This window comes from Podarcis vaucheri, assembly GCF_965113315.1.
Source record: "Podarcis vaucheri genome assembly, chromosome: 10".
NCBI lineage: Eukaryota > Metazoa > Chordata > Lepidosauria > Squamata > Lacertidae > Podarcis > Podarcis vaucheri.
Window position 1 is genome coordinate 65,490,631 of NC_138748.1, and position 212,178 is coordinate 65,702,808.

The 212,178-nt window shown below is 44.7% G+C and overlaps 2 protein-coding genes and 2 long non-coding RNA genes across 13 annotated transcripts in view; 2 read left to right on the top strand and 2 right to left on the bottom strand.

Moving 5' to 3' along the window:
• The window catches only part of GATA3 (GATA binding protein 3), a 75,964-nt gene extending 54,726 nt beyond the window's left edge, over positions 1–21,238 (bottom strand). For 2 of the 9 annotated variants that reach the window (XM_082239136.1, XM_082239130.1), the window contains exons 1-2: positions 2,457–3,261; positions 1,526–2,216 (exon numbers count right to left, since the gene is read on the bottom strand). In XM_082239136.1, coding sequence (XP_082095262.1) covers positions 1,526–1,766 — 241 coding nt within the window. In that variant the 5' untranslated portion in view covers positions 1,767–2,216; positions 2,457–3,261. Of the gene's footprint in view, positions 1–1,525; positions 2,217–2,456; positions 3,267–18,322; positions 18,344–18,421; positions 18,442–21,070 lie in introns of those variants that run through there. The other 7 variants (XM_082239131.1, XM_082239133.1, XM_082239132.1 and 4 more) reach the window with 7 other exon arrangements.
• A 52,179-nt stretch (positions 21,239–73,417) lies between these two features.
• Positions 73,418–76,286, top strand: LOC309541499. Its single transcript, XR_014223756.1, has 2 exons — positions 73,418–75,902; positions 76,074–76,286. It is a non-coding gene; the product is annotated as an uncharacterized lncRNA (long non-coding RNA).
• A 1,435-nt stretch (positions 76,287–77,721) lies between these two features.
• Positions 77,722–210,476, bottom strand: TAF3 (TATA-box binding protein associated factor 3). Of its 2 annotated transcripts, none has more exons than XM_082238801.1 (7): positions 210,145–210,476; positions 202,280–202,522; positions 116,789–118,587; positions 109,853–109,935; positions 86,325–86,580; positions 80,400–80,506; positions 77,722–78,423 (listed from the first exon to the last, which is right to left on the bottom strand). In XM_082238801.1, exons 1-7 carry the CDS (start codon positions 210,308–210,310, stop codon positions 78,309–78,311), a joined length of 2,769 nt encoding a protein of 922 aa, XP_082094927.1. In that variant the 5' UTR covers positions 210,311–210,476; the 3' UTR covers positions 77,722–78,308. The 2 variants fall into 2 exon arrangements, with proteins under 2 accessions (XP_082094927.1, XP_082094926.1); XM_082238800.1 differs by having other exon boundaries at positions 109,853–109,938.
• Positions 188,539–201,601, top strand: LOC309541494. The gene is made up of 3 exons (XR_014223751.1): positions 188,539–188,921; positions 192,278–192,448; positions 201,268–201,601. It is a non-coding gene; the product is annotated as an uncharacterized lncRNA (long non-coding RNA).
• Positions 210,477–212,178: the final 1,702 nt, after the last annotated feature.

The window sequence follows — 212,178 nt, forward strand, 5'->3', positions numbered from 1 at the left end:
CCCCTTCTCTCTCTTTCCCAAGTGCTTTCATAATCACTGTCAAAAGGAGCCTGTTGTCTTTTGCAGCGGCATCATTACAACTAATATTAAAAACTAGAAATGACAGTCAAGGGATAATTTAAAAAACACGCGCGGGGCTTTCAAAGTGAGCAGGGGGGCGGCTGAGTGGGGGAGCCGTGTGGGTTCCTAACTAGCCACAAATTCTGTTAAGGACAAACTTCTGAAACTATCTGCATGCGGTCTTAAGTCCTCAGTGAGGTCGGCTTCAGCTCACTTTACGTCCGAGTAAACGTAGTTGATGGGCTGTTTGTTTGTTTGTTTGTTTGTTTACACTGAAGCCCGTCTGCTCCGGATCGTGGTTCCGGATGTAATAATGAAGGCGAGGGATTAAAATAGCGGCAGGATCTAAAAGCTAGCCAAATATTTTCAAAGAGCAAAGATCTGCACCCAGCCACCCACCCAGCCACCTCCCAGCAGAAGGGACACGTTTACTCGGAAACAAGTGTGCAGTGGATTTACTCTTAGGTAAAAGAGCAGGGGACTGGCGCCTCTTAAAAGCGTGGAAATCCTGCGGAAATCCATTAGGATTTCAAAGTGCTTCAGTGTGTGACTACTAGATAGACCCTGCTTTTTGCCCAAATGGGCCCCATCCACCACCCAGTTCCCAAGCTGCTTTTAACCCACAAACGTTACAACCTGTCCCTAGGCCAACATTTACTCGCAAGTAAGCCTCGCGCTCAGTTTCGTGGGCCTCAGTCCCCGCCGCCCAAGCAAGCATCGGCATTCAGCCTGACGCTGCAAAGCGAGCCATGTCTACTCGGAAGGAAGCGCCGCTGAGTTTTAGTGGGGCTTGCTCCCAGGTTAGTGGTGGCTGCAACCGGGTTGCAGTTCAGATCGGATTTGCGTGTGCAAGCCGGTTCCTCGGAGGCCATTGGGACGTTTCTCCCTCAAATAATGGGGATTCGGCACATCTTAGGACACGTTTACACGGGAGGAAGGAAGGAAATCCCAAGGGAAGCTGGCGCGACCGCAGCCTGTAACCCAGTGCGCGCGTATTGGGGAAGAAAATCCCGTTGAACCAAAAAAAAAGGGGGGGAGAGTTTTACTTCCCGAGTAATATTTTTAAAAGCATTCTACAGGATCGGGGCAGCAAGGAGCACTTTCCACGCGGTGAGCGTGGCTTGTTTGTAAAGAGGCCCAGAGCTCATCCTCTTCCACCAGGACAAAGCCGAGCCTGAGCGAGAGACACAGACCTGGTATTTCCCAGAAACGATCCTCTCTCTTGTCAGTTGCTAATGGCTTTGGGGCTTGCATTAAATCAGCAGTTTAGAAGACCAAGCATGCAGAAAGAGCAGAGAGAGAGAGCGCGCCTGCTTTCTCTGTCTAGTTTCCGGGGCTCATTGCTGGCTGTCAAAATGTAGCAGTTGTTGGAGGGAAAGGCAGAGAGAGAGAAAGCAAGCGAGCGAGAGGAGGGGAGAACGGGTGGGTCGCCCTCCCCGGGATCTGCTAGGATCCTGGCACTCACCGTGATGGGCCGGGGGGTAGCGCTGCACCGTCGCCCGAACCGAGTTGCTGTAATACGGAGAGACGTGGTTGCCTTGCCCGTCGATGTTAAAGAGTACATCCACTTCCTCCGCCAGAGGATACTGCGTGGGATCCATGTAGGAATGGCCCAGTCCGGGGTGGTGGGAGTCCGGGTGCTGCCCGTTGAGTACGGCCGGGTGGTGGTGGCTTACCCACCGGGGCTGATCCGTGCTTACTTCCATCCTGTTCTCACGATCAGTGGCGGCTAGGTTTGAGTTGGTCGGTTGCAACGAAGGTTTTTTTCTGGCCTCTCTCTCTCTTCTCTTCCCCTCTCTCTCTCTCACACACACACCAGTGCAAAAAAATAAAAATCTTTTTTCTTTTAATGGAGCGGGGGGGGGGGAGAGACAACGAGCTGGGGAAACCACTTTTTACAAATGCCAACACCTGGATTAATTAAACACACACACCAAAAAAAGTTCGTCAAAGTGAGTCGCCCGAAGGACTGGAGAGAGGGAGAGATTTGGAGAGTGTCTAGGTGCAGGGAAAAGGTGTTGCTTAAATAACCATCTCCCCCAAAATGGGTGGGGGTGGCTGGAGAAAGAGGGGGGCCGGGAGAGCCTGCAAAGCAACGAGAGGCAAGAGGAGTTTTCCTTTTCTCGGAGAGAGCTTGCCTGCCTTGGGTCGATCACCTGTAATGGAAGGGGGGGGGAGAGACAAAAGGAGAGAGAGAAAGAGAGAAAGGAGGGGAGGGGAGAGAGAAAAAGTTTGGTTTAAAAAACTTTTAAAACACTGGATTATTTTTTTCATTTACACGCACAGAAAATGCGCCCCCCTCCCCAAGCGCCAAAGAGATCTCTGCAAAAGTCCACCTCCTGTGCCTCTCTTATCTCCCCCCCCCCCGCCTTTTCAAACAAGTCTTCGCGACTCACCTATCCGTCCAGCGAAGGCACCATCTCGCTTCTTTCTCTTTCGATCTCCGCAGCCTCGCGGGGAAATTGGCCGCAGGGATCCCTGAGCGCTCAGCCTGCGCTGCCGCGCTGTCCTACCCTCCGCCTCTCTCTCAGGTTTAAAAAGAAAGAAGGAAATACACCGATTCCCGCAAAGTCTCCTGTTTGGCCAATTTCACCTGCAGAAGCGGCGGTGAGAAGTTCGCTTTTGTTTTATTCTTGTATTGATTTTCTGGTTTGTTGAAGAGATTACTTTCCCCCTCTTCTCGCCTTCCTTTCCCCCTCTTTTTTTTTTAGGTTGTTTTGGAGTGCGTTGGTCGGTGGGGGCTGCTTTTTGCGGCGGGGAGCATCTCTCCTCCTCTTCCTCCTCCTCCCCCCTTTCAAAAACCAGCAAGCGTTGCCCCCCCCCAAAAAAGAAAAAAACTTGGCGGACGTTTTAAAATGCTATTTCTAAGAGCATGCTGAAGAAACGAGAAAGGGAGGAGAAACTACGGGGTGCGAGGAGCCCGAAAAGGAAGGAAGGAAGGAAGACAAGAAAGGAAGAAAAAATGAATACAGAAGCACCCTCGGAAAAGTTGTGCGAAAAAGCCAGGGAAAACTTGATCGGCTCAAATCGTCCTCCTCATTTCACTCCACCTCTCGCCTGCCTGCCCTCCCCCCTTCCTTCCTTCCTTCCCTCTCTCTCTTTTGCTTTTCTTTTTTCTTTTTTTCTTTTTAAAGAGAAGGCATTATTTCTGAAAGAACCAGGATGGCGCCAGCCGGCTCAGTATCCACAGACAGCTGCGGCGAGACAGAACTTAAGGAGGTTCCAGTGTCATCAGCAGGGAGGGGGTGGAGTCTGTCCCTGAACGAGGAGGGACAGGGGGACGGGCAGGGAGGGGGGAAAGGAAGAAAGCGAACTAGGGCTGATCCCTTCCCCTCCTCTTCCTCCTCCCCCCCAAAAAGAAAACACACCTCCCCTCCACCCACGCGTACCGGAGCCGGAAAGAAATAAACTCATTTTGAGAGCGAGGGAGAAAGACTTAACCATCTCAAGTTTGAGTTCCTATAAGTTGATGATTTGGGGGGTGGGGGGGAGGAATCAGCCCTCTATTATTATTAATGATTTTTATTTTATTGGATCATCCTTTCAGAGGAAGGACTGGGCACCATATAATGTAAGGACACTGAACTGGGTAGCTGTTTATATTGGGATACGAGTTAGCCTCTATTTCTGAGCAGATGAAAGTGAGTGAAAACGGGCGAATTTAGTACTTCGTGGGCTGTTCAGACGCAAAACAAAGCGGGTGCGTGTGAGAGTTGATCAGCTCAAGCCAGCCCTGGTGTGCTTTGGCAAACGGAGAGGGGTAATATTTAAAAGAATGGCGAGTTCGACTTTAGCAAGTAAGGAGTACACGTGTTTTTTTTCCCGTTCGCGGTCTGCCGAGAATGAAACGGCAAGGGGCGAGCCTCTTTCAGGAGCACAGAACTGAGGAAATATCAATGTAATCCCCGAAGGGAGCTGAGTTTAGGGTTCTTGCTTGCAGGTGAAAGGAAGCCACTGGGAGAAAGTCTGAAAGTGGGGGAGTTAGGAGTGGATTTGACTTGTGGACTTCAGTTCTCAAAGCCATTAACTGCCCCATAATAATCCGGCATCGGTCCGAAGAGGCGAAGGCTGAGCCGTAGGAGAGGCTTCGGCCCCTGAGCTCCTCCTCGGGCCACTTGGCTTGCGAAAATGAAAGGGGCTGGAGGAGAAAGGAAGGGGTACTCTCAGAGCCAATCAGGAAGCAGCAAGAGCCGTCTGCTGGCCAAAGCCGTCAGCGATTGGCTGCTCGCCTGGCGTTCGAACTTTTAACTACTCTCTCAACGTTCTCTCCATTGAGCCATTGCATCCCCTAGTGGTTCATTCAAACTCAAGAACCCGGAGGAGCTATTTTCGCCCTGAGCATTTATTTTGAAGGGTGGTGGTGGGGTTTTTGTTCTCTGTGAAAGCGCAACAAGTTGCATCGTCTTCCTTTCCGCTGCTCCCCCACCCCGGCTCCACCCGTCTTCTCTTGTCGCCCTTTCTCCCACTCGCGCATACCTTGCAATACAATAAATTGGGTTGAATTGGGGGAAGTCAAACTGTTGCTGGGAAGAATTAAACAAGTGTTTAAAATATGCGCAAGGGACCCGAGTATTGGCTTTGTTCCTGAAATGCTAATAGTTGCATTTTTAAATATATATATAGAGAGAGAGCTCTGTTAATTGTGGTCATTGTCCCTGTACTGGACGTTGTTTTTAATGTAAAAAAATATGTGTGTGTAGATAAGATACAGAGAGAGAGAGAGAGAGAGATCTCCTAATGCTGTACTGCTATCCCTTCGCAGGATCCACTACCCAGTTAAGCGAAAGCATTTGGTTTCACGAGTGTTAATGTAGGCCGAGAGTAAGCGTGCTTACTCACAGAGGGAAGCCCCACTTGAACTTAATGTGTTATGCTTGTGCGTAAATGCGCAGAGAATGGTAGCCTCCACGCCGTTGGAAGTCTATGGAAGTTCCACCAAAGTTATCACTACATCAGTTTTAAGTTAAGTGTGCGAGGAGATGGTCCTAATGTTTCAGCTTAATTGGTTTGTGGATCGGGTTCAAGGATTTATTTTCCCCTTTTTTTTCTTTTTGCCTTCACTGACAGATTTGCATCTCCAGTCTGTTTTGATGATCAGAGATGTCTAGGAGTTGCTTGGGGCGTAATTTAACACTTTCCTAACAAAAAAAAAAGGGGGGGAATCCCTTCTTTGAGCGCAGCTACCAGTAATCCTCAGGCGCCGACAGGGCAGACCCAAATCTTCCCGACGCTCAGTCACTGACTCCGGATTGAGGCTACGATCCTATGCACCCTTGATAGCAGCGAGTCCCCTTGAATACAGTGGGGCTTACTTCGGAGTAAGAATCGCAATGGGTGGCATTCAACTAACTTTTACTCAGAGCCGACCCGTTTGAGATTAATGGACCGAATTTAGGCGTGTTGATTAATTTCAATGGATCTACTCAGAGTAAAGCTTAGAAGAATTTTCCCCCATGGTTTGTAGATCGCAGCCCGGAAACGTACAAATAATGCCCACTTTAAAATATAATTTTAAAAAACTTTAGAGCAAGCAGGAATCTGCGATTAGTGTCATTAAACATGTTTGCCGCCTGCCTAAAGACGACTTGAATTGTTGTTGTTGTTTACCCATTCCGAAAGTAAGGGCCCAATTCTATATGTGTGTCTCCTTTGCTAACTCTTTGTGGCAGTTAAAAGAGCCTTAACATTTTTGCCTCATTCACAGTTGCGAGATTCCTGCATGAATCGGAACTGCACTGTAGGGAAAAAATCTGTCCAGACCATTTCATGTGAATCTCTAACTATAACTGACGCAGAAAGGTTGGCGGATGGGGTTATTTTTTTTCTGGAGGAAGGGAGACACCTTTCCTTCAAAAAAATAATAGTTTTGACCCAGTGCTCTCCCGCGATTTAGGCTGCGATTCTAACCTCTGGGGAGTAAATTCAGTTGAATTCAATAGGACATATCTGCGTAGACATGGTTAGGATTGCGTTTTTATTATTTTTTTTTAAAAGAGGAGTAATGAGAAAAAGAAAGAGTAAAAAGTCCCTAGCTGCAGGCGCAGAGGAATCTTGTCCCAACTAAATGTTTAAATGAAAAGTATATAAAGTTGATTAATCGAAGGGCTTGCTTTCCTGTTTTTTGTTCATCCCCACGTGGTATTTGGAGGGGCGCACGAAGTGATCTTTCAACGCACACTCTCTTGGGACACTTAAAATATTAATTGTAATCGTTTTTAAAAAGGTAAGAAGATTAAAAATGTTCAGCTTTGGTCACTTTTAAAAGTATTCCAGGCAAAAGGTAAATGGCTCCTCCCCGTGTCCTTATTCAGAAGGCTAGGTTTTGTATTAGATAAAGCAGGTAAATAATAGTTTTGTTTGAAGAAGGTCCCAAGCTCTGCATAATATCAGCTTCTGGGGAGGGGAGGGCTTTTTTGGGGTGCTATTATTCGCCGCCTTCTACCTCCCAAATAAGATTTAGGATGCCTGGGACCAAGGCCGCGTACTCAGCATCATTTAAAGCATATGTCTTCCCTCCAAGAATCCTGGAAACTCTAGTTTGCTAAGGGTGCTGTGGATTATAGCTCTGTGAGAGGGCAAACTACAGTTCCCCTGGGGTTCCTGGGGGGGGGGAGATTATGTGTTTTAAATGCATAGTGCAAGATTGTTTTGAGGATCAGAGGCGGCGCATTCTGCGCGCGCTGCAGAAAAGGAGTAGCAGGAAAAAGCAATGAACTAACAGCCCTGTTAGGTGGGACATCATCAACATCATCATCATCATCATTATCATTATCATTATTATTATTGCTACTCTTCCCCTCGGCCCTCTATCCGGAAGGGAAGTAGCTCTTCAGTGGGTGTGTAGATTCGAACCCAGAACCTCTTAGCCACCGCAGCAACGGAGGAAACCTGGAGCGACCGTGCCTGCTGCTGTAAAGGTGGGGGGTTTATTGCGAGCAGATCTCTCCTCTTCTCCCTCCCCTCTTGGTAACTGGATTGACCGGTTGTAATTGGGAGGCTGCTCTGCCGAAGGCCCCTTTCCTGGGCCAGCCTGGCCGACGCCACTGAGGGCTGACGTCACGGCCATTGTGCCCATCCGGGAGGGGCCAAAGGAGCGTGACCGGGGTGGGGAGGGCGGAAATAGAAGGAGCCATTCAATGCAGTCCCGCTATGGTTCCCAGCACTCGATACACGTGTAAGAGGGATTCCTCGTACAGACGTTACACTACCCTCGCCACACCGGGTCAGAATGCTGTTTGGATCATCCTGGATCCTACAAGGGCATGGGCGTGGGAAGAAGTCCTTCAAATGATGCAATTAGAAAGAAAAGTGGGTAGGTGGGAGAGTAGCTGAGGTCCGCCTGGAAATCCTTAAACCCCCCCCCCCCCAGTGTTTGTGTGTTTACACACACAGAAGGCCCACTGAGTTCAAGCGAGGGGGTTCAGGAATCCAATTATGCTTCCGCGGTGTAAGGGGTGCCATGCGGAATGGTGACAGTCTGGGCAGCCAGGGTGGTGCAATGATTAGGGTGCTGGACTAGGACCCGGGAGGCCTGGGTTCAAATCCCCCACTCGGCCACGAAGATCCCTGGGTGGCCTTGGACCAGTCGCTCACTCTCCGCCTAACCTTACCCCACAGTGTTGATGGGGGGATAACAGCGGGGGGAAGTATCTGCGCCACCTGGAGCTCCTTGGAGAAACAGGGGGATACAAATGAAATAAATAAATAAGGCACTCTGCACGTGCTCAGAAGGGGACCACTGGGAGACCCAAGAGAATGGAAGGGAAGTTGGCAAGACCATCGTATTCATTTCCGACCTCTAAAAGCGGTAGCCCTGCACGACATCAGTCATATATACATTTATTTGATGTTTATTTTGGCGCCCAGGCGCAAGGGCATCGAAGGGATGCAGATTGAGGAGATACTCTTTGCGTAGAAGTAAATCCCGTTGAGTTCAGTACGGTTTACTACTGAGTAAGGCAGTGCGCTGCAGAAAGTGTGGCTTATTTTCCTCCAGGTTGCTAAAGGTAGGAGCAGAATAGATCTGTTGACCAGGCAAACCGAATGCGTTTCCCAGGCTATTAACATAATTGCATTTATTCTATCTGGCTTGAGTCGGGCGGACGTCCATGGGACTCCTCTAGAGTAAGACGGTTTGAAAATCCCCGCGCGCTGCAGATGAGAGAGAGAGACTCTAAATTCAGTAAGACTGACTCCCAGGCGAACCTTTCTAGGTATATACAGCGAAGAGAAGGCCAAATTAACGCGAAGTGGCGCCCCAAATTTCCCCACATAAATGTTATTCAGGGGAAACTTCTCAACATGTATAAACTAGATTCAATCCGACCAAGTTTCTGACTTAGTCTACTACGGAATAAGCGCACATGGAGGTTTAGTTTTGTTTGGGAATCCTATCCCGCTTTCCTAAGAGCGGAGAAGACGCAGTCGCGCGCTCTTCTCCAATTGCGAGCAAAAAAAATCGGTTTGTAGAAAGACATCTGCATTTTTACTCAGGAGTAAGTCCCACCGAGATCGGTGGGAGTGGGGTTTTCTGTCAAAGGAGCGCGTGTAGAACTGCCGCCTCCGAGTGATTATTCATCACTCACAGACGCACCTTTTTCCATTAGAGAAAGGCGAAGCTTGCCAAATCTTCCGGAGTTCCGAGGGGAATTCCCTTTTTCTCGAGGGGCATTTTTCCTGCACAGAGACTCACCCGTAACTTCTCCAAAACCTCTCCCCTGCCCGTCCCTACACAGACGGAGTTAGGTAGCCTGAGCCACCGAAATTGCACCAGTAGATTTAAAAAGCAAACGCGACGATCTCAGTCTCCTCTCGGCTTTCGGGGAGATTCCCTTGCCCGTGGGATGCACTTCGAAGTGTCTAATGTGTCTAGGAGTGTCTAATGAGTTGGGATTTAGTTTAGCTGTCGTCGTCCCCCCGCCAAGAAAGGCTACACATCTGGATACACGCCTTGCGGAGTGGCGTGGGAGCCTGTCCTATCCAACTCAATGGGACTTACTTGCGAGCAAACGCGCAAAGAAAGATGGGAAGGGATGGGGCCCATAGGAGCCAACTCCTATGGGTCGTGGGGGCTTCGGCCCCCACAATAAAATATTTGAGAGGACCGCCCTCCCACCAAGTTGATCGGCATTGCCATTCAAATGGTGCGTGTGCGTTGTGTCATGTGATCGGTTGTGCGGGGCAGGGCTTACCTGGGCCCCCGCAATATTTTATTCAAGTTGGGATCTCTGATGGGCCCCCCAAGATCGGCTTAAAGCAGATCCGGAGTGGTCCATCCTGGGCACTTTCACTAAATTCGAATTCTAAACGGCGCGCTCTGGAGCGAATTAATCTCCCACTCTCCTTCCCTTTGCGTCGCCAGCCAAAGCTGTTCCTATATCCTTCATTAACATTTGGCTACGGGCCCTCTCTCTCTGCGCTCTACTCCTCTTTTTTTTCCCCCGAAGCAGCCCCCTCGCCTTGGCTTTCCCCCGCGTTCTCAGCTGAAAAAAAATGGACCAAGCGCGGGCCGGGATCTCAGGCACACGCCCCTCACCTTCAAATCGAATTAAACGCCCCTCTTCCCCCATCCCCATCCCCGTCTCCTCCTCCTCGTCTCCCCCTCTCCTTCTCCAAACTGGTTGCTTTGCTAATTGCTCCCAACAATGAGCTCCTATTAGGGCAAAACTGTCAATTAAAGCCCCTGCTGGCGGAGCAGGGAGGAGAAGCGAGAGGCCGAATTTCCAGCTGGCAGAGAAGAAGAAGCCGGGGGAAGCCAGGCGAAGCTGAGCCCGAAGGGAAAGCGAGGATAAATGGGGCACTGTTTGTGAAAAAGGATCGCGCACGCTCTCCCGGCTTCTCTCGGGCTACAGACGCACTAAACACTTAAAGCACATGGCTTCCCCCCCATCCAAAGAATCCATCCTGGGAACTGTAGTTTGTTCAGGGTGCTGGGAATTGTAGTTCCGTGGTGGGTGAACTACGGTTCCCAGGGTTCTTTGGGTGGGGAATGCTGTAAGCGTGTGGTGCATGTTCACCTACTGGCTCTCAGATGGAGAGTCCTGTTCATTCCGAAGCGAAGCGCAATTCTGCTCAGTGGAGCGGGCAGTGCGGTGTAGTGGTTGGAGGAGGCGAGCAGAGTTGATATTCGCCCTAGGCTCTGCGGTAAACTGGGCCAGTCGCTCTTCTGCCTCATAAGGTTGTTGTGAAGATAAAGTGGGCTTTGGCTGGTAGCTTCTGACATCTCTTTTGCTTCCATAACCCACCCACCTTAAGCCCTCATTCTCATTTCTTCGGAGTAATGACCACGGTCAGAGTTTAGGAATGGAGGGGGCCATTCGAACGTGAACAAATAAATTAAAAACATTTTAGCACACACCCTTAATTCCGCGGGAAGAGTTTGTTTTGGCTTGAAATATTCCGTGTCAAGTAGGTAGATACCCACCAGATAATGCCAAGGTAGGTTCATCAAAACAAATTCTGGAGGTGCGATCTTATTACTTGGAAGCAAGCTTAATTTAACTCAATGGGACTTTCTTCTGAGTAGAGATGCGTAGGATCGCTCCCTAAACCTCTAATCCTAAGAACTTTCTCCTGAACCAAATTAAACTCACTTCCCAGAAAGCACATCTGCTTCGGAGACTGCAAACAAATTTTAGTGCAACAAAATCAGGCGAACGGAAGTGCCTGTTTATTTGCGCATAGTCTGATCCTGAAGAAAACAGTTTCTGGAAGCATTGAGTTCAATGCAGTTTGATTCTAATTTCAAACACAAGCAACCATCCGGGTCGTTGCAGCAAAACGAGGTCCACAAGCCACAGTACCGTTCGTTTACCAGACATCTGACCTCCACTGAACTCTCCTGCTCCGTCCTGCGCGGATCAGGTCCTAAAGTTCTCTCACGCCAAAGCTTTCAAACCGAAAAGATCCGCACTGGAGACCATAAGGAGAGTCGGTTTTCCCAGCCAATAACTACACAGATGACCACAACATGACACAGAGATACTGCTCCCTGTTCCCTACCAACAAACACACACACACACACACACACACACACACAGGGGAACCTATTTCGCTCGATAGTCCTGAGATCTTTTCCCTAAAATCTTTATTTTAAAAAACCTACACAAAAATCAAACAAAATCGATGAACATTTCTAGCTGAACAGCTGCATCAACTTTTTGAGATTGCAAAACGACCAGTTCTTGCTATAACCGAAGGCCTCTTTTGAAAAATGGAAAAAAGACCCTTATTTCACTATACCTGGGCATTTTAAAGATACTGTTTAGCAACATGAAAGGCCTTCTCCTACTTGGTTCTACGTGGGTGGTAGTTACGCGCTTGTTACTTTAAAAAATAAATATAATTATTTCCGTCTTGCTCTGCGTAGTACGTTTCTGCAGTTTTCAACAATTAAAATTTATGGGAGTTTTGTCACGAAAACTTCGGTAAAGATGTGCAGTATTTTATTTTTTAAGACTCTCGGTGCAGCAACTGCAGGAGCCGGGTGTGTGATGCTGATTCATTCAGATAAATAGGTTGTACACGGACTTCAGTGGGAGGAGGGTATTCCAGGTCTGAGGGAGGGGGGGTGGTTTACACATTCCAGTCTGAGTGTACTCCGAATTACTTGATCCAGAATCAATACTACTGCAGGGGTGGCTAATTTAATGCTGGTCAGTTAGCCTGGGACATTTTCTTAACTCTCTTATACATTTCACCACCATGCCAAAAGACATAGGATCGTAAGAGTCGGAAGGGACCCAAGGGTCATCTAGTCCAACCCGCTGCAATACAGGAATTTAAGGAAAGTCGGCGTTTCTGCCCCTTCCCTTTCATACACAGATCCAGTGTCTTCATCACTAGTGATGCATCAGTAGGGAACCAGCAGTTATTCCTTATTCACTAATCCGGGATAAAACAATGTGCCAGGACCTCAGACAATCTCTAAGGGGTGTGTGTGATTTATTCGTGAATTAAATGGATGGGGGTGATCTATCCTTATACCAGCCAGTGTGAGTAGCGCTGCAATCCTATCCCACTTACCAGGGACGGGTGAGCCCCCCTGATTCCAATGAGCTTGACTTCTGATTAGCTAAGAAGATGGCTCAGCAAGAAAGCGAGCGGCGCGCACTGCGATCCTATCCGCGCCTCCTCGCAAATAAAGTCCCAACAGGCTCAATGGGACTTGCTCCCGAGTTAAGTGTGTATAGGACTGTAGCACTGAGCATGTATCTGAAGAAGTGTGCATGCACACGAAAGCTCATACCAACAACTGACTTAGTTGGTCTCTAAGGTGCTACTGGAAGGAATTTTATTGTATTTTGTTTTTTATTTTGTTTTGTTTCGACTACGGCAGATCAACACGGCTACCTACCTGTAACTAGCACTGAGCACGTTAAAGAAGAAACATGCACACACACACACCCGAAGAAGGGCCGGATCTAGTGTAATCAGGTAGCTAACAAAATAATGTGGTTCTGTTTATCACGAGCCAAGGTAGACCAGTAAAGCATCTATTCTGACAGACAGCAGCTTTCAAAAGGGAGGGGGTGTTATATTCCAGTCGCCTCCCTGGCCCTTGGGATCCTGTAGGTGGAGAGGGCGGGGATTGAACCTGCATTCTTCTGCATGCCCAGCACGTGTCCTTCATTCAAGCATGGGCAGGTATAGGCAAAGGGGTCCCAAAGAACTCGGGGCTAGCTGACAGAGAGCAAAACCGCCTGGCCTCTCCGAGTTCCTCTGTGACCTTCTAGATTACTGGCACCTGGTCTGAATTTCCCTGTCTCCTTGCTGGGGGAGAAAGGAGGGGGGCTCGGAGAGCACACATACACACATGCAACACACACACACACACACTTCATCCCGTCGCCGAACTGCTTTTAGCCCGCATACAATTGACTGGAATAGGATTATGTTACGTTTACTGGGCTGGGATTTGACAGGGAAAGCAGCGCAGCGCAGGTAAAGCTGTGTAAACAGCCCCGAGCGAGGCATCGGAGGGTTATGGAAGGGACACGGCCCAGGGCTGAGATCTGAAGGCTTCTCTTCTCCCAGCCCCCAGCCCCCCACCCCATCGCAAAGCAACTCGGGTTCCCCGGGAGTGGGAGGATTCGGGGACAACTTTTGTTGCGCGTGGGGGTCGGGAGAATAGGGCGCGTCGCTTCTTCCTTGCCAAAAGCGGCTGGACGGCGCACGCTTCCCTGGCGAAGACAGACGTGAGACACAACAATCTCTGCAAAAGGAACCCAAACAGGCGAGCCCTGAATCCCTGTCGGGGGGGGGGGGGCGGGTGACAAAAGGGAGCGGTTGTTCAGCGCCCGAAACGTCGATCAAAACCAAACACCCGAAAGGGGAAGAGGAGGGGTCTCCTTTCCGCGAACCCTGGTGAGCTCTGCAAGCCTGGACCGAGGGCTTCGGCTCAGCCGCGCGATCCTAACGCAGGAGTCACACCAAGCGAGCCTGACAGTGCCTGCCTAACGCAAAAGAAGCAAGTCCTATTGAATTCAATGGGGAGGGGAGGCTACTCTCAGGTAAGCTTGGCTGGGATTGCTGCCTGCCTGTCTGCCTGCCCTGTGGAGGCGCTGACACCCCTAGACCAGCCCTGCTCGGTGGTGGCGGCGATCAAGGAAACAGCAGCTTTGCAAAGTTTCAAAAGAGCATCAGTGGATCTCAGGGATGGCAAAGGAGAGCGGTTCGAGCACGTGCTACGGCGCTTCCACTGAACTCAACGGGACTTTGCAGATGCTTAATTCAGGCTGCAAGGCTGCTCTCCCCCCCCCCCCCTGTCTGAGCGCGGAGAGAGGATAACCCCTTCATCGCTTTCAACTTGGCTTGCCCTTCGTTCTCATTGGTTTTCTGGCGCTTTTTCCTATAACGTTTTCCCTCTTTCTTTCTTTCTTTCTTTCTTTCTTTCTTTCTTTCTTTCTTTCTTTCTTTCTTTCTTCATCGATTCTCCATTCTCTGCCAACTGTGGAAGCCTGGAAAGCACCAAGCCTGACGGGTCAAAAACTGGAAATTCGTGCGTATTGCAGGGAGAAAAAGAGGAAATAACGCCTCAGCAACCGATAGTGTCGATTCGGATGATCTTTCTCCACGGCCACCGACGTGGTGGCCAGCTTCCCTCTGAAGATCCCGAGAGATCGGGAGAGACGTGGGGGAGGCGGGGTCCGGGTAGACCCTCTTTCAGACCTCTAGAAATCTGACTTCTAGAATAAAATTTGGGGAGAGGCCCATTTGAGAAGGGGGGCAGATGGTTGGTGAGTAGGAAGGTGGCCTAAAGGAAAATATATACATTCTCTCTTCTCTTCTCTTCTCTTCTCTTCTCTTCTCTTCTCTTCTCTTCTCTTCTCTTCTCTTCTCTTCTCTTCTCTTCTCTTCTCTTTCCTACCCACCATCCCCCCCAAAAAAAATCATTTTCTGAACTTAAAAGATCCTCTGCCTTCAGGACAGTTTAAAAAGTAAGCAAAAGTGAGATACGGGAGAATCAAACCGGCTACACCAGTCCAGGAAGCGACCCTTCCCCCTTCTACATTCCCAAGAGAGGGAAAGAAGACGGTGCGGAAATAGGGGGAGTCGAAAAGTAAGAAACAACCTCGTCGCAAGCCACGCTTAGGGGTTTTTGTTTTTTTAAAAAGGGTTTTTAATTTTCTAGAATTTGCACGGGGATCTCCCTTCGGCCCCGCGCATCCCCGCGCAAACTGCAAGGCTGCCTAGGATCCAGTCAGTTTGAGCTTTGGATCTAGTTAAGTTTCACTTTCTCCGATGGGAGCCAGGAAGATCCCACAAGATTTCCTGGTGGATGGAGTGTGCGCGGCGTCGAGGGTGGAGGGTTTAAGCGAGCGACAACCATCACCACATCAACTCGCCCCTTTCCTTTCCCTTCCCCACCCCCTGCAAACACGCAGACCAGCTTGCAAGTCAACAGATACACACTTCGGGCACCTTGTTGCCCTCCCTCCATAAGAGCCCCTTCCCAAAAGAACAAATACCCCTGCGCGCTTGCTTGATTGCTTGTTTGTTTGTGTCCACACGGTGGTGTGCACGCGCACTTGAACAAACCGCGCGTAGAGAGGAGGTGGTGAAATCTCTCTCACACACACCGACACATAGTGCTTCTCTCGCGCGCGCTCCCCCCACTTAGCAGTAGGTGTTTAAAAAGAAATTCGCCAGAAAGGCTCTCTCTATTGAAACCTACAATCCTGGGCCCGTTCGCTCAAGCTTCTGAGCAGACATGTCTAAGAATCCGGAGATGTCTTCAGAAACGTGCCGTTCTGGGAAATATAACCGGCGCAAGATAAAGATCTTGTCTTTCCCCGCGTCGATTTTAAGGCAATAGATCTCTCAACCTTTACTCTCCTCAAGACCCCCGAATTCTTTTTTTATTCTGACGCCTTTCCTTCAGACCTGCTCTGCGCGAGTGTGGGATGGGGAGTCGTGTCCGCGGGCTCGCTGCCACGTGTGAATCCGGAGCACTTGTATTTCTGGTTGTTATGAGCTTGAAAGGAGCTAAGAGGAATGCATTGGGGGGGGGAATACACGGTGGCTGCTTGAATGCAAGGTTTGAGTACCTCTAAGAGCAGCCCTTTGACCCTGCTTGGGAACCCAACCCTGAAATTGATTTGTTTATGAATGCGTCGGCTCTTAGATAACAATGCTCTTAGAATGGTGTCAATCAAAATGATACCTTTTAATAATTCCCCCATCCCCCACACACACCTAGACATTCTCTGGCCTCTAGAATAGTACATGAAGGGCCTGTGGTTTCTAAGAAGTTTCTGTAACTGAACAAAGAAATTAATCTTGGCTTAATCTTTTAGGCACCTTTCCAGGCCTAAGAGTTTTTTGGGGGGAAGGGGGGACCAAGCCCTCAAAGTTTTTTGTTGATGTTTCTCTGCTGTTCAGACCTGTCGTGTCAAAAACAGAGGAGAGGTGGGGGTTGATGGTGGTGCAGGGTAAATAAGAACCCATGAACCTTGTGTGGAGTGAACACATGGTCTTCCCAGGCCTTCCTTCCTACATCAGGAAGGAATTCCTGATTTCTGAATCGGCCTCTTCTCTAGAAATGGATGTGGAAGAAAGCCTGAGCTCTCTCCAATATGAGATACAAGGTTCTTGGTTTCAGCTGAAGCTCCAGGCCTTCTTGAGAAGTTAGTCTTATACCTGGTCTCCATGTTAGCCAGCTGAAATAAATTTATTCTAAATATCTGGTAGGTGTGCTTGTTTAAGCTATTTAGATAGAGGCAGACAGGCAGGCAGGCAGGCAGACAGATAGATGAGAAAGAGAGAAGATAGACAGACTGAGCCAATAAATCCTAGATTCTAATGAATCTCCCAGGTAATAAACAAACCTATAAACCAAGTCAGTCTTCACTTTTATCCTCAGTGTGGGCAGGATAGCACCAGCCCACCTAGAGGATTGTTGTGCAGATTGTTCTGGGGATGTAGCTCAGAGTTGCAGAACCTTTGGCCTTCCAGATGTTTGTTGGACCACAACTACCATCATCCCTGACCATCGCTCCATGCTAACTGGGCCTGGTTAGGAACGTTCCAACAACACCTGCAGGGCCAGAGGTTGCTCATTCCTTATGTAGATGAACACTTTGAATACTAAAGCACTATATGCATGCTAAATGCAATTCGGAAATATCTCGGTGTGTCTACATACGCACATAGAGGGGTGTAGGTGTCTGTACACGCAGCCATTTAAAACTCTAAATGAAGCCTCTTGGTTGGGTTCATTAGCCTGGAACAAACCTTTGTCAGTAGTATACCTACAACTAACAAAGCATTTAAAAACAAAACAAAACGTGATTTCATAGACTTGCCAAAACAGCCCAGTTTGTACTGAACCTGATTGTTATCGACTAATCCCGAATTGCGGGCTGCTCTGTAATTTAAAGAATGATTCATTGGAAACCTTAAGGAATTTCGCATCTATAGGATGATGGTCCACTGTACAGTTTGGAAAGGTCTCTGCTTTACTCTGGGTCTCCCTCTCTGGCTATTTTTTCATTCGGGGGCTTCCTTAGAAAACTGAACAGAGCGATGAGAGGAGGAGCAAAGGAAAGACCTTCCCTCTTGCATGGGGTGGGGTGGGGGGCGTGATGGGTACCGCCGTGATCACTGTCCTGGAATAGCCCCCTTGTTTGAAGTCAGCCGTAGTCAGCCACGGCACTGCGCCACTGCAAATTCACGCGCGCGCACATACACACACATTTTTTCCTGGCATCTGAAGCCAATTTTTTTTTTGGGGGGGGCTGCTCACTTCTACCGCCATCAATTCTAGAAGCAAAAGGGAGCTGATCATTCGGATTGCTATTTGGATCAACGGCTTTGGAAAGCCGTCGTGAAAAGGAAAGAAAAACCAGACGGTGGCGGCTTTCCTTCAAGAACGAAAAATTGGCCCAGTGACCCAGGACGGTTGGGGGGGGGGGAGTAGATTGGCGGCCACAATCATCTTTGCATTGAAATCTCTGTGCGCCGGATCCACAGCCTCTCTAGGGTAATGTCAGGCAACGCTGCTGCTCCAGAACCCGTTGGATAACATATTCCAGCGGTTGGACTAGAAGCCCCATTGAGCGCTCGCTCCTGTTTAACTGGGTCGTGAAGTGTGGCGGAACGGTTAGCACGCGGGGTCACAGACACATCTTTTTCTCGAAAGTGCGTGCCTAAGCAAGGTGTGCTTTCGCACACTCACCGGGTCACGGAAGTCTTGGAGAAATCCCGGAGAAAGTGACACGCGCGCGGGCGATGGAGACGCGCCGCTTCTCGCTGCCCAGAGGAGAAACTGACTCGATTCAAAGCGACATCGACGAATATAGCAAGGAGACACCCGCACACAACCCAGCGAAGACGGCTAATTTGGAAACATAGAGTAATACGCACTTCATAGAACCTCGAGAGCTTAAATCTCTGTGACCCCCCCCCGCGCACACACACACAAACACACACACACAGCTGGCAGGAACCTCTACATCCCCCACAACACAATGAAGTGCATCGCAACGAAGAAACGCACGACCCTCCGGGAAATCGTTCCCCTTCATTTCTGTGGGGTTTGCGCAGGAAGACATAACCGCCAGATTCTGCCCCAAAGCAATATAGATCGACGCGCGCCCATAAGCGAAGCAAATGCCCAGATGGAAGCTCATTGTGTATTAAGCCAAAAGGCACACACACCCCAAAAAAGAGGGGGAAAAGCAAAAATATGTGATCTGGATGCCTGGAAAGCGGATCCATGCCCAGAGAACAAGCTACAGAGATGGGGGACTTCTGCAGCTACCTGAAACCGTCTCCTCTTTCTCTGGAACTGTCGCCGTACGCCGGTGAATTCCGATCTAGCGACCGCAAAAGTCCACAAATGCATCATAAGCGCACCTACCTGGAAGGCCGGTTGCTGAAGTCAGCTTAGTTCCAAGGAAAGTATCAGAATACTTATGGCTCCCTCCCCCTCTCCCCTCCCCGCTCTGCCTTTTGCGTGGGAGGAAATTCCGTTGATTATTATTTTTTTAAAATTGACTTCCTTCGAAGTCAGCAACACTCACGATCCGGGTCAATCCGAAAACTCTCGAGGGTCAAGAGACTCGTGAGTACTAGGCTGAACAAACACGCGTGTCAAGGACGCGCCGAAGTGGGGTTCACTTCTTTCTTAGCAGAAAAATAAAAAAGGCTAAGTGTTTCAGAAAGGAGAGAGGGCAGGACAGAGCTAGGAGAAACTGTTCCATTCACACAGAGATCTAAGGAAGCCTGTGAACCAAGGGGAGGAACTGCAGCAACGGGAGTCCCTTGTTCCAGATTAGTCTCGTGGATTTCCACAGCGAAACCAACGAGAAGGATTCGAATTAAAAACAATATATATAGAAAGGGCCGCTCCGGTTCTGTCTCGCACGCGCACACCTACCGCTTTGCAAAGGGAGCTCTTTAGCAAATGCGTTGCACGCAGGACCCGGCAAAGATTTCGCCATCACGAGCATCTCCTCTCTCTCTCTCCCACCCACCAGTCCCATTTTCAAACAGCGATCTGTCAGTTGCGGGTGTGAGAATGCGCAGGAATACGCTTGCCGCTTGCTTACGATAAAAAGTCTTCCCCACGCGCGTTTTTACGCCAACAAAATGCAGGCTTCTTTGTTTATCCTTTCTCGCGAAGGGAACAAAACACACACACAAAGATTCTCCAAAGATCCGAGCTCTGTTCAAAATGAATTTCGTAAAATTCCGCAAGCCCCACACTCCCGCCGCCCCAGCTCGGATCTGTCGTATCCAGACAAGACTCCTCTCTGCAAATCCGGCTTGACACATTTCAGGGGTCCTTTCCAGATTTCCCTTTCAGGTCGACGAATTGAATTGCGGTTATCATTACGCCCCAGGTGGCTGGGTCTCGTGTCCCTCGCTCCGTCCCTCCTTTCTTAACGCAACACTGCCCTTAATACCTCGCGCAACAGAATCCAGAGGCTAAAACGGCTCCGGAGAAAAGGGTGCCTTTGATACTGGCAGCGCCTGCCAAGGGGCGATTGTTTCTGGATCCACACGGCACTTAAGCAAAGGAGGACGCGCCTTTTGAAAGCGGCTGGGACTAAGAGTTTCTTTCTCCGGCGTAATTTCTTGGTGGATCCGTTCCCCTCGCTCGCTTCCATGTTTCTATTCCTACGCATATTTATATCCCCGAGCTAGCATTTTAATACAGTTGCCGTGCTTAATTTCTCCGATCCCATTAGAAAAACAAAAACAACCAATTGCATATTTACTACTGGAAGAAGGTGCAGTCGGAATTGTTGATACATGCAGGTGTGTTCAGTATCCTGAGAGTGCCCGCCTGATTGTTTTAGGAAGGAGAACTAGTGATGCCAAATTACTGAATAACCAAAGCGAAGGAAGCTGAATCGGAGCGAGCCCGCAGACGTTATTTGCAGGGCACGGCAGGTATAAATTGTGGAAGGGATAGCAAGGGGGCTTGCAGATTTTACAGCGGATTAAAGGGAGATGGAAAGTAACTGGCGGGACTGCAAAGATGGAGGCAGACAAAGGCGGACCTTGAAAGTGAAATTGACAAGAGACAGGGAGCATTTTCCCCCGATGGTCTAGGCTAGACTCCAATGGAATCTCTTAAGCATCTCTATGGAATCTCTATATGTATCTTCACGGATACATATAGATTAGAAGGGCGATGCTTTATCTCGATGTTCCAAGCCTAATGAGAAGACATAGGCTAGAGAAGGTATTATGGGCGTTAAATAAGCGTATATCCTTATTTGATTGAATTAACGTATCGGTGTTTTTAAATTGCTCGCCGCTTCCTAAGGCCCAAGGGAGGGTAGCAGCAAACTCGCACCAATTAAATAAACACTATTTTTTTTAAAAAAATAAATAATTTAAAAGAAATCCCCGGCATCCATTTGATTTTATTTCGATGCAAGGACGAAATTATCCCCTTGGGCTGCGCGATGGATGTCACGCAAGATTATGCATCCCAGTTATCGCGCCTGCCTTTGCAGATACCTGCCGGCCATCATTTCACCCCCAAGGAAATGTGGGGTTCCTGAGCGTTCCGCAGGCTTTCTACGAAACGCGGGCCCGTCTCCCGTTGGCATTCTCTCTCTCTTAGAACCAGGGTCGATTTCAGATATTTTGCGTGGACTTGCTCCCCCCAGCACCCTCCCTGCTCCACCAGGACCAGCACCACCCTAGTCCGGAGGCTTAGCCACAAGCCGAGTCGGGGCTGTCGAGAAACCTGCAAGAGGTCATCTGATCTCACAGGGGGAAAGTCCGGTTCACCCACCTTCCCAAGTCCCCTTCCAAGGTCACCGAAGAGGAAAGGAGGGATGGGGAGAGAGAGGATGTTGGAGGGGTGGAAATATATCATCCAAGTGCCTCCTGAGAAACACTATTTACGGATCGTTCCGTTCCGTGCAGGCTTGTGAAGGAGATTCTCGACGGGGTCCCCCGCCTTGACCCACGTGGAAAACCAGAGACCGCGCAAAGAGGAGAAGCCGAGGGGGAGCTGAGGAACGGCTCTCTCTTTTTTTGCACTGACCTGGGAACGAGCGCCGAGAGCGATTTATCTTCTCTCGATCAGCTGGAGAGGTGCGCTCAGGAAAAGCAGCCGAGTCCACCCGCGGTTCTTGCCGGTGCCGCCGTCGGGGCCGCGCGCATCGCCGAAGCTGCTGCCAAGCCGAGATCGAGGGATCTGGGTGATCCGCATCCTCCAAGCGCCCAGCCCAAATCTCTCTGACCTCTCTGCTCCTCCTCCCTCCCTCCTCCCTCCTCCTCCTCTTCCTCACCACCGTGCGAGAGAGAGAGAGAGAGAGAGCGGAGCGCTTCCGGGTTGGAAAGAGGGCAGAGAAAGAGTGAAAGAGATGCAGGAGGGGAGGGGAGGGAGAAAAAGAGGACGGGCGGGTCTTTACGCAGCCACCCCGCGAATCGCAGGTGGGGTTTGGGGTGGGAAGAGGGGGAGGGGAGGGGAGGAGGCTTCTTCGGGAATCGAGTGGAGCTGCATGTGATGTCATGGAATCAAGCCGGCCCGGGCCCGCCTGCCGCTGTCGCCTGAAGGATTGACAAAGACAGGCAGGAGTAGCCAAGAAAGCTCGCGGGGGCTTTGGGGAATAACAAATAAAAGAGCCAGGAGCAGGGGGAAGCGTGCGGTCCGTCACAGGGGCTTGGCGTCGGAAGCTTTTGTCATTGACCAAAGTCGACCTGGATCTAAGGCGCACCGTGCGCTTTCTGGAGGGAGAGAGAGAGGGTCCTCGCCACCATGCGCGCATTTAGGGAGCAGAGAGCTGACACGGAAACATCCACCCGGAGACACCCCCGCAGCTTTAAAAGCACAGTTCCCTCACCCAAAGGATACTGGGAACTGTAGTTCAGCGCCTAGCAAAGCTCCAGTTCCCAGCACCCTGGAGGCAACTCCCCCTGCTCGCAAGATTCTCAGGGCGGAGGGATATGCTGGGTGGGCGCATGAAATCACTCTGCGCGCGCGATTGTTTGTTTGTTTTATGACGTCTCTTGCTTTCTTCCCACCCAAATTAACACCCAGATGCGGGGGGTTGCGGGGTGGGGGAGGGGGAGAGAAGGAGAGAGGCAAGCAAGGACCCCTCTCCTCCAGCGCGCGCGCGCCCCCGCGCCTGAATCCAGACATAACAGCGAAGGGGAATGAGACAAAACACGCTCACGTCCACCAATCGCGCGCTGGAGAAGCTGGACTGAAATCGATTAGACTTAGCGTGGGGTGGGGTGGGACCCTTGTGACACATTCCCTTGTGAGCAAATGTCATTGTTCCGCTTCATCACCCACCCGTACGCGCATTAAGGTGTTTCAGGATTGGGACCAGTTTGGCTTAAGTGGATTGTGGATCGAGGGCCTGGAAGGGAACAGCAGCACCCCTCGGGGAGACTGATGGGAGAGAACCCCCCCCCCTCTGTCTTTTACACACACACACACACACACACACACACAAACACTGTCTTATCTCTAACTTAGCTTTAGCCTCTTACCTTCTTAATGCCTCCGGAGGCGGCGACGGGGAATCCCTGGCCGCAATTTGGGGTATTTTTCGACAGCAGCAGCCCCTAAACCCACGTCAAGTCCTTCGCCATTGTCCGAGGCCAAACTATACACTCAGAACAGCAACAACCACAACAATTCTCCCTCTAGCTCCTCTAGCAGGGCCACATTTAACCCCTGCTCCACCGACAGAGATGTCCTGATTCCGTTGTTAGGACCTTGCCAAACTCCCGTTTCCCTCCCTCCCTCCTCCTCGCCGGTCGTTTGAAAAGACGGTGAGCATTAAAAAAAAAATTTAAAAGAGCCTTGGGTTCCCCTATTATTTTTACCTTGTCGGATCTATAAATTACACAGGCAACACAGAGACATATACAAACCGCTATAGCTATTTAAATCTAATAGAATAGGAGGAGGGAGAAGGACTCGTCTTTCTCAGTCCCTGAAACCTTTCGGTGGCTCCAAACGTGTCCTTTCAACACAATGTTAAATGCATTTACTTGTAAGTAAGAATCAGGTAGCTTCACTTTTTCGCTAGAAACGACATGTTAGGAAAAGACAAGCTTTATTTCCCCGAAAGCTGAGGCTGTTAATATCTTTGAAGATTTTCCAAGTTTCTATCTATCTATCTATCTATCTATCTATCTAATTATATAGGTAAGATACCTAGTGTATGTACGCGCGTGCACACACACGCGCGCGCGCACACGCACATATAATCTGCACAAAAGATATAATGATGCGCGAGACATGCGCTCTCTCGCACAGAGAGATCAATTTCTCTTCCACCATCTGTTCCATGGATTCCTTTGAATCAAGGCGGGCATGGAAGCGGGCAACAGAACGCCCGGTCAACTCCCTTCATTTCCACCTGGTTTAAGGGCTGGAAGTTCTTTCTGCGCCTATGTTTTCCTGCCTCACAAAAGAACAGGGGGTGGGGTGGAGATTGTCCATGACCATCGCCGATGAGAGAAAGAAGAACAAAAGATTTGGAGTGGGAAGTGCGGCTGCTGAGATGCGCGTAGGTGCCCTGAATTCGCACGCGCGCGGGGAAAAGATCCACTTTTCCTTTGCCACGTGCGTGTAACGCGTGGACACTGTAGGTATGCCGCCTTCCTTCTTTGCTCCCCGCTCAGCTTTCTTTCTTTCTTTCTTTCTTTCTTTCTTTCTTTCTTTCTTTCTTTCTCTCTCTCTCTCTCTCTCTCTCTCTCTCTCTCTCACACACACACACACAAACAGGAGCACCGATCAATCATCTCCTTTCATTTGCGCAATCCTGCCCAAATCTCCGCAGATGTAAAGATACACACACACACACACACACACACACACGTATGGAAAAGACCCACATAATAAATCCAGAGCATCGACCGCCCACCCTACAAGTCAAATGATAACGATTTCCAATCGGCATGAGTTTGATTTTCCAACTGTATTCAGATTTGCTTGAGTTTACACCAGAAAACGGCGGTCGGGTTTAGGGAAGACTCACAAACCACAAGGCCGTGAGAGCCAGAGGTTGAAATTGACTAAGCAAAAGAGGCAGCCAGGCTTATTTGTTTTTGATTGTTTTCTGGGGAAGGTAAACTCGTTCTTCGCAAATGGCTTTGTCCTGGCCAATAGAATCAGTACTCAGTTTAATATTGTTTATTTCCCATCTTGGGCTATGGATTATATTTAGCATCAGTGCAAGCTGGCAATGCTAGTCGGATGCAAATTGAATCCTTTTTTGCTTATAGGCTTAATTTAACAAGGCTGAAGCATTATTATTATTATTATTATTATTATTATTATTATTATTATTATTATTATTATTATTTTAATGGGTTTGAATACCGCCCTATATTTCGCCCTAACGGAAGAGGTAGGGTTTCTCTGCAGGGTTGAAAGAGCTTTTATTCTCTGCTTCCCTCACAGACCTCCGCTGAAATCTTAAATCAGGGGGTGTAAAATGAGCACATTTATACCTAGCAAATATCTTCTCCCCGCGCCGTCCCCTCTTCCCCGCCCCCCTTCTTTTCTGTTGACGTGGGGAGTTTCCTATCTGCACTTCTTAAGTGACTCTCCCTTTCTAAGGTGAAAGGTAACGCGATCTGACGTCCACGTCTATCTTTAGCAAACAAATTCAATTAAGGTAATAAATTAAAGATCGTTTTGGGGGGGCGGGAGGGAAGGCGGCGGCGGCGGCGGCCTGAGCGTGTCTGCCTGGAACAAACAAAAAAAATGCCACTCACGGATCACCATAAACTTAAAAAATAATAATAGTGCCAATATCAGAAACAAATCAGTGGCTCGCTGTTGGGTAAAGCAGAGGGGGTGGTCTTGAAACTGAATGAAATTGGAAATGTAAGCACAAAAGGCAGATTTGCAGGGAAAGAAGGGAAGAGAATTTGGGGGAATGGGAGGGCGCCAGAGAAATTGGGGGGGCATAAACACAGAGAACCTGAGACTGGGTTAGCACAGTGCCATGAAGAAAATGGCGGGGGGTGGCGGCTGGAGAATGAAATTAATGGTATATATGGGAAATAGATAAGCAAGGAAGAAAGGAGGAAAGCGATCGGTTGATGTCTTGGGTGATAAGGCGAAAGTCTCCCTCCGTCCCTCCCCAGTGGCGCTGTCTAGTATCTATCTCGGCAAACCCACCCGCTCTGGAAACTGACACGCGTAATTTCGCTCATTGTGACATCCTCGAGTACTTCCCCAGTCTGGGAAAGGGCTTGGGGAGAGACACACATTCGGCTGATGGTGTCTCCATCTATCCATCCCCCGTCCTTCCCACCCACCCAAAAATAAATGGGGGTTCTTCCTCAGCCTCCGAACCGAGCCCACCAAGCTCGGCTTCTCCCTTAGTACTAGCAGAAAGCAGCCACGTGGCTTTCCTTCTCCGTTCACACACACAGAAAGAGAGCCCTCCGAAAGCTTTGGCAGGCGATTCAAAGGTTACTGACGCGGCTTGAGACGAAAGAGGACCAATTTAAGTCCCTCTCGCCAGTTAGTTAGATGGATGGCTGGAGCGTAGATGTTTGATTGTGGTAGACCATTGGCTTAGAAATCATAGAATAGGATTCGTGTTTTTTGAGGGTGAGGGTGACCTCTTTTTCACAGCAACGCACACGTGTGTATGTGCGGGGCGCGCGAGAGAGAGCGCGAGTGGGATTCCTGCGTAAAAGCCATGATCCTGGCGCCACCGTTAGAGCACCGAGACTGGGACTTTGTGTGAGGCCCTGCATGTTTACTCGGCGGTAAGTCCCACCGAGTTCAGTACCACGGGCTCCTCAGAAAGTGTGCAGGCATGGGAGGGCGAGAGCCTTAGGCCTGGATTGGAGAGACTCTGGGAAATCCGTGTAACTCTCACGTGTAGCATGTTCATGGGAAGGGGATTAGGGGCCTGATCCCCAGCGTATTGCTTAAAGGTAGGCCTACACACACACACACACACACAGGCCCGCCACTGAGTTTTTCACCGCATCCCCGGTTGTTCCAGAACCAGGTATCCTTCTCTCCACTCGCTTCGTGAAATGTGGTCGTGTGCATTCGCCTTCTCGCCACCCAATAACCTCAGTCACCATCGCCTGAACTAGGTCGTCTTCCTTTCCTACGTTGCCGGACCACCCCTTATGGCAATCGTTCCATAAGAGTTTTCAGGGGTCCCTTCACTTTGTAAAAGGGCCGCCGCCAACTGAGTGCAACGTTTTCTCCCAAACCGGCGCACGCACGTGTTATGCTCAAGTACAAACCGAGATGAAATCCTATCGCTAATGTTCTCTCCCTGCTTATTTAACGCCATAGTTGGTGTGATGGCTTTGAGCCATGCTAAAGATCCGGAGCAGCGTAACCACAGTCCACACACACATACACATACACATACACACACACACACACACACACACACACACACACACACACACACTGCTATCACAAGCACTGTGATGGAAGGGGAACGAGGACCAGTTCTCGGTTCCATTGGAACTGAATTACTCCCATTCATTTCAACGGGACTCTACCCCACTGGATCGCAGGCTCTTAATTGTTTTAAATTCTGCCACGATCCGTCCCCCCTTATCACTATTCTCCCGCTACCTCTCTTCCCACCATCGATTCGCTGCTTTTATGTCTGTGCCTTTAGAAATGATTTCCTTTAGACCTAGAATTAAAACATGTCTGCTATTGGAGAAATGGGGGATTTTAAAAAATATATATAAATGTGTGTGCTTGTGTGTTTAAATCAATGCCTTTGGAATAAATGAAGGTAGCTATAGATTTCCTACAAACAGAAAGGCACACTTGAAAATCCCCACTCTTGAAAAAAATATACGTCTCGTGTTATTTAAAATTTCGGTTCCCAATACACGTGTAAGTAAGTGCACGTTTGTATCGAGGGAGGGTGGCGATTAAGTGGGTGGGAGCGGTGGTGTTAATTAAATCTTACTGTTGGGCTCAAGTAACGTCGAAGTGATTTTTCATTCTGAGCCTGCCATCTTTTCGCCTGCGTGTCTGTGTGTGTGTGAGAGAGAGAGAGCGTGCGCGCGTGTGCGGGCGCGTGTGTTTTATGACGTTTCCTTGCCTCTGACTTTATTTTAAAATATTAGGCGAGGTGAAGAATTATAAATGATTTCGTCCTTATCTTTGCCGCTCACATATCCAGGATCAGAGGAGCTGATTAAGAAAGGAGTCAGAGGCAACGCTGGATTCATAATGATTCAGAATAATGAATTCTTATCTCTGGTTTCCAGATTATCAACCTTTCAGCTTCCAATGTTTTGTTACTTGGGATAATTTATTGCATCTAATACATCACAATGGATCTGATGGCAGAAAGCGATGGGGAACGTTGTGAAAAAGAAGGAGCCCTCTTTCTCTCTCCCCCCCAACCCCCCCACTCTCCCCCCTTTTTTGAGGACAGCAAAAACTGCTTCCTTTAAAAAAAAAGAAGCAAATTTTAATTGGGGAAAATATAAAATAGATCTGATATACCCCAAACCGAGATGTTCACTGCTTCTTTAATTAATGTGTCAATTTCAGCACGAAATTAGCAAAATCGACTCGCTTATGTTCTCAGAACGGAGAAGGGTTTAAATTTTTCATTATTTACTTTACGGAAGGGGGGTTCGAAGGGGCGCGCGCACACACACACATATCACAAAGCCAAGTTAAGATAAGATGAAATTTGCATCTGTTTAAAAAAATAAAAATAAATGTATAGGGGTTTTTTGCCCTCCTTTGACTAGTCCCTCACAAATACACACCTCCCGCGCACATATATGAAGCAAAAAAAATCGATTGGCTATATATATATAAATATATAATATATATATATATATATATATATATATATATATATATATATATATATATATGAAAGCACAGAGCCAAGCCGAGATAAGGTGGAATTTGCATCTTTTTTATATAAAAAAATGTGATTGTCTATATACTTTTCCTTTCCTTATTCAACCCCTCCCGCCCTCATATATCCCCCTCCCCAAACACAAGTACACGTGTAGAAAACCAACAAGGGGAAAAATCGATTCGCCATTTGGACGACCGATTTCATTGTTGTTTATAAATCAGGACCCATGCCCTCCCCTCTTCTTTCTCTCTCTCTCTCTCCCCCCCCCCCCAAATTCGTTGAAGCAAATCTTTTGGCTGCTTTGTATGCAAATGAACGCGGAGACGTGTTTGTTTCTCGTTTGCCAAGACTTAAAGAGGTATTCCCCTGAAATTATATGCGTGCAAATCGGAAAAGTAGGGTGGGATGGGGAGAGCGTTGGAATCTGCTGACAGTTAGCGACACGTTCAGAGGATCTCCAGCTCACCCCCCAAAAATGGAAAAGCCGCTTTGGTGAAGCCGGATCCTACCCCTCTTTAATCAGGAATAAGTCCCGAGGAAGCTTACTCCCTAGCAGGCGTGTTTAGCTAAGGGCTGCAGTTCCACTTGCTGGAGACCTCATTGGTTTCAATGAGACCTACTCCCGAGGAGGGATCGAGGCCAAACATCTCTGAAAAGGAACCACCAATCGGCGGAACCTTTATTTTCCTAACACCCACCCGCGATCGCGACGTCCCTATCTTTAGCCCACCTCCGATAAGCTAATGCCTTATTTACTTCCTCTGTGCCGTTGGTTAACCGTGCAGCAGGAATTCCCTTTTTTAAAAAAGCATCTTTGTCGTTTGCAATTCGGTGGCGGGGAGTGGGCGAGGGGAAATTTCCCGGCTCGGTTCCAAAATTGGTGGGTAGGGGTTGTTTCCCCCCCCCCCTTTCTCTTTTTTGGAAGGGAGGGGCGGCGGGCTCGTTGCCCTTTCCGATTCCCCCTCCTGAGTTGCCCTTGACGCCTCCGGATCAAGGCTGGTTCTAAATTGGCCGGGGCGCATTTGAAACGCGCCCAAGCTCATGTCAGCCTCGCAAGAGGTGCCTCGGCGGGGCCCTGTGTGTTTTGCTTCCCCCGTCTCGGCAGAGGAAAGGTGTCAGGCTCCCTAACGCGCGGCGTCCCTTTGCCAGCTCCCTTCTAAAAAGCATCCAATCGGATTCATTATGGGCTTGATTGCCGGAGGCTTCCCAGCGCTCTCTTCAACCCACGCGCGCCTTGTCTCTCCAAGCAGGCGCGCGTGCGAGCATCAAAGAAAGAAAGAAAAAGAGAGAGCTTCCTCGAAGGATGAGGGGTCTGGCTGGGGGGAGACACACAGGCAAGGAGGATAATAATCTCACGCTCCTTTTTCAAAGCGGAAGATTGAGCTGATCCTCTCTTCCCCCACCCACGAGGGATCTAGGTGATCGTTTCTGTTTGTTTGCTTCCTTGTTTTGTTGTTGTTTAGTCGTTTAGTCGTGTCCGACTCTTTGTGACCCCCTGGACCAGAGCACGCCAGGCACTCCTGTCTTCCACTGCCTCCCGCAGTTTGGTCAAACTCATGCTGTTAGCTTCGAGAACCCTCTCCAACTATCTCGTCCTCTGTCGTCCCCTTCTCCATGTGCCCTCCATCTTTCCCAACATCAGGGTCTTTTCCAGGGAGTCTTCTCTTATGAGGTGGCCAAAGTATTGGAGTCTCAACTTCGGTATCCGTCCTTCCAGTGAGCACTCAGGGCTGATTTCCTTCAGAATGGAGAGGTTTGATCTTCTTGCAGTCCATGGGACTCTCAAGAGTCTCCTCCAGCACCACAATTCAAAAGCATCAATTCTTTGGTGATCCGCGGAGTTCAGTGGAAGCTGTTCCCAAGTAAGTGAGCGAGGAGTGTCCCTGAAGGTTTTCTAGGAAGTATGTTCTGTGACATTCCTCCCCAAGGAATTTCAAGTCAAAACCATGGATTCAAGCTAAGGTATCTTAGATTTTACTTAGGAGCATATGCATAGATTGTGTTACCCTAAACGGCCTCGGTCCAGTATACCTGAAGGAGCATCTCCACCTCCATCGTTCTACCCGGACACTGAGGTCCAGCGCCGAGAGCCTTCTGGCGGTTCCCTCACTGCGAGAAGCCAAGTTACAGGGAACCAGGCAGAGGGCCTTCTTGGTAGTGGCGCCCTCCCTGTGGAACGCCCTCCCACCAGATGTCAAAGAGAACAACAACTACCAGATTTTTAGAAGACATCTGAAGGCAGCCCTGTTTAGGGAAGCTTTTAATGTTTGATGCATTATTGTATTTTAATGTTTTGTTGGAAGCCGCCCAGAGTGGCTGGGGAAACCCAGCCAGATGGGCAGAGTATAAATAATAAATTATTATTACCTCCACACACACACACACAATCCCAAGGGAAGCCATTACAGTATTTGCAAAAGTATTTCAAGTACTGACACATGTGTTCAGAATATTGGCCTCATCCACAACCTAGTGAATTCTGAATGGACTTGAAATCATGTGGACTAGCACCCTGCTTCAAACTATTAGGCAGTAAATCCAATTGATTTCCGTGGAATTCATTACCAAGTAAATGTGCTTCTGGTCAGGGCCTAGGGCAGCTTAAATCCAGGCACCCTAGTGTCATTGATCACATTTGGTTTATCTCTCTATTGGCTTAACCTCTCCCACTGAAATCAGCAGAGCTTAACATTGACTGCAAGCCTTGGGACATTCTCACCCAGCAAAGCTAAGCCAACATGCATAGGATTGTGGTGTCTGACTGTTCTTCTTTGGCGATCACTCTTAGCCGAGTAAGACTGTCTTCCATAAACACGGTTTTAACAATGAGTCCGTAAGTGACTGTGGAGGCCAATTCTGGACCCACACGTCCTGACTGTATGATGCCCTTATATCCATACCTTGCGTGTATGTGTATGTAGGGAAGTATACATCTGTGTGTGACTTCTCTGGATCAAGCCAAAGTCCATGAGATCAACAGCACTCTCCACATTCACATTTCCTAGCAATTAGAATTTTTTTATGTTTTTATATGTGTTGGAAGCCTTCCAGAGTGACTGGGGCAACCCAGAAAGATGGGCAGAGTATAAATAATAAAACTAATTATTGTTAAAGGTATGTTCCCTCTGGTCCCAGAGATAACCTATAGCTATCATGACTGGTATTGGTAGTCTCTTCCCCCCCTGACTCTGTAGATCCCCCTTTTAAAGTCATCCATAATGGTGACCCTCATCACATCTTGGAGCAGGGAGTTCCATAGTTTAACTTCACGCTATGTGAAGCTATTACCATACTTCCTCCTGTCTGCCCTGAGCCTTCTAACCATCCAGCTTCATTGGGAGAAGCCAGGTTCCTTTCTCTTCACTATATATAATTTTATAAAAGCTGTGCTGTCTCCTAAAGGGAAAGGGACCCCTGACCATTAGGTCTAGTCGTGGCCGACTCTGGGGTTGCGGCGCTCATCTCGCTTTATTGGCCGAGGGAGCCAGCATACAGCTTCTGGGTCGTGTGGCCAGCATGACTAAGCCGCTTCTGGCGAACCAGAGCAGCGCACGGAAACGTCGTTTACCTTCCCTCTGGAGTGGTACCTATTTGTCTACTTGCACTTTGACGTGCTTTCAAACTGCTAGGTTGGCAGGAGCAGGAGCCGAGCAACGGGAGCTCACCCCGTCGCGGGGATTCGAACCACCGACCTTCTGATGATTGGCAAGCCCTAGGTTCTGCGGTTTAACCCACAGCGCCACCCGCATCCCTTGTGCCGTCTCCTACCTCTAAACAAACAAGAACCAGAATAGTCTGCAGCATTTCCTTACTACATTCCCTTAACATGCCGGCTATTTGTTTCTGCCCCCTTTCCAGTTCCATACAGTGGTACCTCAGGTTAAGTACTTAATTCGTTCTGGAGGTCCGTACTTAACCTGAAACTGTTCTTAACCTGAAGCACCACTTTAGCTAATGGGGCCTCCTGCTGCTGCCGTGCCGCCGGAGCACGATTTCTGTTCTCATCCTGAAGCAAAGTTCTTAACCTGAAGCACTATTTCTGGGTTAGCGGAGTCTGTAACCTGAAGCTTATGTAACCTCAAGCGTATGTAACCTGAGGTACCACTGTACTGTGTTCCCATGTGGTGTGTTAGCAGAGCCCTATAACTGGATCAGATTATAGGCCCACCAACTCCGGCATCTTGGTCTCACTGTGGCCAGCCAGAGGGCAATGGGAAGCTCAGAAGTGGCACCTGAGTGCAACAGCAATCTCTCTCCACTAGTATTTCCCAGCAGCTGACATTCAGAGGCCTAATGCTTCTGTGACAGAGAAGGTGGGACACAGCCACAGGCTTGTCACCACTGACAGCCTTGCCACAGAATTGTAGAGTTGGAAGGGACCCTCTGCAACAAAGGAATATGCAGCTGCCCCATTGTGAGGATCGAACTCGCAACCTTGCCATTATCAGCCCCATGCTCTAACCCAGGGGTCAGCAAACATTTTCAGCAGGGGGCCGGTCCACTGTCCCTCAGACCTTGTGGGGGGGACGGACTATATTTTGGAGAGAAAAAGAACAAATCCCTATGCCCCACAAATAACCCAGAGATGCACTTGAAATAAAAGCACAAATTCTAATCATGTAAAAACACCAGGCAGGTCCCACAAATAAGCCAGAAATGCATTTTAAATAAAATGGCACATTCTACTCATGTAAAAACATGCTGATTCCCGGACCGTTCGCAGGCCGGATTTAGAAGGTGATGGGGCCGGATCCAGCCCCTGGGCCTTAGTTTGCCTACCTATGCTCTAACCAACTGAGCTGTGCAGGCTGGCATGGCCTCCATGAATTTGCCTACAGTGGTACCTCGGTTACGTACTTAATTCGTTCTGGAGGTCCGTTCTTAACCTGAAACTGTTCTTAACCTGAAGCACCACTTTAGCTAATGGGGCCTCCTGCTGCTGCCGCGCCGTTGTCACGCAATTTCTATTCTTATCCTGAAGCAAAGTTCTTAACCCAAGGTACTATTTCTGGGTTAGCGGAGTCTGTAACCTGAAGCGTATGTAACCTGAAGCGTATGTAACCCGAGGTACCACTGTACTTGTCTTTTAAAGACATCCTTAGCTGGTGGTCCTCATTACCTCTTCTGGGAGCAAATCCCCTTCGTTTAACTAGGGGATGCTCTAGTATCAGAGAGAGAAAACAACAACTGATCTCTATCCACTTTCTCCCACTCAGGAGTGCAGCGTGCACGGCCATGGCACCGAAATTTGTAGGTGCCCAGCCCCTTTGTGGGGAATTTTGTGGGTGCTCAGGCGCCCAGAACCCCAGGGCTTTGGCAACTATGCTCCCACTCATGCCTAATTGTTTGCACCTCGACCACGTCTTCCCCTAAATCTCCCCTGTTCCAGATCCTTTACGGTTTTGGTTGCCCTTTGCATCGACTATTTAATGACTGAGCCATGCACAGTACTGCAAATACGGATGGGTATGGCATTCTCAAGATACCTGTGCGCATTGCATCCTCTGCGATACATACCAGGTGCAATATAACTAGATGGAATTTAGATAATCTTTAATCAAAGCCCATAAAGGCAATATCCCCCCACCGTGACTCGCAGAGGACCTATCCTCCTGGACGTTTTCCCGCGCTTGGATGCATGTTTCATTTTCTCGCATTATCTCCGCTCTTAAACTCGCCTCCTCGGTTGCGCTGCCAAGCGCCATTTGCATAATATTTGCAGTTGTAATTAGCTGATGAGCATCTCCCGGTCTTTCTCCCCTCCCCTCCTCTCCCTCTTCCCCCCGCCCTTTGTTTTGCCTGCAGTTTGGGTCTTCAGAGGCTGGCAAGTCTTTTTTCCCCTCTCTCTTCCAATATTATGACTGTCCCCGATAGGATATTGAATATCTCACATCTGCCGTTCATTAAAAAAAAGGAAAGAAAGAAAACACCACCACCCTCTTACCAGAAAATTTCAAAAAGGGAGGGGGGAAGGAGAGCGTGAATAGAAGAGTCCTTCCGCACAAACAAAATGGGAGGAAGACGTTGGGAGAGACCCAACACTGGACACACTCAGAATGGGCCCATTGAAATCAATGGGCAATTTAACACTCTGAGCATGGCTAAGGTTGATCGTCACCCGCTATCAGGCGCCATCCGATCAGTGAACGAGAAAAATAAAACCCCACTATGTCGGCAAGTTTCCTTTGATGTGCATCCGCAGAGCTGTGAAGTTTTGTCTTAGTGGGACATTTCCAGGTAAGGCGGAGACCCTAAACGCTCGCGGGACAGGAAAGAAAATACTAGGGCTAGGGGTTGGTTCACACGTGACGGCGTCATTCTCGGGTGTTGACTTGCACGTCTGAATGGTCCCGCGACGAGCAAACCCCGCATCTGGGCCTTTCCCGCTTGGGATGGCCACCAAGGGACAAGTTCGAGAGGCTGTTCCAGTAATCCGGAGGATGCCCGTTTTCGGCTCTCGAACCTGTGCCCTTTCAGACGTTGTTGAACTACAGCTCCCATCACCCCTGCCCATTGGTCGTGCGGACTGGGGTTGAGGGAGGTGGCAGTCCAACAAAATCTAGAGGGACACAGGTTCCCCGCCACCACCATTCCATTCTCTTCACACGTGACGTTTCCCCTCCAAGGACGTGCACGCTGCAGACCCCGTTTTACCCGGAGGTTGAACCCCCCTGGAATACTCAGGACTCTTCCAGTGCCATTGTACGCTGTTGTAGGGGAAATGTCGCGCGTGAAAGGCAGATTAAATTCAAGGCATTTTACTATCCAGACGCCCACGCGACCAGGGCAATCCCCACTAGCGTGCCAGCCCAAAACTCATTTATCGAAAGTTAAGTCAGTGCATTGGAGCTCGGCAGGAGAACTTACTGCCTTTCATGTGGGCACCTCAGTGATTCCTCATATTGAACCCTTTCACCCCGAAGGACTTGCATTTAAATTAAACCTGTTTCATTCTATTGAAACCCATGGGTCGAATTGAGTAGGCTCAAAACGCAACTTCCGATGAACCGATCTGCACTTCCTGACACCATCCGCTCCTGCCCTCACCACCAAGGGTCTAATTCGGAACCTATCCGGACCAATGTTCTTTTACTCCGCATTAATGAATCTGGAGTTCCGGTCCTCATCCGATTTCGGTCTTGGCCATAGCTAAGGTGGAATCGAATCCGTTTAGCCCTAGACGAAAACTGTGTGTGTGTGTGTGTGTGTGGGTTCGAAATCTACCCCGTACAAAAAAAGAAAGAAGCAAGAACCATCACTCAGAGGAGTAATATACACAATTAAGTGGCTTCCTATATACTCCTAAATAATCCCGATCCTAAATCTCCTGCCTTGGATTACATTTAAAAAAAAACCAAGGACTATAAGCCAGTTAACATGAAATGCTTGGGATGAAACCGAAGTCTCCTTTTTTTCTAAGGGAAAAGAAACAACAAAAATGTGATTGTAAGCCATTTGGTGACCGAGACCTGTTTTTTCACCCCATTATAGAAGTCTGGACAGCGCTAAACCCACTGAGAGATCTAACAGCGGCAACAATCACCAATTGTGCTGTGAATTTGACTGGTGTAGAGATCGCAACCATACTGAGTATTGGCTTAAACTCAACTGGCGTGGCTCAAGTCTAGCAGGACCAAACTACCAACCTTCTAAGGTGACTGGAATTAACAGGCTTGAAAGCAGCCTCAAGAGGAATGAATTTGCTTTCATTAACTGAGTTGGGGCTGGTGTGGAAGAAAATGCAATTGCTTTAGAGCAGGCATGGGGAACTTTTGGCCCTCCAGGCGTTGCTGAACTACAACTCCCGCCAGCACTAGCCAATGGCCCGGGAGGATGGGAAGTGTAGTTCGTCAACATCTGCAGGGCGAAAGGTTCTCCCGTGCCTGCCTGGCTTAGAGGAATGGAGAGATCTTTTTTTGTGTGTGTGCATGCGTCACATACCGTTTACTCTCGAGTAGTCACATTAAGAAGCAGAAGGGGCGGAACCAGACTAAGGAGACCGTGGTGTGGAGAACCATCGCTCTTATTTATTTATTTATTTATTTATTTATTTATTAAATATAGACCGCTTTATCATTAAAAAATATCAAAGCAGTTCACAACTTTTCCCTTCGGATTTTATTCTCTTCCAAAACACTCTAAAGGAAAAAATTGCACCGGATACTTCTTTTAAAAACTAATTTTAAAAGTCTGACGACGAGTTCCCACGCATATTTAAGATGAACCGCCTCTCGATCCTAATAAATACGCTTGGACTCGATCCAGTCACAGAGGGACACTTAACGATGTAATCCTACCCATGTCTTCTCAGAAGTAAATCCCATTGAATTCAGTGGGGCTCACTCCCAGGTAAGCAGGTGTTGGATTGCAGCCTTGCGATGACGTTTTATATGTTTTACTCAAAAGTAAGCCCTTTGCGCTCAATAGGGCTCACTCACGAGTAAGTGGGTACAGAACCCTTAAGTTCTGTTGCGTTTAACCGCAGAGATTTAAGCCCCTGGACTAATCAGGATTGGAGACAGTTTCGCTTTCGCTGGGTGGGGCCCAATACTTACTGAAAGTAAAAAGTCCCGTTTTTAGTAAACTCAGCCTATTATTGGGTGGCGATCCAATCAGGGCAACGAAACCTTTGTCACTGATTGCAGAAAATATATCTGTTTATTGCATTGTTGAATGGAAATTAGTCATTTGAAAACTCACTTAAAACCTAGTTTATATCTTATGATCAGTGATACATATATATTTATGTACCGAACATTCATCTTAAAGACCCTGGACAAAATATCCAGACTGAAGGAAGGACTTCGACTGCCCCATTGATTTCATTGGGGCGATTTAAGGCTGCACTCCTCACTAACCTTTTTTTAAAATAGATTTCACTGAAATCAATTAAGTTGCCTGTTTGAGAATAAACACTCCATTGAAATCAAGAAAACACACACTTTTTTTCCTTTCAGTAATATTTCACATTGGTATCTGTGGTTGAAATCTTATATGCTTTTACTTGGGAGTAAGGTCGTTTGAAAGGATGGGGCCTGCTTCTGTTAAAAGGAAAAAATTCCTTCCAGTAGCACCTTAAAGACCAACTAAGTTAGTTCTTGGTATGAGCTTTCGTGTGAATGCAGACTTCTTCAGTTACACTGAAACAGAAGTTGCCAGATCCTTCTATATAGTGAGAAGGTGGGGAGGGGTATTACTCAGAAGGGTGGTGGGAATGGGAGATTGGCAGATAGCTGAGATGAGCCTGTTGACAACTCTCAACGACTGTAATAGGTCTTACAGGAAAAGGCAAGGGGTGAGAAGGTGAGAAATGGCTTAGTCGTGTATAATGAGATAAGAATCCAATGTCTTTGTTCAGACCAGGTCTCTCCATGGTTTTAAGTTTGGTAATGTGTGCATGCACACGAAAGCTCATACCAAGAACTAACTTAGTTGGTCTTTAAGGTGCTACTGGAAGGAATTTTTTTATTTTGACTATGGCAGACCAACACGGCTACCTATCTGTATCTGTTAAAAGGGATCAGGTGGTTAAAAGGGCCCAGTTTTGGTCAGAGTGGGGCCTTCATCAGAATGGCTTCTGCAAAGATAATTCCAATTTGACTAAACTTTTAGAGTTCTTTTGCGGGGTGAGCATGGATAAGCATTCTGGTAGGGATATCTGAGATATAGGGCTTGCTTGGACTTTCAGAAAGCTGTTGTCAAAGTCCCTAAGCAGAGGCTTTTGAATAAACTTAGTAGTAATGGGGCAAAAGCGCAAGTCCTCATGAACTGGTAACATGAAGCAGAGAAAAAGAATAAATGGACAGTTCTCACCTCGGAAGTATGTAAGAAATAGGGTGCCCCAAGGATTTGGGTTTGGAGCCATGCATTTCAACTTGTTCAGGGTTATGTATTTTGAACTCTATAGTTCCCATGAGCCCCAGGCAGCTGTGGGAGCTGTAGTTTGAAATAGCTGGGGGGGGCACCAGGTTGGTGAATGCCGACCTCAGATTAGAGGCAAAGGGGGGGGGCAGCCATGTTTAGAGCATAGCTGTCAACTTTCCCCTTTTCTTGCGAGGAATCCTATTCGGAATAAGGGAATTTCCCTTAAAAAAAGGGAAACGTTGACAGCTATGGTTTACAGACCACACAAAATTATTCACGGTAAGAATAAGAAAATGTGAGTGTGATTGTGCTCCAAAGGGATCTCTCCAGACTGGGAAGATGAGCATAGAATGGTACAGCATGAGACTCAAAGTTGTGGGTTCAGCTTTTGCCACATTGGGCAAAAGATTCCTGCATTGCAGGGGGTTGGGCTAGATGACCCCGGTGGTCCCTTCCAACTCTGCAGTTCTATGATTCCGTGAAATGCGAGCTGTGGTTCAACACAAGGATGTGTGTAAAGTGGGGGGTGGTGTGGAGAACTGCGGTGCTCCAGAAATTGGGAATTGGGAATTCAACAACATCTGGAGGGACTCAAGTTCCTCAACCCTGCTGTACAGTGAACCACTCCTTCTTTGGCGATCACTCGTAGCTGAGTAAGATTGTCTTCCATAAACACGGCTTTAACAATGAGTCTGTAACTTATGACTGTGGAGGCCAATTCTGGATCCACACGTCCTTCCACAGTGGGGACATTGGTTTCCAGGCGGGAGTTGACCACGGTGTGGATTTGCCAAGCGTGCCTTCCTCTTAGCACGTTTCTCCCTTGCGTCCTGAGTTCGGGTGTCTTCAAAGCCCAGGACACCTTTGGTAAAGGCTGTTCTCCAACTGGAGCACACTAGGGCATGAAACCCTCACCACGTGTGTGTACAGAACTAGCAGGGACTGACCAGGAAGGAGAACTTCGGGCTGCTGAGATATAGCGCAATGAAAAAGGTCGACCTTGTGTGTGGCAGCTGTGAAAAGGAAAGGAAAGGGAAAGGATGGATAGCACAATTGCACACATCACAACGCCCTTACGCAAATCTATATGTTGCATCGCAGCTAATAAAGAGGGAACACGTGTGTGGACTGCTCGTCATCGATCCACCACTAACCCGCTATAACTCTGCGCCAAGGACATAATGCAGAACAGACCCGCAAAGGAACCCTTCAGCAATCGAAGGGGTCGTCATTCTAGTGCCATTAAACTCCAACTTTTACACTCTGCACTTTTTTCACCCATGTGTGCGTAATCTACCTCTCTCTGAGGACCGCCAAGCGACAGACAAAGTGGACTCCAGCCTTTAAGGTGCCACGAAAGACAGCCTCTCTGTCTTGTGGGCTTTTTAAACAAAAAAAGAAACAAAACAAAACTGCAAACTGACTAACGCCTCTGCAAATGGACGCACCACCCACACGCATAGGCAAAAGCGGGCGAGAGAGATTAAAGTTGGAGTCAATGGGAAAGGCGAGAGCGCGCGAGGGAGATCCTTTTCCATTCTTCCTCGCTCTGCCTCCTCGGTGTCTGGACATTTGGTGCTGGGCGGGGAGGCGGAGGCGCGCGCAAAGAATCGGGGCTGTTATTAGCCGGCAGGGTTATTAAAGTCCTTAATGAATGAGTGTTTGTGAGATCCGAGGTGGGGGAGAGAGAGAAGGAAAGAGGAGGAGGAGGAGGCGGGGAAAAGGCCGAGGGGACTCGACTTTCATGCCAATCTCCTGGAACAAATAGCGAACATTTAACGTTTACACCCTGCCTGGCGACTCGCTGGCGCTCGGCGGACTCCTGATCCGTCCCCGAGACGTCCAGGGAGCTTTTGGAGAGGACTAGAGTTTCCAGCTATCAGGTTCTCGCGATCTGCTCCCCTCCGCCCTTCGCGCAGAGGGCTTGGGTTTCAGGGCTGCGCTGGCCCGGGGTCTGCAGCAGCGCCAAGGCGCGCTTCGCCGCGAAGCGCTGTCAAGGAGGCCGATGGTGGTGGCGCAGGGGGGGGGGGGCCGAGGTCAAGGCGGGCTGGGCAGCCGGAGCCGCCGCGGAGGCCGGAGCAGAGGCTTCTGGGAAGACACAGGGAAAGAAGAGGGGCTTGGAACAGGAAGGGTGGGAAGGGGGGGAGGCAGTGCGTCCTGGTGGTTTCAGCCCACAGGGGACGGAAAGATCGGGGTGGGCGTTTTACGCACGGGTTGCGTTTCCAGCAACCTGCGCCGTTTGCCCAGGGGCGAGCCTTGTCGCGCGTGCCAGATTCCCCGCCCCCCCCCGTTTCTTTCTGAGAAAGGCAGAAAGACCCATCTCGCGTTACAGACAGCCCCCATCCTCAACACGGGACATACGAAGCTGCCTTGTACGGAAGACAGTCCATCTGGTTCTCCAGAATTTCAGGCGGGGAGTCTCTCCCAGCCCTTCTGCATGCAGGACATATGCTCCGTTGCGGAGCTGCATCCTTTTGCTCAGACCGACAAGGCTTGGTCTGAGGATTTGAGCGCAGAGAGAACCCCCTTTACCTAACCGCTTCTGATGTTTTAAACAACTCTTTTTTCTTTGATGGTGTATTGCTGTAGGGAGCTGTTGTTTAACACGAAATATATATATTTTTCTGCCCTAAAAGGGGTGGGGTTAGAACTATTTTCTTAAGATATGTAAATGAGTTTTAGCCTTCTTTTAACTTCCCTCTTTAAAACCCACTTAATAACCTGGGTGAGAAAATGTGTATATTAATCATTCATTTTATTAAAGGAGAAGAGGATTCTGAGCACATAAGTAAATCAAGAGGTCCAGCAATGAGAGGGGTGGGCAAGTTCCTTATGGGGGCCCTTGCCCCTTCTTTTCCCTCTGGTGCTATCTATGAATGAGCGGCCCTCTCTGTCAGAAATAATGGAAACTGTATGATCATGTACTTGTGCTTCAAAGCTGAGATGTCTCTGTTTCACACATGCAAACCATCACTTGGAAGTTGCAGCCATCAGGTGATACCTGTTGCCTCTTTTAGTGGGGCGAGTCTTATAAGACCTGTTTTTTATTTGTAGAGATGGGGGGGTAGTTTTTCTTTGGTTGGTTTGTGGTAATTGGTTTTAGTGTTTATATTGGATTTGTAAGCTGCTTTGGGTCATTTTGTAAGAAAAGGGACTAAATAATAATAATAAACAATGCAAACCAGCACGTAAGGCCCTTAATTTAAAATGTGATTTCACCAATCATTAGAAGACATTCCAGTCACCAGTTATAGTTATAATTATAGTTATAGTTACACATTTATTAAATAATCAAACTTCTATTCTGTCCTTTGTTGGGGGATTATGGGGCGGTTTACAATATAAAAGCACAAAAATGTATAACATAATAACCAATAAAAGACTGCACACATACCCCAGTTTAAAAGCCCATAGATAGTTTAATCAATCAAAGGCCTGGGAGATGAACATATATAATGAAGGCACCAGACGAGTCTCCCTGGGGAGAGCATTGCACAAGTGGGGAGCCACCACAGAAAAGGCCCTGTTCTTGTGTTGTCACCCTCAAGACTTCTTGTGGAAGGGCCTCAGATGATTATTGCAGGATGTGGGGCCGTTTATATGGGGAGAGGTGGTCCCAGTGGCGTAGCGTGGGTTGTCAGCACCCAGGGCAAGGCAAGTAATTTGCGCCCCCTAACCTGCGGATTTGCGCCCCCTAACCCTAGCCCCCAGATGTTGCGCCCGGTGCGGCTGGCCCCCCCTGCACCCCCCACGCTATGCCACTGGGTGGTCATTGCGGTATTGGAGTCCTGAGCCATTTAGGGTTTATAGATCAAAACCAGAACTTTGAATTGGGCCCGGAAACTAATTGGCAGCCAGTGCAATCGGACCAGGATCGGTGTAATATACTCAAACCATCTTGCTACAATGAGCAACCTGACTGCTGAATTCTGCACCAGCTGAAGTTTGGGAACCATCTTCAGAAGAAGCTCCTTGTGTAACGTGTTGCAGTAATCTAACCTAGAGATTACCAGAGCCTAGAAAACAGAAGTTAGGCTATCCCTGTCCAGATAGGGGTGTAGCTGGGCCACCAGCCAAAGCTGATGGAAGGCACTCTGGGCCACTGAGGCCACCTGTGCAAAGGATCTGGAAGTAACCTAACTCCAAGCTGTGTAGATGCTCCTGCAGTGGTTCTCACCCCTCACCCATCACCCCTGAGCTCTGGCCTTGCTAGATAGGGATGATGGGAGTTGTAGTCCAACAACATCTGGGGACCCACAGGTTGAGAACTGCTGCTAGAGGGTGTTCAACCTCATCAAGAGCAAGCTACCTCCCATCCATCTGGTCTAGGGAATCACCCACTAACAGGGCCACAGTCTTGTGAGCCATGGAACCTCCATGCTCAAGGGGTGGCGCTGTGGTCTAAACCACTGAGCCTCTTGGGCTTGCCGATTGGAAGGTTGGCGGTTCGAATTCCCACAACAGAGTGAGCTCTCATTGCTCTGTCCCAGCTCCTGCCAACCTAGCAGTTGGAAAGCACACCAGTACAAGTAGATAAATAGGTACCGCTCCAGCGGGAAGGTAAACAGCGTTTCTGTGCACTTTGGTTTCCGTCATGGTGTCCCATTGCGCCAGAAGTGGTTTAGTCAGGCTGGCCACATGATCCGGAAAGCTGTCTGTGGACAAACGCCGGCTCCCTCGGCCTGAAAGCAAGATGAGCCGCAACCCCATAATCGCCTTTGACTGGACTTAACCGTCCAGGGGTCCTTTACCGTTTTACCTATACCTTTGAATTTCAGTTGCTGTTGAGATGAAGGGGACAAGCAATGGCAGGAAGGCTGATTGCACTCTTGATAAGAGAATGTAGAGCTAGTTAAACCAAGGATGGGGAACAATTTTGTCCCCAAGGGTAGCACACAGTGGCAGAATTCTGAGAACTAACTTTCAGAAGAGGTGGGCAGCTACCTTTGCGGTCTTCAAAAGAGGTGTGCTTGGCACCTTCATGATACCACTTTCAGCGAATGCTGAATATCTGCCACTTCACCCTGGCCTTTGGCACCTGAGATGTACGTATATTTTTCAGGACTTGCCTAATTTCTGTGATTGTGAGTTGTTTCAGTGTTATGTTCGAATGGCTGTAAGCTGCTCTGGGTCCTTAGTGTGAAGGACAGATGATAACAACAACAACAACACCCAAACAAACAACAAACACCACATAACACATCAATGAACCACACTAAAATGCATGAAGTGAGAGCTGGACCATAAAGAAGGCTGATCGCCGAAGAATGGATGCTTTTGAATTATGGTGCTGGAGGAGACTCTTGAGAGTCCCATGGACTGCAAGAAGATCAAACCTATCCATTCTGAAGGAAATCAGCCCTGAGTGCTCACTGGAAGGACAGATCATGAAGCTGAGGCTCCAATACTTTGGCCACCTCATGAAAAGAGAAGACTCCCTGGAAAAGACCCTGATGTTGGGAAAGATGGAGGGCATAAGGAAAGGGGGACGACGGAGAACGAGATGGTGGGACAGTGTTCTTGAAGCTACCAGCATGAGTTTGACCAAACTGTGGGAGGCAGTGGAAGACAGAAGTGCCTGGCGTGCTCTGGTCCATGGGGTCACGAAGAGTCGGGCACGACTAAACAACAAAATGCATAGCTGAAAATTGATCAGGTAAACCAAATCAAAAGTAGGTAACATCCCGACTTCCGGAGGCGGCGCGAAGCAGCAATGGCGGTCCTCTTTACTGTGTGAAGAGGGGCTCCGAGGAAAAGGGTCGTCCGCTGCGGCAAAGCGGAGACCCGTTAAGTAAAACCCCAGGTAGAGTGAGCCTGGGGTCGAGAAATCAAGTTCCATCAAGCACAATATGTGAAATTGATAAACCAAGAAGTTGAATGGAAAATTAAACAAATGAAACAAAGATCATTTGAATCGGCGAATAAATGTGGGAAGCTGCTGGCATGGCAGCTGAAAAAGAGACAAAAATTGAACTTTGTTACCAATCTGGAGGTTGAAGGAGAATGCATTCAGAAACCAGAAGAAATTAGAAAGTGTTTCCAGAGATATTTTAAAAAATTGTTTACCCAAGGGCCCCAAGCAGAGATGGAGATAAACCAATTTATAAAGAGAAATGGACTGCAAAAATTATCTCAAGACAAACAAACAACCCTGAATTGCAGAATAACACAGCAGGAAATCGAAAGTGCCATTCAGAACATGCAATTAGGCAAGTCCCCAGGCCCAGATGGACTTACCTCCAAGTATTATAAGACGTTAAAAGACTATCTGATTCAGCCGCTACTGGAGGTGTGCAACCAAATTATGGAGGGGAAGGGGGCGCCAGAATCGTGGAAAGAAGCATTCATCACTTTGATACCAAAAGTAGAATCTGAAAAGACCCAATTAAAGAACTACCGTCCCATCTCACTCCTGAACGTGGATTATAAAATTTTCGCTGACATTTTGGCAAGCAGATTTAAAAAAGTATTAAATGAAGTTATTCATAAAGACCAAGCAGGCTTTCTCCCTGGGAGACATTTGTCTGATAATACGAGGAATATTATTGATGTTCTGGAACTACTGCAGACAAATATGAATACGAAGGCAGTGTTAATCTTTATAGATGCAGAGAAGGCCTTTGACAATATATCTTGGAAATTTATGAAGAGAAATTTGGAAGGAATGGGAGTGGGAAGGGCGTTCCAAAATGGTATAGAAGCAATATATTCAGAGCAAAAGGCCAAACTGATTGTGAACAATGTGGTGACAGAAGAGTTCAAAATTGAAAAAGGGACACGACAGGGGTGCCCCCTATCACCTCTTTTATTCATTTCTGTCCTGGAGGTGTTGCTGAATTTGGTGAGGAAGGACCAGCAGATAGAAGGAATACAGGTCGGAGAAAAACAATATAGACTGAAAGCTTTTGCAGACGACTTAGTTTTAACATTACAGGAGCCAGAGTCTAGTACAAAAAGAGTTTTAGAAATAATTCATGAGTTTGGTCGGGTGGCGGGATTTAAGTTGAATAAACAAAAAACTAAGGTTTTGGCAAAAAATTTGACACCTTTAGAAATAGATGAGTTCCAGAAGGAGACTGAGTTGACTGTGGTTAAAAAAGTGAAATATCTAGGGGTTAATTTGTCTGGTAAAAACCTGGATTTATTTAAAGATAATTATATAAAATGTTGGTCAGAAATTAAAAAGGACTTAGAAATTTGGTCAAGACTAAAACTTTCCTTGTTGGGAAGGATATCAGCTGTAAAGATGAATGTATTGCCAAAGATGTTGTTTCTGTTTCAAACCCTACAGATCGTGGACAGAGTGGAATGTTTTGGAAAATGGCAGAGGGATATTTCGAAATTTGTCTGGCAGGGCAAAAAGCCCCGTATAAAATTTAAAATATTAACAGATGCAAAAGAAAGAGGGGGATTTGCCCTGCCGGACTTAAGGTTATACTATGAGGCTGCATCCTTCTGCTGGATGAAAGACTGGTTCTTACTAGAAAACACTGATGTCCTAGACCTGGAAGGGTTTAATAATGCTTTTGGTTGGCATGCATATTTGTGGTACGACAAGGTGAAGACTCACAAATTGTTTAAAAACCATATTGTCAGGAAAGCTTTATTTATTGTCTGGACTAAATATAAAGACTTACTTGAAAACAAGACTCCGAGGTGGCTATCACCGACGGAGGCCAAGGCCATAAAACTACGTAACATGGAGAGTGGCTGGGTAAAATATTGTGAGATAATAGAAAGAGTCGATGACACTTGGAGGTTGCAGAGTTTTGAAAAACTGAAAGGAAAGGTGCGAGATTGGTTTCACTACGCCCAAATTTTAGAGACTTTCAAAAAGGATAAAAAAATTGGCTTCCAGGTGGAAAAATCAAAACTAGAGACAGAATTACTTGAACCAAAGACGAGAGTCCTCTCGAGAATGTATAACTTGCTGCTTAAATGGAACACACAAGATGAGGTAGTTAAATCAGCCATGATAAAATGGGCACAAGACATTGGGTACAACATTATGTCTGAAGACTGGGAGAGGTTATGGACCACCGGCATGAAATTCACGGCATGTAATGCCTTGAAAGAAAACATTATGAAAATGGTATATAGGTGGTACATGACCCCAGTCAAGTTAGCAAAGATGTATCATTTGTCTGATAATAAATGTTGGAAATGCAAAGAGGCTGAAGGAACGTTCTTTCACCTCTGGTGGACATGCCCGAGGGTGAAGGCCTTCTGGGAAATGATATATAATGAGTTGAAAAAGGTATTTAGGTATACCTTTCACAAGAAACCAGAGGCCTTCCTCTTGGGCATTGTGGGCCAGAGAGTGTCAAAGAAGGACAGAACTTTCTTTTTATATGCAACAACAGCAGCAAGAATCCTTATAGCTAAACATTGGAAGACACAAGAGCTACCCACGCTGGAAGAGTGGCAGACGCAACTGATTGACTACATGGAACTAGCTGAAATGACTGGCAGAATCCGGGACCTGGGAGAAGAAGCAATAGAAGAGGACTGGAAAAAATTCAAGGACTATTTACAAAAATATTATAAGTTATATGAATGTTGAAAATTTGCTAAGTTTTGGTGAAACTAGCCTCAGTAATTAATTCTGAGAATGGTGGAAATTAGGTTATAATTATGAAAGAACTAAAGTTTAGAGTAATGTCTTTATATTAGGACTGACGGTGGGGAAAAGTGAATTAATAACAAGTATTCTAAATCTAAAGATAATTAGGCGAAATAAGAAAAAACGCATGAAACAAGGTAATAATTTGCTGTCATTTTTATTGTAAAGAATGCAGGGGGCGGAGGATGTGGGGAAGTCCAGTGGATTATGAAAAACTGTATGGAAAATATAAATATGTTCTTTTCTTTTATCTTTTATCTTTCTTCTTTCTGTAAAACCGCTTTTGTTGAGATATTGTCTATGTTATTGACCCTGGAAAAAAGCAATAAAAATATTTAAAAAAAAAACCAAAAGTAGGTAACATCCCACTCCTAATCTTACCCCTCCCCTCCCAGATTCAGTTAAGAGTACCTAATTCAGCAAGTTCTATTGCATGCATTACTTCCTGCAGCAAAGAGACAGACATTTTATTTATTATTTGAGTTATTATTTGATTCGAAAGTCAGTTTTCCCCCAGAATGGAAAAAATGCACGATTTCCCCCAGTTATGTTAATATAATCCAGAAAAAGAGTGCCAGACCACAGCGGGGGAGGGGGAAACGGAATCCACTAACTTTGCTTTCCCTTTTGACAGTTTCATTGCAAAGGTCAGTTTTTCTACCATGGCCACATTCCAGATATGAAGCCTTGCTTCCAGGATCATAGTTTCTGCTAATTTCTAGGCTTTAGCTATCTCTAGCCTAGCTACCATTAATAAAAAGGATATAAGAGGCTGATACAGTGCATCATTTCTCCCTTCCCATACGTTGTATGACCAGGCAGAGGGCCTTCTCGGTAGTGGCACCCGCCCTGTGGAACGCCCTCCCATCAGACGTCAAGGAAAGAAACAACTGTCTGACTTTTAGAAGACACCTGAAGGCAGCCCTGTATCGGAAAAAAATTAATGTATAATGTTTTACAATTTTTGATGTGCTGTAAGCTGCCCAGAGTGGCTGGGGAAACTCAGGCAAATGGGTGGGGTATGAGGAGGAGGAGGAGGAGGAGGATGACGACTCAGTTATTTCCCCTTTATCTTCCTCTCTATCAATATTTTGATTTGCAAGCTCTTTGGGGCAGGAAGCTCTTAAAAAGAAAAGTTGTCCTGCAAAGCATCATCCATGCTATATGTGTGGCAATCAGTGGGAACTGCAACTATTATGATGGTGATAACGGTGATCATATAGAGGCTGTAAATAACACTGATTTGAACACACAGGACATTGGTGGTTAGCATGAAACAGAAGATGAAGGGCTTGTTCACATGCTACCCTTTAACCAGGCACAGGAGATCTCCCCTTTTGTTAGGGGAGGGCAGAACTTCAGTTAACTATGTATTTTTATTGATTTGGGAGGGGAGCTGCCCCCCTGGCTACGCCTATGTGTGCAAGTGTTTGCGTGGAATAGCGTACATTTGCTGATTTGTAGAGCTCAGTCACTGTGTACTCTGGTAGACAGACAGCTCACCCCTCAATGATATGACCTGCCAATAGTTGTAGGAGTGAGCAGCCCAAGTGTTTGTGTACACAGGTTGTGTGCTCATCGAATGCAACATGCAAATACCCTACAGTCAAAGTCCTATAGCTGCTGTATATAAGTACTTAACGTATTATGAGTGAAGAAGATTGCAAAGCAAAGTTTCATTTTTCTGGAATCTCACTGGCCCTTTCATTTGACCATGGCAGCATGAAGGAGGTTAAGGCTTACTCTTACTAGGGAGTAAAGGCCACCAAAACCAATATGACTTACTTCTGAGTAAAACCTTTAAGGGTTGCGATGCATGGCTTACCCAGATGTAAACCCTATGAACCAGAGGGATGTATAGGATTACATTGCACATCTCTGATACACTATTGCATTGGGGGGGGACTCCTAGTCTGATGGTCCGGCGCTGTAGTATAAACCCCTGAGCCTCTTGGGCTTGCCGACTGGAAGGTCGGCGGTTCGAATCCCTGCAACAGAGTGAGCCCCCATTGCTCTGTCCCAGCTCCTGCCAACCTAGCAGTTTGAAAGCATGCCAGTGCAAGTAGATAAGTAGGTACCACTGCAGCTGGAAGGTAAACAGCATTTCTGTGCGCTCTGGTTTCCGTCACGGTGTCCCATTGCTCCAGAAGCGGTTTAGTCATGCTGGCCACATGACCTGGAAAGCTGTCTGTGGACAAACACAGGCCCCCTTGGCCTGAAGTGAGATAAGCGCTGCAACCCTATAGTCACCTTTGACTGGACGTAACCGTCCAGGGGTCCTTTACTTTTACCTTTATTTTAACATCCATGCCAACACGACCTTACAAGGGGCCCCTCGGGACTTTGTGGAGAGCATGGCCTCCATGGGGTTGTCCCCAAGTAAGTTTGGCCCAACTCCTAGCCATAGAAATGCCTTAGATCTGATATTCACCTCTCAGGAAGTGGGTGAGCTGACACTAAGTTCCACTACAACAAAAAAAGTGGCATGGCCAGATCACTTCTTGGTGCAGCTAGACTTCTCTGTGAGCCTTCCCCTCTTCAGAGAGGTAGGACTGATTCAAATGATCAATCCCTACCACTTAATGGACCCAAATTGCTTCCAGAGAGTGGTAGGGGATGTCTTATCCCATGTTGATGGCCTTTCAGCTGATTCCCTGGTGGCCTGCAGGAATGCAGAGTTAACACCAAGAAGAACTGTTTGACAGTGGAATGGTCTCCTTCAGGAGGTTGTGGGCTCTCCTTCCTTGGAGGTTTTGAAGCTGAGGTTGGGTGGCCATCTGTTATGGATACTTTAGCTGAGATTCCTGCATCCTGCGTGGCCCTCAGGGTCCCTTCCAACTCTATGAGTCTATTGGTCCATCTATCTCAGACTTCCTCAAACTTGGCCCTCCAGATGTTTTTGGCCTACAACTCCCATGATCCCTAGCTAGCAGGGCCAGTGGTCAGGGATGATGGGAATTGTAGTCTCAAAACATCTGGAGGGCTGAGTTTGAGGAAGCCTGATCTAGCTCAATACTGTCTACACTGGATGGCAGCTGCTCTCCAGGGCTGCAGGCGGGATTCTCTCCCAGCCATACCTGGAGATGTCGCAACTGAGTGGTAGGGTGGCTGCCTTGAAAGCCTAATGTCCCAATGGCATCTTCAGATAGGATGGTTAGTAACAATGATAATTTATTATTTGTACCTCGCCCATCTGGCTGGGTTTCCCCACCCACTCTGGGCGGCTTCCAACAAAGATTAAAAATACATTAAAATGTCACACATTAAAAACTTCCCTGAACAGGGCTATCTTCAGATGTCTTCTAAATGTCAGGTAATTGTTTATCTCTTTGACATCTGGTGGGAGGGCGTTCCACAGGGCGGGTGCCACTACCGAGAAGGCCCTCTGCCTGGTTCCCTGTAGCTTTGCTTCTCACAGTGAGGGAACCACCAGAAGGCCCTCAACGCTGGACCTCAGTGTCTGAGGAGAACGATGGGGGTGGAGACGCTCCTTCAGGTATACAGAAGGGGTTTGTTAGACAAGACAAACTGGTTTAATCTGCATAGGGAAGGGGAGACGTCCTAGGAAGGGGCTAGAGGCATGTTATAGGCAGCTTCAAACCGATAGCCATTCCGGGTGGAACTGGATTGGTTAGAAACAGGAAAGTTATAAGTGAAGTTCTTAAGAAGTTTTGACTGGGACGAAGAGCTGTGCTTTTACTATCAAAACAGCTAGGCTTTGTCCCTCAAAGAGGGTTGGTTAGTAAAATTCCAGTTTTCTTTCCATCATTCCTCATCTTTATTCCCAGTTCAAGAAATACATGGTTACAGGATGCCTCCTCCCAACAATAAGCAATATTCTGTGAACCGCCTTGAGACCCCTGGGTATAGGGTGGTATATACATTAAAATAAAGTATAATAATAATAATAATAATAATAATAATAATAATATACAGTGGTACCTCGGGTTAAGGACTTAATTCGTTCTGGAGGTCCGTTCTTAACCTGAAACTGTTCTTAACCAGAAGCACCACTTTAGCTAATGGGACCTCCTGCTGCTGCCGTGCCGCCGGAGCACGATTTCTGTTCTCATCTTGAAGCAAAGTTCTTAACCTGAAGCACTATTTCTGCGTTAGCGGAGTCTGTAACCTGAAGAGTATGTAACCTGAAGCGTATGTAACCCGAGGTACCACTGTAATGTCATAGAATTTTAGAGTTGGAAGGGACAACTAGGATAATCTAGTCCAACCCCCTGCGATGCAGGAATCTTTTGGCCCATGTGGGACTCAAACCCAGAACCCTGAGATTAAGAGTCTTGTACTCTACCAACTGAGCCGTAAATGTCCTTGACCTTGTTGCTGAATTTTAGTAACCGCTACCGCACACAGAGTGACACTGGTGGCGCTGTGGGTTAAACCACAGAGCCTAGGACTTGCTGATCAGAAGGTTGGCGGTTCGAATCCCCGCGATGGGGTGAGCTCCCGTTGCTCGGTCCCTGCTCCTGCCAACCTAGCAGTTCGAAAGCACGTCAAAATGCAAGTAGATAAATAGGTACCGCTCCGGCGGGAAGGTAAACGGCGTTTCCGTGTGCTGCTCTGGTTCGCCAGAAGCGGCTTAGTCCTGTTGTCCACATAACCCGGAAGCTGTACGCCGGCTCTCTTGGCCAGTAAAGCGAGATGAGCGCCACAACCCCAGAGTCGGCCAGAACTGGACCTAATTTTACCATAATGGCTGGTATCATCTTCTATTTCCTTTTTAAAAATTATCTTCTACCCCCCCCATCTGAGACGCACAAAACACATATTTCTCTTTATTGCATTTATTCATCACTTTCTCAAAAAAAAAAATCTCAACGTCCACAAACAAAAAAATGTATTTCTATTTATTGCTTTTATTCATCGCTTTTTCATTTATTAAATTCATTCATTCATTCAATGAATTTATTGCATTTATTCATCACTTTTTACCAATATATATAAAACTCTAAGCATCTTACAAATATATATATATATATAGTGCCAGCAGCTTGTTGAACATTGAAAGCCAAATACCCAGAACAAACACAACAGAAGAAAAAGATTCTGGCATATCATGATGCAATAATAATATTTCTACATATATCAAGAGCAACAGACAGGAGGACGGATCCCATATATCACATCACAGAGGACACAGATAGATGCAGCCGCCTACAAATATGCCTCCGACCCATGTGTGTGTATAATATATACATATATTCTGTATCCCACTAAGGGAGCCTTTCCGGAGAAATTTCTCAAATACAGCAGTGTAATTTCTCCGCTGATTTTGATTGACATGCTGTCCCTGGGATCATGTGTTAATCCCTTCCTCACTCAAGCCTTTTCATAACTCATTTCTCTCTGCTAGATGGAAACTCTGATGGTTACCGAGGCAACCATGATAGCGCTAAGCCATTTCCCTCTCTGCAAGGAGACCATTATTCCGCCTGCATAGACCATTTGCAACAAAGGTCGCAGCAAAGTCATCCCCAGCACAGCACACGTTTATTAAACTTTTATTCTTTGTTTCCCTCTGTCCGTCCCTCCTCTGCCCACCCCACCCCAACCTCTGCTTGCAACTCTCTTTTCTTAACTGAGATGCTAGTTTGGCACTTGCATATATATATATATATATATATCTATGAATGAGAAGGGAGGGGGCCCGCACTCAGCAACGCAGGCCGCAATAACGGAGGCAGATAATATTGTTCCTGAATTGCATACACATACAAAATAATAATAAAAATAAGGCCAAATCGAGAACCTGGAGCCTGGGCAGAGCATGTTTACACAGGCAGGCTTCACATCAGTGATTTTGGTTTGCCTTTTGTCCCTTCGGTTCGGTGAGGAAGTTTAAAAAAAACCCCAAAATAAATAAAAACAAGGAAATTAAAATGTTCAAGAAATCGATGTAGGGCATGAAAGGGAGCCAGACTTTTGAATGGCACGAACCATGTTGCTTGAAGGGAAGGATTAATATATTAGCTTTCCCATCCCCAAAAAACGATATCCGCCTTAATATCTGATTATAATGGGTGTTATCCGGCAACCCCTGCAGCCAAGCTGGTGCAAATATGTTGCAATGCTTTCCTTTGGACCATGTCAATGAGGCCAAGAGAGGTGTACTGTCATCTGGGCAGCCCAGGTTCTCCATGCACGCTGCCCAGGCTTGTGCCGCCTGGAGAGGTCACTTCCGGCTGCTAATGCAACGGTTTGACTTCACCCCTGGAGGCTTACTCCATTGTCTCTCAAGATAGACAGATGCCAACAACAAGATGCCAGAAAAGATGGAGTCCATTTAAGGCATAAGAGTCACCACCTAATGGGGTGGGTGCGGCTCTGTAGATGAAATGATGATGATGATGATGATGATGATGATGATGATAATGATTTGTTATTCATACCCCGCCCCATCTGGCTGGGTTTCCCCAGCCCAGTGGCGTAGCGTGGGGGGTGCAGGGGGGGCCGGCCGCACCGGGCGCAACATCTGGGGGTTAGGGTTAGGGTGCGCAAATCCACGGGTTAGGGGGCGCAAATTACTTGCCTTGCCCCGGGTGCTGACAACCCACGCTACGCCACTGCCCCAGCCACTCTGGGCGGCTCCCAACAGAATATTAAAAACACGATAAAACATCAAACATTAAAAACTTCCCTAAACAGGGCTGCCTTCAGATGTCTTCTAAAAGTCAGATACAGTCATACCTTGGTTTTCGAACCGCTTAGTTCTCAAATGTTTTGGCTCCCAAACTATTTTTGGAAGCTGAACATCCGACAGGGCTTTCACAGCTTCTGATTGGTTACAGGAGCTTCTTGCAGCCAAACCAAAGCCATGCTTTGGTTTCCGAAAGTTTTGGAGGTCTAACGGATTCCACTCGACTTCCAAAGTATGACTCTGGTTGTTTATTTCTTGGACATCTGATGGGAGGGCGTTCCACAGGGTGGGCACCACTACCGAGAAGGCCCTCTGGCTTCTTAGACTCTCACTTCCAACCCCATGACCATGGGCCATGTTGACTGGGGCTGATGGGAGTTGGAGTGCAACAAGAGGGTCTCTATCCCTGTCCCAACCAATGCTTTGAGACCATGGCCCAGAATTCCACGATGATGGGGTCACCCGTTCTCCCTGAGGTTTAGAAGGGGCGGAGTCCAGCTGGATCAGAGCAGAGGGTTTATGACTGCAGTCTGGCTGCTCCTGTTGCCCCAGGGGCGAAGCCTGATGACCATAAATGTAAAGTAAAGGGACCCCTGACCATTAGGTCCAGTTGTGGCCGACTCTGGGGTTGCGGTGCTCATCTCGCTTTACTGGCCAAGGGAGCCGGCATACAGCTTCCGGGTTATGTGGCCAGCATGACTAAACCGCTTCTGACGAACCAGAGCAGCACACGGAAACGCCGTTTGCCTTCCCGCCAGAGCGGTACCTATTTATCTACTTGCACTTTGACGTGCTTTCGAACTGCTAGGTTGGCAGGAGCAGGGACCGAGCAACGGGAGCTCACCCCATTGCGGGGATTTGAACCGCCAACCTTCTGATCGGCAAGTCCTAGGCTATGTGGTTTAACCCACAGTGCCACCCGCGTCCCTTTTGATGACCATAGGGTGGAACTAATAGCAATTCCTCTCAGACTGAGCAGAAAATAGCCCACTCTCTTGGTGCTGGCTCCTCCGCCTAGAGTTTTGCTCCTTCCATTGGACGCCCTGAGACAAATAAGTCTGAAATTCTCATAGTCTTTAAGCACCCAGTGTCTTGTATAAATCAGACCCATTTTCTCCCATGTGACTGAATGGCTGAAAGAGGTGGACTTTGGCAATATGGCGCCTTGAGCAAGGACAAAGTTTGGCACCCCCCTAAATAGTTCTTATTTTCAAAACAATTCTTATTTTGCAGGGACATCCACGGATTTACAGAACCCGCCCCGCTTTCTGATTTGATCCCAGAATTTCCCGCTTTTCCTTAGGATGTCCATATTTTCATCGGAGAAATGTTGGTGGGTATGGAACCGCTGTAATCACATTTCCACTCGGTCACCTTTTCCTGGTGTCGCACCGAATGGTTTTTTCTGCCTGGCATTTATTTTGGACCTATTATTGTTACCTTGATGATCACAAGGAAAGGAAAAGCACTGTGATCATGCGTGGCTGTTTCTCCGGCAGAATCCCTGTTGCATTCGATGCTCTACAGTCAGATGGCCAATCAGGGCTCTAGAGTATTATTTATTGCATTCGGCGTTTGCCATCAGTCATGGGGGTGGGGGAGGGGAACTTAACAAAGACACGGTGGGGTTTATCTATAAGCAGCTAAACAAACACGTCTTGCTCCTCCGTTATCTACTTGTTAACAAAATGCTATTGGGCGGCTCGAAACATCAGCATTTACTGTGCGAGGGCCCTTTATCCAGGATGATGTATAGAGAGGCCCATCAATTAGTGCAGAGGATTTGTTGATATATCTGCCATATATTCCCTTCTCTTCCCCAAAGCTCCCCTGATTTCTTTATTTTTAATTTTTGCAAACAATGTTGTGGTCCGTCTCGTGTATTGGGTAGCTGTTGAACATGCATGCCATTAAAGGAATGATCAATTAAACCATAGGAGCATGATTAAATCTTAGGAAGGTGCCTTCTACCAGGACAGATTCTTGGTCCTTCGATGCCAGAGTTGGGCCAGTTCATCACACACCTGTGTGCATTGTGCCAGCACAGTTACTTTGTTCAGAGTACAGTGGTACCTCAGGTTAAGAACTTAATTCGTTCTGGAGGTCCGTTCCTAACCTGAAGCACCACTTTAGCTAATGGGGCCTCCTGCTGCTGCTGCGCAATTTCTATTCTCATCCTGAAGCAAAGTTCTTAACCTGAGGCACTATTTCTGGGTTAGCGGAGTCTGTAACCTGAAGCGTCTGTAACCTGAAGCATCTGTAACCCGAGGTACCACTGTATGTTATTGAGAATCTCAAAGTGGACAAGTTCCCCTGCGACTACAGAGGCAAGAATGTTACTTGCCCCAAAATGGAAAGAAGCAGAAGTCTCAGCAAAGGAAGAATGGATACAGAAACTTGTGGAATATGCAGAAATGGTGAAACTTACCAGAAAAAAACACCAAGAAATCAAGATAATGAACTTTTTTATAAAAGAATGGAAATGGTTTATTGAATATTTACAGATAAATTGTAAACAGATAAAAACAGTGGCAGGATTATTGTAATAACCTGCAATTACATAAGAGCATACATTTAAAGAAGATAAATAAATGAGTACGTTAAGTGACTTTGGGTATGCAGAAGATATTAAAAATAAATTTAAGGAACAGCAGAAAGAGGGGGAAGGCAGTCAAGTTTTAAAATGTAAAAATGATTGTAAAATCAGTGAAATGTATGGATCTGAAAAGTTGTGTGTGTGTGTGTGTGTGTGTATCGGACAGTCTCCTGTTTATGGGACTAGTGAAATAAAAAGGGGGTGGTGGAGAGAATGAGCGACAAAACTCAGGTTGCATACCTCAGGTTACAGACACTTCAGGTTACAGACTCCGCTAACCCGGAAATAGTACCTTGGGTTAAGAACTTTGCTTCAGGATGAGAACAGAAATTGCATGGTGGCGGCAGTGGGAGGCCCCATTAGCTAAAGTGGTGCTTCAGGTTAAGAACAGTTTCAGGTTAAGAACAGACCTCCAGAACGAATTAAGTACTTAACCTGAGGTACCACTGTATTTTCTTACATTTTGACTTCCCTTCCTTACGTCTGTGTTGTACCTGTTGTATTCCTTTTATCTGTGTCCATAACAACTGTTTATTTTCTATTTTCTATTTCAACTTATATTTCAATCATTCATTTATTCCCCTCCCCTTGCCTATTATTCAAATCCTGCTCGCGATTTCATTTGCCTATAGTTTATTCTCAAGTAGTCTGAAAAGAACCTCCCCTCTTTGACAAAGTTCTCATCTTCTTGATCTCTTCTTTTTGCTTTCAACTTTGCCATCTCTGCATAGTCCATTAACTGCATAGTCCATTCTTCTTTCATTGAGACGTCTTCTTCCTTCCACTTCTGCACATACAGGATTCTGATTGTAGCAGGATACATAAACAACTTAACCACCTCTTTTAGGATCTCTGGCCAAAAACTTGTATTGTTAAGTTGGCTTTTGAAATGTGACATTCCCCCCCCCCAACCAGTTTTTCTTTAATATGCCATGGATATGTTTAACTCTCTGCTTTTACACTTAATCCCAGCTTGTTATATTTCCTGCCAAAGTGTGGGTTTATAAAAATGTAAATAAATAGAGAGGTTCGGTGTTAATCATATACTCAGAGTAGACCCACCAAAATCAATGGACTGGAGTAACGTAAAGCTATTATTTTTCCATAGGCCTGCCCTGACTATAACTTAATTGGATAACACCCCTTGGCTTTGAAGCAGCTAACATTGATTAAGATCGCAGCTCATTTTTAGAAACTCACCCATATCAACTTTAAAGTCAGCAATAATTAAAAGAGAAACCAGGAAGCCAGCTAAGTTGGGGAGAGGAAGACTAAAATTGGAAAACCTCACTGCTAAGAAAGCAGCTTCAAAGGGACAATGATCATGCATCTTATGACATCTCTTGCAGTCAAACTTAGCTCTGAACTCTTGTGATGAAACCTTTCAAGTACCCAGGACCATTTAGGGTTTGAAAGGTCAAAACCAGAACTACCCAGTAATGACATAGCCTCCACCATTTCTCTGATGAAATAGGGATGGCCTATTCCATAATAGTAAGGGACGCAGGTGGCGCTGTGGGTTAAACCACAGAGCCTAGGACTTGCCGATCAGAAGGTCGGTGGTTCAAATCCCCGCGACGGGGTGAGCTTCCATTGCTTGGTCCTTGCTCCTGCCCACCTAGCAGTTTGAAAGCACATCAAAGTGCAAGTAGATAAATAGGTACCACTCCGGTGGGAAGGTAAACGGCGTTTCCATGTGCTGCTCTGGTTTGCCAGAAGCGGCTTAGTCATGCTGGCCACATGATCCGGAAGCTGTACGCCAGCTCCCTCGGCCAATAAAGCGAGATGAGCGCCGTAACCCCAGAGTCGGCCACGAACTAATAGTCAGGGGTCCTTTTACCTTTAGCTTTATTCCATAACAACAACAACAACAATTTTATCATTTATAGCCCATTCATCTGACTAGGTTGCCCCAGCCACTCTGGGAAGCTTCCAGGATATACAAAAACACAATAAAACATTAAACATAAAAAACTTCCCCATACAGAGCTGCCTTCAGATGTCTTCTAAAGATAATTACTTGGCTCAGGGGTCGCATAACTCCATACTCTCCAACATTTCTCCGATGAAAATAGGATCATCTTAAGGAAAAGTGGGACATTCTGGGATCAAATCAGAAACCGGGATGGCTGCTGTAAATCCTGGACTGTCCCTGGAAAATAGGGACCCTTGGAGGGTCTGTAATGACCACTGTGCCTTTTCCAGAAATTCTTCTATAAATTTATAGAGGAAGGTATAGCAATTCCCTCTGTTTCCAGCTTTCAGGCATTGCCTACAGCAGGAAAGAACAAGGAAACTTGGGCGAACCTGAAGTTTGCATAACTAAAAACCAGTAGAGACTGTTCCCTTAGGAGAAATGGAACATTGCACCATCAAACGGAGGAACACACACACACACACACACACACACACACACACACACACTATCATTAAAGTGCTGTAATACCACTTTAAACAGTCATAAAGGTAAGGGTAAAGGACCCCTGACAGATAAGTCCAGTCGTGAGCGACTCTGGGGTTGCAGCGCTCATCTCGCTTTACTGGCCAAGGGAGCCGACGTTTGTCCGCAGACAGTTTTTCCACATCATGTGGCCAGCATGACTAAGCGGCTTCTGGCTCAACAGAACACAGAAACCAGAGCAGCGCACAGAAACGCTGTTTACCTTCCTGCTGGAGTGGTACCTATTTATCTACTTGCACTGCTTTTGAACTGTTAGGTTGCAAGGAGCTGGAACCGAACAACGGGAGCTCACCCCGTTGCGGGGATTCGAACCGCTGACCTTCCAGCAAGCCCAAGGCTCAGTGTTTTACACCACAGCACCACCGGCGTCCCTTTTTTTAAACAGCCATGGCTCTCCGTGAAAAAATTCTGGGAGCTGTGGTTTGTTAAAGGTGCCAGGAGTTGTTCAGGAAACTTTCCTATTCCCCTCACAGAGCTACAATTCTCAGAGTTCCCTGGAAGGAGGGATTCATTCTGGCAGCTGTAACTCTTGGAGGGGATTAGAGGGTGTCCCAACAATTCTCAGCACTCTTAGCAAACTACAGCTCCCAGAATCCTTTGGAGAAAGCAGGGAATGTTTAAAGTGCTTTAAGGCATGGACGGGGCCTTTAAAACACATGCAAAGTGCATTTCCCTCCTCAAAAAATTCCGGGCGCTGCTGTAGCCTACCTCTCACAAAATGACAATTCCAAGCAACCCAGGCCAAACTACAGTTGCCACAGCATCCATTTCTGATACAGTGGTACCTTGGTTCTCAAACATTATCCATTCCGGTCTGTTCCAAAACCAAAGCATTCCAAAACCAAGGCACACTTTCCCATAGAAAGTAATGCAAAATGGATTAATCCGTTCCAGACTTCTAAAAATAACCCCTAAAACAGCAATTTAACATGCATTTTACTATCTAATGCAGGCTTCCTCAACCTCAGCCCTCCAGATGTTTTGAGACTACAATTCCCAGCATCCCTGACCGCTGGTCCTGCTAGCTAGGGATCATGGGAGTCGTAGGTCAAAAACATCTGGAGAGCCGAGGTTGAGGAAGCGTGATCTAACGATACCATTGATCCATAAAATGAAAGCAATAATCAATGTACTGTACTATAAAATAAATAAGACAGTATTGTAGATGATAAAAATTAAAATTATTTTTTTTTCTTACCTGCACTGATGTTAGTCATTGTTTGGATGGCGGGCTTTTATCCATTTCCACAGTCACACAATCAATCAATCAATCAATCAGTAGCTGAACTGGGTTTCACACAGTCACAAAAACAAATAAACTGAAAACACTGCAAAAACAAAAATGCAAAATAAATAGCAAAAACAAAAGTTCCAAACTTAATCTGTTCCGGAAGTCCGTTTGACTTCTGAAATGTTCAAAAACCAAGGCGCAGCTCCTGATTGGTGCAGGTGCCCCAGAAACAACAGTTGACAGCCGCATCAGATGTTTGGCTTCTGAAAAACGTTCGAAAACCGGGACGCTTACTTCCGGGTTTTCAGCGTTTGGGAACCAAGGCATTTGAGTCCCAAGGTACCACTGTACTTCAAATCGCTACGAGTTTGCCTCAAATCACATTCATCGTTTGCCGAATCTGCTCTTTTGACTTATCTATACATTATTGCGTTTTTGATCCGAGTGATTGTGACGTTTTTTGTTTCCCCCTTGCTATTATTCTCGTGACAACCCCCCTCACCGCCTTTGAGCTCAGAACTGTTTTTGGGAAAGGGGAACGCATATATTAAATCAACCTGCAGAAAATCCCTCCAGACTTGGGGTCATTGCTAGACATTCCACATCCGTCCATGCAAGATACAACAGCATGAATCAGAGCTAGAGGAGTTGATGTGGGGATCAAGCTGCTATCAGGAGAGCCTGTCGGATGTGTTGATGATTTACGGGTGGAAAAAGCGAGAGGACGTTACAGTCCAGAATGCTCACAGCTTCTAATGGTCTATCGTCATATATTATAAAACAAACCAGGACCTACATTGTGGGAAAATGATTTCCTCGGCTGATTAATGAGGCCTGGAAATCAGGAAAAACAGTCTTAAGGTGTAGGCACTACCCTTTATGTATGTTTATCTCTTAAAGTTTATCTCTCAAGTTACAGAGAGAGTCTCAGATTGAAAAATGGCACAATGCTTAGAATTGTTTATCTCTTTATTTCTTTGCATATAAGTTATACTCTGCTTGATTGCAAAAAAAAACCCTCAAAAGATAAAGCAGTAACAAGAAGAAAAAGTCACAACCATACTTTAAAACATAAACACATGTTAAAAAACTAAATCAAACTAAAACTACCACAGCTTTCTAAACATCTAGGCTGTTATGGGCAAGCGTTTGTCTCAAGAGACAATGGAGTGCGCCTCTGTGGGTGAAGCCAAACTGCTGTGTTAGCAGCCTCCTTGGGGCATGAAATATACTCAGAGTCGAGTGTGAATTCCATGCTCTTTAATCAGCTGATAGTAGCAATGAATGAAACTTTCCCCAAAACATTTAGCTATATATACATTATTTACACAATGGGCCCCACGTGATTGGCTAATTCCGGGCTGCTCCTGTAGGCCAATCAGGTTGTGGATTCACCTCCTCCAGAAGCCTGATTGGCTGCTTCCCTGAACAGGGCTGCCTTCAGATGTCTTCTAAATGTCAGGTAGTTGTTTATCTCTTTGACATCTGATGGGAGGGCATTCCACAGGGTGGGCACCACTACCGAAAAGGCCCTCTGGTTGGTTCCCTGTAGCTTTGCTTCTTGCAGTGATGGAACCGCCAGAAGGCCCTCGGCGCTGGACCTCAGTGTCCGGGCTGAACGATGGGGGTGGAGACGCTCCTTCAGGTATACTGGGCTGAGGAATGCTGTCCATCAGTACTTTCATTGTTTAGATCAGAGTGAGCAACCTGCAGCCTGAGGACTGCATGTGACCCTCAGTCTAATTTCATGTGGGAAGGGGTAACCCAGGAAGAGGAAGAGGGGGGAGAGAAAAGCTGAAACAAACCAAGTGATGGAAAGAACAAAAGGGGAGAAAAGTTTTCTGCAGGTGATCAGTTCAGAGCAAAACCTTCGGGAAGATTGAAACACTCTGGATATACAGTGGTACCTCGGGTTACATACGCTTCAGGTTACATACACTTCAGGTTACAGACTCTGCTAACCCAGAAATAGTGCTTCAGGTTAAGAACTTTGCTTCAGGATGAGAACAGAAATTGTGCAGCAGCGGCACAGCAGCAGCAGGAGGCCCCATTAGCTAAAGTGGTGCTTCAGGTTAAGAACAGTTTCAGGTTAAGTACGGACCTACAGAACAAATTAAGTAGTTAACCTGAGATACCACTGTATTAATAAAAATGTACACAGAAGCAAGTCCAGCTGTGTTCAGTGGGAGGCCTCCGACCAGGTAGCCAAGTAATGGACAGCAGCCAAATATTTCAAACACACAAATCAATCACAATCCCGTTGCTTTACATGGGAGCCTCAAGGCAGGCAACTGAATCTAATGGGACACAGCACTGACCTGGGGAACTCACTGCCACAGTATGTACAAATGGTGATTCACTTAGGCACCCTTCACTCACTCCCAGCCATGAAGGGACAATCCCTGCACTGCAGTCCTGCGTGGTTGTGATGTGTGGCTGTGGATACTGCAACTGCTTGGGCGTGGGTGGATTGCATGAGTACGGTATTTTCCACTCGACTACCATCCGGAAAACCAATGTTAAGGTGGGTGGGGAAAATCCCTGTGGCTGTTTTCTCCTGCTCTGCTTGGGTTGCACACAGAGTTTAAAGACCGCCTGAGCCCTTATAGTCTATTATTATTATTATTATTATTATTATTATTATTATTATTATTACCACCATTATGTAGGGCTGCCTCTGAAGATGGCTCAGAAACTTCAGCTAGTGTAGAATTTGGTGGCAAGATGGTTTGAGGATATTACCAATCCTGGTCCAACTGCACTGGCTGTCAATTAGTTTCCAGTGCTAGTTTTGACCTATAAAGCCTTAAATGGCTCAGGACCGCATTATCCCAAGGACTGCCTCTCTCCATATGAACCTACCTGGACCCTGAGATCATCTTTTGAGGTCCTTCTTCATGTGTAGGTAATCTTCTAAGTGATATCTGTTAGATGAACCAGCCTGGCTGCTCCTTTAGTGAAGTCAGGGCTGTGACTGAGAAGTGAGTTGTTTGGCCAACAGGCTATACAGCAATCCCTGGGGTACTAAAATGCTGCTGTTTCCCCCATAGTTTCCTTCCTTCCTTCCTTCCTTCCTTCCTTCCTTCCTTCCTTCCTTCCTTCCTTCCTTCCTTCCTTCCTTCTTTCCTTCCTTCCTTCCTTCCTTCCTTCCTTCCTTCCTTCCTTCCTTCTTTCCTTCCTTCTTTCTTTCCTTCTTTCTTTCTTTCTTTCTTTCTTTCTTTCTTTCTTTCCTTCCTTCCTTCTTTCTTTCCTTCCTTCCTTCCTTCCTTCCTTCCTTCCTTCCTTCCTTCCTTCCTTCCTTCCTGAGATCAGGTACGGTACTCCCTGCATATTATTTTCATTGCACAATAAATGTGGATGGGTGTTAAAGACTTTCCACCAAATGACAAATGAGAAAAAGGTTAGAACTTGGCAAAGAGGTGCAGGTATGTTTCCTGCTGTGCAGAAGCTGAAGTCTGGACACTCATCAAGAATTCAAGGTATATAGTTAACTTTCAACACAATGGGGCACATGTCTATTCAGAAGTAAGCCTCTTTGTATTTAATGGGGCTTACTCCTAGGTGAGTTAGGGTTACCATATGTCTGGAATTTCCCGGACATACCCTGAATACTGCAGTCAGAAGAAGTGTCTGGGTGGAAATCAGCAAAATGTCTGTGAAAACCTGTGTTGCTTTTGCTACTTTCCCTTAAAAATAGCTAAAAATGGCAACTTTTGCCCCCAAAAGCTCAAAACTAAAAAACAACAACACTCAGGAACTTTGGTGTCCAGATTTTCACATTTTGAAATATGGCAACCCTAAGGTGAGTGAATTCAGGATTGCAGCCGAGGCTTTCTTGGAAGGTATAGTAGGGTATATAGTCATATAATATCACCAAGTATAGCACATGGCATTTATGAAAAAGTTAAGTCACAAACTTAGAACTGCCCCTCTTTGAAAAGCTTTCACACTTGCATTTGCCACTTGGTGGGGATTCTGTAACAACAACCCATATTTATTGTGCAACCATGTTTGCAGAAAATAATTTATCTGGAATACCTGATTTCAGATGAACCCCTTCTTAATCAAGGTAGACAATAAATAAAAGTTTATCTGAGAGCTGTGAATCTGCACATGCTCAGAGTCCTTTTGTTTGTTTGTTTTTGTTCAGGAAAACTTGCTGTTGTTGTTGAGCCGTTTAGTCGTGTCCGACTCTTCGTGACCCCATGGACCAGAGCACGCCAGGCACTCCTGTCTTCCACTGCCTCCCGCAGTTTGGTCAAACTCTTGCTGGTAGCTTCCAGAACACTGTCCAACCATCTTGTCCTCTCTTGTCCACTTCTCCCTTCTCCTTGTGCCCTCAATCTTTGCCAACATCAGGGTCTTTTCCAGGGAGTCACTTTTCCAGTGAAAACTTAAAAGGTAAAGTTAAAGGGACCCCTGACCATTAGGGTAAAGGTAAAGGGACCCCTGACCATTAGGTCCAGTCGTGGCCGACTCTGGGGTTGCAGCACTCATCTCGCTTTATTGGCCGAGGGAGCCGCTGTACAGCTTCTGGGTCATGTGACCAGCATGACTAAGCCGCTTCTGGCAAATCAGAGCAGCACATGGAAACACCATTTACCTTCCCACCGGAGTGGTACCTTTTTATCTACTTGCACTTTGACGTGCTTTTGAACTGCTAGGTTGGCAGGAGCAGGGACCGAGCAATGGGAGCTCACCCTGTCGCAGGGATTCGAACTGCCGACCTTCTGATTAGCAAGTCCTAGGTTCTGTGGTTTAACCCACAGCACCACCCGCACCCCAACCATTAGGTCATGTTAAATTTGTTAGTCTTTAACAAGACTTGTTTTGTCGTGCTTTATTTCATGTGTTCCTTTGCAGGGGAAGGGGCCACCCAACCACCTTACTCTAGCCTTGGCTGTAGCCTAGTGGTGTCTCAGCCACTGTCTGGCATCTCTGACTGAAAGGATCTTGGGTTCGATCTCTGAATGAGACCTTAGAAACACAGAAAGCTGTCTTGGTATATTTAGCTCATCATTATCAACACTGACTGCTCTCCCTTGTTTCAGGTAAGGGGGTCTGTCCCTAAAGATGGCAAGAATTGAACCAGGTTAGCCCTTCCAACCTTAGTGAGCTGGTGGGGAAAGGAGATGGCAGTAGGCTGCATAGACCCAGCTCAGGTACCATGCCCATATTTGTTCTACATTTCCGGAAGATGACTGAGTTGTCCTCTTGCATCACACTGGTATATCTTGAAGTAGTAAAAGTGTGAGAAAGATTATCTGATCTGAAGTTGAGTTACAGCTCTTGCCTGGGTGCTGATGAAGGGCACTTTGAGCAGAGATAAACAGATTGGACATTGCCCAAAAAATTAAAATAGTCAGGGGGTGGAAAGCATACACTCACACTCAGCCTAGGCACTCTTTGCACAACACATCTGGGGTTTGGATCTGGGCCCATGGATCTAGAGCAACAAGTTTGTCCGTAGAGAATCCCAGGCCTGAGTGAGGCTCCTTTTAAGAAGCCCTCTATGCCTACATCTCACATATCTCTGCCCAAAACTCCATCTTGATTTTGGAATCTTAGCTAACCATTTGAAACCACCCCAGAAAGTTAACTTGGTTGTTGTTTTTGTTATTTGGTTTGGTTAAAAGATAAATTACTGAGTATAATAAAAGGAAGAATTCCCTGGATACCTAAGATCCAGAATTGAGGCAAGTACTTGCTAGTACTCTTTTATACTCCGGGTATAGGGTGGTATATAAAGTCTAATAATAATAATAAAGCCCCAGCAGTGGCGTAGCGTGGGTTGTCAGCACCCGGGGCAAGGCAAGTAATTTGCGCCCCCTAACCCGTGGATTTGCGCCCCTAACCCCCAGATGTTGCGCCCGGTGCGGCCGGCCCCCCCTGCACCCCCCACGCTACGCCACTGAGTCCCAGTAGAGATTTAAAATCACAAAGCATTCAGCAAAGCATGGAAATAAAGGCTATTAGGCCTTTAAAATATCCCCTTCTAAATTGCTTCCAAAGTTCCCCACCTCCCTTAGCAGAGAAAGAGACCCCATGTCTGGTAAGTTAAAAAATGGTTTACTTACAAACTCTTCAAAGGTCAGATTCGATTGCTTTTCCATATTGCAGAAGAAAAGACAGGCAGTACAACTTACCCGTATTTTTCGCTCTATAACACGCACCCGACCATAACACGCACATAGTTTTTAGACGAGGAAAATCCGTAGGCATGCCACCCGTAGGCATTCCCTCCATAACACGCACAGACATTTCCCCTTACTTTCTAGGAGGAAAAAAGTGAGTGTTATGGTGCAAAAAATACGGTAGGTTTCAAAACAGTAAATGTTTCTTAATTATTTCCATAAAAACACCAAGTTGACTTGCTTAAGCCACACACTCTGGGCTAAGAGTGATCAGACCTCTTTAGCGATGGGGTTCACATGGTGGAAGAAGAGAGAACAAAGATTTCACAACCTTTCCTGCCGAGGTGCAAGAGAGTGACCTCGCTAAACCTGGCAGGACATCTTACTCTATGGTCTTAACCCCTTCATGCATTAATTAAAGCATGTTGGTTATATGAGGCTGGAAACTTGACAAGCTGATGCTATGGGGAAGTTCCATAACTCAGTGGTAGAGCAGGTTCAGTTCCTGGTATCTCCAGGTAGGGCTGGGAGCGATCTCTATCTGAAACCCTAGCTAGATGGACCAATGACCTGACTTGGCAGAAGGCAGTTTCCTGTGTTCTTGCTTCTTACTTCCTGTATTCCTCCACTAGATACTAAGATGTACTTTGATGGAGGAGTTGAGAATTATTGGTTGGAGATTTCAAGCCTCTTCCCCAAAGTACAGTTCCCAGATTCCTCCTGAGGAAGAGAAATGGCTAGGGAACCAAGTGTCAGTTTCCAGTGTGAATATATGCCAAAAGTTTGAGGGTTCGAGTTCAAGGCTCAGCAGCCCAAAGCATTAGGAGGCTGAAGGGAAGAAGAAGAAGAAGAAGAAGAAGAAGAAGAAGAAGAAGAAGAAGAAGAAGAAGAAGAAGAAGAAGAGGAGGAGGAGGAGGAGGAGGAGGAGGAGGAGGAGGAGGAGGAGGTCGTCCCTGGAATTCAGAAGAGCTTCATGTGATAGGAAGCAGCAATCTCCCTTAACTTAACATGCAGGAGATGTCTGCAGGAATCAATATGCAAACTCCAACCACATCACTGTTGCAGCTGCCCTCCATGTAGGCAGAAGGCTCCTTGCTTCACAAGGTCACCCTCCACGAATTGGATGGGTCTGGAAACCAAGCCTTATGAGAACCGGTTGAGGGAACTGGGTATGTTTAGCCTGGCAAAGAGGAGAGATGATCAGTGGCATAGCATGGGGGGGCAGGGGGCACAAAATTATGAGGGGGTGCAGCCAGGCACCCACACGCAGGTGTTAGCTTCTGTGGGGATCCCCGCCCTGGGAAGGTGGCAGAGCAGTCTGGTGGGGAGGGCGCTCTGGCACTCTTGGTGGCTTGCCAGCTCCTGGTGCCAGCAATCCATGCTACACCACTAGAGATGAGAGCCATCTTCAAATACCTAAAGGAGGATGGAGCAAGCTTATTTTCTCTTGATTAACAGATTAAACGAGTATTTTGCTGTGAGTCACCATGTGATCAATGCAATTATCCATTGATCAGGGCCATGGTTACGTGGATTATAATCACCAATACAGAGAATGCCATCAAGGTACATACATAAGAGTGTTAGATCCTTCTGGATCAGGCCAATGGCCCATCTAGTCCCACATCCTGTCCTCACTGGTCTTAACCAGATGCCTGTGGGAAATCTGCAAGCAGGATTCAAGCACAATAGCCCTCTCCCTTCCTGTTCACACCACAGTCATACAAGAGTCAAAGGTAAGACAGGGTCAATGTGAGCCAGTCATGGGAGTCTTTAGCATATGTGCCGCCGGGGTGCAAAAATCTGCTCAGTGGCCCCAAATCATTGAGTCTGATAAGCGCCACCGTTGTGAATGACAAGCACTGCTGCTGCTGCGGTGCGTCTTTGGTAAATAAGCGCACTAAGTCAATACATTTCAGTAATACATAGGTATATATGTACAGTGGTACCTCGGGTTAAGTACTTAATTCATTCTGGAGGTCCATTCTTAACCTGAACCTGTTCTTAACCTGAAGCACCACTTTAGCTAATGGGGCCTCCTGCTGCTGCCACTCTGCCAGAGCACAATTTCTGTTCTCATCCTGAAGCAAAGTTCTTAACCCGAGGTACTATTTCTGGGTTAGCAGAGTCTGTAACCTGAAGCGTATGCAACCTGAAGCGTATGTAACCCGAGGTACCACTGTATTTTGTTTTTCAAGTTTGATAAAAATTATTTATTATTTCATAACAATTTAACTTCCTTCCGCAGGGCCTGTAAGACAGAGCTATTCCGCCTGGCTTTCAATTTGAACTTAGCCTGATCTTTTATTCTCCTTCATTCCCCCTCCTCCCCTTTTATGAAGATCACCCGCTCTGGGATCCCACAGCTAATTCTCCCCTGGTCTCTTCGCTGGCCCAAATAGGACTAATTTAGCCAGCTAGCCCTGGCTGGATGGATTTCCTCCCTAAATTGATTTTTGAATTCTGAATTTATTGCTATTCACTTTTTATACTATTTTTTATGCTGTTTTTTGTTGTTTTAAATTTGTTGTTAGCAGCCCTGAGCCCGGTTTTCTGAACTGGGAAGGGCTGGGTATAAATAAAAATTTATTATTATTATTTATTATAGCAAGTAGGTAGTTAAGAGCTTAGGTGGCTTCAGCGCCGGGCGCCCCCCAGAGTTCAGCGTCCAGGTGCCCCGCACCCCTTGCACCCTGGGTAAAGACGGCCTTGGAGCCAGTTAGACTGACACAAACTATGTTTCAGCTAGGAACAAACCGTAATGCTACCCATAATGCTACCCGGAGAAGTTAGACTTTGTGTGGAGGGATTGGAGCAGAGCAGGTAGCGTGACTACCTAAATCCATGAGCAATCACTGCTCAGACATTTTATAATCTGCAGCAGATAACAAGGATGGTGATGAGGAGCCTGAGGCCAGCTCGTAAATCATTTGGATGGGGTAGAAGAAGGGCCAGTAATAGCAGTGGTGGAGTCAGCGAGACGTCTTCCATTTGTTGACCCAGCTTCTTCACCGACTTAATCCTGGCTTTGGTTCAGCAAAGACGGCCTACAACCCATTTCCTTGCTCCCTCCCTAATCCGGACAACTCTCTTTAATCTAGGTTAGAAGCAAATGCAACTACTAATTAAAGAGTCTTCCATGGAGCTGGCAGTTGCCAGAGAGTGCTCTTCATTCCCGAAGACCACAAATTGCTACCATTAACATATTGGCTGATAAGCATCTCCCATGCAAGGAAGAAATTGTGATGCAAGTGCCTGGAGAAAATGCACCTCCTCCTCCTCTTCCTCCTTGTTTTCTTCTACTACTTCTGGGTTTCTGGGATCCAGGGCTGAGAATGTAGAGGTGCCACTTCAATGAAAGAGGAAGTGAGGGATGTCTCGACTTTAGGAAGGGCTATGGTTCTGTGGCGGTGCATCTGCCATGCATGCAGGGCCGGCCCTACGATGAGGTAGAGTGAGACAGTTGCTGAGGTGCAGGCAGTAGCCAGAAATATGAGGGCCATGTTCCCAGCCTGCACACCTGGTCCTTCAGGGGCACTGGGGCACAGTTACTCCATTCAGCGCACTAGGTTGATGAAAGCTACAATAAGGCATCTACATCCCGCGGGATATAAAATCCAAACTCTCTTCTTCTTCTTCCCTGAGCTGTTCAAGGCAGCAGAGCCAGTGTGGTGTAGTGGTTAAGAGCGGTAGTCTCGTAATCTGGGGAACCGGGTTTGCGTCTCCGCTCCTCCACATGCAGCTGCTGGGTGACCTTGGGCCAGTCACACTTCTCTGAAGTCTCTCAGCCCCACTCACCTTACAGAGTGTTTGTTGTGGGGGAAGAAGGGAAAGGAGATTGTTAGCCACTTTGAGACTCCTTTGGGTAGTGATAAAGTGGGATATCAAATCCAAACTCTTCTTCTTCAGAGATATGAGATGATCAGAGCCCCCCCCCCAAACTTGAAGCATGGGAAGTCCCAACAAAAAAAATTATAATTTAGGCAGAATATTTGGCCTATTTGATATGTTTTTGTATAATTTGGAACATTAAATGTGATTTGATTGGATTGTTAAAATAGGAAACTTAATAAAAATTATTATTATTATTTTTAAAAAGAGAAATGCTAGAGCTGAGCTCCTGTCAGCTCTGGCTGCAATAAAAGAAGCCCTGGCTATCGTGAAGATGTCACTAGCACACTTGATGTGAACAGGCAAGAGAACGGAAACCACTGATTCAATTTGTGGGCATGTAGGGTATGAGATGTTCTGATCTGTGCTAATTGTACACCAGCCCCAAGAACACAACGTACAGTATCACTCTTCCAGTTGGTGCTTCTCTCGCTTTCTTCTCTCTGTGTGAACATACGGATTGTGTGTGTGCAATGTAGATGTGTATCTTCCTATATATATACAAATGTAAGGCTGTCATCACACAGCCCCCGTTGGAGGATCTGCAGCACCACGACAATAATTCTGCATTTGCATGAAGTCAGAGTGCAGCCCGGATTGGAGGATCTGTAGAGCCACATGACAATCCTCGATCTGCATGAAATCAGGGTGCCATTTTCCTTTCAGTTCTCCGCCCCCGCTCCCTGCTTCATTCAAATATCTGCTGTTGTTTTAAACCACCACTTCTCCTCAGTGCCTGCCCTTCTCACTTCCATGGCCACGGCTGTCGTGCAACTTCCTTCGCTTTTACTCCCCGACTCGCCAAGGTTGGATTAGACTAATGATGACTCATCTAGTTCAGCATCCTTTTCCCACAGTGGTCAACCAGATATTTATGGGAAGCATGAAAGCCGGACCTGGGTGCAAGAGCACTCTCCCCGCTAGCAGCTACCTCTGGTAGAACATGCCCATTGTTACTGTTGCTGTTGTTTAGTTTCCGAGCACAATTCAAAGTGTTGGTGCTGACCTTTAAAGCCCTAAACGGCCTCGGTCCTGTATACCTGAAGGAGTGTCTCCACCCCCATCGTTCAGCCCGGACACTGAGGTCCAGCGCCGAGGGCCTTCTGGCGGTTCCTTCATTGCGAGAAGTAAGGTTACAGGGAACCAGACAGAGGGCCTTCTCGGTAGTGGCGCCTGCCCTGTGGAACGCCCTCCCAGCAGATGTCAAGGCAATAAACAACTATTTTACTTTTAAAAGACAACTGAAGGCAGCCCTCTTTAGGGAAGTTTTTAATGTCTGATGCTGTACTGTTTTTAATATTCAGTTGGAAGCCGCCCAGAGTGGCTGGGGAAATCCAGCCAGATGAGCAGGGTATAAATAATAAATTATTATTATTATAGTCATTTAGTCGAGACCGACTCTTCGTGACCCCATGGTCAAATTTGCAAGTAAGGGTTTTGTCAGTCGATCAATTGCTTGCTCATACTGCCCACAATGCAGTAGGATATGGTTCATGCAATCGACGTTCTGAGAACATAAACAAAGCCTATTCTGATAAGGGATGCCTCTCAGTTTACCATTTAAAACTTCTGAAGGAAGGTTTTAGATGGTAGACTGAGAGTTCCATAGTTTAACCATGCGCTGTGTTGAAGAAGTATTTTCTTCTGTCTGTCCTGAATCTTCTAACATTGGATGTCAATAATAATAATAATTTATTATTAATACCCCGCCCATCTGGCTGGGTTTCCCCAGCCACTCTGGGCGGCTTCCAACAGAATATTAAAATACAATAGTCTATTAAACATTAAAAGCTTCCCTAAACAGGGCTGCCTTCAGATGTCTTCTAAAAGTCTGGTAATTGTTTTTCTCTTTGACATCTGGTGGGAGGGCGTTCCACAGGGCGGGCGCCACTACTGAGAAGGCCCTCTGCCTGGTTCCCTGTAACTTCACTTCTTGCAGCGAGGGAACAGCCAGAAGGCCCTCGCGCTGGACCTTATTGTCCGGGCAGAACGATGGGGGTGGAGACACTCCTTCAGGTTTACTGGGCCGAGGCCGTTTATACTGGACCCTACTTTGTTGGCTACCACCCTCTGCTCTCCTCACTTTTTCCATGCCACGAATCCTTTTTTAAAAGCTGCATGGGGAATCGGGGGCCCTTTTAGAAGCCATTGGACTATCGATACCTCTGTTGTGAACTACCCTGTGATCTTTAGAGGAAGGGCGGCATGTAAATCTAATAAATAAAAATGAAATCCATGGTCCTTGGCCATGCTGGCTGGAAGGTCTGGCCCTTCCACTTGTCAGAGTGAGGCAGCTAGTGAGAGGTGGGCAGAGTTCTGGGTGCCACCCCAACAGTCTCACATCCCATAAACTAGCCTGCTGCTCTGGTGCGTATTTGCAGGAGAATGCCCCATCGCTAGTATCAAAGGAAGGGTGAGCTACCAGTCTGGGCTGCTTTTGTCCACGGAACTGAAAGAAGCACATTCTTGTTCTTTGCCTTAGATGACAAAATGCCCTGATTCCAATGCCACCTGGTTCCCCATTCCTGCTGCAAAGGGGGGAAAGTGATCATCTGAACCCACCATAAGATCACGGGGAGAAGGCCACAAACTTCTCCACCGCAACTTTTCCATGGAGAGGCATTTGTGCAGAGCTGAGCGTGAGGCACTTAACCCGAAGGTGTAACGCAGGCATTCTTTTGCAGAGATAATCTTCCTTTGGAACAGTCTGTAGAGCTGAGAATATAATTTCTGTGGGTGACAAAGTGTTTTCTTTCTCTTCTCCCTCTCCCCCCCCCAAAAAACCCCCCGCTTTGGAAGGTGTCTGCCACTAAGTACAGTGGGGATCTTTATCATCCGCTGCCTGATTTGTGATTCCAAATGTCCTGGGGAGAAGAGAATTGGAGAGTATCAGAACCTCCCCAGTTTGCCCGAGCTTTCGAGAGATAAAATATAGTGCATTACCCTTCTGTATCACCTAAACCTCTTTTGTTCCCTTTTGAATAGGACGATTAAACAAAGGCCGACTAACCAAATTAAAGTATAAAATGAACGCTGAGATATGGAGACCTTGCCAGCAAGAATGTTAATGAATGAAGTTCACTGAAGCCATGCTGGCTAAGTTTTCAATACTAATAGTTTTATGTGCAATCTTTAGATCGCCGTGGGGTATTTTCCCTCCCTCCCTCCCTCTCTCTCTGTTCAGAAGTTTTTAAAAGTCTAAAAGTGGATGCATTTCCATGCCTGCAGAATGAAGCAGATAATGTTCTGAATAACGTCTCTCTCTCTCTCTCTCTTAACAAATGGTGTCAGTCACTCTCTCTCTCTTTAGGAAACAATCTTGATTTAATGCAATTGTGGGGGTAGGGAGCCTTGGGTCTGTTTGCCATCTTCAAGGCATGAAGCAACTGTTGAGCCATGTGCTCAGCAAATCAGATGTCGTAAAGTGCAGCCTGGCAGATTGCTAGCCAGATGGGTGCGAGGTGGAGCCTTCAAAAGACCATCACAATTCTTCACTCGGCTCTCGGCATCCAATATTTCCTTGATTAGTAGTATCTATAACCTGTTCCTCTGCCCACAAGCTCTCACGGCAGCACACAACTCGTTAAAATGCAGCCACCACCTTGGACAGCTTTAGAATTAGACAAATTTTTGGAGAAGACTTTTAATGGTTACTAGTCATGATGGGCCTGTTGTTTTTGTCCATGGAATTTTCTTGGCAGGGATACTGGAGTGGCTTGTCGGTTCCTGCTCCAGGTGGATCACGTTTAGTCAAAACTCTCCACTATGACCTGTCCGTCTTGGGTGGCCCTGCACAGCATAGCTCATAGCTTCTCTGAGTTATTTAAGCCCCTTCGCCACGACAAGGCAGTGATCCATGAAGGAGAATCTTGCCGACAAAGGTCCGTATAGTTAAAGCTATGGTTTTCCCAGTAGTGATGTATGGAAGTCAGAGCTGGACCATAAAGAAGGCTGATCGCCGAAGAATTGATGCTTTTGAATTATGATGCTGGAGGACTCACTGGAAGGACAGATCCTGAAGCTGAGGCTCCAATACTTTGGGCACCTCATGAGAAGAGAAGACTCCCTGGAAAAGACCCTTATGTTGGGAAAGATGTTGGGCACAAGGAGAAGGTGACGACAGAGGACGAGATGCTTGGATAGTGTTCTCGAAGATACCAGCATGAGTTTGACCAAACTGCAAGAGGCAGTGGAAGACAGGAGTGCCTGGCGTGCTCTGGTCCATGGGGTCACGAAGAGTCAGACACAACTAAACAACAACATAGCCAAGAAAGGGGAGAGGAGAAATTGGCTGTGACATGTTGAGAGGCCTGTCCCCACCCTGATAAAGCATTAGGTGCTTCCCTAATGGATGAGGGGCAACAAACTGTGCTTGAATCTCAAGAAGACGAAGGCTCTTTGGGTGGGTGGTTCTCGTGCTCAGGAAATAGGCAAGTTACCTACCCTGGATGGGGTTGCACTCCCTCTGAAGGAGCAAGTGCATAGCTCGAGGATATTCCTGGAGATACCCTGGCCAATAGAGGCCCAAGTGTCCTCTGTGGCTACGAGTGCTTTTGACCAGCTGCATCTGGTTCAACAATTATGGCAGTTCGTTCCTGGGCAAGGTTAGGTTGACCACTGTAGTCCATGCGCTGGTAACCTTGAGGCTGGATTACTGTAATGTGCTCCACATGGGGCTGCCCTGGGGTGTGATTCGGAAGCTCCAGATGGTTGCTGATGGAGGCATCTGGTCAAAAATGTGTGACACCAATTTTTTAAAATTAGGAATTGTAGGTGCCGAAATTCCAAGGGAGCAGAAAAGACTTTTTATGTATGGAACGACAGCGGCACAGATATTGTCAGCCCAGAGATGGAACGAAGACAAAGTCCCTGCCAGAGAAGAATGGCAAATCAAGTTGGTGGACTATGCCAAAATGGCAAAACTGAGGAACCAGAAAGACCAAAACTTTAATAAGGAATGGGGGAAATTAATAATTTACCTTAAAGACCACTGTAAGCAGTTGAAAACATTAGCAGGACTGCAATAACACTTGTACTGTAATGAGAAATATGGACATAGCGGAGTTAGAAAAAATGTGAATTATTGAAAAAAGATGCAGTAGAGAAAGGTTTAATAACAGAATCTATGGAGGGGAAGGTGGGAAGTCCAGAGGTTAGGAGGAATCTTTTAACTGTGGGTATGTTGTGGTGGGATTATAATTTTAAATATGTAAAACAAAAAAATATTTTTTAAAAAAGAAAATGTGTGATGCCATTGTTAAAAGAGCTGCCTACTTCCTACCGAGACGGGTTCGAGGTTCCTGATTTAATTTACAAAGCCCTGAAGAACTTAAGTCCAGGGTATTTTAGGGATCGCCTGAACCCTTATATCCCAGCTTGATCACTGAGATTACGCGCAGGAACATCACTGGTCATTTCCCAAGTTGGAAAGGCTCATTTGACAACAAGAAGAATCCGAGTCTTTAGTGTCATCAGCCCAGTCCTATGGACTACTCTGTCAACACAGATTGAGCAGGTGCCTTCTGTACTAACTTTCAAACAGCTGCTGAAATTTGTTCTAGTCCGCCAGGCCTGTACAGGCAATTAAGAAGACATGCTCCAAACAATGGTTAACCTGCGTTTAACTTTTTATGGCTTTTATTGTATGGTTTTGTTTCACTGCTGTAAACCACTGATAGTATAGTGGCATACAAATAATACCGCTCAGTGTAACTTTCCTGCTAAACGTAATAAATGAATATATTTACAAACGTTGCCACAACCATCTGCCCCCTCCCCAATGTTTGCTTGTGTCCAACGGAGGTGAAATTTTGCGTCTGAATGGAATTTCCCCCCTGAATTTACAGGTGTTGCCCCTGTGCATCTACTATTAGGGCCCTTGCACTCATCCGAGTTTGTTCTGCCAACCTAGCAGTTTGAAAGCATGCCAGTGCAAGTAGATAAAGAGGTACTGCTGTGGCGGGAAGGTAAACGCCATTTCCATGCGCTCTGGCTTCCGTCACGGTGTCCCGTTGCACCAGAAGCGGTTTAGTCATGCTGGCCACATGACCCAGAAAGCTGTCTGTGGACAAATGCCGGCTCCCTCGGCCTGAAAGCGAGATGAGCGCCCAAACCCCATAGTTGCCTTTGACTGGACTTAACCATCCAGGGGTCCTTTACCACTTTACTTTTTCTTTTCCCCATGAGTTTAAACCCTCTGCGCCATTTTGGAGCCACACATTTGTTGAAATTTCTCCTTGGGCTGTATGCAAAGGTTCCCTTCCTCCAATGCAAACGACTTTTTCCAAAGAAAGGAATCCCTCCATCAGAAAAAGCGGACCTACAGACCCAAAATCTGCACCTGGTCTCTAACGACTGGGGCTATCCAGTCCTCGACTCTACCCAGTTTTTGTGGCAGCCACAACACTTGAAGCGACAAGAAGTGATGGTAATGGAGCCTGCCAACCAAAGTGGGATTTATTTATTTACTTTTCATGGTGGAGCTGGACCAGCGCCAAGTGATATTGAATGCACCAAGATTCCTCACCCAGAGAGAAGCTAGATTCTTATAGAAAAACAACTCAGTTACCGTATTTTTCGCTCTATAACACGCACCCGACCATAACACGCACGTAGTTTTTAGAGGAGGAAAATCCGTAGACACCCCACCCGTAGGCATTCCCTCCATAACACGCACAGACATTTCCCCTTACTTTTTAGGAGGAAAAAAGTGAGTGTTATGGTGCAAAAAATACGGTAAGTTATAAACATTCCCTTTTAAGTTTCCTTAAATGCAATGCAGGAGGTAGGATTCACATTTTTTACAATAGTTTATTTACCTCTTCAAGAAATGCAGTGAGATGTCCAGTAACGTTTACAAGATTTATGGCAACCTTAGTTTTTCTGCTCTCTGACAATGGACACAGATAACATACACCTCATGAACACTCTTCATTTGCCTTTAAAAAAAATAATGATCAATGTAAAAAGGCTCACAAAACAACTACAGCTCCAAAGGAGGAAAAGTTGTGGCTGCAGTGCTGACTTAAGCAAATATGAATGCGGTCAAGCCTGATGACTTACACAACAATCTGGAAATAGGGAGGTGATCCCAGCTCAAAATTCTTTTGGTACTATTAAATTTGGTAAACTCTCCTTTTGTACAGCTGGTGAACTTTGTGGCATTTGGGCTTTATATACAGGAAACTGGCAGACCGTATCTGAAAACTGCAGGTGTCAACTTTTTAAAAGAGAGATGTGCTAATATGTCAGAGCTTGGGCAGCAGATGCCATTCAGAGAGAAGCAGCACGCTGAAGGCCTCGCGCACAGTGGATCCGCCACAACATGTGGCATTCAGCTTTCCGGGTTGGAGAGGAAGCTGAGAGGTTGCTGGAACAACCTCCTGGCTTTGCAGGGCTGTGGGCAGATGGTTGGTAACAACGGTACACTCTGATCTCTCTCTCAACCCACTGAGGGCAACCGTATAATAATTGCAGATATAGAAGGTGAAGGAAGTTGAGATAAGTAGTGAGGAGTCTTCACCCAGAGGCACATTTCAAGCCATGCCTGTGGTGGTGACCCCTGATTTATTCTGGAAAATGAGGACCTGCACAATGGCACGCAAAGTTGGCTGGAAGAAGACCGGTCTTCCCCTGGGAAGCGTTGCAGGGAAAAGAGATGGACCTCCTCAGATACTCAGCTTCTTCTTTACCCTAAACCGTATCTTCTGCATGCACCATTCCGTTCTTTTGCACCTCACTCTTTTGAACTGTGGTGGAGCTTTTGCATGGCATTTACCCATTGCAAATGTTGCATGTGTGCTTAAATGACCGTGTTTCCCAGAATATACAAGGAAGTGTTAGGCCCTGTCCTTTCGCAAGCATTGGCTCCAAGGTCACTGAAAGCGTGCAGGCACCACTCAGAATTGTCAACACTGTGCATGCATTCTGCTGTTTAAACCCAACGGTCATTCTTACATCTGCATGTGTCTTCAGGTATGGGAATAACCCAGAAGGTTGCATCTTTAAAGCATACCTTGAGAAGCAGCCCTGAAAAGTAGGTGCATCTGGGTAAGCATTTTCTAAGCTCCGCCCCACACTCCATCAGTATATTATTGGGGAATTCTAGAAAATGCTATGCTGTACCTTAAAAATAATGTAAACCGTCCTGCTGCAATCTTTGAAAATAACAGAACCTCCAGAGTATCTGCCTGAGGAAAAATCTGTTTATGCAAATAACTTGGACACGCCTGTGAAATGTGCAAGCGACAAAGAGGGCAGAATGGGAGGGAGGAGGGGGCAAGAGTCTATATCACATTTTTAGAGGCTCAAGGAGCGCAAAAACACACAAACACAAAAGAAGGAAGTTGGCCACCATAGAAACTTTCCCGTCTTTTAAAAAAATAGAAGTTATTTCACAAAAAGCTCAAGCATGTTTATTAAGGTTAGGTCTTAAAAATCAAGGAGGGGCAGGAGGAGGAGGGGCGAGAAGAAAAGAGGTTTCATATATTCTTGTCAGAAAAATATTTACCAGGAAGCTACCCCACCCTGTCTTTAATGATTATCTGGCTACGCGGAAGAGAGAGCTGCGGGAAAATCATTTGAGTGGCTCCCAAGGGACAGCCGCCCACATTTGGGAAGACTGTCCTGTTTCTGAAAGGACAGAACTCTGAAGAGGTGGAGGGGAAGCAGCTGGAAGAAGGGCAGCAATATGTACAAGTGTCAGCAAAGCCGTGGCCGATCAACACAGCTCTCTTTGGCCATAGACTCTCTTGGCTCTTCAGCCGGTGAGTTCGTGGCAGAGAGTTCCTGATCTAGGCCAACACCGTTTGACGAAGGAGCACCAGGGAGGGAAGGGCAAGCAGCCAGCTCAGGGCGGACAGTGTGCATTTGTCCCCGATTCTCTCAAGAATCACACATCCTCAAAACTTGATGGCGACGAAAGGAGTCAGGGCTGAAGTGCTGCAGCGACAGTCTGACCGGTCTCCCCAATGGCTTCAGTGTGCTCTGTGTTTCCCCTTCTTGTGTTTTTTATCCTTCTTTTTGCTGGCACACCTGGAGCAGAACCACTGCATTTCTTCCGGGGGAGCAGCCGTGATTCCGACGCAAAGCCTGTGGGTTGGAGAACACAAGAGGCAAATGTAAGAAAATGAATGAGGGTTCCCAATAAGTGAAACACCAGCTGTCGTTTTTAACTAGGGCTGCAAGCTCTACTCTTTTGCAATTAATCCTAGAATGGAAGAGTTGGACGGGACTCTTAGGGTCATCTACTGTAGTCCAAACCCTTGCAATGAAGGAATTCACAGAAGCTTGTTTTGCAGATCTGACCCAGTTATATTGTGGGAAGGGACCCTCTCACTAATCTAAAACGGGGATCAGACAAATTAAATCACAGATAATCAAAAACCCAATGACATAAATAACTCCTGTTATTTAAAACCTCTGGGCACTGCATTATGCATTATTTTGCTTATGATAAAGGGATGATATCTGGGTTCCATCATAACCATCTTAATTTCTCACATACACCTAATAACTCATGAACTATTATTCCTTTTCCTTTTAAACCCTTCTTGGCTATGAATAAAGTAAGATACTGAATAGGTAAAATTAAGGTCAGCCCAAGTTACTCCCTTATAAAAAAAAGTTATTTAAATGGCACGGTGTCACTGTATTAATGCGTTAAATTTATGGCACCTGGTTTGAATTGTAGTTTATGAGTAGTTTTGTAGTTGTCCTTTATAACAACTATGCTATATTCAAAATGTGTGCCTGCAAGTAAATAATGTAATTTTCTTTAGGACATTATATTTTGGCCATTCAGACCCCGAATTCATTGGTTGTGCTGTGTTGCATTTACAGTGGTGCCCCGCAAGACGAATGCCTCGCAAGACGAAAAACTCGCTAGACGAAAGGGTTTTTCGGTTTTGCGTTGCTTCGCTAGACGAATTTCCCTATGGGCTTGCTTCGCAAGCCGAAAACGTCTTGCGCTTTTTAAAAAAAGCCGCTTGAAGAGGCGCAGTTGCGACGGACCGTGCTTCGCAAGACGAAAAACATCGCAAGACGAAAAGACTCGCGGAACGAATTATTTTCGTCTTGCGAGGCACCACTGTACCTCTCCCCCCTCAACCCACTCCCCAGAATTCACTTGAACGCCTTTAAAAATTCCACCCACTTTGGAGCAACTGATACTCTTATTTTAAGATGATGCAGGTTTGTGAAAAAAACATTTCAGGTTTCTTTTGTACCCTTTCTGCGGATCAGTTATAACTCCAAATGCACAAGATGATTAAGAATATCAGTTAACTGATCCAGTCCCCCAACTTGTGGAGCGGGTCTAATTTTGCAGCTGGAAAAAAAACTCGTTAAGATTTGGCTAAGCGTAGAATTAAGTTCAGCGGGACGCGGGTGGCGCTGTGGGCTAAAGCCTCAACGCCTAGGGCTTGCCGATCGAAAGGTCGGCGGTTCGAATCCCCGCGGCGGGGTGCGCTCCCGCTGCTCGGTCCCAGCGCCTGCCCACCTAGCAGTTCGAAAGCACCCCCGGGGGCAAGTAGATAAATAGGTACCGCTTACCAGCGGGAAGGTAAACGGCGTTCCGTGTGCGGCTCTGGCTCGCCAGAGCAGCGTTGTCACGCTGGCCACGTGACCCGGAAGTGTCCCCGGACAGCGCTGGCCCCCGGCCAATAGATGTGAGATGGGCGCACAAACCCCAGAGTCTGTCAAGACTGGCCCGTTCGGGCAGGGGTACCTTTACCTTTACCTTTTAGAATTAAGTTCAGATAGCTTCATATCCCGACTTCAGTCCCGTGTGAAGGGAGTTCAGTACTGCACATAGGGCAAACAGCCAGCACACAACTCTCGTCTTTGTCACTACTGACAATCTGGTCTCTTTAAAAGTCAACCAGCAGTTGGTTGGGACATTGGAGCCATCACACTGTTGGCCTCTGCTGCCTCAGGAATGGCCGGATTCAAAAGCCCGTGAAAATATTGCCTGCTTCATATAAGGCATGGGAGATTGTAAAAGAGAGAGGTAGCCAAGGACAGATAAAAGCTATTCTCCGGCTTGACTTTAAGTGGCAGGCACTCACCAGTGGTACCAATCGTCACAGTCGTCGCAGCCTATCATCGCACTGCCATCATCTGGCTTCTCGCAGCCGGGGCAGATCCAGATCTTGTTCCCCCATTCGTCTCGGATCTGGGATAAAAAGGCAGGGGAAAGTTGATGGCTTAGGGGTGTATGTGTGTTTTTAAAGGCACTTCATGCAGCCAATTACTTCCCAAAGCGATTCAATAGAGAGAAGATTATGTGCCACCACACTCTATTTACATAGAAGACTCAATTTATGAATGTGTGTGTGTGTGCGCGCGCACACACACACACACACACACACACACACACACCCCTCCACTATAAACTGTTTCTATATATACATATGCCTGTTGTTTTTGACCATGGTATTTTCTTGGCAGGGATACTGGAGTGGCTTGCCGGTTCCTGCTCCAGATTGAGGTCACAAGGAGAAGGGGATGACAGAGGACGAGATGGTTGAACAGCATTTTCGAAGCTACCAATGTGAGTTTGACCAAACTGCGGGAGGCAGTGGAAGACAGGAGTGCCCGGCGTGCTCTGGTCCATGGGGTCACGAAGAGTCGGACACAACTAAACAACAACAATATATACATATACATAACGGTTTTGCACTTCCACATGACTCAGGAAGCTGATATCTGGTACCCGTGCAGACCTCCTGAATACTAGAAAGTACCCCAAAACAGTTGCAGTATTTCCATGTCACTTCCAGGAAGGTAGAAACCCAGTGCACACACAGCCCAAGATATCCTGATTATTAGAAGTCTAAAAACGGGACTTTCACTTCCCAAATCTTATGGTAGAAACTTGTGACGTGCCATTTTATCTCATAATCCAGGCCAGCAGAGACTGCTAAGCTGACCACGAGATGTAATGAATGCTGTGCAGGGGGACATTGCTTTTTCGCACACAAGAAAGAGAAAGGAGGTCTTGGTGGAGGATCTTCTGTAAGTCAGGGTGTGGCTCTTCTTTACCCATAAAAGATCACGACCCATATATGCCCGCATCTCGCATCTCTGCCTGCGTGTTGATATGTGTGCAAAATATTTCTGACTTGTGGGTGGGGTAGAGGCACCACTAACTGTTTTGGGGTATACCTTTGATATTTGCTTGCCGCAGTGAATGAAAAAAAATCTCCATTCGTTTATTCCAGTGGTTCAAGCGCTGCACAAACTGCAGAAGACAATCTTGATGACGTGTCCCTAATATATACAGTCTGGGGTGCAGGTATTGCTGTGTTATTACTTATTAGCCAAACTCTTCCAACTCAACTAACTGATAAGATCAAGGGTATAAAAATTGTTACTGAGTAACTTTCCATTCCTTTGACATTTGTGCCATGGCTCCGTTTACTGAAGGGTAAATGGAAAAGAGAGAGAGAGCGAGAGAGAGAAAGACATAGAAGGTTTACAGCATTCAGAAACAGGCTGGTGGAATCTGCCTATTCCATTCAATATGGAAGCATATTCAGAATATGACAAAATAACATTTCCAGCCATGCCGTACATTGCAGCTGTCTCCATAGCAAGCTGCTTCCGGTAATTTCTATAGCATGTGTAATTTCTATAGCATGTACAACGAGCTTCTCGTGTCATCACTCTTTAAAAGTTTGTTTTTACAAAATAAATAAAATAAATAAATCTCTATAAAGATAAATCTGATAAATGAAATTATAGGGTAAGTTTACAAAACAGTTGACAAATCAAGTATTAACTGAATAAATATCTGATAGAAATCATGAAATTCGCCCCTTTTTAGACTGAGATGACTTCATGACTTCTGTGAAAAGCTTCACGTGCGAGAAAGGATACAGATAATTATGAACACACGCAGAGATCTGTGTCGTCCTTTTTGCTACACAGCCAACCCTTCCTCGCGGCTGCTTTATTTTATAACTTGGGGGGTTTAAAATGCTTCTATGGATGCAAATGCAAAAGGTGTTGAGTGCTCTCACTGGAGAAAGAAAGGCCCACGGCTTGGGCCTCTGAGTGCTGGACTAGGGGCTGGGGGGACACGAATTTAAATCCACACTCCTCCACAAAGATTGATGGGTGACCTTGGGCTAGCTGCTCACCTCTCACCCTACCCCGAACCGCAGAGTTGCTGTGGAAGTAAAAAGGGGGCAGAATCAAGTGGGCTGTCTCAAGTTCCTTAGAGGAAAGGCAGGATGTAAACGTAAGAACAGGAAGCGACCAGTATGTCTGCCTTAGGTCTGTACCAGGAAGCTTTTATTGTCCGATGTGGTGTTGTTGTTAACAGTCTGCTGGAAGCCACCCAGTTGGATGGGCGAGGTACAAGTAATAAATTATTCTTATTCTTATTCTACGTCTGGTAAGTGCCCAGATGGGAGACCCCAATGCATGACACCTTGGGCTCCACGATGGAAAGGAGGAAAGACATAGAATAAAACGAACGACTGAATGACTGAATGAATGAACGCTTGCATGAAATCAAGTTGCCTTATATACTGAAGTAGGCCACTGGTCATTCTAGTGCAGCGATGGAGTGCCTCCAAGTCCCATCAGCCCTAGCTAGCATGCCTAATGATCAGAGGATGGTGAGAGTTGTAGGTCCATAGATCCCCCACCCGTGATCTAGCCCAATATTGTTTCCTCCAACTGGAACGGCATAATACCTTCCTTCTCCTTCTTCCTCAGAGCCTTTTACCTGGGATTGTGCAGCCTCTACGTTCAGCCTATGGTCCCTCCTCAACCATTATCCATCTTAAGGAACTTTGATTGTATGGAATGGGTACCTACGATGAGTTTTCTCAAAGGCAAAAGGTCCCGCGGTGAAGCATATTACTGTAAGTTTAATGGATCACGTGCAGAAATTACACTGCAGTTTGCTAGCGAAGGAGGAAAGCCTCACATGCTGGAAAGCATAAAACTGCAGGCGCAGAATGACTGTAGTCCACAGGAGTGCCGGGGAAGTGTCTAACCTGCTTGGCCAGTTGTGTTACGGAAACACTGGGTAAAATGGGCCTTTCTGGCCAAAGGCAAACAAGGATCAATTACAAGCAACTGATTTGCAAGGTTTTCCTTCCTGCTTCACAGACTGAGAAGGCTTAGAAAGTGGGCCTTGAGTCCCTCTACCGTAGTTCTCACTGACAGAGATGGTGGCTTTGTGATTAAGACGTGAACTGGAGCTAAATCCCTACCTCAGACTTCCTTGTTTGGCTACAAGATCAGTAACTCCGCCTGTAGTTCAGTTGTTCACCTGTGACATGGGGAGGGAACTTCCTTTCTCTTTCAAACTCCTATTTTCTATTTCCTTTCTCTCTGAATCTCCTTGCCTAGACCTCATTTTGAGGTCTGATATTTTCTGAGCCAGATTTATATGGCACCCAGCAAAAAGAGCTGTGGCCGTTTGCTAAAACCTCATGAAATCCTAAAAGTCACGCATTTCATTTTATGGATTGCTTAGTCTTTAGTATTTCTGCTGTGTGTGTTGTGTGTTTAAGTGTTGTGTTTATGTGTTTCTAAGTTGGAACCAGAGCAGGTTAGCTGCACTTAAGTCCTACTGAAACCAATGTGAAAAGTTATTCATAACTAACATATCTTCAATGGGTGCAACTAGCTTGCCCTGGCTCTAATCCTGAGTGTATAACCCGGAGGGCTAAACATTTGTTCTTAAACACATCACAGCAATTATGTTTACATGTGAAATGTGAATATTACGCAAACACAGGCAGTCAATCAGGACTCCCAGCACAAGCCTACTCTGTTTAGAGCTATAGATCTGCTTTTCACCCTTTATGTGCTTATTATGAGAAATGCCAATGATTGCTGCAAAAAGAGAGTGAGAGAGTATGGTGCTACAAGCTGATAATGCAGAGATCTGAATTCTTTTACAGGTACTTAAAAGAGCAAAGTAATAAAAAATGAGATCCCACAAGCCTTGCGTTACTTAAAAGTTCATAACTATGAAAAGGATTTCACAATCAAACAGGTGCTTTAATATTTTGGGCATATAAATCTCCATCCTCTGTTATACAGTTGTGTACTTTTCCTTGTTTATATCTGCTCTACCATTCAGTTTTAAATGACACACACATGTAGGTTTATACACGAGGATGCATATAGACATCTGATAAATGTCCAAATCTGTGAATGATACTATCTGCTATGAATTCTTCAGGTTTTTAAGGAGGACAGTGCCAAGTGCCCAAAACCTGTATATTCACTGGTTATTTCAAGCCAATGAAGTGCCTCTGGTATATAAGCAGATTTAATTTCTGCCATAACTGTCACTAACCGAAGGGCAGGTGTAAATGCTAAAAACAAGATGGAAGAATAAATAAATCTGGTTTGGGTAATATGGCGAATCTATCATGGCAAACGCTGGACTTCCACCTGAATAAGGCTGAAATCTGGTTATTGGCCAAAGGTGCTTGGTCAGCCTTCAGATTTATCAGGAAACATCAGCAATGCATATCTCATGTACTGTAGTTTGTTTTGGACATTTACCAATAGGCCTCAGTAAAGTTTCCTGTTTCACAATAAACATTCACAACAAACATTCTTGTTGACTCTTTGTTGCTGTCGTCCTTAAGCAAAGATTACTACCATCTTTTTAATGCACATAAAATTCTTTTATTCAGAAGGCGATACAGGCTATTGCTTAACACTCAAAAGCCAAATAAAGTGGGATAAAGAGTGTATCCCTTCTAAAGCCCAGGAAGTGCTTCAAAGCAAAATAGCACTTTAGGTTTTATTCACAAGGTTACAAACATGAAGACAAGGATGTTTAATAAACTTGGCATAAATCGTTTTGAAGGAGGTCATCAAAGCCTGAACACGTAGGTCTCATAACAAATAAGTTAAACTTAGCATGGGTTATTTGAGTTCAGTTTGCTATAAAAATTAATAGCTCTTAAGTCTCATTTCCACAACTATTTATGTGATATTGAAATGATTTGCTGGAAACAGGTGGACTTATGGACATGCTATCAAAGAGTCCCCGAACTGGAATAATAATAATAATAATAATAATAATAATAATAATAATAATAATAATAAATTCTTATAGCACCCTATACCTGTGGAACTCAGGACAGCCCACAGCATAACATTATAATATAAACAGCACAAAATACATTAAAAAACAACAACAAAGAGAAACCAAAAATCCCTCCCATGTTTTGTTAGCCCCAAAATGGAAAATGAGTGCGGTCCCAACTAAAGAAGAATGGCAACTTAAACTGATGGAATATGCTCAGCTTGCGGACCTAACGAATTGAATAAGAGAACAAGAAGAACATACGTTTAAAGAAGGTTGGAAAAAAATATTTATTGAATATACCTGGGGGGGGTGGAATAATTGTGTACACTCGAAAACATTGGTGGCATTCAGATAAATTCAACAGTGTAAATACGTTTTGATGGATGTGATAATGGAATACTGAATGGTTTAGCTTATGTAAAATATGCAGTGATTTATGTTATGTAAAATGAACCACGGAAAGAGAGGAAGGGAAGTCACTGATATTTTAAGGTTATTTAAATGAATACTCTAAATTGTAAAACAGAAAATTTAATAAAAATTATATGTGTGTGTGTGTATATACACACACACATATATACACATATACATATATATACACACACACACACACACACACACACACACACACACACACACATATGTATATACACATATGTATACACACACACACACACACACACACACACACACGTGTGTGTATTTATATGTGTGTGTGTGTGTGTGTGTGTGTGTGTGAACATATATATATATATATGGCACCGGATGTCAATCAACCAAAGGCCTGGTTGAAGAGGAACGTATTCGCTGGGCTCCTAAAGGTGTTTAATGAAGGCGCCTGCTGAGCCTCCCTGGGGAGAGCATTTCGCAAGAGGGAAATCGACACACATTTTGTACTGAAAAGCACCCATGTACATACCACGTAATTACTGACAGTCTCCGTCACCACACTCCTAACGGGTCCCTTGGAGCCTCCCACAGCAGGCACTGCAGGAGACGGTGGTGGAATCGCAGCTGGGGAAATGATAGCAGGAGGCATAGGAAGAACCCCGGGAGGAGGAGGCGGCGTCACGTGGACAGGAGCTGGTGCCGGGGATGGTGGAGGGGGCGGCGTCTTGGGCCGAGCCAAGACCGATGGTTTAGCCTCCGGTGCCGACACCACTTTGCTGATGACGCTGTTGGACAAAAGGGGGGAAAAGAACGGATGTAACAGTGCACTACGATGATGCCCAGAAAAAAACAGAGGAAAACCCGCCACAGATTTTTATCAAGGCAAGATAGCCCTTGAATAGTTTTCCTTCCCATTCATGAACCATATAGTGCTAAAACCAAATTTTGAAAATGTGCTTGCTTAAATCTTGCTGATTTTTAAAACTGCATTTTATTGCTTTTTCACACTGCTTTGAGGGTCTTTATGAATGGAAAAGCTGCTCCTAAAACAGGGGAACACTCTTTGTGCTCTGTATCAAAATGTCCCAAAAGTCACATGATAAAGAAAATTTGAAAAACCTGCATTATGGCTTTCATCAGATTACTATGAAAGCAGCCATATCTGTTTAGGATCAATAATGTATATATGCAATATATAATCAGCACCCAGATATTAATTGCTGCCTTTGCTAGAATCCATCACAGGGTGTTGTTATGGTAAATACATGCTAGAAGTAAAGCACTGCGCTGGCAAAGGATTGAGGCAATCAATATTTATTTATAGACAACTGTTTCCTACACAGCAACAGGCAGATAAGTTATCAAATGGAAGAGAAAACCACAACTGATGAGGGAAAGGAGAGAACCCACAAGATTAGTCTAGGGTGGAGCTTACAGAACCAGCAGCCTATGGACAAAGGCCATATCAAAAGATTACAACTGAACAGTCAACTTGTTTAGCTGATCCGAATGAGCTTATGTCAAGAACCCAATCCTGTCTCGATTCTGAAAGCTTAGCTAGCAGGACAACGATGCTGATTTTGCAACGTTTGCCTATGAACGGAAAGAAAAAGATCCCAAGCATGAACTGAAGGAAGACAGGAAGCAGATTGGAGTTGCCATTTCACATACAAACCAGCATTTCCAGTCAACATGGGTTGACAATAAGGACAAATAAATAACAGATTATTTCCAGCTAAATTAGATTAATGGGCCTAAGTCATGCCTATCAATGTCAATGGGTCTAATAGCATTTGATACATCCCAATATCAATAAATACTACTACTAGTAGTAGCTGTGCATTAAAATAGCAGAGGAGATGCTGAACTAACTCAACTTTGGATTTTCAATACGACTCAAAATCCCACTTTTGTTTTGCGAGGAAGTAAACAGAACAATGCCTACCAACACACATGGAATATTTTCATTAAAAGGGGATAAGGGATCCTTTAATGACACAACTAACTCTTGCTGTCAACACTACACTGCAGCTATTCTGTGCGGCTTAAAGTACAGTGGGGCTAAAAGCTTCAGCCATAGACCTACATCCAGGGGAAAAAATAAATTATTTATTAAATTTGAATACCGCCATTCATATGAAGCCCACAGGGTGGTTCACGGCATAAAAATTCAAAATGAGAACACGAAATGTATAATAAAACAAGAACAAACCAATCGCCCTCTACCCACAAACATATGGTTAAAAACCAAAGGCCTGGTTTTAGAGAAATGTTTTCGCCTGTTATCTAAAGATGGTTGCCCAGCTCTGGCATTTGCACACATATCGTCCCACCACAAAAAGTTATGGTTATGCTGCTGTCAAGTTTTGGAAGCAGAAGGCATTTTGTGCTCCCCGCTGCCCTGCTGAAACAGCAGCAGCAACAAACACAAGCGCTCTGCAAATTCTAGGCTGAGGAGGAAGAGAGTCATTCACAGGTATGAACAATTCCAGAACAAGCAAAGGGAAAGAGGAGGACTTTTCTCAATGTGGAACGCCTTCTCCAAAAAAGTGCCAACGGAGACCACCATCTTTAGTAGACAAGACATCATGACTCCCTTTGGGTGGGGGGAAGTAGAGATTCCAAGCTGTATTCTTATTAAGAGTGTGTGAGAGCATCAGCGTTGGTTGCTATGATGTGCCTAACTCGAGAGGGAAAGCGGGATATAAATTATATAGACAGATAAATTAGCAATTAGGAAGATATAGAAGAGACAGAGGAGATGCCAAATCAGGTATGACACAGAGCAAATTGCATTTAACGGGTATCCTATCCTTCTGGGATTCCTGGTGTCTATAGAGAGCAGCCAGTGTCTATAGTGAACTTCTTGCTCAAGGTCCAAGATTGGTCCTCAGCACCGGGTAAGTCTGAATAGAGTACGGAAAAACATTTTGAACAGTCATTAGTATGCACGCTAGTTGGCTGTGCAGGACGTTTTCGGCCATGATTATATAACTTGCAAGCAACAGTCTGGAGAACAGCGAAACCGGGTGCTGCGTCTGACGTGGAAGACGGACATGCAGTACTCACTTACGAAAACAAATGAGTGGATGGAGATTGGGCAATTCAACCTAATGCAATCTACGAAGCTGCCTGATAGGATATATGAAGGTAAGATTTCAGTGTAATCTGCCTGAGCAGTTGGGGTACAGAAAGATCTAAATATGTATGGGGAAAAGGTAGAAGCCCAGCTTAGGCTTAATCAGGTCTTGGTTACAGAAATGTAAATTACATAGTCAGGTGTCATAATGAACGCAACTTACAAAACTGATAATGCTAAGTGGTGATCAATCAATATTACAACTGTGTGAAAGAGTTCTGCTGCATATGCCAAAGTACTTGATGTGCGCAACTGAGTGCTTATGTTATGTATCTACACCAGCCTCCCTCGGCCATCCAAAGGTCTCCTGCTGCCTGAAACAGCTCCACCCATCTTCCCATACTGCTCCTTCTGCCTGTACCTGACTCTCAAAATGCCTCTGGTCCACCACCTGCCTCAATTCCTTCGAGCCTCTCCTCAAAACTCACATTTCCAGGATGATTGTAGATTGTCCCCTTGGTCTCTATGACATTGTGAGTAAGCCATATAACTGACATGATCACACAGGGTGGTAGTCATCGCTAGTCCTACTCAGAGAAGACCCACTGACGTTAAAGGGCATGGATAACTTGGGTTCATTCATTTTAGTGTGTCTACTTTGAGGAGGACTTTGCTGAACACTCTTTCCCCCCATTGTATCACTCTGTCTATTTTAGACTGAAAGCTCCTTAGGAAGTAGGGATTGCTGCCTGCTGTTTGTAAAGTGCAAATGCATATAAACAAATAATATTTGCACCAAACTGCTTCTAACACTCAGCCGTGGGCAAATCCAGTTGAAAACAATGCAGTGGAGATGGTTAGCACCTGCACTCCGATGTGCAGTGTTGATTAAGTGTCAGCCCTGCATTGTTTGCAATTGACTGTGTGCTTGGAGGTGCATCTGAGTGCACACCATTCCCTAAATTATCTGCAGAGCAGATTACCGTATTTTTTGCACCATAACACTCACTTTTTTCCTCCTAGAAAGTAAGGGGAAATGTCTGTGCGTGTTATGGAGGAAATGCCTACGGGTGGCATGCCTACAGGTTTTCCTCCTCTAAAAACTACGTGCGTGTTATGGTCGGGTGTGTGTTATAGAGCGAAAAATACGGTAATTTGCACGCCTGGAAGTGAACCCAAGTTGCCTTTTAGAACACAAACGAGGTGAAATAATTTCAGGAAGGTGCATGTTCTTTGAGGCCCATTCCTCCCCACCCCTGACCCGAAAGATGGCAAGGAATCTTCCCCCCCTTGCAGTTTAAAGGAGCTTATTAATGGAGGCACGTGGGCTGGATTGGTGCGCACCGGAGGCTGCACCTGCTTCCAGCCCAATCCCTCCCTAGTGCAGGTCCCAGGCTAAAGGTAAGCAAGTAGCACCCAGTTTGTTTCCCTGTAGTCTGTTAAGCTCCCAACTCAGCCAACAAAAGAGCTTGAACCGGCACAAGATATTGGTCATAACATTATGTTTGCTGACTGGGAACAGTTGTGGACCACCGGTATAAAGTTTACGGCATGTAATGCCTTAAGAGAGAATATTATGAAAATGATTTACAGGTGGTACATGACCCCAGTCAAGCTAGCAAAAATCTATCATTTGCCTGATAATAAGTGTTGGAAATGTAAAGAAACTGAAGGTACTTTCTTTCACCTTTGGTGGACGTGCCCGAAGATTAAGGCTTTCTGGGAAATGATATATAATGAAATGAAAAAGGTACTTAAATGTACTTTCCCTAAGAAACCAGAAGCCTTTCTCCTGGGCATTGTCGGCCAATTGGTGCAAAAGAAAGATAGAACATTCTTTATGTATGCTACAACAGCAGCAAGAATACTTATCACAAAGTATTGGAAGACACAGGACCTACCCACTCTGGAGGAATGGCAGACGAAGGTGATAGACTACATGGGACTGGCTGAAATGACTGGCAGAATCCGAGACCAGGGGAAAGAGACGGCGGAAGAAGATTGGATGAAATTCAAAATTTATCTTAAGAAATATTGTAAAATTAATGAGTGCTAAAATGTTGCGGTTACAAAAAATAGGGGATTACAGCTGTAAAAGATTAAGTAAAAGAAAAGAATAAGGAAAAATTAGATAAAATTAAGGGGGAGGATTTGCTGAAATAAATTTGGGAATTGGGATACAGAAAGGGGAGGTATGGGGAAGTCAGTGAAGTAAGCTTTAAGAAAAGAAGGATTCGAAATTATACATGTTTGTTTTTGTGTGTGTATGTTTGTTTTGTGTATTGTGTGTGTTCTTATAATTTGTGAAAATCCAATAAATATTTATAAAAACAAAACAAAACAAAAGAGCTTGAACCTCCTTGCTCTTTGCTGGAATAGTTCTTTGGCAGCAGGAAGGCAACATGCATGCACAGCTTTCGGTCTTAGTCACTTTTCTGGGGTGTGGTGGAAGTCAAGGGGTTCTATGACATTTTCCTGCACACCTGCTCACTTCTCCCCATGTGCAGGGACCTACTTCTGCACTCTCCCATGCCCAACTTTTGATTTGCATGTCCGCAAGGTTCAAATCCCAATTTTACTAACGGGGAAGTGATTGACTGGCTCTGTTTGAAGTGCAGGCTTCAAACGTGTGTACAACAACAGGCCTGGCCTGTTTATCTCAGGTATCACATCCAAGATCTGCGCTACGAAGAGCACCCAATGGAGCCTGGCCACCACTCCCTTCAGCTAATGAAGCTCTGGCACAGCAGGCAGAGAAATGGTTTTGGCTTACGCCATTTGATTGCAATGGGGCAATCTCAGAGGGGGATGGTGACTCTCGTCATCCTATTGAAGGCAGAGGATGTGAGTGTGGCAACATGCAGGAGGAGACAGAGCCAAGTCTAAGGATGATTAATAAGGTTCCTTTGATCATGCCTTGAGTGCCATGGGACTGAGCCGCACTGGGGCTCCCTGACAGATGACCTTGCTCCTGCTTCTTGATCTATCCACAGTTTTTTCCTGGCTCAGGTCCTTGGAATGGTAATTGGGGCACTGCGTTACACCAGATTTGGTCCTACCTGCAGGACAGAGTCCAAAAATGCAGAATTGGGAGAGCGATTTTCAGCCCCCTGGCAGTTACGCCATGGGGTGCTGTGGGGTGCTATTTTATACTCAGTGCTGTTTAATATTTGCATGAAGCCAGGGGGAAAAGTCATTAGAAGCTTTATGGCAAGGTGCAATCCGTGTGCAGACGACACTTGGCTCTGTTCCTCCGTAACACCTGAATCAGGAGAGGCCGTGCAGGGCCCGGACTGGTGCACGGATGCAGTGGTGAGATGGAAGAAAGGAAAATAAGCTGATCTAGAATCTTTACAAGACAGGGGCACTGTGGGTGAATGGGTCCTGTGTCTCAAGAAATTAGTTGCCAGCTCTGCACAGGTCTGCACTCCCCACCCCACCCCGAAGGATCACTTTCAGTTCACAGTATGGGGGTTCTTTTGGACCCAGGTCTGCCACCGGAGGCCCAGATGGCCTCTGGGGCTAGAAGAGCCTTTTACCAGCTGCGCCTGGTATGACAGCTGCAACAGATTCTGGACCAGGGGAGCCTGACACAGTAGATCAGGCATGGGTGACTTCAAGACTGGATTACTGCAATGAGCTGTGTTCCGTGCACTTCATCTGGGAGCTGCAGCCAGTGCAGAATGCTACAGCAAAGTTGGTGACAGAAGTGAGATCCTGACAATCTCTCTCTCTCTCTCTCTCTATATATATATATATAATACACAAAGAAAAAGGAAAAACGCCCATTGCACCTATACCATACAAAAACAAATAGACTTAATACAAACCAACTCAAAGACACAAATGACTTCCCGTCTACTCCTTAATTCAAGTACACATACTTGTTGCCAATACAAACTATTATCATAATTTAACTGCATCTTAATTTATCTTAGGGCTCACTTAATTCTTAAAGCTACTACTGAAGTTAATGAAATGCTGCGACAGAGTTTAAGCTACTGTAATTATTTTTCAAATATATTTTGAAGACTTCCCATTTGGATACAAATACCTGTTTTGGTTTGTTATTTATTTTTTCATTCAATCTTTGAATCCATTCCTGCATAGATGGAAGTTTATCAAAATTTCCAATTTGCAGCAATTAGGACTCTTGCTGGCACTGTAGCGTATAAAAATATATCCTTTGTTTTTTTAAGGAAAGTTTAAGTTTGTAATTCCTAGAAGATAAGCTTCTGGTTTTTTATTGAAAGAGATTTTTAACAGTTTTTGCAATTCTAAATGGATGCCCTCCCGAAACACCTCAATTTTCTTGCATTGCCACTACATATGGTAGAAAGTGCCTGATTTTTCTCCACATCTCCAGCAATCACATAGGATACCTTTATACATCTTGGAAAGTTTCCAAGGTGTTAAGTACCATCTAAGTTGCATTTTTTAAAAATTCTCTCTTCCAGCAGATCCTGACAGCATTGGACACTTCCACATAGAGAACTGCACTGTTTGCCAATTTGGTCTATAAATCCTTTATTTATATATTTATCATTATATTCATATGCCACCTTTATTTTGCGTGGATCACAAGGTAGCGTACATGGTTCTCCTCCTCCCCATTTCATCCTCACTACAACCCTGTGAGGGTTATGAAAAAGAGGAGGAGGAAAGGGAAATATATGAGGCTGAGGCTCACTCTTGCAGCTGAAAACCATAGTTTCCTGCTACACCTGAACCAGGCCTCAGGCTTAGGGCTTATACTCACACAATTTATGCACAATTATTCCCCCCTTTTAAAAACTATCTTAATTCATCATAACGGTGCATCCTATCTGTCACATAGTTTCTGAAATAAACATAATAAATATTACAGCAAACTCAATAATGTCCTAGCCTGTGGATTGCTGCTCCCATACATGGCAAGCATACTCCATTTTTCGGTGGAGATTATTCTGCTGCTCATTTTATATGTAGGTAGAAAGCTCTCACACACCGACAGCAGAGATGGTTTGCAGGTAAAAACGGCTTCCAGTCAGAAACCCCAAGCTGCACCACATCCCGAAACATTGGTGTACAATACGTATCGTCCAACACAAATACAAAGAACAAAAAATTGTGCAGAGTGCTCGTGCACACTATTTTAATTGTCGCTGCTTATTTTATATTCCTTTTCTTTTTGTTTGTAAGAATTATGGTAATAACTGGAAATGGAAGACGTTTGGCTGGCTAAAGACCAGAGGGAGGGACTGAGATCTGGACAAGGGCTAAAATGCTACACGTTCTACTTCAAACTCATAAAACTCTTCCACAAACTACTCTTGTTTCCAGAGCCTTCAGCAGATAACATCCACATGCGTAGTTTGCAGTCATGAGGACTATGGCCTTTTTCATTTTTAAAGTAAAACCCCGAGAAAGCGTAATCGTGCGTCAGGTTCCACAGTGCATGGCGAAGGTGGAGACTGCCCCCCACAATTAAAAACGCTGTTGCTTTCCCAACATGCCACCATGCCACATTCTTTCTGAACCGGTAGGAGTGAGCATGGGAATCTCTCAATGTGTAGTTAGTGACAATTCCTTTAAAAACAACAATGACAGCAAACCCTCCCCCCTAAAACCCCAAAACCAACCAGGCCCACACAGAATCTGCCCAAAGCACTGGGATCACAGATTAGCTCCTCGATGGGTTGCTTTATCAGGCAGGGTTTATTCTGACACAACGATACCCTTCATTAAGAGATAAAAAGTAAATTAACAACAACAAAAATCACCACCCCAGAACGAAGGAGGTGTATGTGAGAAAAGCCTTGAAGCCTTCTTGGGATGAGTCTCCCAAGCAACCACATCAACCCAAAGTTAACAAGGTACCACACACACACCACTCCCTTCCCCTGTGATGTGGGAATGGGAGAAAGGCTTTGGCAAGGAGACGGTCTTGCTCTAAGTACGCTTCTCATCGTTTTTCTTGAAAAAGGGGGTACTAGAACACAAACAGCACAGTTCCCAACGCTGCAACGGAGCGTGGATATTTCTTTCAAACATTTCCGCTGTGGTATCAGACAAAACGCTTCATGGTCACTGGGAACTACTGAAAGCTCTATGTACACAAGGACGTTCCCACCGCCATCTTGGGTGCTCTCTTATCCTCCCCAACAAATTCACAAGATAATAGCCTAATATCCCAAACAAAGTGGGTGGTTTTCCTTATGGCTACCTTGGGCAGTGCTGCAACGATTTGGGGGGCGGGTGCTGGTTGGTTGTTGTTGTTTTTTGCCTCCAGAGGGGCGCATTGAAGCTCCCAGCCTGTGTGTGTGCGCATAAGCAAATGAGTGTGGGGTGTGTGCCAATCTGGGTCTTTGACCCAGGTGAAATAAAGCCCAGTTTCGCCCCTGCCTTAGGCTGACATTTGTCTTGTGCTGCCTGGCTCCAGAGCCATAAAACACTACCCATCATGGCACACCAAATCTGAGCGCAGTCTTTTTCCAAAGTAGCCGAGGGCAAATCGTTATTGTCATATTCAGCTTGGACTTGGAACTTTCATTCCATTCTACAGGACGGAGCTCCCCACACGACACATTCCCAGGGAAGGCAAAGCCTTAAACCTGCAAGAGCAGAGCAAGTTCTACCAGTCATTATGATGCCACAGGTAGGCAGGCAGGCAGATTATTTGGGATGTAATTGGCTTGCACAGACGCAAGCCGTGACATGCTGTATCTGAGGCACAGCAAGACTCTTGAGATGTGAAATAATTTCCTATCTTTGGAAGCAATTTATTTGATTTCAATCTCATCCTTTGCAGGCCCAAAGCACCATGACTGATGAAAATAAACGGGGGTGGGGAGAGTGTCACCCCACAAACGCTAAAAAGGAAGCAGCTTTTGAAAGTCAGATTTGATTCCCAGGCCTCAAAGGCTGCTGTGCCAAGTGATCCACAAGCGCAAGTGTGAGGCATTACCAAAAAGGCATAAACGATGTTTCCCCCCCTTTGAGAAATATTTAAGATCTGCATCTAAAGATCTGCATCTGAAGAAGTGTGCATGCGCAAGAAAGCTTATACCAAGAACAAACTTAGTTGGTCTCTAAGGTGCTACTGGATAATATTTTTTCTTTTTTATATATATTTTGACGGCATCTAAATAAGTAAATAAATCTAAATTCTGTGCAAAGAACTGTGGCAGTTCTTTGAGATGAGTTTACTCATCTTCTGTTATTATTTCTGTTCTGTTCTATTATTTCTAAATTTACTCATCTTCTGTTATTATTTCTGTTCTGTGGTCATTATTTGGATTAAGTAGAAACCCATGTAACTTTGTAAATGTGTGCTTGTGGGCAAGGCCTTTCCTATAGCCATTCTGCCCTCAATGTCTTACACACGCCCATGCAATAATTGTATTTATAAATACACACAAACGCAGGCTAGCAGCAGACCAACAATACTGCTCCAATACTGCTGCCTTTCCTGCTGACCTTCTTTCTCATCAACAGCCCCAAACCCCTTCTGACCCTAGCCTAGAATGCTAACTTCTGAAAAGTTTGAATGTTTGTAATATTCCTTAACACCACAGCTATGAAAGTCTCATTTCAATCAACTGATGCTGGAATTCACAGACATGCATTTACCTTAGTTTTATTACTGAGTTTATCTGATTGCGGGGATAAATTGCAAAACCACTATGTTTTTCAAAATCTCAGTGTTCTTGATTAAATATGATACCTCAACCCAGCTCTCTACAACCACAGAAAGCGCCCTAAAAGATTACCCAAAGCTGGCACTGATTTAATATATAACTTACATGTGCATAGATTGAAAAGCTATATAGATTAGGGCAAACACGAGATAAATAGTGGTCTCGTGTACTTAGCCACACTAGTAAGCCACATACCTTAGTAAGCGAGGGTTTCTCAAAACTCTGTCCAAATGAGGCCCGCTTACAGTCTTTCAAAAAATGAGTTCACTGCACAATAAATATGCATTTGTTTCTCACACTGCCCACAATTCTCAAGAGTATGATTTTGTTCCATGGACACTGCACTTTCTGAGTGCTCTGCAAGTAAACAGCATTTACATGGGAAAATGCAGCTACTATTGTGACTGAAAAGGTGACTTGTGGGAGTCTTGTGCAAAGGGGAAAAAATGGGTTTGGGGCGTGCTTTGAAAGACTCAGAGAAATGACTGCTCGAGGACCTATTTCGATAGTTATCAACACCAAATACACAAAAAGAATTAGCTGTGCATGTCTGCCTTTGTGGATAGTGACATTATATAGTTTACTGCAGCAGCAGGGAACCTCAAACCCATACTCCAAATTAGGTCTGATAAGTCACTAAGTTTGGCCTGTGAGGCCATTTTGGCCAAACCACACCAACATATTAGTCCCTTGACATAATATATAAGGTGTGGAGACCTGTTATCTCTGATCAAAGCAATAAGGTAAGAGATAAGGAATATCTTCTCTCCGGTCAAAGCACTAAGCACCAAAGCACTAAGACTTACCTTACTTAGCACTGCGGTGCTTAGCGCTAAGACTGAAGATAAGCCTATGCAACCACCTAAGATCATATGAGGTCCTGTACACCCGTTAAAATGGCCCACAGAATCCATTTTGTTTCACACCCCTGGTTTTGTCACTAGGTGGCAGTGGCCAATTTCCTGAGTAGCACCAGAAGTATCTTGTTGCTTCCACTTCTTGTTTAAGAGAGGTGATAAAGTTCTTCTCTAGCATCCTGACTAATGTGTCTTCTAGCCTTCTATGACATGACTATGCCAGAAGTGTACTGGAAGAAGCAACGATCACTAGTGTTGAAGCAATGATTCTTCAACATCAACTTCATTGGACTGGTCATGTTGTGTGGATGCCTGATTATTGTCTTCCAAAGCAGCTACTCTATTCTGAACTTTAAAATGGAAAGCATAGTGCTGGTGGTTGACAAAAGAGGTTTAAAGACTGTCTCAAGGCAAATCTAAAAAAAAGGTATAAACACCAACAACTGGGAAACACTTGCCTGCGAGCGCTCCAATTGGAGAACAGCCTTTACCAAAGATGTCATAGGCTTTGAAGACACTCGAACTCAGGACGCAAGGGAGAAACGTGCTAAGAGGAAGGCACGTTCGACAAATCCACACCATGATCAACTCCCGCCCGGAAACCAATGTCCCCACTGTGGAAGGATGTGTGGATCCAGAATTGGCCTCCACAGTCACTTATGGACTCACTGTTAAAACCTTGTTTATAGAAGACAATCTTACTTGGCTATGAGTGATCGCGAAAGAAGAAGAAGCCAGAAGTCCAAGTTTCGAACCAACGGATTTCTAATAAGACTAAGGGGAAATGGCATGGTGTCTTTCTCTGCAGAGGCACAATCACTAAACCCGTCACTGAAATCTAGCGTGTCGCTGCCTTTACAAAGAAAAAGGAAACGAGGTTTAATACCTCAGTCTTAGCTCTATGATGCAAACAATTCCCACATTAGTTACTGCTGAAGCAAGCAGCTACAAAGTGAAATTCTACTTTTTGTGCAATTTTCAGAATAAAGGCAGTTGCATTCTGAGCCAGAACTGTTATTAAAGCAGAAAAGCACAAAACATAACTTGAAAAGGGGTATCTTCCTAGGCTGTGGGCAAGTGAAGCCTTCTACAGATACCAATGCAATGTATCTTCTTGAAGACTCTTCACAGTCCAAGAATCCTTGTTGACCTTGATTAAGGGAAAGATCTGGACCAAGCACAATTACAGTACCCGTGTGCCTTCTAATAAGAAAGAAGCTGGTCATTAACAGACACCTCATCACACAGTTGCACAATGCAAATAGACACAAGTCAATGGAGGACATTGAGGCTTTTGTCCATGCTGTGTATGCTTCTTCATCAGCAACTGAAAACAGGCTATTCACGGAGGCCCAGAACTTCGAGAAATCTTACTCCGTATCAAATAAGGATACTTCAGCAATGCTTCAGAGATGACTAGAAAGTACTTTGCTAACCATGGACTAATGAATGAATTAAAGGCTCTATCTATCTATCTATCTATCTACTTAGGAACAGAAGGAAATCATATTGATGTGTCACCATCTATGAAGGAAATTCTAGTCCTTATCTGAGCCAAGCAGAAAGTATGGGGGGCTGATACTGGAAATGACATAGAGAACAAAATCTTATCTTGAGATTACTGCCGAAGAAATAGATCAACACAGACAAAAGGAACCTTTAATCACCACACTGTTACCCAACAGGCCTTGTAAAAAGCCAACAGCTGGCCATTGCGCATCCGGGATGCCAATATTATTCAGCTGTTATTGATTACTATTCAATGCATATTGATATACGCCCTTTTCTTGGAATTACCTGCTGTAGTGTTGTTGCTCAACTGAAAAATACTTTTGTTTGCTTTGATGCACTGGATGAACTTGTGACGGACCATGCAACCCTATTATAGGATCAGAATTCCAGGTGTTCCAGATACCCTACAATTTTCACCATGTTACCACTGGCCTTTACTATTGAACTCAAACAAAAGGTGAGCTATAGAGAGCTGGACAGACTTCAGAGAGACAGAAAGACCCATGCATTTCTCATGTAAGTTCCAGATCAACTCTACTGATAGCAATTCTGGGCTATATCCAGTAGCTAATGAGAGAATAAATACAAACACAGCTTCCAACTCCATAGAAGAATCTCATTCCAAAGTGGCTTGACCTAGGGGGAAAATGCTGTTTCAGATTAGGCAGGAGAGGTAACGAACATTTCTACAACTGCTGCAATTTAGTGTCGGAACTACAATATTAGTAGCATAACAAACTCCAAGTACATAGAAGAAATGAGGAAACACACAGATAATATTATGTTGGGAGATCAACACAGTGAAACCCAACACCATCATCTTATTCCTGAAAAGGTACAATCACCAAATGCACGAGTAGTTTCCCAAACTCCAAGATTATTTACAGTGGTGCCTCACAAGACGAAATTAATCCGTTCCGTGAGTCTCTTCGTCTTGCGGTTTTTTCGTCTTGCGAAGCACGGCTATTAGCGGCTTTAAGAAAAAGGAAACAAACTCGCAAGAACTCGCAAGACGTTTCGTCTTGCGAAGCAAGCCCATAGGGAAATTCGTCTTGCAGAATGACTCAAAAAACGGAAAACTCTTTTGTCTTGCGCGTTTTTCGTCTTGCGAGGCATTCGTCTTGCGAGGTACCACTGTACTGAGATTCTGCCAGAGCCATCCTGAAAGACCGAAAGCAATGTTACTACTCAGAAGGTCACTCACTCCTGCTGAGTTATTCAGAAACCTTTGAGTATTTTTAGATATGAGTGACTGAATGGGTGAACCACCAGATGTTTCAACTTGCTTTTCTTTAAATCTAAAGGGAGAGACGTGTAGAAAGTGTCATTATACAGTTTAGCCATGAGGTGGCAATGAACTTAGTTGAATCCGGGTGAAGGGCTGGAGCTTCCTGTTGCTGTTATGTTCTTGTTTAAGACACAATAAAGCTCTTGTCGTGCTTTCTGATTCATATGACCTCTGAGACTTACATGGCACTATCTCACATCCAACTAGACAGGGGACGTCTTCATGCTTCGGGAACTGAACTTTAAGTCAAACGCAGAAAGCCATTCTGAAAAAGTACCTAGCAACTGTAACTGAACGCCACCAGTTCTAGAAGTATGCTTCCAAAAGTCAAAGTGGAGCTCCAAAATAGCAGCTATCTACAACATGGACGCTTGTTCACACAAGTCAAGTGTTTGGGATATGACATTCTCTCTCCACATGGGTTTGGGGTGAAGTAGGCTGACAATAAGAGGGTGGCAGGTGGTATAAGACCATGAGTCCTTGGGGAAGGGTGGTAACGTAATGGTGCAGCATTTGGTTCAATTTCTGATCATCTCCAGGTGCAGCTGGGAATGTCCCCAACCATCTGAAACCTTGGGCAGCCGCTGGCAGTCAGTGAACTGAATAGATGAACCAAGGGTAGACAGCAGCTTCCGACATTCCTATGGTTCAAGGGAGGTGGACCCCAAAGGAAGCAAGATGCCTAAGAAGAACAACCCCCCAGCTGATTTGCTACCACCACCAAATCTGTACCAACCTATAAGCAGGGCAATAACTACAGAGACTGCCTTATTTACTATCAACAGAAGTACAACTGAAGGAGGCCCATAGATACTCTTTTGCACTGCTCAGGAAGAGGCAGGGGATGATGGTGATGATTAGAATTTGTTAGTTGCTTTATCTTTCGCAGGGTAACCTGGAGCTACTTACAACCAAACAAATAAACAGGCAACCCCCTGCCTAGATGCGTTAAAATCGAGAGGAAAGAAACATGTATTAAAAGCATCCCACCCAGTTCTAAAATGCCACAGATACTTAAAGGCCAAAGATGTGGTTACAGAGGAAAGACACTTAAAGACGCCTAAAGAAGTACAATGTTGGCACCAGTGTACCTGGGGATGGCCCAGCACCTCACCTGCAACAAATACCCAAATCAAGGTACACAAATCGAGGAGGAAGGTTGGGTCAACTGAGAGACACCACTCTCCTGCAAGTGCCTGCCAGGTCTTCATGGAAAGACCAGCTGCACACACTGAAAACCACAATCCTGTACCTCTACAAAGTGAAATAAAATACCCCTGCTGCGTGATGCCCTTTCAAAAATAAAACTGTGCTTGAATGCAAACTCTGAACAACAGGTTCTGGGTGTTTCTCTGAAGCAAGCGCAAGAATGTTGCCCACACCTCTGCATCTGCGGCTGGGGGCCTTGGCACAATTCTGGTTCCCAGACATATGTAACTAAGGAGCCAAAGATGTGCGCGTATGTTTGTCTGTTGCCCACACTGTGTTTGCCCTGCAGGAAACACTGATGTGTACTAGCAAACATGTTTCAAGCTGTTCTCGAGCACCCTTGGCCACACCATATTGGTAGGTGTAGGGAACATTAACTACATTTGAGGGAGGAATGTTAGGAGAGCTATTCCCTGTGCCACCAAGCTTGTAATGAAGAAATCCTGCAGGCATCCACCTTCAGTTCTGTGGCCTTGGCATGGTAAGTGTTTGGTTGGCTCCGACTCGTTTGTGCATGGAGCTCTGCTCAGGCAGGTATATGTCTCAACTTGCCTGAAGCTCTCTCATTTATTATTATTTTTTATAATTGAGATGTACACATCACACACAAGCGCGCCTCCGTCACTCTTGTGCAACAGAGAGCAGAATCAAAGAATCTTGCATCCAAGTAATTGGTCTTTTCTTCCCAATGACTCAAACGTCTTTATGGATTCACTTTGGGAGTCACTGCTTGAGTGCGGCCCAACAACAAAATGAAAATAATTTTGCACCTGCTCCCCCACCTAACACAACCCAGCGGCATAATTGGTGCGGTGGCTTCTGTAATTAAAAGGAGGGAAGAGGACCTAAATCAACACTGGGACATGTTCTCACGCTTAAAATCCAGGTTGCCTTCAGGAGAAAGCTAAAAGGGTGATTATTTAAACCTTCTGGAAATGGCAACGTTATCTACAACAGCATAATTTACTGCAAACATCTACTCGGAAAGAAAAGATGGCCTGGTTCTCTTGGTCACGAGGCATAATATGCAGACTTCTGCAACCATAATAATGCAGGCCTTGCAACCACAAATTAAAATGAACCGAATCAGTGCTAAATGTTGGGACCACGCAATCTGTCAGCTTAACACCTTTTCTCCCCCAAAAGATGCCAGCCTGAAGAAAAATTCTATCACTAAGTAGCTTTTAGCCAGACTATTCTCCTTTCGAGATCCAGGGGAAAGGCTGAAAAATGGGACACACTAAAGTTTCAATTCTGTTATCCCACCATTAGCGCTTAGCCATTCACTGCTTAAGTGCTCCTTTGTGCAATAATTGGGCTCGCCATTAGGTTTGTAATCAACAGAAGACACTGGCTGCCAAGTCCGCACTGTTTCCCGCCCCAGCTGTGCCTTAAAGCCTTCTACCGCTTTCTCTCTCTCTCCCCCCCCACCCCAAAGTATCACTTGTTCCCCGTCTTCCTATTTAATTCCACAGTCAAGTTCTCCTCCAGAGCTTTCTGCTGAATGGGAAGTGTCTCGCGGGGTACCCAACACTGCCCGCAGCTGCGTCCCACAATAGCTCCCTCCTGCTTGCGTTACAGCTTGTGGAAGATTTGGTCACGGTGCCCTAACTGCGGCAAACAGTGGTCCGATTCATAAAAATGTGCAGGAGGAGGGGCCTTCCAGCGGGATCCCTTTACCTGTTTCCCCACCACAAAACAAGGAACTAAATGGAATGGGTCGCGGGCGGCTTGGCCTGTAACGGAATCCCGCTGCCTGACAAGTCAATAAAGAGGCAACCCTCCCCTCCCCAGCCACACATAGAGAGCCAAGGTTAGAGGCAAACACAATTTGGATAGGCCTACACAGGGAGCTTAATGAGCCCCATTATTTGGCTATTGTGGGCAAACACTATGAAGCCAGTAATCTAAATTACCAAAGTCTGAATAACTTGTCGCTAAATGGCACACTGAGTTCAAAAGAAACCTTACAATGGCTTACTTATTCGCCCTTTCAGAGGAGGACCATTGTCCCACCAGGAGCCCAGGACGAAGAAGGGATCCTAAGACACATTCTGAGTGTTTTAAATTTATAAGAATCGCTGGACTACAACTACACTGCTCTGCAGCACCTGAGCGTAACACAACCCTCCCCCCAAAAATCTTATATGCGCCTCTATAAGGATCTACTGATTTCTCTTATGTTTGTCCTGCTTTTTGTATTGCCCAGTCTTGGTCATTTTGAGTCAGAGTCAAAGCTTCTCAAGGCTTAATAGTTCCTTAGCACCACTTCACCTTGGGGATTTTCTCTTCTGTTAAATCCATACCTTCAAACTCTGGGGTGCAGGCGCTAGGGATCTGCAATTTGCCATAGCTCCCCTGGTGCATGTCCACTCTGCCAACCTGTCACACTTTGTGTGTTGGACCACAGCAAACTCTACTGGAACCATGGCAAATGCAATTGCTGAACAGGGTGTGAAATTATTGCAGGCTCTGCTTATGTGAAATTTCCTACTTTGTGCAGGCACTGCAATGCAGAAATGAGCATATATAGATAGATATAGATATAGATATAGATATCCCATAAAGACAAAATCAATGTGAAATATCCATACATTGTTATATGGATTCAAAATATTTAAATCCGTTTTTAAATTTAAAATATAAACGTTTAAAATATTCCGTAAACTTTGTAAAAGCTTTGTAAAATTTTATTCTAGAGCTTCACCTTGGTCACACAGATCTTATTCATGATTCTCTCTATTGAAGGCAGACACCGTACGAGCGTCGAAAATTACTGCGCTACAGTGATAAATAATCTCACCTCTTGGTCAAGCAATTCTCTTTCAACCTCAGTTTTCCTCTCTGCAGTATGAGGACAATAACCCCAACCTGCCTTTCAAAGATAGTTGCAAGGTTTCCTGAAAAATTTTGACTACTTGACAGCATCATATAAATGTTATGTATTATCATTACTGGCCATGTTCTTCCAAGCTGGTGTGCTTTAAGTTTTCAAAGAATGCACAGGATCAGTTGTAGGCGTGTCCAACTTGGTACCGTATTTTTTGCACCATAACACTCACTTTTTTCTTCCTAAAAAGTAAGGGGAAATGTCTGTGCGTGTTATGGAGGGAATGCCTACGGGTGGCATGCCTACGGATTTTCCTCCTCTAAAAGCTACGTGTGTGTTATGGTCGGGTGCGTGTTATAGAGCGAAAAATACGGTACTCTCCAGATGTTGTTATACATCCTCAGTTAACACAGTCAATAATGGAGGCTGAAGTCCAATCTCCAATTTCTGGGGAAAGCCAGGCTGACACCAGTGATTAAAGTAAAACTAAATTGGATGCTGAACTCTTGCTTAATGATTGCTTCATTGGACAACATCAAGGCCCACTGAGTCCAGCATCCTTTGCAAGATTCCCAGTAATCATCTCGTAGCCCACCAGAAACTGGCCAGTGGTTTGGGTCAAACATTATTATTTTTTAAACTACAGTAGTGAATGGGGATGCCAAAGAAATCCCACTGGCACAAAAACATTGGCTTTGTGTGAAATATTAATATATCTGGCAAAAAGGTTAATCAGACAGTAGTTCTAAAAAAAAGCCAGTTTGTGACAACAATACACATTAGTTGCTCAAAAATCTATTGGCAATTTAAGTTCAAGAAGTCCACACAAGCCCTTTCCAGATAACCAATCTTAAATGCCTCCCCAAAGAGAGTGAATTAGTGATCTTGTAGCCTGATAACACAGGAAAACACACACATATGCACCAGCAGATCATTCAAATCATATAAAAAACGGTCATAGATTTCTCTAAAACCCAGCAAACTAATAAGTCCCAGATCCATTAAGGATAAGATCTTTCACAATAAATTAAATAAAACAATTTATTGAGGCCTGGGCTTGAGACAAAATAGATTTACTGGTTGACCTTTTATTCATTTAAAGAACAAAATTAGCTCTAATTGCATTAGAATGGAATCCAGTAAATTTCTTCTAATGTGGCATTTATGCAAGTGTTGCTGTAATTGTTTACTACAAAGATAGAAATGCTCTGATTATAATCTATTTTCCACTTGGTTTTAGTGTGCCGTCAAAGCACTTGCAAGAAACCACCACCTGGGATGTAACATGTCCTCTACACTTTGCTAGAGCTAGATTTGAATATCTAGTGACCCAAACCTGCATTTAAATTATGACAAAGGAAATCCGGTTTTTAAATAAGTTAGTGCATATTTATTTGCTGGTGGTTCACCCAGCGGAATAGGTCAGCCTTTCCTAGCTTGGTGTTCGCTAGATATTTTGGGCTACCATTTCTACCAACCCTGAAAATGTCCATGGTGGTGGAAGTTAAAGAGTCCAACTGCACCTAGAAGACAGCAGGTCAGGGAAGGCTGGAGTAAACAGAAGGGCTGTAACAGGGGTCTTATATGAAACTCAGTAGATGAACTTTATGCATTTGCTTGTGGATAAGACAAATGTTATGAAATGAAGGCGCTCTATCTGTTTTTGGTTGATGCATATAATGAAACATAGCAGGCGCCATCTTGGAATAAGCAATCCCTTGGGTGTGAAAAAAGGAACTGGTGAAAACAAGCAAAAGCCTATTTTCAGATGGTGCATATCACCCACCGCTTATCCAAATACATAAATGGTTAACCATTATTTTGTAAAATGCTGCCTCATTGATCGAAAAGATGCCCCTGATAAAACAAGTAAATGAGTAGCAACTTATTTATATTTATCAAATGTATATCCTGCCCTTCGTCCCAAAGGAGTCCAGGGCGGCAGAGAAGACATTTGTCCAGATAATGGGGTTTGCATAAAGGCACATGGACCCATCGGGTAGTAGTCTACTGCCTTCTGGTTCTTTTCCTGACAGGATATGGGAGACTTCATTTAGCACCTACAACTTTCATCATCACTGACCATGGACCATGCTAGAAGAATTTGGATTTGATATCCCACCTTTCACTCCCTTTAAGGAGTCTCAAAGCGGCTAACATTCTCCTTTCCCTTCCTTCCCCACAACAAACACTCTGTGAGGTGAGTGGGGCTGAGAGACTTCAAAGAACTGTGACTGGTCCAAGGTCACCCAGCAGCTGCATGTGGAGGAGCGGAGACGCAAACCCGGTTCCCCAGATTACGAGACTACCGCTCTTAACCACTACACCACACTGGCTCTCTGCTAGCTGGAGCTGAAGGCTTTCCATCCTTGAGGAAGAGTGGATTTTAGTGTGGGCCCAGAAATTTGTGTGTGAGAGTGAGTGTGTGCGTATGAGAGAGAGATGGCAAGAGGCTCAGAGCAAAGTCCAAGACCCACTTTCAGACATGCTGAAAGTTAACTGCCCAAAGCAGTGTGCGTTATTAGAAATTTCTTGGCACCTTGTTGGGAATCTCAAGTAGGGAAAGCACTGCTGAGCGCAGGTTCCCATAGGGATCTGGTTGGTCACTGTGAGAACAAAATGCTAAACCAGATGGGCCTTTGGCCTGATCCAGCAGTGTTCAATCTGAACAAGAGCGGCTTACGAGAGCAATTTTAAAAATAGACAAATCCATAAACGATAAAACAGGAACCATACAATTTAGCAGCTCGGGAGACAACAGACTAGCATACCACAAGATCAAAAAAGTCTGGGCACAGGGATAATGTCCACCTGATGGTCAAAGAGATCTTTGGTTTGGGTCAGTATCTTGAGAGTGGAGTTCTAGAGACTTTCCCCCAGTCACTATCCACCTCTGACGACTATCTTAAGACACGAGCAGGTTCAGGTTGAAGAACTGGAGAAGTCAGACCTTAAGGTTCCCAATTCTAAGCTGTCTGGAAACACTTGTTATCTCTTTCATACCACAGCATAATAGCCAAGTATATAGGTGCTCCTGAGAAAGAATCACATGTGATCTGAAATAAGTGACCAGGAAAGGAAGGGGCAAGGAGACTTTTAGTAATTCCACGGCTGTGAGAGAAGTTACTGACCTCACCTCCAAGATGAAGGAGGGAAGAGAGGCTAGAGGACACAGAAGGTAGGAGAACTAAGAAGTGCAGACTTAAATAGGCAATTGGCATATATGGGGGGGGGGGGAATTGCAGAAAACAAGACACCTGCTCTGGGCACGAAAGCACCCATTTAGATGAAGCAAAGCCAGGAATTTAGATGGACATTTTAAATAAATGTTAGAAATTAGAAATCTCCATCTCTTGCTGGCTGTTTGTCTAAGCAGAGACGACCAAATACCGAAAAAGCAAGCTATGTTCTTATCTGTACGGAAAGGCTCTGTAAGACAGGATTGACGGACCTTAATAGAAACAGTCTGAGGGATGCAGAGCCACAGTGGTGTTGCTCTGCTTATTTGGTGCAAGGAATTTCCAATTCCATCCTTCTGGTAGAGTGCATAAATCCCTCAAGTCAACCTGCTTCTTTTCAGCTTTTATTTTTAATTTTTAAAAGAGACGTTTCTACATCATTTCGGTTCCCTCCTTCCCACATAGATACTAATGAAATGGCAAAAGATGCTCTGTAAATACTGACAACACAAGATGCTAAAGGCACAGAAACCGAGAGGTTAATTCTACACGTCGTGGTGGTTATTGCCCTAAAAGGCCTGAGCTGGCAGTGAGGCAAGATGGTGGCACTGTGGGTGAATAGTTCCTGTGTCCGAGAAATTGGGACAGCTGCCAACCCTGGATGGGGTTGAACTTGCCCTGAAGGAGAAGGTTCACAGTTTGGGGATGCTCAGGTAACTTCAGTGGCTTCAAAGGCCTTTTACCAACTGCGACTGGTTCAAAAGCTATGGCCATTCCTGGGAAAACCTTGCCACGGTACAGTGGTACCTCGGGTTAAGTACTTAATTCGTTCCGGAGGTCCGTTCTTAACCTGAAACTGTTCTTAATCTGAAGCACTACCTCCTGCTGCCGCCGCGCCACCGGAGCACGATTTCTGTTCTCATCCTGAAGCAAAGTTCTCAACCCGAGGTACTATTTCTGGGTTAGCGGAGTCTGTAACCTGAAGCATATGTAACCTGAAGCATATGTAACCCGAGGTACCATTGTAATTCATGTGTTGGTTACTTCAAGACTGGATTACTGCAATGCACTCCATGTGGGGCTTCCCTCGTGCATGATCTGGAAGCTGCAGTTGGTGCAGAACGCTACAGCACGATTGTTGACAGGAGCGAGGAACAACTCCACTTACCAGGGTAAGTGTGCCCCCCCCCCCACTGAATGGAATGCGTTCCTCTCAAACCTGGAATTGAGGAGGGAGGGAAGGTTGTCCCTGCAGCCGTGCTGCCCTTTGGAAGCACAGTACAGTACGACTGCGGGGATAATTCCACTTGCAAGTAGCAGCAACAACAGTGTGACAGTGTGAATGTGGTGCAGGGGAGGCATGCAGAATTTGGATACTCCCCTTTCTACAGCACAAGTACAAAGGTGCATTATGCAGAATATAAAAGCAAGACAGTTGTGGACATGGCAAAGGAAGAACTGAGATGGTGCACTTTGGATTTGCTCCAGAAGCTTCCTGCTTTTAGCTGTGGCTTTCATTTTCTAGTGGGAGCTTGAACCTTCTCGCACCGGACGTCATATAGGATGTCAGGCCACTGGGATGGGGGGCAGGATGTGCTCCAAATGGCCTGGAAAACCTAACTAGGCTGATGGGCTGGAAACTCCCCACCACTGTCATAGACATTTCCTTTCCCTTTCACAAAGGAAGGCTGCAACACCAGACTTCATTTCTAGAAAACACTTGGGCACCTCGTTTTTTAAATTACAGCTCTTGCTTAGTGTCCTCGTCTGTGTACAGGTAGAGACAAACAGAAGCCCTGAATCTATGCACGCAAGTTGCATGACCAGAGATGGCACCCCTGAACAGTAAGGTAAAGGTAAAGGGACCCCTGACCATTAGGTCCAGTCGTGGCCGACTCTGGGGTTGCGGCACTCATCTCACTTTATTGGCCGAGGGAGCTGGCGTACAGCTTCCGGGTCATGTGGCCAGCATGACTAAGCCACTTCTGGCAAACCAGAGCAGCGCACGGAAACGCTGTTTACCTTCCCGCTGGAGCAGTACCTATTTATCTACTTGCACTTTGACGTGCTTTCAAACTGCTAGGTTGGCAAGAGCAGGGATCGAGCAATGGGAGCTCACTCTGTCGCAGGGATTCGAACCGCCGACCTTCTGATCGGCAAGTCCTAGGCTCTGTGGTTTAACTCACAGCGCCACCCACGTCCCTTACTCCTGAAGGGCTCTATTTGATTGCAAAATTAAACATTCTAAATCATGACGGAAGCCAATTAGCATGCACGTTTGTCTAGGCAATATATTCATTAGAAATCGGGGAATAGTTCTTTAAACAGGATTTGCCAGGAGGAGGAAATAAACAAATGGGATGACACTGCACCCAGCCCACCCACCACCAAGATTTTATCAAATGGGGTTTACTTTATACTTACATCTTGTCCTGACCAGCCCCCACTCTCAGCGTCAGCCTCGGAATCACGGGAGACGGCGCAGGAACAACAGGTTCCACTTTCATCTGCTAAAGGGAACACATTTAACTGTTAAATGGGCTGCATCTCCTAAAGAGAAATGTAACACTGACAGTGGGACATTGCAGGAAATTACCGTATTTTTTGCTCTGTAAGACTCACTTTTTCCCTCCTAAAAAGTAAGGGGAAATGTGTGTGCGTATTATGGAGCGAATGCAGGCTGCGCAGCTATCCCAGAAGCCAGAACAGCAAGAGGGATTGCTGCTTTCACTGTGAAGCGATCCCTCTTGCTGTTCTGGCTTCTGAGATTTTTTTCTTGTTTTCCTCCTCCCAAAACTAGGTGTGTCTTGTGGTCTGGTGCGTCTTATAGAGCGAAAAAATACGGTATTTTACGGGAAAGGAAGCACGTAACTTTACCACGGAACACATTCTGGTTAAAATGAGAAAAGGCTGCGCAGCAGATTTTGCATTTACTCCTCACGACAGAATGGTTTAGTGTGATATTTAACTGGAATTTTTAAAACTGTGCTGTCTTTGTATGACATTGCGCTGTGTAAATGGACATAGTTTCATCCCCAAGATACCTGGAATCCAAAAGCTTGGTTTGAAATGAAACCTAAATGGCGCCAAGGACCAGGAATCAGAGTCTTCTTAGAATCATAGAAGTGTAGAGTTGGAAGGGTCCCCGAGGGTCATCTAGTCCAACCCCCTTCAATGCAGGTGATGAAGCCAAATATAAAGGCCATCTGGTGTCAAAAGGAAGATGGATTTGGCTGAGCCCTCCTGGGGAGGTCATTCCACATACTCGGTGCCACAACTAAAAAGGCCCTCTCTGGTCACCTCCTACCTAACTTCAGAAGGCAAGGTCAGTCAGAGGAAAACTTGGAAGGATTCTAACTAGTAGGTTAAAGCTAAAGCGCATCTGAAATAAATACAATGATGGCCCTTGAACTTGTTTACATGTTGAAGTCATTCTGGCTCTGGTGTGTTCTTCTACAATAGAAAACCTCATATGCTATATTTCTAAGATAGATAGATAGATAGATAGATAGATGATAGGGTTTTCCCTTCTACTAACAAGTAGTAGTTTTTCCCGTCTCAGTTTTTTATGTCTTTGCATTTAAAACTGTCCCTTTCCTTAAGAATCCTCAGGAGGCATTGATATTTTGCAAAAACGTATTCAAAGTTAATTGGCCGAGAGCCAGTGGATGAATCAGCAAGGTGCCCTAATAAACACCATTAATCACCTTCCTCTCCAGTCTTTGGCTTTATGATTCAGTGCAGACACTCACAAAGCAGGCGAGGCTTGTACGTCATTGTTTGTTGTCATTTATTCAATGCGCTATATAACAGGAGCTGGCAAACACGCACACAGGAATTGTCTTCTTGGGCTAAGAGCAAAGACAATCCGGTCCGGTGTTCTGTTTCATTAACAGCCAACCCAAGGCACCTCTGCGCTTCCAAACAAGAAGGAGTAAAGACGGGGGTCTTCCTATCCTGTTTTGTTCCAAGCAACTGGCATTCAGAGATATACTGTATAGGGAAGTTCCATTTGGCTCTCACGGCTAATATCCATTGTTTGTTGTTTCAGGTTGCTACCGTTCATAGGGAGTCCAAAGGAAAGGGGTGTGTGGTGCTTATATCCAAAATCTCTCAATGACAGCAGAATTTGGGGGGGGGGGACAGCACCCTGGATGGGAGTAGGACTGCTGTCCATGAACACATGCCTATGTGTCTGGGAGACTAGGCACTTGTTATAGTTCCATTCTGTTGGTAGTCTTTCCTTTGGATAAAGGTAAAGGGTAAAGGGACCCCTGACCATTAGGTCCAGTTGTGGCCGACTCTGGGGCTGCAGCACTCATCTAGCTTTATTGGCCGAGGGAGCCGGCGTACAGCTTCCGGGTCATGTGGCCAGTATGACTAAGCCGCTTCTGGCGAACCAGAGCAGCGCACGGAAACGCCGTTTACCTTCCCGCCAGAGTGGTACCTATTTATCTACTTGCACTTTGACATGCCTTCGAACTGCTAGGTTGGCAGGAGCTGGGACAGAGCAATGGGAGCTCATCCCGTCGCGGGGATTCAAACCGCCGACCTCCTGATAGGCAAGTCCTAGGCTCTGTGGTTTAACCCACAGCGCCATCTGCGTCCCTTATATACTGGCTGTGTATCTTGATAGACTGAGTAGAGCAAATTATTACCGAGCTAATGTTTGCGTGTGTGAATGTAATCATTATTTGTTTGTTTGTTTGTACCCCACCCATCTGGCTGGGTTTCCCAGTCACTCTGGGCAGCTCCCAACAGAATATTAAAACACAATAAAACACCAAACATTAAAAATGTCACTAAACAGGACTGCCTTCAGATGTCTTCTAAAAATCAGATAGGTATTTATCTCCTTGACATCTGCTGGGAGGGCGTTCCACAGGGCGGGCGCCACCACCGAGAAGGCCCTCTGCCTGGTTCCCTGTAACTTCACTTCTTGCAGTGAGGGACTTGCCAGAAGGCTCTCGGAGCTGGACCTCAGTGTTTGGGCAGAACAATGGGGGTGGAGACGAGGCCATTTAATAATGTAATAATGTTTAGCTTTTGAGCTGCTGTTTTGTTAGCACTGTTTTATAGATTATAATTATCAATAATTGTTTTTGTGATGATTTGCCAATTGTGTAAGTCGTGTGCTGTCAACTGTGATGCTGCAGTGTGAGGTGAATGGTTTGTAGGCCACTTTGGGATTTGCTTGAATGGAAGTGGCACAGAAATACAGCCAACCATCGATGAATTCGCCAACTTTATTAGAAACTATCTAAGCTGGCAGCTGTCACCAGTTCTTGTGACTAAGCTACACAATGGTGAAATACATCCTATTGAGACTTCAGGACCTGCTATTCAGTTTCTGGGGGTAACATTCTAGTAAAATGGAAGAGGCAGAAAATTGTGTGACAGTGTGCTGTTTAGTTTGCACCTTAAATATAGCCTACTGCTTGTTGCTTTATGATGTTCTGAAGCCACCAAAGATGCCACTGTATAAACAACTGTAGGAAAAACACTGTTTAAGGAATAAATTTTCAAGTGTCAGCATCAGTTGTAGCAGACATTTTATCTAATTAGAAAAGAAATCTTAACAGAAATCATGTTATGATTTTTTTCTCCCCAGTGACTAGTTTTCAAGTATGGAGACCCACCCAAAAGCTTGCTTACTTATAGGGTTAACTTTTGGGTCTCCTAATTTTTGTCCAACTGTCACAATCCGGAAAGGTTCCAAATGGTAACCTGAGTCTTTGCATTTAACAGGAAACCAGGAGGTTAGAAGAACCTCTGTATGTCTGTGAGAGAGAGAACAGATGCGTGCAAATGCAAGAGAAGCAGGAAAAGGTGGCTGTTACGGAAAAGGTGGATGTTAAGGGAACATGAGCTTTCATTGGTTAAAAAATTAAAGAGCTGCAATTCTGGAGTAATACTGGAAATTCGGGCCAGCAGAAGAGCATTTACAGTGGATTACTAAGCTTCCTAAATCACCAAAGAAGTAAAGTCCAGCAATATAAGACTCCTTTGTAGCTAACTAAAAATACATTGTCAGTGGATTTGTCCAGTTTTATGTATAAGCAATACTTCTTTCACCTGAACTAATACTAGTAGTCATATAAGCCCCTTATTGCCATGTGCTGCATTTGCCCCCCTCTTTTTTTGCTAATCTTCAAGGATTTAGCTTCTTTGCCACATACCTCAGGGCACCAACTGATAAAGCTCAAACTCTCCGTTTTTCCAGGACACCAGCAGAGCGGCCTTGCAAAAAATGAAAATCACTCAAGAGATTTAAAAGGGGGGAAATTTATTTTCAAAATCCTGACTAGCAGCAAAGAGGTGGACTTTTTCGACTTTTTTTTTCCTCCAAAGCTTATCTGTCTAGATCAGTTTAAATTTTAATTCTATCCAGGGACTCTTTCATGCAGCCTGGCTTTAAAGTTTATCTTTTGACAGGGACTTTTCACCAAGGTAACAGGAAGCTTTGTCAATGTAATCTGCCCGAGCTTATATGGCTTTCCCTATAATACAATATATTTTAGGGCTACGAAGAATAGACTTTTAATAGGTGGTATTGTTCCATTATATTCCTAATGTTACACCAAATTCTAAAAAACCAGGAGACAAAACCTAGACAAGAACCAGTTATGGAATGGGAGCGGAAAACTACATTCACATGAATTATTTTTGAGTTTGTTCGCATGGTATGGTTTTGGTATACGTAATTCCACCCCTTGCCCTGTATTGTGAAAGGCTGTGGCTATGATTAGTTATTCCAAAACTATTGTCATCTATACGTATTTATTTATACATGGTTTTCCACTGGGTAAGTATAATCCCCTACCTAGTTTGGTTATTAAGGGGATTTAAAGTGCGATTTCTTACCCCAAAGCTTGCAAGCTAAATAGAATAAAATAAAAAGAGAAGTAAAGAGAGAGAGAGAGAGTGAAGAGGCAAATGGCTGGGGTGGATGGAAAAAGGGGAAGGTTGGAAAAGATGCACACACAGTTGCCAAAACTGATTTTCTCACTGAGGAGTCTCCCAAGCAAACTACGTATCTTTGAGCTGAGACAAACTTCCCTTGCCTAAGCCTGTTCTTTCCCCAGGACCTCCTCTTTTCTCAGAGAGGAGGACCGCTGCCTCTCTGAAACTGGGGACAAGATTAACTGAGACAACACAGATGCCTCTCACCAATTATCTCCAATTCAGCCCTCGCTGCAGAAGGTTGGGCTATGGGGAGCGTCTCCACCCCCATTGTTCTGCCCGGACGCTGAGCTCCAACGCCAAGGGCCTTCTGGCGGTTCCCTCATTGCGAGAGGCAAAGCTACAGGGAACCAGGCAGAGGGCCTTCACGGTAGTGGTGCCCGCCCTGTGGAACGCCCTCCCACCAGATGTCAAAGCGATAAACAACTACCTGACATTCAGAAGACATCTTAAAGGGAAGCTTTTAATGTGTGACATTTTAGTGTATTTTTGGTCTCTGTGGAAGCCGTCCAGAGTGGCTGGGGAAACCCAGCCAGATGGGTGGGGTACAAATAATAAATTATCATCATCATCATCATCATCATCATCATCAGTATTGGCAGCCTGGTTTACTGCTCGTGAGGGAGCCCCATCCCCTCTTCTGCATGGCCAGGAGAACTTCTACTGAGTTTTGTTTCACTTTTAAATGTGGCAGCTAGCCTGGTAATAGGGAGCAGTTACTAGTTACTGGTCCTAAATGATCTACAATGGCTCCCAGTACCTTTCTGAGCACAATTCAAAGTGTTGGTGCTGACCTTTAAAGCCCTAAACGGCCTCGGCCCAGTAAACCTGAAGGAGCGTCTCCACCCCCATCATCCAGCCCAGACACTGAGGTCCAGCTCCGAGGGCCTTCTGGTGGTTCCCTCACTGCGAGAAGCAAAGCTACAGGGAACCAGGCAGAGAGCCTGCTTGGTAGTGGCGCCTGCCCTGTGGAACACTCTCCCATCAGATGTCAAGGAGATAAACAACTATTTCACTTTTAGAAGATATCTGAAGGCAGCCCTGAAGGGAAGTTTTAATGGTTGATGTTTTACTGATATTTTTAATGTTTTGATTGGAGCCGCCCAGATGGGCAGCATATAAATAATAAAGTTGTTGTTGTTGTTATTATAAAGAGGAGGGAGCAAACTAATGCCAGTGAAAAATAGCAGCTAGATGTACATAGAGCTGATTTATTTAGGAAATTGGCATACAGGACAGAAAATGTAAAGTACCGTATTTTTCGCTCTATAACACGCACCCGACCATAACACGCACGTAGTTTTTAGAGGAGGAAAATCCGTAGGCATGCCACCCGTAGGCATTTCCTCCATAACACGCACAGACATTTCCCCTTACTTTCTAGGAGGAAAAAAGTGAGTGTTATGGTGCAAAAAATACGGTACCCTTTTGGAGATGCAGTGCTGGATCAGTAAAGACAATAGGCCATAAATAAAATTTCCATTTTACCTTTACCTCCAACACCCCTGTTGTCCTATTCATTTTTAGAATGCAAGCTTTCCTGCGTATGTAGTCCCCCTATATCAGGGGTGTCCAAACTTTTTTCAAAGGGGGCCAGATTTGATGAAGTGAGGGCCGACGCATGAGGGCCGACCAAAGTTGTTGACCTTTTTTCAGGATTGGAGTTGCTGAGCTTTTTTAAGGATTGATGTTATTAAGGTGTTTTCGGGATTTTACCCCAGGAAATAAACTGTCACAGGGGCCTGACCGACCAGCAGGCCAGATTAGGTTCTCAAAACGGACTTTGGACATGCCTGCCCTACATGAATAGTACAGGTACATTAACTTGAACGTGCTCAAATTTTAAAAGAAGACTTAGGGTAGGGTAAAGGTGAAAACTGCAGGAAAGGTGTGGATTTAGGGATCTGTTAACTTTTAAAACTTTCATAATTAAAAGACCAACATAAACAGAACCCCTGCTGGATCTGGCCAAAGGCCCATCTAGTCCAGGTAGCCAACCAAATGTCCATGGGAAGCCTGCAAGCAAGACCTGAAAACACTTTTGTGATTCCAAGTAACTGGTATTTGAAGTCATACTGTCTCCAACAGTGGAGGGAGAACAAAGCCTTGACCTCCATCTGTCAGGGATGCTTTAGCTGAGATTCCTGCATCGCAGGGGGTTGGACTAGATGACCCTCGAGGTCCCTTCCAACGCTACAATTCTAGGCTTCTATGATTCTGTTAGCCTCATTTTACTACTGTGAAATCCTTTCGATAAATTCAGTTTTTAGGTTTAAATATTTTACTGTTTCAGAACCCTATGAAGCATATATTTAGACGTTGCTCCGGTATAATTCTGCTATGGAGTGGGAAGCTGAGCAATAAAGAACCCCAACACAAAATACACCAATTGCTTACTTTTTCGTGTTTGTGTTTCTCTTTTTCCTTTTCTTTCTTCTCCCTCTCCTTCTTCTCTTTCTCTTTCTCCTTCTTCTCCTTTTCCTTGTCCTTCTCCCTCTCTTTCTTCTTCTTCTTCTCCTTTTTGTCCTTCTTCTTTTCTTTGGGCTTCTCCTTCTCCTCAAAGAGTTTTTCGGGAAGGATCGTCGGGAGGGCCGGCAACAGCGACGGGAGTTTCATGGCAGCCGGGGTGCTGAACAAGGGCAGGGGCAGGTCTTTGGGAGGCAGAACAAGAGGCACTGACGAAGATTTATTCTTGCCTTTATTTTTCTCTTTAACTTTCTCCTTGTCTTTCTTGTCTTTATCTTTCTTGCCTTTATCTTTCTTCTTGTCTTTATGCTTCTCTCGTTCTTTCTTGGTGCTGCCATCTTTTACCTTGACTTTTGGCTCATCATCAAAGTCTTTAATTTTGAACTTGTACGGATCCAAGTCATCATCTCTGATCAAGTCCTTCCACGGAAATTTTACTTCTTTGCCTCCATCTTTGTCTTTATCCTTGTCTTTGTTTTTCTCCTTGTCTTTGTTCTTCTCTTTATTCTTCTCCTTGTCTTTGTTCTTTTCCTTCTTCTTCATTTTTGTCTTCAACTCTTTCTTCAGCTTCTTCATAACTTCTACTGAGGAAGCCAGCTTAGTTTTCTCCTCGTAAACTTTGAGCAGAGGCTCTGGAGTTGGTGGAGAAGCAGAGGGAGATGAGAAATAAGGGAAGTTTGCCGGCAAATTGGCAGGAGGACCCATATTTGCTTTTCGAATGACCTCATCTATGGAGTCATCCATCGTCCATGAAATGTCTGAGCTTGACGTTCCACCAGAGGGAGGAACTGGGGTGCTTCCTGCTTTATTTAAGCTGCTGTTAGCAGAAACAGAAGCTTTGGGGGTTGTAGTCTCTGACACAGAGAGTCTTTTAGGGCTAGTGAAAACATCCCCTTCCGATTCTGACCCTGAGGAAAACTCGAATGGGTCCGGGTCCCGTTCAGCACAAGCACGAGCAATTACAGCATCAATGGAATCGTCAATTGTCTTGTCAAGCACGGCCACTTTCTTCGCCGGATTCTCACTGTTTGGTTTCCCAGGGTCAACGGGGGTTGGCCCTTGCTTTATTTGGATATTCTCTTTCCCCATCTTTTCACTTAACGCTGCCAAGGGCGTTCTACTCGGGGTCTCCTGCTTAACTGCTACCTGAGGGACATGAACCGGAACCTTTGGACTCTTAGGACTTCTGGGGCTCTTGGATCGGCCCGGCGATTTCTTCTCTTTGGGTCCAGTTTTTGGAGAGCGGATGGGGCTTCCGGCCACTGCTGGTGATGGAGGAACTTTGGGCGCCTTAGTCTTCTGCCCTGGGGAGTTCGTTTTCACCTTTGCTTTAGGTGTAAATGCTCTGGGCTCCAACGGTTTGGAAACCGGCAACTGCGATTTTGCAATGGGAGCCAGTATGGGTGGTTCTGGAGAGAGAGGAGCCACATCGGCACCATCCTGAACGCAAACCGGGGAAAGCATGGGGGGCACCTTCTGGGCATTGATGGAACTAAGAGGCTCACGCGGTTCCACCGTCCCCTCTGGACTATCTCCTTTCACGCTAGCTAGTTTTGGCCGCTTCGTGGCAGGCATTTCCTCAGATTCGGGACTTTCTAATGGCCTCTTGCTCAAGTAGTTTTCATCATTGACAGCCTCCTCTTCTTCCATTTCTCCCTCTTCCTCCAAAGGTACTTGCATGGCTTCTGCTGAAGTCCCGCCATCAGTGGGCACCTGCTCTTCCTCTTCCTCTGTTGAAAGAAACAAGTAAAGGGAAAGTTGTTAGCTTACTTAAGACAATGGCACAACTTTCTAGAGAGATCACAAGAAGTAAGCTCACATGGACTGAATGACTCAGTTTAAGAACTGTACAAAAACAAAGCATTTCACTTATCAGATACAGTATACAGATTAAATGGTACACAACAGCACTTTATTCACCTACCCACCCACCCACACCCACACACATATATATAGTATCATTTTCATATTTTCAGAGAAATCCATTCTCAAATTGTGGTCCATAAGCAATTTCTCTACTGCTATTTTTTAAAAATCCATTACATCTACCATTTCAATTGGAGCCAATTGCAGCATCTCCCTCCACATCAAGTGATTGTCTGCTTCTTTGAATCAAAATATCACAACCAGAGTAGAGATTCTAGGTGTGCTGGATTTCGCTAGCAGGCCAAGGAAATATATATCCTCAGAGAGAGAAATGTCTTATTTCCTTCCTTCAACCAACCAACCAACCAACCAACCAACCTGAAACCTTATTTTTACTGAGTTTCACTGAAGTTACATGTAAAGTAGCAAGGAAGGAAGAGCGAACCAAATAAACCAAAAGGAAACATAAACAACTCTGGTTGACCACCGTGAGTTTTATCCAGCACTGTGTGAGTGGACTTTCACTAGCACAGCAGGATTTCCCGTTTCTCTCCCAGGGGTTCTCTCCCTAAGCACCCCTAAATATCTGTTCCAGAGTGTTCCCCAATTGTCTAGAACAGATTTTGCATGTGTGCAGGAAGCTGCAGGGGAAAGTAGGAGGAACAGTCCATTGTGCAAGCGAAAGTCTGTTGCATGGGCAAAACATCAGCGTTAGATACAATCCCAAGAGTATATATATATACATTTATGTATGTAGTGGCAAGAAAATATAGCTGGTCATCTAGAATCAAATGTCCCCTAATATGTGACACTTTTTGCTTATATCAGGGTGTGTAGCTTAAAAAAAAATCAATGTAGCTACATGGAGTTGTATTCAATGTTTTTCCCCCCTGTCTTTCCTCCCAAAGGAGCCCAGGAAGGCAGGTTAGTCATATTCAGAGTCGACCAACTGAAATCAAAGAATGAGATTAATTTAGGTCCATTAATTTCAGCAGGTTTACTCTGAGTAGCACTTGGTTGGATACAACCAACGGTTCAGTCACAAAATGATTCTCTCGCTCTGCTACTGTTAAATAACCTCTGTACATTCATTTACCCAACTTCACACACAAAAAAAAGTCTGTCTGGTTTGACTTTAGCAACATGAGAGTGGGTGCAGTACACACTCGTCTTTTGCTTAACTATATAACAGCCCTCTTTTGAAGCTTAGTAATTGCAAGAATTTTAAAAACTCCAGCATGAAAGCAACCTGTAGATGCTATTAGTGAGGAATACCAAGAATTATTCGGTTTTTGGAAGGTGGCTGCAAGGAGGAATGAGTATGCAATTTTGTTATTTTAACAAACATTTTTTAAAATAAAATAAAATAAAATATTATTCTGAAACTGTGCAAAGTCTTCCTTTATTCTGAATTCAACTTAAAGAATCTCATTTGGAAGAGTTTCCTTTCAGGCTATGGGAGGGGATGTTTCTTCCCTCTAAAATGTGTCAATGCCCCGATTTAGGAGAGTTGAGTCAAGAGCCCTGGGCTGAAGCATGAATGAGTGCCAGCATCACAAATTAAGTAAAACGAGCTAACAAGTCGAGCTTTTGCCAAGGCCCAGAGGATTTACAGCAGCCAGTCCAGAGTGGAGACTTTGCCCGGGGATAAAGCCTTAGCCTTCTGTGAAAAACAGAAAAGTGTTAGGCAGTTCAGTTTTGCTTGGATGGGCATGCACATTTCTGTCTCTTAAAAAAAAGAGAAAGAAAAAGCAAATCACTCTTGACTGAGTCGGCACCTGCTAGAAATAGACTGAACCGCCAGTTTTTGTGCTGCAGGTTTCTCAAATCTGGTTCAATCATTATCTGATCTATTATGGGAATGAAATATGCTTTCTTGCCCTATAATGGTATGAATTAAGAGGGGAATGAGTGGTGGTGCTGGAAAAACATTTCAAATTCATAGGGAACAGCTTCCAAGTTATAGATGTCAGCCCAATGCAGGCCTGGAAAAATGCCTTCGCGTTGCTTAGCTCCCTGCATCAAATTCCAAGGGGCCCAAAGAACTATGATTCCCCCTAGCCCGTTTCAGAAGATACCTCTGATCACCTGCAAAAACACCATTCAATAGCTCCTCCTTCCGACATTCCATCAAGAGTTATTAACAAGTCCTTTAAAAGGTGTTTCAGACAGATGTTGACAGGCCTACTAAAAGCCAAAGATATTCAAGGTATCTTGCGTTCTTAACAAGAGCATCTGCAAAGTTAAACCTCTTTCTAGATTGTATCAATTCAGACAAAAGGTGAGCTTTCGCTGTGGCTGCAGAGGCCAGTAACTCCTAACTGCTCCCCTGGCAGTACCTAAGTGACCCCTCCGGGGCTCAGGCCTAGGCAACGTGCATGGAGGTCCTGGGCTGTCTAAGTGACAAGACCCCCCTCTCAGCCTAGCTGATGTGGTCCAAAGGAAAGCAGAGTAAGATGTTTGACAACAGCTTGGCTGCAGGAGTTGCTGGAAGGAGGTGTACAAGGCGGCCTCCAGCCATCTTAAGGCCTCCGCTCTGGATTTGTGCAGGGTTTACTTGCTCCAAGGCTGTGGGTTAGTCATTTGCTAAGAGAAAAACTACCATCTTCTTCCAAGCAAGTCATTGCTCAAGCCCCTGGGGGGAGTGCGGTAGTGATAAGTTGTTTCTTACTTGTCTGCAAGGTTGGCTGAGGCTACCTGGTTTGTTTTACTATTTATTTACTTAGTAATTTCCTGCTGGGAAACCATGCAAGAAGTCTACACATTTAAAAGCATAAAGATCATCAAAAATACTAAAGTACAATAGACAGCAGCGTAAGACTAGCAAAACGTCAACTCGCATGCCTCCGTTTTGCAAGTTTTCACAGCTAGAGGTCCTGCAGATGTAATTATCGGCTTGTGTGTGCACACACTTTTCTTTTTTTTAAATATCACTTCTGGAGTTCTCAAACAGGACATTCATTTTAACGAAGACTTTTAAACATCAGAAGGTAAACTGACTGTAGATTTATTTTTTTAAACTTGGGTTTAAAAACTTTGCTATTTGCCCTTAACCATAAGGGATAACGCAGAGCAGAAAAGTCTGAATGTAAAAAACAAACAGAATTAATTTCTGCATGGGTAGATTCTGAAGAGAGAGGGCGGAAATATATTATTGCATGGTGGTGCCAAAATACTGGTCTGGGTTGCTGTTTTTCCTGTTTAGTACCATTAAGAACCTTCAGCTGAGAAATGTGTTAAGAATACAGTAACAACCAAAACCATCATCATGCATTTATACTGTGCTTTAAGAGTACCCAGCTTTGCTTAAATAAATAAATAAATTACCGTATTTTTCGCTCTATAACATGCACCCGACCATAACACGCACATAGTTTTTAGAGGAGGAAAATCCGTAGGCATGCCACCCGTAGGCATTCCCTCCATAACACGCACAGACATTTCCCCTTACTTTTTAGGAGGAAAAAAGTGAGTGTTATGGTGCAAAAAATACGGTATGTTGTGCTACACATTACTTCAGTTGGGGATGCCTTGCCGTGACCACCACATACCTTGGAGATAGCAAGAAACTGACGGAAGTTTGCAAGAGATACACAGTGATGAGCAATACACATGTGAAATACATGGAAAATGCAGCACAACAGTGACAAAAGGGCAATGAGAAAGGGAGGGAGATAAATGGGTGGTACACAGGAGATACAGGTAGGCCCCATATACCTGCCAGACATAGGGGCAGCATGCAAAGAAAAGGACATGTGACTGGGCTCACATGGGAAAGGGAGACACAGAGAGATGGGCAGAGAACACTGGGACTGGCTGAACAGGAATTTGATGCAAGCTTCCAGTAGCAGCTGCAGCAACAACAAAAACAACAACACAACAACAGGATTTATGTAGTGTGCTAAAGTGTTCAAAATGTCTCATATATTCTGTATTTTTCCATGTATAAGACTATATTCCCCCCCAAAAAAAAAATTTTAAGTTTGAAATTGGGGGTCGTCTTATACACACTGAATGTTGCAATTAAATAGTCTTAACTTGGGGCTCAAAAAATAGGGGGCATCTTATACACGGGGGCGTCTTCTACACGGAAAAATACGGTATTTAACCCAGAGTTCATTGCAAGGTAGGCCAGTATTGTTATCCCCATAGTGCAGGGTTCTTTTTGTGGAGGCAAGGAGGAGAGGTGCAATGGCTGAGTTAGTTGCTTGCCCGATATCCCTGGCGAGCCGATGGCTCAATTAAGATTTGTAAACCGGAGAAGATCATCCGTGAGTTGCAGAGTTCGATTTTAAAGGAAGAAATGTGAAAACATGGTGTGTGTGTGTGTGTGTGTGTGTGTGTGAGAGAGAGAGAGAGAGAGAGAGAGAGAGGGAGGGAGGGAGGGAGGGGGACAGAGACAGAGGAAGCTATGCACAAATCCCATATAATTCTAAATAATTTCATTTGCTATGCTGGCAACAGTCCAGTTGCTCATCATCATATTTTTTCCTCTGCAAGCTGCAGACTACACTGCATCTCACCTTAAGAAGAGCAACAACCAACCGGGGGGGACGGACGGGACAGCACAGAGTCAAAAAGCATCAGAAGCAAACAAACCACAAAGCTGAGCAAGTTTTCCTAGGATGTTTGCAACAGGCTCTCTCTCTCTCCCCCCCCCCCACTCTATCTGCACCTCAGCAATAAATCGGGCTTCTTAGACCAAAGAACTCAGTAAAGTATATGCACTATATTCCTTGTTTAAACATATTTCATCCCCCCCCCTGTTAAAAATGAAATTATTAGCAAAGACAAGGTAATTAGGCAGTGACAACTTGCACACTGCAACCAATCAATAACAGGAGTATATTAACTGGGCTGACAGTTGTGTGACGCTGATGGGTTATAAATGGCTCGAGACTGACCTGCGGAAACGCAGCCTTTCCCTAACATTCTGCAGAATGAAAAGGAGAGAGCCCTAAAATGCTATATAAGCAAGCTAACCTGAAATGACACCTAGTATTATAAATGGCCTAATCTATATGTTAATATGGTTGTATCACATAACTGCAGCAAGACTAAGATAACAATATGACTTTGGGGTTTCTATGGCTACCATCCTGGGCGAACGCGCCGAAAAGTGCCTCATTGCTGACACCACACAAGCTTTCCGAGGGCTTCTCTTTGGTTATTTATGATATGATTTATGATAACGACAACATCTCCCATTTTCTCCCCTCGTCAGATACAATAAATTGCCATCGTTAATCACTGCTCTTGGTTCAGACCCGATTACAATAGTATAATAGGGGCACAGCTATGGTAATAGTGTGCATTAAGGTGAGATTTCTCACACCCGCTCGTTCCCGATAAAAGAAATATGAATTTGGAGATCATCCGAGACAATGTCACTATCTGGAGTATTTCAATAATCTCCCTTTTCAAGTGCTGCTGGGTTGGAAATTTCTGAGCCATCTAAGATCCTCCACCGATCCTCTGACAAAAGGTCATGTTTTACGATCTGCAGATTGGGAATCCAGGCAGTATTTACACTTCTCAAGTGTGCTGCCACTGGAGTGAGCTGGCGGGGGAAGAGGGATGGTGAGTAAACAGTTTCCCCAGACTGTGCTTACTTATTTAATATTGTGGAGAAGGGGCTTTTTGTGTTAGCACTGACAACGTCTTATTTTAAAACAAACCCCCAAATTCCCTCATTTTAAAACATAGATGCAAACAAGCATTACCCAACGCAACAAGGCCATCTATCTGCCCTGCTCTCAGCTGTCCCTTCCTTATTATTTGACACCAGGGGAGCCCACAGGGAATGTAGGAGACCTGTAGCAAAGCAGAAGCATAGACTATCGATGGCTCTCCATGGTGAGAGACAACATGCTTCTGAATACCAGTTGCTGTAAACCGAGGAGGGGAGCGGGAGAGCACTGTTGAACTCAGGGGGTCTGCTTGCTTGCATCTATCTGTTTGGCCACTGAGAGAACAGAGTGCTGAACTGAATGGGCCATTGAACACACATACCCCCTGCAAAATCCCTATCAGCATGCCTTGGGTGACAATTTTAACAACACAATGCTAAAAATAAAAGCAAGTCAGTATGGCATAAGACTATCCAAAGGCTAGTCACAACTGGATGCCATGTACAATCCCTCAAAGACGGACATCTTTTCAATTTTCCCCACTCATCTCCCTGCCTCCATTTTTGGTAAAGAGATCACTTAAAGCACGCATAAACAAGAGGTCAAGGTCCTCTATGATTCTTTCCCTAGTAAAAGGTAAAGGGACCCCTGACCTTTAGGTCCAGTCGTGGACGACTCTGGGGTTGCGGTGCTCATTTCACTTTATTGGCTGAGGGAGCCGGCGTACAGCTTCCGGGTCATGTGACCAGCATGACTAAGCTGCTTCTGGCGAACCAGAGCAGCACACAGAAACGCCGTTTACCTTCCCGCCGAAGCGGTACCTATTTATCTACTTGCACTTTGACGTGCTTTCAAACTGTTAGGTTGGCAGGAGAAGGGACCAAGCAAAGGGAGCTCACCCCATTGCGGGGATTCGAACTGCCGACCTTCTGATTGGCAAGTCCTAGGCTCTGTGGTGTAACCCACAGAGCCACCCGCGTCCCTCTCTTTCCCTAGTAAGGAGACACAAATTCATGAAATACACCAGGACCTACCTCACAAACCCTGCTTTCGATTTACACGATGGCATTACTGGGTTGTGGTCCAGTCTAAGATGGTCTGCAACAGCAGCACTACCACCATACAAATATATATTTAAAAAGAAGAAACAGGGCCCCCCAATGTATGCCTGTGTTAAAGGTGTGTCTCTAGTCTGAAAATAGCGACGACAGCAGTAAACTTGGATCTGCCCACAAGCCGAGATGGCAGTCAATCAGGTTCCCTGACAAAGTGTTTGCAAACAGGTTTATCACATTTCCACCCTAACATTTTAGATGTACACTTGGTATAACGTATTAGGTGTAAAGCTTAATGAAAATAATATGGCATGACCCTTGGTTGCCCCAGCCATATATTTTCAAGGACAGGGATGTGCTACTGAAAGAAGAGAGAGGGAGAGAGAAAAGGCAAGTCAGCTGCTGTAAGTCCCAATCTATCTACACCCTCTGCAGGCTCCTTATGAACTTCCCTACCTAAACACAAGCTCTGGTTTAAAAAGGCAACATTCCTTCCTGGTTGCTTCCATAGCAGGCTGCTAATGATACCACTCTCGATTCACACTCTTGTTAAAGACGCTCTCGTTCAAAGCCAGCTTCAGAGATCATGGTGAGAGAGGCAGCATGAAAACCTAGATGGAAAGATACTGAAATTTGCACAGCACACCCCTGCCAGGTGTTCCTACAAATTGGCAGCAAAAGACAAATTGCTTATGTGTGCATACAAGTTGCTCTGCCCCCACTAAAATAAACTGAATGCACTTTTTTTAAAAAAAGTATCAATACAGGTGCTTCGCTTCTGGCACATTGCATCAGAATAAGGTATTCATAGCTCAATTAGCCAAGTATTCTTTGGCGCAGGGTAGATGAGATCTAGGCTGGGCTAGATTTGCAAAGAGCAACCTATAAAGGCAGAACTGCCACTGTTATGATCTTGTTCCTCAGCCCTTAATAGATTTACACATCACTTGGGAAGACAGGTGAACTAATGCCAGTGTACTGGAAGAAGCAAAGATCACCAGTGTCGAAGCAATGATTCTTCAACATCAACTTCTTTGGACAGGTCATGTTGTGCAGATGCCTGATTATTGTCTTCCAAAGCAACTACTCTATTCCGAACTTAAAAATGGAAAGCATAATGCTGGTGGTCAACAAAAGAGGTTTAAAGACTGTCTCAAGGCAAATCTAAAAAAAGAGAAAGGAGTATAAACACCAACAATTGGGAAACATTCGCCTATGAGCGCTCCAATTGGAGAACAGCCTTTACCAAAGGTGTCAAGGCTTTTGAAGACAAACTCAGGACGCAAGGGAGAAACGTGCTAAGAAGAAGGCACACTTAGCAATTCCATACCGTGATCAACTCCTGTCCGGAAACCAATGTTCCCACTGTGGAAGGATGTGTGGATCCAGAATTGGCCTCAACAGTCACTTACGGACTCATTATTAAAACTGTGTTTATGAAAGACAATCTTACTCAGCTACAAGCGATCGCCAAAGAAGACCAGAATTAGAACATCTTGTTCCCTGCAGGAAGTTGACAGCATCCAGAGGATTTAGTGGGAGACAGGCAATGTTTTTGTGTTGTTAACATGTCCCCACGCCTACATCCCCCAAATGAGAGGCATCAGTGCAAGAGAATAAGACTGGGACAAGTTAGGGAAACAAGCAAGGACTATGGATTCCTTGCAGAAAGTAGATAAATGGAAAGGGGACGTCAAACTGAGATGCAAGATAGGAAGCTAATTAGAGAAGTGCTTTTGTACCAGAAGGCTGGAATAGGAATGTTTTGATAAACAGAATAAAAATTTAAAAAATAAGTATTTCCTGGAAAAAACAGAATGCAGTGTAGAGGCACATGGTGGCTGGTTTGTATCAATTGTGCAGCAAATTCAGATCTGAAGCTCCAAAGGGGGACTTGGTGAAGGTTTGGAAACCTCCGAACTGAATAACATGTAGCTCATTTGCTGCACCATACAAGGCTAGATCGTCACCAAAAAGAGAAAAATGAAAAATGGCTACTGCTGACATTGGCCTCTGCAAGTTTACACCAGAACCTTCACTCAGCTCTCACCTGTGGCTCCTAGAAGCTGTCAGCATGCGACAGAAGCCACTATCCTGGGAACAGCTTTGACAGGCATGCAAATACAAAGCTCCAGAAGATTGAGCAGAGAAGACCAAGAGTGGATCCAATGGTCAAGAGGTGGATCCACTCTTGGTCTTGTCTGCTCAATCTTCTGGAGCTTTCTGCACGTGCTTTAGAGGTAAGTGAGGGGCAGATGTGGCTCATCAACCTGGGAAGTCAGGTAATCTAAGAGGAGAACTTTGTTCCTAAAATTATTCTGCCTTGCAGGATATCTTAGGGAGAAGAAAAGGGTAAACCCTACACAAATCAGGAGTGGAGTCCCTAAGACAGTTGGATGGCACCTTGTACGCCTCCTTCCAGCAACTCCTACAGCCAAGCTGGTGCCAAACGTTTTGCTGTGTTTTTCTTTGGACCACATCCGTGAGGCCAAGAGGAGGGCCTTGTCATCTGGACAGCCCAGTACCTCCATACGCACCAGGGAGGTGACCTTGGTGCTGCTAACGAAGCAGTTTGACTTCACCCCTGGAGGTGCACTCCATTGTCTCTCGAGACTGACGGATGCCAACAACGCTGTTAGTTTGAAAATGGTTGACATGCGAACAGCCCTGGAACTTTTCAAGCCTCGATTAGGAGTCCTTGGGCATATGCATGCACAGATACAGAACACTATTTATAATAAGTAACTGGAGAGGGGGAGAGAAATTGCACGCTCAAGTTAAAATAAAGCATTAAATGCTCTGTGTCTTGGGGGGAGAGGCAATAGGAGTCCCCCCCTATGTTTTTTTCAAACCTAAGACTTTAAGAGGGTAGATCATAGCTTTGAAAAGAGCCTCCCCCTGTCCGTTTTATCACTCAACAAGAACTCTGTTCGCTTCTCTCCATGATCAGCTGGCCTTCTCTGTGCTTTCTACTTCTAACCCATTCCGCGTCAAGTGCCCCTAGGACTGGGAGTTGAGGAGTGGGGGCAGGGGGCTGGCAGGCAGGGAATTATCAGGTAGCGTGATCTTCCATGCAGCTACACAGTAGCACTTCTCAGGCGGCACTCAGCAGCCATTTGAAACTGGAGAGGAGAGCCCTACTCTCTGTCAGCTTCAAAACGCTGCTGTCAGCACCCCCTGGAAAAGTGCTACCAGAGCCATCACGCTGAGTAATAATTCTGCGGGTAGTTTTCTCACTCAAGCAAGCAGTGAAATTTAGAGGGCATGAGAAAAATTAAAACCACATCCACTCGAAGGCCTCTTGCTGTTTACGATGACCTTAGGCTTTTCTGTGAAGGAGGGCTGCGGAGATCTACCGCTTCTCCTCCCAGAACCTCATGCATCAGTGCAATGCCTTCTGATAAATCTCTCTGCTCAGGTCCTGGAAACTGAGCAACTGCGATGGGAATGGGGCTGCAGAACTGTTGCAAGAAGAGGCAGAAGGGTAGAGGGCAAGGGCACTAGTTGAAGTGGCGTTTTCTGCTGTGCACACCCTATCTATGTATTTTCTAAGGTCTGGATTAAATTACTGGTCAATTAAATTGTCATTTGTATAGTTCAGAATCAAAATAAAATGAAACACTCAGAGACTCTCTCCCTATATGTACCTGCCCTTGTATCAGCCAAGGTAGCCCTCCTTAAAATGCCCCAGCGCTGGGATCTCCTTGTTTGGCACTGACAAGCCTTTTCTGTGGTGGCACCCCAGCTCTGCTGCCCACTTCCTCTTGAAATTCAGATGGCTCTCATGCTGCAAGAATTTAGATCCCACGTAAGAACCTGGTTGTTTGCTAAGGCCTTTGATGTTATATTTCTGTTTTGCGTTTTGTAATATGCAATTTTAAATGGTGGCTCGCTGTTTTCACTGAATTTACTGTAAAGCCCCTAGAGATTTTTGGGTGTTGGCAGATATATAAAGGGTAAATAAACAGATTGCACACATCCTGTGCTGGGGAAGACATCGCCTTAGAAAAGGCTCTCTCTCCAGTCAAAGAGAGAAGGCATATTAAGATAATACAAATGCTTGTATTTTAATAAGACCTATTATCTGTATACTAAAGTTACTCCATTGAACTTTCAGAAGCTGTAAGAAAATAGCCATTTGGTTCACACATAACAATGAAGCCATCTTGTTAAGCCAAGTTGTGGTTGTTGTTGTTGTTTTGTATATCTGGATCCAGCCCACTAACTATGGTTTGTTTTCTGTGATCTCAGTTTGCAAATTAATGCCAAGGCAAACCATGGCTAAGCTAGAACATGTGGCCACTTCACTCTCCCTGGTTCTTCCTGCTGCAACAGTGCTCAGACCTAAGCTACGGTTTGGCTTATTTTTATGCCTGATCCTACACTCGTGATTTGTCCTACTACAGACAACCCACGAGCCCTGGTTCATCTACACTAAGCCAAACCATGGCTTAGCTTCAAGAAGCATGGCAGCAAAAGATCAGGGGAGGGGCAAAGCCTCTTCTCACTTAGCAATGGGTTGACTGGGCTGATGTGGGCAAACTCAACAACCTTGATTAACTGCAATTTGCTTGTTTACCATATCTCAGACATCTGAAGAGGCACAAGGAAGAACCGTTAGGAAACAAACCAAGTTTTGTATAGATAAGCCATTACTTATTAGCTTGTCTGTGAAACAAACCATAGGTAAAACAAATCAAGGGTTAGCATGGTTCCGACATGCCTTTCTTTTGGAGAATTCAAGTTGATGTTTAGGAACTGGGAAGACTAAGGGCATCTGGGGATGTTATACAAAAGGATCAAGGAACAATTCCTCCTTCCTCTATTTGTACTTCCTGTATGATACCTGAGCAAGAACCCACACAGGCATTCTTCCAGGCTGAGATGCAAGAGATTCAGATCTGCAAAGAAATTTATTCCTCTTGCCACAGGGTTGGGGGGGAAACACACTAATCTGCGCTTTTGTTTATCTGCTGCTCCACTTCGCTTGACGAAAATGATGGCTGGCTCCTAGACTGGCGACTGCTCAACACCAACAGAAGGTAACCCACTTAAAATAAAATAAAAGGGGGGGGGGGAGAGAAACAGGATAAGGTGTCCAAAGCAGTACAATTAAAAAACAGCCCTCTTCAAACCGCAGCAAGGGTTGGCCCCTGGTGCTCCAAGTGTCCTTGACAAATGAAAAGTGGGTGGGTGGGGGAGGCGGGAAAGTATCTTACGACCTGGGGCTCTAAAACTATTTTAGAATGAGCTTTGAATAATTGTCCTACAATATGAGTTTCCTGATTAATTGCTTAAGATAAGGTCTCCTTTTCCTTGCTGGCCTCCAGTGGCTCTCCCTACTTCCCATAATCACTTGTGTCTCAGTTTTCCCCCTGCACGTTGGGAACGGCTGAGAAGGAGAGAGAGAGAGAGAGAGAGAGGGAGGAAAAAAATGAGATACACAATTCCATTACTTGAGGATTAGCCAGAAGATAACCCTACGTATTCCATTACTGACCATTATTTGAGTAATTATGCAATCAAATTGAGTCAGTTTGAAAGATACCCTAATTGTTTTCCAAGGTTTGCTCAAGCAGTGCATCCAACTAAGTCAAGTTGTGCCTGTGCACAACACAAAACTACATTCAGATTGCCAAGGAGAAATTAAAAGGAAAGCATTCCACTTGCTAGAAGCTAATTAGGCTGTTGAAGGGACCAACTATATAAAGTAAGGAGTTAAGGATCTAGTCTGATCAGCCTTACGCCACAAATCATCCATGATGGCGAGCAGAACCCAGGCGGATGATCTCCAGGTGTTGTTTTCCCAGCTACAGGAATGCAAAATTGGATTTTGCCATGATGTTTCTGGCAGTGGTGATAGCACACACACACACATTAGAGAAGAGACTATCGCCTAAAGCTACACATCTGAATGTGTGTTACCAAACAAGTTCAGATTCCAAAGATAGGAAAAGCTGGTGGACAAATGTCACACACAGACGCACAGAGAGGGGGGGGGGAGAGAGAGATTCTTTGAGTAAGTCCACAATTCTAAGCAAGCTCACTTAGAAGCAAATCCTATTTAAAGCCAACATAATTTTATTCTTAGTAAATATGTTAAAGAGGACATGAGGCCTTAACATGAAGAGGATGGTAGAGGAAAGACGGTATTTAACACGCAATATAGATGCCCCTTAAAGAATCTGAATTTTCAGGGTGGCAAGAAATTTCCTGATGGGCTTGAACGGTGGCGGTCCCTGAAACAATCAGGCAGATATCTAGCAATGTAAAACATTTTCTTTTTCCCTGTCTTCACCGAGTTGCTTAGCTTAAAGGGGGGGGGTGAGCGGAGCCCATTATTTTAGTTCAATTTCTGTGGTTGATTGCCCGCTATATCAAAGATGCATATTCCATCCCTTCATTATATTTGGGTAAACTTGCATACACCCCTCTGTAATTATAATGGGGTATGTGAACACAGCAGAGAGCAGAAAGGAAGGAAAAAGTAGATGATGCATGCCAAGCTGGCTTTAAGGAGTTTTTAGAAATCTGCCCCTCAGAGGGCAAAGACCCTGATGCTACTCACTAGCTGCCTGTAGGGGAAACCACCAACAAAACCAGAGAGAAGAGAGGTTTAAGGCAGCAACTGGCATGAATTGCTCATACAGAGCAAAACACCTAGACTGGGGGGTGTTCCCTAGATGGATTAGCCTCCTGCCACTTTAGGGGTCCCAATGGAGGAATACAGGAGAATAAAATGATAAGAAGAATTTTTCAGGTTTATACATTTCAATAATTTTACAGTCATTTTAACATTTCAAAACTTGACTTCCTACCCCCTCTTTCTGCAGTTCCTTAAATATATTTTTAACATTTTCTGCATATCCAAATTAATTTGTTCATTTATTCATCTACTTTAAATATATGTTCTTATGAAACTGCAGGTCAGGGTGAATAAAAATCAATGATTTAAAAAAATCGGATTCTTAAAAATTTAAATTGGATTTTTAAAATTTAAATTGGATTTTTTTAAAAAAAATGCTGTTGAGGGAAAAATCTTTCTAAAGACAATAATGTAACTTAAATAGAAAACTATCAAAAATCAGATTGTTGCTATTTCCTTGGCATCTGATGGGAGGGTGCAACTACCGAGAAGACCCTCTGCCTAGTTCCCTGTAACCTCACTTCTCGTAGCGAGGGAACCCCCAGAAGGCCCTCGGAGCTGGACCTCAGTGTTCGGGCTGGACGATGGAGGTGGAGGCGTTCCTCCAGGTATTCAAGTATAGTTAAAGGTCAGCACCAACACTTTGAATTGTGCTTGGAATTTATTTCCCTTAACTATAGTTCCCTCCTCCAATGCTCAGCTGCTACCTGTGGCACAACGAACAGCTACACCATCTAACATTTGAACCAACCGAAATATGAGGAGGTCAAAACCCCAGACTCCCTGTTTCGTGTGTCCAAATTGGAATAGCTACCTAGGCTCCACTGAATGCCAGAGATACACTGATGGATGGGGATTCACATTCTCTTTCACACTATTAGCTGTGCGCACACACAACTATGGCTGCTTTGGCACCCCAATGAACAACTCTTCAATAGGTGGACATGCTAGGCTGTGAACACATTCCTACGTGGCTTGGACAAACTCCACTGTGCACAGGGGCTACGTTGGGTGGATGAGTAAGGCTCATCTGTCCAACATCAGGGCCCATGGAATAGCCACAAGCAGGCATCACACTTGCATTGGGCCTGTCCACGTCAACACCAACAGGTATCAGCTCCACACAAACAGCACACCTGTGTGTGGATATCTGATGGGCTTAGAGGTGCCTGACAGGTGGAGCAGGAACACACAATCCCGTTGTCACACCTATACATCCTGACTCTCAAAAGCTTTCTGTTGGGCTTACTTGATCTTCCCTTTCCATCTCATAAATCATACTTGTTGGCCACCAAGAAACCATGAGCAGGTCTGTACCTCTGAATGCCTCAAGAACTGTTCTCGGGTTTTTTTATTCCTTGCTTATTATATCCTGGATCATCAATCCAATATATTATTTGGGGTGTCAATGAAAGTTTTTTTGTTTTAATCACGTAACTGTCTTGTCTTTGAACTTATTAAACATTTTTTAAAAATTTTAAAAAGAGAGATTCAAAGCCCACTCCATGTCACAAACTTTTGGGTGGGCAAAAATCTCCTTACTTAATTTATCCTCAAAACATCCCTGCAAGGTACGTTGCGATTCCGCCCCGCCCCCCCCCCGCCCAGGCACAGATAGGAAAATTAAGATTGAGATAAGGGTTTTGCGCAAAGCCACCCAGTGAGTAGTAGCTGGCTGAGACTGGATTAATTAACTAATTGAAATATATATACATAAACAAATCTCAATAGAGGCACAATTTTGAGAGTGTTAATGAAAAACACCCACCCTCATTGACTAAACAATAGGGACAAATCACTTAGCAGTTGGGAAACGCCTTAAACCCACTGCCTTAGCCAAGAGATGTATCACGATAGCTTACAGTCATCCGGGTTAGAAAAGAAATAGAGGGATATTATATATATATATATATATATATATATATATATATATATATATACACACACACACACACACACACATACACACACACACACACACACACACATACACAGTGGTACCTCAGGTTAAGTACTTAATTCATTCTGGAGGTCTGTACTTAACCTGAAACTGTTCTTAACCTGAAGCACCATATTAGCTAATGGGGCCTCCTGCTGCTGCTGCGCCGCCGGAGCATGATTTCTGTTCTCATTCTGAAGCAAAGTTCTTAACCTGAAGCACTATTTCTGGGTTAGCAGAGTCTGTAACCTGAAGCGTATGTAACCTGAAGCGTATGTAACCCGAGGTACCACTGTACATATATATAGAGAGAGAAAGAGACCTGAAATGGTTTACCACCCTGTAGAGGGCTAACATCCTAAACATTGATACTAGCGTCAAAAGAATCTGAAATATTTCTTCTATCCTATTTGCATCTAATGTATTTGACTGCTGTGTGTGTGTGTGTGTGTGTGTGTGTGTGTGTGTGTCTTAGGAACACCTGATATAATACATGGATCTTGACACAAAATCCCCCCCCCCCCGGAGAGCGAGACTGAGAAGGTACAAACTACAGTCCTTTCAGACTGCAAATACTGCAAATTGCTATACGCAGATTTTATTTCAGGCATCTGATGAAGTGGGCTTGAGTCCACAACAGTCCATGCAACAAACCAACTAACTAACTAACTTTAAGGTCTTGCAGGACTCTTTGGTGCTTTTTTTGCAGTATAATGTTTTATTTTCCTTCTTGTCCTGCCCTGTAGGACTTTGCAAGCATAGCCTTGCCCCTCCCTCTGTTTCTCCTCACTATCCACATCTCTCACCGTTTCAAGTTAGACAAATCAATTCCTTGCTGGCTCCTGGGGCTGGAAGGAGCACTGACCCAAAAATACCCACACAGGAGCTACAAGTTTGCATATTTCCCACATAGGCACCTGGTTGGCCACTGTGAGAACATGGCGCCGAGTCTTTTGGTCTGGGATGATCCAAAGATGCTCTTCTGCATGTGCAAAAGACTTCTGTGTTCATGCAAAGAGAGCAGGTGCCATTTTCTCCTGACAGCACCCTCTAATTACTCAACAAAAGCCAGTCCCAAGGATTCCCTGACCTTCTGGGGTGGGCCTTTTCAGGTAGACTTCCCCTGGAAGGGGCAGTCTGAAAAGTCCTCGCTCATGCACAGGTGGCAGAGTCCACATGACTCTGTGGGTAACATCCCAAGTCTTTCACATGCAATGAAAAAAAGTCAACACCAGCAGGAATTAACAAACCCCCACATTAAAAAAAAACACCACAATTCCCAATGATTGGTGGTTGGACATTTGTGTGTGTGAGGCACACAAGACTTTGTCCACAGACTCTGACTCTAAAAATGTAGAGTTCTGGAAGAGATTTCTTCTTTTGCATACTTCTTGAGCGTATGGGTGGGGGGGAGAAGAGATTTATGGCATGGAGCGTGAACTGTGGATAGTCTCATGATTCGGTTAGAATGAAGAGTGAATCTTCTCAGCCGTAGCTGGGCAACTTCTTCCAAGTTAGGATTAAAGCCACTGCTTGGGAGGCTTCCCTTTTAATGGATAAGAGAGCGCGGCAGAGGCTGCTCAGCCAACCTCCACTACTGCTTTACAATTTGCTGATGAGCAAGGCTCAAAACCGGGTGGGGAAAAGGAGGGAGATTATCCTCTTGCTGCAGCTTGCCATGTTGAGGAACACCCAACCTATTAATCTAGTTACATGCCAACCAGTAAGCAGCAGTTTGATCAAATCCTATTAGCAACAATATGCCATTGCCCACTTCCTTCAACCCCCCCCCCCAATTTGTCTGGGATGCTTCAGCAAAGAACATACAAATGCAAAGTGCAAATAGTAACCTTAGCAGCTTCATAAATCAAGGCAGTATTTGCTGCTGGGTTGGTGGCTAAGCTGGAGGAAAGGCTGAAACTTTGACCTTGTCTCTTGCAGTTTTCTTCACATGTTCCTGAAACCATTAGAGGGTCTTTCAGCGCCAGCCCCACATATCTAGGGGAAGGACGGTGCTCATTGCTTCCAGTCACCACTAATGTTTGGGAGGACTTCACCCCAAGTTCTTAACAGGCAAGAGGTTTGTATTAAGACAGAAAAAAAGAACAGTGACATCAAAGGTTAGGAAAATATGGTGTATAAATAAGACACTTGCTGCTTAAGGTGAGCGTGTAGATAACTGTTTGAAAATTTTACACCCACCCACCCCCAAAAAAAAATCCCTAAGGGAAAGTCTTTCAATTTTTTAAAAGTCATTTGGTTTCTTCAGAATACTGAAACAGAGGTTGCCTTGCCAACTTTCTCTGTCAACAACAAGTCTCCAAAAACATTTGAATCTTGCCTATTTTGGCTTGTACTAACCGAGGAAACCAAATATCTGGGCGAACACTAATTCAGAACCAAATAGTTAATAATCTTTTAAGTCAAAATAAAGCAGGGAGGAAATTTTGGATAAGAGTTTCCGGCAAGACTACTTTATTTTTAAAGTGTACAGTGTGTGTGTGTGTGTGTTTGTAGCATGGTGGAAGCTGAATAAAAGCCCATCTTATTTTCAAGTCCTTAGAAAACATTCTCACCGCACATAAAGTTAAAGACCCGTATTTCTTTTCCCAGTCAACGTATTCTGGGCAATCTATCATCTAGATGACTTTTTACAGCTATTTTAGGAACAGAATAGGATTTCACCCAGGAGCATGCCATAAAACAAATCTACACTTTCAAGTAGGTCTTACTAGCCTCATCAGCTAGTTAAAAGCCATGTGCGTTAATGTGTCTTCTAACATCTAGAGAACACCAAAACATCCTGGCCATCTCTCACATATGAGACTTATGACAGGTGACAGCTCACACTGTAATGTACCGAGAAATTTTATGACGGTGGTACCGATGAAGTCCCTGGCAGCAACTGGCCAAGCTGCCCTAATACCACAGAGAAGGACCAGGAAGAATCTTCTCAGAAGGGTCATGGCTCAGGAGTGGAGGATCTCCAGGTAGGGCTGGGAATGTCCCCTGCCTGAAACACTGGAAGGCAGAAGAAAGTCAGTATAAACAATACTGAGCTGGAAGAGCCATTTGACTCAGTATAAGGAAGCTTCTTATGTTCCTACGTTCTCTGGCTGCCAATGGTGGATTTGAGACTACAAATCCCATCATCTCCGACCACTGGTCCTGTTAGCTAGGGATGATGGGAGTCGTAGTCCTAAAACATCTGGAGGGCCGAGTTTGCCTATGCCTGGTGGAGTTGTTCAGATCTTTCACAGAAGGGGGAAAAAGAGGGCCTTAGCAAGTAGCAGATGGAGGCCTAGAACGCAGGAAAATGAGGGAATATGATATGGAGTGGAAGGATGGGGGAGGTGGAAGAGGAAGTAGGTCATAAAGCTAAAAAGAAAAACCAAAGGGGAAGCAAGAGGTAGAGGAAAAGTAAATGAGCAGGAAGAAGAGATGTGCACATGGCTAGAAGCTAAAGGTAGATAAGGATGATTTTTTAACATGGTGATTGAAAAAAGTTAGCCGAGTCACTGACTACAGTCCTCTAGTCAAATGGAAAAGCCCCCACATTGCCAATTCACCTATATGTAGGAGGACAGGCTTTTTCTGCAAACACAGGCCTATATATTTCAATGGCAACAGCAACCTTACAGAAAACACATTGGGAGGGAGCTTTTAAGCAGAACTGGGTAATTTCCAAGGAATCCAAGAAGCAGCAATGCAACTACAAAGAAAGCAGGCATTTACTAGTATTTCAAAACACAAGAGAGTTTCTACAATTTAGGTAAGAAGGCTGGAGGGGGGATTGGAGCAAGCTAATATATATTTTGACTGGGCAAAACATAATAGCAAGTCCAAGTGATCACAAAGAACCAAGCACCAGTCTCAATGGAAATGCTATTTATGGAAGTATCCAATAAAGTCCTTCAGCCAACGCAAGGATTTCTGCTTGCACAACGGAGCTTCTCCTACCTTTCCTCTCCCCGCGTCCCCCAATCTGCTCCATAGGGTTGGGAAAACCCCAAAACAGATTTGGGGGCACAGGGGCAGTGGAGAGGGAGGGGAAATCCCATTGCACAAGCAGAACTACTCTGGGTATGACCCTGTGGCTTTATGCTTTTATAAACTGCACTGGCTACCAATTAGTTTCCGGGCTCAATTCAAAGTGCTGGTTTTGACCTATAAAGTCTTAAATGGCTCCGGACCGCAATACCTCAAGGATCGCCTCTTTCCATATGAATCTACCCAGATCCTGAGATCATCTTCTGAGGCCCTTCTTTGTGTGTCTCCTCCTCGAGAGGTCCGGAGGGTGGCAACACGAGAACAGGGCCTTCTCTGCAGTGGCTCCCTGTCTGTGGGCTGCTCTCCCCAGAGAAGTTCGCCTGGTGCCTTCATCATACACCTTTAGGCGTCAGGCAAAAAGTTCCTTTTCAACCAGCCTCTGCTTGATTTGATTGACATCTTATGCCCTTTTAAATTGTGGGGTTTTGGGGGCAGGGACTATTGGGTTGCTTTTATGTTATGTATTTTGTGGTTTTATATTTTGATTTTATTCTGTGAACTGCCCTGAGACCTCCAGGTATAGGGCAGTATATAAATTCAATAAATAAAATATCAAAATAAAAAATATATATTTTGCTGGAAACTGCCCAGAATGGCTGGGGAAACCCAGATGGATGGGTGGGGTATAAGTAAGATAATAATAATAATAATAATAATAATAATAATAATAATAATAATAATAATAATGCTGTTAACTCTTCAGTGTTAAAATATTTTTTTTTCTTTTTCAATTTGTATTATTTTATATTCTAGTCCTGGAAGATAGCATTATTGGTTTGACTTAGTTTCATGCAGGTGATGTAGTTGTGTGGAGGTGTGTGTGTGTAAAATTAAGAAACTCTTCAATAAAAATATTAACAGAAAGAAAACACCCTCTCACCCAAAATGGTGCCATTTTACTCAGCCTTTGCTATGCTGGTGGTCTTTGCCCTGCACCTTTTATCTGAAGACCATTCTATGTGGCTTGTGAAAAAAGTCATTTTTCAATTCCCAATTAAGGGGGAAGATATCAAAATTGCACAGCCCCCTAAGAGCATACATGTTAAATAATCAAGATATTTATCTATATTTTTAAAAGAAAGCGCTTGCAGTTTCCCCTGGGCACAGAGAGGCCTTTTGGAAATAATGTGTTGATTCCTTTCATTTTATTAGGTCTGTTAGCAATGTGCTAGCGTTTGAGTTATAGCCAATTCAGAAACGCTCGCCATCCTATTGCTGAGGCTTAGATGAAGTGCTTACACAGAAAGGTGTTGTACAGACTTTGGCACTTCTTTTCTGGAAGTTTTAATAGCTGTAGCATTCTGTTCCTGTCCTTTCCCCCCCCTTTCTGAAGATTAGGGTGGAGAGAAGGAAGAATTATCTCTAGAGAACTATAAAAGATAGAATTGATTTTTGGTAAGAAGTCTGTAGAAGTTCTTAATACTACCTTATCTTTACTCTTCCACTGACTAAGCTCCTATCTTCGGAACTATCCTTCCCAATGTTATCTATCAGAAAAGTAGCTTTTGAGGATGGGAAATAACATTTAAGTTCCTCATTGGCTCAAATGTGGCTTTGTCCGAACTTGTAATGCCGAATTTAGGCTCCGCGTTGGGAAGGTACTCTGTGAGTTGAGCGGCTTCAACCATTTTGCTGCTGCAGGAAAAATCATCGCGAGGCTTTGACTACAAAACTTTTTGCCATGCCGTGCGGCAGAATTTAACTGACGCCGACTGATCAGGGGCAGCTGATATGGGTTGACACTGTGCCACTGTATAAAATAAGCAATGTATGACGCCCAAGGTGGGGTAGTCAATAGCATGTTGACTTTGGGTGAACCTGGGCTGAAATTCCCAGTCAGTCATGATGTTCAGTGAGTAACTCCCAGGGTTGTGGCAGATGATTTTTTTCTTTAATGGAGCACCTTCATGTTATGCTGTCTTGAAGGGCAGTTACAAATGAGACAAACATCTTAGGTATGTTTGAAAACCTTACAGATGCCAAATAATTTCCTGAAGAGGACGCAGCAGCTGCATATAAATCAATATTCCAAGAAGCATTTTTACACAGCGAAAATTCTCAATGTCAAAAGGCTTAAGTATTGAAGGAATGCAATGCTGGAGTCTGAAAGGTCTTGCTTGTACAGCATATCCATTGAAATGTGTATCAGCATCTGATACACATTGTCTTCCCGCCAGGCTGGGGTTATGCATATGAATAACAGCTTCCTTTTTATTTTTGGAATTACCTTGGCAACTAGCGCAGGGAATATGGAGAAGAAGAGCCCTGCAGATCCTCACTAAAGACCCGCAGCTGCTGCCTAGCAGACTCTCCAGAGGGTGGGGGGGGGACTTTTCTGTTCATCTGCTGAGGCAAAATATTTCTGTCCTTAGGACTTCCAGAATTCCTGCTATCTGAAGGAATTCTTAAACTGAGACTTCATTCCCTGGTGGACTGACTCAGAGCTTAGACGGTCCGTTTTGGTGCTCAATGAGCTCTTGTGCTGTGTTTGAAGGAGAAATATGATTTTCTGGCCAGCCTGGAAACCGATACTTCTTCCCACTGCAGAGATTTTCACCCTATTCTGGCCAGCTTAAATACAGCACAGTTATTTTTACTGATATCGCTAATATGTCCATTCCCAGAAATGCAAACATTTGCTGGACACAGTCCAACACAGATTTGGGGATTGCAAGCTTCAAACTGCTTACTCTGGAGGAGTGCCAATGGAGTCAATAAGGCTACTCCGATGAAAGTGATATGAGGATCCAACCCAGATCTCCAGTATGAAATTTTGAGGCTCGCCTACTTTCTCAGGAAACAAAATAAAATGAGAAAGTGACATACTTCGGAGGGAAAAAAGTCTCTTCTTCAGCTAAGTGGCACAGACAAGGCTTCTTCCTCCAGCCACTTCCATTTCCATCAAGCGGTTCCCAGGTTCCCAATCCCAGTCCTGTCTCTCAATTCAATTTTCCTCCTGACGCATACCTATGTGCATATGTGGTTTATTTGAAAATTGGTAACCTTCATTTCGAGAGAGTTAGGTATTATGGAGGACAAAATACAACACGATGCTTTAAAATATGGGAAGGTTTGCTTAGATGGGAAACTTTTCTCCCTATGCCTGATACACCCATGCCTAAAGTACTACATCCCCTCCTTCAAATTCATGCTCACATTCTGTGGAGTCTTGGCTTACATCTATGCCCAACTAAAATAAAGTTTAAGGTAACTGAACTGCAAGTGCTCACATTCCTGTTTCCCTTCTTAATCTCGTCTCCCCAAGTTCCACAGGGCAGAGACTGGTTTTCATACTGTAAAACACAATCTGTAAATGGAATACTTTCACCTAAATTTGCTTTAAAGTCTAGTAGAATGACTAACTGATGTGCATGTGTGTGCGCAATAGTAGATGTGAAGATTGCAAATATGGAGCTTACCAAAACATTCTCAGAAATGTGTCACAATTGTGTGTGTGTGCATGTGTATGTGCGTATGCACAGACATATTCCCAGCAGCAGCACAACAGTTGTCCTTTCTCTGTAAATTAAGCAAACAAGGATGGCATCTGCACTTCTGAAAAACACCTGATGTGCACTGACAAATATAGGCGAATTTTTGATTTTCTTAAAACCTACCAGTAAATATCAGTCTTCTGACATCTACCATAATGCCACTCGCTACTTTGGTCGTTAAGAACTTTTTAATTTTGCTTTTAATTTTTCACTGATCTTACTTTTGCCCTTCTACAAATGTTTGAATTTACTGGTATGTTTGTTCAGTTTTTCAATCCAACACTTTTTTCTGCCCTGCCCTAAATGATGGGATAGAAATATTAAATAAATAAAAATAAAATAAAGCGCAGATCAGTGCTCCTTCATGCTTCCAATAACTTAGAAGTTTAGTACCTTCATTTTCCTTGGGGCCATGCAACGTCTTGTGAAGACAGGTAGCTGCTCTCAAAAAGGTAGGGAATCATTTCCCCTTTATTGGGCGACATCTAATGGCGTCAGTCTACTTGTGCAACAGGGTTCCACTCATGCCCCCCTGAAGCCCAAGCCTGTTTTGGAAGGCTGGGGGACTCTAGAAGCAGATGGATATGTGTGTTTGTGAGGGACTGCAGGGGAGGAAAGAAAGGGGAAGTCAGAGAGGATGGGGAAGTCCCTGACCTGTATGAAGCTGGGTCCTGTCATTGCCAGTAATTTTATCATGATCCAGGTTGCCATTTTGTTCCTCCCTAAAGCTGTCTATTTCTCCTCCTCAGTCCGCTTTGGTGTGCCCCGCAGCGCAAAATAAAATGTCCAGGTTTTTATTAAGTAGCATAAAAAAATTTATCTTGATAAAGGGCTCCCTTGGAACACATTGGAAGCCACATCCATCTGTTCAGGTGTCTTTTTCATTTTCCCCCAAAAGCTGTAAGTGATCCTGTTTTATATGTCTGAGAGTAGGGAGACAACCTGGAAAGCACAACTCTGGTTGAGCTTCTTACACATAACAAAGGAAATAAAATCTGTGGCTGGTGCCCTTAATCAGCAGAAAAAAATGGCATAACAAGGGCTCCCCCGCAGCAGTTTATGAATAAGCGTTAGACAAAACTCAGAGAGCATTTAAAAGCATCAGTGACTCTTCAACCAAGAATGGTGAAATTACACTGGCATACTTGATCTGAGAAAAAAAGTCAAAACAAGTTCCTCCAAGCTCATATTCTAGCATAGCAAAGCAACTAGTAACCCAACCTGTAACCTAAACTAAAAAGTATTTCATATCCTTTCTCAAAGGAGTTATACGTGCAGATATTTTGGGGGTGAATAAAGTATCCACATGGGCAAATTTCAGCTGTTATCACTTTGGGCTGCAATTATGACCATTTCGGACTGATTATGGAAATGGCCATGCGGAAAGGCAATACAACTGCTCCTTTGAATGCACCTTTCTCAAAAGCACCATTAGCTACCAAAGCATCCCGTAGGGAGAAAGATGCTGAGATAGAGATAGTGCTAGAAGCCTGAAGCACTGGAAAATGACACATTAAATTGGCTTGTAGGCCACTCGTTTAATCACCTATGGCGAATAAGAACTGCCACCAGATGATCCAGCAGGTATGAAAGTTGCTGTCCTTTCATCCCATTTAAAGCTGACAATGTCCTTGCAATGAGTTGAATGAGTGTTGAAATTTAGGCTAGCAAATTTGTGGGATAAAGTACCGTATTTTTCGCTCTATAAGACGCACCAAACCACAAGACGCACCTAGTTTTTGGAGGCGGAAAACAAGAAAAAAAATATTCTGAATCTCAGAAGCCAGAACAGCAAGAGGGATCGCTGTGCAGTGAAAACAGCAATCCCTCTTGCTGTTCTGCCTTCTGGGATAGCTGCACAGCCTGCATTCACTCCATAAGATGCACACATATTTCCCCTTACTTTTTAAGAGGGAAAAAGTGAGTCTTATAGAGCAAAAAATACGGCAACCTTTGCGGACTAATCTGCAATAATGCCCCCCCCTGCCGCCGCCACACTACAGACCATTTAATTTTTTGTCATACCAATTTTACATATTTATGTCAGGCTTTCACTGATGGATCTAGACCTTTCTTTCCTTTTTAAACAGCAACAGCATCAAGAATGGGCTGGCCAAGTTACAATGACCCAAGTCTGAAATGGCTTCTCTGAAATCAGCGGAGCTGAAACTTATATATATGGGAGAGTGGATTAAAGTGTCAGAATGCAGTTCAAATAAAGTAAACCAAAAAGAGAGTAGAAAGGGGATGCTTGGAATTGATTTTTCTAACGAGGCATTTACAGGCACTCAAAACATGATCTCCACTTAAAACATAAAATAGTCATTGTGCTGATTTGCTACAGTACGGCTCGCTAAAGGATTTGATTCCACATTATCTGAAACTAGGTAGTTATCCAAAGTCTCATCTTCGTAATGGAATGGAATGTACAAAAGCAGAGCATTCAATTTAACACACAATATATTATCTATACAAATTGGTCCTCATTCAACAGACAAACTTAAAAACCAAATTACAGCAGCCAACCAATTTGTTACATTCCCGGCAGAGGAAAAACACACACCACACAACACTAATACTACCTACTAACCGTACTGATCTCTCTAATCCGTTTTCCCCCTCCCCAAATAAATTGCAAGCTATCCTAACTACATTTCTACAAAAGTCAAGCTTGTATGACTTTTCAGATAGTGAAAAACTAGCGTTTAAGAGTAAGTGGAAAGTAAACATGTATGTTTCCTGGTATTACTACTTTAGATTTTAAAGAAAAAATATTGAAGTGGTTTACAACACATTAAAACATTGATTAAATAATGAATATTATTATAAATTTCAGGAGGAAACTCTTTTTAAACCCATGATAATACTGCATTTTCAAGAAACTGTGATGGTGTGCATACTGCTTGCAGGAGGGTAGGACCAGTTCTTATATATTAGATATACTATCCTCCTTTTGCAGTGCTACTTATGTGATTTCTATTTCAGAACAACAAGAGGTTGTTTTCAGGATGTACTCAAGAATATCAGCAGTTAACATAATTCTGAATTTGCACTCCCTAAGGCTTAAGAGAGAACTGCTGCCCTTCCCCAGAAATGCAGCTAACTTCTACATGCGAAGTTCTTTTTAGCACAACGTACAATGTTGTGCTTTTAAATTGCAGCAACCTGCTCTGGGAGTGTATGGTAAAAGGGCCAGAGTAAGAAATCTAATCATCACTGCAATAGCCACTGCTAAGGAGTCCTTAAAAAGAAATAGATCTATTCTCCACGAAGTTGTCCAATCAAGTGCTACTAAGTTACTTTACCTAAATTGACCTTCCATGTTCAAAAGCAATATACCTTCTAATCACAGGTGCTGAGGTCAAACAAAAGGGGATCAGCCATCACTTTCTGCTGGTGTGTTTTATGCAAGTATGACAAATGAAATTTACAGAGACAACTCAGAAGTATCGATGATGTGAACATTCACTTCTAACAAAGAAACAACAGGTTCCCTTTTAAAATACCAAGCAAGTCTTGGCAGTCATAAGTGTGACAAGGTATCTGAGGATTTCCCATAAGAACATTAAAAATGATGGTTTGAGATCAGGCACTATTCAAACTGCATGCATTATCTCATTTAAAATGTACCGTATTTTTCGCACCATAGGACGCACCGGACAATAGGACGCACTTTGTTTTAGAGGGGGGAGAACAAGAAAAAAAAATTCTCCCCCTCTCTGCCCAGCGCCCCTTCAGTGAAGCGGCAGGAGGCGCTGCACAGAGAGGGGGAGAACTTTCCCCCTCTTGTTTTCCCGCTCTAAAACAAGGTGCCGTTCAGGCGGCTACCTTGGAAGCCAGGAGAGCGAGAGGGGGGGTCGGTGTGCACTGACCCCTCTCGCTCTCCAGGCTTCAGGTTCCTTTCGACCTGCTCTTTGGGGCTGGCGGGGGGAAGCCCACCACCAGCCCCAAAGAGCAGGTCAGGGAGCAGCGGAAAGGCGCAGCGGAGAGGCTCCTGCCATAGCCGCGCGTCACCTCTCCAGCTGGGAGAGGGTCGCGGGGCTATGGCGTCTTCGCTCCATAGGACGCACACACATTTCCCCTTCATTTTTGAAGGGGAAAAAGTGCGTCCTATAGAGCGAAAAATACGGTATGTACAATTTGAAAACAAATACTGGCAAATTCACTAAATTCAGCGACCAACTTTAATTTTTTTTATATGTGCTCTATTACCAAAGCTGAAACACTTGCAACAATCCTACTTCAAATTCTGCGCCCCCACTAGCTTTTAGTAGCTTTACAGCCTTCTATCAGAATGAAGTTTATCAGATCTAGTCTGAAGGAAGGGTGTTAAAAAAAAAAAGTTTGCACAAACACAACCTTCTCATTTTCAGGTGAGGAACAAGCAAAATATAATCTAGTGCTTCCTGCCATAAGAAATAATTGAAACCCTTATAAATTCCAGTTCCAAAAGATGGAAATCAGCACAATAAATGGACTCCATTCAGAAGGGGCTTTAAGTGAGTTTCGGGATACTCCCATTGATTTATCTCTCTGAAACCCTCCACAGGTGTTGGATTTTGTTTTTTTGTTTTTGCTTTTTTACAGGTTGATAAATTAATGACTTTCATATGATTAGTGATTTTCAAAATACTCTCAACTTGGAAGCCCTAATGATACAAGATTCCAACTTTTTAAACACTATTAAAGGTGAATAAGCCAAGACAGCCAGCGGGATTGATCCCGCTCGCTGTCCTGGTTTCTTGTTTAGCCGCGCGCAGCCTCTCCCGGGCAAGGGGAGCCTTAATCCCCTGCCCGGGAGAGGCTGCACACGGCTAAGGCTCCCCCAAGAGCCACACTCCCTTTAAAGAGCGTGCAGAGTGTGTGTGAGGCTCTTGGGGGCTTTTCCCCAAGAAGAAAAAGCCCCGAAGAGCTCCACGCTCCACGCGGCTCTTTAAAGGGAGCGCTGAGCAGAGCCTCCCACCTGCATTCGCTCCATAAGACGCTCACACATTTCCCCTTACTTTTTAGGAGGGGAACACTGTGTCTTATAGAGCGAAAAATATGGGATTATTCTGCTGCTCTACGTATTGATGGCATGTATTTTATCAGTTTTTGTTTGCCACGCTGTAACTCTAACCGGCCAGTAGCGTACATCTATCAAATAAATAAACGACCATGGAAATGATTCAAACCACAGCCAATATGTTAAAAATCCACAGGTTTTCCCATACTAGCTCAGAACAACTTCCTAATTCTGATAGTTGACAGAACAGTATTAATAAAACAACAACAACAACAACAACAACAACAACAACAACTCTGGGCGGCTTGTAGCATATATTAAAACAAACAAACAAATCAAACATTAAAAACTTCAGGACTTAGACACCATCACACATTGTTAGAGCACGGGTGGGCAACCTGGGCCCTCAACTTTTTTGGGGGGACTGCGGTTCCCACCATTCCTGACCATTGGCCATGCTGGCTAGGGCAGATGTGAGTTGGAAATGCAACAACCTCTGGACAACCAAAGGTTCTTTGTCATTAAATTAGGTGAACAATACAGCCTCAAAAATGACTGACGTGACAACTCCAACACTAGTTGCCTGTTTCTCCCACTGTATGCACCAGAGCATGTTGCCCACACACTACTACGTCATGTTTCTATCATGATAAATCCAGGGGTTGCTGCATGTGTGTGTACTTTCTCCTGAGAGGGCAAAAAGAGCGCATGCACCTTGCATGTGGATTGGCCACCAGTTGCCTGGAGATAGCCATCACTCCTTTGCAAGAAACTATAACAGACAAGGACTAGCCTCATAAAAAACCCAAACACACAAAACACTATTCTGCATGGGCACCCCATCACTGAATAAGTCTGTTCAATAATAAGGGTGTGCTCCTTTGCCCATTTCCGCGGTTCTGTTTAAAATTCAATTCTGAACCACCTGGGACTCTATCTGTAGCATCTATTTGGAAGCTCCCGTTTGACCTCTTGCAAGTAGATGAAAAGGTCCAGAGGGAAAATGGCGCCAGAAGACCAACAAGCCCTGTATTTCATGACTTGATTGTGCCCTCATGAATAATAAGTTTTCCCTTGCAGGAAGTGAATGTGTAAAGTCCCAATTTGGATTGGCACAGGGTTACTATCAAGAATGTATGTTCAGCTGAAACCAGAGCTTTTTTGTACGCACTGCAGTGCTATAAGGGACTTGTAGTCAGTGATCAGAGGAATTCCTCCAGTGGGCCAGTGAGTGTTTATTCAGGGGAAGTTTCTCTGTGCCTACACAGGACCTGGATGACTCAGGCACCATCTCTTCTTTGCTGTGCCTGGTTTCATCTGCCCACCCCCAAAGACTTCTTTTAAATTTGTTTTCTAAAAGAACTCTTAAAATGGGAGGGAAAGTCTTTCAAAGCATTCGCCATCTATGACATTTAGCATCATTAAAAAGAAACAACAACCAAAGAGGAAGACAAATAAGAAAGAGGTAGGAGAGAAAAGCGAGACGCGCAAAGGTCACTGCTGTATTTGGCGTTGGAAAAGCAGACTCAACAGCAACGGGAATTTGTCTCGCTTTAAAACTGTCCCAAGAAACCAACTGCCTATTAGGTGGCACCACTGTGATGTGTTATTAGATGGAACTTGTGTGAAGCTAAGATGCCAACAAACCCAAGCTACAGTGGGGCGAATTCCTTTGAAATCCACAGACATTTTATATGTAAATTTAAATACTTGAGTATGAATACTATCACATCTATTTTCATTATCTAGTTCACGTCCTGAATTCTGAAGTCATAATTTGCATTTTTTTTCCACGTACACAGACCACGACAAGGAGCAAGGATGGAAACATACACAAGGTCATGATGTCAGGATCTAGAGTAAGTTTAAGTAGACATGAGAGAGAAAGGGGAACTGGACACAGGACTGATGTTTTGGGGGGTAGCACTGGGTTCACAAAAGAGATATAGGACTGCATAGATTAAGTCATGATTGGGGCCGCCGAAGTGAGTAAGATTTAAGCTTGTCTTGATTAACTTAAGCCCCATCAATTTCAATTAGTCTCCTCTAAGAATGACCAAGCCTACACCCAACCCATAATGTGCATTTTAAAACAAGGGCCAAACTAGAAGTGATATGGCAAACAAATTTGTGGGTCTCACATTTGTATCTATAAAGTAGGGTGGCGGAGAAGGCACACACTTAGTTTTGTGTACAAGGTGAGAGAAGCTAAATTCTCCCCACTTTATCTCTTCCCACTCAGCCACCGCAAGCATTTTTATCCCACCCAGGCGCAGATTAATGAGGCTGGGATAAGAGGGATGGTAAAGCCTCGGTCCTGTGTCTCCACCCCCATCGTTCAGCCCAGACACTGAGGTCCAGCGCCGAGGGCCTTCTGGTGGTTCCCTCATTGCGAGAAGTGAGGTTACAGGAACCAGACAGAGGGCCTTCTCGGTGGTGGCACCCGCCCCGTGGAACGCCCTCCCACCAGATGTGAAGGAAATAAGCAGCTATCCTATCTTTAAAAGACACCTGAAGGCAGCCCTGTTTAGGGAAGTTTTTAATATTGAATGTTGTATTGTTTTTAACACTTGATTGGGAGCCGCCCAGAGTGGCTGGGGAAACTTAGCCAGATGGGCGGGGTATAAATAATAAATTATGATGATGATGATGATGACCCCCACCCCACCAACCTCACACACATATGGTGTGTGATATTCGGGTGGGTAAAGGAACATAAATGCCTGCCTAGTTGGAGACAGTAATACTCCTGAATACCTGGTTGCTGGTAACCACAGAAAGGGAGAGTGCTCTTGTGCGTGTGGGTTCCCCATTGGCATCCGGTTGGTCATTGTGAGAACAGGATGTTGAACTTGACGGGCCACTGGCGTGATCCAGGAAGCTCCTCTTCTTACATTCTTATGGCTATCTGGTCACACAGACCCTCTTTCCCAGCCCAAATTTCACTCTTAGTCAAAACATGTGCTTATGGCGCAGAATTTCTTCCCTTTCTGCCCTGCAGATTCACCCACCCTGGCGCCAACCTCAGAACAGCAAACAAAACGGCATGTCCCAACGACTGAAATGCCCACTGACGACATGGAGCTATGAAATGTCTTCGCCGTCTGCTGCATGGAATGAAGAGCTGCCGGGTAGCACGGCTGCTGTGAGCAAGTTACGTCCTTGAGTCTGTCATCAGGTACAGAATAAGCCTTTATAGAGAAGTCATACTGTCCCACTTCCTGGCTTCTGTCAAGCGAACAAAACCCCAAGTACTAAACACATTTCATGCCTTGGAGTATCAAATGTTCTTTGCTAGCAGTCGAAATGGAACTCTGTTCATTTTCATTACTGCTTCATATGAGAATGTTAGCTCTATTCATATTCCACATTCGAGATGTTTAACCTGAGCCCGCTGTATGAAAAGTCAACCATGTGTGCATAAATTCAATATATTCTTCCCATTTGTGGCAATACAATGGCCTACCTTACAGACAGCGATGTTTGTATATTGATTCAAAACTATTCTCTTCTCCACCTGCCCAATTCATTTGGCATATTTGAGTAGAAGTCAGGGATATTTGGGTTAAACAACAATTTTATCATCACTCACGACACATTGTGTTTAGCACAAAAAGTGATGTCTGTACAACCGACGCATGGGGAAGGGGTTCCATTTCAAAATCATGTCACGAAAAAGGGATTTTTTTTTTAATGTACTTTGCTGATAAACAGGAAATATATTATTGCTACAGCTAACATTTTTAAGGTAAGAAAATAAACACTTTAGCTACATTTGTAGGTTTAAAATAAATTCCGGTGTGTGGGGGTGTTAGCTAAATCAAAACCATATTTCAAGTGACAAAAACGTGGGACATTCATGAACACAATACACTTGAATGAGTCAGTAGTGCATACCAAAAAAGATCTAATGTAAGGGGAAAAAATATTCACAAGGAGAAACTAGAGAAGTTAGAATTCTTTGATTGCACGATCAAAATAATTAAGATTGAAACTGGAGGCTTGAGGTCACAGAGGGCAGAAAAGTTTCAAGAGAATCTGAAAAGCAGTAAACTCCATTTAATGGGGTTGTAAGGCTCCCAATATGCAACAGACTAACCAATAAGGAGTTATAAGGTCCAGACCTAAGAGCTGAACCATGGTTATGGCAGATGAACAGGCTTCAGGCTCATGTACTGCCAGATCCCTTCAGCTCTGATTTCTTCCCTCCTGTCCTGTTGTTTCAACAAACCATAGGCTGTCATGCTGCCTAAATCTGGCAAACTATGGTTTGTGCAAACCATAACTGAAAATCTGGTTCAAACTGTTATTTGCAATTCTGGTTTGGAGGGAATGGAGGCGAACAGTGCTTTGTGTATTAAGGAAAAGGGGAAGGAAGTCGAGCAAGTGGCCAATGCCAGAGGCAACAGCTACTCATATCCAAGATGAGAGGTTACTAGAAAATCTTCTGCATTAACAGCATGGAAAGCAGGTCAGCTGCTTGAAAGATAAGTGCTGGAGACCTTTCTTATGCAAACCCATGAGAGAGAAGAAAGGAGATTTATGTAAAGGCTGATGATGATGTCATGAGGACACTGCATAGGCAGAGCAGGTTGGCTGTGGTTTTCTCCTCTGCAAATTTTATGAGTAATTTTTATTCTGAAGGATGGGGGTTTTTTTGTTGTTGTTGGAGTGGTGAGTTTGGGAGCAGTCCAAAGCCAAGCTATCATTTTCCTCCATCACTTCCTCTTCCTGCTGAGGCTCCCCAAAGGCATCTTTTCTACCTGGACCGACAATAGTACTTTATATTAAATGAAGCACGGCTATTTTTCAATGGGTCTTGCTCCCAAGTGAACGTGCATAGGATTGCAGTCTTGGTCTCTACGCGCCAGAGGAAATGCTGCCCCTGATAGACTAACAGAAAACTGAGAAATAGACTTAATAAATAACGGGACAAGCTTCTATGTGATGCACTGTTTTGTTTGTTCGACGCCTCACAGCTAGGAAGCTGCCCCCCCCCCTTTAAAAAATGAGATTTCACAACCCTGTTAGCAGAACAGGTTTGGATAACAGTCATTTCAATGCATAGGGACAAGAAGATGCTTGGTACAAATGGGGAATACAGTGGTGCCCCGCAAGACGAATGCCTCGCAAGACGGAAAACTCGCTAGACGAAAGAGTTTTCCGTTTTGGAGGTGCTTCGCAAAACGAATTGCCTATGGGCTTGCTTCGCAAGACGACAATGTCTTGCGAGTTCCTGCTGGTTTTTTTTTCCTTCCCCCCCTTTTCTAAGCCGCTAAGCCGCTTATCAGCTGATCCAATCAGCAGATAAGCCGCTAAAAGCCGCTAAAAGCTGCTAAAAGCCGCTAATCCGTCAATGGGCTTGCTTCGCAAGACGAAAAAACCACTAGACGAAGAGAATCACAGAACGGATTCTTTTCATCTTGCGAGGCACCACTGTACCTGTTAACTGTTATACAAATCTGATCTGAGCCTCAATTTTTGGGGTGCATGTTAATCAGGTAAAACATACAGAGGCAAAGAAGAGGAATGTCAGCAAATGCAACATCCAAGCTGCATGCTGTAAACCTGCATTTTGATAGGAAGCTGAACTTTCCAAGGTGCCTCCTATGCTTACAACAGGTCAGCTAACCACCAGTTAAAGCCTCACCCATGTGCACCCTTCTTCTGGTGTGCAAAACAAAATGAATGTTTCACAGTTCCTTGTAATGCAAACCAGAGTGTGCGAGTATGAGTAACCAAGACACACCAAAGTGATTGACGTTTGCTGGCCATCAAGACCACCTGCCTAAAAACGGATCAGCTAGAAGCTTGTTATCCTGAGCAGGAACAAGTCCTGAGCACACCGGGGTATTTGAGAGGCTCAGCTAGTGTTAAATGAGTTCTAAATATCATGTCCCGGTTAATCACGTCAGAGCAACCGCTGAGTGTTGCTTTTGTGGAGAAATGCTTATGAAATTATCCTTGCAAAAAACAACAACACAGGCGCTAGCTAAGCAATATGTTAAAACTTCCCTACAGCGGTGGAATATCTAAAACAATCACACCGCATATATTAATTGCTTGACAAGTTTTGTCTTTCAAATGCAATTCATCCTTGATGGAACATCACAAGAGTGTCTCAAACTAATAATATGCTGTTTATCCCTAAAGTCTCACCGAAATGAAAGTTTTCAAAACCGCTGTAAATAAGCACCTGGGATGTCTATTTTACTTTTTGGTTTATCAGTGTAGAACTTCTTTGTTGGCTACGCAAAAACATTTTGTAAGGGAAATTCTTCTGCTATGCTATTTCTAGTAAAAAAACAAAAACAAAAAAAACAGCAGTGAGGCATGGTGAACTAGATCTCAGTTTTCAACTTCCAATTTGGTCAAATCATCAATAATATCCTACACACAGTTACCTGTGGGTAAGCCCCATTGAACACAGCAGTGCTTACATCTGAGTAAATATGTATAAGGTTGCTCTATTTGTCTTGGTTCTCCTATAAAAAAAGACAATAGTGTCCAATCACAGGAAACAAAACCCAGGTTGCATAGCAATCCAAACGCTTAAAAGTAATATGAATAATGATGCTATCTTTGAAATCTCACAGCACCAAGAAAACAAATACTCAACACTGGCCTAAAACCTCACTTTGGAGAGTATAGCAGAGCTGGTCCAAAGTGGGGGATGTTATACTTCAAAGTAAAACTAATTATGTATTTCACTAATTACATTTCCAAAAGACACACAGAGCATTACCAACGAACCCTACAAAATCGACAAGAAAGCAAAGTCGACGACTGCCCAGGCCTGGAAAAAAGCTCCTGAGAATTACCCAGGGATTCCAACTTCCCTCAAACACAGGAGCACTAATATCATCCAGATTTGCTGGCCCAGCCTCGAACCATCTCAAGAAACTGTTTACATTAAAGTTGGGTTCAGCTGGAAGGTCAGCTAACGTTTAAGGCTTTCGAAAAAAATCGGCAGTAGTCTCGTCTCCTCTAAAAAAAGAGAAGGGGGGTAAGAATTAAAAAGAAAATCATTAACTTGACACATGAATGAAAACTAATTTTGTTCTATTTGCTACTAGAGGAGGGGTAAAGCCCAGTCAGTAGAGGAAAAACACCCCCTGCCCCCCAGAAACATTAACCTTAATATCCAGAAAGTTTCATGCAATATCTGAGAGCTTTTAAGCTGCAGCTACTGTATTGAAGCCATAATGAAAATAAAAAGGTACTATCTCACACAATTAGCTATGATTTTTATCGGGTCTCTGGCTTTAAACCTGCACATGTATATCAAGTAAGCGAGATAAGGCTTTTAGATTGTACATATTCAGACTTTATTCCCTAAAAATGGCTTTGATGAACACCGAGGAGATGGCCGGAGATTATTTGCCAGTTCATTATGTCCTGAGCAAGGATCAATACAAGCTGGTTTTATTTGGGTCAGGCAGAGAAGACTACAACTTTACATCTTGCAACTGATAAATGATAGCAATAAAAGTAAGGTCTGCAAGAAGAAAGCGAGCCCCTAGTTCATCTAATTGTCGAAAGTACCTAAAACGGAGTGAAAAACACAACCTGTCTGGAGTGTTTTAAAGGGCTTGTGTAATCCAAGCAGATTGCAAGCTGTAATTTTTAACACCGAAGAATGAGATAACTCACAAAGTTGTTCAGAGGGGTAAATAACTGCAATACAGTGACATCAGTAAACTTTAAAAACTTTAATGTCAACACAGTTTGTGTGAATGATCAACACTTCAGATGATTCCAGCAGCTTGAGAAAAAGGGAGATCATTTAAATACTTTTTAAATTTACAACCAGTTGCTGTGCATGGGACAAGAATTTCTGGTGCCCTTTACATAAATTTAAGACAAGGAAGCTGGAGAGAAGCAAGCAAATGAACCGCAACAAAGCACAAACATTATTTTGTGCACGTAAAGAAACGTGCTGTTTGGAATGTGGCACACTTTTGAACATACAAAAACTGCAAGTATGATGCTTGCTTCTGTGCATATCAGAAGTAACTCAAGTTGCTGTCCTAGACCCAGTTTCCCAGGGAGTCTGATCAAACTTGCTGGGACTAGTTGCTAAGTGGACATCTATAAGATTGCACTCTTGGAGATTCTAGCCTTGAAAGAATACTAAAAGCTTTTTATTCTGCTGCAATAAAACTGCAAAGTTCACATTCTTCACTGGAGGAACTTAAAAGTGCTAGTGGGGAAATGAATATCCACCAACCAAACAGTAAACGTACACTTGCAGAGTTTTGCAAATCGGGGGTGGGATGGGATGGTGTTAAGATCTCTACTCTGAATTGCTGGATCAAACTTCTTAAGAGGCAGGCAGGGGGACAAGCAAAAATGAAATTTGGAAAGGGGGGAAAAATCAATTATGAAGCGCCACGGCCTTAAGAGGTGAGTGGTTTTGCTGAAGGAGTGCCTGGCACCAAAACCATTTCCAAACCTCTCTGTCATTCGGACACAAAAGACACAAGAGACTGTTTAGACTACTAATAAGACAGGAACCTTTCAAAGCCATGCTATGCTATTCAACAGTGGATGGCGGCAGTCAAGAAAACAATTCCTTGGAGATGAAAGCTGCCAGCATGTGCCCTCATGTAGGAATCCTATACCACAGGGGAAGAAAGGTAGGTGTATATATATCTATGTCTGTGTGTGTGTGAGTGTGAGTGAGTGAGTCAGTCAGGGAGGGAGGGAGCAAGCAAGCAAGGGAGAAGGTAGCTTCAAATCACTCTGGAGTGACAATCTCTCTTTCCTACATTTCACCTTAAGTGGGAGACTGGCATTGGTTTCAGCAACCCCAGCTGACTGCCATCTGCTCTTTCATACCCACGTGTAACATTACAGCCTGCATGTTTGCAACCTCTTTACAATTAAACTGGCATGCAGCGACAAAGGACAAAAGAATACCACCTCCACTTTAATAAATATTTGAAGGCAGGCTTCTTTAGAGAGGCAAGAACAGAAACAAGCATAGTTTTAATATGGTCACAAAAATATTATTATTTTTTCCTTCCATTTCACGAAGCAAAGCGAGATCTCGCTCAAGTGCCCCTTATGAAATTACAGTAATCTAAAACCCGAGATCTCTACTAGCGCCAGACTAAGAGTAACTGCAGAACTTCATAATTAACACATCTCTCCTATATGTTTTCAATTCTGCACATTTACAGCTGAAAGCAAACCCGTGTAGCCCAATTTAATTGCATTAAAAATGAAGTCATTTTATTAAAACCAAACTTGCTCAGAGAAGAATTATTATTATCCAACCATTTCCCTCCTGAGGTTCTTTCAAAAGGTATTCAAAAATCAAATGAATGTTCAGGGAAAGCTTTTTTAAAAAACCAAAAATAGACTAATTACATTGCATGCAAAACATTGGATCTGTTTCACAAAGTTTGTTTACCATGGGAGGGGGGGGAGAGATATAATACCAATGGCAAACTTTGCTATGCCAAAACAGAATGAGTTGGATGTATACCTGCTTTCAAATGAGCTAAAATGATTATACTGTAAAATCATTAGTCCAATATACTGTCAAAAGCCTAGCTTTAAAAACTTAATGATACATGTATTTTTCTGCACCACACAAAACACATTACATACATTTGCATTACCTTCTGAATTTGGAGGTTACGCCGCATTAAATGTGGCAAATAGAAAGTGCTTAGAAAAAAAGCTGGAATTGGTACTGGCACAAAACAGGCATGTAACAGCACTGCCTGCTTCCCTCGAAGCATCATTTAAAACTAACTAAATAAAAACAGACTGGTATAATATATATTTTTATCTTTATTTGCAGTCAATGCACTCACAGGCTCCATTTAGAAATGACTTCTCCCCTCATTATCAAGGACAATGAAAATGATTTGAGCTGATTCCAGTGACTGTTAAAAATACAGTCATTTCTGGCCTAGATAAGATGTACTTTTAGCAGTTACTTGGTCAGATCTGTCTGGGAAAGGGAAGTTTCTTGAGGTGACAACAGGGCAGCTTCACTTCTGCGATACCTCCTCCTGGAAGCAGGGGGCAACATTATTCGGGAAGGGAAGATTTGGAAGGAACGGAAAACCCTGTTGCGATTCTCCCATGCAAACCACTCCCAACCACTGTCCACATGGCAAGTTGTGACCCACCGATAGTCACAGGTGGCTGATGGGCCAAGTCTTCTAGCTACACTGGGGTTGCTGCAAGGAATGCCACAAATTAATGTCGGAATGGAAAGAGCCGTAAAAGGAATCCTGCTAGAATAGAGGGCCAGTTGGGCATCCAGCCCATAGCAGCCAAACAATAGTTATGCGAGGCCTGCAGAAACAGCGTGAAGGTGACAAGACCAAGGTGGAGGTGAGGATCTGAGCCGAGAAGTGCCAAGTTCAAACTTCCAAGTGCTATGCTACACCAGTTCGTTGAATCTGGCAGAATGCCAAGAAATTTCTCCATGGATAATTGTTCTGTACTATGATTTCCACACACACCCCAGGACCATGGTGGGCGGAATACATACAAATGTGTTTAAATGGTGTGACCAGCATAATGGGGCGTCTGTTTCAAATGCTCGATGAGGAGCACCTGACAGGTTGTCTTGCAAACAAAGCCCCACGCTCAATGAAAAATTATGGGGTTTTTAAAAAACATAGAAAACTTCCAACAATGTACCTAAAAAGTCAGTATGCGCTTACTCAGGCTTTCAGCCAACAGTTGATATTGCTGTGCCTTCTATAAGATGCCGACCTAACTTTTCTCAAGATTCTATTAACAATTGAACTTCAGTCTTCTCATCAGTTGCAAAAAAGACCCTTCCTTCTTCCCTTCCCACACTCCCAAACCACAGGCCCCGAGTCAATGTAATTTGAGCATTGTTTCTGGGAATAGAACTCAGCATCTGGAAGAAGGTGGAAAAGACAGACGATCTTTGTCCAGCACATTATTGTTTTTAGAACGCAGCCATCTGAGCATGTTTGTAGTATTTAAATAAGACTGGTAACGAAGAGGCAACTACCTAGATCCTTCTGGCCATGGAATCTCTCATAACAAGGACGATAATGCATGTAACTATTTCCAAAGGCTGCCTATCTGATCAACACATGACAAAGTGATGATATTGCCCCAATTCAAACACCCCACAAATTCCGTGGTGAAGCAAGTTTAACTTGGTTTAATATGATGTGAGAATTGACAAGCAATTGTTTGCAACCAACCAGAAATACAGAATCAGAAATCATGGTTTGACGAGGGCTTGTAAAACATGGTTTATGCTAACAATGGATTTGGCATAATACGTATCTTACCAAGGTATCCTAAGAATTAAATGTGAATCTCTTATGAGAGCAAAACAACTAATGATAACTTCATAAAAACAACATTGTAGCAAGTGGCCAATAGATTACTCCCCCTCTTTAATGACTTTAACAAATTGGATACATGTGGATATATAAATAAATATGTGCATCTGAATGAAACAAATGTTTTCTGAAGCCAGTATATAACGGTTATCATTTTGAAGTTGTTTTGTGCAGGCTACTTTGGCTTTTTAAAAATGTTCAATAATTACTGATCTGGGAACACAGTCTCTGACATACCATAGTTACTGCTGTTGCTCCACCTACAGAAGGCTTGTCCTACAGAAACAGGAGAGCTGAACAGACAGACAATGAAAGGAGATTAGAATCTTCAAATTATGATGTACCTGAATGTTTGGAAGCAAAACCATGCTTTTAAGCTTTAACCTATGGTTAACTGCAGATCACGATTTCGTGTGATGTTCACATTTTGTCAGAATGTGAAGAATTGGCTATCGGGCATGAAACTCTATGTAACTGCATAGCTATGAAAGGAGATGTGAATGTTGCTTATGTGAATTTGTTCCATAATGTGAATTGTGGAGCTGAAAGTTGGACTCCAGGTCACAAACATAAGGATTTGTAAAGAGTATTTTATGAGGATATGAGGATCTCCTTGCATGTTCAGAAGCAATGACATGAAAAGAGAGCTTTGCACATGCTGTGTGTAACTCATCATAACTTAGTTTACTTACCAATATCCATGCATAAAAATAAACTGGAAAACCACTTACCGTATTTTTTGCTCTATAAGACTCACTTTTTCCCTCCTAAAAAGCAAAGGGAAATGTGTGTGCGTCTTATGGAGCAAATGCAGGCTGCACAGCTATCCCAGAAGCCAGAACAGCAACAGGGATTGCTGCTTTCACTGCGCAGCGATCCCTCTTGTTGTTCTGGCTTCTGAGATTCAGAATATTTTTTTTCTTGTTTTCCTCCTCCAAAAACTAGGTGCGTCTTGTGGTCTGGTGCGTCTTATAGAGCGAAAAATACGGTATGTAAAATCTCCTTTGAGTCCTTTTTGCAAGCTAAATGATTACCAGATAAATTCTGGTGACAACTATTAGTGTAATGGGGGGATTTGGAGTAAGTTTAGCTTGGCTTGGCTTGAAAATGTCAGCAGGAGAATCCACTGGAAAACTTCCTACAAACAATATGACTTCTCTCTCTTCACCCAATTTATTTCTAGCTGGGTCCCAAATGCAAAACGACAACAAGTACTGTCACACCAAGACCCAGGCAAGGCTCCCGTTACGTTTTCTTCCAACCTCCCATGTGTTCTTATTTGGCAGAGCTCCAGAAGATCTTTGGTTAGTACAGACGCATAAACAAAAAATTATAAATTTAAGCGTATCTTATTATGCAAGTACAAATAGGCACTGCAAAACTAAAAGACCACCCCCCTTAAAAGAAAAAAAATACCTGCCCCCAGAAAACTTACAGAGAAAGTAATGCCAGGAGGACTGGAGAGAATGTAAGCTATAACTTTTAAGCTGGATGTCTCCCTATGGAATGGATCCTTTTAAAATACTCATTCATCTTCGGAGTGAAGAAGCTGTGGCAATCTGGAATCCAACAAGCTATACCGTTGCAGGGTACTTGGGTGTTCTTAAAATAAACATTTCTTCCCTTTGTGTGGAAATGGCGTTCTTTTCACTCTACATCTTTAGAAACAAAAGTCTTTCAAAAAGTATACAGAAAAACCTGCAGAACTCCCCCTGCACGTTTGCATAACTCAAGTAAGATATACAACGGAAATGAACCTGCAAAGCTATTGCTGTAATGCAAACCATCACTGTCTACTGTCACCATTTAATTTGCATTACGGCCCTCTTTAGACACAGGTCCTCCATTTAAAGGAAACATTATACAAAAAAAAAGAGGAGGAAAGAAAGAAAGGAAGGAAGGAAAGAAACGAAACTTTCATTTTTCTTTGCAATATTTAGTTACTTGGCTTCGTTTCCATCCCATCTCTTCCCAGAGGCTCAATGCAAGTAATGACAGTTCGAAATTAAATGAACATGCAAAACAATAAAACACAAAATAGCCAATTAAATAAAGATTATTCCACACCCGATTAACCCTGGCCACTGAATACCAATCCTAACAGGAAAGTTTTACAGCTCTTTCAAGAAAGTATTCCAGCTCAAGCTTTAATGAATTTCATGGGGAAGGGGCTTCCATCATTTCTGACTAACTAAAGCCATTAAATATCTATGAAGCAATTTTTGCTTAGTATCGTTTATATTAGTTCTGGCATAGTAAGCAAACTATTACTGTACTGGGAGGGCAGAGGAGGAGGAACTACTGGATATTCCTTTAAAAGCATTTCAAAACAGTGACAAGGATACTGAGGTATGCTCCAAGACAAATTAACATTATGCCGATACACATTCAACGGAGGCTAACGTTGGACTTGAACATCCTGATGTCACTACTTTTCTGTACTTGTTCTTAAAAATGCGAGCATGGAACAGAGTGAGTGGCAAAAGATCTAGGCTGAAATCCGCATTTAGTTAAGAAGCACGCTGGGTGATCTTGGGTCAGGGGCTTTAGCCACTTCTCAGAGTGGTAATAAATAAATCAAAATACACACACCAGGCCTTTGGCTGGTTAACATTCTATGGCCCTTTAAATGTGATTGTGGGAAAAGGGGTTATTGGTTTGTTTTTCTTTTATTATGCTTTTTGTGTTCTCATTTTGTATTTTTATGTTGTGAACTGCCCTGTGATCTTCAGATGAAGGGCGGTATACAAATTTAATTTAATAATAAATAAATAAATAAATAAATAAATAAATAAATAAATAATACACTAAAGACTCCATGAAGGCATGTATAGCTCCTTAAATGGCTCAGGACCACAGTACCTCAAGGACCACCTCTCTCCATATGAATTGACCCAGACCCTGTGATCACCATCTCAGGCCTTTTTTCGTGTCACCTCCTTGGGAGGTACAGAGGGTGGTAACATGAAAACAGGGCCTTCTCTGCGATGGCTTCCCATTTGTGAAATGCTCTCCCCAGGGAGACTCGCCTGGCACTTTCATCTTTAGGCGCCAGGTGAAAACATTTCTCTTAAACCAGCCATTTGAATGATTATCATTCTATTGCCTTTACAATGGGGGCTACTGGTTTGTTTTGCTTTTGTTTTATTGTGTATTTTGTGTTCTTATTTTGCATATTTATGTTGCGAACTGGCCTGTGATCTTTGGGTGAAGGGTGGTATACAAATTTAATAAATAATTAGGATAATAGCTGCAGTTTGGAAATATGCTGGTGGGTGGGTGCATTGACATATAGGGATCCAAGGATGAAGAAATGTTGCACTAATCGAAGCATGTGTGGCTGGCATTAGGCAAACAGTCAGGGCACCACATAGAGAGGCTCAGAAAGATCCAGCTCATGGGGTACGAATCTGCTGTACTCCATAAAAATCTGGAGGGCAACTCCCATCCTCCCTGACTACTGCCACATGCTGGGTAGTGCTAATGCAGTCCACCAACACCTAAGACTCTAAGTAATTTACTAAATTTATATTTATGGTTTAGGTTTACAAAAATAACCAATCGGCAGAACCAACAGCAAAACAAAAAAGCCAACCCACCATGGTGTTGGTTGCATTTGCAGCATAAATCATCAGTGGTTACAATTCTTGGCACTTGCAAGTTTGTGATGAATTTTGTGGGCTCTCTGCCCTTCTGAAAGAAATCATGTCCTACAAGGCAAACACTTCCCCATTAAATCTATGGCATGCTGCTTTCTTTACATGAGCAGTTCATTCCACTGACATCAGTGAACCTCTAATGTATACCTGGAGCAAACTATCAAGGTCAGAAGCCAGAGTATGATCACAGAGCAGAATTTCCCTCTAAGGCGTTTTACGTGCCATGCAGCCAAAGGTACAGCAGCTACGAAACTTAATTTCCTGTCCTCTGTGTGTGTTTAATTCTCAGCCATAAAGTTATATTAGTATCGGTTTTTCCTTAGGATTTCCTCCGATTTAAGAAAAGGGAACAAACTGTGATTGATTACCTATTCTTAACGCTGAAGAGTTTATTTGAACATGCAGCGTGAGAGTAAAATGGAAGGCACCGATCGGGGTCTCAATGTTCTCATATATACAAGATCACACACTGAAACAAACACAGCTGGGATTGATTTCAGTAGATTGAGGTCTAGCTGTACTTACTGGGTTGCCTCTGGGCAGAGACCTGGAATTATACACCTTGGTACATGAAAAATTATTGTTTAGCGCAAGGAGCAATTGTAAGCATGTCTTTTAGAGAAATTTAAGAAAGGAATACAGCGGGAAATGGTGAATACTTAGCTGTTCTACCTAGAAATTCCAAGAAAAAGAAATATTCTGAATACGAGGTTGCGAGTTTTCTGGTTCTTAGCACCAAGGAAATCTGCATAGCCACCGTGAGAATTTTTATCTTATGTCTGGATGGGACTCTACATCAGGATTTAGCCCACAGCGGGTTCTGAACCTCTGCAGTGAAGGCTGTCATAGCACCAGATGCAGCTATCAAGCTCCAGCTCAAGGAGGGATTTGTGACGGATGCAACCCAGCTAAGAAGGCGGTCTGGATACTGTGTTCCTCCCTGAGAAGCATTATTTTGGTCTTTGCCTACGAGTTGCCTTCCTTCCTAACCTGACAGGAACACTGTGCACCTTTGTGGGGTTCAAGAGTACAATCAAGCAACAAGCACAGAGTTACAACTTGTCAGTGAGTGGCAAACAGTCATGCCAGGCAATTTAATGGGCACAAACTCAGAAGCGTATGAAAGGTGTCTGTAAGAAGCTCTGTTGTTGTTGTTTAGTCGTGTCCGACTCTTCGTGACCCCCTGGACCAGAGCACGCCAGGCACTCCTGTCTTCCACTGCCTCCCGCAGTTTGGTCAAACTCATGCTGGTAGCTTCGAGAACACTGTCCCACCATCTCGTCCTCTGTCGTCCCCTTCTCCTTGTGCCCTCCATCTTTCCCAACATCAGGGTCTTTTCCAGGGAGTCTTCTCTTCTCACGAGGTGGCCAAAGTATTGGAGCCTCAGCTTCACGATCTGTCCTTTCAGTGAGCACTCAGGGCTGATTTCCTTCAGAATGGATCGGTTTGATCTTCTTGCAGTCCATGGGACTCTCAAGAGTCTCCTCCAGCACCATAATTCAAAAGCATCAATTCTTCAGCGATCAGCCTTCTTTATGGTCCAGCTCTCACTTCCATACTACTGGGAAAAGAAGCAGCTCTACTGCCAATCAATTCTTGGGGCATGCAAGGGCTCTCTCTTTGGTGCAGGCCAGATAGCTCGGTCAGCAGAGCATGAGGCTCTTAACCTCAGGGCTGTGGGTTCGAGTCCCGCATTGGATGAAAGATTCCTGCGTTGTCGTGGGTTTGATTAGATGGCCCTCGTGGTCCCTTCCAACTCAAGCTACAAGAGGAAAACAGCTCTAGAAATCTGCCTGCCTGCTGGCTCTTCTGGTGTGCATGCGTGTTTTTGCAGTTCTTTCCCCGCCATCTACACCTTTGCAAACAGGAAGCTTGCACAGGCATGGCGTGGAAGATAATCTTGTTAGGAGGAGCATTAACTTCCACCGACATATTCAACAATTACAGAAGGGCAGGCCTACTATGGAGAGCGGCTGCTCGCCGGCCCACTTTCCATTGCCCTTAGAAACTCAAGGAGATTCACAGCATGGTGTTGCGAGAGAGAGAAATCTGGAGCCGCAGAGAGAACTGTAGTTACAACACGGACGCTGCTCCACCTACCTTCCACTGCTTCCGCATCCCATTTGCCCTTTCTATTATGCTTCTCCTCTGTGTCCTTAATTGGAGGGGAGCAAAGGAGGGCTGAGCCGAAGTTTAGGTCATGACATCAAAGAGTGCCCATAAAATAAACAGTTTCCAAGGAGAGCTCTAATACATTTCAAGCTGTGAAAATAATTAGTTCGTTCGACAACTGCTAACAGGGAACGGTAAGGGTAAAGGGCCAAAGGGATGTGTAGAAAATGGCGTTCCAGCTAAGTCCGGGCGAAAGCGGTACTGTTTATATGCCTCAAAACTAGGATCTTACGCATCACAGGAAAGGACAAAAGTGTGTCCAACTGTGAAATAGCGCAGAGGACATGAAAACTATTCCGTTTGATCAAGTTTGCCAACAATTGGTTCTTAACTTTGCAGCCAAGATTGTGCATGTTTTAAAATACATATGTATATATTTCAAAAGTTGGTTAGGAACATAAGAATTACAATGAAGGTTCAGGCCACAGGAGTAGCCAAGACAGCATGCAATTTCCAACTGTTATCCATTCAGACTCACAGTCTGCGTAGGATGGAGACAGATGTCCCCCAAATTCTATTTTTAAATTGTGCACCATTAACGGCGGTCACTGCCCCTACTGTGGCAAGGAGTTCCAGAGGTTAGCTCCCAGTTGAGGAGAGAAATACATCCTTTTGTTTACCTTACACTTGCCATTGAATCAGTTTCACGGAACGAACCACAAGTTCTGGTGCGTTGAGATAGGGGTACTTTTTCCTCTAATCACATTTCTATTTTTGTCTCTGTGAAATTCTTTTTTAAAAAACCAAAAAAAACAAAAAACCAAAGGCACTTGATGAGTCTACCAATGCAATGGCTTACCACACAGAATCACACTGGGCTACGACCGCATCTGCTTTTACTGTGAATCTTCTGTGGCTATCCTTGTGACTAGTGACCGGTTTGAGAACCACTTCTCCGTTATATGGATCACACATTCTAACCTCTGTCTTTTTTTCTTTCGACACTAAAAAAGTCTCACACTCCCCATTACCTGCTCACGTATCAGAATAAGCAGAATCACACACAATATTGTGAAGTGGGCACAAGATATTTACGTAGAGGTTTATTTTCAATTCCTTTCCTAACAATCTCTAGCTTCTTTGATTTGCTTCTTTCAGGGCTGCAACACACTGACCTAGTACTTCCCTGTGAATTTTTGTTAAGGCTCCCTAAAATCTTATTCCCTAAGTGGTTTCACTTGATTTGTAAGATTTCATCAGCCTACATAGTTATTTATCATCCTCTAATGCCTAAAGTTTGCTAAGTGCTGTGCAGAGATTAAAAACAGGTCTCGGGCCTAGTGCGCATGACATGTTAAGCCAAACCATGGCTTACTGGGACCACATGAACGTGGGGACTCCTGGAAAGGAGCCTTGTGATAGCTTTGCTCCTCCCTGGTCTTTTTCACTTCCCGGCACACTGAGCTAAGCCAAGGCTGAGCTAACCATATTGTGTGACTCTGGGCTCCTGGTTATGCTCTCTCCTTGCTAAACCCAAGCTTCCTTAATGCTAAGATAGCCATGCAGTGAGATGGCAATACAGTGGTACCTTGGGTTACAGAAGCTTCAGGTTACAGACTCTGCTAACCCAGAAAGAGTACCTCGGGTTAAGAACTTTGCTTCAGGATGAGAACAGAAATCGCGCGGCGGCAGTGGGAGGCCCCATTAGCTAAAGTGGTGCTTCAGGTTAAAAACAGTTTCAGGTTAAGAATGGACTTCTGGAACAAATTAAGTTCTTAACCCGAGGTACCACTGTACAACAAGCTGCAATATTAGTTAAACTACCCCCTCTAGATTGAAAACTAAGCACTATCTCATTCAGTGATTCAGCAGGATTCCACACACACACACACACACACACACACATCATAATAGCTCTGCATGGTTGAGACTTGAAGAAAATTATTCAGTAACAGGCTACTTGAAAATAACTCTCTGCTGCTAGCTCCATGCTTTTAAAAGACTCCACTCTTGAGTAATATATATGCCTGTGGGCTCCCTTATCAAGGGGTTATCAATGCATATTGTTATTTTATTCCTAAAAGCTTTCATTAGAGGTTATTATTATTATTATTATTATTATTATTATTATTATTATTATTAGAGTGGTGCATGTGGATGGTATAACCGATTCACACCTGAGACAACTGAGGTGGATTCATTTTGTTTTGTCAGTCATTCTGTTTCCACAGCACTTTTTGCAGAATAAAAAACCAAAGCAGAACAAACTCCAAAATGAAGTTGCCCAGGCCAAGGGGAATTAGGCAAGCCTCGCAGAAATAAAAGGAGAAGAATGATGAGAAGGGGGAGGAGGAGGACATGGAAATGAGTGGAGGGGTAAGGGGAGAGGGAATGAGGCACAGTGAGCCGGGGACTCACTTACTTAAGTGGCTTCACAGAGAAAAGCGATCAGCACCTTTCCCCAGGAGCCCCTTTAATCAACCTTGATGCAATTTCACTAAAGCAAATTCTATTTAATTTCATTGTGCCTGACCAAGCGGTACAATTCCTACTTACTGGACACTTTCTAGCCTTCATCAGGGCTTTCACAACAGCATTCATTCCCTTGGATTTATCAGTGCATTTATCGCCACATTTCCTAAAGCGCCAGCTCCATGAGGCAGAACCTCATGCTCAATACTTTATTTGTATTCCACAGACCAACCTTTGCATTCGCAGCCGTTGTTACTCTGATGATTTGCCCTGTTTCTAGGAGAACTCCTGCTGCCTTGCAATGTAATCACTCCAATATACGAACATACATCGCAGCTTGGCATTGTGCTTCCACAAGATTTTATATTAAAAAAACAACAACGCAACAACAAATAGGTATTTTGATCAGCAGCACAGTCAAATCTGAATGTAAAAGATGCAGCGAGTAGGGACATGAGAGTTATTTTTTAACAGTCAATAAATTTTGAAATGTAAAGAAGTGGTCAGTTTGCAACTGGAGAATCGTAACATGTTCCAGGCAGGGCAAAACCAGCCATTGGGCAGGGTGAAGCCTCTGCCTCAGGCGGCAGAAAGTTCTGAGGGTTCCTTGCCTACCCTGCCACTGGTGGAGAACTGGCTTCACGAGGTCTTGCCAATGTTGCCTCTTCGCCACTGGCAGAGGTAGTTGGGCAGGCAGTGCAGGCAGAAACAGGGCAGGGCTACATTTCCCATTTGGCCTCAAGCGGCAAACCAGGATGCTCCGCTCCAGCCAATGAAGAACTTGTATTCTTCCACATTTAAATATTTTAAGGACCTAACGAGATAACTAGTAGGGTGACTTCACATGCTGCATTTTCACAAAGGCTATAAAAGTAGAGAATCAGAGCTGAGGAACGTTTGATCTTCCAGATTCTGCTGATTCCCATGATCGCTGACCATTGGGAATGCTGGCTGGAGCTGATGGGAGTTGGAGTCCAACAACATTTGCAGGGCCTACCATTCTCCCCCAGACCTAGTATAAAGCCTGTAGCTATGGCAAGAACCAAACTCCTAAACTTAATTGGGTTCCTTCCTTTCCATAGCCGGGATCCAAAGAGACTCGTGTGGATGCACAAAAAGCTTCTGTATAGCTGTCAGCAAGGGGTAGTCACTGACCTTTTCTTCCACTGGTGGTCACCTGGCCACCTGATTGCTGTGGCAATCCTTCAGGGGTGAGGGGGATTACTAGCATTTGAAAAGCAATGACAAACCTAGACAGCATCTTAAAAAGTAGAGACATCACCTTGCCAACAAAGGTCCGTATAGTAAAAGCTATGGTTTTCCTAGTAGTGAAGCATGGAAGTGAGAGCTGGACTATAAAGAAGGCTGATCGCCAAAGAATTGATGCTTTTGAATTATGGTGCTAGATGAGACTCTTGAGAGTCCCATGGACTGCAAGAAGATCAAACCTATCCATTCTTAAGGAAATCAGCCCTGAGTGCTCACTGGAAAGACAGATCCTGAAGCTGAGGCTCCAATACTTTGGCCACCTCATGAGAAGACTCCCTGGAAAAGACCCTGATGTTGGGAAAGGTGGAGGGCACAAAGAGAAGGGGACGACAGAGGACGAGATGGTTGGATAGTGTTCTCGAAGCTACCAACATGAATTTGACCAAACTGCGGGAGGCAGTGGAAGACAGAAGCGCCTGGCGTGCTCTGGTCCATGGGGTCACGAAGAGTCGGACACGACTAAACAACTAAACAACAACGACAAAGAGGCTGCCATTGAAAGGAATAAATAGCACACAGTGCTTTGGATTCTATATACTGCAAACCCCTGCCTACTCCTGGAACCTCATTACAAAGGGCCGCTGTCCACAGATTCCACTCCCTGTTCCACGCCAATGTCTCTCACGCTGGTAGGCAGCAAGCGTTTTTCTGTGGTTATATTTTATTATGGAACTCAAGACAGTAAAGAGGAACAGGGACCACCTTCACAGAAGGCAAGAGTGATGGGAAATGCAGAACCTGACTGCGCAAAAGAGTCAAGGTTATGATTTATTAGCCACTGTATATTTTCTACACCAAAGTACAACTTGATGCCAATTACATTCAAAAGAATGGCTCATCTTCCCCACAAACCAAGTGCAATATGTTTATTAAACTGTTTATATTATATACCTTGCTTTTTCTAAAAGCCATTACTTCACTGATAGCATCTTTCTGCTTCTCCATTTAGAGGCAATTAAGGTTTCTGCACATATAAGCACCTTAAGAGACTGGCTCATAATGATTGCTACCGACTGATTTTTCAAAGGTGTTATTACACCTTTGTGTATTTTTAATTTATAAAAGCTCTCAAGTGTCAATTGGCAGAACACACTGCACACATTATTAATGTTACTTGTGTTCATAATTGCAATTAAGCGTGTTTCATGTTCAAAGTGCATTCCCAGAACCACTGTGGGAGACTGCAGGTGGGGGAGGGGTTTGCCAGAGATTTCGAGGCCAACTGAGAAACCATGACTAAGCAGGTATCTCAGTCCCCACAAGGGCTTTCCAAGGGGAGCATAAAATGCAGTCCTAACAATATTGAACAATATTGAACAAACAGCCATACAGAATCCCAGTAAAATTTTGCAAAGTGGAGGTTCTCCAAAGTGGGAGCAGTTGCCGGGACCATATAACACTGGTGCTGAAAGATTGACAATGTCTCCCAGCACATTTCCGAGCACAATTCAAAGGGTTGGTGTGGACCTTTAAAGCCCTAAACACCCACGGTCCTGTATACCTGAAGGAGCGTCTCTACCCCATCCGTTCAGCTCAGACACTGGGCTCCTCCTCCGAGGGCCTTCTGGCGGTTCCCTCACTGCGAAAAGTGAAGTTGCAGGGAACCAGGCAGAGGGCCTTCTCGGTAGTGGCGCCTGCCCTACGGAACGCCCTCCCTTCAGATGTCAAGGAGATAAATAATTATACTACCTTCCATAGACACCTGAAGGTAGCCCTGTATTTGGAAGCTTTTAATTTGTGATATCCTGTTGTGTTTTTGTATATTCTGTTGTAAGTGCTCAGACAACCCAGTCAGATCAACAGAGTACAAGAGGAAAAGGAGGAGGAGGAGGCTATTTCCAGGAACTGCTTAGATTCTGACCTGCTTACTATCAGGCACCACGACCAAAGCAAACTAATAGTTTGGTAAAGTCTCATGGCCAAGTTCATCCATTCTATAAGGCATTATTTGGAGCATATTCAAAAGTGCAATAATAAAGCAAGGCAGGCAAGGAAAACATGATCTGCATATATTTCATATTATAAATGAAAAGGTGAAGACAAAGCTTATCAGAATAGATTCAAATCAGCTCAAGTGGTCTCCATATTTTCCGTCTGCCAGAGATGGGAATTAAAGTATTATGTTCTGGCAATGTTTGAGCTTCAATAGTTGATTAAACCCAATTTAGCTGGGCCTCACAAAAAGAAAACACACACGCGCACTCACAAAAACCAAACCCGTATAAGAAGTTTTTTTTTAACAAGATCCTGTTCTCCTCTATGACACACTTCCAGAAATAAACAGCACCTCACAATATCTGAGTAAAATATAACTAAACTTGACTGAAAGATCCTGGGAAAAAATGTTGATGACCAATAGCAACAGGCTATCAAAACTCAGCTGCAATGCAATACCGTGTTCCACTCAGGCCCCGTTTCAAAGGAAAGTCGTTTTCAATGGTTGGGTGGTCAAACACAACATTAAGTAGCAAGCACTAAAAAGTTAATTGAATGTTTGCCAGTGGACATACGAGCCATTTTTATACTGGATAATTAATTTCCTTGTTTTTATAAGAATTTTAAAGAGTGGACAACATGCACCCGGGGGTAATTAGCTTCATTCAAGGGTAACTCCCGATTTCTGCTGCCACGGGCCTCTTCTAAGCTTTTGTAAATGAGAGTAAAACTAACCCTAGTACCCTGTTTGATAATTTTCTTATATATACCTCCACCTTCTCCCGTTCACATTTTTTGGATAAACTAAGGTATGTTGTGTTTCAAGTCGTAATCGCACCATGTGCCCTTGCAGCCTAGGATCAACAGTTTAACACCTTAATATTCACAGGGATAAATGTTATCTTAGGGTCCCAGACTTAGCTGAGTGAAGCTGTGAACTGCTATCCCCAATACGCAATCCCTACATAATCTCTCAAAAGCTGCCACTTCAAGCCAATTCTCCAAGATTCTCCATTCTGTGTACTGAAGCACGATGACAAGAGAGGGCCTTTTTAGCAGTGGCGTCCCATCTGCAGAACCTAGTGAGATCCACCTTCACTAACATATTTCCTGCACCACATAAAGACTTCTTTTTTCCCATGCTTTTGACTGAATAAGATGATGCCATTATTAGTGTGCTGCCAAAGCTTCTTGTGGCTGTTTATTGTATTTATCTCATAAAATTTATACGCTACTTGATTGTAAAAACAAAAAACCCTCAAAGCAGTTTACAAAGGGTATTTTTTTAAAAAAACAACAACAATTGGGGGTTGTTTTTGTTTTATGCTACATTTGTTGCATGACAGACCCAGATTCTGGTTTGCTTGCACTTTGCAAAGTGTGCATTATGAGGAAGACTGCTTGAAAGGCTTGCAAATTAAAACTCAACTCCCACTGTGCTCCGACATAGCAGCATTGAACACTCACGGCCAAAGGGAAAGGAGAAGTGTTGCTAGGTAGCAGAAAAGCAGGGACTATGGAAAGATATAAGAAATCTGCCTCCTAAAATGGAAATTTCTCAACATGAAGAAGGTAGAAGACAATTTTCATAGTGACATTTGGGATTGACATGGCAAGAGTTTGCCATTTTGGAATAATGGGACAGAAAGATCGGTGGGTTCTGTTTCAAGGCTAAGAAGCAGATAAAAAACTTTTAATTTTTATTGCATTCTGACTCTGTTAGCAAAACTGCTCATCAGGCTTGTTTTTTATGTTGTTATGTTGCTCGTTTTGATGTTGTCCACCAGGAGCAGAGCATTTCAAGGGTGGCTTCAGGGCCGCGTTGACATCTGTTAGTCACCTACGGTGGATTTCACCTCTGCCCCTTTGTGTAAAAAAATGAAGCAACCCTTTAGAGAGTGTGCAACATCCAACAACAATTCTGGGCTGTATCCAATGTTAGCTACACTCAGTGTAGACCCTTTGACACAGACGTAACAAACTTACGAGCAACATTTCGTTGCGTCTGCTCTGGGGAATGTAATTCTCTGTGTTCAGCACCAAAACTGGCCAAAGGATGCACATGTACACTTGAAACCACACCTGCACCTGGTTAAGTAGCCGCTGGCCCTTTCTCTTTCTGGAGGCAAGAAATAAATGCTCTGCCCTCTGCTTCCTACCAGCTCAATTATGTGCTAAACAAGACAGAGATGAGCTACGTCTTTCTTGCTTCCCAAGAGTATTAATGAGCTGGCAGCTAAATCCACAGTGGAGCTATGGTGGCTGAACACATAACTCACTCTCTCTTCTAGAGCCCTTTAACTACAAGATTGGAAGCAGAGACAGGAAGAGGAAACAATGACCAAATGAAGGGGTCATTTCACCCCAATTATTAATTGGGCTGCCTTACCATATATCGTCTTTAAAAAAATCACTGGTACTCTATTATCCTTATGCAACACTGTTGGGGAACCTGTGGTCCTTCAAGATGCTGTTTGACTACAACTCCCATCACCCTCGACTCTTGGCAGTGCTAGCTGGGGCCGGTAGGAGTCGGGAGGCGAACAAGATGCATCCAATCACTCGTGTTCCTTGGGCCATCACTCATGCAAGAATGAACGAAGAGCCACTGTTTTGCGTTCGGTTTCCTACACTGGACAACCAGTTGCTTCTTAGTGGGCTGTGAAGGCAAGAGCCCTCCTCACTGTACGTCATCCCCGCTTGATAGAAAGAGCCTGCTTCTGTGCTGGTTCCCACCCTGAATGCTGCCAAGGAGGCCCTTAAGGGTCTGGAAGAAAGAAAATGTTATTTGAGGCACGGCTAGAGACAGATAATAGCACCAGGGAGGCTGGGACGGGACAAAAGCTGCTTTTAAAGGTGAGATGTGGTGTGCTGACTCGTGAGACTTTTTTCTCTCCCCATGATGTGCTTGGAGGAGCACGCTTCTCCAAGGGGCATGGGTCTCTTCCTAGGTGTAGTGGCACCTAGTTTGCAGTGATGGGAGAGAGGTCATCGCCTCTGGCTCCTCCTCCTCCAGCTGCCCAGCCTCCCCTCCTTACCGCCTGATGCCCTCCCCTGCTTTTAAGGGATCTCTCCACTCCATAAATGGGACAGGACATGGAGCCAGCAGGACTGCCTCTCTCTCCCTGGTCTCTAAAGACAAAGGAACTGGGAGGGGGATCGTTCCACTCAGGCTGCTCCCCACCAACAGCACCCTCTGTGCCCCCCTCCTTTTCTTCCTCAGCTGACAGCAACTGCTGGCCCAGCCCCAAGCTAGTTGGGATCACAGGACTCACTACATCTTCAGCTTTGCCAGTTTTTGTTTCTGCGAGATTCGAAGATCCTCTAGGACAGCGTTTCTCAACCTGTGGGTCCTCAGATGTTGTTGGACTACAACTCCCATCAGCCCTGAGCTCTGGCCTTGCTAGCTAGGGGTGATGGGAGTTGTAATTCAACAACATCTGGGGACCCACAGGTTGAGAAAGGCTGCTCTAGGAGGTTTTATCCTCAACTGCTGTATGTTGAACAGACATAGACTTGGGCTGGGATCTGTTCATTATGGAGATATATGAAATAGACAGGACCATTTCAGAGTGCAGGCAGGAACCACCCTGAGATATACGGGTACAGGGCGATAAATAAATTGATTTAATATTAATATTAACAACAACAACTCCCTGCAGGCTGTACACTAGCACTGTAAGGAGTGAAATGGACAGAAATTTGCCCCTCTATTTCTACTTGTAGGGGATTTCTTTTACATATAAGGGCAGACTTACAACGTCTCATCCCTCAGCAGCCTAAAGAGACATAGGGTTGTATCTGAATATGTCATAACCAGAGTAGAAATTGGTGGGCATTACTAATGTAAGTCCACTGACTTCAGCAGGTCTAGTCCATGGATGACTGAATCAGATACAACCCATAACGCTGGCACCAAGTCTCCATCCATGTGTAGATTGTGGAAGTCTGCTAATAATGCTTCAAGACATCTCAGGAAGGCTAGCAAAATGGAAGCAAAAAATATCAGTACTAGGAAGGCAAAATAAAGAAGTTAGGAAAAGAAGGATACCCTTGAAAGTGGGACAACATTCCCCACATCACAACAATTTGAAGTGCTGCCTATCGCCATGGAAGTGAAGACCCAACCCGTTTCCTACAAGCCAATGTCTCAAGGTCACAGTCTTATAGTCTACCTTCTGTTCTACAATAGAACACGCAATTAGGTGTGTGTTTTTTTTAATCAAACACAAATTATTTCACCGCAAAAGGCTTTCAAGGCTCTAACACTACTTACACACGGTAGAAGCGTGTAACGCTGTTGCGGTCAAGTTAGCGCAAGATATGCCATTTACACTGGCAATTTTCCACTAACAACAAAGACCCAGGCCAGTTGATGCAACGTTTTCAAATCGCATGTAAACTATTTAGATGAATTCTTTTGACTGCCAATCCCAAGGGAGCGGAGGGAAAATGATTTGTTTTACCCTCCGAGCTCAAAAGCTCTCTTGGGAGGTAATTCAATTGAAATTTCACATTCAGAGTAGCCAGGCAGTGATAAACAGATGTTTAAATTAGCTGCATTACGCCATAATCAAACATCTTAGGAGGGGGGGTGGAGAGAAGTTTTGTTTTTCAATCAACACCACAAAGGGGTGTGTGCTTGCAGGAAAGGGGGGGACTGCTTTTTGGTATTTTTAGAAGGAATGTTTTTCATACCTCTGTAATCAATCAACCACAGTTAGGACTTCTTGAGACACAGAAACCTCTAACAACATGGAGAATGTGCAGGCTCATCTGGCATTTCATTTATCTGATAAGGAAGGCAATATTTTGGCACAGGGGGGGAAATCTTCAAAAATTCAGCATGTTTTCAAATTTTATTTCCTAAAGAAATCATTGGGCTGTACAAATTTCTGCTCTTCTCCAAGCTCCCCAGCCACTAGTTTCATTAATTCCAGAGGAAACTGGCAGAAGTATGAGCCAACTAAGAATATATACTGTATATTCTCATGCAAGGCTGGCCTACTGATGGAGCTAGCTTCCCTCCTTTGGGAAGAAGATTGGGGCATGATGGGAGGGAGCAGGCACTGGTGGGATAGCTGCACCACCAAACAGATTCCACACGCACAAGAGACTTGTCTAAGACATGTGCGCATAACTGATATCCAATACCAACTTGAAGATTTTCTTACCCTACGTCACAGGGGAACTTAGGGGTGTGCTCTAACTGGATATGGCAGCCTTTGAACCCACGTTAGGTGGTAATTATGGTTGGCCCTATATATACTGGTCTTCTAACTTCTGCTAAACTGGCTTCAAATTGGTTTAAATTTGTAATGTGAAAATGCCATAGTACTCATAATAACATACAACCAGCCCTGCTGGATCAAACCAAAGGCCTACTTTGGTAGGCCTTTAATAATAATAATAATAATAATAATAATAATAATAATAATAATTTATTATGTATACCCCGCCCATTTGGCTGGGTTGCCCAGCCACTCTGGGCAGTTACCAATCGAATATTAAAAACACAATACAGTGGTGCCCCGCAAGACGAATGCCTCGCAAGACGAAAAACTCGCTAGACGAAAGGGTTTTTCGGTTTTGCGTTGCTTCGCTAGACGAATTTCCCTATGGGCTTGCTTCGCAAGACGAAAATGTCTTGCGCTTTTTTCTTAAAGCCGCTTGAAGAGGCGCAGTTGCGACAGACCGTGCTTCACAAGACGAAAAACATCGCAAGACGAAAAGACTCGCGAAATGAATTATTTTCGTCTTGCGAGGCACCACTGTACAGCATTAAAAATTAAAAACTTCCCTAAACCGGGCTGCCTTCTGATGTATTTTAAAAGTAGGATAGTTGCTTATTTCCTTGATATCTGACAGGAGGGCGTTCCACGGAGCAGACACCACTACTGAGAAGACCCTCTGTCTGGTTCCCTGTAACCTCACATCTCGCAGGGAGGGAACCGCCAGAAGGCCCTCAGTGCTCGACCACAGTGTCCGGGCTGAACACTGCTCCTTCCGGGCTGGGGAGATGTTCCTTCAGGTATACTGGACCGAGGCCGTTTAGGGCTTTAAAGGTCAGCACCAACACTTTGGATTGTGCTCGGAAACGTACTGGGAGACAACTAGATGGACTCCCTCCACTCATGCTTCCCAGAAACTGGTATTCAGAGGCATAGCATCAAAGATTCTGGAGTTCATAAAGCCGTCGCTGGCTTCTTGGTCACTCATAGTCTTCCTTTTCAGAAATCAACTAAAAGAATCAGTAAGCCAGGCTGTCAAAAGGAAGGTCACTAATCCCAATGGCCCCATATGCTCTGTAAGTTGGAATATGGCTTCGGAGGTATCTCACAGAAAGTTCTTCTACTAATAGGGAAGTATCCCATGTTAGTCACACACTCAAACCATCACTTGTTTGTTCACAAATGATTAATTTGTTCCCAGGAGCTTGAGGGGGGGGGGAGTATAAAAAACTTTAACCAGTAAAGAAAAATGGTAGTTTAGCTCACCCGGTATTGACTTAAATATAAAATATATTTAGAAAAAAAATTATTAGTAATATATTCAGGTAGGAATAATGTTGTTGTTTAGTTGTTTAGTCGTGTCCGACTCTTCATGACCCCCTGGACCAGAGCACGCCAGGCACTCCTGTCTTCCACTGCCTCCCGCAGTCTGGTCAAACTCATGCTGGTAGCTTCGAGAACACTATCCAACCATCTCGTCCTCTGTCGTCCCCTTCTCCTTGTGCCCTCCATCTTTCCCAACATCAGGGTCCTTTCCAGGGAGTCTTCTCTTCTCATGAGGTGGCCAAAGTATTGGAGCCTCAGCTTCAGGATCTGTCCTTCCAGTGAGCACTCAGGGCTGATTTCCTTCAGAATGGAGAGGTTTGATCTTCTTGCAGTCCATGGGACTCTCAAGAGTCTCCTCCAGCACCATAATTAAAAATAGGAATAATAGGAATAGTAGGAATAATAAAGTGTGCCTAATGTGTGCAGTGAAATATCCACTGTCTTATTTATTATGTTCAATAATTAGAGACCAGTGGCCCTTCTAGTCCAGCATCCTGTTCTCACAGCGGCCAACCAGATGTTTGTGAGAAACCAGCGAACAGAACATAATCGCTCTCCCCTCCCATGGTTTCCAGCAATCAGTATTGAGAAGTATTGTTGCCTCCAACTGCGGAGGCAGAGCACAGTCATCATGGCTAGTAGCTGCTGATAACCTTTTCCTCTAAGAATGTGTCTAACCCTCTTTTAAAGCCATCCAAATTGGCTTTCACTGCCAGTGTGGTGTAGAGGTTAAGAGCGGTAGTCTCGTAATCTGGGGAACTGGGTTCAATTCCCTGCTCCTCCACATGCAGCTGCTGGGTGACCTTGGGCCAGTCACACTTCTTTGAAGTCTCTCAGCCCCACTCACCTCACAGAGTGTTTGTTGTGGGGGAGGAAGGGAAAGGAGAATGTTAGCCGCTTTGAGACTCCTGAAGGGGAGTGAAAGGCGGGATATCAAATCCAAACTCTTCTTCTTCTTCTTCTCTTGGGGAGGGAGTGCCATAGTTTGACTATGCATTGCATGAAGAAGTACTTTCTGTTATCGGTCTTAAATCATCCAACAACTGTTAACTGATGTTAACTAATTATCATAAATATGATAAATATACAGAACTGTATATTACCCAAGGGTCCCCCAGATAGACAAAGTGATGCCTAATTCAACATGTCAAAAGACTAACAAGTTTTCCCTCATTGCCTCAACAACCCCCTTACAGATTGCTTCATGGGAAACTGCACGCATTTTGGTGTTTATTGTTTTTATGGGTTAAACCACAGAGCCTAGGACTTGCCAATCAGAAGGTCAGCGGTTCGAATCCCCGCGATGGGGTGAGCTCCCGTTGCTCAGTCCCTGCTCCTGCCAACCTAGCAGTTCAAAAGCACGTAAAAAGTGCAAGTAGATAAACAGGTACCGCTCTGGCGGGAAGGTAAACGGCGTTTCCGTGTGCTGCTCTGGTTTGCCAGAAGCGGCTTAGTCATGCTGGCCACATGACCCGGAAGCTGCACGCCGGCTCCCTCGGCCAATAAAGCGAGATGAGTGCCGCAGCCCCAGAGTCGGCAGCGACTGGACCTAATGGACTAATTTAAGTCCCACTAGTTTCAATGGGAGGGACGCAGGTGGCGCTGTGGGTAAAAGCCTCAGCGCCTAGGGCTTGCCGATCGAAAGGTCGGCGGTTCGAATCCCTGCGGCGGGGTGTGCTCCCGTCGTTCGGTCCCAGCGCCTGCCAACCTAGCAGTTCGAAAGCACCCCCGGGTGCAAGTAGATAAATAGGGACCGCTTACAAGCGGGAAGGTAAACAGCGTTTCCGTGTGCGGCTCTGCTTCGCCAGAGCAGCGATGTCACGCTGGCCACGTGACCCGGAAGTGTCTTCGGACAGCGCTGGCCCCCGGCCTCTTGAGTGAGATGGGCGCACAACCCTAGAGTCTGGCAAGACTGGCCCGTACGGGCAGGGGTACCTTTACCTTTACCTTTAGTTTCAATGGGCTTCTCCTCTAAGCATGACCAAGCCAATATTCTTCCCACTGTCTTTCAATCTAACCTGCTTTGTGAGGCCAGAGGCCAGCAGAACACCATGTATGTTGCCTTAAACTTATTGAGATATAAATAGAATTGAGATTATTAATAATAAATCATTGTACACTAGCATGCACATCTAAGTCGTTATATACTTTGAAGAGCATTTTCCACTTCCCTTTACAACGGGTGGAATCAGTTTTATACATTCAAGTTACACACAGACCACTGCACTCCTTTCCTGGCTCTGCCCCAAAGACACAAGCCCATTTACTAGAAAAAGTGGATTTCAAGCTGAAGGCAATAATAAGATCACAGAGGCCCAGTTAAAGTTTCACGGCTAGCCGGCAGCGTGCAGAACACAGCCAGGAGCGCCGCGAGAGGCATTTCACAGGAAAGCTTGATAGACACAGTGACAGACCCAATGCTAAAATTCAAGTTCACTTGACCCCGAGGTTACCACCACACTGCGGGCTACTGCTGTGGTCTGCTTTTTTGAAACCCAATGCAGCCGAGATAAAAACAGGGGAAAGCAACCTTTCCCAGCTTCATTTGCTTTAGGAAGCTGAAGCCCAGATTAATTTCACACACAGAGCCTCGTGGGCTGTCTTAACTAACATTTAGAGAACACCAATGCAAAATGTAACACATGTTGTTCCATAAAGTTTGCAAGTTAAGAAGTTCTTGTTTAAGGTAGCTCTGCTGTGTTCCAATTTGAGAGAGAGAGAGAGAGAGAGAGAGAGAGAGAGAGAGAGAGAGAAATTTTGGAAAGGGCTTTACAGAAACATTGCATATGCAACAAAGGTAGGTCTAGCCTTCCTGCCCTAAAAATAATCCTGAAGTTAACTGGTCACATTGCATTCCTCTTCAAAACATGCTGTTGTGTCATTTGCTTTTGGCCAGAGATTACGTCTAGAGTACTACAAAAAACTGTTCTATAATAAGCTGAGAAAATAATAATAATGATAATAATAATAGTAATAGTAATAATAATAATAATAATAATTTATACCCCACCCATCTGGCTGAGTTTCCCCAGCCACTCTGGGCAGCTCCCAATTGAGTGTTAAAAACAATACAGCATTAAATATTAAAAACTTCCCTAAACAGGGCTGCCTTCAGATGTCTTTTAAAAATAGGATAGTTGCTTATTTCCTTGACGTATGATGGGAGGGCGTTCCACAGGAAGGGAGCCACTACTGAGAAGGCCCTTGCATGCATGATTACATTTTAACACGTAAACTTCCACATCAGGTACTTGTGTAGGTTTCCCAGCTCAGCAGGAACTCACAGAAATATTCCTGTGTCTGAAAATGGGCAATGAGCGGATAATACAGCACTCTGTTTTACAAGGTTTCCAGGGTTCTTTATTAATTCCTCAGCTTTAATCAACCATCACGCCTGCTGCAGGCGTCTCCCCTCTCTCCCAAGGACACTACGCACATAAATACATAGCTTGGAATCATACAGACGAACCGTCCGTCTTGCTCACACAGACTAGTATCTCCCTGTAGGGTTTCAGACAAGGTTCTCTCCCAGCCAAGGATTGAACCCGGAACCTTCTGCGTACGAAGCAGGTGCTCTACCAGCAAACTATAACCCTTCCCATAATCCGCTAGGAGCGGGGACATCCTAAATGACTGGCTGCCATGGCTCCTAAGAATTTGATATTAACGGCACCAAACTATCTTCCTCCGTTCTCTACGGGGCCAGCTCCTCAAACAAACAAGGCTGCCTCCCAGCAATTTCAAAAGTTCTGCTGTGGATGTTTAAAGGGGGGGGGGGGGAGAGGGAGAGAGTCATTTGCTTGAAACACAAACCACGTTTCAGCAATTGGGAGCCAGGTTTCCAAACCAGGACGTGGAAATGTCAGGCGCAGTGCCAAAGAAGAAATGAGTGAGATGGGAGGACTTCACATGCAAGGAGGGCTGGGGGGGGGTTGAGGTTGTGATCCTGCAGCCCACTCCAGATCACGCATCGTGGTTAGAAGTATTTCTTCGTAGCCGCCGCTCAATGTATGCCTAAAGGGTATCTAAGCAACAGCTGCCAAGATATTTTGTAAAACCAGCTCTCCATTAGTTGCATTTTACTAAAGCATTAACCCATACGCTTTTATTATTTACAGAAGAGAGGCCTCGTCGGCTGTGCAGCTTCAGTTTTATTTTTAATTGTGAAGGTCTGGCAATTATTCAGAACTGTTCTAACCAGCTAAGCAGCAACAGAAGCAAGACCTTCATTTGTTGCGCACAAGGCTCTGCCAAACACATACACACCAAAACGCAGCCATACAGAGTTGTGGGTTTCCCCTCTGTTTCTGTTTTTAAAAATAATTTTTTGCCAGCCCATACTTTAGCCAGGTTTGTATCGCAAGGTCAACAGCAAACAGTATTTTTATGTACTCTTCTAAATGCCAGAGAATGCGAGAAGACCTCTACAAACGCGGTGCAAAGAAGCTTGTTCCAGGCAATGTTGAAACAGTGGGTCAGAAAACTGGTAAGGGCAGGACAGGTGAAACGGAAAATCCCTGGAAATTGACTGGGGGCAGCTAGATATCGAGTCTCGAAGCGTTTACTAACTCTACCAACTTGACTTCAGAAACCAGGTGCTATGCCAGAACCCACAGCAACTGATCCGGCCAAAACACTCAGCAGGAAATCAGCTTACCTGCCTTGTTCATTCTGTGAACTAACTGCTCTAAAAGCATTCAGTTATGGGATAAAGTGAGGGAAGCCTGGGAGGTTTGCAGAGAGAGTATGTTGGCAACAGGCAGAAGAACTATCATGGGGAAGTCTCACTACCTGTGATTCACAAATGACATGAAAAGGCTTTGCCCTCCACAGTGGCAATCCTGAAATTAAAGGGCCCAAAACCATTTGCTCCTTTATGGTGATGCGTTCAAGAGTCACGGTCGCAGAAATGCAGGGACAGACATTTGCCTTGAAGAGGATGCTGTTTTAAAGAACACACACACACACACACACACACACACACACACATGAAAATGCCCACTATGTACTCAAGATCAGCCCAAAGGATGGCTCTGAATATCAGTTGCTGGGAACGCCAAAGGGGAATAACCGCATTCAGGTCCTGGTTGGTTGGCAACTGTGAGAGAAGAACTGTGAACCAGTTGGGCCGGCGTCGTTCTAAAGCAGTGTTTCCCAACCGGTGTTCCGCGGCACACTAGTGTGCCGTGAGACACCGGCTGGTGTGCCGTGGGAGGGAGGCGGGCGAGTCGGGCGGCGAGAGGCGGCGGCGAGGATCCGCGTCGAGCCGGGGGCGGCTCCGCGGTGGTGGTGCCGAGCGGCGGGGCAGCGCGCGCAAAAGGGAGGAGCGCGAGACAGCGGAGGAGGAGGAGGCCGGCATGTCCGGGCAGCAGCAGCAACAGCAGCAGCACCAACTCCCGGCGACGGCTCCTCCTCCGCCCGCTATCGCCGCCACCACCACAACAGCCGCCGCCTCAGCTGCCGCCGTCCCTCAGTCCCTCGCTCTGCTGCCTCCTCCCACCCCGGCAAGGGGAAGGGAAAAAACGTTCACTTTTGTGCGTCCCTCCCGGCGTGACGCTGCGCGCTGACGTCACGGGGCGGGGCTTTAATGGTGGTGTGCCGCGAGATTTTTTTCCGGTAAACAGGTGTGCCGTTGCCCAAAAACGTTTGGGAAACACTGTTCTAAAGGCAATTTCACCCACTAGAAAAATTCCAGCTTGGGTACATTATTGTACTTTTAAACAGCAGTCACAGTATAGTGTTTCTGCCTGACCCTTATTGAGAACTTAAAAGTGGTTTGTTTTTTAAAGTAACCCTCCTCCTACAGATTTCCGCATCCTAAAAACAAGCGAGCGACTTGTCTTGAGCACTCAGGCATCCACAGCCCTCAAAAAAACTTTGGTTTCACCTGGGTTCTCTTCCCCCAGCCAAAAGCAGAGCAGGCGGATCTGAACAGGGGGAAGAGAGTCCCTTCCTGCACAAAACAATACTGAACCTAAGTGTCCTCTATTCTGGAGGAAAATAAAGTTTATTTTAATAAGATTGACCCTGTGACATGCCCTTTGAGAGGCTCCATCCTGTGACAATGATGGTGTTTCTTAGCAACCTCCCCTTCTCTGTCCCTTGCCTTTGCTGGCATTGTCGAACTACAGTTACGAACACAGCAGCAGCATATAAATTTAAGAAAGCGCACCAGGATCGCTACTTATCTCCACTTTTATTTTATTTTAACCATTAGCAACAATTATGAGCCATCTTCCTTTGAAAGGCCTAGTAATTAAGGATGGCGGTCAAACAGTGGGTGTGGTAGGAAAAGATAGCAAGTGCCGGGTGGGGGGTGTTGTATTCTTTGATAGCAAAAGCCAACAAGCAAAGCTGCCTGCTCATGTTGGTGTCATTCCTTCGGAGTTCATCGGTTGGGAGTGAATGAGCTCTGCCTTCAGAGTGATAAATGCACATTTTCGTTTCCCCCTTGAAAGCCAAGTGCGCTTTTATTGGCAGGCTGATTAAAGTGGAATTAAAATGTTCTCCAAGGAAGGGGGGGGGAGAAAAAAAACTTGTCACCTTTTCTGCAATGCTATCTGCCCCCCTTTAAGAGATAAGGACCCTCTCTTTTTTTTTTCCTGAGTCACAGACACCAGATACTTTGGGGTAAATTAAGAAAACTCATTACATTTTGAAAAGGACGATTGTTCCTATTTTTAAAGCTCTCGTTTTTCTGAATATTGGATTAAGGCGCTGTGTTACAAAAGATAACTTTGGCAAAAACGGTCTGGTGGTATTTGGTTCCCCACCCGCTCATTAAATTCCAGCTCAATCCCAGAAGTCCTCATCAACAACTCCTTAACCCCGCAAAAAACTTTGCTCCAGAGACGATGTACACAGAGTTTGGTCTGTGCGCACAATGATGCGTGTGGGTCTACGCTAGGTAGGTGGTGGTCAACTGGCCGATTTCGGGTGGACCACCTAGACCTGTTGGCTGCAGGACGTCAGCAAACAGCTTCTCATGCCGTTGAGCTAGAATGCATGCTTTCCGAGAACGGCGCAGATAGTTTTGCCTGAACTGTGAGGAGTTCCCTGGTGACATCCTCGCTTTGTAAATTTAAAACACACAGCAGTGGGCCTCAGGGATCACAGTAAAGCAAAAAATGAGAGAAGACCACACAAGACTGGTCAGCAAACTTTTGGCCAGCCCTCTCCCGGGTCCACCACACAGGGAACTTCACCTACATGCAGGTAAATGGGCCGCAAATCAAAGGAGTGGTGGCAAATTCTGAATGCCTTTTATGTGAATAAGCAAAATGAAGAAACGGGTTTGCTATGTGCAGACGCGGTACTCATGAATCCACAGCACCAGAAGTTTACATCTTCCTCTATTTAAAAACATTTAACTAAGAGACTTGAGTACAAAGCCCTGGAGAGAAAAATAGTAGAAAAGTAGTATAATTAGGGGAGCAACACCAGCCATTGCAAGGGATATTGTTATTCTCCATCAAGGAAGCAATAACTTTGAGGAATAATCCCCTTAATGAACCACCAAGATGGGGTTCTGACTTCCTAATTAAATTAAATTAAAAGTGTCAGGTATCAAACCTCGGTGGTAACAATGAGCTGAAGCTACGTAGCTGCCTCCCAACATGATCACATTAAGTAATACTGATTTTAATTTCTGGGAATAAAACAGTTATGCAGATGGCCAACCCATTATGCCATAAAACAGATGGGGGAGGGGGGAGGAGGAGGCACATAGCGGCGCTGAGCCGAGAGATTCTCACTCGTGTGGCAAAATCTGCCGGGTGCCGAGTCTGGAATGACACTGTGTCCCATCTCTGTCTTTACGCATAGCTATTCTGGGGACAACTCAAGACACTTCCAGTGCCATGGGCAGAACAGCAGGATAGGAATGGAAACAGATGCATGAACGGCGCTTGGAAGGCTTGGCAAAAGGTTGAAACACAGAGCTGACTAAACTGGAAAACTGGATGTTTTAGCCCAGAATCATTTTTACCAGTTACTGAACCATTTCTCCGCATTACCTGAACGGCTAAATTTGAAACACTGCCGCAAAAAACAACAACACTATGTGCATTGAAGACAGCAATTAAAAAAAAAAATGCCCTGAATCACAAACATGTTTAGCTATAAAGTTCTGGGCAGAGGTATTAAATTATAAAGACTGATGTTATAAAAAGATGATTGGTTTGTTTATAGTGACGTGGCAGGTTCAAAGAGAGGCAGGTAAGGGACTGACAATGGAAAAGGAAGTTCAATTCTTAAACTCCATGCAATATCAGAAAAATCCACGTCACCCATGACAGCCTTTTTCACAATGTGGGGGAGCATTTTGGGGGATGAGCTCATAATTATTCATTAAAGATTCAAGCAACTCGGTTTAAAAACTATGCATGATCAGCCTTTTATGTTGGTATATATTTTAAGTTGCCAGTTGCTTCTCTCTCTCTCTGCAAACAAGGTGCTTACCAAAGACAGATTCCTGAAAGCTTTAAAAATTCATTAGAATCTTGGCAATAAATATGGCCACTGTATTTTACTGTAATAGTATTGATCGCAAAGCACTTGACTTATCTAGGGAGATAAAACTTATCTTGACCTTGTCAAATACAAACAGTCTGGACTTAAACACACACCCCCAACCCACACACAACCAATCCTACGATAGCCCCTTGTGGGGGGAAATAGACACACAGAGATAACACAGAGATGATACAGAACAGTACATCAGTATTAATGTATTGGATGAAATGGGAATTTACCTTCACTCTTCCACCCACCCTAAAATGACATATACTACCATTTACACATAGAGAACAGAAATTTCTCAAAGGAGGGGAAAAATAAAAATAAAGAAAAAACCATGAAGCTTGCTAAACTTGAAGAGTCCGTGTGGAGTCCTATGTGAAAAGTTACCCAATCCCATCAGATGCTCAGGCACCCAGCAAAATAAAATAAAAATAACCCTATCCCTAGGGTGCCACAAGAAGCAGAGTCCTGCAAAGTGTTCTTCCGTAACTATCTGAGGGTTTTTTTTTATTAAAAAAAACCCAAAGTCTATTTAATTAAAATCTGAAAGCAGTACCACCTTTCCCAAAGAAAGCATTTTTTCCTTGCAATAGGAAAATGGGTAAAAAAAAAAGCCTTTGTTTTTGTTTGGGGGAAAGCTGGAGAGGTCTTCTTCAAACACTATGCATTTTATATGGGGAAAAACAGCACAAAAGAATCAAGTTCCAATTGCAAAGTGTTCCAAGGGCGTATGTGACTTTCATAAAAGGAACAAGAGCTCAGAGCACCTCATTCTAACAGCCTATGGTCCAATTTGGGGATTTCCTGTAGAACTATCTCCTCCCGCACTTACAAGCTTCTGTCCATTCCCATGAAATGTTCTCTTTATACTGTTGGGGGCACAGGCTGACATTCCAGAAGAATAGTATTTGGTTAATGCTTTCTACTTTTAGTTACCGTGCTTACGATCTAAACAGCTTCCTCCAAGCCTCATTTATTAAAAGCTCGCAGAGGAAATGCAAGAGAATTCGCTGTCCAGAGGTCGTCCACATTAATCGCATTGTCAAAACTTCTCGGGAGCAGAGTTCAGCTATTTTGAAAAGTTTTTCTTTAAGCTAAGAGAGAGGGAGATAAGAGAACCTTTCTGCAAAAATTAATCCTGCAGCAGTTATAAATCGGAAGATTCACTTGTAGCAAAACTTCTGATTTTTTATTTTATTTTTAGAAACCCTCTTAATGTTACAGTGAACGTTGCAATGATGGAAAAAATGTGCCACGAGATCTAAGTGTGCTGTATCCTCTTTGAGCCCGTAAGACACTATGTGCTATTCTGGCATTCCCTGGGGAGGGGCAGGGCGTAGCACCAATATTTTTTGAAATTATTAATAATAGGCTGTTTAGGGGAATTTAGATGCCTCAAAGTGAACTAGTTTATAGCCATAATAACTACTTATACTGTTCATTAAAGAAGTGTTAATTACGCTTGGGTGTAGTATAATTTAGATTTCAGTGTGCTGAACGCCTTGAACAATATTGTATAACTGCTCTGCAAAAAATGCAGATGAAGCAAATTAGAAGGGAAAGTGTGCCAGGTAAGAGCAGAGGGCATTTCGCTTTCTCACTTAATTAAAAACCATATATGTGTTCGGCACATGTACGATTTTGTGTCTCTTCATACACATAATATTCCCCAGTATTACTCGAGCATCTGAATGCCAAGACAAACAACTGTACATTAACAGTATTGTTGCAAAAGTGCCTGCAGGAATTCTGCACGTCTGTTTTTCACTCTGGGCACCTAAACGATACATAAAGTTTTGTATTTCCTCCTTAGATAGTGCTTAGCTGATAGAGAGCGTGCAACAAAACCTCTACATTTAGATGAGCAACAGTGTTTTCCATTGAGTGAAGACAAACAGGCTGAAAAACAACACTATCCACAGCAATGGCACAAAGAATAAGGCTCCATTGCTAATTATTCAGGAAACTGAATTTAATTACAGAGAGAACATTAAACGCTTTCCAAAACTGAAGGGGGGGGGGGTAGCGAAAAACCCCCACAACCAACCCTGAAGACAACTCCAACAGCCACTAGTGCTACAACAGTGCCCTCTACTGGTTTAATAGCATATTGCTAGAAACCATATAATGCGAGTGAATGAAAATTGTACTTTTCATTTGAACAACCAATAGTGCAAAGGCTTAAAAACACAAAGTGTAAGATAATTTCCTCACACACAGGTGCTCAAAACATAAAACAAACCCCCTCAAATGGGTTGCACTGTTTTTCAGATACAGCATCTGTTCTGTGGAATCGGTTATTGAATTTTATTTATCAAATTGATACTCTTGCCCTTCATGGCAAACAATCTCGGGGCCAAGTCACATTCAAATAAAGCAAACGCAAAACACAGAACAAAACCAGTCAATAAAAGCATGCCTATCTTAAATATTTTTGTAGCGTGTATCTTTTGTGTGTGGTATCTTTGCAAGCTGCTTAGTGACGATTGCAGTTCAGTGTTATATACATTATTTAAATAAGTAATCGGCTTCCTATACCACTTATCAGGTGGCACAATATCTCTCACTCCCACCAAAAGCCTGGAGGAGTAGAAGGGTTTTCGGCTGAACCAGATACACCTGGGGGGGGGGGGAGCATGTTCCACAGTCGGTGCCACCACTAGTAAGTCCTCTTCTGACCCAAAACACCTTGAGATTTGCTTGGTGATGGAATAAGAAGAGAGGCCTCCTTCGCTAGTCTTAAAGCCCAGGCAGATTAATGCTGGAAGAGGTGCTCCGTCGGAAAACTGGGTCCAAACTCAGAGATTTCTACGTAAGCTCTAAAACCTTGAGTATGGTTCAGTGGGTATATAGTCAGCTGGCTCAGACTATTCTGAATCACTGTGTTTTTTTAAAGGTTCTGAGCACCAGTCACTCTGGCCTCTGCATTTTGCACTAGCTGGGTAGCCTCCAAACCATCTTCAAGGGCAGCCCCATGTAGAGTGCATTTCAGTAATCTAGCCTGGAGGTTATCAGAGCATGGAGGCTTGAGCTAGAAATGCTCCCAAGCTATGGATCTGTTCCTTTGTGCATATATGCATGCGCAACTGTGCACAGAACAGGACTCTAACCCAGTTCCCAGACATGCGAGCCACCAACCCACAGAGGCTCCATCTTGTTGGGATGGGTATAAGCTTGAATTTATCCAGCTCAATGCTGCAGCCAAGCCACATCTGTGTGGCCTCGTCTGATTTAGATGACAGGGACAAACAGAGATGAGTGTCATCTGCATGCTAGCTCCTTGCTGTAAGATGCCCTGAGAACTTGGGAATATTGCTAACAAAGAAGATCCCACTTGCATTCTTCACCCTTATATGCTGTTTTGCATCCGAAGAAGCTTGAATGTGCTTTCTGGATGGTCTCCCATCCAAGAGGCACAGGCCTGTGTTGCTTTTCACTTCCTGGATCCAGTCTTTAAAAACAACAACACTCATTCCCCTCCAGCCCTTAAGATGAAAATGCATCTATGTCTTCATGATTTCCCACAGCTGGCATAGAGAAGAAGAAGAAGAGGAGGAGTTTGGATTTGATATCCCGCCTTTCACTCCCTTAAGGAGTCTCAAAGCTGCTAACATTCTCCTTTCCCTTCCTCCCCCACAAAAAACACTCTGTGAGGTGAGTGGGGCTGAGAGACTTCAGAGAAGTGTGACTGGCCCAAGGTCACCCAGCAGCTGCATGTGGAGGAGCGGGGAAGCGAACCCGGTTCCCCAGATTACGAGACTACCACTCTTAACCACTACACCACACTGGCCCATGGCATCCCTTTCCACATTGTCAGGCAACCTGCAAGGCTGTCTTTCCAACACAGACTCCAGTTATGGTGGTCCACGTGCAAACTCCTGCTGCCCACCACATGCCAATGGCTCCTCTCCGGCCACAACACTTCTTTGCAACAACAGAAATCTACACTGTAGCAATTGATTTGCACAGCAGGACAATTTGGGAGACGCCGACGACGATGTTTTTCATCTCTCCATCCTGTGAGCTGGCCCAAAAGCTCTAGAAAAACGGACTTTAGAGAATCTGAAAGTATCTGTCCACCTAGCCTATAGTAAACTACAGGCACCACCTCAGAATAATTGTGTGTTTCACAGGCATCGGTGCCAACTTGCATGTTGTGAAATGCTTAAATAGCACATGCTCTTACGCAAGCTCCCAAACATGGGTGTTCTTCCTCCTTCGCTGCTCCCAAAGCCACACCAGTCCCAATTGAGGAAAGCACCACAGAACAAACTTTGATTACTTTGCATAAGCCGGAACAAGCGCAGCAGAGATTATTGTTCCAACAAATGAATACTCGCGTATCCGTATGCAAACATTTAGAGAAAAGAGGTCGCTTTGAATGTCACAATAGCCAAGAAAAGTAGCCTTGTATTCACTTTGCTGCCATTCTACGCGTAGGAAAATTCTAACTCGAACCCTTCTGAGAGGACCTAGCCAATAACGTGTTTCAACTGAAGAGGTATGTAGCAACCTGAACTAAGAAATTTGGAATAAAAAAATTCCTTCCAGTAGCACCTTAAAGACCAACTAAGTTAGTTCTTGGTATGAGCTTTCGTGTGCATGCACACTTCTTCAGATACAGAAATTTGGAAATACTAAGAAATTTGGAAATACTGTACAGTTCTTTTACAACCGGTGTTACATGTTTGTGGCAGAGAAGGAAAGATCAGCCACAGTCCATAGGATATTCCAAAATAATTTGGATCACATCAAAATATTCTCCCCAAGTTCAATGTTTGCTAGATAAAATGCCTAATTATTGTTCAATAATATTGAAAATGTGCTACTGGAATCTAAATGACATGTGGAGTCATACAGAGATGACAGATATTATACAGAGACATATACAGCATGTGGGCTTGATATTAATATGTCTAGAGAAATGCCACCAATGTTTCTAGCAATTCAGCACCAGCGATCAGACCTGAATGAAGACATTTTTATCGGGACATATTGAAATATTGTTGAACTGTATAGAAAACAACAACTACAAAGACAATGTAACAACAGTGTCAATTTATTTCCCGCCCTTCACCAGCAGGTCCCAGGTTGGGTTACAACCATTTAAAATTCCACACTGAAAACAGTTTAAAACAAATTAACAACCACAGGAATAGGGTGGGTCCCAAAAACACACATCTCAGGTGTCAAAGGCCAGGTAAAGAGGTGCATACATTGTTTGGACGCAAACACCATCAGCCGGAGCCAGTATAGTCAATTGTTCGGAGTTGTAATCCAACAGGCACCATGTTGGCTACTGGAGGTTTAGAGTAACTGAATTCACACTGAGCCTTCTAGTTTGGCAGACCCTGCCCTATGGAACTCCTAGCCAGCAGGGGCTAGGAGGGTACCATCCTTCCCTCCCTCCATTCAGATGTCTCCTGAATACTTTCTTGTTTGGACAGGCCTTTGCAACATGCATCTTCTTTGTAACCCAATCAGTCTTTACTGACGTTTTAAAATTAAGTTCTTACAGATACCTTTGCCAACTTTGTTTTTAATATGTTGTGTTGTTTTTATTTTATTACAAAAGTGCAGCTTATAAATTCGCGAATAAATAAATAACCGTATTCATTTGCTATCGGTTATATTTGCTTCTTTACTCTCGAATGTGCAGGCACAAGAGGGTGCAAAACTGCAGACCAGTCCCGTGCATTCGTCTTCTAAACCTTCCTCTATGAAGGAAATCTTGCTGTGCAATTAACTGCACCAACAGATAGGCCCATGGCCTATCAGGACGGAGTTCCATCCTACATCCTATGTGTAATGTAGTAGAATTAGAACGTTACAGGATTCTCATCAGTAAGTGTCTATTACAGTCTAAAGCCCCAAACCTTCTTACTTCTGCCACATGGATTAAAAACTCTCTCTTGGCCTCATTTTCGCTCACATAGGTTGATTTATTTGGAATTTTCGCATTTGCTTTTCAACAGGAGTGGCCTGCCCTAGCGGGACACAGCCACAGTAACAGCCTCCTAGTAGCAGTACCACTGGTTGCAGGTTTGATCCCTGTATGGGACACGCTGCATATTCCTGATTTGCAGGGGGTTGGACTAGATGATCCTCAGGATCCCCTCCAATTCTACGATGCCATGGTTCTGCTTTTCAACTATGTCCTTAAAGCTTTTCACATAAAAATGTCCTCCCACCACCTGAGGTTAGGTGGTGTGGTAGTAGAACGAAGTACAGTAACCTCTGAACCAAGGTGTCTTATTCTGAGTCAGGGTCTGCATAGTCCCTTCACATCCAGAAAAAAGGATGATCAGCCTCACATTCTGTAACTCTAATGAAAAGCGAAATAAAGAAAGTTTCTGCCTTTCCTAACAAACAGTCCTCTACAGAGGAAAAATGTAAATATGTCCTAAAGGTCAGCAAACATGAGTTATTTCAGGTGAGGAGGAAAGTCTCCCTTCAGTTATCAATTACATATTTTATTATGTGCTTCCCCCCCAAAAAACCCCACACCAAACAAATACACTAGAGATCACTGTGCATTGCACAATTATTTAGAAGGGCAAAATCAATGGCATGATCAAGTTGAGTCTGGGTCTGGTGCCTGGTCAGTGAGGAATTACTTAAGCAATGTTGATGAAACACTTTGAACACCCTAAGGCAGGGGTCTGAAACCTTTATGACAAAAAGAGCCACTTGGACCCGTTTCCAAAGAAAAACAACAACTGGGAGCCGCAAAACCATTGCAACATTTAAAACAAATATATCTCCGGAGCCGCGATCTGACAGCGGGCGGGAAGGTGATGTCGGGATGGTGCGTGACTAACGCATGCACCGCCCCCATGCGACGTCACAGCCAGTACAGCGCCCGCCACAGTGGGGAGTGTCGGGGCACACAATGCGCCTCCTCCCCTCGCTAGTATCCGCCCCGGAGCCGCGACAAAGGTGTAAAAGAGCCACATGCGGCTCCGGAGCCGTGGGTTGCAGACCCCTGCCCTAAGGAAATATATCAATCTTATACAGTGGTGCCTCGCAAGACGGAAAACTCGCTAGACGAAAGAGTTTTCCGTTTTGGAGGTGCTTCGCAAAACGAATTTCCTATGGGCTTGCTTTGCAAGACGAAAATGTCTTGCGAGTTCCTGCGGGGTTTTTTTCCTCCCCCCCCTTTCTAAGCCGCTAAGCCGCTTATCAGCTGATCCAATCAGCAGATAAGCCACTAAAAGCCGCTAAAAGCCGCTAATAGCGCTAATCCGTCAATGGGCTTGCTTCGCAAGACGAAAAAACCGCTAGACGAAGAGAATCACAGAACGGATTCTTTTCGTCTTGCGAGGCACCACTGTAATTAAGTACTGATCCTTGTTTCAGTCTGTTTTTTATTTTAGTATTTTGTGAGGGTTTTTTTTTTTTTTTTTGGTAAGACACCTTGATGATTTTTTCTAGTAAATGGAAAGGCAGTATGTACATTTCTTAAGGGATAATAACTATGGTGTTATTACTAAAACCCAGCAGGTTTTCTTTCACCAAATGTCATTCTATTTTGTTGTTTTGCTGTTTAAGAAGATTTGGTCAGGTCCACAAAACCCAAAACCATATATAAAATTGTTTCCTCTCTGCAGCGCTTCCAATTCTTGAAACACTGGCTTCTGCATTAACAACACATATCAATTTGCTATGCATGCAAATTCCGTCATTTGGCGGATACTGTTTTCTAAAAAAAAAAAATATCCAGAAAAAGTTGCACCTTTGGTGCCGCTGTGGCTTTAAAGGCACATGGCACAGAAATAAAAGCCTCTTTAATGGATGCTTTTAAGTTTTCCCATACAAAATCAAGCATTGCTTTGTTTCGTATTTAATTTGCAATAGGATACCCAGCAGCTTAGCTAAAAAGAGCTTTCCTGGCCAGGGACTCAGCATCGCCTGCTGAGATGGGCTCCACGCAGAGGCAAAGCGCTATCGGAGGCCAGCTCCGCCAAACAGCACCACGTTCTCTTTTAAAGTTAATCTGAACATGCCGGACTTGAGGGGAAATGAAAGGTGAGTTTCTCTCCCTTCCTATGGCACGGAGACTTCCTGAGCAAAGCTGACTGGGCAAAACCTGCCATTTCCTCCTTGGTATTCCCAATTGCGTCTGTCAGACAGAGTTAGAGTGGCACGCATGGGGGGGGGGGCGACCAAAAGCTAACACAGGAAAAAGTACTTTACACAATATAAGGACTCTTGTAAACTCTTATTATCCGAAAATGAGCCCCCACTCCCGCCAATATTTAAAATCACAAAGCCAGCCTGATACTGACAACAAGCCAAAAGAAAACACACACACATATATCTAGGAGACACCAGAACATTAACAAAATACCACATGTTTACCGTATTTTTTGCACCATAACACTCACTTTTTTCCTCCTAGAAAGTAAGGGGAAATGTCTGTGCGTGTTATGGAGGAAATGCCTACGGGTGGCATGCCTACGGATTTTCCTCCTCTAAAAACTACGTGCGTGTTATGGTCGAGTGCATGTTACAGAGCGAAAAATACGGTATTCCAATACTGGGGAGGAGGGTGGGATGCACAAAAAGCTGGCAGGGGAGTTTTCCAGTCCACCCACTGGAAGCCAAGGAGTATAGCAAAAGTTGCCATGCAACAGCTGGGTTCAAATTCCTGCTTAGCCTGGAGTCTCATTGGGTGGTCTTGGCAAACTCAACTCTCTTGCAGCTTAACATGAGATAAGGAAATGATGTAACCTGCCCCGATCAAGTGGGGTAGGGTGGGGAAGCAATCCAACACCCTCAATTCTCAACCACACTTCCTCGGATGCAAGCACCATTAATTTTCAGTAAGAACCTGCTTTCAAATATACATGCCTTGTATCCCAAGCTAAAAAGGAGAAAGAAAACCTGCCCAAGTCAGCCCTCATAATGGTGTTCTTCTGGCACATCCAAAATGACCAATTGCATTAGCTAAGCACCTTCCATAGTGACCCTTTCCCTTCTTCCCAGCACAGACACTCATGACCACAATGTTCCTCACAACCATAACTGAACACTGTGGGTTTTCAGAAATATCTTTTATTGATTTTTCAACCAAATTTACCCACTTCCCACCCTGCAAATACAGGTTCCTTGGGGGAAAGAACTGTTCCACTCTTGGTGGCTTCCAACACATATACAGTGGTACCTCTGGTTGCGGATGGGATCCGTTCTGGAGGTCTGGTCGGATCCCGAGGTTTCCGCAACCCGAGGACTGCTTATGCGCATGTGCGCATGGCAAAACCCAGTAAAATACTTCCGGGTTTGCCACGTGTGCACCCCGAAGTTCATGTAACCGGAGGGTTACGTAAACAGAGGTACGACTGTAAAAGCCTAATAAAACAAACATTAAAAACTTCCCTATACAGGGTTGCTTTCAGCCGTCTTCTAAAAGTCGCACAGTTATTTTTCTGTTTGGTATCTGATGGGATGGCGTTTCACAGGGTGGGCGCCACAACTGAGAAGGCCTTCTGCCATGTCACTATAAAGTTACCATCTCCTCCTTTTCCGGCTAATGCGTTGTGACTTCCTTAGTTAATTTATAACTAAACCCCGTTATTGGTATTGGATTATGTTCATATTCTAGTGGGATTATTGCTGGCAGTATACCCCAGTAGCAAAATCAACTGTCTACTCCACAACATGCTCATGCATTTTGCCCTCAACCTCCAAATCAGAGGTGTGATGTGTCCATCCACTTAAGGTGCAATATTCCCATAGATGCCACATTTCTGTTGAAGATGCTCAAATACATCCTTGCTGGCTCAAGTAACACCAAGAAATGAAGGGGGAGAGAATTTATAGAACACTTCATGATTTCAATAAAGCAGAAGGCTTTATATCCACATATATGAGCCCTAAAAAAACAGCACCTAGCATTTCAATGTAGTAACTACATTATCAGTGGTGATGGCAGTGGTGGTTAATAAATTACATTTTTATCCCCATATTCTACATGTAAACCCCATGTACAACTCACATATGCCACAAGTAGAAAACAGGGCAGTAATCTGGATGTTATTTCATTCATGCAATTCCGTGTGGGTTTTGCAGAATTTGGGGTTTTCTGTTCCTGTTCTTTTAGCAGAAGATGGTGGCAGGCTTGGAACACCTTAAGGCTTTTGGGAAGAGACACGTGCAGAAACACAAAACATGCAAACTGGGACTGGCAAGGAAAATAAGGCAGAAATTAACGGGAACTGAAAAAACTACTGATGTATGATTTTCCTTTCAAAATCAGTTGCACACTGCATTTTCTGTTGTTCTTTTTTAATTGCTCATGCTTAGTTTTTATTTGTGATACCCAGCAAACACCCATTTATTTAAAAATATATAAATAAGATTTTTTTAAAAAAAAAATGTTGTGCGAAACCAAAGAAGGGAAATATGCCTCCACCATACAATGGGCACAATCTGCCTGGAACTTATCAACAGACGTTATTAAATGAATAGGAACTCCTCAAGAGCTCTATACACAGAACAAGGGAGTTCCCTGTGGACTGTGCTTATTAGACTAATTTGAAACAGATGGATTCTGGGGGAGAAAGGTTCCTGATGCTCCAAATGTAATGAGATCCCCAAGTTGTACACAGTACAGGAAGCAAAGTGACCACCAAATAAAGCAAAACATTAACAAGAAATGCAGTGGGAGAGAACAAAATGGAATGACGGCTCAATTATGGGATTTTTTTAAAAAAATCATTGAAATAATCATGCTTTGAAACTAAAATCATTAACCCCCCCAAGAGTCAAATTTATTTGCTAAAAACCAGTGGTCATTACAAAAATGGAAATATACGCAAGTTGTAAGGAATGTACATTTTTACACTGGGCTCCATTTTGTGCTATACATTTTTGTCTGATCTATTGGGCTGATAGAGTAAACAAAGAATCTTTGTACATAAATGTATTTATTCCTATCAACCAATAAGTAACAGATTATCTCACTACTGTTCCAAAAAGCAACTGGCCCAGTAATCTCTTTCAAAGTCATTTCCTAAGGGGAATTATATAGGCAGCAATACAATATATAATGGGAAATTATCTTCTACTTCTCTCTGGCCACAAATGTAAAGATGACAATAAGCACACACAGACCTTAAATATATGCTGTGAGCACAGCATGATGCACCAAAGCAATAAATGCTCTCATCGCATAATGTGGAAAAAAGTTGTATGGAAGACCACAATCAGATTTAACAGAAAAATAAAATGGTAAGAATTGCCTAGTTTAAAACAACGTAATTATACGTTGTGAACCGCCCTGAGACCTACAAATAATGGGCAGAATATAAATTTAAATAACAACAACAATTTCGTACATATCTATTGGAAATTTGCTCCATGTAACATTTTTTAGGCAACCTCATATAGAGCATATGCTTTAATTTAACCATTATGGAAGCAAAACTGTACAAATTGTGGGCAATAGCGAAGGAAACCCAACCTCGAATTTCATCATGAGAACAGGAGAGTCATGTGGGAGGTTTAAGAGCAAAAAGAAATTTGGGGAGTTTCCAGTTTGATGACATTTGCCCACCCCACACTTCTGTAACATGTGCCACTTGTCTAAGATCTTGTCTAAATGACCTTCTTGAAAGTGGGCAAAGTTTAACAGGGTCTTAGTCACTTGTACCGTTAGAAGTCTTGTCGATTCCAGATGCCCTGCCCGCATATGATTCTGCCTAAGCAAAATTCCTACATACTTAATAGGGTACAAGTTAAGGGTTTTAATATTATCCATCCCTTTATCAAATCACATTAAACTTAGTATCAGCGCAGCTCAAAGGAAGAAGTTCCTTTTTAGAAAAAAGATCCAAGATCTCTACGAAGGCGCCTCATAGTTATCACTGTAATGGATACAAGCGTCATGCCAGCTTCAGAAACTAGTATGGAAACTTCGTCATCAAAAAATGTGGGAGATAAATGCTGAAGATTAAACAAAAATGGCACAGACATCAATGTCCTACGGTCCTCAGAGCAGGGACTGTATAGGCCAGTTAAACCAAACCCAGCTTTAAGGTCAATATAAGAAGAAAGATTTTTAATTACATTTAGTGATTCTCTTATCACAACATTTGTACTGAACAACTTAAAGCAAGGGTCTGTCTGACAAATCAAAATCTGAAAACAGATCTAAAATTGCACATATTCAGAGGAGTAGCTGTGTTAGTCTCTTCCAGCAAAAACAGCAGAGGGTCCGTGGCACCTTAAAGACCCACAGATTATGGCGTGCCACGTGAACCCACATTGTGTCAGATGAGCCAAAAAAACTTATGTCAAAGAAAATTTATTAGTCTTTAAGGTGCTACACAACTTTCTTTCCTCCCCATAAAGCTATAGGCCCTTTCTAGATATATATGGACCAAAACAGAGCACCTATGTATTCTCGGCTTTCCTTTAAAGAATCCATTCTATTCTTCCACTACAGTATTGTGTTCATCAGCATCAATTGCTAATTTTGGCAATATAGGGATTAAATCTTACATATGAAATCCAACAGGCTTACGAAGCGATAATTCTTGGGTCTCTCTTGGAATAGATACAAATCTTGACTCCCATCAAAATTGAATCTTACCAGAATTACAAATAAGTAAAAAGCTTTGGAAATACTGGGGCCCACCAATTAATATTTTGTATATAAATTGGGGGGGGGGGTACCATATCCTCATGAGAAGCAATTATTAGCAAGATCCTGAAAAAGCTTTCTAACTTTGCCCTCTGTAACTGGAGGCATTAAGGTGTATTCTTAATATCAGGGAAGGTTACTGGCAGACACTTCATTGCCAAGCTATTCCAAGAATTAAATAGAGATTAAAAATGCTCTCCCTACTGTGTGGGTAACATCTGTGTTCAATGGACTATTTGGTTTCCCTCTTTCTATTAGCCCCAAATATACGGAATAATGGGCTTCTTTTTCAGTCAACGTTGTTCTCCTTTATTCTTGACCCCATGACAATGAAACTAAAACAGCATTTTGTATCTCAGCAGTGCAATTTCTCCTTCAATGTAAATAATTCAGGATCTAATTAGCAGGTTTTATGCACCATAGAACAGGTTTTTTTCCCAGCAGGTGGCTGAACTGAATAACTATTACGCTCTTCCTCTGAAATTGTGTCCTTTTATATAGGTTGAAGCATTAAACGGGCAATTTTCATTTAATTTTTTAAAGAATTTGCATGGAAGTAAATAAAAATTCCAGCCACTGCAGAGACTTAAGCCTAACCTTCAACGCAACACCTAATTTATTCAAAATGATGCTACAGTCGCAACAGGCTGCATCCCTCACTTGTACTTATCCCATAGATTGATTAATAGCCTGAATTTCCGAGTCTTGGGGTAGCTACCTATCTAGGCTCATCATGCACCTTCAGCTGTGTTTTTAAGGCAAACACATCCTTCTAATCAGTATTCTTGCAGTATTCTCCTTGTTAACTACATCATGCAAGATCTCAGGCAAATTTTAACAATATTTTCAAAAGGACCACTTGATTGACACTCTGTAAGGGGGGGGGAATACTGAGCAGACTCCCCCCCCCCCCACCCTCACCTGCCCAGTCTCTGCTCACATCCCATATTATTCTCCCTTTGAAATCTGTCTTCCCTACTGCCTCTCCTCTAACGGCATCGTCTGTCTGCTTCTCAAGCTTGGCTGCCTTTCTCATTTTGTCCGTTTCTCCTGTTGCTTCTCCCTGCTAGGTCGATGAATACATGGAAGCTCATTTGTACAAAAAGCAATCAGTGTCTGGCACTTGACAAGTGGAATGGCAGAGGGAACTTAACACAGACTTTTACAGTACTTAACCACTAGGCATGGGTAGTTGACAGGAGAAGCTGTTTCAGGCTGGCCTCCTAGCCAGAAACGCAAGGGAACAGGGAGACAGGAAGGCTGGCTATACAATACAGACTTAAGAGCCTAGCACTGCAAAGCTTCTCTGCCTCCAAAACATGCTGCCTGAAAACCGGCAGCCTATCATGGCTACTAAAATTACGATTCAAAATGAGAAGAGAGCACTCCTCACTGTTTCCAAAGGGTGACACACAATGCAGGTATTCCTGTGTAATGGCGGCTTTGTGTCTCCCAAAAGCAAGTCACATAGGCGGGCATTATCCACAGCCCTTTTGTCCACTTGGCCTATGCTAGGTTTTCATCCAAAAATTTGCGACACATAGCAGCAGCTCAGCAAGGTCTCCCGCAGAGACCCAAGACACACAGGTTTCAACCCTACTCTGCCACCAACGGCTGCTGCGTCGTTTTATAAATCTCGGCTTCCCCAAATTTGTGTCTGTTCCACCCACCCTTCCTATGATTCATCATTACTTTGCTTCCCCATATCTGCTACTTCCTGCACCTTTCTTTCCCCAAGTCTGCTTTCACCCATCACATTCAATCCCAAACCCTATTCCTTCTCTGCCCGATTCCCATGGTCACTACCCCTCTCAAACTATTGCCTTCCATTCCACCGGGCTTCTGTCTCATCACAGGTTAGCCAACAACTGAAGAGAGGTAGTTAGGTAACAACCAGCCTTGGGGGTTTGTCCTTTTTCTTGAATTAGTCATGAATTTGCTTTTCCGGCAAAGTGACAGAATTGGTATTTGACACAGTGGCATGTTCTTTGCTTTCATAGGGTACCTCATTCTTGCCTATGATCGAGACAGACACCCTAAAAACACAATGGGTTTTATCCAATGTTAGTCGTACTCAGAGTAGACCCAGATAAACTGAAGATATAACTGAGGCCCATTAATTTCAACAGGTCTACTCTAAATATAACTCAACTGGAGACTATTCAAGGCACTATATATGAAATATGTCCACCCACTGTATTTCCTAATGCACTGTCCTCATAACTACAAGCTTATTAAGTAATACTAAATCCACCGTTTAGCAATGGTCCTCCATTCTTGCCGTGGCCTTTCATGCTAAACAAAGCAGCTATCTTTGATCTAATCAGGATTATACAAAACAGAATCTCTGTCTCAACAGAGAAAAGGGAAGATCTGTTCCTCCCTAGATATGGAGGCGATCATATCTACTTACATCGAATGGCAAGCAAAATAAACTAATTCTATATCCAGAAGACAGCAATTTGTTTAAGCTTGAATGTGGTATTTCAGCTCACAAAGACCAGCACATGCAGCAGACAAGAGCGCTAACCCGATTCATTTATAAGGTAGGAGAGCAACACCTGCTGGTCATGGGTTATAGTAAATACACAAAAGCCTCCACCACAGAAAAATTATCCAAGCAATAGGCACTAAAAACAAAAACTTCACTTCTCAATAGCTACACACATACAAAATATTTGAGAGAGATAATAATGTGAGAAGAAACTGTCAAGTTTCACCCATGATAAATGTACGAACAAATAAATGTAATAAATGGCTCAATGTAGCAAGTGAGGCCGTATACTGGAACTCCACTGGTGCAGGCCCCTCCCATATTATCAAAACCAGCTTCGGGGTTTGGGGGACACACCCACCCAGAGATTTTGTGGTGCATGGAAGGAGAGGAATCGTTAAGTCTCATTGTGCCAGCGGAGCCACATGTGCAGAACACTGACTGCAACCCACGGTCAGCTCTATTTGGCAGAAAGCGCTTCAGATTCTGAATTATGTACCTAGAAATGGAAACCTGCAAAAATTCACAGGTGTGTTGTGTTGTTGACAACACTTCTCTGTGCATCGGTTCCATGCATCCGCAACATTGGAGCATGAAATGAATACATAACACAGAACTATGGTGTGACCGTGCTTGGAATACTATGTGCAGTTCTGGTGGCTGCATTGAAAAGTGGGTGTCGCAAGCCTGGAAAAGACGCAGAAAGGAGTGATCACGGAGCTGGAGCAATATGAGGAAGGTTTACAATAATGAGTAGTGGCACGCAGGAGCACATTTTGCTGTTCAGGGTTTTCCAGTTATGGAGGAAAGCCCCCTTTCTGGTCATCTTGTGCCTAAATTCAAAACATGGTGGGACTCAGAGGACAGGTTGTGACAAAGATCATATGGTCCAGGCAGATTCATATGATATAGAGCTGCCACATTTTGCTTCAGATGAACTGAATGTAACTGTATGACGAATGTGTGCCTTTAGGATGCAAATTTTACACAGTCCATAGGAACTTTTATTTATTTCTACCTTGGCTTTTCTCATATTGTTAGTTCAAAGCAGGTGTCAAAAACACTAAAATATACAGTGGTACCTCGGGTTACATACACTTCAGGTTACATACGCTTCAGGTTACACACTCCGCTAACCCATAAATAGTGCTTCAGGTTAAGAACTTTGCTTCAGGATAAGAACAGAAATCGGGCTCTGGCAGTGCGGCAACAGCAGGAGGCCCCATTAATTAAAGTGGTGCTTCAGGTTAAGAACAGTTTCAGGTTAAGAACGGACCTTCGGAACGAATTAAGTACTTCACCCATGGTACAACTGTAATATAAAAAACTGAAATTGCTATCCAAGTGATGTCTAATACTATATAACTCACAAAAAATGCAACAACCAATAATCTGCACAGGGCACAAGGTTTGGTTCCTATTTGTATTTGTCATTTTAGGAATTGGCCCAATCTGTTCCGAGTTGCTCTATGGTCTGTCCAATTTGGCTCATGCTTAGGATCTGAAGCACCTTCCCTGAAAACAAATTTCACTTTAATAGGAAATCAAAGCAGACAGAAGTGGATGAAATTTGCAGGCATTGCAGCCCCTCAAAAGTGTCTTAAACCTGCCAAATTATAAAAAATATGTAGAGATTTGATTTGGGACGGGACACCTTGATTTTTGTAAAAAAGGGAAACATTTCCAACTTTTTATTTTATGTTCCAGAGAACTAGATGAAATATGCAGCCACAGTCGCCCCTTAGGTTTCACGAACCCTACACAACATTTCAAGAGGAGCAAACATACAACCCTACAATAGTACTCCTATCACTGGAACGAAAACCTTCTCAGATACAAGGACTCTTTGCGCCACTTTATCCTCACTGACATATTACTGTCCATCTGTGTAAGTGGGTTCTGAGGCACAGTTCACTCAGCGTTCCAAACTGATCAGCTGAAGTTAGTAGCTCACAATAATTTTCACCAGCCTACCTACTTGCCATGTCTTTTGAAGCAATTCATAGCACATTAAATTCCTGAAAAGAGGTGGTGGAGAAGAGAACCTACTTTTCCCACGGTACAAAACCTGGTTACTCCCCGTTACAGATGGGTAGCCGTGTTGGTCTGCCATAGTCAAAATAAAAAAATTCCTTCCTGTAGCACCTTAAAGACCAACTAAGTTAGTTCTTGGTATAAGCTTTCGTGTGCATGCACACTTCTTCAGATACAGGGTTACTCCCCTGTTATTCTAACTCACCCGTAGTGACCAGGTGAATGTCTAAGCGGAAATTTGGCGCATTAATACACATCCCAATATGCTTTGCTCACATGCCAAGTTGTAATGCATCCCATGAGCAACCTTAACCCTACAATGTTTTTAATTCAGGTTCTTCACAACTTTTATCTGGGAAACTGATGCTGGGACATTAGTGAATTGCCCCAAACCTAACAGGGCTGAGCAGTGATTCTAACCCAGCTCCATTTCCTACAATGGCAGCTCTTTGAGCCATTTGTCAATGAAGCCAGTGGAACTACCATGGTAAACCTGAACAGCAAAAATGTACTGCCTGCCACTACACGTTATTGCAACACTCAATTCTGCTGCTAGCTGTAATGTATCCTCACGATGCGAAACAGAAGGTAGCAGACTCCAAGCTTCCTGAAATGCAAGCGAGCAGGCATTACTGCTCAAAATCAAGCAGATAAAAACAAAGCAAAGAAATTATTAATTTCTCACCTTCTTGAGAAGAGACAATGGGTGGCATGTAATCAGGAATATACTCTTTCCTCTCTTCTGCATCTTTGCTTCCAGGCTGGGGGAACTGCAGGACATTATTCTTGCTGACAGGGTATAAGGGGATTTGATGCGCAAAAGTGACTGGCTCAATATTGAGTATGTAATCTTCCAGCTCATGCAGGTTGACCCCCATAAGATTGAAGGCTTCACCTACATCCTCCAAAATTGGATCTGTCCGGCCATCTGTTAAAAAAGAAAAGGAAAAAAGGAATCAAGAAAGGTTTTGAAAGCAAACATTGCAAGTGCATATATGTTGATTTAGTAGCTTCAAAAGGAAAATCAGCAAATCACTGTCAAGAAACGTCCCAGCTGCCTCATTGCCTGGGTGTCCAAAAATCTGATTCTGGCAACTAGGAATATCAACACTTTTCCACAGGGTTCTTTAGGTCCTAAACACCTGACACTGCACTACTCGCATTCAAAATATTTGTTTCTACTTCTAGTTCAGACTTTTAAAATATATGCACACAAGGCTACAGCGCCATTGGAATAATTTATATCCATACATGATGGTGAGTCAAACTCAGGTGGCCAAGAATTACAGAAGCAAGTCAGCATGCCAGTGGCTCAAGCTATGTGTAGATGCAGAAAAGTGATGCCCCATGATAATTTGTGGGGAACAGAAGGGGAGGGGCAGGGACCTGGAAGACTTCCTGTCTCTTTTAATTCCAATGCATTCCTCCATCACCATCAACACGACCTCCACAAGGGAGCCCCTCTGGGAAACCCATTTGGTTGCAGGGATATAAAAATATGTATTTCACCATGTGGTAGAGTTTAAAGACAACGAGGTGTCCATGTGGCTGCAGGTGTCTTAGGCTCATATAAGCTCACATGACTCCTCAGACAGTCACCTTTTTAGCAGCTGAAAGTATATACATTATTGTGCAGCCATATAAATATGAACAGTTTACCCTTGCTAGTTCCCCACCACCACCACCACAGACACTAGTTTTATTTGGACCATCTGTATGGAGTACCATCACATCCTCTGCTAGTCCCATCTCCCCAGTGCTAGGGGAAGGTATGAAAGGGAGAGGTCTACTCTAGGCACATTACCCACCCACCCCTGTTTAGAGCTCTGAATGCTGAGGGTACGAAATCAGAGTGGGGAGCCTAGAAAAGCAGAGGAGACTCCCCTTGACAGGCCTTCCCCTCGACATGTGGATGGTGGAGGACAGGGGCAGCAAGGGATGGGCCCCCTGTTCTGGTGCTCCATGAGAAGTTACAGAACTACTGATTTGGGCCAGGCAACAGTTCAAGATCTCCACTATCCCTGGGACAGGTGAACTGTCCTTTGAAGAACGTATGGATCTGCTTTTTACCTTCTTAGTGCACTTAGCCCACTACTGTCCCCTCAACCTACATCAACTGAATTGGTACTTATTTCTACAATGAGCCATTTATTTTGCGTTCGTAACTTCATAACGTTCTGTGCTCATGTATACCCACCTATATGTCTCTTGGGAGCACTGCTTTCCCTGTGAGATGAACCTCCGGGTCCCTTCCAACTCTATGATTCTATGATCATTCATTAAACATGCACTTCTTGTTGTTTAGTCGTTTCGTCATGTCTGACTCTTTGTGACTAAACATGCCCTACTGCCTTGTTAATCTCCAGATCCACCACCAGAGGGCACCCCATCCATTCCCTACAGTAGTTGACAGTTGCAACATTTTTTCCTCCCACCTCAATTACAAAAAGGCCCACAAATATTTGTGTTTGTGTTTATTGTGTTTATATACCCGCTTTTCTCCCAAGCAGCTCAAGGTGGTTCTCCTCTCCTCCTTTCATCCTCACAACAACCCTGTGAGAGAAGACAGTGACTGGCCCAAGACCACCCAGTGAGTTTCATAGCTGAGTAAGGATCCGAACCCTGACCTCCCAAGTCACAGTCCAACATGCTAACCATTACACCACACTGGCTGGTAATGGCAGGCAGTCAAATTGTGTACTTGCCCAAACCCTGACTGCCTCCACCAACCTCATATCCAAAGTCCAATCAACTGGGAATAACTCTCCATAGGTCCCAACGAGAGAAGAATGGTTACGGAAACTAATGGAGTATGCAGAAATGGCGAAACTTACCGGAAGAGTAAGAAATCAAGGCAACAAACTTTTAAAGGAATGGAAATGGTTTATTGAGTATACACAAATAAACTGTAAACAGATCAAGACATTGAGAGGATTATTGTAAAAACCGGCAGTTTCAAGAATATATGAGAGAATAGACGAGTAAAAGAATACTGTATTTTTCGCCCTATATGGCGCACCGGCCCATAGGGCGCACCTATTTTTTTGGGGGGGGGGAGGAAATAAAGAAAAAAATTATTTCCCCCCGCCCGAGCTTGCCGGGCTGGGGGCGGGGAAAGCCCGAGCTTCCCCCGACCCCAGCCCCCAGAACGGGTCCTGGAGCGACGGCGAGGTTGCATTCAACCTCGCCATCGCTCCCGGAGCTTGCGGGGCTGGGAGCGGGAGAAGCACGGGCTTCCCCCGCCCCCAGCCCGGCAAGCTCGGGGGGGAAATAATTTTTTTTCTTTATCTCCACAGGCTTGCAGATAGGTGCCCTAAGCCCGGGGTGCGCAGTGCCGCGCTCCCCGGACTTCGGGCTGCAAGCACCTATCCGCAAGCCTTCGGAGCCCGCGGGAGTTCCCGCTGGGCTCCGCAGGCTTGCGGATAGCTTCCTGAAGCCTGCATTCGCCCCATAGGACGCACACACATTTCCCCTTCATTTTTGGAGGGGGAAAAGTGCGTCCTATAGGGCTAAAAATACGGTAAGTTAAGAAAATTTGCAGCATGCAGGAAAGGATGAAAATAAATGTAAAGAACCGCAGAAATGGAAGGGAGTCGAAGTCGGAAATGTTAAAGTTATGGTTAAATAATTGTTGTGATATATATAAATGAAAATTATAAACAAAATTATATTAAAAAAGAGAGTAAGTCTCCATACACTCCTCCAAACTGGAGAAGAGAATAGGAACCAATCCCTGTCATGCCCAGCACTGCTATGTCCAGAAAGGAAAATAATGTTCCCCACGGCAATTAAATCTGTGCCCCTCTTACACGATTACCTCCTTCAAGACAAACAAACAAGCTGGCAGAGTAGAAGGCTGCTGTGCCACCAATATTTCTATCCAGCCTTCTTTCTGCTAGCTCGCTTGCTGCTTTGGAGCTATCTGGTATTTAGGCTGACCTCAGTCAACCCTGTTCCAACATTAAATGCACCCATTTTCTCCTTCATCTAAAGGAATCCTCATCTCTTCTCTTCCCTTCAACCATAATTCCCAAATAGGGAGCAAACAGGGAAACTGGATACTAGGCCGTGAGAAGCCCCAGTCTTTGGTCCACCACTTACAGATAATATAACCCTATCAATTACCTTCAGCACCACTTTCCTATCCACCCCCTCTGTGAAAACTGAACTCCATACCCAAAAATGCAACTAAAGAGCTAAAGGAGAGCCTGGCCACTGTAAACTCAATCTTGATAAACTCAAGATTGGGCTACTGTAATATATTCTATGTGGGGCTGCCTGCAAAGCAATTCTAGAAGCTGCAGCTAGCTACAAAATATGGCAGGTGGGCCATTCTGGGGTTTCCTACTGCTCATGTGTTGCCAGTTAGTTACCAGACTAGGTTTAAAGTTTTGGTTCCAACCTATAGAGCCTAAAATAGTTTGGGATCAAGTTACTTGAAGTCACTGCACCCCTATTTGATCACTACTACAATCAGCTGGGGACGCAGGTGGCGCTGTGGGTTAAACCACAGAGCCTAGGACTTGCCGATCAGAAGGTCGGCGGTTCGATTCCCTGCGACTGGGTGAGCTCCCGTTGCTCAGTCCCTGCTCCTGCCAACCTAGCAGATCGAAAGCACGTCAAAGTGCAAGTAGATAAATAGGTACCGCTCCGGCGGGAAGGTCAATGGCGTTTCTGTGCGCTGCTCTGGTTCGCCAGAAGCGGCTTAGTCATGCTGGCCACATGACCCGGAAGCTGTACGCTGGCTCCCTCGGCCAATAAAGCGAGATGAGCACCGCAACCCCAGAGTCGGTCACAACTGGACCTAATGGTCAGGGGTCCCTTTACCTTTACCTTACAATCAACTGACTGGGCCCTTCCAGAAGTGCAGCTTGAACTTCTTATGCCTAGTTTGTATGTGTTGCCACAGATGGCTTGGTAACAGTGTTAGAAACTCAGATATATAATCTAATTGCCAAATGGCGCTTTAAATCTAGGTTATGTTTGCAGCAATGGAACATCTAGGCGCATATTATAATTATTTTGCAAGGGGGTTTATTCTTCTTCTTATTATTATTTACATTTCATTTCTATACTGCTTTATACTTTAAAAAACAAATCTCAAAAGTGGTTTACAACGCATTAAAATATCAAATAAAACAATCCAGAATAAAACAAATTCAAGCTTCCGGGGAAATATTTCAGATCCTTCTCTAAGTGACAATATGCTTTCCTCAGTCGCCAGCCTGACATCCAGAGATCCCCACGTGGTCGCAATTGGACCCATACCAGTTGCAAAATGGGCCTGCCACCTGGCTAATTTCTAGCACTGTTTGGTAAGCCAGTCACTGAGGCTTGGTAAACCTCATGAGCTCTGCAGGCCAGAGGACTCCCACACCTGCTAGTAGAGGTTCAGTTGGCAGTGGCCAGGTGGAGGTCTTTTTCTGTGGTGGCACCCTCTTTATGGGACACAGGTGGCGTTGTGGGTTAAACCACAGAGCCTAGGACTTGCCAGTCAGAAGGTTGGCGGTTTGAATCCCCACGACAAGGTGAGCTCCTGTTGCTGGGTCCCTGCTCCTGCCAACCTAGCAGTTCGAAAGCACATCAAAGTGCAAGTAGATAAATAGGTATTGCTCCAGCAGGAAGGTAAACGGCGTTTCTGTGCGCTGCTCTGGTTCGCCAGAAGTGGCTTAGTCATGCTGGCCACATTACCCGGAAGCTGTATGCCAGCTCCCTCGGCCAATAAAGCGAGATGAGCACCACAACCCCAGAGTCAGCCACGACTGGACCTAATGGTCAGGGGTCCCTTTACCTTTTTACTCTCTTTATGGAACTACCTCCCATCTGATCCCAGGCAGGCACCAACCCTCATGACATTTCAGCACCTACTAAAAATGTATATTTTCAGGCCTTCACCCATGTGATTTCAGCAGGTTGTTAGATTTTAATTTTGCCCTGGATTATCAGCGGCATTCTTATTTTTGATCTGATTAATCTTAATGCTGATATTACATCCCAAAATTATGTATACCGGACCGATGTGGTAGGTGGCACTGAAATTTCAAAATAAATAAATAAGAGACTGAAATGTGGACTCTTCCCTCAGCCACAAACTCGTGGAGGCTCTAATCCTACACACGTCTTCCTGGGATGAAGTCCCTCTTAATTCCACGGGATTTACTTCTCTTTCGTCATGCTTGTGGATGCAGCACACGTGAACTTAAGTAGGCCGCTGTTTTCAGCCTCAGCTCCACTCCTGCAATACTGAGATAATCATACGGTGGTACCATAAAGGACTCTTGTAAAGAATGCCAATATAATGTTTGTGAAGTGCTTTGAGGATTACACAGGGCTAAATAAATACTACAGTGTTAAATACATGCTAGTCCAGGAATGCATAACTACACCCCTTCTCTGTCATCTTTATAACAACCCCTTTCCCCCCTTCTGGTAGGCACCTGGTTGGCCACTGTGAGAGCAGGATGCTGGGCCACTGGCCTCATCCAGCCAGCTCTTTGTATGTTTTTTTTTTTTTAAAAAAATTATTTATAATTTTTTTCAAATATAACAATAAAGGAAAAACATTCCATTCAAAATATACATCCAATTCTAATCTTTCCACTTTCAGACTTCATTCAGTCTATCTGGAAATTTTCCATATTATCACAATTATTCACATTTCTTCCATCTGTATTGGTTTTTTTTAACCAAATTAATCTTAACAATTATTATAAAACAATATTTCTTTCCATTATTATCACAGAGCTTATTGAAAGCCTACAAACGTTAATTGTCATTCAGATATATTTTTAATATACTCTGTAAATTTATTCCAGTCTTCGGTAAATCTTTGGTCTCGCCGGTTCCGAATTCTCCCCATTAGTTTGTCTAATTCTGCGTATTCCAGCAACTTCATTCTCCATTCTTCTTTCGTCGGGATTTCTTCCTGTTTCCATTTTTGTATGTTCTTATGTAAGACAACTCCAGCCCTTCACTCCATGAACCTGACAGACCCATGCACCGCCTCGGCCTCTGAAGACAACCACATAGTGATCCTACTACTCCCCACATTCAATATTAGTCAAGTGACAACAACCCACGTGGGCATCACTCTCTTACTATGACAACCTTATGGTCCTCCCCACCTACCCACTTCTTACCATAACAACTCCATGGTACACCAGTGTCCACTACTCTAGTCACCTCGCTCTCCAGAACACCATATGCCCCCCATCGACTGCAGCCCCATGGCCATATCATGGCACCACTATAACAACCAACTTGGGTGGGGGGGTGTCTCCCCAGGGAAGCTCGCAAAAACATTCGTCTTCTCCCAGGCGTTTGGCTGATGAAACAATCTACAGCCTTTAAAACTGTATGTGTGTTTGTTTGTCACTATGGTATGCCTTTTGTGGTTTTTATACTGTAAATGACTCTGTGATTCTCAGATGAAGGGCGGTGTAGAAATTCAGTAAGTAAATAAATGAACAGCAAACCCCACAGCCCTCCTCTGCCTCCCATACGGCAACAACCCCCGCCCTGTCCCCCATATTTATTATTATTATTGAATTTATATTCCACCCTATACCTGCAGGTTTCAGGGCAGTTTACAGAATAAAATCAGTATATAAAACCACAAAATACATAACCAAAACAACAACAACCCAATAACCCCCAACACATTTTAAAAGGGCATAACTGAAAACAGTTAAAAAACTAAAACAAATTAAAAGCAATTTAAAAGAAGAAGTGCCCTCCAGTCCCATGGCTGCATCCTGACACCTCTGTGCCCACCCCATCTCCACGACCCCCAAATATCTGCTCCAGCCCCAAAGCCACATTGTGCCAGCCCCACGCTCCACCTACCTAACTCCAGCCCCACATCTACACCGTGCCACTATGATAACCCCAAGGCCCTCCTCTGCCCCTCACACTATGACAACCCCACACACCCCATATCCGCTCCAGCCCCATGGCCGCATCCTGACACCTCTATGCCCACCCTATATGTGCTCCAGTCCCAAGGCCATGTCGTGCCAGCCCCACGCTCCCCCTACCTAACTCCAGCCCCACAGCTACCCTGTGCCACTATGATAACCCCAAGGCCCTCCTTTGCCCCTCACGCCACAGCATCCCCACACACCCCATATCCGCTCCAGCCCCATGGCCGCATCCTGACACCTCTATGCCCACCCCAACTCCACGTCCCCCAAATATTTGCTCCAGTCCCAAAGCCACGTCATGCCAACCCCACGCTCTCCCTACCTAACTCCAGCCCCACAGCTACCCCGTGCCACTATGATAACCCCAAGGCCCTCCTCTGCCCCCCACACTCCCCCCACACTCCCCCCACACTCCCCATATCCGCTCCAGCCCCACTGCCACGTCGTGACGCCTCCACGCCAACCCCACAGCCACTCTCCCCCATATCCGCTGCAGCCCCACGGCCCCCTCCCCCAGGATCCCCACAAGTGCGCCCCCATTCCTTCCTCCCCCCCCCTCCCCGTGACAGCCCCGTCGCCATGGCGACCCCCTGGCACCCCCACCCCACCCCCCGCGGCCGTTACTCACAGAGCTCGCAGTAGCGCCGGCAGCCTCGTCCCAGCGAGTGCAGGTACCTCTGGAGGACGTCGGTGAGGAGGTCGCAGGCGGAGAGCTGCACGGCGTCCCAGCCCAGCGCCTGGCACACCTGCGCCGTCGACACGCGCAGCAGCCAGCGCGAGTAGCTCTCGCACATCCTCACGGCCCCGCAGCCATAGCCTACCCCCTCACGCCGGAGACGCCGACAGCCCCGCAGCAGCAGCAGCAGCAGACGCCCCCCGGGGTCCCGCCGTTAACGCCAATGCCACCAGCGCCCACCGCGACGACGAAGACGCCGCCGCCATCTTGGGGTCGCCCGGGCAGACCGCGCCGGCCGAGCCCAGAGCCAGCAGCGAGAGCGAGCCGCTCGATTCGCTCCGGCGTCGGCTATCCAGGAGGACGGGGGGAAGGAGGAGGCGTGACGTCACGCCGAGAGGGGCGTTTCCTTCTTCTGCCGCCGCGGCTCTTCTTCTTCTTCCCTCGAGGAAGACGGAGGGAAGGAGGCGGGCGAAGGGTTGTTGTTGTTGTTTAGTCGTGTCCGACTCTTCGTGACCCCCTGGACCAGAGCACGCCAGGCACTCCTGTCTTCCCATGCCTCCTGCAGTTTGGTCAAACTCATGCTGGTAGCTTCGAGAACACTGTCCAACCATCTCGTCCTCTGTCTTCCCCTTCTCCTTGTGCCCTCAATCTTTCCCAACATCAGGGTCTTTTCCAGGGAGTCTTCTCTTCTCAGGAGGTGGCCAAAGTCTTGGAGTCTCAGCTTCAGGATCTGTCCTTCCAGTGAGCACTCAGGGCTGATTTCCTTCAGAATGGAGAGGTTTGATCTTCTTGCAGTCCATGGGACTCTCAAGAGTCTCCTCCAGCACCACAATTCAAAAGCATCCATTCTTCAGCCATCAGCCTTCTTTGTGGTCCATCTTTCACTTCCATACATCACTACTGGGAAAACCATAGGTAGTGGTGTTTTATTCAAGCAGAAACCGGATTCTGGTGCAAGTTGTGCCGGTTAGAGGTTGCTGCAAATGCATGCCCTGCAACATTTCTCGGATGAAAATAGGGACGTCTATAATAATAATAATAAAGAAGAAGAAGAAGAAGAAAAGCCCAATAATAATAATAGAACAACAACAACAATTTTATTATTTATACCCAACAGCAATTATTTTATTATTTATACCCAACAACAATTATTTTATTATTTATAACCAATGTGATACGAATTTTGAGGTCTTAGATATATGGTAATGTTCATAAGTGTACCAATCAAGCTCGTACATAGATCAGCACAGGAAGACCGACCTGGAACCATTTTGATTCCTAAACTGAGCAAATGTTTTCTCTGCAAGGTCAAAGTGGGAAACCTCCCCATTGTCTCTTTCCTCACAAATCCTGTCTTAAGGGCACATTTAAGATATGAATAAGGTGTGAGCCTGTGACCTGGCCCAGGGACTAAGTATTTATCACTACAAAAGACTGTCCAGGCTACCCAGGCAATCCAATCAAGTAACCTGCCAGACAGGAGATAAACAACAACAGGAGAAAAACATTCAAATTTCTGTTTTTAGACCGCCTTTTCTGTTATGTATCTGAGGGGTGGGTCTTAGGTTACACCCCTTCTGTGATGTATGTATGATGTTTCTGGGGGTGGTCTTGATCTACAGAGTGGCAATTTCAAAAGTCTTTATAAGGCATTGAGCACCATTTTTCTGGGTTCCTCCTCCCTCCTGCGGGTGAGGGGAGCACCCTGTTGCAACAGATCAATAAAGATCAAGCTTCCTAGCTGCTTTGCTTCTCAATATTCTCTGGTTGGCCTCTGTTATTCTCTCCTAACAATAGGGAACCTATGTAAGGACTATGTATGGGCTCTTGGATACCCCATAAGGCAAAAGGGCAATTTTTCTTTACAACACAACCAACAACAATTTTGTTATTTATACCCAACAAAAGCAACAATTTTATCATTCACATTTTATACTGTATTTTATGCTCTTTTTTGTTGCATCAATTTTGTTGTTGTTTAGTCGT

Bases quoted from the DNA above. Each gene is read 5' to 3' on its own strand.
- TAF3 (XM_082238800.1), bottom strand. From the start codon at position 210,310: ATGTGCGAGAGCTACTCGCGCTGGCTGCTGCGCGTGTCGACGGCGCAG. The intron at 80,507-86,324 runs GTATGTACATGG...TTTTTATCCCAG, and splicing joins AGACTGTCAGTAATTACGTG to ATCCGAGACGAATGGGGGAA. The intron at 78,424-80,399 runs GTGAGTGCCTGC...TCCAACCCACAG, and splicing joins TGTGACGATTGGTACCACTG to GCTTTGCGTCGGAATCACGG.